A 288,358-nucleotide genomic window follows, 5' to 3' on the forward strand; every position below is an offset into this window, starting at 1 on the left:
TTAGATGATCCTTGGTGACTTCAATGCCTGAGTCGGTGCCAACTCTAGTGTATGGCCTGACATCCTGGGAAGCCATGAATATGGCAACATGAATGACAACAGTCAACACCTACTGGAACTCTGCAGCACACACAAACTCTGTATCCCCTCATCATTTTTCCAGGGCTCAAGCTCCTCCAAAGTCACCTGCCGTCATCCACGTTCTAAGCATTGGCACCAACTTGACCATGTGCTGGTGAAGCGTGAGTACTTGAAGGAAGTAACACACTGCCGATCACTGCACTCAGCAGATTGTAACACCGATCATTCCCTTTTACACTGCAAATTAAGGATGGCCCTATGCTCCTGCGTCGCACCATGCATTTCAGAAACTACTTGCATCCTGCTTTGACTCTTCACCTCCTCACGCGGACATCACGGCTGCCTGGCAGCACTTCCACTCTGTCACCACAAAGGCTGCATTCTCCGTCTTTGGAAAGCTATCCAGATCTGACTGGTTCAAGGCCCATGCTAGCCTGCTCCTACCCGCAACTGACTCCAAGCGCTCAGCCAGACTGTCCTACTTGCAGCATAACACTCGCTCAAATAAGGCAGCATTGAAGCAGGCATGCCGCAATGTCAAACTGGCCACTCACACAGCCATGCAGGCCTACTGGAATACACTGTGTGATCGTATTGAGTCAAGTGCATCCACTGGAAACATCTGAGGTGTCTTTGAAGGCCTGAAAGAAGCCTTGGGCCCAGTCCTCAAAAATCCTCTCCACTCTGTTCCCTATCAGGCGAACTTCTGACCGATCTGGAATCTCAACTGGCGCAATGGGCTGAGCACTACAGCCTTCTCTATGCTCAGCCTGTCACAGCCAACATACAGGCAATAACTACTGCTGTCCCTGAGCTTCCCCTTATGACTGATCTGGATGCAGACATTACCATCGAGGAAGTCAAATCTGCAATTAAAGCACTTAAAAATAACAAGTCTCTCGGAGCCGACGGCCTCCCCCCTGATGCTTACAAGGCAGGTGGTGATGTGAACCTAACCTGGTCAGGAGCAGGTTTTCTTCAAGAAACCTCAAGTTTCTCTCACTCATTTCTTTATTCATTCATTCAGTCTGTATCAGGCGCATTTTAATGCAGTTTATCTGCATGAATAAAAAAACGTATTGGTTTATGTTAGGCAGATTATAAAAGTTTTTTTCTCAAACATGTCATGTCCTTTTGTTGACGATCCCGTTGATGAAAAAGCTGTATTAATTCACAGAGAGTTTACGTTGGGAGATGATATTGAGTCCCGACTATAGATGTATTTTCATTTCCACATAACCGATTTGAGAGGTATCTTTTAATCACAGTCCATTAGATATGTAGATACCTTATCCGTCCTCATATCACTAACATCAACCATCGTGGACAGGCTTTAAGATCCAAGCAGATTCTGTGTGTCGCATTACGTTTTTTGCAAATGGCAGTTTTCTTTATAACAGTAATACTGTAATAGTAAAGCCACTGTATGCACAGCCGTCAGAAAAGTGTGACTCGCTCTGAAACGTTTTTTAAACGTTTTTGTAGTGTTCCCTGGACACAAACCAGTGAGAGACATTAAAAAGAAATAAATGATTATACATTATAGTTCTGTTAATGATCATGGTGCTGCAGCCTCAGAATGGGATTAGTATAGCTTACTTTTTCGCCCGCAGGATTGCACCCAAATGAAATTATAGGTGTAATACAATTCCAGTTTTCACCAGTAATATTATAAGTTAACTGTGATTAAATATGAAATTAATACACTGTTAATGCTTACGCATTGACTCGAGCAGCAATTTTCTCCCACCACCTCTCTCTGTTGCAGCAGCAGCCGCTGTCTTGCTTTTTTTAACGAAATGCATGTTCAAACTCGCTGTTTGTGCGCATGAGTATTTCCGCCGACCCGTTTGTTTGTGGTTGTTACCATGGTGAATTGTAGAATCATGCTCCATTCATGCTGCCTTTTTATAGTGGTGGTGCACGCGCGTAACCCTGAGTGAACATACTCCGAGTTGATTGAACTAACTCAAATCAGCTGTTCTGGAACCGAAAACTCTGAGTTTCCCATCTCAGGGTAAATCAACTCAGACATCAGGGTTAGACTCAGAGTTTGTTAAACCTCCTTCCTTGAATGGACCTATGGTGTTCTGTGTCCGTCAACTACAGGAAAAGTGTATTGAACAACATGAACCTCTGTTCTTGGTGTTTGTAGACCTGACCAAGGCCTTTGACTATGTTAGTCGATCTGGACTCTTCCTCATCCTGCAAAGACTTGGCTGCCCTTCTAAGTTACTAAAGGTGATCACTGAGTTTCATGACGGCATGAAGGCAACTATACAGTATGAAGGCACTCGCTCTGACAGGTTCCAGATAAGGTGTAGGGTAAAGCAGGGATGTGTCCTTGCTCCTACCCTCTTCGGAATATTCTTCTACGCCGTGCCTTCCCTGATGACTGATCAATCTGGGCAGACTGCGGGCAAAGACCAAAGTACGCCATGTTCTGGTACGTGAGCTGCTTTATGCTGATGATGCTGCCTTTGTTGCACACTCAGAGGCAGATCTACAACTGCTCTGCTCTTTCTTTGCCTCTGCATGTCTAGAGTTTGGCTTGCAGATTAGTCTTAAAAAGACAGTTGTCCTTGCCCAACCTGCAACCCTGAACCCTGCTGTATCCATTGACAACACATGTCTATCTGTGGTGGATAAATTCACCTACCTGGGGTCCACAGTCTCAAACACCAATAACCTTGACGCTGAGCTTGACATGCGCATTGGGAAGGCATCATCAATGTTTGGCAAATTGAGCAAGTGTGTTTGGCGCAACAAGAACCTCTCCTGGCTCCTCAAAGTCTGTGTATACCATACATGTGTACTTAGCACCTTACTATTCGCAAGTAAGACAACATACCGCAGGCACGAACATCGCCTCAACGCCTTCCATTTTCGCTGCCTTCGTTCCATACTGGGTGTATGCTGGAAGGACCATGTGCCAAACTCTGTCATACTTGAGAGAACTCCAGTGGCCTGTACACCATCCTTCATGAACGCCACCTCCGATGGGTTGGGCATGTTTATCGAATGAATGACACTCGCCTCCCTAAAATCTTATTATATGGCGAGCTGGCAAATGCCCCCCGCAAACAAGGTCACCCCCACCTACGTTTTAAAGATGTCATCAAGAGGGATCGCTCAAAACGGGAAGCTGTTCATCGCACGCGACATGAACGGCCATGGTAGTACCACGATAAGGAGTAAGAAAATATCTTTTGTTTCGGTATATGCACCGTCTACATATGATGAAAGTTTTTTCCCGTGCCTAACCAATGAATTGCTCTCTCTCAATGAATATTAACCAATTATAGGGGGAGACATGAATGTAGTACTAGATTTAAATCAGGATAGATCAGGGGTCAATCACACAAAAGCCCAGAAACCTGTATCAGACATGTTTAGAGCAGTTGTGGAATCCCACCATCTTACAGATATATGGAGGATACACAACCCTACTAGCAAGGATTACACCTTATTTTCCACACGTCAGCTCACCCACTCCCGCATTAATTATATTTTGTGCTCTAGTGAGCTTAAGACAAAGTTCCACACAACAGCAATAAAACCAGCAATTCTGTCTGATCACAATGTGCTGATAACCACATTCCATTGTGATATGTTGTTAGGAGAAAGATCTAGGAGATGACAATTTAATAATTCCCTTCTCCAGAATACAGCTTTTGATGCAGAATTTAGAACCAAACTGGCTGAATTTATATCAATTAATTCCGACTCAGTTTCTGAACCTGCATATACATAGCAGGCAACTAAAGAATTTATTAGAGATTTCACATCCTCCTTCACAGTCAACTTGAAGAGGAAAAGAGAGGCAAGGATTGTGGAGTTGGAAGAACGCTGTAAATTGTTAGAGCAGTCTCTTAAGACTTGTTTTTCTAAATCTACACATACTCTTCTAGTCACAAGTCGAACAGAGCTGAATGATCTGCTAAGGAGAGCTGAGTTCATAATGCACAGAGTGAGGCAAAATTACTATTTTAATGGCTGTAAACCAAACAAATTGCTTGCTCTGAACTTAAAGCGAATCCAGAGCTACTATCAACAGCATACGCACAGACCGAGGTATCTCAACAAATCCTAAGGATATCAGTGCCACTTTTCAATCCTTCTACTCAAAGTTGTATGAGTCCTCCTGCAACCCAGATCCGACACAGTGCCAGAAGTTCCTTAAAGAACTAAACCTGCCTCTTCTTGACCCAGAGGAGGCAGAAGAACTGGGTCAACCTATAACGTTAGAGGAACTTAAAAAAAGGGAAAACACCGGGGTTGGATGGAATTCCATCAGAACTTCTTCTACAGTATTTTGACATATTAGGACCTACCATTTTACAAGCTTTAACTTAGAGAAGGATACTTTCCACCAACAAACCAACACTGCGCTAATTTTTGTTATGCCAAAGAAGGGCAAAGATCTTACGGATTGCTCAAATTTCAGGCCCATCAGCCTCATCGGGACTGATATTAAGCCTTATTCCAAAGTCTTGGCTCGCCGCCTCACCATACACGCATCCTTATAGCGAGTTGTCCAAGACAACTATGAACTTATATTAAGTAGTGTTCAAAAGGGATCTGCCCAATTAGTCTGCGCTGCCGGCATCGTTACGCTCCAGGATTGCTGTTGTTAAAATGAACATAGTTCCTCGTGTGAATTTCTTAAGTACAATGATCCCCTTACCCCCACCAATAAATTTCTGGAAGAAACTTGATACCCTAATTCGTCAGTATATTTGGAATAATAAACAACCTAGGCTAAAATACTCTACCCTGCAACATACCACAAAGACGGGAGGCTTGGCCCTCCCCAACCTTAAAGTGTATCACAGAGCCTTTCAGCTACGGGCCCTCATAGTGTGGATGGACCCCTCATCTACAGTCCCATGGAGAGAAATAGAGCAAAACCTCACTGGAAGTCTAAGACTGCAAGACAGGTGTGTGTCCATAAAAAGTGTATGCTAGCCCTATTATCACCAACACATTGACCAACTTTAAACAGGTGGAGGAGCAATTACGCTACACCAATAAGTGGCATTTGAACACCCCAATTTGGCACAATATACACTTAATGTCTGGTAACATTCCTTTGCTTGTAAGCAGTGGAGTGACAGAGGTATTTATACTTTAGACCAGCTATTCAATGAGAACGGTATGTTGAGTTTTGAAGACCTGAGAGCTAGTTTTGAGGTCCCCAATACATCCTTCTTCTTGTACCTTCACTTAAGATCAGCTCTAAAATGTTATGGAGTGCCATGGGGAAGCAATCTTGACGCGCACCCAGTCATTAAATGGTTTGTTGATTGTCCTGTCAGAGGATTAGTGTCCAAGATCTATGTGAAACTGATGCAAGTATCCATAGGAGAATTCCCAATAGCAAGGAAATGGGAGCGAGAGCTGAGCCCTGAGGGGAACACAATTAATTGGGAGACAGTTTGGGAAAACATTTTCCACTGTTCCAAGAACCCAAATCACCAGTATATTCACTTCGACATATGTCATAGGACATATTGGACTCCTCAGAAGAGATAAGTGTCTAAAGCCATTCCCACTCCCTATAGCACGTTCTGTCAACCTGAACAAACTGGAACTTTCCTGCACATGGTCTGGGCATGTGAACAGGTGCACAAGTTCTGGAATAAAACAACATCAATAATATCTGATGTGATAGGATGTCGTATTCCTACTGACCTTAATGACGACTCTAAATTACACCTGCTTGGGAGAGAGAAGAAAATTTGGCTAGCCGGCTCAACTGCAACCAAGAAACTGATAGCCCAACACTGCCCCCCCCCCATTTGCTTTGTATAAAACAGTGGTTGGCGTATTTTCAGGACATAGTTATGCTTGAGCTCTCTACAGCAAGGATTAACAAAGCCAACTATCGACTATCGACCTATGGAAAAACACAGCAGCACAAATATCAGACCTAATGACCTCAGCACCACAAAAAATAGAAGAGTGACTAGGTAAGGTGTGATTTCCGTTTATTTGTTTTTTTTCCCTCGAGACCGCAGAGGGTGGCAGGTGGGAGAGGGTTTTTGTTCTTGTTCAATTTGTGTTCATCTGTTCTGTATTTTCAATGATAAAAAAAAAGAAAAGAAAAAGGACTCCGGGGAATAAGCTCCCCAGAGATAGGTTAATAACATATTGACACTCATAAAAGCCTGTGCTCACGCGGAGCTCTGTACCCAACTGACAGACACCCTTTTTCGGCTTAGAATTACAGTAAGAACCGCTAAAAACCCCACAACCTCGCCGTCCTCTCCACACGCCAGACAGACACATGTCCTCGGCTTAGAATTACGGTAGGAACCGCTAAAAATACCACTACCTTGCCGTCCTTTTTCACCTGACTGAACTACACACTTTATTGGCTTAGAATTACGGCAACAATTGCTAAACACACTGCAAACTCAAGGTCCTCTCTTCCTGAGTTACAGCCCCCCTCTCTTGGCTTCAAATAACTCACCTTTGTCGGATACGGCTGCTGAACAGGCTACACGTTGTAAAACAGCCGCGGCCCGCTTGTCTGGTCCTCCAGTAACGTTAGCCAGGACCAGTCAGGATCACTTTATTGGCTGTGTCTCAGTTGTTTTTGGGAGTAACCAACTGGGGTACTCTAGCTATTTAATTCAATGTGAGCATGGGCGTCAGTTTGGTTTGAAACGTGCTGGGGACAGAGACACATTCGGAAGTGCATTTTCAGAAGTGCTGGGTACAATGACACATTCTTTTTTCTTTTCTCTTTAGCGCAGGTCATGTTTTGAAAGATGCTGTCCTGTAGCTTACTAATGTAAATTAATAAAAATGTATACAAAAATGTGTTGATGTCCGACACGTTTTATGAAGAAGAAAGCCTTTAGTTTTCAAAAAGCATTAGACATATGACCCACTATGTTCTGTTTCATGTATCCATGCACCATGTTGACAATGTGACATGACGTGACATCAGACTCAGAGAGAGGAGCTGCGCAGGATAAAAAAAAAAAAAACACTTCTGGAGTACTTTTGGGATACTGAATAACTGGAAAGAGTTGCTTCTGGGGTTTCAATGCAAACACAATCCTCTTGGATGGAGAGAATGATTCCTACAGATCAGGGGAAGTTTCAATTCAAATTCGAAAAAAAAAAAAGCATTTCAAAACAGAATCTAACAATCCCTTGAGAAAGACAAACACACAGCAAAAGTCCCTGGCTCCTTGGAGATGTGTAGGAAAAACTGTTTATCCATAGTTAGAGCACAAGTGAGCGGTGTTGAAGTGCGAGCAGGCGGCTGAGCCTACGCACCGTCCCGTGGAATAACGCTTCAGTCATATTGTGCAGCACAATATTTGTAGTTCTGCACCACAACACGGCTGTGTCTGCCCTGTGGGGATAGAGATTTGTGTGAATTTGTTGGCATCTGTCGCTGAAGAATTATTATTATTATATATATTATTACATATTATATGGGTTTGTTCAACACGGAGAACTTCCCATCCGGGGCTCGACAGGGGAGAGTTTCACTCAAATTTGCGACTAAAAAAATAGAAGTGTGTAAGTGTAAAATGTATTTAGCAGCACGTGTGCGAATAACCTATTTGAACAGTCCAGCACCCAGCAGAAGCATGATTGCAGCCCCATCCCTCTAACTGCCTCAACACCAACTAGCTAAGCTCCCCCCTAGTCTTCATGTGGCTTGCGGCGGGTATTTACGCACTGAAACCCAGCGGACTAGCAAACCCACCTGCACGCAAGCAACCCCACAAAAACCCGCTGACGTGCTCCCGAGACAGCTGCCCGGAAGCAGCTGACACTAACCACGTCGCCACAACACTACAACCCCCCCCAAAACGGACTCCAAAGGGAATCCGCCTGCAGAAACAGAGCAGCAGCCGCAGTACCCAATTCTGTACTTTTGGGTGCCGACCGAATTACGTCAGTATTCCAAGGACAGATTCATGTTAAATCAAACAGTCCCTAATTTTGGTACCTGAGAGCATGTGGTGTCTGAATAATGGGATAAATGAGTTTCTGACCATTAAGCCATCTTTTAGTGGAAACTGCTATCAACCTGTTGTTTAAAGGCTCTGAGCAATAAGATACAACACTACTTCTTTGTAGCGTCAAGTTCTACATTACGGCTTCCAGATCATCAACACAAAGTCCCACGAAAACAGAAAGAAAGAGTTTTTCTCCATAAACTGCTCACGTGTGGTGGCTAGACAACAGTTAAATTAAGGAAAAAGATAGGGATGTGGATTAAAACACTCCCGAGGAACAAATACAATCTGATATTGATATATGATATACTATATTAGGTTTTGCTTAACTTCCGGCTGTAGCTGTCATGCCCGCTCCTGTGTCAAGTTATTGTTTTTAGTTTGGTTCTTATTGTTTTTTTCCATTTCCGTGGTTTTATTTTGAAGGTTTCTGTTCTCCTTAGGGTTTCTTGTTTTACTTCCTGTTTGTCATTTTTCCCGCCATTGTGATTACATGTCCCCGCCCTAATGTGCTGCACCTGAGTCTCAGTAGGCTCGTTTGAGATGAGCCAGATCTGCGTAGAATCGATCACTGGCGATCGCCGCCCAACGCATGCCGGTTAGATTTGTGTCCAACTTGATCCCGACTTGCTCTGACGTCATGCACACGTGGGCAACGATAATCTCACGAGACCAAGGCGGCCGCAGTTCTGAGACGCAGGCAGCGCAGTTGCTTTTCACCAACTGCAAGAGCCAGGCGGACCCAGTGCATGCTGGGAAATGCCGGCCTCTCACTAAATCAAAAGAGCCGATTGGCTCTTATTTGACTAGGGTTTTGAGAACAAAAACCACTCGTAAAATACTGTGTAATTTAAAATAATTAAACATTATTTTGTAGGCTATAAGTCTCATGTTGTGCATTAAGAGGTTTCATCTTGTGTGGTTGATTATTCAGCACTGATCAAAATGAGCCATTACAAAATGCATTGCAATGCAGAAATAAAGAAGGAACTAAATACAATTGCCAGAAACATACACACACATTTAAAAAAAAAAGTGTGTGTGTGTGTGTGTGTGTATATATATATATATATATATATATATATATATATATATATATATATATATATATATATATATATATATATATATATATATATACATACATACATACATACATACACACACACACACACACACACATACACACACACACTTATAATGTAATATTTTTAGTTCAAGAATCCCACAGGTTAGAATATCAGATTATCTTGACCACTGTAAAGTCATTTGATGGCATTAAAACTAACCAGAGTAATCAATTAACTCATACAAAGTTAGTTTTTCTGTTAGGTTTGTGAGAATAACAAAAACCACATCTTATGTGTATTAAGATCATTAATACTGTGAAATTTGTGTAACCATTATTTTGTGGCTGCATATCACATAACTGCAAAAAAAAATTACTCACACAGAGACAAGGTTCAGTTTCAATAAATGTATTGGTTTATTTGACAATTGCAGTAACAACATTATCAGTAAAACTGTCAAAACTATGTAATTACTACTCAGATAGGCACAACCTGTTGGCAATTATAATGGGGTTCCCACACAATAGAGCAAGTGTGTGGAGATTTCTTGTCAGACAATTAGGTAGGTTTAAAAGCCACCTGCAGAACCTGGTTTTGATCTCAACCAATGGAGGAAAAAAATCTGCATCACCGTGAGGGATAGCCAAGGTGCTGTGATGCTCAGAGTGAGCAGAGAAACAGCTGAAAGACTGACAACTGGTGAGTAAAAAAGAAAAGTCAGTTACCTTAATACCATTATACATGTGGGTGGCAATTATTGAAATGATTGAGATCGTTTTTTTTTTTTCCAGACAGCAGATATGCTAATGCCATACTGGAGCAGGTTAGAGCTGTAGAAAACAATCAAGGTACTTTCTCTTTTTACTATGCCAAACATGAATATTAAAATGCATGTAGACCATTCTTTTCAATGTTCTGGCTCTCTTATTCTGCAGTAAACCCGAAAATAGCAAGGGTTGTGACCTAAACTCCTGTCTTCCCCACTCCTCAACCTCTATTCACCCAGGGCCCTACTTCTACTCCTCAGCCTATAGTTCCTCACCACCCACACTCCGGTCCGTACACAGCCAGCAACCGTCACACCGAGCCCTACTCCTGAAACCAACCATCATCCGGACAGCCAGAATCCCAGACAGGCACAGTGAATTAGTTTGTAATCTAAGTATTAGAATATGATGTTAATGGCTTTTAACAACACTGCAATGTTTTTACAGAATTCACACACAGAACAACATTGCTGCTACTGGAGCTGACCAGACAACAGCATTTTACAAAAAACTGGAACATGCCTTCACAGAAAGATACACATTCACATTGGACAAGATGAGAAGGAAACTTGGTAACATGCTTACCACCTACAAAAGGGGTAAGGACAGATCTCAAGCAACAGGAGAGGGCAAAATAAGCTGGGAATATTACCTGGTAAGTGCCTGCTCTGTATGTACATCTTAAATGTTATAGGGGGACTTTCTGAAAGGCTATCAGTCTTCCATAATTTTTCTCAGTATTTTTCCACCCACAGCTATAGGGCTTCATCAGCACACTGTGGAAGGGGGGAAATTATTACAGCAAGGAACGTTAAAATACCTATTTGTGCCTGTCTTGATTTTAACTGAAATTGTCCTTTTTTTTTACAGCAAATGGATGAAATATTTGGTGGCTCTGGGGTGGCGAGTGCACCATTATTTCCACACCACATAAATAAATGTTTTCAGACTCACATGCTGAAGAGGATGTTGTGTTGAGGACAGACTCCCAGACTCAGGTGCGTCCAGGTGTCTCTGCCCAGGACGTAGACTGTACCAGAGGTCGGAGGGAACAGACCGTCAGGATGGAGCTACAGGGACCACATCATTTAGATCAGGGGGCAGCAAACTTTACTATCAAGAGTCATTCAAAGGGGAAATCAGCCTGAAACCACAAACATTAGAGGCTTATAAAGAAGGAAACAGTCAAAGTCTCAATGAGCCTATCAACATTACTAACAGTTGGAAATGAACATCTGTTAATATGGTAGAGATGGTTGCCATTTCTATGGCCCTGTCTAAAGAGCATACTAGACGTGTCTCTGGACCTGTCGCTAGGCTCCATCATTCACATGGTGCTGCTTTTCCCTCCTCCGTTGGGTCCCAGGAAGGACGGGATCTGTCCCTCGGTGAAGCGCCATGTGGCGGTAAACCTTCACCAGTTTCTCAATGTAGACACTAGGCTCCTCCTCGATACACACAGCTGGAAAAAACCCAAACTTTAACCATCTGTCCAGGAAGTGACAAAGTTTTAGTGTATTTACAGGAGAATAAAATTGTTAGGTGCATTTAGATGTTTCATGGTTACAGATGTTATTTGCTAGATGTGCGTGCAGCTCTATCGTCACCGTGTGGTAACTCAGAGTTACAGCAGTCTCACCTCCTAGGTTTCCTTTCTGGAAAGAGGAACGCTGCTGGACTTTCCCTCTCTACAGAACAGTAGGTCTTGCTGAGGCTCGAGGGATCCCGTACTGACCTGAGAGACACAGCACAAACCTTGGGAAAACTCAGACTAATCACCACAATATCTGTGTCAGGGCTGGGCAATAAATCCAGTTTATCTATTAACTCGAATGTGTACGTCGACCTGTTTAAATGAAAATCCGTTTCTCTTAAAGATCTGTTTTCTCGTAATACTGTAACCCTCCCCCTGCACGTTTGCCATAGAAATACACAAACAACATGGCAGCGACAGGGACTACAGTAGTTCCATAGAAATAGTAGAATGACATTTTATTTCTATGGTTAGTTCTTTTCTTAACTAGTCGTTCCGATTACTTAACCATAATCTCCGCCAAAATGATGGCTGCTCACATTGCTCTGTACCCAGCTCACGGTCACATATCCTCGTATAACTGAACCACCAACTACCGCTGACCTGATGGAGCGCCATGCGGAGCGCCGGAGCTGGTGTCGAGTTCTGTTGCGGCCCAACCCATCTACTAAATGCCACTGATACGACCGAGCTGTGACGGAGGTCTGTAGCGGCTTAAACAACTAGCAACCACCGCTCTGTAGCACGAAGCTCCTCTACAACATTTTTTACCGATAGTTACCACGATGAAGCTTGCTACAGTCATGCTCCATTCACAAGACCATGGCATGTTAATGTACTCAGCAAAAGGTGAAAATAAGGGTAATGTTGCGCAATAAAGTTAAAAATGATTTGAACTTTTAGGCAAGGAACGAGAAGTGAATTACCTGTATGTGTGAAAACAGCTTTATCTCACACATCAGTTTTGTTGTTGTCGAATATTGCTATAGCATAATTATACAATTGTCATTTTTCAGGGGGGCGGGGGGCCATCCCCCCAAAACAGTGGTAGGGGAAACACTCAAACCAATATATATTTCCACAAAATCGGCATGAATAATCATAATGGTGTACATGCGTATACATGTGTATGTGCGTGCGTGCGTATATGAGCCAAAACAAAATAAAGTTAAAACGCTGCTGCTCCAGTCCTCACTAAGACCAAGAAGATGGATCACATCACTCCAGTTCTCTACACTGGCTTCCAGTGCCTCAAAGAACTGATTTCAAAATACTTTTGCTGGTAAACTTTGAACCACCCAGACCTCTCAGGTCATCTGGGACAGGTCTACTTGCTGTTCCCAGAATTAGAACCAAAAAGGGGGAAGCAGCATTCAGTTTCTATGCTCCACATATCTGAAACAAACTTCCAGATAACTGTAGGTCCACAACAACTCTCAGCTCTTTTAAATCAAGGCTGAAGACCTTTCTTTTTAACGTTGCCTTTTTTTAAATTCATTGTACTGCACTGTGAATTATATTCCTGTATTTTTTTGTGTTTTTCATTTTGTATTCATTTCTAACTGCTTTTAATGTTTTATGTAAAGCACTTTGAATTTCACTGTTGCTGAGATGTGCTATATCAATAAAATTGCCTTGCCTTATATATGAACAAAAACAGGGAAATCCCCCTGTATTGCAATAGAATAAAGCTTTCACAAATCTGAAACTGTGTTTTTAAGATTCTTTAGCCTCTCTGGGATAATCTAGTCCAGATTTGACAAGTCTAGGCATATTGGTTTTGGATCTGGACCTGGTCTAATGTGATCTACATATGAGAAGAAAAAAAAACTGAAATCTCCCTTTATTGCATTTTCATAAAGACAAAGCTTTCACAAATCTAAAAGCGTGTTTTAGACATAATTAATAATTCACCTTAATGACTAACATGCTTTCAATACAGTCAGAGGTTAAAAAAACAGAGGATCAGTCACTCAGCAATGTAAGTTATGTTTCCTGCTGAATGGGACGCTAACTGAGAGTTAAAATGGTGTTCTTGTTAAATAGAGCACACTGTTTGGAGATTCAAAGAGACTCACCATAGTTTAGTTTAGCAGTGTCCAACAGCTCTGGAGGAAACACTAACCTAAAGGCTCAACAGACACACAGCTGTTTCAGGTGATCTGGCTGATTGTGGGGGCGGGGTTACACTGATTGATTGACATCTTCCTCCTGTTAGGGTGGGACTAATGACAGCTTAATCATTCTTATTGGAAGAAAAGATGAGTGTATATGTAATTCCCATCTAAGCTCCGCCCACCTTCAGCCTGAGCAGAGTTTAATCAGCCAGAAGAAGTGAAATCACCTGTGTGCTGTTCACTGCTCTCAGTGCTGGAGTGTAACTAAGTACATTTACGCCAGGGGCCTGTTGCACGAAACCAGGATAAGGGATTAAGCCGGGATATTCAAGTTATCCTGGATGAATTTAGCTTGGATTTGGTTGCACAAAAGCAGGTTGAATTAAACCCAGCCAAGTAACCATGGAGATGTATTCTTTGCAGCTAGCCTGCTCCAGAGCGGGCTAACAGCCGGGCTAAGATTAATTCTGGAGTCTGATGTGTTAAATCAGCTGCCACTCTGATCCGAAATAAACGTGTTTAACAGTTATTCCGTTGTCTTCTGAATGTGTTCTGCTTTATTTTTATTAACATGCATTACTGGTCACTATTGCAGTCACAAGTTTGATGTAAATCCTACTATTGCAGTTGTTTGGATGGTAAGAAATGGTTGCACATGCACCGGAGATAAAGTGGGACAGTGCGGAGGAAAGGGGCTTTTCCTCCGCTGCTCTCCCCGTGAATATGCCCCGTGCAACATGGAGAGGCGGGGGGAGGCAGGGGGGTCCTCCCACACCGTGCAGCGGACTCTAAAGGAGACTTTTAGTGTCAATAACGACGACATTGGCACCTGACCAAACGTGAGAATGTGTTGGAATGCCACAAAGCTTCTTAATCTTTTTATTTTGGTGCCGTCACGCATCTTGGAGCTTGGGAGTGAGAAAAAACATGAATAATAGGCTATATTGTTTTACAGATATGCTTACAGTGTGTTTTGAAGTCACTTACTTCTTTTTCTAGTTTTTGTCCAGTCATGTTTGTTCTGTATGAACATTAATTGTAGAAAGATATTTAGAATTATAGCTCATAGAGATTTGTGGATATGGTTGTAAAACATATTCTCTCATTATGAATAAGGGTTTGAAATTAAGCCTAGTCCTTAGGGTAAATTTCCCGAGGAACATGAATTCCCTCTGCTCACTTTTAAGGCAAAGTAGGCTAAATAATAAAACATTTTATTTATATAGTGCTTTACAGGCTACTCAAAGACACTTTACAGTAAAACCAGCACATTTAGCACATACAAACAGATACAGCAATAAAACCAACACATAAAACAAGCATATTAAAAGCAATTCAAACTTTGTAAAAATGTGGAGTGACTAGTAGGCCCTAAGTAGATCTTTTTAAATCCTTACGTATTGTTTTGTCTGTTGGACTTTTTTTATCTGTCTGATAACAACAGCCGTATTTCCCTTTTTGCATATTATATGTTTCACCTCCTCGTAATTTTCCATTAACAGCTGCTGCTCAGCGGGTTAAACATATGCCGCACGCGTCTTCTCCATTTCTGCATCAGTAAATCTGTGATCGATAACGCGGTCTCATCCTGGCTCGGCAAACGTGTAACCGATTAAGCCGCGATGAGCGGACCACACTAAGCTGCGCTTTTTCAGTTATCCTGGATTTCTTCATTCTACTTTTGTGCAACAGGCCCCAGGACTGTCCTGAAGTCCAAATGTTGAGCTACTTGTACTTTATAACTTTAAATTTGAAAAATATTGTACTTTTTACTCATCTTGACAGCTTTAGTTACTTTACACATTAAGATTTTTGCACACAAAACACATGTAGTTTATAACATCTGATGTTTTATTATAAATGAAACTAGCCAACAATATAACGGCCTACGAGTCCAGCTGAAATTATTAGACCATTAAACACACAACTGTGTGTGTGTGTGTGTGTGTGTGTGTGTGTGTGTCTATGTGTCTGTGTCTGTGTGTGTGTGTGTGTGTGTGTGTGTGTGTGTGTGTGTGTGTGTGTGTGTGTGTGTGTGTGTGTGTGTGTGTGTGTGTGTGTGTGTGTGTGTGTGTGTGTGTGTGTGTGTGTGTGTGTGTGTGTGTGTGTGTGTGTGTGTGTGTGTGTGTGTCTGTTTGTGTGTGTGTGCGCGTGTGTGTGTGTGTGTGTGCGTGTGTGTGTGTGTGTGTGTGTGTGTGTGTGTGTGTGTGTGTGTGTGTGTGTGTGTGTGTGTGTGTTTGGATCCTTTATACTTTCTAAAATGTTTTAATACTTTAACTACATTCTCCTGATGATACTTACACACTTAGTTAAGTAACATTTTCAGTGCAGGACTTTTACTGTAGCAGAGTATATGTACAGTGGGGTATTAGTACTTGTACTGTAACAGAGTATATTTACAGTATGGTATTAATATTTGTACTGTAGCAGAGTATATGTACAGTGTGGTATTAGTACTTTTACTGTAACAGAGTATATGTATAGTGTGGTATTAGTACTTGTAATGTAACAGAGTGTATTTACAGTGTGGTATTAGTACCTGTACTGCAGTACAAGATCTGAATACTTATACTGAAACAATAAAAGCAGACATAGTGTTGACCATGGTAGATGATAGGGGCTGGCTGCCGTTCACTAAACAGTTTACTTTGAGTTTACGTTGATAGAATATGGGATGCATTGCTAGCTAACATATTATCTTCATTAATAAAATGATAATGCCATATTATGAGTCAGAAAGAAAAGTCTGGAGAATGTCTCAGAGACACAAAGTCATCTTTATGTTGATGGTAGAAAGATCAAACTTTTAGCTAAAAGATACAAAAACATGGATGCAAAAGTAACATTTTCATCCTTACTCTGTCCATTTATGGGATAGTCATACTAGTAATCATTAGACATGTTCATGCAGCTGGGAGAGCCAACTTTGTTCATGTGTTTAGCTTGGTAAATTGCTCTTCATTACAAATGCATATTTAGCTTTGAAAAGGTCAACAATATGAAGTGGATTTCATGGAACTGGCAGTGTTTCCCTCTCCACTCTCCTGCATGATAATATTACAGTTAATCTACAAAACTCTGTTAAGAGTATATGCTTAAAATACACAACACAAGTCAAACTGGCTCATCTTGTTTCATTGAATATTTCTGGCCTCTTTTTCCATTTATTCAATTGGAATTGAATTGAATTTGATTTATAGTATCAAATCATAACAAGAGTTATCTCAGGACACTTTACAGATAGAGTAGGTCTCGACCACACTATAGTTTACAGAGACCCAACAATTCAAGTAATTCCCCCAAGAGCAAGCATTTATATCCTTTTTTTATTTATTTTTTTACATTTTTGTAATTTCTTCAACATTTTTGTCTCCTTTTTGGGTGTTTTTGTGGCTTTGTTTTCGAACATGCTGTGACAGACCCTAACCCACTCTAACCCTAACCCAACATCTGGATGTCCAAGTGAACACCAGTTTGCTCCAAACTCTGTTAAGAGTACTTTAAAATAAACTACACATGTGACTCATTGTCAAGTGTCTCATTTTTGTTTCACAGAAGATTTTGATCCCAGGATTCTTGTCAACTTGGGATTCCATTGAAACTGTTTGGAGTTTGAATGTGAGGAGACCTAAAGAGAGATGAACTGCAGTCAGTTGGCTTGAACAAGACGATGGGTTATCTTTGGTGAACATGTGAGGAGACTGTCAGTACCCGATCCGTACCGCCTGTAAAATCCGTTCTGCGCATGCGCATAATTACGTAGTAGAAAACTAACAATGTCCCTGTGTGATTTGTACCACGCATGCGTTGAAACACTTTACGACCAAACATCACAACTTTTTTATTAAATCTTTATTATACAATAGTCATAGCTACAAACAATCGAGACTTGTCACTGATCCAAAACCGTGTAGCGACGTCATTGTTGTGTTGTTTATGTTAATGTTTTTACTTTTAATACTTCGTCTTGACTAATAACCATAGACTGTCTATTATTAATGCGATGAAGTGTAAACGTACATAAGTGTCCTTTTCGAAGACGGGATGACAGCTCTTCCAGCCACCACTGCTGTATACCACTATAGTAGCTACATGCTAACGGCAGTAAACATGTCATCTTAGCTGGCAATGTTGTTAAATTCTCAGCAATTCCGGGTCACATTCCTGCTGAAACATGTCCGATTGTGTAGTGTTTGGTTCAGAAGCCTTTATCATAGCTAGCTATATATGTACATATGTAGCAGGACTTTGTACCGTAAAAAATCACCAATAAAGGCCTCTAAACCAAATACTAAACAAATACAAATACAGTAAAGTGACCGGAATTTGGGGTGAAATGTCCAGCATTGAGCTACATAATAGCTTGCTTGGAGTTTGCTGGTCTCTCACAGAGATCTCGTTTGTAGCCCTGTTTTTACCTGATACTTTCATGGAAGTACAAACACATGAAGTGAGAGGTATACACATGCTTAAACTTTATTTAAAGCATGATTAACCTGAAGCAGGACGGAGTCATGACTTAAAACACCAAAGCAAGGCTTCTAGCTCAGGCTAGCTAGCGTTAGCAAATTACCTTAAAATTGCAAAGAAATGATGAAACGTAAAATTTGAAGCCTTTATTTAATTTGATACATGGTGTTGTACTGGATGGCCGGACGACCCTCCGTATATCATTAACAGATACTTTAGGCAACTCCAGCAAACACCTTGTAAACATCTCTGCCATCATAACGGTCTACTCTTACTGTCTAATGTTTTCTTCTGGTAACCAGAAATGTCCAAACATCCTTACGCCAATGCGTGCATAGAGCTGTGAAGTTTGCAAGCGTAGAACTGATCAGGCAGTGTCGTAAAACAAGTTGAGTTTCTGCGCATGTGCTGAATTATGCGCATTCGCAGAATGGATTTTACAGGCGGTATGGATCGGGTACTGACAGAGACCTAAAGCGAGAACCTGCAGTCAGTTAGCTTGACCACGACGGGGGGGTTATCCTTGGTGAACAGCGACATCTAGTGGTCGCATCACAGGAAAGCAGTTCACTTTCTACAGCCTATTTTAGACTATTTTACAAGAGAACACAAAGATTTCAATGATTCAACATCCCATTTTGATTCTGATTTGTAAAGCAGGTGTGCTGTTCCATCTCCAGAAGGCCTGTGCTTCTTAAAGGGGGTGATTTTCTTCTTCAACAGCCCCACAGTCCTCGGGTTTGGACTATACAGGCTCCTGGTTTGGTTTCTGGTGTCTCCTTTATGAAGTGGTAGTACTGGAAACATAGCAAACTTAATTATTCTCATCGTGACTGAGTTTATGGTCTCAATCACTAGTACTTCTTCAACACAGCATGATGTTCATTTAGTTAATGATGCTCCCATTTATTTTAAAATACACAATAAAGCAGGGGATGCTTTAGGACCTGCCAATCAGGACAGAGGATTAGCAATGCTAGCCATGCTAACACTGGGGACATTAAAATAAATCTCAACTTGTTTTTGGCTGATATGCATGTTTTTCATCTTAAACTTTGACCCTCTCACTGTGTGTTCTCACTTCAGCAAAGTTCACTTGAACATTTTGGTTGCTTAAAAATGTCTTGTTAAGCATTCATTAGCCAACCAAAGCTAAATGCTAAATGCAGATGAATGGCGCCAGTGCCCAGAGGTCTGTGTTTACCCGCTGGAAAAACGCCACTGGATGACTCACTTCAGAAGTTGAAAAAAGTTTTCCTCTTTATATTTAGCTTAGCGTTTAGCTTAGCGCTTAGCCAGCATCTCCAGCTCCGCCCACTTGTCCAAATATGGTCAGATGTGGTTTCAAAATACAAAGATGTCGACGGCCAAATGGCCAAGATCGAGGCTTCAGAACGGCAGTCCACAACCCAACGGTTGCTGCTACGTTGGCTATTATTACAGCCTCTGCTTCGTGCTCCCCCCCCCCCAGTCCCTAGCAGGTGGGAAACTTTTAACTAGCTGACAGATGGAGTTCATCCATCATCTAGGGAAGTATTGAATATATTGTTTCATTTTTGTGAGAAGAGACAACATTAAGTGGACAGTTTACCACAGTACATCATTTATAAATGGTGAATAGTTTATACTTCAGATTATATGAATTACTGCTTGTAATAAAGTGCTACTTATTGGGCTTTTAGAACAAAATTACATTACAGTAAATCAGTTTTTTACATACAAATATATACATTATGAAGTGTGTCATCAAAGCTGTGATCTTAACAGACTGAGTCCTTACAAAGAGAGGAAGGAACGAGTACATTATAGAAAGGTTCAATGGGAATGTAGAGTATATACACACACACACACACACATTGAATGGTTTGTTAACGACCTGTATGTGTTGAGACATCATACTGTAGCCTTTGGAGCTCTGACATTCTGCCCGTGATGACGCCGCGCTGGGTTTATAATCCACCATGAGCTTCTGGAGCGAGTTGAGATACGCTGGGATGAGTACGGTGGCCCTGAAGTGCAAATCACAACAGCAAATAGAAAAACACAACAGAAAATAATAAAACACAACAGCAAATAGGAAAACATGACAGCAAATATGAAAACACTTCAACAAATCATAAAACACAATGGCAAATAGAAAAACGCAACAGCAAATCATAAAACACAACGACAAATCATAAAACACGACAGCAAATAGGAACACACGACAGCAAATATGAAATATATGAAAAAACAAATCATAAAACACAACAGCATTAACTTCTACTGTTGTGTTTTCCTATTTGCTGTTGTGTTTTCCTATTTGCTGTCATGTTTTCATATTTGTTGTAATGTTTTCCTATTTGCTGTCATGTTTTCATATTTGCTGTCGTGTTTTCCTATTTGCTGTCGTGTTTTCGTATTTGCTGTCGTGCATTTTGTTTTCTTATTTGCCGTTTTGTTTTCCTATTTGCCGTTGTGTTTTATGATTTGTTGAAATGTTTAACTATTTTCTGTTGTGTTTTATGATTTGTTGAAATGTTTTCCTATTTGCTGTTGTGTTTTATGATTTGCTGTTGCGTTTTTCTATTTGCTGTTGTGATTTGACAAGCCACCACATCATCGGGGGATCCTTGTTTCAAACTGAGCTTTCCAAAATCCAGGAAGGGAGAGTGCAGAGCCAGACCAGTGAAGACAGAGGCAACATTCCATAACTTTATATTTTTTTCACTCAAACACATAAACCTTTACATTGTACTTTCAACACAATAAATAAATAAAAGTGTTCATAATGCGTTTTGGCTTTTTCCCTTTCCATTATTGTGTTACATATCTTTTTATACACTTTTTAGGGTTACAAAGTGAAAAAGCCCAAAGTCCACCCCAAAGGGACTTACCATCTCCAACAGAAAACACTGTTCACAAACTGCTCCAAACAGCTCTATTGTAGTCCAGCCTTTACTTCAGAAACAAACATGCATCACTTTGGAACACACATTATAATGCTCGTCTAGCTGCTAGCGTGGCACACCCTCATACTCTGTTTCTGACTGGCTAGTAGTCCTTACCTAGGTACTGTCAGGATACGCCCTCATACTCTGCTTCTGACTGGCTAGTAGTCCTTACCTAGGTACTGTCAGGACACGCCCTCATACTCTGCTTCTGACTGGCTAGTAGTCCTTACCTAGGTACTGTCAGGGCACGCCCTCATACTCTGCTTCTGACTGGCTAGTAGTCCTTACCTAGCTACTGCACATGTGCGACTCCCAACAAAGATGTAACGATGCCTCACACGGGGTGAAAAGAGGAGCTGCAGCAATGTGTAGTACAACAAATGTATGGTGTTTTCTGAAAATGAAACCACAAACCTATTCTGGTACAACCTCTAAATAAAAGTATGAACCTGAAAAAGCGCATAATATGAACACTTTCAATACCTGAGAAAATACTGTGTGTGTGTGTGTGTGTGTGTGTGTGTGTGTGTGTGTGTGTGTGTGTGTGTGGTACATTGTAAAATTCCAGACTAGTGTAGTATCTGATTGACTAAAAGTCTTTGTTATAACAAACATGGTTCCATTTGGCTGAGGTATATGGTTAGAGGGCACATTCCAGAGGAAGTGGCTCTGTGGGGGCAAATGGGGTTACTGATTGATTGACCCCAGGACCTGGATTCATCTACCCCCATCATCACGTCTCATGTTACACACAGCTCAGGGTATATGTTTTCAGGTTTGACCAGAATAACCTCAAAGCGACAATATTTGAAGATTGGGTTGGTCGTCTCTCCGAGCTCCTGCAGAAGCTTGTAAATTGATGCTGGAATCTTTGATGTAATAAACCTTTTTATAATCAAGAACAGTGTCAACGAAGTTCCTTTCCCACACATCGGCAACGCAGTGCTGCAATTTAATTTACAACACTAGTTTAATGATAGCCAGAGGATGGAAGAAGGAAGGGCTTCCGTCAATCTAGGAGTATGCTTGTGAAATGGCTAGGGTGGCGGCATTTGAATGTCCTAAACGGTTTGCCATGTTCTTGTTGTGAGTTGTATGTTCTTAAAAATAAATTGTTAATCAGAAAAAATTCCAGATTGTCATGGTTTTTGTTTAACACTTAGTCAGAGGGTGTTGTGTTAAATTCCCACTGTAACTGGGTTCTGCGCGTCACCCCTCATTGGACTGGCAAGCTTCTAGTAACACATGACATCACACGAGTATCCCATCCAGAGCCTACAGGGATTGTTTATAAGAAATCTTGCTATTTCTTGTCAATGCAACAAAACAAAGTAAATTCCTACTTTGCAATTAAACAGATTCTAATTCTAAATGCTCTACTGCTTAAAGTGGCTATATGTAACTTTCAGTTTGTGTTGATTCAACCTGATCTCACAGAATTCCGTGAAATGAACACGGCCCTGTAACTCAAAATCTGTGGCAGTTTCACGGAATCGCAGAAATTTCCATGACGGGCCCACGGATGCGATGCCTACGTAAGTCAATGACAGGCATCATCCGTGGTCTACGCACAGATTCCCTGATCACAGCACGTTTCTTTCTGCCAGTCGGGCTGCGACAGAGAAGCTGTATAGCTTTGCTATTATTGGTATTTTTAGCCCAATAACCACTGTTTTAATCAACATTTATTCACCAGATCTTATCATGGTTTATATGTATTTCTTTTAATGTTATTATTTCGGTCTATTTCGGCCAGGGAAGTTGGATTGCTTTGTTGCTTATTGATATTTTTAAAACTATAACGCTACATCTATCAACATTTATTTAGATTTTATCATAGTATACATTTCTTTATTTTAATAATATTATTTTGGTCTTATTACCAGTGAAATATTACAGTATGCTGTAAGACAGAACATGATATGATCCGAGCTGGGCGCATGCAAAGCCGATTACCCACAATGCAATGCAGGCATTCATTTCATAGAATCAGACAGCGATCAGCGGGTTTTTAACGCCAGTATCGCTTCAATGTACATATATACAATCAGTGGTTTAGTCACCAGCAACAACACGTTGATCAGCTTTGTTCTAGTAAGTTATGCACCGTAATAACGTTTAAAAAAATCTGCGCAATACTCCGGAAGTGACGTAGTAGTCTGTGAAAGCTTGCTGCACGTTGTAGCCTACGTGAGAATGTGTACAATAAATACACCAATAATGAAAACATTTTGTTTTATGCTTATTTTTGACTTATTTGCATTTGTTTTGACTTGTTCTGTTGTTAAAAACAAAAAATGAACTACTTACAAAGAGAAGCATTTTTTATCTTATTTTCCATGCATCGTTATATAAAAACACAATTTTCTAATTTTCTGGTTAATGAATGTTAATAGCAAAGACTAAAGGAAAAAAACTTGAGCATATGTATGTGTATGTAAATGTAGAGGTTAGTCTGTTAACTTTTTTGTCCATGACATCCAAGGTTCGAATCACAGCTAGATCTCTAGTGTGTTGTTTCGGTTTTTTTTGTTTTTTTTGTTCATAGAGTATTTGTCGTAACAGTGTGGATAATGCTTAAATGGACATGTATTACACATAAACTGGTGATGTTTTCAGCGATATCCATTATTTTGTCTCACTTGCAAACACTTCGTGAAAATGTGAACCTCTGGCACTCGAGGGGCGGAGGCAGAGCAGAACGCTCTTAAAAAGTAGGCAGGGCCTTCTTGAATATTCACTGATTTTATGCAAATATCACCAGTTAACATGATCACCAGCTAAACTGGCACACCGGGCCTGGCTGCTTGCTTGGTTGTTTGCCCGGCGCCGCTGAGTCATGTGACGGTACAACATCAAATCACAAGAGGGGGGAGGAGGAACACAGTGTGTCCGCTGTGACAGGAGCGGCACTTGAAAGCAGCGGCACTTACCCAGACACAGACAGCCAGGTCGCTTCTTTGAGGAAACCACAGCAGTGCATACTGGAGAGAAACTAAAACTAAAGTATCAATCTCATTACACTGGTATTGATCCATATCAACAACTTTCTTCTTCAAAATGATCACCAGGTCACAGTTTTTCAAAAGTAATCCAGTGGGATTTAGGATCACGGATTGGATCAAATCTTCAAATCTGGAAATGGGTTTTTCAAAAGCTATTTGGTCAAAAAAAACAGGATTATCCTGATCCCATCAGAAGGGTGGATTCAGTTGTGATTTTTAGAACCAAATAAAATCAGAGTTTTTTTTAGGAATGATCATAAAATAAAGGTTTACTGGTGATATAGGCATTTCTTCATATTTGAAGCATATATGAAGCATGTCACATCTAATGAGATATGGCTTATTGGATAGTATTGTTTTTGTTTTGCTATTAACATTATAACAAAATAAGGAATATAAAATGTTTCTGTTTTTATATTTCATGTAAAGTGTTACCCAATAGGGTAACACTTTACTTGACAGTACCGACATAATCATGACATGACACATTCATGACACTGTCATGAATGTGTCATAAACCATATAAACAAGTCATAAACGTTTATGACTGCTGTCATCAAGTGTCATTCGGTTTTGGTCATGACAAGTTGACATTGTTTGGGTTGTCTTGATTATGACAACTTGACATTAATCAAAGTGACATCACCAGAAGTTGTCTTGGTCATGACAAGTTGGGAAAATAATACAATTTGAGAGACATTTACATGCAATTTATGGAATTATATTTAGGATAGTGTTAATGTTACTAAGGTTCCATACAATTTGAATTAGAAATGAATTTTTTGTATAAAGGTTGCCTATTAATATAAATGTGATTTTGATACCTGAAAGGGATTTAAATACTTTTGATACCTAAGAGAAGAAATTTAAGAACGGTTGTACAACCTGAGTAGAGGTTTAGATATTTCGATATGGGTTAACTGAAATATGACCTCAGTTTATTTTCATTGTAGCCTAAGCAATTGATTGTATCACTGAATAGTACTTTCTCTCAATTATTTGGCCTTATCTACAGGGGAGTTGGGAGTGAACAGCTTACCTACCTTTTAGATGTAGTCAGAGGCCTGACAGTATAGTTCCAACACATATAGGCTATTGTTCATATGCCAAGTAAAATAAATACTTACCAGAATTCAATTTAAGGTATGCTTCTTGATACCTTTGATAAAAGGTTAGTTACCTGTAGTCCTTACTTACCTTAGTTCTTGTAATCATGACAGGATTAGACTACTTACAAATGGTCACCAGTTCAGCAACTGTGTCCAAAGACAAAATATGTTAATATCATCAAATGCAATCAATAAACAATGTACATTGACAGACAGAAAAGCATAGGATGGGCGTAACAGCTACCATAACATGCACAATAAAGTATTGTGATAACTCCAATTAAAGTGCGAGAAAGTCGGTCTGACCAACATGGCGTAGCATTATGTAATATGTAATACGAAATGCAGGAGAATCGCAGTGATTTTAACCTTCTGCAGCAGCAGCACAGTGCACATCTTTGCATAACGCTAATGCTAGCTACCTTGCAGATTCAGGTGTGCTAACATTAGCCTAGTTACAGTTCTTGCAAGTTTACAGCTTCACGTCTTCTTTACTAAGTCGTCAAAATGCAACTAATAATGTAATTAAACAGATGTCTGAGACATTAAATCATGCTCACTAACAGATGCTTACCTTCCACAAAATTGCTGCGGCGTGGCTACAAGACCTCCCCATGCCGGCTATACAGGTGCACCCGGTTGTCTCCACGGCTCTATCGGTCCTGGTTAACACCCATGCACTGTGGCTTGGTGTGCTTGCCTGACTGGGGTTGACTGCAGCTTTCAAAAAAACATATTCCTCAATCTTGCAATGCAAAATACGACCGACCTTTCCACTATGTAGATGTTGATAAGCCTCCGTGCTCTTATAATTCTTCATGGCCGCCCCATCAACGCCCATCAATAGCACTAAATAATAAAAAATATCCCCATAAGACACCTGAAGCCACGGCCGCATGTCATCTACCCACTCTGTGGAGTTCATTAGCCTCGGGTGGCGAAGTATAATCCCTCCATCCAACCTTTTAATGTTAATTTTCGTCTTTTCCCACATTAGCCTCTCCATCCTAATTCGGCGGGTTTTTCAACGTAGCTAACTAGCCGTAGCTAGCAGCCAAGAAATTTAAAAAATGGGCACAATGTATCAACCCGTTCTCACTCCCGCTTGTCAGTGGCTCTGAGAGTCACATACTGACGTAAAGTCTGACACATGGGACTGCTGGGATTGGTTGAAGTCACGGGAAACTCTGATTATTGGTCAAATTTGCGGAAAAGTTGCGGTGATTGGTCAAACCAAATTCACGGTGATTGGTTGAATTTGTGAATTGTTGCGATCGCGACATCGCGAAATCCTGGAGGGACTTCTTAGCCTGGATGTATCGTGAGCTAAACGTATCGTTATCACTGTCACTGTGTCACAAGCCAAAGCATTAAGAGTTTGTTGTAGCAATCAACGTAATAATAACTTTGATTTAATTAGTGCATTTCATGAAACCCAGGGATGCTTTACATAAGCACAGGGGGACAAGGGAAAAGAAAATAGTAGGCCAACACAAACACGAGCTAGAAGGAAATGGAAGGGGGACGTAATTTAATGTTGGCTACTGACGTACAACCATATCGCGCAATCTAAAGTTATTTTATGAATGAAATAGACATATTACATACCTGAGGGCCAATTCGGGGTCGGTTTTGAATCATTTACACTCCCGTAATTGTCTCCATCTGTTGAAAGCCTGATCGAGTGTGACTCAGGTTCACTTTCCCTTTTAGCTTTGAGTTGTCACAGGCTTTTCCAGTGTTACGCCCAAATCTGTGACCTGTCACAATGTGTGTAGCGCTGTCTACCTGCCGTAAATCATTTTTTGAATTCGCGGGAAAAAACGGACCGGACAAAGGCATTAATAAAGATATATATTAAAATAGCGTTCTTCTCACTGTTAGTCTCGTTTGCTGTTACAGGTCCTTTATGATCATCAGATGAAAAAGTACACAGTTTCAGAAACATTTCAAAGTTAAATATAGTCACGTTAATTGTCTTTTGAACACAAGAAGGTAAAGATAAGAGATAAATAGCCAACTGGTATAAAATAACATGACGCCGGGGGTTGGTTTTCCTCCGGTCACCAGCTGCCACTGATATATGTACAGTATATTTCTGCATTTATCTCTCGTTCGCACTCCAGTCCAGTTAGTGGGGGTAAGGCAACTGCCAACTGCCAATAAACCATAAAGAAAATAAGAAGAAGAAGAACGACGGAAGAGGACATGAGTGAACTGAGCAAGCAGCGAACAAACGTGGTGGAATTGTTTGGTAAAGAGAAGGCGGTGTAGTAATGGGTGACAGTTCAGATGGAGGCGATTGGCTTTCAGACATGGAATTCAATCAAATAAAATTTGTAAGAAAACAGTCATGGTCTGAAGCAAGTAGTGGAGGGGGAAGTGTACCAAGGAAATCGGAAAAATAAAGTACGCCAAATTATTGAATAACAGGAGAATTCTAATTTCAGCGATAAATGAGCAGCAGCAGGATCGGATTTTGAAACTGAATAAGTTAGATGGTGGAAAGATTACGGTGCACATACTGTATCTGGCATGGCAGCGAAGTTAAGAGGGGTGCTTTCAAATGTACCAATAGAAATGTCCATGGAAGAGGTGAAAAAAAGAGATCCAAGGTGGAAAGGTGATAGAGGCCAAATGACTCCAAGCTAATAAAGTGGGTGTGAAATCTGACAGCTTGTCAGTATTATTAACATTTGAGAAAATGTCTTCTAAAATAAAAATGGGCTGGATAAATTACAAGGTGAGAGAATTCATTCCACAACCATAAAGATGCTTCAAATGTCAAAGAATGGGACACACAGCACAACTTTGTAAAGTGAAGCAAAGTTGCGCAAAATGTGGAGGTGAGCATGATTATGGCAAATGTAACATGGATGCTGAGATTAAATGCTGCAGTTGTGGAGGTGAGCATAGCGGTGCCTATGCTTGATGTAAGGTGATGAAACAAGCAAAGGAAGAACAGAGGTATAAGATAGTGAATAAGGTATCATATTCACAATCAATCAAGGAATTAAGGAATCTTGGCACTGCTGAAAGGAAGCAAAATAGTCTTGTAGGAGCCGATTGAGTTATTTTTTTTTGTTCATTTCAGCAGGAGCAACATCATCAGTGACAATATACATTCTGACCACTAGGGTGTAGTATAGGATAGCTTGGTTACATGGTGATAGGTATCGCAGCACAGGTGTTTTAAATGAACAGGTAAATACTTTATTTGTTTCTGAAAAATAGTCAGTCATTGCAATAAACGGGAACTTCACCCAAAAAAGAAAGAACGTTTCAAACTCTTTATTATACAAGTATGCGTAAAGAACATTCCTCAAGACACCTAAGGAGTAACTAATTAATGGCCTTTTGGATAGCCACTACACAAGTAAGAACCATCCTACGGAGGAATGAACGGCACTTTTGAAGGAGGCTGGCGTATGTGAGTCAAAGGGATCGATACGGCGATCAACTCCTCTCCACCAAACAGCGCTGCAAATAGGAAGCAAGGCGGTTTGCATTGCCACCAGTTATCTGAAGCAGAATTAAACCGGAGGAAAAATGCACCTGTATGAATGATTATTGGAAAATGGATTGCATTGGTGCTTTGGATTGTGGCGCTGGATATTGCCGCTGGACTGGATTATGTGCATGTGTGTATAGAATGGAAAGTGGAGAAATTATCTGCTGTTTGTGATGGAGTGAGATTGATCCACTGGTGGAAATGGATGAAAGCTAGCATACCCAAGTCGGTCTGCCTCACTCCTCTGGCGCAGAGACACTTAAGTCGGGATGACAGCTGACAACAGACCCAGAACATATAGTATAGCCCCCAGCCAGCTAGCAGCAAGCCACTATCATTACAGCAATCCAAACCCGGCCAGCACTTAACTCCAGTGCTGGGTGCTAACGACGCTAACGGGTCGGGAAACAGACCATATCAGACCCTGGCACCCGAGTCAGAACAGCATCCATCCATAACGTTAGCTAAGTCTCCGTTAAGGCCCTGACACACCAACCCGATAATCGGCCATCAGACAGTCTGGCGAGGTCAGTGACTCGAGTCTGTTCAGTGTGTTCCGTGCCATCGTCTGTCGGAGGAGCCGTCGGCCTTCATTTTGGCTGACCTGACATGCTGGGTCAGAGGGCGGGCAGTCGGACTCAATGACCAATCTGATTGGTGGAGTGCTAACCCGGAAATGGCCAGCAGGATGAGTGACGGACACCTCTCAAAATCTGACGAAAATCTTTTAAACTGACCTTTGTCGATCTGAAACGAAGACAGATTCAGCAACTGCATGGCCTATTTCTCGCTTAAAATGTTTTCAGAAACACGTTTCGGTGAACTATTTTTGTAAAATACGAGATTGTATTTCAAACAAGCCGCCATTACTATCGGCTGGAGAAGCCAGACCCACGTGACGCGTTCATCATTTCCGGTTTTTATTTTTTTGGGCGACAATACAGATTAGCGCCGTAAGTTGAGCCATTTTATCTGAAACCTCCAATGATAATGCAGGATATATAACTCTTGAGAGGCCTTCCATTTTAGATAGAAGGACCGTTCCAAATATGGTAATGTCCCTTTGTAACCATGAATTAAGAATGGCTTAATATTGCTCTACTCTTTTACAAATATTTTCTTTCTCTCTTAATTGTTTATTTCTGGTAACAGTTATACCCAAGTATTTGACTTCCGATTTAACCTTTATGTTACAGATTATGTGAGCCGGCTGATCATGTAAAGCGAATAATTCACATTTATCAATATTTAATTTCAACCCTGCTGCTTTAGAGAATTGATTAATAGAGTCTAATACTTTGGGGATCTGCCTTTCATTTTTCAAAAATAACGTAGAATCATCCGCAAATTGACTTATGACAATTTGTTTGTCCAAAATGTTTATGCCTTCTGTACCATTATTTTTAATAATTTTTAATAAGTTCAGCAACCAAGATAAATAATAAAGTGGAGCTATTGCAACCTTGTCTAATGCTTCTTTCGACTTTAAATCTCGGACAGGTACCATGTTCCAAAGCTACACAACTGTTAATGTTACTGTATAACATGCCAATTAGATGTATACATTTTCTATCAAATCCAAAGTATTCAAGAGTTTTTAGAATAAATGGGTGCTCTACCGAATCAAAGGCTTTGTAAAAATCAAGAAATAAAATAAATCCACTTTCTATTAAACAGATGACTGTAATCGATCAAATCTAAAACCAGCCTTATGTTATTGTGGATAGATCTTCCACCAAGAAACCCAGACTGAGTTTCATTTATTATCTGGGACAAACTATTATCTAGTTGCAATACATCCAGAAAGCAGCGTATAGTCTGTGCTGAGTAATGTAATTGGTCTAAGATTATCTAGTATTCTTTTGTCCTTGCCAGACTTTGGAATAAGAGTCATAGTTGGCATCAGTTGTCTTTTCTCTATGCATTCTTGTAGTGCCGTGAACAGCATATTTCTAATATCATTCCAAAAAAACTTATAAAAGCTAGCAATGAGTCCATCAGAGCCAGGGGCCATTTGTTTACTGACAATTTCAAATGAACAGCATCTAATTCTTCTATTCTTAAATCTGATTCACAAATTCCTTTAAATACATCATCAGTGGTTGGTATGAAGTTTATGACTTTGTCAAAGAAGCTATTGGAATCAGTACAGGAGTATGCAGATGTAGAGAGCTTACTGTAAAAGGTGAAAACTTCTTTTTCTATTACTTTAGTTTGATTACATTCTATTCCCTCTATCAGTAAGCTTGTTATCGCCTTCTTTTCCTGTCTTCTCTTTTCAAAGTTGCAGAAATATGAAGTGTTTTTTTAACGGCCTTCACTGGTCTCTGTCCAGAGCAACGGGATGTGTTGGTCCATTCTGGTATACTGTCTATGAGTCGGACACACATCTACCCAGCATGCATTGGGCGGCGATCGCCGGTGATCGTTTTTTGTTTTGTTTTGAGGATTACGTTCCTGTGACGTGAAGTAGTCTGGTTATAGTGCTACATACTCCGATACAGTAGGTGGCGGTATGCACCTTAATAAGATATGGTCGCAACCCGCCATTAAATCAGAAGAAGAAGCAGGAGAAGACAACAACAGTTACTAGGGTAACGTCAACATTTCGAGTTGCTGACTTTCTTCTAGCTAGCGTTTTTTAACTTTAAGCGTTAACGTAAGTTGGCATTTTCCTCTAAAGTAAACTAGCTAGCTAGCTAACGTTAACTAGAAAGCGGTTGGACATTTTAAACACATTTAACGTTACTGTCGAAGAAAACGACCAAGACGGAGTTCAGTTTAAGGTACGAAACACTAACGTTAGCATAACCATGATATTTCCTATGCGAGCTGACGCTACGTTATTTTAACTTTGGTTAATGGTGACGTAAATTGTTTGATAAACAAAATGGCTAACGTGTTATCAAATTCAAAACGATCGAAACTAGTTTAGCTATAGTTCACGTTACACTTTTTTTATTTTTTTTTTATTTCAGATAACGTTAACTAACGTTAACCCAGCACTGAGTTTACATTCAGGCAGCTAGCTAGCTAACGTTAATGTTACGACAAACGTTTTCTTGATATTTGAAATCGCATTCTCATCAGACTATCGGGAATTCTTCAAATGGGCATTTTGGCGTTTATTGTTCGCTTTAAACCTTTCGAAGTTGTGTTTTAAGCTACCGAGCAGAAGGTGTGCTTTGTTGAGCCTTAACAGAAAAACAACGTTTTCCAAACAAACATGGCTAGCTACTCCATAGAATCACGTTGACAGAATAGGTCTGTCTATTACAACGTTATCTTATCTGACTGCAATCAGTGGTGCAGGTATGCTGAGACAGCTTTCATGCCAAGGTGCATGAATTTAAATAACTGTCCTTTTTAATAAATGTCTTAAAAGGTTTGCGCTCCTGAATCCAGGCTTTTCAAAAGGTAACGTTAGTGTCAGGTGAGTGTAGCCAAAATCATCAGTCCCATATTATAGAAAGTTTGGCCAAAAAAAAATTGCAGTCTCTTCAGATGCAAAAATAATCAAGTGAAACACTGACGTTAAAAACGTTTAGGTCAGAGGACCATTATCTACTAGCTTCTGAAGAGCCTCTTCTAGTTTTTGTCAGTGTGCAGGCGATTTTTCTATATGGGATTTGTGTAACCAGAACAAAATCAGTTACATCTTGGGTCTTCTTTCTTCCTGTCTCATTATCTTCCACTCCTGCACTTGGACAGCCCCAGCACTATATGTTCCATCTTTCCCTCCTCAGCTCTCACTGTATTAGCTAGAGCAGATGTGGGCAGAGTAGGGAGGGATGGAAGATACAGTGCTGTGCCTTGGACAAATTGTCAGCTTCAGGATTCGAACCAGCAAACGTCCAGTCACAAGGAAGCTTTTCTGTCCTCTTGGCTGCTGTCACCAAGCAAACATACTAACAAGCACTGAGCTATAGCAGCACCACTAGGCTGTATGGATTTGTTTCCCTCCATCAGCAACAAATATAGTATTTGTTTTTTTTTACTGACTGTAGGCATCATGGCGAGTCAGCGGCCTCCCTCCAGCATTGGCCGCCCATTGAGCCGCAGTGGATCTGTGGTCCCTGTCGCTGGAAGACTCCCAACGGCCGTCCGACCTCCTCCTACCGCTATTCGAGTCGCAACTGGGGTATGTCAACTGCAGCTTGGATGTATTTTAGCTTTGAGATACAAGTGCCCTTCCTGTGAGTATATTGGGAACTTTGCTAAAGTCAGTTAGCGACACTCTCTGGCAAATTAAAAAAATAGCCTACAATAGCAACCTGTGCTGATGGTGTCAAGGCACTATATCCAACTTGTATTGCGGGCAGTAGCGTTACTATTTTAACTACTTCTCAATAGTGCCCACACAAGCTAAATTTCCCCCGAGCATTTCTGGAACTTAAGTGAGCGGAGCTTTCTGCTGGTCTGAAATACAACTGCTGAGGATCACTGCCAAACACGGACGTGTATGTCTTGTAACGTACTGTTCATGGATGTATAAAAAATGGCTAATGTAGTAAACTACTTTTGCCATGTTGCTGTAGCTTAGCTTGCCAAAACTGCAGCCGAAACTGACTACTCACTTAGTTTGCACTTGTTCATTTTGCAGACACACAAAATTGAAACGTAATTGTAAGATGACTGTATGAGGGAAAAAAAGGGCTACTCTTAATTATCTTTTGCCAGTAGACAGCACTACGGCTCTGTTGACCAGTGGGGAATCTCGTGAATGTGTAATGAACATTGTGCTGAATATTGTAAAGGCATTTTTTTTTATTTCATATGTTAAGAAACTATATTCCAAAATGTAACTAAACGTTTGGTTTCTCCCAACTTCAGTCAGTATGCACTTCGAATGAGCAGTATCAGTAAAAAAATAAATAAAAAAAAAAGATATTGTGATAAATATCCATAAAAACCCAGTCTTATGGAGTTTTATTCTTTAATTTTCCATCCAGATGGTTCCAGGTACAAGTGGTCATCCTGGCATGAGGGGCGGTATCCCCATTGCCACCCCTGGAGTTCTCTCAGCACAGATCAAAGTGACTGACAGGCCCGTGACCCAACAGGGGCTCAGTGGTATGAAGACTGGCATGAAAGGTAAGTCTGAAGAGCATAGATTTGTATTTGTATGGTTTAATGTTAGGGCAGAAACTTTGAGCCACTGTCAGCCATGTTGAAACAGTCACAACATCATTATGTCACATTAAGTCTCACCTCTCGTTCTCTCCACCACCTCCATCTCCAAAAGGACCTCAGAGACAGATTCTGGATAAGTCCTACTACTTGGGCCTTCTTAGGTAACACATGCTACTATTAGTCCTAATATCGCCAACTAAATGTTTAAGTAAAACATGTTAAGCCCTTGTTATTAGTTTACACTATGCAGCAGGTGTTTCCAGCAGGGCAGCTGTTTCGTAAACATCGTGTTGGTACACACTGGTCAATGTTACCATTAAAAAGTGAATGCTCTTGTTGTGCTGTTAGGAGTAAGATCAACGAGTTAACCACAGAGACCAGCAAACTGCACAAAGAGATTGACAACTACAACCAGGAGAATTCTGTGTATCTCTCCTACGAGAAGAGGTGAGTGGTGTTTTTACTCATTAGTGCTGACGCTGTACATTTTGTAATAAAAAAACAGACCATGTTCTCCTATGTTATTAAGGCCTACTGCAGTTCACACCCTTCAAATATTCATGTTTCTATGTTTATGGGCTGCATTGAACCATGGATTCAGTTGAAAAAATAAGATGATATGCAATAATGCAGAAAAAAAAAAAAATGGAATCAGTCAGGAAATGTTAAGTCTCGCATTACCAGACCTTCCTCCACAGCTCTGCGGAGGAGGGTCTGGCTAGTCCACACAGCATTCCAGGATGGGAGAAAATCGTGCTCTGGTTTATTGGCCTTTCTTTAAAGCAATCGCATGACAGCGCCGAACCGAGCCGCTGAAAAAGCCTCGGGAAGGAACTTGTTTTGGTGGAACATGTGTATGTTCAAAAGTTGTTTTAGTCGTGCAACAGAAAACTCAGATTGGACAGATAGTCTAGCTAGCTGTCTGGATTTACCCTGCAGAGATCTGAGGAGCAGTTAACCATAGTCCTCAGAAATCCACCGGAGGTTAGAACGCCAACACAAAGACAGAGGACGGTAACAGACATCCGGCCGAAAAGAGGGACATCCGGCGGAATTTCCGGAGCAATCCCGGAAGTGGAACGTCGTGGATATAGACTAGGAAATGGTAGACAAAAGAAGTTGAAATTCAGTCTGATTGTGCTGTATTATTAACAAATCACATGCAAATATAAGGGCTCTTGTAGAATAAATGATAGGATGAATTAATATTATAATGAACAATTGCATTACAGTGTGGGAGAAAAGAAATCTTAAATTACCAAACATTTGTGGTTTAATTTCCCCTTCAGAGCCGAAGGCCTTGCTGCAGAGATTAAGGATCTACAAGGCCAGCTTGCTGACTACAACATGGTAAATAGCTGTAAACTACAGGTTTTAGCCATTGTCTGTAATTATTTTGAATGTGTAATCATAGGAAAATAATCATCAATTTTTAAATTCTGACTATCCCAAGCAAACAATTAAACAATTAATAAAACAGTATCAGACAAATATTCTTACACTTTATGTATTGAGCTAAAGTAATCCATAATGACTGAGTTTAAAAAATAAAGAATGCAAACACCAATAGATTAGCCCCAACAAATGACAGGCAGGAAACCTCCCCCCCAGGTGAGCTAGCAATGTCTGTTCGCTACCGTTAAGGGCCGTCCACCTAAGAACAATAACTTTAATGATAACTTTAAATATATAGTTTTAAAAATCTCAAGTGGATGGCGGAGTCCACACCGCAACTATAATGACAACGTCAAACGATATCGTTGGTAGGGTTGGGTACCAAAACGCGGTGCCAGTAGGGCACCGGTGCCGACGTAAACGGTAGTAACGAGACCGAATAAGAACGAAAATTTCAGTGCCTCATTTTGGTGCATGACTTTACACTACACCAGACAGCAGGTAACATTAGCCTACCTTTAGCTAGCAGCTGGATTAAACGTGGTTAAAATGCTAACAGCTAACATTAAACAGTGTAAAGTGTGACTGTATTTCACTGTAGAGGATTCCAACAGCGGGACCAAAGAATTTCTAATAAGGGAAGAAGTTCCACTCTCTCGTTACTTCCGGCTTCTGAACTGGTTGCAGTTCCACCAGAGTTCCATATAGGGTGCGCTCACAGGCCAGTGCAGAATGAATGGGACTCTATGGAGCTATACCCCTCAAAATCCACTTTTCTCAGGATATCATTTTTTGTCTAATAATTTGAATGTTGCATTTGAAAGGGGAGGCTAAGAAAATACACACTGCTGGGTGTTAGATTTTTTTAAAGTGGCTTTTTTGTTCTAAAAAGCCTTTTAAAATGTATGTGACGTCATACACATATACGGCCAGAGATACTGCTTTACGGCAAGCTCTGAGTCACTTCCTTTGTTCTCTCGAAGCATCGACAACACAGCTGACAGGTTAGACTCTCTCTGTTAATACAACACAGCTGACAGGTTAGACTCTCCCTGTTAATACAACACAGCTGACAGGTTGGACTCTCCCTGTTAATACAACACAGCTGACAGGTTAGACTCTCTCTGTTAATACAACACAGCTGACAGGTTAGGCTCTCCCTGTTAAGACAACACAGCTGACAGGTTAGACTCTCCCTGTTAATAAAACACAGCTGACAGGTTAGACTCTCCCTGTTAATACAACACAGCTGACAGGTTAGACTCTCCCTGTTAATAAAAGACAGCTGACAGGTTAGACTCTCCCTGTTAATACAACACGGCTGACAGGTTAGACTCTCTCTGTTAATACAACACAGCTGACAGGTTAGACTCTCCCTGCTAATACAACACAGCTGACAGGTTAGACTCTCTCTGTTAATACAACACAGCTGACAGGTTAGGCTCTCCTTGTTAAGACAACACAGCTGACAGGTTAGACTCTCCCTGTTAATAAAACACAGCTGACAGGTTAGACTCTCCCTGTTAATACAACACAGCTGACAGGTTAGACTCTCCCTGTTAATACAACACAGCTGACAGGTTAGGCTCTCCCTGTTAATACAACACAGTTGACAGGTTAGGCTCTCTCTGTTAATACAACACAGCTGACAGGTTAGACTCTCTCTGTTAATACAACACAGCTGACAGGTTAGACTCTCTCTGTTAATACAACACAGTTGACAGGTTAGACTCTCCCTGTTAATACAACACAGTTGACAGGTTAGACTCTCTCTGTTAATACAACACAGCTGACAGGTTAGACTCTCCCTGCTAATACAACACAGCTGACAGGTTAGACTCTCTCTGTTAATACAACACAGCTGACAGGTTAGGCTCTCCCTGTTAAGACAACACAGCTGACAGGTTAGACTCTCCCTGTTAATAAAACACAGCTGACAGGTTAGACTCTCCCTGTTAATACAACACGGCTGGCAGGTTAGACTCTCTCTGTTAATACAACACAGCTGACAGTTTAGACTCTCTCTGTTAATACAACACAGCTGACAGGTTAGACTCTCCCTGTTAATACAACACAGCTGACAGGTTAGACTCTCTCTGTTAATACAACACAGCTGACAGGTTAGACTCTCCCTGTTAATACAACACAGCTGACAGGTTAGACTCTCCCTGTTAATACAACACAGCTGACAGGTTAGACTCTCCCTATTAATACACATGCTAGAAAGAGGTTTGCTAATGTTTTAAAGACCACGCCGAAATATTCACTCTGACATTCTGGTTCTGCTTTGGATGCCGTCAAGCGGGATCGCCGATCGTAATCAGTCCTTCACTGACCAATCAGCGTCCATTAGCAGAATGCTAGCATGTTATGGGCAACAACGACTCAACCTGTAAGAAATCGAAAGGACACAAGTACTCGTTCATTCAACTTTTGACCTATAATCCATGTTGAACTTGCAAAAACTACAATCAAATCTGAGATTTCTCAACGACAATCAGGCGAAAGAGACAAATTTAGCTGTCTAGCTCCATAGAGTCCCATTCATTTTGCACTGGATCGCGATCACCCCCAGTGGAACTCTGGTGGAACTGCAACCAAATTCGGTACAATGGGGCTGAATAGGGAGTGGAACAGCTTTCCGTAGACAGGATTTGGCGGGACGTAACAGTCTGCTCTGCAGCGCAGCAGCTGCCGTTTTTTTTTAAACAACATTAAACAACAAATTAAACAACACAGACGGTGTGTTCACTTGAAACTGGTAGCCTCATGGTGCATTCAAAGTTATTGTAAAATACCCTTTTCCCATCTGGTGGTTGTTTTTGTCGTTCAACAGCTGGTGAAATAAGTTATTGTTATTACATTATTATTAAAATCTCTTTGACCATATGGCCTTAGCAATAAACAAGCCGTTATTTAATGTCACAGACTGTTGTTTAGTAACCTTCTTTTTTTTCTATTTTTTTTTTTTTAAACTTTATTAAAAAGTACCGTTTAGGCACCGGCACCGCTTTAAAAGTATCGATTTAGCACCGGTATCGGCAAAAACCCAAACGATACCCAACCCTAATCGTTGGGATCACTTTCAAAGAGATTTGATGAACGATAGAAACACTGACGGCCAATCCAAATCCATCTGAATTTACAGCATGACACGGTGGAGAGACACTGCGGAGAGATATGTTTTACACAGGTGGTTAGTGGCGTGGTGTGACTACTTAGATCCTTTTAGCTCTTAGTATTTTTGTATTTGTAAACATTAGTACTTTGAAAGTGAATCTTGTGCTTTGGATGTTATTATCATACTGTCTGCGTATTACAGTTTAAAACGTTTTTGGTTTCCAATGGGCTGTGCTACCCCTTATTTAACACTTGAGTCCTACTGACATGTAGCTTTTTGTTTGTATTTCCAGCTGGTGGACAAGCTCAACACCAACACAGAGATGGAGGAAATGATCAACGACTATAACATTGTAAGTACATTATGTAAGCAATATGGTAACTTTTCTGATTTGAGTCACAGAGGGTATTCAGCAGGCTGACTGCAAATATAATGAGTGCCTGCTCATTCCTTTTATTTTTCTTCCTCTCTACCTTCCCAGTTGAAAGCCCAGAATGACAGCGAGGCTGAAAGCATTGATAGCATCTTCACTGAGAGGAGAGAGTAAGTACTCGGTGGACATTTCATTATGGTTATTGCAGGGTGTTCTCAACAACACAGTTGTATTGCTTCAGTTCATTGGGTCAGGATTTATGGTGGGAAATCCTGTTCTTAAACTTATATTTAATGTTGGCTTTTCTAGAAAAAAATGGTAATAGAATAAAACGGTAATGGTAATAGAAGAAAACATGCTTTTTGTATTTTATAAGCTTTGATTGAATTATCAATTTGTGTCATCAATGATAGATTTAGGAAATTGATTAATTTTGGATGTCATGGTCGTTTCTTTTAGAAAAGTTAGCTTTTATTTTGCAACAATTTGATCTATAGTATGTTGCATGAATCAACATATTTACTGTACAGTATATGGTAATCTTTAATTGATCTTGAGTGCAGCTTTAAAGATGAGTACGTTATTTTTCACAAAACTAACTGAAGCAGAAGAAAATAGCACTGGTTTTGACCCACTTGTAAACATCTTTTAAAAGTGTGGTAGCTAACGTTATGGCTAAAAGCTAAACTGAAAGTTAACCTAAACTACATGCACCAGGTGAATTATACTGTATGTCAATCAAACATACAAACTAGTACAGACATGCAAAGAAAGTACAGTATATGGGTAGTCCCTTAGTCTACAAAGCCGCCTGAAGAGCTCACATAACTTCTCTCTATGAGGAACTGCCATGCAGTTCAGAGACAGCAAGTAGCAAGCTTAACTTCTTAACTTGCATCATGGAGTAAAACTGGCTCTTTAAACTTGTGACATGCAAACAAGCTGGGTGTGGTATGTTGAGTAAAGGCTGACATCTGTGCTCTGTTTATGTCAAAGTATGAGTGGGCGTTACATTACATATTTCTCTGCCAGAAATGGGTCTCTTAGTTGAGCAAGAGCTCAATTGTAATAGTTGTAGTAGAAACGGTACAAATAGCTTACAGTAGGGGCCACAGAGCAAGGATGTTTTAGTGACTCAGAGAATGATAATACTAGTCTGGATCAACGGAAGTACATTTCCAGGATAATTACCTTACATCCGGGGCAATGTCCCTCACCGTCCGCTCTCTGGGTGTTGCCGTACAACAAACTTTGAGCTAGCAAGCTGCACGCTGAAAATGGCAAGTTTTGAAGAAAATTTGGATCGTACCACAAGGCAGGCCTGCTTGATTCTTTTGGTTACATATATATATATATATATATATATATATTATAACAACATAAGTGAAAGAGAAAATTATATTTCTCAATTGCACAAATCTTTCATTAGAACATTTGAAAAACACACTTAAGAGAATCCAGTTATTTAACTATTGCAATTACAACAGGAAACACACTTTTTAAGGTGCACAATCTCCACCTCCAACATTTTCAAAAGACAATGAACACAATTTTGCACAAAATATGACCGTATAAGTTATCAGAACTTAAAAATATACTATACACTATAATATAGTAATTCTGCAATATTCTGCAATTTTGTGTGTTTATTTTTTTTAGGGGCGCTCGAAGGGGGTCTCACCCTGGGTGTATTTCAATGTAGAACCGCCACTGTATCTGGCTAATATAAATAGCTTGTTACTGTGTTGTGTGAACCGTTAACTTCTTTTGATATTGTATGTGGAATTTTCTTTTGCAAGGAGCAAATGTTGCACCAAAACAAGTTCCTTTCAGAGACTATTATACAGAACCACCGTCACAGCGTCCAGCGCTTAGTGATTGTGAGTTTTTTTTCTCCTATCCCAGAATGTATGTGTGCTGTAGTCAGTCTTTTACTCCACAGCACTGTGGAGATAGGTCTAGCAATGCGAGACTATGATAATACTAACCAGAGCTTAGAAAATAGTAACAAATAGTTAAATGGTTTTATTTAGCTGTCAGCTTATCCACCAAAGGCAAAATATACTGTACATATCACTTCTAGAGGAATTATTCTTTTGGTAGCATACAACGGCCCCCCCAGTGAGCACCTAGTTTTTCCAAATACACAAATGAAAGATTTTCTTTTTGTGATGATTGCCTCCTCGTCTTATTACTAGTTCACCAGCTGCTGTTCGATTCTTCATGGATTAGCTGAAGTCTCCTCTCCTGCATGTCACTCTTCCCTCTTGATGTATGGATCCTCAAAATACCCATCCTCCTCCTCTATTTGCCCACTCTCTTGCTCAAAGGTGAATGTCTGATGGTGCAGGTATCTTCCTGTCTCTGAGAAGACTGTTGACACAACATCCTCCTCTTCGCGCAGTCGCAGATGACGATAGTTGTGGAAGAGCTTGTACCAGGAAGGCCCCTTTATGCCACATACAATGAGCATGGAGGTGCTTAGTGCCAAGGCCGCAACACATGCTGTGAACTTCCATGTGTTGCCGAGCACAGGTGTCTGGTCTAGTTAGGGTTGCAGGATGGAGAGGGAGAAGAGAGTAGTCGGTTTAGAATGTTATGTTCTAGTTGTACATCCACATATGCAATAGAAGAAAAGTGAAATACCCACGTTTCTCTTAGTCCTACCTTTGTTGATCTTGTGGTTCTGTGTTGATGCCAGTGTGGTCTTCAGCATAGTGGATAAGCCCCGAAACTGTTGAGAGTTGACTGTTTTTTGTTGGTCTGTAGTAAAGACTGGTGGTGGTGATGGGTAACACATAGCTTTAGCCTGCAAAAGATCCCTTTCAGCCTGCTTTTCTTGAGAAGCACAGGTGACTTTTAGTCCCTCTGTAGAGTCACATATATAAAAGTAATTTAATTAATGAGCATTCACTTAAGCCCCTTAATAACATGCACCCCTTTACATTAATCTGACTGCAATTTAATCCATTCATGTCTGAATAAGCACCCTGGTCACTGACTGCAAACGTATTTTTAATTTTTTTAATTTTATTGGTTTATTTGATAGGGACCATGCATATTTATGAACATTGTTGTATAAAAACACCATGTAAATATGCTTAATAACTTTTCATCTGTAGTCCCTAGGCAGGTGACCTAGGACTGACATAGAGACAGCCAGCAGTCATACAGCACTCATTCACTATACATTAAAAGGCATAATGGTGACATATACATTGACAAAACCAACAAAAAAACTAAAAAAAAATACATGATGACAAAGAAATTATTCATCCACCTCTATACTACACTAAATTTAACAGTGAAAGTGTATGGGTGATGAAATGTGTGACGGTTAAAAGTGAGTGTATCTCTGGTTTTCTAGAAGCCACTGTTTTAAGTGAGTTTTATGGCGCTGACACACCAACCCGATAATCGGCCGTCGGACAGTCTGGCGAGGTCAGTGACTCGAGTCTGTTCGGTGTGTTCCTTGCCGTCGGAGGAGCTGTCGGCCTTTATTTTGGCCGACCTGACATGCTGGGTCGGAGACAGGGCAGTCGGGACTCACCCGGAAACGGGGAGCGGATGAGCCTCTCAAAATCTGACGAAAATCTTTTAAACTGACCTTTGTTGATCTGAAATGAAGACAGATTCAGCAACTGCACGGCCTATTTCTCTCTTAAAATGTTTTTAGAAACATGTTTCGGTGAACTATTTTAGTACAATATGAGATCGTATTCTGAACGAGCCGCCATGACAGTCTGGCTGTGAATTTCCGGAGAAAAAAGACCCACGTGACGCATTCGTCCTATCAGCTGCCGGTTTTCATTTTCTGGGAAACCATACAGAGAAGCGCTGCCTGCTGCTATGGAGACGTATTACGTTTTGCGCACTGCAAGATGCAGTCAATTATCCAGTGCTACCCTGAATGCCTGGCAGCTCACCCTGATTGCATTGCAGCCTTGATTTACCTGTGAGCTCTCACTTGTTTTTACATGCCCTGAAGAAGACTGTGAGTTGAAACGTTTAGGCACTTAGCCCATTTATTAAAGGTTTTTTGAATTTTTGAAAAACAGTGTGCCTTGGTATTTTTTGGTTAGGACTTTTTGAGCACTAAGCTAAGTGTAAGACTACCCTGTCTTTTGGTCTCGTATGTCGTTGGATACGAAGAGCACCTGTATTTTGATACCTGCATTAGTTACATAGTCCTCCTCAGCCTATCCACTGGCATTTGCTCTCTATATTTATTATGGGTACCAGGTACTTGGCATTTTGGATTTGCATCTAATTTTGAACAGACTTTTGGCTCCCAACTCCAGTCACATGTCGGCTGTATTTCTGAAACTTCAAAACTGCAGAAAGGACATTATTACCAATGGTAACTCCAACGGCTTTGACCTCTCCAATGCTGCTCAGCAGCGGACAGGAACAATTCCAGGGGTTTTCCTGTAGGTTCAGCACCTAATGAGACCAGACTGTGTCAGATTTATGGATTAACAATAATGTGAAAAAATGCACATGCTTGACCAGGTTTACTTGCTAGTTGTGTTTTCTTTTACGTAGAAATGACTTTGGTCCACTAATAACTACATATTTCATATAACATTCTTGAAGGAACACATTATTCTATCTCCTATTGAAAATAATAACTTGCAATACAAATGTATTTAGTAAGATTGTTTTTTAAACATTGACGAATTAGACAAGAACTTTAGGTTAACAAGAGAAAAAACGCAGCAGGCTTGCGGTGAAAAAGTTGAGACCTACTAAACTTTATTAGAAACGCAATCCCACATCACACTACCGTGGCCATTCATGTAACCGGCGATCAGACTTGTGGTGCGTTTTTACTGTAACTATGGTTTGAGGCGGTGTGAGAATCCCGTGAAGTAAATAGAAACATCATCATACTACAAGAAAGTTTTCAAACACTATGGAGTGTAAAAATACGAAACAAGCACTGAACTGCCCAGGAGTTTGTGTAATAGCTGAATGTTTCCTGCAACAACAAAGCACTCACTATGTCTCACTCGTCTCTTTTCTTTCTTTCTCTCTGTCCTGTGAAATAAAGCTGCCTTTAAGTGCGGTCGGAATCGTCAAAATCTATAAATGATCTGACAGAAAACAGTAATTGTGAAATATAAAGTCTACTTGTGCTTTGTTGGTGGGTTTAAGTACACAGCAGGATGTCACACAAATGGGCCGTTTCATTAACCACCACCACCACCCTGCGGCAAATTTGCTGGATCACTTTTTTTTGTGTGAATGCCCCGTTACACATTATTTTGGGGGGTTTACCTGTAGATTATTCAGCCGTCTCAATAGTTGTGTATGGAGACTTGTCAGCAGGTTGTGGGATAGGTCCAGCTCGGCCAGGACACCTAGGCCAGAGAAAGACTCTGGGTCCAGGCTGCAGTTACACCCAGTAGTAGGATCAATTGAAAACACAGTAATTATTGTAGCAGCATCGATGGTAGTACGCATACTTGAACAGTCCAACTTATACCAGTGATGCATCTCTCTCGGCTAATCTGTAACGAATATTTAGCCTTATTTTGGTCTGTAACATTTAAAAAAAAGTCTAGAGCAGTACAGAGACGCAACATCCCACCAAATCTGATCAAATGTGACAATAGTATCCATGAACAGCACTTAACTGACATCTTTATATACCTAATTTTAAACTTTTTTAGTGTATTCAAAATGTGTTAAAACGAGTATGTAGAATGGAAGCTAGCGTCTATTAGCTTTCTTAATTACCTGCTGATTTTGTTCCTGGACAGAGACAGCACTCTGAGGTGTGGTACTACAGAGAAGTACTTGGCTGGTATACTGGTCACCAGGTTTCCATCCAGGTGGAGTTCTACCAGTCTGGGATAACTAGCCAGGGCTAGTCTATCAGCCTCATTTAGAGTAATCAGGCTCCCCTCAATCAACAGTTTAGTGACAGAGGAACTGTTGCAACTATGTGGAATGACTTGCAGAAGCTTGTTGGTCAAGTTCTTTACCTGCTGATGTATGGATGGACCGTTATTACAACATAAGAACAGTCTGAATAAACATTCAAATTAATCATCATTGCTCTTAAAATATTTTCACTCACTGCGAGTGTCAGTTTATCAAAAAAAGAATAGAAAGAATAGAACATTTCCTACCAGTGTGTCTTCTTCCACAACCTCAGCATTACTTCCCAGATTATTCATTGCCAACACTGCACTCAACCACAGCAGTAGGAGAGGTTGCTGGCATCCCTCCATTATCCTACCCTGAAATACAGTAAACACTAATAATAGTAACTAGTAATCAATACTTTCCTTTTTAAAATAGACTCCTTTGTTTTACCTGGAATGCTAAGACCAATAGGAAGTTGGTGTTCTGTAACTTGTGCATTTTTCGCATCATTAGGGTTCACAGATTATATGTGCAAATGTTCGTACAGATTGGACTCACAGCCTAGGAGGAGTTCAGAAAAGTGGGTTTAGCATATTTAGCTGTTTTGCAAGGGAAGAAGTATAGGCGGTAATGGGTATGGCCTAAACAGTGTTGGGCAGTAACATATACCTTAGTAATATATTACTGTAATATTGAAAATAGTCCACATTAAAGATTAGTAACTAATCCAAGTAACACTGCATTGCCCGAATGTGATTTGTTTTTTGCCCCAGAGAGGCTTTCTTATATGATGACTGATGTGTATACATGTCGTACTTTAGCACTTGGGCTTTGATCCGAGTGGGAACATCGATAACATCCAACATGTCACTGTGAGTAAAGCAGAGCAGTTTCCCTCTCATCTTGTGCACGCAGATACAGCAAGTTACTATGGCTATGAAAATCTGCGTCGCTAGGTCGTTTTCATAATGTAAGCCTACGTGAACAACTCGACAAAAACACATAATAGACCTATGTAAATGTGCAATATTCTTGGTAACACACAGTAACAGCATGAATGCAAAATGTTTGGGCAGTTTGGCTGATTGTTACTCCTCCTGTAAGGTAAATTATTGTTCCAATAAAGTAGTAAGTAGTAATAGTAGTAGTAATATGAGTGCTAAAGTAGCTGGCAGGTTGTGTGTTTTGGTTTGTGTTTTTTTTTGTGGCAGGTGGGTCGCGAAAGCAATATAGTAATATAACAAGTAACTAATAACTTTTGATACTAATTAATAAGTAAAGTAATATTACTTTTTAAAGGAGTAATAAGTAAAGAGTAACATATTACACTTCCTGAGTAACCTGTTTCAGGTCGGTGATCTGGGCTAAAAATAAATCAATGTCCAGTGTGCTGTATACATTTGGATTTTGCACTTATCCACAGTTCTGTATACAGGTGCACATTGTAATGTTCCACTACCAGTCCAAGACAAGAGAAAACTTCTTGCATTAACCAGTTTATTAAACCACTCAAAACAGTGCCATTAGATACATTATTATTATGAAATGTGTTGCAATGTCTCACAGAAAAAACAATGTACACATGGTGCGTACAGGATTACGGCTGCCAGCGCTACTGCGCACAAAATATTCAGATTATGAATGGCCAAATGGTGATGCGTTGCTTTAAATGTTGCTGGCACAAGGAATTGGGTGACACCATTATCTCCTTTCTTTTCGTAAAGAATGGTCCAGTGTATCCTATGCTTAAAGAGATAAGAAAGGATGCATTGAAGCACCTTTCCTTATCACTTAGAAAAATCAACTGGCTCTTATCATTGCTGCCACTTAACTACTTTTGGGTAATGTCACTCCATTAGGAACCTTCCTAAGCAAAAAGGACAATTTGACCGCAGCCTGGGACTTTCATTAAAGTGCTAATTAAAAACATCTTTGTGAAAATTACATACTTTTTTAAAGTCCTTCAATTTTCTTAATCTATTAACTTGTAAGACCATGAATTCCACTAACCCGAGTATAAAACCACTTGTGTAAACTTGGGTAACTTTAGATAGGACGTTACACCGAACCATGTCAACACCTTAAACTATGACCAGGACACAATGTTTTCGTTATCACTTATGTACATATAACAGACAAAATCGGCTTACACATTCAGTGTAAAACTTAATCAGAGTTTAGTATATATGAAATCTCTTAAGTCACCTACACCGGAGTCTCTTATTTTCCTGATATCATTTGGAGAAAACAAACACATTGAACTTCTTGAAACTGTAATTCAGCGAAGAACAAGCACCTGTGTGTCAGCCGAATAACCTTTGCCCTGCATACACCACAACATATGTCAGTTTCCTGACTGTTGTTCTTATGTACAGTTTGTCATCTCACAATGTTTGTCATCTCAAACTTATTTTAATCATATTCTGTCACTATTCTATATTACTGAATAACAACCAAAGACTTACCTGTGCTTCTAGGGGCACTTAGATGAACTTCAACTCACCTGTCACCGTGATGCAGCTAGCACAGCAAATGACCTTTGTTCAATGTTGTAAAACCTGTAAGCTAACATACACTGTTTCTGCTAGCTAAACATTTATGTTTGTTGAAGTCACTCCTTCTTTTCTCCTTTCTTAACTTGGCGAGAAGTATATTTTAAGCATGTTGGCCATACCTCTCATTTAAACATTGAAATAATACAGCAAATGAATGAAGAGGATTAATGACTATTGATGATTTAAATATTTCAAAAGTTGTTTTTCCAATGATGCATCCTGGTCTTAGGGAGAGAGTTATTGAAGGCTGAAGGACAAACTAAAGAAGGATTTACAGTAATGGATGGGAATTGGGTGAAAAGACAGCTTGATGTATAGGGGGTTTGAATTACTTTAGATAAAAGAAAAAAGGAAGGAAGGGAGAATAGGTAGAAGAAGGTAGGAGTGTAATATGGAAGGAAGGGAAGAAGCAAGCAGGGATGTAAGTAAAGGAAGTGAGACAGCCAAGGAGGTAACGGAGAAGAAAAGGAGGACAACAGCAAGGAAGCAGTGATACACTGTACATTTGCCCAGTCAATCTGACATCTCTCCCACCCTTCCTTCTCTGCATCCTTTCTTAATCTATCTATCATCTATTTTATATGCCCTGGGTTTGAATGTGGCCTAGGACCTTTGTCACATGTCTCCCCCACCCAATAATATTGACTAATGAAGGCAAATTAAACTAACAACAAACTCTTCCACCCTGATGTGTTTGCTATGCAGAAGAGAGGAGGATATCCGGGAGATTGAAGAAGGGATCAGGAGGGAAAGGCGGGTCGCTGATGAGGTTGTCCAGGCAATGCCAGCCACAAAGCAAGAGAAGTATTTCACCATGACAACAGCCAATGAGGAACTGTTACAGGTATAAATGTTGTTTTGCCCTAATATTATTATCATACTGCCAGATTAACTTTTAATCTGCTTCAAAAAAGATAAAATTTTTTGAAGCAGTAGCCTCCGCCGAAGTCCATTAATACCTGACAATGGACGCCTCGAAGGGCATTATCACTTATACCATGGTCAATTGCCAAATAATGTTTTTTTTAAACCATTATTTTATATTTGAATGCGTTTTACAATCGAAATCTAAACAATAACTCAGTTTCCCTGGTTACACACAATCAATTATGAGGATTCTCACAAATCACAGAGGCAGTTTGAGCAATGAACATGATATGCTGATGTAGGCAAGCTGTATGTTAACATCCTTTTTTCCTCACATTTTATAGCACAGTAGTTTTTTTTTAGCAGCAATACCTTGGCACTGGCCCTCAGACAAACTGTTGCCGTCTTTGGCACCATGTAAAATACATGTAATTTGTGTCCTCATTCAGTGTTTCCCACAGGTTGAGGATTTATTTGTGGTGGTGTGTGGCGCAGGATGGACGGCGTGGCGCGTAATGGCTGCGTTCAGTAATAATGGGTTCAGTTATAAACTAGTCAAACGAAGGTGAAAAGAATGACTACATAACATTATCAGATAATTTAGAATGAAATAACTATTTATTTACATATTAAACCAATTAGACTAAAAGATGATTTCAGAGTAGTTATGGCTGCACGATATGAGGAAAATATGCGATATGCCCCAACGTTGTTGAATATCGCGATAATGATATAACTTGTTAATAGATTTTAAAATGTAGCCTACTCAGTTCTGCATTTCTGTTGTTTTCAGTATTTTGCTAAAATACAACAAATTGCACGTTAAATTTTAAACAAATGACAAAAAAAGTGTAGCCATGATGTGCTTTGTCAATTAAATTTTTTTTTTTTTTTTATCCCAAATGTTAATGGTTCAGCAAATAAAATACCCATAATACTGTACTATGATCCATACAGAAAGTTACATGTTATTATAAATCTCAACACTGTCTCCTCCTAACTCCTGTTAAATCATATAAGACTAACGCTATATAAGTTAATTCTTGTTCATTTTGTTGGTTAGATCATTGTTCATTTTTTGAAGTGTATTTATCTGTGTTTTGAGGATCCTAAACATGCTGTTCTGTACTATACCTGTCTGTGTTGCAGTCATTAAGATCTCATCTGAACAGATTTCTGTCATTCAAACAACTGAGTTGTAGTTTGTAGTTGTAGTTTAAAACTTCTACAGCCAATAAAATGAAGGGTTTTATTCGGACTTGAGTGCATAAATGCAGTTAATGGATACAGGCATGGAGAACTGAAGACTCTGTTAGCAACGATTAGCTCTGATTAGCGGTTAGCTCCAGTTAGCTAGCTCCGTTACTAAGATATGGAGCGGAGGAGACTGCAGCAGAGAGGGGTAACAACCAGACTCTGATAAATGACGTTCGGGGAGCTTTCACAGTGGCGTTTCTACGGTTTTATTAGTACAGTTAATCCCACGGCAAGACCACCAGCAGCATGCTACTACTAACGTAATGATAGCCTCTCTGAGCGGGGTCAGCCCTATGTTCCCACAGCCCTATGTTCCCACATTTCTAAGATTTTTCTTAAAATTAGGCCATATGCCAGATTTACATTCCATCTGTAGTCCATTGCTACTGGATAATAGGTTGGGTGTAATTGGCTACCAAATGGGGAGAAAGGGGGATAAAATCTGATACAAATTTATGAAAAGGGAACTGTGGGAACATAGGGCCTACTTTTGAAAAAAATCTTAGAACTGTGGGAACATAGAGCTGTAGGAACATAGGGCTGTGGGAACACAGAGCTGTGGGAACATAGGGCTGTGGGAACACAGGGCTGTAGGAACATAGGCACGCTCCCCTCTGAGCAAGTGCAGCGTTGATGCTGTCATGCACGCGGCACGCAACTTCAAGAGGAGGAGGGGCTGGAAGCAGCTGGTCTGTGTGCGCTGAAAATAATTACATTGTTGTTTGGAAAAAAAATGGAATTAGGATTTTATCTACCTGGGCGGGTCTCAATTTACCTGGGCAGGGTGCCCAAGTACAACCTATGTATAGGAAACACTGCCTCCTTTCTTAATCTTCTACTTGTCTCCTTTTTTTTGTAGGAGCTAACTGTTCTACAGGAGGAGCTGGACATTCTGATAACTAGGAAGGAGGACTACGATGCTGTAAGTTCTGTTAAAAACACAGGAGAATAATCAAGGAAGGGTTAGAATATGGAAGGATTTTTACATTTTTAACATTTACACAGTCATACTAGCCAAGTATAAAATATAATAATGAAAACCAAGTGGAATGTGAAATGTCATTCTTGGCAGTATATAAGAATTACTCCTAATATATTATCATATATCATTAATTAATCATTAAACATGGACCTGGATGGACAGATTAACAAATAAAAAGTAATAACTAATTAATTAAAGGTCCACGTATGAATTTTACATAAGGCCAGAGGTGTGGAACAACAGAGATTTTACAGCCAGGTTTTGCCTGAAATCACATGTTACCATGTAAATCATGTTACTGCCTACAGCAGGATAGAAAAAAACCTTCAAGACCAGGACATTTTAAGGCCTTGGCCCTTTTTTTAAGGAAACCTAATTCAGCGTAAGACACCCTGGGTAGGGAGGCGATGAATTGTGGAAAAGAGGAAGGGAATAAGGAAACAGACAGTGACAAATAATTAGGAAAATGCATGTGAAGTAAATGCATATTGCTTTTCAGTGACATCCACCACTGCTCCGCAGTAACCTATCTGCTGCTGTAGTAGTAACAGTAGTATTAGCTGTATAAATAGTTTGATCTTACATTATCCTGTGTGCAGGAGCTGGCCCACTCGCACATAAAGCAGGAAGTGGTTCGGCTTCATGAGACTCTGTCAGCGCTGGAGGCGAAGCGGGACACCATGGAGGCTGAGCACAAGAGCCTGGGCTCCCCACAGGAGGAACGAGAGCAATTATTCAAACAGGTTAGCTTTACAACCAGCCAAAGAATGGCTGAATGTCAGTTGAGATCATTAAACTGCTGACAATATGCAGCAACAATGGTTTATTAGACTAATGTAAACTGCAGTCATAAAGAAAAATCAACATGTACGACAGAAAAATCTTGATTAAATCTAAATTTCTGAATTTGCAGAAACTAGAGAAATTAGAAAGTACGCAAAGTTTTAACACTATCACCGCCAGACCCGACACCCAAGAGCACCTGTATCCTTTGTTTTACCGATGGGCCATTAACATGTCATGCCTCTCCATCTAAATAGCGCTGTGTTAATTTCCATAGCAGCAAGAACACACACAGCTAGATAGTCTACTTAGCTTGGCAGCTTGAACCAACACAAAACTTGTGAACTCGTAGCAGTGTAAAATGTTAAATGTTAATTTAAGTAATAGTCCGGTGACTGTCATTTGTGTTATGACTTTCAGTTCAGTACACACAGAGTTAAAGTAACAAAGTTATTGTGAGCATGGCCTGAAAATAGAAAAAACTTATCTATTTGGTTCTATTTGATGCTATTTTTAGTTTATCAATTTCAGTATTTTTATTTTGGCAATTAAACTAATGGTAATAATCACGGTGCACATGATTACATTATCACATTTTTGTCAAACGAAAGAACGACATAAGTTCCCTCAGTATTTATAGATTTGTCTTTCCTCTATCCCGTGGGCAGTCTTTTAGTTCAACAGACAGCAGCACACAACCTGCCATCTGATTGTGCACACCAACTTCTAGAAATAATACAATTTGGAAATGTTCGTGTTTTTGTTCAAATGAGGCACATATTTCTGATATCATAGCGTATAGCACACACACAGGACTCCATGGGACACCGTGTTGGGACACAACTTAATTTTATTTTACACATATCAAAGGACGTACTGTGGGCCTACATACCTTAGTGTGCGTGTGAGTGAATATTGGCGTGCAAATGATACGATACGATACGACTTTTAAATGAGTTTCTATGTCCCATTTTGTGTCTCAATGCGCTGTACGGTCATCATGCAAATGTATCAATTCGGCTGCGGAGGAGAGTGCCAGGGTTAATTGTGCTGCTCCTGGTGGCTAAAGGGCGTGTTTTTTTGGAAAAAAAACAACTACCAGAATAGGTTTTTAGGAAAAGTCAGGGCAGGAGGGAAACAGCAATAACAATGACGGAATAATTTACGTTTTTGAATCACAACCCTTTGGCACAAGAGGCACAAGAGCCTGGGCTCCCCACAGGAGGAACGAGAGCAATTATTCAAACAAGTAAGCTTTACAACCAGCCAAAGAATGGCTGAATGTCAGTTGAGATCATTAAACTGCTGACAATATGCAGCAACAATGGTTTATTAGACTAATGTAAACTGCAGTCATAAAGAAAAATCAACATGTACGACAGAAAAATCTTGATTAAATCTAAATTTCTGAATTTGCAGAAACTAGAGAAATTAGAAAGTACGCAAAGTTTTAACACTATCACCGCCAGACCCGACACCCAAGAGCACCTGTATCCTTTGTTTTAACGATGGGCCATTAACATGTCATGCCTCTCCATCAAAGGCGTCATTTGTCGCGGTTCTAGTGTTAATTGAGATAAAATATGTTGAAACTACAGTATCAGAATATTGTTTTTATTCTCAATAGACTGACAAAAGAGGTTGTTAGAGTTGTAGAGAGTTGTCTTATTTATCATGTTGACACATGATAGGACAGGCAGTGCAAGATCACACTGAATATGTTCAATAAGTGCTGTTTAATTTTTACAGATTTTAAGAGTTGCGGTTAGTAAACAAATGATTTAAGCTGTTTGTTTGTTTTCTAGGTGAAGGAGGACAACCAGGAAATCGCCAGCATGGAGAGACAGTATGTACCATTGTCGTTACACCATTGTCGTTTTTAGTTAGACTGTATGTTGAGAGAGAGAGAGAGAGAGAGCGAGCGCTCGGGCCCTAATAATAATCTCTACAAAAACAATAGGTGCCTTGCACTTTTGGGCTCGGGCCCTAACTATTTAAAATATATACAAGTTAGGAATAAAAATGTACAACTACTTAAATAGTATTAATAAAGATGTAAGTAAACCTATTGTGCAAGTTGCACTTAGTGCAGATGTGATGTCTAAGAGTCTTATCTAACACTCAGTGATGAAGTGTTACAAAGTTGTATTGCCTGTGGTAGGAATGATTTCTTGTAGCGGTCCGTGCAACATCGAAGCTGTTGGAGCCTCTTAGAGAAGGTGCTCCTCTGTTGGACCAGTGTGGAGAGGGTGGTCGGGGTTATCCTTAATAGATAACAGTTTGATCAGTGACCACCTCTCCACCACAGCTTCAAATGTGTCCTGTTTGCAGCCAATAACACAAAATAACAAGTGTGATACAGTTCTGAGTGTGAGACAGAGCTGCTTGTTTTGAGGTGAAGGGTTGTGTGCTTGTTTGTGTGTCAGGTGAATTGATAGTGCATAGCTATTCTTCTTGGTAGTTGTAGTTTATCGTGCAACAGCGAGACGGATGCGGATGCGCTTGACATATAAAAATAAAATTATATAAAAATTATATAATATAAATAATAAAAATCAATCACAGTGAAGATATAGATATTTCATACACCAGACATATTTAACACGGACCTGACGATGTGCATATATGCGTATATTTTGCTTCTGTGTAATGAGGTGTCTACGTGTGTGTGTGTGTGTGTGTGTGTGTGTGTGTGTGTGTGTGTGTGTGTGTGTGTGTGTGTGTGGTCAGGCTTACAGAGATCAGGGACAGGACGCAAAAAATCAAAGAGGAGATCCAACAACTGGAGCAGGACTCAGAGGAAGCGCAGGGTAACACTGGTTGGCTGCTTTCAACTTTTCATTTATCTATCACACGTGCAGCCATATCACAAATATATATATTTTTTTAAATAGCCTCTAAAATTATTTTTCCATCTGTCATCTTATAGTGGAAAGAAACCTGGTGTTACACTGTGAACTGCATCATCTCTTTTTTGAATATATCCAGGGCTGAAACTAATGATCATTTTTATTAGCGAGTAATGTGCTGATAATTTTAATAATAAGTAATCGCTTGGTCCATGTCATAGTTTGTGATGGGCGTTTGTCACTAATTCATAATCTATGATATAGTGAAAAATGCACATGACAATTTACCAAAGCCACAGGTGACATGTTTGAATTACTTATTCTGTCCGGCCAATAGTCGGAAACACAAAGATATTCTTTTATATTAAAGTCATACATAACATAATAATTAAAATAATAATATAATAATAATAATAATAAATAATAATAAAATAACGTAAAGTATTTACATTTGAGACTAATAAACTAATTGATTAATCGGCTATGTTTTTACCTTGACATATAACCAAACTCCTACACACAAAGTATGTAACCAGATAAAGTATGAACTTTATAAATCTGTTTAATTATTATATGATTACTTGCTAAACTAAGTTTTTTTCTGTCCATAAGGGGAGTGTCAGCAGAAATACAAAGAGCTGAAGAGGAAAGAGGAGGAAATTGACCGTGAGTTGAACATGTTGATATGACTAAACCTGAGTAGACAATATCAAAAATGAGTCTTATTTACTCAGTAGCTGATAACAATAATGTGTCGCTATTGTTATGCCTATTGATGCTTTCAAATATTTAGCATAACCTAAGGGTAGATAATAATCTGATAACTGTCATAAATATTAAAGATATAAGAGCAAAGCAATAAGGGGTTATTATTTAGGCAATATCTCGTTACTGTATATTGAATTTATATCTAGTCATCACAATTGCAATATTGCCATCAAGGTATCTGCAGGATTTGGAATTGTTTTAAAAATGGTTTAAAGGCTCTGACACACCAACCCGGCGGCCGACCGTCGTCAGAAAAGGCAGTCGGACTGATCAGCCGGCTCCCGTCTCTCAGAAAAGTGCCTTGGAACGCACCGAAGCGACGCCGACTTGAGCGTGCGTTGTGCGCGTGTGCAAGACGTATTACGTCTCCATAACAGCAGGCAGCGCTAATCTGTGTTGTCGCCCAAAAAATGAAAACCGGAAATGAGGGAACATCTCTCTAGACCTCGTAAACACAGAGCACACTGTCGTCAGTCATTGTTTTCATCAGAGAGCGTTGATAGCAGTCAAGAAGGATCGTTGTTGTCATTACTCGCTGAACGAAAGAAAATACGATGGCTAGTAATAAGAAGATACTGGTGTTGTCAGCTCTCGGGCTTCTTCTTGTGGAAGAAGCACTGATTCGCTAGTCAAGGGCTAGCACTCCACCAATCAGATTGGTCATTGAGTCAGACTGCCCACTGGCCGATTCAACAAGTCAAATCGGCCAAAATGGATGCCGACGGCTCCTCCTCCTCCGACTGACGACGGGACGGAAGACACCGAACAGACTTGAGTCACCGACCTCGCCAGACTGTCCGAAGGCCGATAATCGGGTTGGTGTGTCAGAGCCTTAACTGATGGGAATGTAATGGCTGACACAGATATATGGAAGCACACACTTTTGGAAACTACCACCAGGAGTCGTCAAAGTCAGAATATTTCAAAATCCTGTACATAGGAGTTTTAATGTATCTTCATGACCAGATATTGCTTTAAATATAATTACATGCAGCTAGTTGTAATAACGTTCTTCATTTCTTCCAGGGTACCTGGAGTCATTTGAGGAGACCAGGGCTCAGGCGCTGGACAAGATGACACAGAGCCAGGAGAACATTGTCTCCCTCCTGGAACACTGCAGCAGAGTGAGGAGGAAGGGGAGAGGTGGAGAGGGGATGGAAAGTAGAGGGACTGATAGTTAGAAGGAAGGAATGTCTCTTGGCAAAGAAGTCTTAATGTGGTGGGAGGGACAGAGTGGCCGCTGGCTAGTTAGCATTAGCTTAGTTAACATTAGCTTGCTAATTCCACCCAACATGACTTCAGGCTACGCTGGTTTCAGAAAATGAGCCAAACAAAGTTGTCGCTCATCTGGTGATGGCAATGCGCTTTCCTATGATGTGACAAGAATGTCATGTGAATAAAAAATGTAGTTGTTACATTTTACTAATTTAGTTGCCGGCCGGCTGGCTTGTGAGCTAGCTTGCTTGTTAGGTGTCTCAGTTGTCTAGCACCGACAGAAGAAGTGAAGAGCGGTCTAACATAGGGTGACCAGATTTCCCGGAACTAAAACCGGGACACTTTGCGCGTGACCGTAGTGCTCGTGCACGCACACGCTTTTTAATGTGAACATGTGCCAGTCCAGGTCAGACAGACACAGACAGGTTAGACCCAACAGCACACGTAGGCCTACTGCTCACAACATAATAGTGTATCTCAGTTAATATTCATGAACTTTCTTGGTATGTAGCCTACATATCTAAGAAATAATATTAAAAGACATTGAGTGAGTTTCGTGGGGGACCAACTTTTTCAGAATTAAAGCATTCTTTTGGAAAATGCACCCATTGAACTTATGAAAAACTTACTAAACGAATTATTTGGAACTGCTGCCACAGGCTTGAACTAAAGTAATGGTAACACTTTACGGGAAGGGTACATGAATTATGAATTCATGCATGAATTAATTCATGATTTGTGCATTACTTCATTCCTTTATATCACAAAACTCACAGTTGGATCGGATCACGTTTATGAGTCACAAATCGGATCAATTTTCGGATCAGCACAAAAAAAGGGGTGAATTTAAATGATTTATTAAAAATGTAATAATAATAACTTTTAACAAGGCTAACTTCTTTCACCAGTAAATTGCTGTTAAACGACAAAAACAGATGAGAAAAGGGTATTTTACAATAACTATGAATGCACCACGAGTTTTACCAGTTTTAAGTAAACGCAACCTTTTTTCACGTCTGTGTTGTTTTTCCGACAACAGCAGTGACCAGAGTGCTACTTTGTATCTTTTAGCTCATAGCTTTAGCGGCAGACTGTTGTACGTCCCGCTGTTAGAATCTTCTACAATACAGTCACACTTTTACACTGTTTAGCTGTCAGCATTTTAACTGTTTAACCGGGACAATTTCATAGTGGTTGGTGTAAACTGGGACATTTTAGCGTCCCGACAGGCTTTTGTCGGGACATTGGACAAGCAACTCAAAATCGGGACTGTCCCGGTCAAACCGGGATGTCTGGTCACCCTAGTCGAACGTTATGATCTTTATATTAAATTTCACAGTAAAAGACATACGTTTGTTAACACTAGTTTATTTTGTAGATCTTTTAAAAGACATTTTTATGTTGAAATTAATATACCTAAGTAGGTATGTTTCTTGTTGTACGTTTGCCATATTATGGACATAATGTGCAAAAGTAGATATTCCAATCGTTTGAATCGTCCTATGTGTTTTTTAGAAGGAACATTCAAACGTAATTCTTGGCCAGTTTTGACAGTCCTATGTGTATTAGATTGATCAGATGAGATAAAGATTAAAAGTGAAGTGTGTGTGTGTGTGTGTGTGTCTGTCTGTGTGTGTCTGTGTTTGTAGAACATGTTGCGGCTACATCAGGTGGATACAGTAACAGCCAGTGAGCTGAGAAACATGCAGGAGGTGCTGGTCAGCAAGGAGACGGAGGTGGTCCAATCAGAGAGCACTGCCAGAGGACTGACAACTGGTAAGATACATACACACACACACACACGCACACACACACACACACACACACACACACACACATAGTCCCAGTAAAGTATACCCTCTTTGATAAACCTTACATGCCAAATGAGCAAACTATCACTCTGTAGAGTCCCAGCGTCTGCAGCAAGACCTGGAGAAAGTGCAGCAGCTGGAGGGGAAGATCACAGGTGAGCTCACCACCCTGAAGGAGCGCGTCACCACCATGCAGTCTGAGCTGGTCACCTATCAAGACCTGGACACCCTGAGGCACACAGCAGAGGAGAAGAAAAGGGTAACAAGAGTATCACAAATTTAGTATGTTTAGTATGTTTCCCTCCTGCCTTGACTTTACCTAAATACCTATTCTGCACATTCCTATATTGTCATAATGATGGAATATCGTTAAGAAAACCAAATAGCTGGGTTTTTGCTGTTGTTTTTCACAAAATGGCCCCCTTTAGTCGCTAGGAGTAGCGTTGAATAACATTGGTACCCTCCTACGCCTCTCCTCAGCAGCATAACTGACACATTTGCATGATTGCTGTACAGTGTATTGAGACACAGAAACTCATTTGCACACCAATGTTCATTCACATGCACTTATAATCATAATCCTATTAAAACCCACCGGGTCTCCGGCAACCCGGATAAGCAGGTTCAGGTTGGCTTTGCATTGTATATTAAAATAAAAATGTTTAACCCTACCCAGCATTCGATTTCCCTCTAAAACCACCGAGCAGGTCATTTTTACCCCATGCCTGCAACAGTAATAATAAACAAAAGAGAGATGGGGAAAACATAGTGATTCCCTACCTTTTGAGCTTGCCGTGAACCACAGACATGGGTCCATTCCTCAATTATTTATATTCCTCTAACGTAAGTCCGCAAGTGTCCACAGATCAAAAGAACCAAAAAGGGTTTTTCACAAAAAGTAATCCAAGTTCTGAATATGGTCGTGTTAGTGTCCGCTAACTTTATTTGTCAAACAGAAACAAACCACTGGCTATGTGTACTGTTTGTGGGGCTGCGTATGGATTGATGTCCTTGTTGCTATAGAGATGGAAAAGCTGCACTCTAGAGATGGAGACTGTTGACGTTATTGGCCCATCAGCGCATGACGACAAGGGTACAGACGCTCTTGGGCGTCAGGTTTGGCGGCAATAGTACCGCTAAAGAGCCTGTCGGTTCTAGTGGTAAATACTGTTGAATAGACCTGCACGATTAATCGTTATAAAATCACCCTGTTCACACGATTAAATTTTTTAAATGACTGCATCACTAACACTACTACTGTCTTCTGAGTTTTAAACGTAGACGGTATAAAATAGGTTTTAAAGCTCTGCAGTGCTCTCCCTTCTCTTCATTGAAGCCTCTGTGTTTACAGGCTGCTGGTGATGCTCAATGTGCTCTAGGTGCCAAAATACATCTATGTTTGGTACTGCCAATGTGTTTTGTTTTGTCATGGTTCATGTGTGCAATAAACATCACACTTTGTGAGAAAAAAATCGTGGCAGAGAACCGTGATATCAATTCTAAGCTAAAAAGTCATGATAAATATTTTTCCCCCGAATCGTGCAGGCTTGTGTGGAATAATTAAACACAAAACTCGAAAGCATCTGTTTCTATTTTGCTTCAGGCAGCTAAACTGCAGGCTAACCAAGTGTGTGTTTTTTCTGGTGCAGAGACTACAGGAGGACCGCGTATCCCTGACTCAGCGTCGGGATTCATTGAGGCAGCTGTTGGAGGAAATGAACCAGAAATATGACGCTCTGAAGACCAAACTGAAACACAACGAGACTCATGCTCAGGTTAGAGAGTTTTACACATCAATATATATCAGCACAAATATAGCTATATACAATGATATAAACATGTATAGATGTACTAGGTGCATAACATGTTTTTTTTAAATTATTATTACAGTTATAAATAAAGATGTTTAATTGTTTACACCTTATCTACAAGTTGATACTTTTGTCAGCATCAAAATACCAACTACTGGTTCAGATGCTAATCTGCCAAGACTCCAGATACATTTCTGCAGTCATCAAAACTGTATTCACTAAACTTTGAATGATTTGCTTGTTCTTTTCAACGCCACACCAAGTTAGACACTGAGTTTAGATTTCAGTCCTCTGCTCTCATCCTGATGAGGAGAAACCCATTTCTGTTGTCAGCACTGTAGTCGTCCCAAGGCTGGATTTGGCACAGAGAAATGTTATGCAGGATTTTCTTTTAGTACACCAATATGTGATTTTGTGAAGTGTATTCAAATGCACCTGAAAATGGAGGAAAAACGGACACAACTACTGATCTGTATGTACATACTTCTTAGTTTCTGGTCTTAAAGTAATCTGCAGTCACAGTGCACATGCACAGTGTTAATCAGATAATGACTTAATTAGCATTTTGACACTAAATGTGTGTGTTAAATTGAATGTAGGGGATTGGTTGACAGGTGGTGGTACAGCATTCTTACCTTCTTTTGTGTGTGTGTGTGTGTGTGTGTGTGTGTGTGTGTGTGTGTGTGTGTGTGTGTTTTAGCTGGCTAACCTTGAGAGGAAATGGCAACACTTGGAGCAGAACAACTTTGTAATGAAAGAGTGTATCCTTCTGAAATGTGTCTTCATCTCTTTATTAGTTCATGTTTTTTTGTTGTTAAAGACAGCAAGTGGTGTGGTGTGCTGTGACTCATCACAAATCACACGTGTCCCTCTAAAAGCCACCCGTTGGTTACATCAGTAATCTTTCCTCAACTGCAGCATCAGTCATTGCCTCTAAATCTCAGGAGAGTGACTACGCCTCAGTCGCTAAGAACGTCTCCCAACAAGTGGCAGAGTACAACAAGAGTCTTATAGACTCCTTGCAGAACAGGAGTTAAATACACACACACACACACACACACACACACACACACACACACACACACACACACACACACACAGTCTGACAAGTGTCTGTGTTACTATTTGGTAATCACAACACATTTCAGTTAATGTCATGATAAAGTGGTCAGCACATGGAATAGTTGAACACTGATGCTCAGTTGTCTCTTAACAAAGCATTGATAGCCACTTTTCTATTTGCTATCAGTAGCTCTCTGTACAAAAGGACAGATTTTGCAATTAGTTGTCTTAAAAAGTTAGAACCATGTTTTTTTTCTTATGGTGTTTTACCGTCAAGACAAACCTTTTTGTTTATAGCCATTTCAATATTCAGTTTATAAAGTGATTATAGTTTGTGATGAAAGTGGCACTGTTTTGTCAACAGACTGTAGCTGCTTACTGTCCTAAATAACTAAATGTGTCTATGTAGACAAAGTTAGAAAGTATTTATCTACTATATTTTGTATTTAAATGTACGTGAGATTTTGCTGCATTCCATGTCACTACTGTGGGTTTCTGTAAACATATATTTAAAGTGCTCTGATCATTTGAATAAAGGGGTTAAGAGAAAGGAAAACAAGAACAGAACAGAACATTTGGGCTCATAGACACATATTCACACAAACGGAAGACTCAGGGTTTATACAACCACCAGGTGACCACAACAAATATCTATAGGGCTGTATTCACTCAGATCGCACTACATAAACTCTTTTGTAAAAATAGCAGAGATATGTAAACCAATATATGACATAAAAGGCTGCCATATTTTGTAAAATGCATTGCCTCTGTTACGCAACGAGTTACGTCAAATAGTCCAAAGATGAATATTCAAGTATAATCTCATGCCATTATGTTTTGGATGGAACCTTTTCTGTCGTCCAGTTCAGAAGAATGCATTTTCTTGCACAGAATGTAAGCATAGAGCCTCAGTGGGTCACACTCTGTAGTAACAGATAGGACCTTATCCATTTCCCATCTTATAACATTTCAGAATTGCTGTATTTTCATACAAGACCACAGGCAATGGGCAAGATTGTCCGTTTCTGTTTTGCACTTAGGGCATAATGGAGAAATATCAGAACTGAACTTATGGCGTTGAGAAGGGAATATATGGGCCGGTGTCCACTTTTGAGTTGAATTGCTTTCACACTGTTACAGACAGTGACGTTTTTGCACTCTTTCCTGGCTTCATTCCAAATAATCATCTTTAATATCTAGGCCAAGTTCTCTTTCCCATGATTCCTTTAAATGAGAAGTGTTTGAGCAAACTGTAAATTGAGCTCATGGAGTTGCCCAGACGTGGCCTGAAAAGCTGCCTCTCAGAGCCAGAGATATTTTGGTTGTCAAGGATTGTAGTGTTCGTCCTGACATAATCCCTCACCTGTAAATAACGGGAAAAGTCGTCTTTTTAAATAGTGTATTTTCCGATGAGTTGACCAAAAGAGGTCAAAGTGGGTCCTTCCAGTAAGCCACACAGAGTGGAGATCCCAAACACGGAAACCATTATCCGTTATTCCAGGTGAGAAATCCTGCTTGTCACATAGTGGGGTGAATGTGAGACCTACCCTCTAACCTTCTGACAGTCCGCCATACCGTAACACTGGAAACTGTAAGTAGGTTGTTACAGGCCTGTTTCAAGGATGAATGGTTTTTCATAAGTTATAGTTTTTTAAAGAGAAATTTAGAGATGGAGCTCTCTATATCAAACCAAAGAGATTGTGCGCCCACCCTGATATTTTCTAATGTCCAGGAGGTCACGACCACCCTTTGAGGATGAGAGACATAGTGTAGCTTTGGAATTGCAATTCTGAAATGTTATCAGATGGGAAATTGATAACATCCTATCTATTACTACAGAGTGTGACCCTCTGTGCATACTACTTGGGATATCATATCCCTCTGTCACTCACTGGTAAATATAAAACAAGGCTTTATATAATACTTACATTCTGTGCAAGAAAATGCATTCTTCTGAACTGGATAACAACAAAACACCCAAGGTTACCTTACATTAGATAAAAAACGCAAGACGGGCAATGACAAAGACAAAACACGACGGAACAAGAGACATAGGAGACACAAGTTAAAACAATACTGTTGTAGAATGGGAAACAGTGCATGGTATACATGATAAGCTATAGTGAGTAAGCCAGTTAAACAAGTGGGATTTGAATGGTGATATGGTGGGTTAGGATGTGTGGGGTCAGGGAGTTCCAGAGCCTGGGAGCCCTCGCACCCATGGAGCTGAGGCGTGGAGTGGGGATGGTTAAAGGAACACACCGACTTATTGGGACTTTATTTAGTCTTATTCCCCGTATCCCCCAGAGTTAGATAAGTCCATACATACCCTTCTCATCTCCGTGCGTGTCGTAACTGTCTTACGCCCCCAGCGCTAGCCTAGCTTAGCACAGATCCTGGAGGTAACTGGCTCCATCTAGCCTAGCTTAGCACAGATCCTGGAGGTAACCGGCTCCATCTAGCCTAGCTTAGCACAGATCCTGGAGGTAACCGGCTCCATCTAGCCTACTGCTCCCAATAAGCGACAAATTAATGCCAACATTTTCCTATTTACATGTTGTGATTTGCATAGTCACAGCGTGTACAAATAACAAGGTCACATGACACACAGCCATCTTCTAACTGTATACATACTGGGAACTATATTCTCAGAAAGGCAAAGCACTGCTACTTGGGCGGGGTGATTTGCTCGCAGCACCTGAAGCCCCGAGGTGAGGAGCAGAGTTCAGAGTTGGAGTAATAGAGTCAACAATTACTAGATAGTAAAAGCATAGTGACCTTGTTATTTGTACACGCTGTGACTATACAAATCACAACGTGTAAACAGGAACATGTTGGCGTTATTTTGTCTCTTATTGGGAGCAGTAGGCTAGATGGAGCCGGTTACCTCCAGGATCTGTGCTAAGCTAGGCTAGATGGAGCCGGTTACCTCCAGGATCTGTGCTAAGCTAGGCTAGCGCTGGAGGCGTCAGACAGAGTTACAAAACGCACGGAGATGAGAAGGGTATGTCTGGAATTGTCTAACTCTGGGGGTTAGGTGAATAACCTAAAGTCCCAATAAGTCGGTGTGTTCCTTTTAAGAGAGGGGGAGGGAGTGTAATGCTCGTTTCACGACAGAAGTGTGATTTATGTGAGATGACAGAAGGTATTTCACAAAATATGGCAGCCTTTTATGTCATATATTGGTTAAGATATCTGCTATAAGAGAGTTTATGAAATGTGATCTGCATGAAACTCGCCCTATAGATATTTTGTTGCTGTCAACTTCCTCCCTGACCCATATGAAGGAGCTAAACCAACCATTGAGGTGTTTGATATCTTATGGTGATATGGTGTGGGGCGATAACTGGGGCCATCTGAATTGGATATAGCAACCTAGGGAGGATGTTTATTGTCATTGTTTTAATCTGCCTAATGGCATCACTTCTGATTTGCTGAAATTGATTCTGTAGCTTGAAAAAGCACTAAACCTATTACAGTTTATCATAACTGCTTACACACGTTTTCAATACTATGTCTCCTTTTTTCAACTCTACACACAATTCCCAAAACTGCCTACAGCATTGATGTTGTTGAATATGGTTTAATTATTCAAGATACAATCTTTTATTCCTCAAATCCTAATTGCATTGTTGGCCAAAACCATATTTATAATTGCAGTCTCATGTACTGTACATCTGTAAACATTCACCCTCCATATATTTGCCTTTCCACTCTATAGAGAATTCAAAAACAGTGTGTGCAGTATAGTTACTGTAAAAATGTACAAAATATTGTAGTGCAGCATGATTACCAACGTAATAAAGTACAGTAAATATCAGATACTAGACTTTTACTTAAGTCATATTCTAAAAGGTAACTCTAACTTCTACTAAAGTCATATTCTGGTAAGATACTTGTACTTTTACTCAAGTATTGCTTTCAAGTACATATAAAACAGATGTCACAACTTTTACAGTTCAGAAAAAAATGAGAATGTTGACCTGTGAAATACCCAAACAATAAATCAAAAGTGAGTAGGGACAAATTCACTTTCTATTTTTATTGCTTTTAATTAAAGGGGAAAAAGAGATGAACAATTTGCATAAAATCCAAATTTTTGCTCTAGAAATATATTTGACCTTTCCAGTACATAGATATCAAAGAGTACAGTAAACTTTACAACTGAGGGTGCCCTTGCAAATGTACACTACAGCATTTTTCATTCATGCATTTTCAAGGCCAACACAACTACACTTGGGTTGTTTGGTGCATCCTCAGTATATACACTGGACACATCTGCTCACTGCTTGTGATCACTGGATCCAGAACTCTGCAGGATCTTCCGATCCACTTCAAGTCTTCTATGAAAGGAAAAACATTCTGGGAAACAGTTTGGGACATTAATAATGGTTCAATTGAAACTGGAGACAGTCTGATCTAACAGCAGTGTGTTTGAGGGTGTGCGTCAATATCTCAAATTCTCCTGACCGTCACTTTATCCATTCGGGAAAATAAGTGTGTATGCATAGACTTTAATTTAACTAATGCACTGACAGTAGCTTGAGCAGTGACTTAAGAGCAAGGACACGCACACACACCCACGCCCACAATACGCTCTGACCAGGAACAGCACAGCTGGACACAACAATGCTGAGGAAATCATGAAATGCCACATTAACTTGGAGAAACTAGAATAAACAAGTGAATGGGTCACTGAGAAGTGGCATCCTTGCCAGGAAATCAGTGGTGTAAAACAAAAATCCAACATATTTTTGTCGTCTTCAGAGAGACTGGACAGAAAACACCTACAGATGCTCGTACACTTCACTATCAACAGGCCATGAGATGTTCAATGTTATCTTACCTCAATGATTTTGTAATGCGCGAACTGTTAACTCCTTATTCCCACGTTCTCATATGGAACCTTAAAGTGTTGAATATTAAATACATGAAAAACCTAAAATAAATAAATGTGAATAAATTGTGTAAAATATATAATCAAACCATGTCAATATGAAATTGTAGGTAAGAACGAAGTATGAACATGGATTTTCTTTTTTTAAATGACACTCAGTAATAAATCTTTTTTTGCTCCAATGAGCTAAATCTGGTAACAGCTGTTAAGCTTTCTAGCTTAAGAGGCAGGGGGCCATGTGATTGGCTAAGGTGAGAGGGCGGTTGTCATGGGGGTTACAAAATTCTATTATCAAATAAAAAGTTACTATAAAACCGAAAATGACATTTCAGTGAGTTGAGCTTTGATTTAGTTTGTTCAATTATTTGACCAACTATGTTAAATGAATTACTTATTTAATACTGTTCACTTTGGGGCTCATTATTTGTACACACTGCCTCCCATTCATTATTTCAAATGTTTCCCAAAACCCTTTTTGAAAGCCATCAGAGCTCGTTGCTTTGAATCCCATTAGGCAGTACAGTGTAGAGGCTTCTGCCCATCGCTGTTTCTGGAAGTGTTGATCCACAAATAGGGATCTCAGTTAAGATGTAGTCACGTGTCATTATCAGCTTTGTCAGATAGGTTTAGGTCAGTTATCAGCCGTTTTGTGGAAAAAACAAAACCCATTAAATATATCAGATTCATTTAGTCAATTAGCAAGCATAGAACAAGGCCGTTATTGCCCCTTCTGCTCTTACACAGGCCCAGAACGGAAGCAGCTGCGAACACTGAACTCATGAAGAGGCTGACAATACGGACATTAAAGTCCAAACAAATAGATTTGGTAGGTAAGTAGTGTTTTTTAGTTTTTCTATAGAAATGTCTCGATGACTCAATCTATATGTAGTTTGGCTCCACCCTCTGCAGAATCGTACCTTGACAGCTGACATTTCTGTACTTAATTGTCCTACATTTAAAAAAAAAACAAAAAAAAACATCAAAGCTTGACAGTCTGAATTCTCTCTGAGGACAGCACCCAGTACGGTCCAAATATTTTGCTCGTGACCAAATAAAAACGGCTGAGAGAGACGTGGTAGAATGGTTTTCTCTTCTGTTGCTTGTCTACAGTAGGTGTAGTTTGATATAGAACACAGGAATCCCTCGCTCTAAAATGCTAGCCATAAGAAGCCGTTTCACACCAGAAATACTAAACTGCACTAAAACAGCCAAAATGCTGATAAGTAACTGTTTGGTGTTAATTTTGTGAGAGTGAAAATGAATAAAGCCCTAGGCTACATCTGCTTGGATGTGGTGCGGACTGTTTCAGTGCACTTGTGTTCCTGCACTTCACCAAATAAAACCATTTAAAAAATAAATTCCTTCACAAAGCAGAAATGATCTTCCAACCACAACGTACATCAAGTGGCAAAAATGCATGGGAGACATACACTGTGATACAGTCAGGGTCCTTAAAAGGGCCAGTGTGTAGGATTTAGGGGAGAAAGGGAATATAATATTCATAATGATGTTTACGTTGGTATATAATCACCTGAAACTAACTAGCAATGTTGTTGTTAGCTTAGAATGATTCCTTTCTATCTATATAGGGGGCCATGTTTCTACAGTAACCCAGAGCTCCAGAAAGGGCCTTTCACGCTTTCTCCCGTTAAACGAAGGCCACCTTGGGTTCTACTACACACTTGGAAAGGGAGGGGTGAGGAAAGGGCGTTTTCTATTTGTTGCCATCTGCAACCTCACTGCTAGATCCACTAAATCCTACACACTGCTCCTCTGAATGAGAGTACATTCAAAAACCGTACAGCAAAATTGAAAATGAAAACAAACATATAATCCATCTTGCCGACATTCCTTTTTTTTTTTTTTTTTAAACTGCTGTACAATTCTGTCCGACAAATAAAATCCTAGGTGAACCGTAATATTGAGGAATAAGCATAAATACACTGCTTTAGAAATAAGTTTATAAGAACCTTTTTCTCCAACTTAACGTAAAAGCACCAACAACAAAGAAATCCTCAAAATTCCAAATAATTAAGTAATAAGTTAATCGTTTCTAACCCTCAGTGCAAAAATATCAAAGACAAACTAAAAAGGAAGGGACCGGGAGTCACGTGGACTGTTGGTGTGCACGAGACAGTGAATCATCTCCATGGGAACAAGATTTTCTCAGGCACAAGTACTTCGGCTTTGTCCACTGAGCCCTTGGCAGGACACTTTCTTTTTGAGAATGTGTTTTTTTTTTCCTTTCTTTCCTGAAGTACACAGAAGCTCCAGTGCACTGCTCACACACAGTGCCTGGGGAAGAACAGGCGAGACCAGAGGAAGAAACCACAGACTCCTCTTCCTCCTTTCTTCTTCTTCTTCTTCTTCAGTCGGCACTGTCAAGTGCTTCTGAAATGTGGGAGGCTGCGTACTTTAACCGGAAGCCACCTGCAATGTCACCAACACACAAGCAACCACATGCACACATACAGAGATGCATCCAAACACACAAAGGATATACAATCAGTGGACAGTTGGAAAAAAGAATAGTCTGAACATTGCTGAAGGTCAGTGATGGCCTAAACACGGGCTTTCTTCAGGTACATTTGTACGTACTAAATTCACCTCGTTTTAAACCATGAACTGATGTGTGTGTGTGTGTGTGTGTGTGTGTGTTCTGTACCATCCTGGCAGTCACTGGTTTGCCATTATTTCTCAATGATAAAACTGCAGACTTTTCAACGAACATAATTTCTGTTATTAATGTTTTAATGTTGTCAACGTTGCCTTATTGTTGAATGACACATTGTTCACCGTGCAGGAACTGATTAGTCAAACCCTGTGAGGTTTAGATCTGCATGTGTCGCTATCGGCAGGCAAAGTGAAGTACTACCACTGAGACTGGCAGCCACTGGGTGGGAGACATGGGAGACATGGGAGACAGGGGAGCAGCTCAGGTACTCCACCTTTGTGTGATGAGTCCAAGGACGGTTGGTAACACTTTACTTGAAGGTGTGGACATAATGGTGACATGACACCGTCGCAACTATGACATGACACTGTCATGAACGGGTCATAAACGTTATAAACAAGTCATAACCGTTTATGACTTCTGTCATCAAGTGTCATTCGGTTGTTGTCATGACAAGTTGACATTGTTTGGGTTGTCTTGGTTATGACAACTTGACATTAATCAAAGTGACACTACCAGAAGTTGTCTTGGTCATGGCAAGTTGACATAATGTCATCCTGTTTAATGTCAAGTTGTAGGACAACCTACATTACAACACTCCAAAGAAATGTAATGTCAACTTGTCATGACCAAGACAACTTCTGGTAGTGTCACTTTGATTAATGTCAAGTTGTCATAACCAAGACAACCCAAACAATGTCAACTTGTCGTGACAAAAACCGAATGACACTTAATGACAGAAGTCATAAACGTTCATGACTTGTTTATAACGTTTATGACACTTTCATGACAGTGTCATGTCATAGTCATGACAGTGTCATGTCACCATTATGTCGATACTGGGGCAGGGGGGCAGTAATGAACCCAATGAGGCTTAAGGCACCAAAATGAGGCAAAGAAGACATGCACTCAAACACAAAGGTAAGGGTTATGCTTCATCAGAAGTGTTTTCATACAGGATGTCATAAGCCCTATTCACACGGGACTAGTCTTACCTGGGAACTAGGGATGTTTAGGATCAACCGTTAACCGACAATAAGAATTTTGACTGATTAATATTATCAGGTAAACAGTTAAAAACTTTGCACAAGCAAGTTGTGTTTTAAGCTCTTTTTTTCTGCTAAGTTTGTGGCTCACTGCTGGACGGTGCTCACAGCGAGAGCGACATGACATATGCCACTACATCGATGTGGCGTGCGCCATGTGGCTCTCGCTGTGAGCATATGAGGTCCCCTGGTAATACAAGTCCCGCCTTATATTACGTTTTGTTTTTTACAAGTGGAAAAAAAAATAGGATTAAGACTCTGATCAAGTGCAGCCCACAGCCGCGTCCCTAAACCTTTCTACGGGAACCATCTGAAACTGTCGCCCACCCAGTGGTTGGCACAGTGACAAACAGACGCCTGTTGTAGGTTCTGTATTAGTCAGCAAGATTACAGAAAAACCACTGGACCGATTTTCATGAAACTGGGTGAAAGGGTGGCATGGGCCAAGGAAAACCCATTACATTTTGGAGCGAATCCGAATCACGGGACAGATGCACAAATTTTTCACTTTCAATAACATTGCGAAATAGGGCATGGCCTCGACGGAGGTCTGCACTCTCTGAGTGCCCTTCTTTTTTTTTACCGGCACTGGCATACTCTCACCTATCTAACCAATCACAGTGGAATTTAAGAGCAGAGATGTAGCCAAAACTACCTTTATTCTTGTCCCTGATGTAGCTATGTGTGACAAACGTATCTGCTTTTTGCCATGATTCTCCTTCTCAGGTAAGAACACTCCCATTCTGACTCCTATCACACTGCAGTACAGGTGTCAAACCGGAAGACAACCCACACTAGCATTTTCAAAGCATGGTGACATTTTGAATGTTCCAGTGGCACAACTTCTCTTCTGGCCAAATAAAACAAACTGAAGGAGGTAACCCACCAGAGATGAAGCTAAACAACTCAAACTATACTTGGTGAGGATGAGCCCTAACTTTTCATAGTCCGGGCTGAATGTCGGACTATCTGACGCCAATGACCGATGGGGTTCTGGGAAAGCAAAACTAAGGGGTCCTCTGTTTCTCCCTGTTCCGTGTAGCTGCACTACCTTGCTGTGTGGAGTCTATGGAGGGTTGGTTGCAGTCCTGAGCGTAGTGGCCATTCACACCACAGTTATAACAGGACACATTGCCGCTCTTCTTATTGACTCCACCTCCCCCAAGTGCAGCAGCAGGCAGCATCCCCATGGGATTTGCGTACATATGCTGGTAGACACGCTGGCAAAACGAGGCTGCTGGCCCCATCTGCTGCTGGAGGTTGTAGTTTGCAGCTGCGGCGGCTGCCACTGCAGCAGCCTGCGTGCCCAGCATATGTGATGGCACGTCTGCGTGGCTGTGAGAGTGAGTGTGGATGGGGCCGTAGGGGGACGGGTGTGCAGGAGGTGGAGCAGTGGGGAAGAAGGGGGGGAGGGTGGCAGCGCCGTTGGCCTGGTGAGGAGGCTGAGCCTGGGTGAGGTAACTGTTACTGCACAGGCTTGTGAGCTGGAAGAGAGGCGGTGGGACGCTGAACACCTGGCGTGCTGCTGCCGCCATCTGGTGGGAGAAGAATAAGGGGGCTTGGCAGCCAGGGACACCACTGACACTGTTGTTACTGTTGCTGCCTCGGCCACCGCAGTTGTTGTGACAACCACAGGTCCCACAGCCCATTGGTTGCTGCTGCTGTTGTGGTGGTGTTGGCTGCTGGGGGGGCAATTGTTGCTGCTGGGTTTGCTGGAGAGTAATAGAGTTGCCAGGGGCAACAGGGGCACTTCCACAGGAAGCACTGCTGTTGCTGTAGGATGTACAGTCGCTGTGGGCCGTGCTGTGCGTGAGCGCTGGGCTGGGGCTGGGGGCAGGTCCAGGGGTGTGGGTGGGCACGGCTAGAGGAACAGCTGGTTGTACATGTCCAGGAGATGGAGCTACTCCAGAGGCTGCAGGTGCTCCTACAGTAGGCATGACAGAGGTAGGGACAGGGGGCAGGGTGTAGGGAGAAGGCAGTCCAGACGGTACGGTTAAGCCAGGGTGCTTGGCATGTGAAGTCTCCACATGTGGCAGAGAGGAGGCCAGGCCTGAACTGACACTGGCCGAGTCTTGGCAGGGCAGGGACTGATGCAGAGGAGGGGGGTATGATGTGGGGCCAGGAGACATGACACCGATGGCTCTAACAGGAGCCTGGTGTGAAGCCTGCAGGGCAGCAGGATTAGAACCACTCCCTGAAGCTCCATCAGTGCCACCTTGACTGTGAGGCAAAGCCGTTTTGAACCTCTGAACCAGAGGCTGCACAGCAGGACTTCCTGAAGCGTGGAGGCCAATAGGTGGGATCCCAAAGGTTGGGAGCATGTCCATCTTTTCTGGGTCTCCCACAATTCCAGGGCCTGGGACAGCTGGAGGCACTAGGGGCCTCTGCATCATCAGGGTCCCAGATGAGGGCTTCCTATCGGGGACGATGCTTTGGCTGGGAGGAGGGACCAGTGGAAGTGGCGAGTCAGCAGCACCGTTAGGGAGCACATAACACACATCTCGCATGAAGGAGAGAGGGGGGGGGTTTGTGCTGGTCTCTAAGAAGAGTGGCTCCGTCTGGCTCGGGTGGTTGTTGGCAGACAGAGGGTGGACAGTTCGATTAGTCTGGTGGGCGAAGAACATGTCAGGGCCCGGGCCTTTGCTGGAGTCATCAGAGTGGCTGTCTGTATCTAACAGGGAAACAAGATTAGATAAGCATTATACCACATTACACCGTCTTTACGACAATAACAGAAGAATGTAGCACACTACAGGTACATGCTTCATTACAAAAACATCAAGTTCCTCAAGTGTACTTTGTGTGTGTGTGTGTGTGTGTGTGTGTGTGTTTATTTTACCCTTGTTGTTGTCGTCCTCACTATCCAGGCTCTCTTGTCCTCTGTGTTGAGGGCTGGATGGAGAGCTGTAGCTTTCTGATGATGTGTCACCAAAGGTATCTGGACCAAAACCTCCATCTGCAACAACATCTATTTGTTAAACTGCATACATGCCACCAGACATCAGGCTACAGAGCATTCACTTAATGTGAAAGTATGCACCTGTTTAATGGACATCAGAGATAATGATATCCTCACAAAGTGTATAACAATCTGTGTATCATGTCTGTGTGTTTAGATTTTACTATGAGTACGATTTTTGACGCAAATTATGACAATCAGGCACTAAGGGTTTTTAAAGTACCTAAACAGCCTCCTATATTGATAAGTGGCCAAACTACAGTAACTTCCTGTCGTCTTTAGAAGGCCATCTCTTTGCCTCACGTCACTCCATTACATGCACCCCGTGCTGCTCTCCTGCCTTACTGTTAGCAAGAAAAAAGAAAAAAAGGAGCGATTTGGCTAAAAGGGTTTTTTCCAGTCTATAACAGGCTTTTTGAGGATCATTTAAATGGGCATATCAGAGTTTTGTAACATGAAGTAACAGTCTTGATACGTTACGTTGAAAGCGGACCCGAGTGGAAGCAGCAGTGGGGACAGTGGACAAGCATGTGTTTCTGTACACACTACATTGAATGACGGCGTACGGGAACACATTCCACATGTGCATAGCATTGTCTTTGTAATCTGGCTCTCTTATTGTGCAAATAATTGCGTTGTGAGTTTTACATTAAAAGGACAATTCCGGCGCAAAATGAACCTAGTGGTTAATAACACGTGTACCGAGTCGACCTTTCTCTGGGACATGTTTTCATGCTAATAGAATGTGTTTGTAGCTTGAAACAAGCTAGCGCGAACCGCTGATTAGTTTACAACGCTAGGCATTCAGGGCACAGGGAGAGTAAAAAGAAATCGTTATTTCTACACCACTAACAAGGCTCAAAATATCACTACACTACGATCCCTACATGTAAACCGAAGCACTGAGAACCTTTTAAGTGTACAGACGGTTTATTACAAAGATAGTTTAGAAAGACATTACCTTTGGGTATACAGGCAATCGCCACCTGGGGAAAACAGTCACGATCAGTCGAAGGACGAACGCCGTGCAACCAGTAACATAGCTCAAACACAGCGTTCGTGATTCGACTGCTCATGACTGTATTCCAAGATGGCGCCCGCATGTAAACATTAACTCTACTGTCTTTATAATCTTTTTAATAAACTGTCTGTACACTTACAAAGTTCTCAATGCTTCTGTTTACATGTAGGGACCCTCATTATGCTACCGTCGAAGTGTGGTTATATTTTGAGCCTTTTTAGTGGTATAAAATAGAGATTTATTTTTACTCTTCCAGTGCCCCGAATGCCTAGCGTTAAGCTAATCAGCGGTTCACGCTAGCTTGTTTCAAGCTACAAACACATTCGATTAGCATGAAAACATGTCCCAGAGAACGACAGAGTGGGTACACATCTGTTATTAACCCCTAGGTTCGTTTTGCGCCGGAATTGTCCTTTAAAGGTTATTCTAAGAGGCAGGATGCCACCAATACGAAAGGTCAGTCCTTAGGTTTATTGTGTTGATTTCTACCATCATGCAGACAATTCAATTCCAATTTTATTTATATTGTCAAATCATAACAGAAATTATCTCAGGAAACTTTACAGATCGAGGAGGTCTAGACCACACTCTATAATTTACAGAGACCCAACAATTCCCCCTAAGAGCAAGCAACTGACTATTCCTGCTTCCTGGAGGCAGAATCACCCAAATATTGTTTTAAACTTTTGAACATAATGCAGGTTATTCATTTTGACAGATGTTTAGCGACTCAACCAGGAGGATTAACATTTATTGTTATGTTAACACTGCCATGTTGCTTCTATTACAGGCATTACAACAGCCATTTAGACACTCACTCTTCCTCTGAGGCGACAGAGCTGGTACCAACCTACCATTGGCTATAAAGGCAGCACCCTTCCCCTTGTCCCTAAAAAGAGACAGAGATGGGACACAAGGGGACAGAGTAATGTCAACAGAGAAAACACAGCAACAAAGAATACAACTGCGGCTTGTGATGAGTAGAGTCAGTGTCAGATTATAGACTGATAGGCGTCCACGGTACAGTAACACGAGTAGCTTTAATATCACTAACACTACACTCTAACGTCTAAACATATCACAGACTTGATTAAATTATTTTCATCTGCAAAGACATACGACTGTAACTTTAAATAAAATCCACTGATAGCTTTTATGTGGCACTGTAAGCATGACATCTGTCATTTATCTATATTTTACTAAGAGCATCTAGCATTGATACCTGCAAGGTCACAATGACACTGTCATAAACTGACCTACCTGTCTGTGGGCAGGCCCCTGTTCTTTGTTTTAGTGACTGGATGGCTTCTCTTCTCAGTGTCCTGGTGCTGCGAGGAGAACAGTCAGTCAGTTTCACAAGTTTCAACCAAATCCTTTAACACAACATTACATTTTTAATAGAGAATTCGTCTAGGAGCTGGGTGACCATATATTTAGGATGACCACTTTTTGGCACAACACCGGTAGCCTGTGAACCAATCAGTGTGTTTACATGCAGTTTACATTTTTTTATTATATTCGGGTTTAAGGACAATTCCGGCGCAAAATGAACCTAGGGGTTAATATATAGGGGACATATAGTCAATTTAATGTCAACTGTTCCACCCCAAACTGTAGAAAATGGGCTATAATTTAAAAAAATAAAATTAGAAATACAATTTTTGCAAAGAACTTTAGAAAATGGGCTTTTATTTTGAAGGCGAAGAAAACAAGCGGCGTGGTGTGAGCGGCTACAGGCTGCGGCTACAGGCTGCGGCTACAGGCTGCGGCTACAGGCTGCGGCCTGGACCTTATTGGAGCAGAGCCTTCTCTGCGCTGGAGTGGTTTTTGAACCAGAAATAATCAGTCAGGACTGTGAATTGTTGTCGTTGCTAATATACAGTGGGGAGATTTTGCAGGTTTTCCCACTTACAAAGCATGTAGAAGTCTGTAATTTTTATCATAAGTACTCTTCAACTGTGAGTGATGGAATCTAAAACAAAAATCCAGAAAAATCACATTGTATGATTTTTAAGTAATTAATTAGCATTTTATTGCATGACATAAGTATTTGATACATCAGAAAAGCAGAACTTAATATTTGGTACAGAAACTTTCGTTTGCAATTACAGAGATCATATGTTTCCTGTAGTTCTTGAACAGGTTTGCACACACTGCAGCAGGGATTTTGACATACTCCTCCATTCAGACCTTCTCCAGATCCTTCAGGTTTCGGGGCTGTCGCTGGGCAACACGGACTTTCAGCTCCCTCCAAAGATTTTCTATTGGGTTCAGGTCTGGAGACTGGCTAGGCCACTCTCGGACCTTAAGATGCTTCTTACGGAGCCACTCCTTAGTTGCCCTGGCTGTGTGTTTCGGGTCGTTGTCATGCTGGAAGACCCAGCCACGACCCATCTTCAATGCTCTTACTGAGAAAAGGAGGTTGTTGGCCAATATCTCGCGATACATGGCCCCATCCATCCTCCCCTCAATACGGTGCAGTCGTCCTGTCCCCTTTGCAGAAAAGCATCTCCAATGATGTTTCCACCGCCATGCTGCACGGTTGGGATGGTGTTCTTGGGGTTGTACTCATCCTTCTTCTTCCTCCAAACACGGCGAGTGGAGTTTAGACCAAAAAGCTCTATTTTTGTCTCATCAGACCACATGACCTTCTCCCATTCCTCCTCTGGATGGATTTTAATCCATGACGGCGTAGTGTGTTACTAATGGTTTTCTTTGAGACTGTGGTCCCAGCTCTCTTCAGGTCATTAACCAGGTCCTGCCGTGTAGTTCTGGGCTGATCCCTCACCTTCCTCATGATCATTGATGCCCCACGAGGTGAGATCTTGCATGGAGCCCCAGACCGAGGGAGATTGACCGTCATCTTGAACTTCTTCCATTTTCTAATAATTGCGCTAACAGTTGTTGCCTTCTCACCAAGCTGCTTGCCTATTGTCCTGTAGCCCATCCCAGCCTTGTGCAGGTCTACAATTTTATCCCTGATGTCCTTACACAGCTCTCTGGTCTTGGCCATTGTGGAGAGGTTGGAGTCTGTTTGATTGAGTGTGTGGACAGGTGTCTTTTATACAGGTAATGAGTTAAAACAGGTGCAGTTAATACAGGAAATGAGTGGAGAACAGGAGGGCTTCTTAAAGAAAAACTATCAGGTCTGTGAGAGCCGGAATTCTTACTGGTTGGTAGGTGATCAAATACTTATGTCATGCAATAAAATGCAAAATAATTATTTAAAAATCATACAATGTGATTTTCTGGATTTTTGTTTTAGATTCCGTCTCTCACAGTTGAAGAGTACCTATGATAACTATTACAGATCTCTACATGCTTTGTAAGTGGGAAAACCTGCTAAATTGGCAGTGTATCAAATACTTGTTCTCCCTACTGTACCATACAACAAAAAAGCGTTGCCTGAATCAGCAGGCCATCGGCAGCTGACATTTGACGTAGCTAGCTAGCTAGCACAACTTGCATTGGGAAAATGCCAGTTGTGCATTAGCATAGCGCCACTTTCTGTACCGGAGGTAGAGTTACTCCCGTCATTCAAATTGAACAGAATTCTTCCCATTCTTCTCCGCTCATATATATCCGTATACGGTGAGAACCGACATAACCCGGTTATTTACTTAACCCCAGTTACTGCTGTGTATGAAAACGCACTGATGAGCCTTCTATAGGGATGTAGTAACTACCCGCCCCCGCTGTTGTACTGCACATGCAGGAGACACAGTATACACTCACAAACACACGCAGATTCCTTGATTTATAGTTAGCTCAAATCTTTTTACAATTTAATTGGATAATTGAAACCTACAGTATATTGCTCCATGTAAGGTACATAATTATGATCCAAATATCCCAGACGTGTAATTCAATGTTAGGAGGATAGAGGGACACTTATCATTTTTCATGGGAATTTCCTATTTTTTTTATATCCGATATTTGGAGGAAAGTGGTATTTTGTGTTGCACATTTTGTTTATATTTATTCTGTATGTTGTACATTGTATGCTACTTGTAAAAAGAGATGGTCTACTTTTGTCTTCATTTCAAATATAACATTGCTGCATTTTGGAAGCAACCAAAAAAAAATCAACTGTCTCTTTTCACATTCTATGGAAATAATTGAATTTTCAATCAAGACAAAAGTGAGGTTCATGGACTTTCTTACAAACAATCCCATTAGGGACCTCTAACATTTGGAACAACAAACAAATGTGAGGTAGCAATGCCCCGCAGCACAGAAAGTTATTTGTAATGTATTAAGCCTCTATTGTGACGAAGAGCGAAGAGCGCGAGAGAGAGAGAGATAGATAGAGAGAGGCGAGGGGGGGTGTGCTTGTCAGCTGCCTCTTTCACACTCACATATACACGTAGTCTTGACCTATATCAGTGAGATTAGCAGTGAGTACTCCAGTTCACGTGGCAGTGTGTGACACCCAACCAAAAGAACACACTCTCACCCCCAAACAGACTGCTGAATGGCTATGTTCCTGCAGGCCTTTGTGTAACTCCAACATGGAATGATTAACTAGTGTTCAAGGAATTGTCCTTAACTGTAGACTGCTTTACAGTCGGGTTAATCATTAGACCAACACTGCTGAATCCCTTTACTGCTGTTTCACGAGACAAAAACAAAACATGTTGACCCAGCACAGCCTTCAACCAAACAGACCCACAAACAAACATCACCTCTTCAAGAAGACATATAATGCTCATTTTCAGGTCCATCCTTGTATTTTGGGCTTCTACTAACACATGTTTACATGCTCTAAACATTATTTTTCTCATACTGTCTGAATATGCCTGGATTCACCCTGTGCCCATAATTTTATGACCAAAAGTCAATATTGGCCTGAAGATGTCAATCATGACCAGTTTCGGGCAGATTGGAAAATGTACACTGGAGTTACAACAACTTCCTCGTTCGTCGATAAATGGTCAATCAAAATGACTGCCAGATCCACACCGTTCGATGAAAAGTTTTGCTTTTAATAACTTTTCATCGTTACGGTCTTAAGATGGCACAGACCAAATTTGAAGTCGATTGGATGAAGTCTCTAGGAGAAGTTCGTTACAACGTGTGGCTTTTTTTGTACGTCTTGACATGATACATGTGTGTGCTGATTTTCGTTAGTGAAATGTACTGCAGGGGCTCAATTTTAGAAGTTTTGTAGGGGGTGCTAGCAAGCCATTTTTGCACGCCTATTTCTGAGCATGTGAAGGCCCTCAAAAACTTGTTGGAATAATAATTGCTTCAGTGTCAAGATAAATATAATGGAATATAATGCAGTAAGGGAGCTTTCGCATCTGACTACACTTGACCACAAAGTCCAGTTTATTTGATTAGTTTGAACAGGGCATAACGGTGTTGTTGAAAAATGTAGGAGTGACTTACATAGGGTAACTGCTATTACTGTTGTAGCTAATTTGTACAATAATACAATAGTGTTATGAATACAAAACATTATGAAGTGTAATGTTTTCTATTTTGAAATATTGATCAATAAATTGTCAGTGATGTTGAATATACAGTAGTAGTGTACGGTTCGGCATGCACGTGAACCGCGGATTCATTGCAAATTGAACCAGCTTGTTCAGGGAGTCTGGGCAATGCCGATAAAGCGGTCCCGTGTGTTGTTCGTGCGTACTACCATACGGCTCGCATCAGGTGTTAAAACCAACTGTAGGCCTACCAAAACTTGGAATTTAACTACTATTTAACGAAACTACGAGACGTTTTCACAGGTTATGAAATTGTCTCAATTTAATACTGATAGACGGCAGCTGAGCCTGCCGTGGACAGACGGCAGTCGGAGCTCCGGCGGAAGGAGAGCCCCGTGCCCGTCAGCAGCAGCTTCTAGCTGCGCCGCCCGGTCCCCCGGGGCGGCCAGGTCACCGGGAGAATCCGGTACAGCCTGACTCTTCAAACGGAGATCCCACTAACGCTAGCTTCACAGTGGAGCGTTCTGATCCAGTCAAATCAGCGCCAGCCGCGTGTGTATATCGCAGCTGTGGATGGGAGGGAGGCTGGCTGCTGAAAATCAGACACTTTGGCACTCGTGATTTTTCTTTGGCGCTAAAACCTCTTTGGGAGATGCCAAAACGTTCTCACGCCAGGCAACCTGTTTAATCCCACTTAGTAGCAGGGGATGTTTTTTTACATACCTTCGGGGTTATTTAGGGGAATATTCTAGACAGTATTTGTCACACAGATACGCCTACAGAAAATAAATTTGGTGTTATAATGTATAATCTAGTTACACTAAAGGTTATCGATGTAAGATTACTCAAAAATGTATTTCATTAAAGGACAATTCCGGCGCAAAATGAACCTAGGGGTTATTAACAGATGTGTATCCACTCTGTCGTTCTCTGGGACATGTTTTCATGCTAATCGAACGAGTTTGTAGCTTGAAAGACCATAGCGCGGACCGCTGATTAGCTTACAACGCTAGTATTCGGGGCACAGGGAAAGTAAAAATAAAATCGCTATTTATACCACTAAAAAGGCTCAAAATATCACCACACTTCAACGGTAGCATAATGAGGGTCCCTACATGTTAACCGAAGCATTGAGAACATTATAAGTGTCCAGACCAGAAGAGCTGCAGGAGCTCCGTGAAAGGGCTACGAGAGAGAGAGAGCTACCGGTAGTCAATGCCGCAACACAGCCTCGTACTTCGGGAAACTGGTGGTGTACCTGCGGACATTGTGAAGCTATGGCCACCCAACAGGAGTGTCTGTGTTGCACTGTCGCGTCGCGACACACAAGAGACGCAGTGTTTTGTACAGTCTGAAGATTTCCCCTCTCTGATAAACAGGGCTGTACTTGAAACTTTTTTCCATGTCCCAAAAATAAATTGGGGACGGCGACCCAGACAGGAGGGACCAGATGGACAGTTAGTACAGTAAGTACACTAGACAAGTTATGTTTTACATCGGTGCGATTATTTCAGATATATTGAGCAAATTGCTTTTGATTTTAGCCGCATGTAAACATGAACGTGAGTGTCTTTATAATCTATCTTTTCAATAAACTGTCTGTACACTTACAAAGTTCTTAATGCTTCAGTTAACATGTAGGGACCCTCATTATGCTACCGTTGAAGTGTGGTGATATTTTGAGCCTTTTTAGTGGTATAAATAGTGATTTATTTTTACTTTCCCTGTGCCCCGAATACTAGCGTTGTAAGCTAATCAGCGGTCCGCGCTATCGTCTTTCAAGCTACAAACTCGTTCGATTAGCATGAAAACATGTCCCTGAAATCATGTCCTTTTTTTTCACCAAACATTTTTGGCCAGCCCTGTTCAGCCCTCAACCCTTACCTGTTCAACCTCCTGGCTGCCCCTGAGTGTACAGCTCTTCCTCCTCTCTGCTGGACCATTGAGCTCTGCAGCGTGGCCCCCTCTCCGACTATCTCCGTGGGAGCCCTTCGCACTAGAGAGACTGGTCGAGAAAAGAGGAATATAGTGTAAGTGTGTATCCGATCATGATAGGGGGTGCATTTTAGGCCTTTATTTTTATAGCAGAGGTGAAGACATGAAAGGGGAGAGAGAGGGGGAATGACATGCAGCAAAGGGCCGTAGGTCGGAGTCGAACCTGCGGCCGCTGCGTCGAGGAGTAAACCTCTACATATAGGCACGCACTCTAAAACTACTGCCCCGATTTTCATGAAACTTAGTGAAAGAGTCTAGCATGGGCCAAGGAAGAACCCATTACATTTTGGAGAAGTTCCAAATCACATGGCAGATACACAAATCAGTTTTTATTGCCGTTAAGATTGCAAAATAGGGTGTTCATGTGGTGTCGTATAAGCGGAAAAATTTGTTCCGGACTTAGACTTCTAGTTAGCTATTATTTTCAATATTAAGTGATATCCTAGTTGTTATTATGAAGATGAAAACATTACAGATGCACAGATCTGACCACAGACAGTCTACTTACCCTTGACATGGACTCTTGGTCCCATGCTTCTTCTTGTGTCCTTGAGCATACGACTCTAAATCTAAGGGAAAAAATGACCAAAACACAGACTGTAAATCAATATTCAATAACAGTGTTTTGTATGCCGTTTAAAAAAAAAAAAAAAAAGGTAAATCATAAAAAAAAAATATTCAAAAGATGCGATGGAAATGCTTTCTTAGATTCTTATTTTTGTTGCAGTTGTTCTTAATTCTGTTAAATCTCTAAGCAGAATTTTTATTTTTTTGCAAGACCGTAGACATTAAAGTACCTATGTGGAACTTTTCAATGTTTCTAAACTGTTAGGTATAAAAATGACCTGTAACAACAAACGAGACTAACAGTGAAGAGAACGCTAGTTTTATATAGTTTTTATTAAGGCCTTTTCCCGGGTCGGATTTTTCCCTCGAAGTCACAAAATGATTTACTGCAGGCAAACAGCCTCTACAGTCACACATTCTGATGGGTCACAGATTTCGGTGTGACACCGGAAAAGCCTGTGTTTGACTATCCAGCCAGGTAAAAGGTAGCAGGAGATTTCTTTATATAGGCCTAATTATATTTTAGAAGTTATCTGTTGTGGTTATGGCTGATACTGGGGCAGGGCCATCACAGAAAAAAAGGAAATTAAACAAAGAATGACTGAAAGCTAAAAGGAAGAGTGACAGATGGTGGAAACCCAAGTCGGTCGCAGGGGCGATTTTTTAAGTGGGGTGGCAAAGGGGGGACAATTTTTTCTGAATGTGGCATGTGAAGCATTCTGAAACAAGCTAGAAACAGAAAGTAGTTACATACTGTATACAGTGAGAATGTTATGTTATTGGGAGGTCTACCTAATCACTTAATGGTGCCATGCTAGCACTGACCCCCTGCTTTCAGTCTTTGTGCTAAACTAAGCTCAACATTGCCCTGACCACTCTCTGTACTGGACACACAGATATGAAATGATTTAGTCCTAAATTCCCAGGCTAAGGTCGGAGTATGACTACTAATCATACTTTCAGTTAAACACACACTTATTCACTTATTGTTTTGGGCCTCTGTTGTTTCTGACTTTGCAATATGACCATTGGGACTATTGAGAAACTTTTCATGACAATCCATGTCCATACATTCAAAACTACTTTTTTAATTTATAATTTTAGCCTTCCTTCGTTGTATCTCACTGTACCATGTCTCTTGCGTTGTCTCTGCTTGATCCCTGTACACATGTAACAAATAAATCAGTATGGTTTTTCTATTGCACAATTTCTTTAAGGTTAAAGGAAAGTGCTTGTTCAAAGCAGTGTAACATAAATCTAACATACACAAGATCTTCTAGCATTAACAATTCTGATGCAAGTATGAGCCAGGTATGGTCTGTAGTTACTGCTGCTCGAGCTGAACGCAGTCCGGCATGTGATCAGGCAAATATAGCTGTGAAATATGAGTATTTGAAACGGACTCAGCCTTTCCAAACGACCTCCAAAAATAAACGCTAGTTAGCTTTTCATGTTTACTATGTAGCTGCAGCTACGACGGCAGCCCTGGCCGTTCCTTTGCTTTGTTATACCACACAATTGGGCCTCATTCACGGAATATACACTACCGGTCAAAGGTTTGGGGTCACTTAGAAATGTCCATTCCACTCCATTCCAGACAGAATACCAGCTGAGATCAGTTGCATTGTTTTTTTAACCAGGGCAGCAGTTTTCAGATTACATTATGTGCTTACATAACTGCAAAAGGGTTCTCACTTGAAATTCATTTAACGTCATACCCAAATTAAAAGTGGTACAGCTCCCATATACTTTGACACTCTGGGGTGAGCCTGACATCATTGGAAAGGTAACACTCAAGTTGTCAGGGTGATTCTAGGCCTTACTGACACAGAGTTACAGAGGTTAGAATGGAGGGTTTTTATTTCCGTCCAAGTCATACATCTGTAAAATGATTAGATGCTGTAAACACATCTGACAGGTGACAGACAACACAGGGCATTAGTCACATGTCTCAGCTTACTGCAGAAAAAAATGAAGCCAAAAGACTCAAAAATGGATTTTATATGATTTTTTTTCTACAGATATGTCTGTGTTTTTTTTATTTCCATTTGAAAAGTGCAAAGAAAAAAGCCAGAAAACTACAAAATACAACACTTCTCAAATATACAAACACACCCACATCAATCACCTTTCCAATGATATCAGGCTCACCCCAGAGTGTCAGAGTATATGGGAGCTGTACCACTTTTAATTTGGGTATGACATTTAGACCAAAATGCATGGATTTCAAGCGTTTCTTCAGCCACTTCTGTCTACAACAGTCGACAACCCTTTTGCAATTATGTAAACACATGATGTAATCTGAAAACTGCTGCCCTGATTAAAAAAAACAATGCAACTGATCTCAGCTGGCATTCTGTCTGGAATGGAAATTTATAAGTGACCCCAAACTTTTGACCGGTAGTGTACATGCTCTTGTGCATTTCTTTTGTCCTCTTTGCTGCTCTCTCCCTGCCACTTCTTCTCTCCACGGAGGATAACACTGGGAAATGAGTGGAATAATCAAATAACTACATTTCTTCTTACCTTCCTCCTGACTGGAGGCATCAGAACAGTCTCCCTGGTAGGCCTTACCCAGCTGGCAGTTGCCTAAAAAGAAAAAGATAACTTTGTTTCTTACAACAGTAATCACACAATGCCCCTTGAGGCACATCTCAGTGACATTTGTTGCTGTAGCTCTATGACAGTACAGGTTTCCCCAGCAGTCACCATTTGTGGTTTATTGTTTTATTCTTTGACAACTTACTTAATTGTAAGTCACTTTGGATAAAAGCGTCAGCTAAATGACATGTAATGTAATGTAACATCTGTTTGGACATCTACAGATATGCGTCGTAACATCCAGTTTGTGTGTATGCGGATAAATAATGATGAACCATGTTTTTCATCATTCTTGATTCTGATAAATAATAAAAAAAATAAGTATTGTGTGCTGATAGATATACAGGGGTTTTCCTGGCTCAGAATGGGTCCTCGGGAGGACACATATTAAGCGAGGGGAAATTTTGAGCATCAGTGACTTAATTTCCTGCATTCTGATATATTTTTAGGCACGAATTTATGGTGAAAATGTCTTTATTTATGTCAAGGAAAACACAATATTCTGTTGGCAGGTAACAATTCAAAATATAAAAATATAATGCAGTAAGGGGGCTTTCACATCCGGGACCATGGGCCTGGATCTGACTACAACTGACCCCAAAGTCGATATACAGGGCTTCATGGTAACTTTTTTCGGAACACGTTTTGCTCCTAAGTTGAAAAATGTAGGAGTGACTTACATAAGGTAACTGCTATTACTGTTGTAGCTAATTTGTACAATAATACAATAGTGTTATGAATACAAAATGTTATGAAGTGTAAGGTTTTCTTTTTTGAGATCTACATTCTATTGATTAATAAATTGTCATTGATATTGAATAGTCAGAAGTGTAACGGACCGCCCCTACTGTCGGACATGCAAGTGAACCGTGGATTAATTGCAAAGTTTAACCATCATAGTGTGAAATACAGTTTAACTAAACTGCCGCTGTTATGTGAACAGGGCTCAGCACGACGCTGCCTCTCAATGCTGATAAAGCGGTTGAACTGTGGTTTTTCCGTAGCCTACTTCAGTACCGCTTGCATCAGGTGTTAAAATGAACTGTACCAAAACACGAATCGCCTACGACCCCTTTTTCAACCAGTTATGAAATGTTAATATAAATGTCTTAATTCAATACTGATGCCATCAGACGGCAGCGCAGTCCGCCACGTGGACAGACAGCAGTCAGAGCTCCGGCAGAAGGCTGACAGCCCTGCACCGGTCAGCTGCAGCTTCTCGCTGCGCCGCTGGTCCACAGGGCAGCATGCTCACCTAGAGAGTCTCGCTCTGCAAACGGAGATCCCACTAGCGCTAGCTTCACAGCGGAGCGTTCCGATCCAGTCAAATCAGCGTCAGCCGCGTGCGTAAAATACAGCGGCTGTGGATGAAAATCAAACGCTCTGGCGCTCGTGATTTTCCGTTGGCGCTGGCTAAAACCTCTTTGGGGGGGGGGGCGCCAAAACTTTCTATATGCAGGAAAAACCCTGGATATATAACATAACATATCATATATATAATACTTAATAATTAAACCTACATTGTATAATTTTTTGAGTTTATTCTTAGCTAAAAACACCTTTGTTCTTTCACAAATATGTGCTCATTCATCTGTAATTACTTCCACCAACTAATCAAAGTATTCTCGTAAGCGTAGAATCTGCCATTCACAATCATTCAGAATACATACGAGAGAGTCGCTCGAATGCGGCCGCCATGTTGCACCTCCAGCTTTAAAATACATTAGGCAAAGAGGGACATACCTCCGCCTTTCGCCCTCTTACACTCAGAGGCACCGTGATGAATGCCAGGGGGAGATTACTCGCCAGGGAAGTGAAAAAGAGAATTAAAACGACAACACTACAGGCAAAGCAACAAGACCAAAGTTAATATTGGGAGTGGCTAGAACAGCTGAGTGTAAACGATGGAGATACTAAGAGATCATTTCGGGTTCGGCCACTGTAGGAGTTAAAACGCGCTCGGAATGGGAGGGGCTAGAAAGTAATATTCAGTTGGTTGTCATACAATTTCACCGCTAGATGGGAGAAATTCTTACACAATGTAGCTTTAAGTAAACTAATTACAGATCATCACACATAAATGGATTATGGACTGCAGCATCATGATTTTCACAAAAGCAACATGGTAAGAACAACGGCGTTCCCGATAGCGCTATTGAGCTAAAGGGACACTATATCCTCTGATCTGATTCAGAACGAGTCGTCTTCTTCAGTGGAGTTTTATGGCAGCAGGCATCCACAATGTTGCATTGCTGCTACCTTCTGGAACTAGTCCATTACTGTACCATGACAATTCAGTCTGATATTAGTCAATATCTCGGTTATTTTGTAGGGAAAAAAAACGTGAAAAATTATGTTTGGAAATTGTGAATCGAGATACAATCCTGATTCTTACATATATCCATTTTTTTTGCCAACACCCCTAATTGATGGGGTACTACTATCTGCAGTGGAACACGAAATCTAGAAATGTACCTAGTACCAAGTGAGTTGAGTAGAGTCGAGCTGTACCATACAGTGGAAATGAGGCATTAGTCTGATACTCACATCTGCAGCAAGTAGGTTTTGTAGAGTAACTGGAGTCACAATTGAAGAAGCTGCAGACCTTTCTGGTCTGTCTGAAGACTGGAGGAGCAGACAGGAACCTTTCCCTAAAGGCAGAAAGAGGGGAAGAGGCAGAAACAGAGAAGAAGGGAAACCTGGCCGTTATGTTTTTTTTTTTTTGTTCCTCCAAGGATAACTAATACATGATGCAGCCATTTAGCTACATTGCATTTGTGATATGCAGCTGAGCAAAGCTTAGACATACTCAAATCCTACACACACGTATGTAACATCACCATCCAAACATTTTTCCTTGCGTTTTCTCAAAATGTTTATGTGCAATTCCTTGTCACATCCCAAGTTCTCAAAGCTTAACATTTTGAAATTCTTTTTGCATCTAGAAGAAGGGAGGAATCCTATGATAATTTAAAAAAAAACCCACAATTTTATACTTTAAAAAAAAACTTTCACGGTGAACAATAGACCTATACATGTTTTTCACAATATTGGGTTTTGTCTGGCTGCGATCAACCCATAACATACTTGTCCTTAACATGCAAATTAGTGCTTAATAAAAACAAAATTGCAACCATCTTGCAATGCCAACATACTGTAGTTGAAATAATAAAGCAAAAGCTTTCCCGTGGCACAAGTTAAGCCTAGACCCATAAAAGGTGAGAGGATTGCTAGAGCAAGATGATTGCAATGCAGCTGGGTTGTGGGCTGGGCTACTGATGAAAAGGCAGATAAGTTTCACTTCACACACGAGAGATGTGCATCACAATAAGGGCATAGTTGGCTTTGAAGACCAGCCTCACCCTTATACAATATAAGGTCCCTTTTCTAGCATGCAACACAATGTGTTATGGGCACAACTGTGAAACAGGTTAAAGATAATGTTGAGACCTATTTAAAAGCGATAATCATGTAATCTGAGTGAGCCTGTACTCTAGAGCAGAGGTCTCCCCAGGGGGTTAGGGTGCATGCTGTTGTTCTGACCACAACAGGAAGTTAGTTATTATGGTTTGACCCGCTGATTTGGCCTGCACACCAATTAGCAAATGGAGCAGCAGCAGTGGCTTTGACACACAGCTCATGGAGGCATTTAAGGTACTTTAAATCCCTCAGGGCCTGATAGCCCTGATTTTCGTCAAAAATCCCACTCGGAGGATGGAATTCCATCAGAACTTCTTCTACAGTATTTTGACATATTAGGACCTACCATTTTACAAGCTTTAACTAGAGCCATAGAGATGGGTACTTTCCACCAACAAACCAACACTGTGCTAATTTCAGTTATACCCAAAAAGGGCCAAGATTTTACGGATTGCTCAAATTACAGACCCATCAGCCTTATTGGGACTGATATTAAGTTCTTTTCCAAAGTCTTGGCTCTCCACCTAGAGCGCTTTATCGAGAAGCTAGTCCACCCCGACCAATCAGGTTTTATACCAAAGCGTCATGCTGCAGACAATGAACGCAGACTATTTCATGTAATAAAACAAGCCAAAAACCTCCCAACAAAGGCAGCAGTTTTATCAGTGGACGCGGAAAAGGCTTTCGACCGCCTAGAGTGGAACTACTTGTGGCAAGTAATGGAGAGGCTTGGTTTGGGGGCCAAATTCATTGACATGGTGCGTACTTTATATGAGAATCCCACAGCCATAGTCTCAACCAATGGCAGATGATATTTTGTTGTACATCTCTGATCTTGAGGACTCTATTCCAAAAATTCTTAAGATGTTCAACGAATATGGTTCAATCTCCGGCTATAAAATTAACTGGAATAAATCTAATCTTCTTTTATTGAACAACAGGCATGTGGCATCAGCTATTAGTGTTACAATACCAACTCAAAACAAAATTACATATTTGGGCATCACCATACACGCTACAGCGAGTTGTCCAGGACAACTATGAAACTATACTAAGTAGTGTTCAAAGGGATCTGGCCAGTTGGTCTGCGCTTCCGGGATCGCTACGTTCCAGGATTGCGGTTGTTAAAATGAACATAGTTCCTTGTGTGAATTTCTTAAGTAAAATGATCCCCTTACCCCCACCAATACATTTCTGGAAGAAACTTGATACCCTAATTCGGCAGTATATTTGGAATAATAAACAACCTAGGCTAAAATACTCTACCCTGCAATGTACCACAAACACGGGAGGCCTGACCCTACCTAACCTTAAAGTGTGTCACAGAGCCTTTCAGCTACAGGAGTGTGGATGGACCCCTCATCTACAGTCTCATGGAGAGAAATAGAGCAAAACCTCACTGGAAGTCTAAGACTGCAAGACCTTGCCTTTGTAGGTGTGTGTCCAAAAAAATTTATGCTGGCCCATGGCCCTATTATCACCAACACATTGACCAACATTAAACAGGTGGAGGAGCAACTACGCTACACCAATAAGTGCCATTTGAATACCCCAATATGGCACAATGCACACTTACTGTCCGGTAACAAACCCTTTGCTTGTAAGCAGTGGAGTGGCAGAGGTATTTATACTTTAGAGTAGCTATTCAATGAGAAAGGTATGTTGAGCTTTGAAGACCTGAGAGCTAGTTTTGAGGTCCCCAGGACATCCTTCTACTTTTATCTGCGCTTAAGATCAGCCCTAAAATGTTATGGAGTGCCATGGGGAAACAGTCTTGAGGCGCACCCAGTCATTAAATGGTTTGGTAATTTTCCTGTGAGAGGATTAGTGTCCAAAATCTATGCTAAACTGATGCAAATATCCAAAGGAGAACTCCCAATAGCAAAGAAATGGGAACAAGAGCTGTGCCCTGAAGGGAACACAATTAATTGGGAGACAGTTTGGGACAACATTTTCCACTGCTCCAAGAACCCAAATCACCAGTATATTCACTTCGACTTATGCCATAGGACATATTGGACTCCTCAGAAGAGATACGTCTCGAAAGCCATTCCCACTCCCTATTGTACATTCTGTCAACCTGAACAAACTGGAACTTTCCTACATATGGTATGAGAGTGTGAACAGGTGCATGAGTTCTGGCATAAAACAACATCAATACTATCTGATGTGATAGGATATTTAATTCCTACTGACCCAATTGTTTTGTTACTTAATGATAGGGTTGGGTACCTTTCGCATCTGAACCAATATCGTTACCGGTGTTCAGTCTCGGTATTCAACGGTACTTTTTTCGGTACTTTACTCTTACTGAAACTGTAACGCCTGGTTGTAACAACTACAAAATGTAATGACAGTTAAAAAAAAACTCACTTCTCAGTTTAAACATTTTATTTAAACACAAAACAAACACCCTCCCCACCCTATATGAACATTTTATCCCCCTCCTAAAAATATAAAAATATGAGCATATGAACTCAGTCAAGCTCAAACATAGATCAAACTACTGCTACTACGACTAAGTAGTTCTCGTGCAATTCTTTTTAAGAAAGACTAGCATGTCAACTCTTTCAGGTAAGAGCCGCGCCCGCTCATCACTGTGTCCCCAGCTGTTGAGAACATCCGCTCTGAGGGGGTGGAAGAAGCCTGAACACAAAGATATTTGTTTGCAAGCTCGCGCTGCTGTGCAGTCCAGCTGAACAGTTAGCTTTCTGTAAATAATATGTCATCTCATTATTACTTTCAAGGTCGGCACAATAAATTCAGCCATTTTGCTCGCTAAAACAAATCGGCTGACTGAGGAGTGTGCCCCCGCCACAGCCTCACTGACTCCCGGGGCTCAGACTGGTCTGCTCCGTGGGTCTGCGGGGCTAACAGGGAGCTACACTGGTCACCTGGCTGCATCCAGGGGCAGCAGCTAGCTAACGGGAGCTAAGTGACCTGCCCAGCGTTAGCAGCGTTAGATGTTTTCGTGTCACATCCTACCTCCAGCCTTTAGTTGAGAGAGGTTATTTCGGAATAAACCTGAATGCCTCACAGGCTAATTCACATCCAGAATCAGCGGCAGCTAACAATAATAATAACAGGGATGATATTAACGTCTGGCCGGCCTGTGAGCTCTCCAAGCAGCATGTGAGGAGAAAAACACGGCGGGATTCTGCGGGATGTCAAAGTTGGCAAACAAACAAACAAGCAAAGTACTGCAATTTGGCACCGTTTGATTTTACGTGAACCAATACTCGGTAATACCGTCATGATTTGGTCGGTAACGGTAAAGGTACAGGGTTTGGTACCCAACCCTACTTAATGATGACTCTAAATTACACCTGCTTGAGAGACAGAGGAAGATTTGGCTAGCTGGCTCAACTGCAACCAAGAAAATGATAGTTCAACGCTGCCCCCCCCCCCCCTCCACTCGCATTGTATAAAACAGTGGTTGGCGTATTTTCTGGACATAGTTATGCTTGAGCTCTCCACAGCAAGGATTAACAAAGCCAAACCATCAACTATCAGCCTATGGGAAAGCGCAGCAGCACAAATAACAGACCTAATGACCTCAGCGCCACAAGAACTAGAGGAGAGCGACTAGGCAAGGTGTGATTTCTGTTTGTTTGTTTCTTTTGTTTTCCCCGAGATCGCAGAGCGTGGGGGGTGGGAGAGGGTTTTTGTTCTTGTTCAATTTGTGTTCATCTGTTCTATGCACCACTTGACATTACCTGACACGCATTGTGGAATTTGTTCTGTATGATAACTGGTGCTAAAAAAATAACAAAACCTACCATACACTAGAAGACGCTGAAAAGACTTTAAAAAGACTAAAGCCTGACACCATCTCACATCTAAAGACTATCTGTCATAATACAGTATGTAAAGACTAGAGATCTTGCAGGGTCACTCTTTGCAAGACTACAACTAGATTTGTTAGAACTTTAACCAAGCTGGTAACTTGAGGGAAAGTTTGCCAATTTTCTGTTTTGCCGTACATGCGGATGAACGGCACCAGTACCCGGAGGTCCACGTTTACCCGCCGGTAAAACTCTGCTGGATGACTCGCTTTAGAAGGGCAACTCTTCCCCTATAGCGTTTAGCTTAGCGCGGCGCCATAGCAACCATAAACAACACTGGCTCTACCCAGCTGCTTCCTGTTTGGTGCTAGAGGGAGAGCATCCATTGGTTGCGGACAATGTTCACGTGATTTAACTTCACCACCAAGACTTAAAATATACGATAATATCAAACACGTTTAATTTTTTCGGAACGTCAAGACGGGAAAAAGACTGACTCAGACTGAGTTTTATGAACACCTTACACCAAACCATTGAGACGACGGGAGTGCGCCCCAACTCTAACAAGACTCATGATTTCATTCCGATATTGGACATTTGTCTGCGACAGTGGAATCGCTTGAAAAGTCGTTCAGCATAACACTCATTTGATGTTTTCTTAGCATTGCTACTATTCATAAAGTCACAACCAATATAAAATATTAGCATGAATAACACTAACTGGCTGCAGATCTTCTTCAATCATAAGATGTCATGTTGTATGACACTGACAGCTCATTCACATCAAACATAACTGTTATTGCAGTAATTATTGTAAATCTATTCTTGGTAAGAATATTTCCATTTAAATTCTACTTACTTCTCTTCTAAATTAACTGTGGCACAGTACAGTGTGAAATTTATTCCAGATTTATGACATACAAGAAATGACCACAAAAACAAGGTTTTCAGGTAAAAGAAGACAGATGTTAACCTATTATCTTTGGAGAACTCGGAAAACAAAATTAAACGACCACAGTTGGGACTGCGTTAAATGTAGTGTACCTGAGGTTCTTCTCCACCTCCCTGCTCTCATTGCGGTCCCCCTGGTTCAGAAGCCTCAGGATGCTCTTCTCAAAAGACTCAGTACACTGATCCTTAGGAAGCTGCAAGAAAAAACAAACAATGGTGACAATCATTCCACACTATAACAGACAGATGCAAAGAAACAGGGAATATTCTTCACACAAAATCTGTCTCAAAGTCTCTCCGTCTGTATTATTTGGTCTTAAGGCAGTAATAAAGCCAAATGGGGGGTGCCTGGGTAGCTCACCTGGTAGAGCGTATGCCCCATATACAGAGGCTCAGTCCTCGCCGCAGTCAATTCCTGCATTAATTAATTTTCCCCTCTCTCTCCCCTTTCATGTCATATCAAATAAAGACCTAAAATGCAAAAAATAATCTTAAAAATAAATATATATATTCTGAGATATCTCTCTCTCTCTCTCTCTCTCTCTCTCTCTCTCTCTCTCTCTCAAAAGTTTGGGGTCACTTAGAAATTTCCATTCCACTCCATTACAGACAGAATACCAGCTGTTTTTTTAATCAGGGCAGCAGTTTTCAGATTACATTATGTGCTTACATAATTGCAAAAGGGTTCTCGACTGTTGTAGAAAGAAGTGGCTGATCTTTAATGCAATATCTGCATTGCCCATTATCAGCAACCATTCATCCAGTGTTCCAAAGGCACATGCTGTTTACTAATCTGATATCATTTTTAAAAGGCTAACTAAGAAAACATTGGAGAGTAATCTGCAAACTGCTGCCCTGGTTAAAAAAAAACCTGACCCCAAACTTTTGACCGGTATATCGCCAAATGGGCTTTTTTCCAGCATACAGCAGACATTTTGCCTTGGAAAAGCACAGGTGTTGTGTTCTATAAAAAGGCATAAAACAGGTTCACATTCTGACATTGCTATGATACTGCCCATGGCACTAATACACTCGTCCTAGGGCTGGGCAATATATCAATATTATTTCGATATCGCGATTTGAGACTAGATATCGCCTTAGATTTTGGATATCATAATATGGCTTACGTGTCTTTTCCTGGTGTTAAGACTAAATTACAGTAAAGTGATGTCATTTTAGAGCTGGGTAATATATATCGACATCGTGATATGAGACTAGATATCGTCTTAGATTTTGGATATCATAATATCGTAATATGGCATAAATGTTGTCTTTTCCAGGTTTTAAAGGCTGCATTACAGTAAAGTGATGTCATGTTCTGAACTTACCAGACTGTTGTAACTGTTCTATTATTTCCCTTTACCCACCTAGTCATTATATCCACATTACTGATGATTATTTATCTAAAATCTCATTGTGTAAATATTTTGTGAAAGCACCAATAGTCAACACTACAATTAACACATCACCATTTGTTTACAAATCTTATGTAAGATTAAATTCAAAAGGAAATACAAACTGAATAATCGTGACATCTCGCCAACACAAAGTGTTGTAAACACTCCCATGTTGACAAATGGCAGTTGATTTGAATTGTGGAGTTTTTTTTTTGTCTGTAGCCCAACAGGTAAATTAGATCTCCACCCTAACATTAGTGGAAGTGTTGAAATATGAAAGCATCAAAATGTCATTCTAGATGTGTGAGATGAGAGTGTTCCTTGTCCCCCGTTTGTTCAGAGCCATTAAATTGTAAGCAAGGGTTTTCTAACAGGAAGTTATTGTAAACAAATATTGTGATTGGGTCTACAGTAAAATTATTTTCTAGACTTGTTGGCATGCAGTCACATTATTTGCTTTGGTCATTTTCATAAATGAAGATGCGGCTTTGTAACTATGGAGCCCCCAGAGTGTTCATGTACCAAATAAATAATAAACTGTGAAATAATCACATAAATAAATTGTGTAAAATATACAGTATAAATGAAACAATATTTTTTGAAATAATTTAAGAAATTATTAATACTCAACTCATTACTGTGAAATACTATTTCATTATTCATTTTAATAATAATATAAGCCCACATTCTGACCTAGCTAGTTAGCTGGATAGGTAGGAGCATGTTAAACTTATGGTGTTTTTCCACTACATGGTGCCTGCCCGACTCACCTCGACTCTACTCAGTTTTCCAATATGAAAAGAAGTCCCTGGTACCTGCTAACAGGTACTTTTTGAAGTATCACCTCCGTCCAGGTTCCAAGCGAGCTGAGGCGATACCAAAAGGTGACGTGAAAACCTGCAGACCACCGATTGGTCGGAGAGAATCGTCACTAACCACTGCGTCATCATTGCTAGCGACAGACGGGGGTGTCCTGAACAAACCCGCCATTTTTAAATCGTTTAGCCAGCCAGGTGGGGTTTTTTTGCTGCCTTTTGAAACAAAAGTGTCTTCAGGCAAACAGCCACATGTGGAGAATCAAAAACAACACACCTTCCACGTTCTGTGTGTGTGTGTCGCGTTAGGTTGCGATACTAAATCTGCAATGGAAAATGGAGGACGGGGCACCGCGGTCGAGCCGAGTCGAGCTGGTACTAGCAGCGGGTGAGCGCCATAAGCCAGGTTAAAAGAGTTTCAGTTTCTGTGTTTCGGTACTGTGTGTATTTACAGCAGCAGCCGTGAGTTGGTTTGTTTGACGTTTCAGCAGGTTTTTCAGTTGTCTCGCTCATGTGCATGTCGGAACAGGTATAATTCTATTACAATCAATCCAGCTGTCTACACAGGCCACGTGATTGGCTCGCGTTTTACTTGTGTAAACGTCATGTGAAGCATATTTTTACGCTTCATGCCTATTCAGTTTTTCCAGTGTACGCTTGTGACTACAGTGATTGTGTGTTGGGCTCTGAGTGAAAGGTAAAATGAAGGTAAAAGTTAAAGACATTATGAAATAATATGTGGCGTTATGAAAAGTGACATCAAATAAAACTTGACGTGAAATAAAAGAAAAGAAAAATGTAACTGACTGATTGTAAAATTACTTTTGAAAAAGGACATGCTGACATTATGTTTATATAAAATAAAATGTATATCCAATGAAACTCTTATGGAAATGAACATACCGTATTATTTAAAACAATGCTTTAAAAAAATTACTTTATCATAATGCGTGGAGTTTCAATAATTTCTTTAATTTTTCCCCAATAAAAGTTTATTTATATATTTGACACAATGTATTTTTTTTTTATTAATTTAATGTTTAACACTTTGGAACTGCAAATGTAACACAACAGCACCATCAATCTTGAATTATTATTTTTTTTTTTTAAAAGATAACTGTTTTGGCATTTTAGGCCTTCATTTATATACAGGTGCTGGTCATATAATTAGAATATCATGAAAAAGTTGATTTATTTCAGTAATTCCATTCAAAAAGTGAAACTTGTATAATGTATACATTCATTCCACACAGACTGATATATTTCAAGTATTTATTTCTTTTACTTTTGATGATTATAACTGACAGCTGATGAAAACCCCAAATTCAGTATCTCTGAAATTTTGAATATTACTTATGACCAATACAAAAAAAGGATTTTTAGAAATGTTGGCCAACTGAAAAGTATGAACATGAAAAGTATGAGCATGTACAGCACTCAGTACTTAGTTGGGGCTCCTTTTGCCTGAATTACTGCAGCAATGCGGCGTGGCATGGAGTCCATCAGTCTGTGGCGCTGCTCAGGTGTTATGAGAGCCCAGGTTGCTCTGATAGTGGCCTTCAGCTCTTCTGCATTGTTGGGTCTGGAGCATCGCATCATCCTCTTCACAATACCCCATAGATTTTATATGGGGTTAAGGTCAGGCGAGTTTGCTGGCCAATTAAGAACAGGGATACCATGGTCCTTAAACCAGGTACTGGTAGCTTTGGCACTGTGTGCAGGTGCCAAGTCCTGTTGGAAAATGAAATCTGCATCTCCATAAAGTTGGTCAGCAACAGGAAGCATGAAGTGCTCTAAACTTCCTGGTAGACGGCTGCGTTGACCCTGGACCTCAGAAAACACAGTGGACCAACACCAGCAGATGACATGGCACCCCAAACCATCACTGACTGTGGAAACGTGGATTCTGTGCCTCTCCTCTCTTCCTCCAGACTCTGGGACCTTGATTTCCAAAGGAAATGCAAAATGTACTTTCATCAGAGAACATAACTTTGGACCCCTCAGCAGCAGTCCAGTCCTTTTTGTCTTTAGCCCAGGCGAGACGCTTCTGACGCTGTGTCTTGTTCAGGAGTGGCTTGACACAAGGAATGCGACAGCTGAAACCCATGTCTTGCATACGTCTGTGCGTGGTGGTTCTTGAAGCACTGACTCCAGCTGCAGTCCACTCTTTGTGAATCTCCCCCACATTTTTTAATGGGTTTTGTTTCACAATCCTCTCCAGGGTGCGGTTATCCCTACTGCTTGTACACTTTTTTCTACCACATCTTTTCCTTCCCTTCACCTCTCTATTAATGTGCTTGGACACAGAGCTCTGTGAACAGCCAGCCTCTTTAGCAATGACCTTTTGTGTCTTGCCCTGCTTGTGCAAGGTGTCAATGGCCGTCTTTTGGACAGCTGTCAAGTCAGCAGTCTTCCCCATGATTGTGTAGCCTCCAGAACTAGACTGAGAGACCATTTAAAGGCCTTTGCAGGTGTTTTGAGTTAATCAGCTGATTAGAGTGTGGCACCAGGTGTCTTCAATATTCAACCTTTTCACAATATTCTAATTTTCTGAGATACTGAATTTGGGGTTTTCATTAGTTGTCAGTTATAATCATCAAAATTAAAAGAAATAAAAACTTGAAATATATCAGTCTGTGTGGAATGAATGTATACATTATACAAGTATCACTTTTTGAATGGAATTACTGAAATAAATCAACTTTTTCATGATATTCTAATTATATGACCAGCACCTGTACTGTAGGACAGCCGAATACATGAAAGGGGAGAGAGGGGGAATGACATGCAGCAAAGGGCCGCAGGGTGGAGTCGAACCTGCATCGAGGAGTAAACCTCTATATATGGGCGCCTGCTCTACCAGGTGAGCTACCCAGGAGCCCATGAAGCCAGAGTGTAAGTCCTAGTTAGAGTGGTAAAGTTGATATGAAAGGAACTGTGTTTTTTCTTCTGTGTGACTGGTTACATTTATGTCATTGCACTGGATAAGTGAAACGTGACAATAAAAAAGTGGGTACCTTAAGAAGGAAATTCTCCAGTTCCAGATGGGTTTTGGTCACAGTACTAGAAGAAGAGTCTGACCATTTCACCTGAAACACAGCAGAGGACATTCTCTATCACTGCACAGACTGAAATGAGAAATCTGACAGCAGCAACGCCAAAAAGGAAATGGGGTTATGCTAGAACTGCATGGTACAATGTCGTAAAAGTAAACACGCATACACCCAAGTACACACCCAAATAGAGGTGTGACATGGACGATGCTGCATCGATAATCGACCGGCCATAATCGATTATTTCTGTTTACAATTTAATGTAGACCCAACGGCCTTTCTGTTTACAGATTCTGTTATGTTTTGCACATTCAGGAAGTGCCATGTGCTCAGTGCTGTAGTTTTATGTATCCAATTTATTTAGCATTAGAGCACTGCAGAATGTTTGGTTTTTGAAGCTTGAAAACCTATGAATTAAATATCCTATATGGCTTTAATAGAAAAATGTATTTGACGCATTGTGATGCATCGAGATATCAAATCGCTGACATGATAATCGTAATCAAATTGAATCGGGAGATCAGTGAAGATTCACACCTCTACACCCAACACAACACACAAGATTACACCATATTGATTTAGGGGATCTATTTTTGGGGTTCAAGGACAGGCATGGAAGACAACTGACATTCAACTTACACAACACCAAAATGACTCAACTAAAACAAAGCCTATGAGAAACGAAAAAAGTAAGAGCAGGTCAAAGTCTACACAAACATGCATCCCTTCTAATCTCTCTCTATAATCATGTAGATAGGGCATTAGTTATTCCCATTCAGAAGCCACATATGCTTAAGTTATGTAATGGTTGAGACGTTAAAACTTTTCATATTTATTAATAGGCATGTGTAATTTCATCCTAAAGCATAATTTATATACGATATCCATCTATAGATATGAATACTTTCTATTCTGGTCTTCATACGAAATACATGCTATTACACAGAATCTTATTTATTTTGTATCACAAACATACTATCCCTATGACTCAGTCAATATGCAACTGTGGGGATGCATAACTGTCTTTACACCAGATGAATTTATAAAGACTATCATAAGTGAGATGATGCAGGCTGTATTTATAGCAAAGCTATGCTCATTTAGGCTTTAGTAAGCACACCGTATCTTATCAAACTGAATTGGTTTTGGCCCTTTTAATGTGGGACTTTAATATATGGTATATGGAATTTGTTACAGTATTAGACTTAGACTAAAGACCATGTAGCGCAATTACATAGGAATCCATGAATATTGGGTCAAGAGTGTCTGGGCGATATGGACAAATCACATCTCTGTATTTATTTCATCTGACAATTCTTATTGTTGGACCCTGTTGTGAGTGAGGCGGGCAGACTAAGCGAGAGAGTGGTGTTACGCGGAGTGTGTGAGAGAGATGCACTGGCACGGTTTTACGGAAGAAACGGGTCATGTAACGCAACATCAAACTATATCAATATGAAAGGAAAATATGTCTTTATACCAGCCAGCCCTAGTTGGCAGACACTGATCAGTGTTCCCAGTAAAACAGCACATTACTGAGTAACTAGATGAAGAATAAAGAGATAAAAATATCAATATGTTTGAGTTGCAATCCCAACTGGGAACATATGGGTAACATATAGACATGAGGCAAAAGTGTAGCTTTTACAGTGCCTACCGGGAACCGGGAATGTTTGGTGTTCCACTTGAATTCAAGATTCATTTATTTGTCATGGTTCCTCGTGTAATTACATACAGTACATAAAGAAAATGAAAAGACTGTTCTCCATCAGCCACTTGCAGTGCAACAGGAAGAGACACCAATCACACAGACGTGCGTAAGAATACATACATAGACTCAAATAATAACATAAGACATTTAGTTGGTGATCAGTATTGGTCCCAAAATGTCTGACCTGAACATCTCTATAGTAATGTGAACAGCAGAAAACAACATTTTAAAGCCATCCATGTACTTAATGGGCACACAAAGACCACATAGGCATTAACTCCCTCCCAGTAGTACCAGCAGCCTAATTTGGCTGCTATAATCTTTCATAAACAGTAGTCATATCTATAGATACTAGATATCATATATCAATCAGTGTTTCCCACAGGTTGAGAATTTACTTGTGGTGGTGGATGGCGCAGGATGTGACGGCACAGCGTGTGATGGCTGGGTTCAGTAATAAACTAGTCAAAGGTTTTATGAACTGTTTATTGAAAAGAATGACTGCATAACATTGATAGATCATTTAGAAAGAAATAACTATTTACATATTAAACAAGAACAGACTAAAAGATGTTACAGATACAGATTAAGTGTAGCCTTTGTGTTGTGCTTAGTCAATTAAATCAGCTTGGTTTGTCAAATGTTAATGGTTCAGCAGATTGACAACCTTAAAACTATACTATGATCCATACAGAAAGTTACTAATCTCAACACTGTCTCCTCCTAACTCCTGTTAAATCATATAAGACTATCTAAAGTTAATTCTTGTTCATTTTGTTGGTTAGATCATTGTTCATTTTTTGAAGTGTTTTTATCCGTGTTTTGAGGATCCTAAACATGCTGTTCTGTACTATACCTGTCTGTGTTGCAGTCATTAAGATCTCATCTGAACAGATTTCTGTCATTCAAACAACTCTGAGCTGTAGTTTAAAACTTCGACAGCCAACAGTTAATGAACATGGGCACGGAGAACAGGAACTGAAGGCTCGGTTAGCAACGATAAGCTCCGGTTAGCTCCCGTCAGCTCCCGTTACCTCCATTATAACGATATGGAGCGGAGCAGACTGCAGCAGAGAGGGGTAACAACCAGACTCAGATAAATGACGTTCGGGGAGCTTTCACAGCCGAGTGGCCGCGGCGTTTCTACGGTTGTCCTACCTGGGCAGGGTGCCCAAGTAGAACCTATGTATGGGAAACACTGTTAATTATGCTTTATGATGAAATGTAACATGCCTATTAAGCTCATGGGTGCAGTATGAATACATGTGTTACTATATGTGCGTGTCTTTGTGTGTTAATTGGTGGTTTGGTCCAGTATAAACAGATGGAGAGTCAGAGGCTCACTGTTGTGAGTGCTGTTGGCTTGACTGACGAAGCTCAGTCAAGCCAACAGGACAGTCTCCTCGCCATCTGTTTTGCTGATTTTCCATTCTGTAATTCAGCACTAAATACTCCTATTTGTTAATGTGAATCTCTGTTTGGAAAACATTAATTTATTGAAGGTATAAGCATTAGCAATGATAAGCAGCCTCACTGTGACTGACTATGGAATTTGAGTTTGGGATTAGCATAGTGCAATGGTCAACTGGGGCATTTGCCCCAGATTTGCCCACTACAGCTAACCCACAGACTCACACTTGTGCCTGTAACAATATGGACACATGTAGAACCTGCAGTTTGGAAAGTCCATGATGCAATTTGATCCGATAGTGAGAGGATGTTGTTTAGTATATAAGCAATCATCACTTGCTCTGTTTAGATGGTAAAAATGGACCAATACCACCAATTTTATAATAAGGGCAGGAGCAGGTATGAAAATGTCCATCTGTTTGTTGTAAAGAAGGGTCTTTACGTATATAGTTGACCAGTGTGTCTGAACACTAAAAGAGACCATGTGGAAATCCCAATGTCTCCCTCTAGCCACTAATGTGGGTTGTTTGAAAGCAGGTTCTTTCCTGCATAGAGAAAGTTTTGGCGCTCCTCAAAGAGGTTTTTAGCTGGCGCCAAAGGAAAATGACGAGTGCCAAAACGTCTGAGTTTCACCAGCCAGCCTCCCTCCCGTCCACAGCCGGCTGCCGCTGATTTGACTGGATTTGAACGCTCCGCTGTGAAGCTAGCGCTAATGGGATCTCCTCTGTCCCCGGGGGACCGGCGGTGCAGCAAGAAGCCGCTGCTGACAGGTCTGTCCGCTCGGCGGGCTGCGCTGCTGCCTCTCAGTATTGAATTGAGACAGTTGCATAACCTGTGAAAACGTCTCGTATTCGCGTTAAGTAGTTGTCCAATCCCGTGTTTTGGTACAGTTGGTTTTAACACCTGGTGCGAACCATACAGGAGTACGCATTGCCTCCATGAACAAGCTGCAGAGGCGGCGGCCGTCTCTCAGTTAAACTGTATTTCACACTATGATGGTTCAATTAGCACTTAATCCGCGGTTCACATGCATGCCGAACAGTAGGGGCGGTCCGTTACACTACTGTATATTCAACATCACTAACAATTTATTGATCAAAATAGAAAACATTACACTTCATAACGTTTTGTATTCATAACACTATTGTATTATTGTACAAATTAGCTACAACAGTAATAGCAGTTACCCTATGTAATTTACTCCTACATTTTTCAACTTAGGAGCAAAATGTGTAGCCTGGCTCCGCCCTCCTACGCACTTCCGCTCAATTCTTAGTTCCCTTCAGTACTCCGTCTGGGTTTGCGGTATATTCTTGGGTTTTCTCCTGTCAAATATTTGGCGGTCCAATCAGCGGGACAGAGGGAGTGGCTGAGAACGATGACGTTGAGGACGTGCACTAGAAAGATGCGAGCGAAGCCATTCGGTCCGTTGTGGCAGCAATGCTGCCGAATATCCAGAAGTTAAAGCCTGACCAAGAACAATCTTTGCCGAGTTGTGTTGGTGGCCATGATGTTGTGGCCCTCCTCCCCACGGGGTTCGGGAAAAGTCAGATTTTCCAGCTCGCTCCGTTAGTGGTGAAGGAGTTGGCTAACGCTAGCGATGCTAATGCTAAACATTAGCAAACAACAGTTGTTGTCGGTCTCCCCTCTTGTTGCACATGCGCATGACATACGTCACGACCAAACGTTAGCGATTGGTTATGGCAGATCCAGAGTGGCTCTGGGCAGATCCAATAGTTTTAAACTTCAACAGAGTACCCGCCTTCAAGGAAGTTAACACTTGTCAATGGAGAGAGGCCAGACTCTCTGGACAAATGAAATGGACCAGAGTCTGGTAGGACCAGGCTACAAAATGTGCTCCTTGGGAAAAAAGTTACCGTTATGCCCTGTCCATACTAATCAAATGAACTGGACTTTGTGGTCAAGTGTAGTCGAATGCAAAAGCCCCCTTACTGCATTATATTCAGACACACAGAAGCAGAGCTGTGTGTGTGTGTGTGTGTGTGTGTGTGTGTGTGTAGTGTTGTTACCTACCTCAAAGTTGTATTCCTTGTCTATCCTGGTCCGAGAGATGCCCCTGAGCACAATTCCCTCTATATGCACTGCTGCAACAACAGAGAGCAGTAATAAACTATTATGACTCAGTCTCTCCGACAAGATTAACAAAACAAGAGTAATGTAGCTATTAGGACTTAGGAAATATCAACTTCACAAACACAACAAGCCTATACCAATTAGAGTTGTCATAGCACTTACTAGGAATCAATTAATTGTGTGTCCAGACAATTTATCAATTAAAAGATTATTAAGGAAACACTTAAATTGGAGGGGGCTCTGTTGTATATGTCGCTGTGGCAACTGTCAACATAAAAAAGCATAAAAATCATTGAAGGGCCAAGTAAATGAGTAAGAACAAAACAAAACATAAAAATGTAATGTAAAAACAAATAGCTATAGTAACACAACAGGCTTTATGGATGAAACATGTTAGTTTGGCAGGCATCTTTCCCCTGCACAGTGTTTATTCTAAGACTGCTTTGGTGGAGTCAATCGAATAAAGACTGAAGAAATCCCCAAATCAAAATGCTCTACGGTTCCCTGTTGTACCTGCAGCAAATTAATGGTTATTATAATCACCTTCTCTTTGTGTTGCCCAGCGGCTGGAGCGGCGGCTCTGGCAAGGAGAATGGGAGGCTGTACATTCCCCCAAATCCAGTGCTGGGGAAGGCAGGTAATCTGTCTCCTGACCCGTCAGCTCCTGAAGACCAACAATACACTAAGTAAGGTACTGGCTCACACTGGTTCGTTACAATTTTGACCTTCAATTACAGGGTGAATATAATGCATTTCATTTCATTTTCATACTTATCTGACCATGAAACACACTGATAGAATGCACCATCCCTTTATGTTTTGCAGAATCATACCCGCAGTAACCAAGATATCATGTTTAAATTGAATTATTTGACGTTTTAATAGTCTATATCCTTGACGTTCCACTTCCGGGATTGCTCCGTTGCCGCCGGATGTCCCCTTCCTCTGTCTCTGTGTTGGGGTTCTAACCTCTGGTGGATTCCTGAGGACTATGGTGAACTGCTCCTCAGATCTCTGCAGGGTAAATCCAGACAGCTAGCTAGACTATCTGTCCAATGAGTTTTCTGTTGCACGACTAAAACTACTTTTGAACGTACACATGTTCCACCAAAACAAGTTCCTTCCCGAGACTATTTTACAGAGGGACCGTGGCTCCGTCCGGAGCTTAGCACCGCCCATGACGATTGTGATTGGTTTAAAGAAATACCAATAAACCAGAGCACGCTTTTCTCCCATCCAGGAATGCTGTGTGGACTAGGCAGACCCTCCTCCGCAGAGCTGTGGAGGAGGGTCTGGCAACAAACCCCTGTTTGGTAAGTCAAAAGCGAAGTGCTAATGCTTGAGCACAGTGCATCCACATTAGGAGTGGTTTGTTTTGTTGTCTGACAACAACTGAGCTACAGCAGTTGTGGTGTACGATTAGAAGGGATGAAACTAACATTATGAAACACAAAGAAACACCAGGAACCACGGTTAGTTATCAACCATGCTCCATGTCACTGTCCCTCTCTCATTCCATTTCATTTATCTGTTTATTTGACAGGGACAGTGCTCATTTATCAACAGCAAAGTAACTGTAAATGAGCCAGAGTCGGCGCAGCAGGCTAATTTTCATCGGTCGTCCCTGGCCAGCTTGAAATAGTAACCTAAAAAAAATGAAATTTAATGAAATGACTTAATACAGTCAGCATGTAAAAGCAACATACACAGACCCTCCCTCTGTCTTTTACCACATTTGACAGCGCCACAGTACAGAGACAGTACAGCACTCTAAAAATGGCATGTGTGATTTTATTAAGAGCAGTGCATCTTCACCAGGCCAGGCCCTGACTCCCAGTGATGTCAACCTCCTGGATTTATTTAGAACAGAGACCGCCTTGCAGAGTGTTGGACCAACTGGATTAGGCCTGCACAATATTGAAAAAAATTGCGATATATTTTTTTCCCTGGGTATATATTGTGATATGAAAAAAAGGACATAAATAGCCCTATTTAGAAATACTAAATCATTCTCAACTACTGTGGTGATGTTGTAGGGGAGTGCATCTACAAAGAAAATAAAAATGAAAAAGGAAATGTTTTTATGTGAACCAGTCTTTGTTGAACTTTAATGCTTTACAAAAACCAAAGCAAGTAAGGCTGTGATTACTCTTCTGAAGAGATTTAGGAGAGGGAAATTAGGAAGAAATACACTGGTTGACTGACATGACACCATTGTATTCATATAATATCAATCCAGGCTAAAGTGAATATTAATAATGTATGTTGCTTCCTCTAAATGTCAGGTTGTGGTCGACTAGCGGGGCCTGCTTTGGTTGTTTGATAAACTGATTAAAATAGATCATGATTGGTTTGCTGTGCATGCAGAGCCTGCATGTCACACTCTTCAACAAACTGTATCCAAGAGCACTTAGACCAGTGTAAATGACGTTATATCAGAAACAGACTGCTGTTGTAGATTAGTGTTACGTTTCCAGCGTTGCAGCTCCGAACCATGACGTTAGTTGGGACAGACGCCTTGTTTCTTCAGGCTAACTATGTTAGCTTTAGCCTGGCTGGTAGCAGCTTTCTGCGGTGAAAAATGGTCGGGAGATGTCGTGATTACGTTGCATTAATCAGGTGGTTTAGTTTGTCTTTGCGGCGAACATAAAACACTGACTACTGTAGCTTCACTACCCATGGACAAGCATGTGCATTCTACACACGGGAGAGCCTCACTTCCCATAACACCCCCCCCCCCCTCCCATCCGACTAACGTTACGTCACATGACCACCTGTCTTAAAGGGGAAGGGTCGGCCGGTAACAATCATGAAAAAGGAGAACGGTGAAAGTTTACTTTTTTTTTATCAAGCAGCAAAGAAGTTGTAGCGTCAACATCGCAACGTCCTGCGATGTGACTATCGCGCATGCACACATCGCGATGTAGACAATGAAACAAAATACCGTGCAGCCCTAAACTGGATGTCTGTATAAAAAGGTACAAGTACAGTGCCCGTTCAAAACGTGCCTGTTTGGATCGGGCCGATTGCTTGGCCCTTGATGTATGGCTTCTTGTAGCATTCTCCAGAACCAAATTGTTCCCCAAAATTACTTACAGAAGGACCGCAAAGCTCTTAATATGCAACTCCACTGTAGCCTACTAATTGATTGACTGACTTACAGTGTACTTCATCTTCAGAGGATAACATTGTAGGTCCTACTGCAGCATTTACCTGACAATGAACATTGCAGATTCAGAATTTAATTAATAATACATTTTATTTATAATGCCCTTTTCATCAAAAGATCTCAAAGTGCTACATTATTTATATTACAAAATATCACAATGAAAATGTGGAGTAATCAGACATTTGCCTCATGGACTAATGGCAGTGTGCCGTCCATACGGCCCGGTTATGAGAGCCAATCAGCAAAAAGCTGCGTTAATCAACCACCAGAACAGGACCGAGTACAGAGACGGACTCACAGAGACGGAATGTGAGCGTGTGTCTGTCCGCAGAGAGAGAGAGAGAGAGAGAGAGAGAGAGAGAGAGAGAGAGAGAGAGAGAGAGAGAGAGAGAGAGAGAGAGAGAGAGAGAGGGGCGCAAGAAAAGGTGGAAGGCAATGGAAATAATAATGTTCAACTACGTTTTAGTGTTGTCTTTTTCATCAACGATATTGCATGTTGATATCGCCACAGCGTTTAATGACAGCGGTCTGGTCTCATGTTCATTTCCATGCAGGCTTAGTGGCTCGTCGGTTAAAGTTGAAGCCTGGATTTGAGTTGCGGGTTTTTTTGCCGACGGGAATGTTATTAGTGTTATAAGTTAGCAGCACACTTAACACAACCGGACCCAGGGTGAGTCTGATGAAGACTGTTGTGAACCGGAGTCAACGCCGGTAAACCTCCCCCTGTACAACGCGAGTCATCAGCCTGCTGCGTGTGCCGTCTTTTGGTTACGGATAAACTTTGGTACGCTTCACAATATGCGATACGGCAGAGCCTATTTTATTCATTCTATGGACAGATCATGCAAACTGTAGCAGCTTGCACCGTTTCCCCTCACAGAAATACACTGTGGTCAAGCTTGCTGTCACTCGCATCTCCATGGTCTATCCAGCTGCTGCTAAAGTTGGAGACAGACACCGGCGGAGCACAGCGAAGTCTCGGTGAACAGACGTAGTAACGCCGCCGGCGAAACAATGTCTGTTATTTAAATTAAATGAGTTGCCTTGACCATGGAGATGTGAGAAATATGCAGTACTCCAGAACACAGGACAGTCTTCCTGTATTTACTTTGCTGCTACCGCCCCAGACACCTCTGACCAATAATCAGAGTGAAGCTTCTTGCGTGGGGAAACCATGGGGAAAACGCTCTAAGTTTACAAACGCATCAACTGATTCGGATCAGAGCAAACAAACTGTAGGTGTAAAAAAGGCCTTTAGGAGTATTTTCACACCAGAGCAGTTTGGTCCGTCCGTTTTGAGTAAACATCACTGTCTCTGTTGCTGCTACAGGAAAGTTTGAAAAACGAAAATGACACTGAGCTTTAACTGCCCAGGAGTTTGTGTAACAGCTAGTCTATATCCACGACGTTCCACTTTCGGGATTGTTCAGGTGCCCCCGGAAATTCCGAGGATGTCTTTCATTTCGGCCGGATGTCCGTTACCTTCCTCTTTCTTTGTGTTGGCATTTTAAACTCTGGTGGATTCCTGAGGACTATGGTTAACTGCTCCTCAGATCTCTGCAGACAGCTAGCTAGACTATCTGTCCAATCTGAGTTTTCTGTTGCACGTCTAAAACTACTTTTGAACGTATACATGTTCCACCAAAACAAGTTGCTTTCAGAGGCTATTTTGCAGAGGCGTCGTGGCACCTAGCACCGCCCAAGACCATTGTGATTGGTTTAAAGAAATGCCAATAATCCAGAGCACGTTTTTCTCCCATCCAGGAATGCTGTGTGGACTAGCCAGACCCTCCTCCGCAGAGCTGTGGAGGAGGGTCTGGCAATGCAAGGCTATGTAACAGCTGACTGTTTTCTGTAACAAGCTCCAGCACAAAGCACAATCGCCTGTCTCTTTACTTTCTCTCTTTCGCCGTGAAATGAAATCGGAAATGTCGACGGAAAACAATAATTGTGAAATATAGAGTAAATATAAAAGTCCATTTGTGCTAAATTTGGGGGATTAAAGAACACAAAAGGACGTCACACCAATGGGCCGTTTAAGTGACACTCCCACTGACGCACAACCCTGAAGCGAATCGCCTGATCGCTTGATCTGGTTTGAACAGGAGCTAAGGCAGGAAGACACCCACACAAGTTGAAATTCGTTTTCAGCGGTTGACCCTAAAGGGTGAGGGGGTTTTCATTCGCTGGTAGGAAGCTCTGACACTTGAGAGTCTGCTGCAGAACAGCTTTGCATTCCTAACATGACTTCAGATTAGGTAAGTGATTTTTCCATTTATGTGTGTACATACTAGGGCTGTCAAAATGAACGCGGTAACGACTTCACGCAAATTCCTTTTCACGCCTCTATTTGTTTTTGACACGCGATTTGTAATATAGGAGGTATGATTGGAATTATGTTTGCTTGATTGGCAGGTGTCTCCCACTCAACTCGGTTGCCACTTGGTCTGCCCACCCAGGCTTCATCCTCCTTGGCAAAAATTTGGATTTTCTGGCTTCAGTAACTGACGAGCATGCTGCAGGCACTAAACCCAGACTCCCGGGGCCTGTTACACAAACAATGTTTACAGAGTTATCTGGAGCTGGAAAGCTGAAACATGGACTGGCTTGGAAAGTGTTGGGAGTTTAGTTATGAAATTCAGTTCATATTTTACAGTAAGCTATCATGTTAAAAAGTTTGCTTCCTAAAATTAGGAAGCAAACTAACAAAGAGGCTAACCCCATGCTTGTCTAAAATCTATGTTGTTGTTTTTTTTTGGTTTTTTTTTTACCCTACAGGTTTATACATTCAACCATATGCTCCAATTGTCAAACAGGTGCAAAATGTTCTTCCAATATACCAACATGGTCCACATCTGTCTGGATTTGCAGGCTGTTGAGTAATTAGACAATACTGCCAGAACAATTCATGGATGTAACGTTAGATTTAATAGGGGCACCGCTTAAAATCCAGTAAGCTTGTTAATGAGTTTCCCTGTACTGAGCATTTAGAAATATGACGGTAGTCAGTATAGATCCACAGCACCAACAAATGAGACAGTTTGTCATGGAACCAAAGCAACAAGTCATATAAATATCCCAAACATTTGAACATTTCTCGTGCAACTGGTTGAAACCACCTAGCTACCGAACTTTAGCTGCTGGCAGATTAGCAACTAGCTAGCTTAACGTGTTAGCTAACGTTAACTCGGTTAACGTTAGCTAGCTGTCCTGCCATGGATGACAGCTCATGATAGGGAAATTAAGTTTCCTGCTAGTAACGTTACACACTTGGCCAATGTAACGTTACGTATTATTGTCTTATTACCTATAACGTAACATGTATATTTTAATTGACTTGTAACTTTAGCCAGCTAACGTTATGTTACAGGCATGAACTCCCTCCTAAAGAACACACGTTGAAGTTGAGCAAGTTTTGAGCTAGCTTAATATTTAATGGAACTAAGGTTGGTTTATTGCTCATTACCGTTATCTGGGCGTTTATTCTAAGCTGACTTTGACGTCTCTCCTCCTTTATGGCAAGTTCTATTTTGTCAAGCTGCCCCCGGACCATCTCCCGTTGGTGGAAATGGAAAGCTGGGTGGAGAGAGGCCATGGCAAAAAGCAGCGACAACTGCTCCAGAGGTCCTGCCGCTGTTTCGTCAGTGGAGAAGCCGCAGGTCTGCTCAGACCGGCCGTACACATTGTCAGGGCATGGTGGATGAAACGAGTGGTGGTGAGGGTCCATGAATGGAGGAAGGGTGTAATCATATTTTTTGTAGAACAAGGCCGGATCTACATGGCTCAGTATCCGAAAGAGTATTCCAGCACATTCCCTGCTTTCAGACCCGAGGAGGGACAGGCAGACCAGGAGTTTGGACCTAACCACTGGATCAATGACGTCCGTTAAAACTCCCAAATCACTCGGACTATTTGCCCGAAACTCAAAGTCTCTTAAAACATGGTAATCTTTCCTAGCAAGATCCTCCAAGTAAGATCCTAAAAAGCGGAGCTCCAGTGGCTGGCACATATGTAACAGCCCGCACATGAACTCAATTCGCTTAGCGGGGTTTAGATGTAGGCCAAACCACTCGAAAACAGTCTCCTTGTCCAGCTGGGATGGATACACACTAGGTGTGGGCGAGTCAGCCAGTCCGCCGAACACTGAAGAAGGAGGTACCACCCGGGGAATATGTTGGTGCTCCGACTGATCCAATGCACCGTCCTCGGCCGTTTCATCGCCTCCTTCCTCGCCCGTTTTCATCGGTAGCTTCATTTTCAGCATTATCAGCGCTGCGAGAGAGGCTTCAAAGTGTAAATAACGGACAAATATACATTGCTGACAACGTCCACCGTTTCGTAATGCTGAAAAGAGAGATGGACTGTCAGTCGTTTTACAGTGTTTTACTATATTAGCTAGCTAGCTAATCATCTGACGAGACGATACTACTGTAGCTTTTTTTCCCTACGTTACATTCTTCTTCTACGCCGCTGCTTCTTTTTCCTTCTTCTTCTTCTCCTGGTTTTATTGCGCATTGCTTATAGGTGCATACCGCCACCTACTGTTCTGGATTACTTTCTATTATTAGGTAAATCAAGGAATAATTAAAGGATTAAATAATAATAATTACAAAAATCCAAAACAAACAAACAAATCAAAACAAAAACAAAACGAAAAAAAACTCCCTATATTCTTTAATATATATATATATATATATATATATATATATATATATATATATATATTAGGGCTGTCAATCGATAAAAAAAAATAATCTAATTAATTACATACTCTGTGATTAATTAATCGAAATTAATTGTATACATAATTAACGGTGCCTGAATGGATACTTTTTAAGAAAGTAAAAAAAGAAAAGAAAAAAAAGGGTACTAAACAACAGTTGGTGACATTAAAGAACGGCTTGTTTATTGCTAAGGCCATATGGTCAAAATTAAATGTATAATAATAATGTATAACAATAACTTATTTCACTAGTAAATTGCTGTTGAACGACAAAAACAAACACCAGATGGTAAAGGACATTTACAATAACTTCAAATGCACCACGAGGCTGTAGTTTACCAGTGTCATTGAACGCACCGTCTGTGTTGTTTCTCCGGCGGCAGCTGCAGATTGTTACATCCCGGTGCTGAATCCTCTACAGTAAAACACAGTCACACTTTACACCGTTTAGTGTTAGCTGTCAGCATTGTAACCGTGTTTAATCCAGCTACTAGCTAACGGTAGGCTAACGTTAGCTGCTGTTGAGTATAGTGTTAACTAGCTAGCGGTAGGCTAACGTTAGCTGCTGTTGAGTATAATGTTAACTAGCGTCATGTGCAGCGGGGTTTGTGTTTCAGAGCATCAGAGAGAAGAGCAGACATATCAGTGGCACCAGATTTCGGTAGCCAGGGTTGGCAGGAAGAATATTTTTATAAGTAAATGTTCCAATTAATGATCCAGGCAGAACATTCTCGTCTCCCTCCTTCATTTTACAGTCGAATGGGGCTAGAACGGCTCAGGGTCAAACCTCAATATGGAATGGATTAATCTGCGTTATTTTTCCTCAGATTAATTAATCGAAATTAACGCGTTATTTTGACAGCCCTAATATATATATATATATTCTATTCTATAACTCCCTATATTCTATGATATATTAACACGGACTAACACGGATATGACGCAACTGTGGCCGTACACCGCTGCAATAGATAATTTCCATCTGGAATTACAAATAAAAATTGTATTCTCACTAGTTAAAATGCTAATTAAAGTTAATTAATTAATTAAAGAACTCCACAATAACATTTTTACAAGTAGAAATTATGTTTCAAGATATGTACAACTTTGATTGAACTGGTCAAAACTAAATGAAATATCTAAAAATTGTTTTAAAATTTTAATTGGCAGTTTAAATATTTAATAGCTAGACTAGATATGTATTGCAGATATCCATAATTCAACTTTTAATAATTCAGATATCCACAATGACATTCTTCCTATCTACAATTGTCATTTCAGATATCCACAACATCGTTCCTACTAGTACAAATGCATCCATGAGTATGGGGCTTTTTATTTCAATTCTTACTAGGAAGAACTCCCATTTTAGATATCTATAATACAGTTGTTATAAGTCAAAACTCTAATGACAGATATCCAAAATGAAACAAACATTCCAGATATCTACTTGTAATTTTGACTATCCAAAATACATTCTGACTAGTAAAAATGTCATTATGGATACATACAACTGCAATGTTCCTAATACAATTGTGGATATCTATAATAGTAATGCGAACCCATCCAGAATGTAATTTTATATATCTGAAACAGTAACTGACGCAGTGTTTGACGTTAAGCAAAAAGATAATAATGAGAATGCCAAAATGGTTCACTTTAGTTTTAACAGTTGTATTGTAGATATCTAAAATGGGAGTTCTGCCAAATAATAATTCTATTGCAGATATCTGGAATGTTCATTCTGGATAGGAAGCATGGCGTTGTGGATATCTGAAATGTTCTTTTTGAATAGGAAGAGTTGAATTATGGATAGCTGCAATAAATATCCAATCTAGCTATTAAATGTTAAAATGGCTTGCCATAGAGTATGGTCTGTGGAGGGTCTGAGCGCTGAGCTGTGCACCTCCGAGATCTTGTAACAACGTGTTGGAGTGATTGGCTACAGAAGAGAAGAAGTCCGATCTTGGAGCCCTTCTGATCGCTGCTCTGACCGCTTTGACCGCATTCAGTATGAATTACATGCATGAATGAATGAATGAATGAATTCCAGCGACAATGCCAGCCGTCCGCCCCAACCACGCTGAATGCAAGAAGCATGAAACCCATTTTAGGCAATGGGTCTGTAATTACCAAAGGGGTAAGCCTCTCTCCACAACGCGTAGCTCCTATCGCGCCATTTTGATGCTACCTAGCTCTCACCCGCTGTTAGCATCCCATTGACTGCCATTCATTTTGACGTCACTTTGACAGCCAATAACTTTACATCTGAAGCGTTTAAAGACTCTATTTGTCCGTTGTTTATTTCTAAAGGAACACGACAATGTATAAAAGGCTCCATTACCTTGTACCTCACGTTATGGCTCCGTAGCAGACGTTTTTATAAAAATAGGCTAACGATTGTGACATACTGTCTCATAGTAGAGGAATTACCGTATAGTACAGGAGAAGCTCTCAGGCAGTTTTCCATTAGCTGTTTAAGTGTAATGACTAATGTTAACTATCATTTTAGTGATCAATAATTAGCCTGTGTCTATGTTATCTCCTTACATATACCTACGCTCTCCGTCTCTGCTAGATTGGGAATGATTGAGATTTCTCTTGGCACAGCTACCAGAAGACTTCCAACTTTCAGACAGGTTGCTCACAGCACATTTACATCGTCTCTTTCAGTTGGAGGCTGCTCAGTAACGCTCAGCTCTCACCGGGAAAGTGCTTCTAATATCCTTCACTGGTCTCCGTCCAGAGCAAAGGGATCTGTTGGTCCATTTCTTTAGCTGTCTATGGTAATTGCCAGCATTATTTGGGTCCAGTATTAGCAGTATTAGCCTTCACCTTTTTTCTTTCGTTTGTGGATATCATCTATTCGCAAAGTTTTTTCAAGGCTGTCCTCCTCCGAAAAGCGACCCCATAAGTTGTTTGTTCAAGCAGCAATTATGACCCATTTTTTTATGTTTATAGTGGTGGCGCCCTCTAGTGGCCGTAGTAATTATGAAGGGAGCAAAGCATTAAGGACATTGTTGGAAAAAGTTGTTGATGTTTCTAAAGTAAAATCATACACATGTGGGGGAGTTTGGGGGATCATGGATAATGTTGTCACGGCCAGTTTTGTCACAGGCCACACCAATGTGCTATTTCATTGTAATTAGAGCATGGGTCATGAATGTTCTGTGTTATCAAGCTATAATATTACAAGAGTTGCACTCAAAACGAAAATCAAACAAAACAGCATTTTAAAACTTTTAATTCTATACTTTATTATGTGACAATGATGATAATAATAATAATAATAATAATAACTGTAGTTTTACAGCACCCTTTATACACAAAATTAAGTTGAAATTGCTTTACAGTTAAAATGAGAACAAGTAAAACAGTAATAATGAATATATATATATATGTATATATATATATATATATATATATATATATATATATATATATATATATATATATATATATATATATATAACAGCAACACCATTATAGGCATTTGCCTTAGTTTTTGGTACAGTTAGAGAAGAGTGTGTAGATCTGAGGGCTCTACCAGGGACATATCTGTGCATTATGTCAACTAAGAAGTCAGGGCTGTTTCACTGACTTTTATTTAGCCAACACTGCCCTCTAGAGGAAAAAGGTGACACTTACAAAGACAAGGACAGCAGAATTGGTCAAATGTGGCTGCTTGGTGCAGCTTTACTTTCTCTGTGTAGACGTGTTGGTCAGTGAAACTGGCCACTGGCGTGTTTGCATAGTCTGGATCTGAATATTTAAACAACTGCTTCCTTTTTCCTGATTACATTTCCTGCAGCTCACCAAAAACACCAGGTCAGATATAAGGAGATAAGAAAAGACAATCAGGGTGCTGAGAGAAATAAATAAACTGTAAACCAAAAGTCATTTATAGGCTGGATGGTCATAGTGGTGATTTATATATATTTATATGATTTTCATTCATTTGAATGATTCCAGCTAACGCTGTATAGCTAAAAACTTAATAGTTTACATTTTCTAACTTAATAGTAGCTTTCTTGAATTCCTTCCAATTTATTTCCTGCATGAAAAGGAGAACACAACACTGTCCTCGCATCCTAAACTGAACTGTATTGACACTCATCCTCACCTTCCTCTTGGAGCTTATCATAGTCCTGTGTGTTGTCCAGCCTGGTGGTTTTTAAATGCAGTGTTATGGTTTTGCTCTCTTTTATTTATTTATTCACAGAGCTCAGACAGGCCTTGTCAACAGCAAAGCCTTAAAGCACAGAGGGAACAGCAACCTTAATCATAAGAGCCTCTGAGAACAACTACACTCTGCTGCTCCAACAGGGGGCAACGGCAGTTCAGAGTTCCTTGTCCTTGTATGACAGACAGTGCCAGTCTCACTAATGGGCAACTTGGTGGAATGTAATGATATAATGAGTACATTTGAGCACATATTTGAGGTACTTGTACTTTACATGAGTAGTTCCATTTTATACTATTTATACTTCTACTTCTCTTCACTTCAAGTTAAGAGGATGCATTGTTATAGATTAAACCACAGTATGGAAAATAGTTCAAAATAGCTCCACCTCGACCAACTAAAACAGTGAAATGCTACCCATTAATGCATCAGTAATAATACTCTAATAATATAATAGCATAACAGTCATAGGTGTATTTTTCTGTTCTGAGTTATATTTAGCTGATAATACTTTTGTACTTTTGCTTCAGTAACATTTTCAATACAGGACTGTTACTTGTAAAGGAGTATTTTTTACAGTGTGGTAGTGCTACTTTTAATCTGAATACTTCCTCCACGACTGGTTTTTCAGGGATTGGATTTTATCTTCTTTGTACATACATAACTGAGTTAGCTTGGTTTGACTGTTGATGATTTGAAACAAGTGAAAGAAATGCATGAAAGTTCTGCTAATTCAGCCCTGTTTAGTTCTGGTGTTGAGACGGCAGTTGAGTGCTTAGGGACCGTCTACAAACTACAACACAGAAAAGAGATACAACAAAAATATGTAGGCTATTAATTTAATGATTAAATAAGGTAGTGTCTCCAAACTTACCTCAATTATAACTTGTCTCCTGTTAGTTGTACGACAGCACTTTTAAAAAATAAGCATATGCCTATTTTTGAAAATATGTTTGCATCTCTTTTCGGTGTTGTAGTTTGTAGACGGCCCTGAAGCACTCCTTCCAGTATCAACACCGGAACTAAACAGAGCTGAATTAGCAGAACTTTTATGCATTTCTTTCACATCTACTGCAGTCAGATTCACTGTGTTCACTCGGAAGGAATCACTTCACATGGGTAGGCACTTTTAATGACATTTTGCCGGCTAAAAACAAGTTTAAAACTTGCCCTGTTTAAGCCTGTTGGGTGCTATTGCTAGCAGGAGGATAACACGGTGTAGGCAGCACCGATTGTTTTCATTTTTCTCGCTACTGACAGCACTCCACATTTACAACCAACAGAGCTACGGGTTGGAATCGACCGGAATTCTCCTTTAACAACAAAAGAGGAGGGAAGAGTAAATGATATGATAATGACTATTTTTAGCGGTGGATTAATACACATTTGCTGCTGTAGTGAGTATTTAGTGAGTAGGACAGAGTGTGTGAGTCAACGAGCACGAGCGGATATCCTACAGCAACACCATTGCAACTCAAATTGTGTACGTTTGTCATACTAACTTATAACACTAGTAACGTTATTTCCGTGGAAAGTAAGTGGTGAGCATTCGGTTACAGGGTAACCTTGGTTCTCTGAGTGAAGAGCCTATCTCTCCAGAGCAAGGCCGCTCGGATACCGCTCCAATCAATGTTAATCAGGGAACCCATGCCAACCTGGGCCTTTTATGCACTGGCATGGGCCCAGTGCAAAAGGGTCAGTCCAGAGGGTCAGTCCCCCGTACATTAGGAATATGTAACTGTGTGGAGAGATATGCTGCATTCCAGACACAATTTTTAGCCCCTAAGTTACGACTTCAAGTCACGACTCACGAATTGGTAGGGTTCCAGGCAAAGTCACGACAAACCCTTCTGCGGCTCTGGTCTGATGATCTTTGCGTCAGCAAGCCAAGCTCTGCTCGCACAAGTGGCTGCTCACTTCACTTGCGCGAGCATGTATGTACAGCAGATTTGTGCGTCTGATGATAAAAATAATGATATTTGGCACACCGTCAAAGCTGGCTAGGTAAACATTGTGCCATTGGCAGGGTTCAGGTTAGGCTACCTAACGTTAACGTTAGCTAGCGGCTACCTAACGTTAACGTTAGCTGATACTAGCGATTTCTAGTTGGCGACATTTTGGGCTTCATTTAATAATCATAACCTGTAGTAGTACACAATCGCATGTGTATTGTTTTGATTACAATGTGCGGAATTCATTTACGTTGCCTATTTATGTTTATTTATTTCTATTTCTCACCATTAACCACCGGCGTCTGTACAGCATCAACCATTGTTGTTTATGTGTTTGTGACGTCAAAAACTGTAACTGGGAGTACAACGATCTGGTACGAGTTCACAGGTAGTAAGTTACGGGTTTGACTGCCGTTCCAGGGCACTTTCACAGGTAGAAGGTTGTGAAAACACGGGTTAAGGGTTACCTGGATTAGCAGCATTAGTCTCGATACGATAGAGATCTCGCATCTCCCAGCTGACGGAGGAGAGGGGGTAGTCACGGCAGCCACCACTGCACACACACCTGGGCGTATATATTGGCAGTTTGGAACATTTTAACATAAACCCTACCTGCGGTCTCCCTGCCGCTGGCAGACTACTTTGCTGGGAGAAGAGCGGAAGGCAGCTTTTCCGGAGATGGATAAGCTAGGGCTGGCTGGTTAGCTAGCTAGCAAGCTTTTCCGTCTATAAAGGCGGCTTGCCACTGGCCACAGGTTGGCGACTCATTTTCTGTTCCCAGTGTAGAATTAAAGCATGGTGGAATTAGCAAGCTAGCTAACTAGCCAGCCATCCATCCGTGATAAACAGTAAATTCACTATTGTTTCTGCTGTTTTTCTGCCACCATAATGCGTGCGCAATTGCAGTGACGTCCACCCTAAATTGGTCCATAAGCTGGTTTGGAAAATAATACTGTAGCAAGACTTGCCATCTCTCTGCTGAGTTCTCTCTGCACAAACGCAGACAGGACAGTCCGCTCACAGACAAAGGCACTTTTTATTCTCACGTCTGCTCACACACACACTTCCAACATGAATACACAGTTTCACCGTACGCCTCTGGTTGCCTGGCTTTTCTGGCGCACGTAGTCCGGCTGCTCCAAAACTCCCGACAGTTCGGTAAACATTTCAACAGTAAACGAAATACAACAGCCAGCGCGGCTATTTGTCTCTGGTGTGTGCCAGACATCCCAGGTTCCAGTATAATTATTCAATGAGCACCAGCTGTGTCAATCATCTCACCTGGCACTGCTCTCATGAGCCATCCCCAGACCTCTCTCTCCTGGCGCTCAACACAAACCATGTCCACATCCTCAAACAGCCTAGGCTACCTCCGCTGAGGAGTAACTGGAAAGCTCCATTCATAATAATTCAGCCAGCGGTAAAGTGGGCCGGAACTATCCGGAACTGTTCCGGCACCTTTGATTAATAAGTAAATAATCTAATCATACGTCAGTGTTTCAATCATGCACCGCCGTTAGTCCATGAAGGAGGCAAATATCTGTCATTAGTTCACATGTCTGTATTACAGCAGGACAGTTGGGTGTCTGTTAGTCTCTCATTGCCAGACCTTCCTTCACAGCTCTGCGGAGGAGGGTCTGGCTAGTCCACACAGCATTCCGGGATGGGAGAAAAACGTGCTCTGGTTTATTGGCTTTAAACCAATCACAATCGCCATGGGCAGCGTTGGGCACCGCACGGAGCCACGGTGCCGCTGCAAAATAGTCTCGGGAAGGAACTTGTTTTGGTTCAAAAGTAGTTTTATTCGTGCAACAGAAAACTCATTGGACAGATAGTCTAGCTAGCTGTCTGGATTTACCCTGCAGAGATCTGAGGAGCAGTTAACCATAGTCCTCACAAATCCACCGGAGTTTAAAATTCCAACACAAAGAAAGCAGAATGTAACAGACATCTGGCTGAAAAGAAGGACGTAACGTGGAATTTCCGGTGACAACGGAGCAATCCTGGAAGTGGAAGGGCGTGGATATAGACTAGGGGTCTGTTATCTAAACTGTAAAAGTCAGTTGAACATCTAAAGTGTCAGTAGGCACCTGTGTTTTTCATCAGATAATAAGATATTTCAGATAAAATCTTATCTGAAAACACTTTGACTAAAATGATAAAAAAAAATAGCTGACAAAATTCAGGGAGATCAATCAAATGTTTACATAAAGTGAAGATTAAAAAGAGAGACATTATCAGCACAATGTACATACATTTACTTATCATCTGTTCAAGGAGGAGCTTTCAACTCTTATATAATGCTGGATGGTTTAATGAATAATAATACATATTTTAATTGTATTTTGTGAGTATAATCTGAATCTGCGACGTAGCCAGTAACATTTCATTTCAGGTAAATGTAGTAATACAATGTTTTCCTCTGAAGTAGGAATACCCAGTAAGTATAGTATACAGTTGGGTTGCATATAACGTGCTTTGGGGTCCTTCTGTAAGTTATTTCGGGGTAAAATGGTTCTGGAGAAAGCTGTACCACAGGCCAAGCAACCAGCCTATTCCAAACAGTTACATGTTGAACAGGCACTGCACTACTATTGAATAAATGGAAGGTCTTAGCTATGATTTAATATGATGATTATTAGACACTTTCACACACAAACACTAATGCATTTTCACACTGTGGTCAGCCTACACATCGGATGTGTGTGTGTGTGTGTGTGTGTGTGTGTGTGTGTGTAAATCCACATTAGGTCCACATTGGTCTCCATAGTGTCACATTCTGTGGTGAAGTCAGTGAAGCTAGCCAGGATTTATAAAGGCTGCCCTGACACTCCCACCACTCCCTCCGCCAACCAGTGGGAGGACTGTCACTACCAAGTCAGGACTTCACTCTCTTCACTTTCTCCTAGCAAAGTGGCATTCATCATTGCCTACTAGCAGCTGAAAGAGAAAGGTAAGAGCCTGTCATCACGTCTTCACTGCATGTGCTGTTAATGTAGATGGCTAATCAAAGTGCCAACTATGTGATATATCTGTTCAGGCTCAGATCATATTTTGTGATGTACATGTATCACAATCAATATCAAAGTAGTGTTAAGTCATAGGGAGAAATGATCTGTGTTCTTGTTGGTGGTTGTGGATTAATTTACCTCTTAATCTACACAGCTGTATATATGATATCTATGCATGCTTGTATCATCACTGGGGTTTTTTTAGCAGCTTTTTCCAAATTTGATGTTACCATGGCATTGGTTTGGTTTGGCCACAAGTGGCTGGCCATCAGGACGAGAAGACAAGCTAAATATACAGCATAACTGCATACATCAACCTCTGTGATTATGGGTCAGCGATGTTGTTTGCCTTAGCGCACGGCACCAGTCTTGTTTCTGTGTGTCTCTTGGCATTTCAAAGTTATGCTGTTAGTTCAGTCTGTAGTCTAACTTGGTCTTCCATCCTAATTACTATATGTTCAACTACTGAATGATTTGGAAAAGATGGAGAAGCTGTAGGATGGTGTTTAAGATAGTCAGGGGATAAGACAGCTATTTTTGGTTTGGGAAACATAGTTTCATCATGTAATGATAATTTCATTGCTAAAAGGCAGAAAAGTATAGACTTCAGAAGTAGTCCCGTGGGGCGGCCTCTAGCTCACCCAGTAAGAGCGTGCGCCCCATGTAGGCTGAGTCCTTTATTATAATAAATAAAGGGAAAGAAAGCCCCAAAAACTAATCTTTATATGACAGCTAAAATACTTTGGTCACCGTAGCTGCAGTATTTTTGCTTTGACTGGGAGTTATTCATGCCATTAAAGCAAGACTATGTATGTAGAAAGAGGAATTAATACAACAATTCATAAGCAATAAAACATACACTTGTTCAATTCAGACACAGCCTGTCTTGGTCTGGTATGACCAGTAACTTATGGTGTTTAATGTTAGCATAGATATTGCTGTGTGTCTTACATTACTGAGTTCTCTGACTTTGACTTTTAACTGTTATTCAGCAGACGACTGCTGTTTTAGGGATCCCACAGATATCTACTGTCTCTCTTTAAAATGTTTCACCTCCCCTTTGCTCTTCTTCTCTGCTGCACTAGCTATGGCAGGCCAGGCAAGTCTGTAGAAATATTAAAGTGCTCATATTATGCTCATGTTCAGGTTCATAATTGTATTTAGAGGTTATATCAGTGAGTGAGGCATCTCACGTCTGTTCCATCTTTGATGGGAGTCGCACATGCGCAGTACCTAGGTCAGCACAAATAATATTCTCAGCCATCAGTCAGAAATGTAGTGGATCATGTCCGGAATATATGGCAGTGCTATGTTCCCTGCAGTCATCTTTATTTTGTAAACCAACCTAAGGCGCTGAGCAATCCCAGCAACATCTGTGCACAAGGAATGCTCTGTATTACTGAAGCCAGCGGGGGCGCTTGATGTGGTTGGTATACTGCACTTCTGGTTTGCCAAATGTAGAGTGAGGTTTGGAGAAATTCCGGTTCACTACCCACCTATCCTCACTGTATGTTTGTAATGACTAAGGAGCTTTGAAATGAAAGAGTGAGGCACAGAGGAGAGGATGTATAGATGGATCCAAGGAAGGGAAGAAATGAAGTGTCTTTTTGAGGATCTTGGCAGAGACACTTTTTGAAATAGTGAAACATTCTCCACTGGCATGCTGTCTGTGTGTTATTCACTGTGGCCTTACAGCCATACGGTTTGACTCCTGGACCTTCTCCCCATGTTCTGCTGGGGTTTTTCTTTTACTGTGACCTCTGTCCTCAAACAAACACCTGTACACTCGGAGGCACAAGACATTAATGAGTGGACACATATATTTTCAGAAGTAGGGATATATATTTTCCTGGTCTTCATCCGATACCTGAAGATACCTGTATTGGCATAGAGACCTGGCTGGATTGATTTATGACATCCACCGAATTAAATGTAGAGTATGTTTGGAGCTGGCGTAGGGCTGACCATTGGAGACAGTTGGCTAGAAAAATGTTTGTCTTATCATTAGTCAAGTTTCAATCCAAATTTAGAGCACATTTTAACTGAATTTTCAGAAGAAAAAAAAGGAATTAGTGCGCCTTTTCATTCACTGCTGTTATGTGAATATTAGGAGTTGGACACATGGGTGGAGGTAATTCTCCAGTCAGGTGCCATTAGACCATTGCAGAAGAAGACGGTGCAAGGAGATGATCATTAAAAGTTTTATGTCAACAATTTCTTGAACTAAACAAACAAAATATTGTATTATATTTTCCTATTAGTTGTATTAATACAGTGCGTGTTCAAAATGTGCCTGTTTGGAACGGACCGATTGCTTGGCCTGTGGTATTGCTGCTTGTAGCATTCTCCAGAACCTAATAGTACCCCAAAATGAATTACAGAAGGACCCCGAACCACTTAATATGTAACTCCACTGTATCGCCTCCTACTGACTTACTGTGTACTTCTACATCAGAGGAAGACATTGTACTGCTACATTTACCTGACAGAGAACGTTGCAGATTCAGAATTTAATCACAAAATATCAGTTAAAATGTGGAGTAATCAGACATTTGCCTCATGGACTAATGGCAGTGTGCCATCCATACGGCCCGTTATGAGTAGAGTTGGGTACCGTTTGGATTTTTACGATTCCGATGCCAAACCGGTACTTTTAAAACGATTCTGATTCCTAAAGCGATTCTTGAAAAACTGAAAAATGACATCAGAGAAAGGCTCTTTTATGGAGTTTTTTTAAAATTGAAAATTATTTAAATTTAATATATTAACGTTTTAAAGTACTTAAATATATAATAAGTACACCTAAGTCACCTAATAATTTATACTTTATTAATCCCACAAGGGGAAATTACAATACCTAACACATAACTACAATAATTTAACAAATAACAGTTACACTATTAACAAGTAACAACAAAATAAATGTTGAGTTGGTATGTTAACTAACCCAGCTTCAAACTTTAGCAGTTCTTTTGCAGAAAAATGACCATATTTGCCTTCTCTGGTGAGATACTACACCTCTCCTGACTTATGGCCCGTCCTGCACAGGAGAAACCTCTCTCAGATGGTGTCCAAAAGGCCCGGACACACAGGTAGGAGTTTGAAAGGGCAGACAATACCACCAGGCTACAGTGCCCTGTCCTGAACGATAGACTAGCAGAGCAAGTGTAATATGTTTACTAGTGATCACGTGAAGTGAATGGTTAATATGCTTTTACGTCTGTTTTGGTGAGTCCAGAGGGAAAATATGGCATTTTAAAAGTAGCCTACATTTACGATAGCTAGCTAACGGTAGACTACAGAGAAAGTGTGATATTTTTACGTCCGTTTCGGAGCGTGTACAAAAAGCCGTCTATCAGCAGTGATTCCATGTCGGGGGAATCACTGCTTCACACCACGAGCGGGCACGTGCGCCACTCGGCGTAAAAGGGAGAAAGAAAAAAAGAGTCTGCCGCTGTCTGGAGCGACAGAGGGAAGATATTTCAGTCGGAACCGAAATGAGGAACTGAAATTTGCGTTCTAATCCGGTCCGAATACTACAGTTTGCGTAGGAACCGGTTCCGTAGTGGGACCGGGTTTCGGTACCCAACCCTAGTTATGTGAGCCAATAAGCAAAGAGCTGCGTTAATCAACCACAGCACCGGACCGAGTCCAGAGACGGACTCACAGAGACGGAATGTGAGTGTGTGAGAGAGAGAGACACTTCAGCAGAGGTGTTCATTTCCAAATATTGCCTGACCAATCGGCACACTGCTGTGAATGAAGCTCCGAGATTACGTTATATATCCTGCCGTTTGTTTAGAAGTGGTGAATTTACAGCTCACAGCAACTTAATACGATATAGTGTCTGGATTTTGTTTGATATTTGATATTATATAAGAATGGCTTTTTATTGAGTTTCCTCTTAGCGAAATGCTCTGAGTGAATTTAAGCTGGGCTTTTATTGGGAAGGGTAGACATGGAAGAGCCAGTTATGGTAGCGCCTTTTCTCAACCTTTTTCAGCACAACAGGTGTGATGTTCCTGTCAGCTATCTGCTCGTGCTCCAGGAAAGTGAAGAAACGTTAGGTTGGCAGCCTATTTCCAGCAATCATGTAACGTTGGAAGCAGCAAAAAGTTAACCACAGTCAACGCCGGTAAATATCCCCCACCCCTGCTGCTTTACAGAGCGTGTCAACAGCCTGCTGTGTCAGTATATATATATATATATATATACATACAATATATATATATATATATACAAAATATATATATATATATATATATATATATACACAATATATATATATATATATATATATATAATATATATATATATATATATATATTGGGGCTGTCCTTTTAACGCCACTAATTTGTTTTAGGCGCGTTCTGTGATTTGGGCCTTGGATCGGTCGCATGTTTTGACTTTTATGAAGATAGGAGAGAGGCATTTTGCTGACGTGGGCGCCAAGCACTTTCTGCAAGTAGCCAAACAGTGGGAGGTTGAACATAAAGCCAGCACACAGACCACTTTTTTAGCATGCAACATGATTGCAACGGCCAGGCAACTCCCGTTGGACCATATGCCTTACGTTGCACATAGCCACCGAGCCATCACAGCTTTTCTCACGCTTTAGTTATTGTCTGTTTGAATTTATTTTTGTATCAGCCTGTTTTGATCCCACTTAAAAGATGTTTTTGTGAGCCTTTATTTTCCCACATGTGGGGTTAAACACAATTATACTATTACATTACATTGTTACATTTAGCTGGCCAATGTACTTGTACAATGTGTCTGTTGCTGTAAAGCACAAAGTCTATTGTTATGTGTTTAACTGCTTAAAAAAAAGGGATGTTTAGTTCACCTTTACATGTGTAAAGTGGGCAGAGATGGGGACTCGAGTCGCACTTAAGTCGCACAAACAGCTGACTTCAGACTTGACTTGCGACTCGACCCAAAAGACTTCAGATTTGACTCGGACTCGAGCTTTGAGACTCGTCAACAACCTGTTTTAATGTAATTATTGCTTTTTAAATCTAAATGTATTCATGTATTTCTATTTTCTTTTATTGGCGCATATACGTTGGGGAAACGTATGACGAGCTGTATGTCCCCTGGCCTGTGCCATAATGTGCAACGTAACGCATGCGTTATGCCTTATGTGCGTGCACTCACATATCAACAAATGCATTGACGATGGCGACACCAGTTCCTCGCAGAGTTGTGCCCTTTGTCATTAGTTTTGTTTTCAATAACTTCGTAAACAGTTGCAGTAAGAGAACAGCTAAATGCAAGGTGTGTGGCACCAAGATAAATGATGCCGGATCAACAACGTCGAACTTCATCAGGCATCTCAAATCGCATCCAGATAGGTCAGTCACTCGCTAATGTGAAAGAGACGTTACATTTAGCATATATCGTCACAGGTAACAAGCTAACCATCGCGTTAGTGTGTGCTAATGCTGGAACAGGCAAATTGTATTTTATAGTTGTATCCATATGATGTGACAGACTAAGGTTAATATTTCACCAGGTCCGAGGGCTAGAGAGATGTGTTAAGTAGCAGAAGATTAGACTATACCATGTCCTAAGTTGGAGACCCAATGTAAGTTCTGGATTTAATCAAATTAAGCTAGCTCAGATCAGATCAGATGGCCAGAGACTTGAGACTTGACTTGGACTCGAGCTCAAAGACTTGAGACTCGACTTGGACTTCCAAAAAATGACTTGTGAACATCTCTGAAAGTGGAACACAGTTGTGTTAGTATTACCAAGTAATGATACATTCAGGTCAATACGCCCATCTGTTGTTGCTTGATGGGCTTGAGTTTGCAATATTATGCTTTCAGTTCTTACGAGAAACAACCTGTGTGTAAAGCTGCTGGCAGCCCTCTACCACTCTGCAATAGACGGCATCATACATACTGCCTCACAGTGTGGTATGCTGGCTTCTCAGCAGCTGACAAAAAAGCACTGCAGAGGGTCATCAACACCGTACAGAAAATCATCGGCTGCCCTCTCCCCTCACCTCAGGACATTGCATACACCCACTACCTTTCCAGAGCAAAGAACATTGTTAAAGCAATGCCAAAGATTCAAGTACCTTAAAATAATGTTTCCAAAACCGTTTCAGTGGTTCATCAACTCGTAACAGGGTGAACGGCACGTCTGCATTGGCTTTGCGGCCCTCTATCGGCTATAACCGCGCTATGCAAGTTTGCCAGATCGGGTAGCGGATCTGTAGTTTGAATGAGACATAATGGACGCAATTCCACTTCCAACCTGGAGGGGGACCGAAGAGGAAAAGTGCTTTAGTGTTGCTTTAAAGACAGTTCTCACCCTGGCCACCAGTTCTTTGATCTCCTGCCATCGGGGAGACGCTGCTGGTCAATCAGAACATCAACCACCACAATAGTAAAAGGTTTCTTTCCAAAAGCCATCCAGACTATAACGTCTGCACCCATATTCACATTTCTTTTTAGTGTTTTTACAATCCATTTCATTGATCTGCGCAATATTGAATTATTATTTCTATTAATAACTGTGCAATATATTTATTATCGCAACTAACTGCCCTTGTTTTATGATGAATGTTGAATGAATGTTGTTGTTTGTCTTATGTTATACGTGGATGCGTGCAATATAGTTTTATTTTAAGCACCGCTGGGAGGGGCACTTGTAATTTTGTTGTATTCATTGTAATATAATAACAATAAAGGCTTCTTATCTTATCTTTCAGTATATTTTTTGAGCATACAGTACCTTTGAGGTTATTCTGGGGAATATTTTAGACAATATTTGTCATTGTTTTGGATTGTTGCAATAGTAATAAACCTTTTCATAAAGCAAGCATAACATATTTGTTATGTTCATATACATATTTTATATGTTGATGAGAGCATTAAAACATTTGAAAAATATCCCTTTTAAAGTACATTTAGAACAGATAAAAAATGTGTGATTAATCGCGAGTTAACTATCGACAATCATGCTATTAATCGCGATTTTATATTTAAATCAATTGACAACCCTAATATATGTATATATATATATATATATACATACATATATATGTATGTATATATATATGTATGTATATATATATGTATGTATGTATATATATATGTATGTATATATATATATACCCTTATGTATATATATACATAAGGGTCTTGTATAGTGCATACAGTCCATATTTAGCCCTTGAGGGGCCCTTACAGTTCGCTCATTTCAAGCCCATGTTGCCCACATTCAATTCATATGGGGGGGCACGTGTGCATGTTGACTGGGCATTTATACACTAATGATGACTATATTAGTAAATGTAGATTCATTATTCACATGTAGGCAGCAATGCAAAAACATTAGCTATTTTTTAATCATAGTTTTTTTATAATGCAATGTTTATTTTATACTGTTAACCAATTGTTTCGGGGTTAAAAACTGCAAGCTAATTTGAGTGGAAGCACCTTGCCGTAATATCAACATACCTACACGACAGACTTGTTTGCTAATGACTCCCAAAGCAACATATTCTTCGTTCTGTTAGGATATCAGTTTAGTGTATTTTGATTAATTAGCTGGGTAAATGCTGACATGTGACATGAGGGGGGCATGTGGCATTGGCAGGTGTGTGGATGAGAGATTGGGAAGATTGTTTCTGGCTGGAAGCAGTGGCAAACACGCTCCAGGGGACTGCCGCACACCAGACGCTTCTACACAGAGAACACTACTGAAGACAAAGACGCTGAAAAGACTATTCTTGTTATCACAAACTTTTGTAAATACAACTTTTATAACCTGAACTACAAGGAAGAGCGGGGCTGGCTTGGCAAAGACGCCGACAGAGCGGACCCGAAGCTACGTCATAGTCACTGGAGCAAGCAGCCATCTTTAGACGCGAAAACATGCAGATTCTGGGTGAGTCGGGCGTCCGAGCCCGGCCCGACACATTAACTGTAATTATGAGCCCGAGCCCGATTTAAACCCGACAATTTTTTAATAGGCTACGTGGGCCGTTATAACTGACGTTCTCAACTACAATTCCGAGTTGTTTGAACTACAGAAATCTGTTTAGAATTATCTTAATAAATATAGGTAATGCAACAAGGACGAAGCATGTAAACTGTTTGTTTATTCAGAACGGAACGGATCGTAAATGGATCCGAATGAAGAATATGTAAAAAAAACCTCGACCCTATAAGCTCCGCTCAGCCGAATAGCGAGGGTAACAGATCAAGGCAGCAACATAATCAAAGCCCTGGAACCATATAGGAGACTTTCTTGTCTCGATCTCCTAATTAATACTGTCCTTCGCCACGGTCTGCATGCTGACGCACTGGCCGACAACAGTGCTGCAGACGGGGGAGACACGATGTAGCACAGTTTACCTCACACTCAAGTCAGGTCAGGACATCCACCCAGAGCTACGGGAGGAGCTGGAGAGGAAGAGCTTTCTCCCCACCGAATAAGGCTGATAATGTAATGATTAAAAAAACACAAATGCTTGATCAAGGGCCCGGCCCGAGGATAGCGGCGGAAAATATCGGCCGGGTCGGGTCCGGTTCGGGTTCGGGCAGAGAATCTAAACTCTTGTGTGCTCCAGCCGCCACCTGCTTAAGGAGCTCCTCCTTGGTGATTGATTGATTGATTGATAGATAGATAGATAGATAGATAGATAGATAGATAGATAGATAGATAGGCTACTATTTGATTAAGTTTTATTTTAAATTAGGGATGAGTTATCAAGACGTAGCCTATATGTAAGCACACATAAGCTACACCTCCACAATGCATTGGCTCTGTAATCAATACGGGTTTGGAAAGATGTTGTATAACAATTGTTTGCTGACTGGGCCAACGTCCCCCTAAACATGCAGCCGCTCTCCAGGACTCACGTCATGCTGATTTTCTGCAGATGCCAGGCAGATATTTCCATGGATGTATTAAGAGAACGGAATAATCCCGATAAATGTTTGCTACACCTCCTGCAGAGCTGCTAATAGACAAGTGCTACGACCCATATCCGGTGCCATGTCATTTCTCTGACGCTCCATTGTTCCGACCTCTCAATAACCCAAAAAATTCCCTTTGGTCCTACAGCCCACTAGTCCGACGTCCCTTTGTTTCGAAAAAAAAATAAACCCTCTGCTCCGACATCCCATTGTTCCGACCATATAGGGTTAGGGCTTTTGTGGATCACCTCCCATAATCATGAGATCAATGAATCAAAAATAACAAGCAAAATTACATTTCTCTAGCTTATTAACACATTTAAATGTTTAGCCTATCTTTGAAACACTGAAATAAAAATGTAGGCTAAGTCCAAAGTCCAACAGGGTAAAGTTAGTTTTGGGTTGGATATGTATTTATATTTCCATAAGCCTGCAATGATAATGAATAGGAATGGGGCATATCCCTGCAATAACCTATTTGAAACTAACTTGCTCAGTGAGAAGACGCCTCATCTTGGCTGTTTCAAACAGGAAACTTCGGGATTCACGACATGTTAAACAAGGCAAAAATCCTAAAGAAATATTATAAATAATTGTCCCTAACCCTAACCTTAACCATAACCATAACCCTAACCCTATATGTTCGAAACAATGGGATGTCGGAGCAGAGGGTTTATTTTTTCGAAACAAAGGGACGTCGGACTAGTGGGCTGTAGGACCAAAGGGAATTTTTTGGGTTATTGAGAGGTCGGAACAATGGAGCGTCTGAGAAATGGGCAGTCCCCCCATATCCAGAGCCCTGCATTTTGCATGTTGTACCCTTGCAACACAACTTTTCTGGTAACAGTTTTGGTCACAAGGGCTGTCACGATAACTCCTTTTTGTTGTGCGATATATTGTCCCAAAATGAATTGCGATAAACACCGGCGGTTACATAATGACAATATGACAATATTATAGCATAATAATGAAAATAATCTTTCAAAGATCAAAGAGCGTTTAATTCTTAAGACTATTTAGACATTGCAATCGGAATGTCAAAAAATATATCCTAAATAAATGAAACATGAATAAATAATAAATACACCTTTGTTAACAGAAAATGCTGTAGTGGCAGAGTATGAGGAGATGTCTTTTATGTCCTTCAGAATGTCATCTTTTACTTTGTTGTACAAAGATGGAATGGCAATTTGGGAGATGTATGTTTTCTTTGGCAATTCCTACTGTTTTGTTAAAAGTTTGCAGTATATTTTTAAATGCTGGTTTTTCGACCATGTTTAATGGCTGCATGTCTTTAGCTATATATCGAGTTACGCAATCTGTGAGCGTGTGCCATTTCATGCTGTCACGTTTATATTTGCAGTCTCGAAGACCCCTTAAAGCTGTTCCCACACCAGAGCTGCAGATTGTGGCTTTGAAACCAAGTCCATTGGGACTTATTCCTCCTAACTGGCTGTAGATGTCACGAAACACTATAGGGCCTATAAGGCAGTGAGTTCACGTCTTCGCTATCTGCTCTCTGTGTGTGTGTGTGTGTGTGTGTGTGTGTGTGTGTGTGTGTGTGTGTGTGTGGAGACACTGCCTGAGCCTCGCCTCTGCCTCCGACACAGAAAGCAGATGAGATGACAGAGGTGGCGAGATCAACTAAAATGTTGGTAACATTCATTCGTATGTCAAAATTAATATACTCTTTATTTTCAATTATAAAAATGATCAATTGCAATATATTGCGCCACCAACAGCTACCCAGCTCATTTCCATGTATCGTACGCTAAATCCATATATTGATTATCGCGACAGGCCTATTGGTCACTCCAAATTATAGCTTTATATTACTTAAAATGCTTACTTTAGATATACAATTCATTACACAACTACGTATACACTTAGTTTATAGAGTGCTTTTCATGATACTACTGAAAGACAATTTACACAGGTTCTAATTATTGTAGAAAACAGCACACTATAAGACACATTAAAAGCTATTCTGAAATTAAACTCAATTTTTAGATAATTAGCCTACCGTGGCACTATAGGCTACTGTACAACCATACTATAGATAAACCAGAGATTTTCAAAGTCTGAGACTGTAGGCTTCCCCTCAGACAAAGCTGGTAAACATGCACCTCCTCACAACTTTACCTCCTTTTGAGTTTTTCTCAATTCTTGGATGCCTATGGGAAAATCATTATTTGAAGCCAGAGACACTCAACAATTGGGCCAAGACAGCCTACTATTGCTGTTTGACACTTCAGACTAGAGCTGAAGATCTTCAGTCGGGTTTGGTCTTAATTTCTATAATTTTACACAGGCTCAGGCCGGGCTTGGGCATGCGCCCCCATTGCGCGGTAAATGAGCGGTCAGGTGATGCGTTTCGATTAGCGCATAAATGGATGCTGAGGAGGTGAAACGGAGGCTGGCCTCTGGAGGACTTATTATATTTCTTTGTTCCAACTTTGAAGTGGCCTATAGCCTACGTTAGTCATGAATAAATTATGTTAAAAAAATTATAAATGACTCATTCTTGACAAAAGGTAAAAGAGCTGTGTGCGTGCGCACATTTCAATAATGTCGGGCTGTAAACGGGTTGGGTTTTTAAAAAGCTGTCAATCAAAATGTACTTGTCGGGCTCAGGCCGAATTCTGTCGGGCTCGGGCCTTGTCGGGCCAAACTTTTAAGGCCCGATTACAGCTCTACTTCTGACTACACCAAATATCGGTACATATAAACATGTCTCTCCTCAGGCATTCCTGACTCTGGAAAAAACAGTGATATTGCTCCAAACTACTGTATCTCTGAACTATCTCTTTAACCAAATCAAACACACTTAGGCTATTCTATGACATATATTTTTGATAACAAAGGTAATAAGTGTTACTTTCATTTACTGAGCCTCCCCTTACAACAGTTTGGACCCCCCTGGGGAAGCCCATCTCATACTTTGAAAACATCTGGCCCAAACTGGTTAATTAATGCATTATAAAGAAAGACAACAACATTTAAACAAATAATTTATGAGGAAAAATAATTATAATTAAAGCTGCAAGCAGCGTTGGACAGGCCCTCGCGCCTCTGCGCGCATCGGGGTTACTGGCGGACGCTGCTTCTTGCGACCGTGCATTTGCGCGGCACTCAGACACCGCAAATCGTCACCAATGAAAAGGGAACTCCCTGCTGAGTTCAGTGATACCTCACACAAGACTCTACGTCATACAGTTCATTAGCTGTGAAAGGGGGCGTGGCTAAATCATAGGGGGCGGGCCAAACCATGACCAATGAAAACGGAACTCTCAGTTGAGTTCAATGATACCTCACACAATGGTGTACAAGAAACGGGTCATTACTTATTAAAGGGGGCGTGGCTTAAACATATGGGGCGGGGCAAATCGTCACCAATGACAAACAAACTCTCTGCTGAGTTCAATGATACCTCACACAAGGGTCTAAAACGATTGAAATGTTATGAAAGGGGCGTGGCTTAAGCATAGGGGGCGGGCCAAACCATCACCAATAAAGAAGGACCTCTGCTGAGTTCAATGACACAGCACACAAGACTCTACCTTAAACGGTTCAAATGTTATGAAAGGGGGCGTGGCCTGGGTAAGTAGGCGTGGTTAAAGTATAGTAGGCGGCTCAGTATCACATGAAGATCACACATTCTAAGTTTCATGTAAATCGGATGATGTTTGTCATATAAGGCTGATTTCCTGTTGCCAGCGGGGGGCGCTATGACCAAAAGTCAATATTGGCCTGTAGATGTCCTCAGGCCTGGACTCTTGTTGATTGTGGGAAATTTCAAGCAGATATGACATTGTACACTGTAGTTACAGCCACTTTCTCGTTCATCGCTAAACAGTCAAAATGGCCGCCATGCCACGCCCACACTGTTTGACGAAAAGTTTTTATTTTAATAACTTTTCATCTTTAAGGTGTTGAGATGGTACAGACCAAATTTGAAGTCCATCGGATGAAATCTCTAGGAGGAGTTCGTTAAAGTATAGCACCTTGACTTTTAGGCCTAGTTCCTGTTGCCACTAGGGGGCGCTATGACTTTGAGCCAATATTGGCATGTAGATGACGTCAGGGTTGGACTCTTATGAATCCTGAAAAGTTTCGAGCCAATTGGACAATGTACACTCAAGTTACACCCACTTCCTGTTTCGATTGTGAAACGCACAAAATGGCCGCCCCGCCACGGCCACGCCCTATGACGAAAAGTTTTTCTTTTAATAACTTTTCATCTCTAACGTCTTAAGATGGCACAGCCCAAATTTGAAGTTGATCGGATGAAATCTCTAGGAGGAGTTGGTTAAAGTACGACATGTGGAAATGGCCAAAATTTCTAATTTCGAACTTTTAAATAAAAATGGCGGACTTCCTGTTGGGTTTAGGATATGGCTCCAATGACGTTTTTTGTACGTCTTGACATGCTACATATGTGTACTAAGTGTCGTGAGTCTACGTTAAACACACTGCGGGGGCTACATTTTTTTAACGTTGTAGGGGGCGCTAGTGAGCCATTTTTGTGCGCCTATTCCCGAAACCCTTAAAATACGTAAAGTTTCACCAGACTTGATGCGACCGCCAATTTTGTTGAGTTTTTGAATAGGTTAAGCCCCTCAAAAAGGCAATTCATTTGCCGGGAAAATAATTCCTTCAGTTCCAATAGGGCCTTCGCCGCTTTCGGCGCTCGGGCCATAATTATATAATTTTTCAAACAAGCTGTAGGACTTGGGATATACAGTCCTTGTGAGCTGTGTATCCCTACTTCACAACATCAGTGGGGATGGCAAAAACATTTACTAACTCATTCTTCTTAGTGTGTACATATTTAGAGAGAAAATAATATTTATGGCTACCAAATATGCAGCACAACTGGGACAATGGCTTCCCTTAACACTGTGTAAAGTAAAGATGTAGACCTATTTAAAATCAACAGAAAGAATTAAAGAGCATTACTTGATGTTTTCACTACTGCTAACCAGACATTTCTAAGCCTCCAGTATGTCCTATGTCAAAGTACGCCTACAGAACAAAAACAGTTCTGTAAGGAAAGGTTGTCACACAAATTCTACTACTGAACAAATTCAAGTACTACTCATCATATTGTCCACTGTCCATCATAATGTCAATTATTTCAGTAAAAAGAAGAAAAAAAGCCTGTCTCTGCCGGCCTCAACTCCAGTCAGTTACCAGTCGGGGAAGTCCTCGGTGGCCCTCTCTGCCTCGGACTGAGTAGGAACCAGAATTTCTTTGTGCTGCTGCTGCAATAACAAAATATTATGTAACTATGAGTAGAAGTATCTTTTTTATGCATGAATGTTTTTTTTGCAAATGTGAAGTCTGAGTCCTTGGCAGCGTCACAGGTTCTAAACCGAACCCTTTGATGCATGTCACCCCCCCCCCCTCTCTCTCGCTCTCTCTCGCGCGCTTTTCCTGTCTTAAAGCTATCCTATCAATTAAAGGTGCTGTAGGTAAGCCTTCTAAAACTAACTTTTTGTCATATTTGCTGAAACTGACTCTATGTTCCAGTAGAACTACATGAAGTAGGTCATTTATATATATATATATATATATATATATATATATATATATATATATATATATATATATATATATATATATCTGACTCCTCTGGCACCACCTACAACCTGTAGTGAGATTTGCAAAAATCCACCGCTCCCTGTTCAGATGCACCAATCAGGGCCAGGGGGGGTGTCTAACTGCATGTCAGTCACTGCTCATGCACACGCATGCATTCTCCCTTTGTGGGGGGGAGGCTTTAGGAGAAAGGGGGGAGGGACTGAGAAGTTGTTGATGTTCAAATTTTTTGGCTAACTCCGGATTTCCACTGGATGCGGAACGTCTGCGGACCGGCTCTGCTGTGGAACAGCTGCGTGCCGTCCTTCAACACCCACCAGGTCCGGATTTGTTGCGGCACGGCTGCGGCCATGACTGACAGTTGCACATATGTGGGTTGTCAGTTATGATTGGTGTGGTCTACTCAGAGCAGTGTTGATTATAACTTCTGACAGCAACAGGAAGGTCTTATGGTACCTCTCCTTCACATACTGCACTTAAGGTTAAATAGAGTCAATACTAGTACAACTTACAAAGGGTTCAACATATTTAATTGGGTGATAGATGGATGAGATTTCATGGGAATATATTTCTGATTAAAAATACAACAAGGCATGACAAACAAGTTACTCACTCAGGCCGGTTTTTAAACCATGTCCACACACCTCTCCCAGTCTTTTCAAATGGGCTCGCTGAATAGGGGTAAAACACAAAAACATTTAAACAGTCTCTAAGATAAACTCTGCAAGTTTGACACAATAGCAGAACACGTTATTAACACGTTACTTTTCTTTCATGGGATCGTACTTGACCACTTGGGGATCTAGCATTATCTGAAATGTTAATTGTAAACTCAAGATTTTAATGTTTATTCTGTCTGACAACGAATGCAGAGTCCTTCTCCTCACTTACAAATCCCTCCATAACCAGGCCCTCTCCTCATAGGCGCGGGAAGTGGAGGTGGCGAAGCTTTAAAACTGTGATGAGGCCCAGATAGTAGCCTATCTTTAGCCTAGTATGATTGTGATTTATGTATGCCTATTATAAAGAACCGAATAGTCTTTAACTTTTTAGAATTTGTTACATACTGTCGGGAAAGAAAGATTTTGCCTGTACTGTTACTTTGTGGCACTTAGGCCTTTTTTTGGGCCGTTATGTGGTTCATGAACACTTAATCTACTTGTGGTTGCTTTAAAATAAACATACATTGTCATCTAGAAAACCGATCCTGGTGCGTCAAGCTCCTTGTTTTAACAGACATTTTGATTATGCATGTATTGCTAATAATATATAATTTACATTGGTTGCACTATATAAATGACATTTTAGTTTATATGCATGTATTCACACAGATATTTAGATAGGCCTACTCTTTTCCTCGCTGGTTTTTGGAGTTTGCATAGATTACATAGGCCCTATGTTGGGATATAGTTTGTAAGCACTGTCAGCTCAGCTGTACTTCATGGAGGGGAGGGGCGAGTGAGTTTTTAAAAGGAGACACAGGTAAACAGGTCTGCAGAATACAGAGCCTGTGTAACACAGTATCTTTAGACTCTACGTGGACTGTGGACCCCCCCAGCACCCCAGCATCCCCTGCCAAAAATATCTTCCCACGCCTCTGCCTCTCCTACCCCACCAACACATGCCCTCCAGCAGCCTCCGCTCTCTGCTGCCAGCCACTCAGCACTCCACTGGCACCAAAAACTACTGTTGACACCATCAGTTACCCTAGCTGCTATTGCTGTAACCCACAATAGAACAACACCACGTGAAACGCTGGGGTTTGCCTAGTTACTAGCTACTCATTTTTACAGAGCTAAATAACCGCTAATGACAGCCGTTACCGTTTAACTAGACTGCTTTTGCTAACACCAATCGCTAATTCCAGCATATAAAGTAACCCTCTTGCAGTAGCGTTGAGGTTAACTCACTTATTTGCCTCCCAAGCAAATGTTCACCCTCCTGATGCAAGTATTGTTTTTACACAATAACTTTTACAGCACTCCTACCTCGTCACAATGTATTATTTAATACAATGTATAGTTCGTATCATCGTCTGCTATTAGAACTGCTAACGTTACGGGTCCTTGGCGTGGACTGGGAAATAACTTAACTTAGCTAGCTAACGTTAAGCCTAGAATTCCCTCTGCTGACTTTTCGTAGGCTAGCTAGCACGGCCACAGATAGCCTACATGCTTCTGTTACATTCACACCTACCAAATATATTTCAGTTTCTCTTAATTTAGAAACACAACAAGACTTAATAAACCATGTCTTTAAAGATTATTGACAAATTCATGTATTATGTACTTAATTAATGCGATTACCTAGGCTAGTGACCAAAGTTACATTGCTAGCTAATAATAATAATATGAATACACTTGTCCTATACACTGGTCCTTTGTGCTGGCTCTTTTTATATACACTTATCTCGTGGCCACGAGTTAATTATAACGTGCGAACGAATAAGTATCTTGTGGCCACGAGTTATTTATAACATGGGAATGAATTGTATCTTGTTACCACGCAATAGCATTTCATGGCCTTAATATTATTATTTTTTTTATTTTATTTTTCTCTATCTGTGATCCTTCCGGGGCTCCGTACTTTTCACTGTTAGTCTCGTTTGCTCTTACAGGACATTTATGATCGTGAGAGTTTTAAATGTGGTTAATGTTGTGATACGGAAAACTATATGGTAAAGTTTAGGCAACAAAACTACTTGGTTAGGGTTAGGAAAAGATCATGTTTTGGGTTAAAATGAGTAACGCAAGTCTGTGACTTATAGTTACGTCCATGATGTGGTTACATTCTAACGTAGTTACGTTTGTTAACTTAAAAATAAAAATCAACGTTGACTTTTAGTTTCGCATGGGACACAAGCGGCAGATTTTGTTGCTCTTTATACTACGTTACCTGACTTCCTTCTTTCTACCGCTCAACAACAAACGGAAATACGTATGTGTCCTAATAAGCTGCTTGCTTAATCGACCTATACGGACATTTTTTGGTGAGGACAGTCTGTGCAATATGGTTCTATAATAGCAAACAAGTGAGACAGAGAAAAAGACAGAGTTACGGGAGCTGGGAGGAGACTTGTTGAAGAACTGTTGTGGTAGCTGTACTCTCTTCAGCTGACTGATCCTCCCATGTCTTTAAACCCTCTGCCAGCACACTGCAGCCCTCTCTGCCATGTTTATATTTCTGTTTTACCATCCCAGCATAGGGCTCACGTTGTTATTTTCTCCGGCCCAGCCTTGTGGTCGGTGGTACCATGTTTGCGCTGCAAAATGAACACAGGGAGAGCTCCACAGAAAACACACTACTAGACCATATGTTGCATGCCACAACATGAAAACTCACAAAAGCATTTTACAGGAAAGAGGAGGAAAGAAGAACAGTGGGGACAGTAGAGATGTGATGATTTCACAAGTCATTTATCAAATATGTGCCAACTCCACATTACAACACAGTCTATTCATTGGACTTTTTATGGACTGTTGGAAAGAGTCTTTCTAATTCTTTGAAACACATACACATATACCAGTCCTTCCAGGAAAATGCTGAGTTGCAAATGCAAAAATCCTTGATTATGGGGCATGTTTTCTTAAAAAATTTGATGGAATATGCGGGACATTTATGCAGTTTTATGTGATGTGTTCCCATGGCAACAGGGGAAAATGGCTGCTCTTGTGTGAAGTAAATGCAACATTTTTCAACTTTCTGCTAAGATATATGTGACTTTTTTGCAACGAAAATGCGGGGATTATGAAATCATGCAAGCCCCGCATATTTTGCGCGGAAATTTATGCAGCGAAAGTGCGGCGTATTTGAAAAAATGCGCCCCCCCGCATAAATATGCGGACTTTGGCTGATTATGCATTGAATTATGCAATCGCATAATCACGTTTTTCTGGAGGGGCTGATATACTACTGTATGTATTATGATGTGTGTGTATATATATTTTTATATGGAATACAAAGCCTCACGACTTCAGAAACAAGCTAAAATATTAGCATTTATTTGTTTGGACATGATATGGTTCACCCCTTGTGTTGTCTTCCCCTTGACCATGCAGCTTGGTCACTTTTCCTGATGTTTTTTTTGTTTGTTTTTTTTCTACACTTTTTTTGGACATTTTTGTTGCTTTTTTTGGTCAATTTTTATCAACGTTCTTTTACCATTTTTTTTTCAAATGCTATAAAATTGACTAAAATACCCAAATTCAATGAAAATAGGGAATTGATCATTTGTTTTACTTGTGAATAGCGTATGGAACCATCTACGTTATTTATTTTTTGACAAGTTGGTTGAAAGAAACCCAAATTTGCGATATAGAAACTTTTTGAAAATGGGTCAAATTTGACCGAAGACAACAGGAGGGTTAACACACACACAAGAAAGACAATTAACAGTAAACAGTGAGCTACAATGTGACTGCTGTAATTTGTATTTAAGTAAGTCACATTGTTATTATAACTAAATGTAAAGAGTAAGATAAAGGTTTTCTTTTCAACCTGAACACTATGTTCCTATGTTTATGTGTCTAAGTGACTGATGGGAACAACAATCTTTGACATTGGTCCAGTATAAGGATGCCTCGATTGATCGACCGCCGAGCACTATCGGTCAAAATTGACCAAAAACAAGTGATCGGGCGCTCGGCATTAATCTCTTCTAACCTCAGATGAACTACTTACTACACACATATAGTTAAACACTCCACCGAGAGCAGCAACCCCATGTCTGTGACTGCCTGTTCATGTGAAGTCAAGTCCTGCTGCTGCTACCTCCCACCCACCTTATCGGCCAGGAGCTGCACGTGGTTGCTCAGGCGTGCGCACGCTACTACAAACAAAACAGTTCTAACAGCTGTTGCTAAAACACGTCGGCAGTGTGGAACTTCTACAAAGTGTGTAAGAATGATAATACACATGCCATATCGTGACTTTTAAAGACTACAATTTTGCTTAATAGTTTAGCTTCCACTGGGATGAGCGACACAGGCCATATTGTCTTAATATAATGTGCAAGTTATGGAACCCACTTCTCTGGCATAATTAAGCATACAAAGGATTAAAGGTGCCAGTAATGAGCTGTATGCCTTATAAAACAATGTATTTCCCCTTTCCTGGGTCTGTAAGTATCTCTCCAGTTTTCTTCTTTATTTGGGGTATGGCCTTTGATGCCTGAGACTGTATCAGATGCCTCGTTAATAACTTATGTGGCCTGTCCCCTATTTCAAATAGTCTTTTTTTTCGAACTAGCCAATTGGACACACACACACACACACACACACACACACACACACACACACACACACACACACAGCATAGCATTATAGTCATACTTCGCATAATGTTATAGTCATACTTCAATTTAGTGATCTTTCCTAATACATCTGTTGTCGGGGAAGACTGGTATGACTGTTCTGCAATTTAGCCTCTATATCCTTAAGGGCTGCCTCTTCTTGTTTACTCTTACCTGATGTGTAAAAAAATATGTTTTCTCCTTCAAGCTTTCCCATAAAACCGAATCATCTACATCACCCTTGTCATTAGATTGAAGAGAAAATGAAATGCGTTCTTCCGTCTGTCTCAGGACAGGATCAAAACACCAAGTTCTATGGCCTCTCGTGTCCAAGTTGGCAAATTGCAAGGTTAGTGAGACAGGACTATGGTCTGAAATTAGAATAGGATGATAGACAGCATCCGTCGCTGCAGAGGTTAGTTTAGAATCGAGGAATTAAAGTCAATGCAAGAGTAGGATTTATGTACTAGGAAAAAATAGCAATACTCTCTGCCTGTGGGAAACAACAATCTCCAGATGTCCACAATGGTTTAGTTTTTAAAAAATTGCAGTTAGACACTGTCCTGACTTTGATTGCTGCAGTTCGCTTTAAGAACAAAGTTCATATCTCCAGCAATTATGACATTTGTTTGATCTATAATTAAGATTAGACTAGGTTTATTTGGTTTAATTTTCAAAAAACATATTTTTGTTGTACTGCACATTGCTGCAGCTCCTCTTTTCACCCTGTGTGTTGAGCTCTCTGTTTTAGCTACAGAGTGAGACATCTCACTTCTGTTCCATCTTTGTTGGGAGTCGCACATGCTCAGTACCTAGGTAAGGACTACTAGCCAGTCAGAAGCAGAGTATGAGGGCGTGCCCTGACAGTACCTAGGTAAGGACTACTAGCCAGTCAGAAGCAGAGTATGAGGGCGTGCCACGCTAGCAGCTAGGCGCGAGCATTATAACGTGTGTTCCAAAGTGACCACGTTTGTCTCTGAAGTAAAGGCTGGACTACAATAGAGCTGTTTGGAGCAGTTTGTGAACAGTGTTTTCTGTTGGAGATGGTAAGTCCCTTTGGGGGGGACTTTGGGCTTTTTCACTTTGTAAACCTATAACGTGCACAAAAAAGATATATAATAAAGGCAAGAGAAGGGGTGACCTCTAGCTCACCTACTAAGAGCGTTTGCCCCACGTTGGCTAAGTCCTGCAGCAGTGCAGGTTCAAATCCAACCTGCTGCTCTTTGCTGCGAGTCATCCCCCATCTTTCTCCCCATTTCATGTCTCTACACAATAAAGAGAAAAGCCCCCAAAAAAATAATCTTTAAAAAAAATGAAGGAAAGGGAAAAAGCCAAACAGCATAATATGAGCACTTTAAGCTAAATAGAGCTGTCTGCTTGTCATTTTTGTGTTTTGACCATTTGTGAACTGCGGTAAACTGTAAAACAGTAAAAGTCTTATTTACCAGGCTTTGTAGGTGTGACTTTTTGCAGTGGCATCACCATTCATATCTATACAACCAATGTGTATATGATTAAATTGTTTAATAGGGCACAACATTGTTTACAAAATCACACAATTCTTCATATATCTAGCCTCCTAATTTTGCTCTCAAAGTGCACAAGATTGATGGATTTAGCTTAAAATGTACAAAATATTCTAATTTGTAATTTAGCCAGGTTGGACTGGACCAAGGTAGACCGCTCTCCTACGGAGCCATGTTGCTGTGGTCATTATGGAGTGCAATATTGCTACTGACCCCCCTGAAGGCTGCAGAAGAGGAAGATGTCCGTGCAGGTAGGTGACTCTTATGTAGACCCCTTTTCTGTTAGTAAACACTTTTAATGTTTTTTGTGGGCAGAGTGTAGGTGGAGGCAAAATTATAACACATACTGCATTGGCTGCTGCTGTTACCTCAATTAAAGGAACACGCCAACTTATTGGCACTTTGTCTTATTCCCCGTATCCCCCAGAGTTAGATAAGTCCATACATACCCTTCTCATCTCCATACGTGTTGTAACTCTGTCAAAGGCACCCACCGCTAGCCTAGCTTAGCACAGATCCTGGAGGTAACTGGCTCCATCTAGCCTACTGCTCCCAATAAGCGTCAAAATAACGGCAACATTTTCCTATTTACATGTTACACGCTATTTACAGCGTGTACAAATAACAAGGGTCACATGAGACACAGCCGTCTTCTAACCGTATACATACTGGGAACTATATTCTCAGAAGGCGAAGCACTGCTACTTCTGCTACTTGGGCGGAGTGATTTGCTCGCAGCACCTGAGAAGCCCCATGGTGAGGAGCAGAAAGTAACAACGGTGCTTTTCAGGTGTTGCGCTAATCACTCTACCCAAGTAGCAGTGCTTCGCCTTTCTGAGAATATAGTTCCCAGTATGTATACAGTTAGAAGATGGCTGTGTGTCATGTGACCTTGTTATTTGTACACGCTGTGACTATACAAATCACAACATGTAAATAGGAAAATGTTGGCATTAATTTGGCACTTATTGGGAGCAGTAGGCTAGATGGAGCTGGTTACTTCCAGGATCTGTGCTAAGCTAGGCTAGATGGAGCCGGTTGCCTCTAAACCTGTTTGAGTCGTGACTCACTCGGATCTTTCACCTGTGTCTTTAAATTAACCCATGAGTCGCGAGTCTCCAGTATCATTAACTCTGATCAGTTGAGTCCTACTACAATTCAATCTAAAATGATAACAGCGCCACACACAAACCTCTTGCAACATTAGCTACTACTAGTCCTAGCCATCTTAGCTGCCAAAAGCTTTATAAATTTCCTAGGCAACCACAACTCCACAAGTCAACTCAAGCGACTGAGTGAGCAGAGAGACAGTCTGAGACAGGTTATTGGAACTTCCCGACCCGCAGACTCTGAGCCGGAAACATCGAGTGGGACTCACTCGAGAACTCATGAGTCCGTAGCGCGAATCAGCCAGCAATGAGTGGATCTGTAGCAGACGAGCGAGTTCTCTCCTCGAGCTCAGGCTAAAGCAAATCAACAACAAAAGACATTCTTTCACGGAGCCATTCTGCACGTAGCCTAGGCCTACTGTAGTATGTTAAAATGCAATTAGGTCGAGCAGACAGTCCGAAACATTGCAAGCTAGCAATACTGACTCAAGTGGCTTGCACAACCCGGATCAGTTTATTGAGTGACTCAGAATAACCTGAATCCTTAAAAGGAATCAAGTTTGCCAGGCCTAGTTACCTCCAGGATCTGTGCTAAGCTAGGCTAGCGGTGGGTGCGTCAGACAGAGTTACGACACGCACGGAGATTAAAAGGGTATGTATGGACTTATCTAACTCTGGGGGATACGGGGAATAAGACAAAGTCCCAATAAGTCGGCGTGTTTCCTTTAATAGGCAAGGTGGCAAGGCCACTTTATTTGTATAGCACATTTCAGCAACAAGGTAATTTTAAAACATTAAAGAGCAGTTAAAAACAATTAAAAACATTCTTTTAAGAGAATATAAAAACAGCTACAGGTATGGTAGCTTACTTTATTGTTTTCCATAATCTGAGCCAGTGGAAGTATGCTAAACAGAAGAGGCCCCAGAATGTAGCCTTGGGGAACTCTGCATATCATTTTTATCCACTCAGACGTGTAATTACCTATAGACACAAAGTAGTCCCTGTTCTTTAAGTAGGATTCAAACCGGTTTAGTGCTGTGCCAGAAAGTCCAACCTAGTTTTCCAATCAGTCTAGTAATATCAGAACAGTGTGTAATATCAACACACTGTTCTGATTCTATTGGCTCACCCCTGCACCAAAGAGCACCTTGTTTTTGTTCACCCACCACCAAAAGGAAGCGCTTCTAATTTATTTCCAGTCTAGTAATATGTTGTGGTCGACCGTGTCAAATGCAGTACTTAGATCAAGTAATACTAAGGTTGACATTTTGCCACTGTCTGTATTTAAGTGGATGTCATTAAAGACTTTAACAAGAGCCGTCTCAGTGCTGTGGTGTGGTCGAAAAAACCTGACTGGAAGACATCAAAACAGTATAGCGTTTGAAAAAAAAAACTTTTTCAATGATTTTACTTAAAAATGGAAGGTTTGATATGGACCTATAATTGCTCATTAGTGACATGTCTAGATTGTTCTTTTTTTTTTTTTTACATTGGTTTGATGACCGCAGTTTTCAGGGCCCATGGAAAGATACCTGAAAGAAGAGACATGTTTTACAATCTGTAGAAGATCTGAAACCAAACATTTTTGAAAAAGGAGAATATCAAGGCAACAGGAGGAGGATTTCAGTTTCAGTTTTCAGTTTTTAATGGTTGATCGCATTTAATTGCGTCATGGTATTTTAATTGATTTTACGTGGGCGCAGGGACAACACAAATCTTGTACCGGATACGGAGCCAACGACTGCTTGTCTAATTTTCTGAATTTTGTCAGTAAAGAAGGAGGCAAATGCATCGCAGGCCCTAGTGGATAAAAGCTCAGATGCTACTGACACTGGAGGGTTTGTGAACTTATCGACAGAAGCAAACAAGACACGTGCATTATTGTTGTTTTTGGCGATAAGGTCAGAGAACAAGGACCGCCTTGCATTTCTCAGTTACAAATTATAAATACAAACTCTCTTTATAGGTGTCATAATGAACATGGAGAACATGTTCTTACCAGTGTGGCATTTCTCAATAGAGATCTTTTCTTGAACTGATCCACAAGCTCATTGACTGAGAACCAAGAGGGGGCGGGTGTAGAGGAGAAGAGTTGAATGAATGTTTCACTGGTGTTTTCACTTATATACCGTTTTCTGATAACCTCTGTTTGAACATTTGGAGATGCACGAAGATCGTGTTGTCAAAGAAAACACAGGAATGATCAGAGAGAGTCACCATAACCTTGAACATGTTCAGAGCCTTGGCGTCTTGTTGTGTGTGGGCTCCGTCACATGCTGAGTCAGTCCATAGTTCTCAAAAACACAACATAATTTAAATTATAGTGACCTCTTGAGTCTAAAATGTAGATTTTCAGTTTATATGTGATTTGATTACTGTGCATGTGTGTGTATCTATGTGTGTAGGCTGCAGCACAGCTGTAAATGACCTGGTCTATATTGTTGATGGCTCATGGAGTGTTGGCTTCTCTGACTTTGACACGGCCAAGCAGTGGCTTATCAACATCACCAGCCAATTTGACATCAGTTCCCACTACACACAGGTAATATCAACCACATTATATTGTTTGTGCTGAGCATGAATTGAGTTTCTGAGATGTTGTCTCATAACTATCATCTGATTATTTTCCGTCTTCTGTCTTTTTGTGTCAGTTGCCTGCTTTGATAAAACACACATAATTGCACTACACTTACATTGGTTTTGTTTGTACCTGCTGTAGGTGGCTGTGATTCAGTACAGCGACACTCCTCGTCTGGAGATTCCTCTGGGGAAACACCAGGGTGGAGGGGAGCTCATCCAGGCCATACAGAGCATCACCTACCTGGGAGGAAACACACAGGCACGACAGCATTTTTTCTGTTTACAACTCCAACTATCTGTCCTAATTTGCATGCTGGTATTATGAGAATATGTAATAATTCCAAACTGTTGGTGTGCTGCTTGCCCTGGTAATTGCGCCGCCATGAAAATAGAGTCCCTGCTCTGGGAAGAAGGATGTGAGTGACCCCCAATTCATCAATTAAATGAATCAATAAATCACATTGGAAACACACTAGAAATTAAAAAATAAGGAGAAAACAGCGTGGCAGTGTCCTCGGGTTGGAACCCAAAGCATTCAATATTAAATAAAAAAGTATGAAATAGATAATCATTTGAATAAATTGAGTAAAATATATAAATGAAACAATAATCTGCTAAACAACTTAAAAAATAATTAAAACCCAACTCATAATTCAAATCAATTTCAATTCAGTTTTATTTATAGTGTCAAATCATAACAGAAGTGATCTCAGGACACTTTACAGATAGAATAATGTACAGAGACCTAACAATTCCCCCAAGAGCAAGCATTTGGTGCGACAGCGGTGAGGAAAGACTTCCTTATAACGGGCAGAAATCTTGATCAGACCCTGGCTCTAAGTGGGAGGCCATCTGCCTCGACCAGTTGGGGGGAAACAGAGAGAGAAATACGTATTATAGTAACATTAAAGATAATATAACTATGACTAATAATAATAGTAGTAGCAGTGGGCGTCGAGCAGGACGATGGCAGCAGTCACAGTCGAAAAGTCAAAAAATGACCTCCTAAGTCCTTTTCCTAACCACTTTTCCTTAACCTCAATGGTTAACGTCATGAGGTCAAGGAAAGGTGTGAAGGACAATTGAAAAGGAATTGGGATAAGACAACCATGGTGCGAGGAGAATCCGACTGTCCTTACACTCGGCTGTAATCATGTGAGGGCGATATTATTGACGTGGGTCTGCTGGTGAAACAAGAATACTTTGCCCCGAGCGTTCTAAATGTGATGTTTCATGCAGGCTCCATCGATTATTTCATAAGCTAAAAGTCTTTTCTCTGTCAAGTCTATAACTACCGATTTTAGTTTAGCTGTTTAAATATCCCATGATATCAGCTACAGTGACATTACTGCGCGCATGGAAACATTGACAGTTACTGAAAAACAGCCTTACTCATCACTACAGTAAATCTTTGAAGAAAACACTGATACATTACTACAATGCATCATTTAAAAGCAGTAGCCTACAGGGACTGTAGAGAGGGTGCAAATAACTTCTTTGGGTTGGTGTGGGTGGGAGATTTCAGGTAATTGATTTGAATGCCATCAATGTCGATCTGCGCATTCTCACATAATATTCCTACTTTTACACATGGTCATAATAATGTCATATCTGTAGTGAGTTTTTAACAAAACAGATATATTGAAATACGCCAGGGGGGGGGGGCGAACAGGTGAACTTGCACTGGGCTCTAGATAAACCGCTGTCGGTGCGCTGTGTAACTTTGGATTCAGCGATCCATTCAGTCACAGTTGTGTTAACACCTGCTCACTGTCATGTTACGCATCAGAAAGGAGAGTAACGTTCTCACATTAACCGGTTTATTAAACCAGTCAAACAGTGCCATAAAGTACATTATCATTATTAGGCCTATTAGATGTGTTGCAATGTCTCCAGAAATAAAATGTACGCACGGTGCATACAGGATTACGGCGCTACTGCACACCTTATAGATTATGAACGGCGAAATGGTGATGTGTCACTTTAAATTTTGCTGCCGCAAGGACTTGTGGGACGTCATTATCTCTTCGCCTTTCGTAAAGGATGGTCCAATGTATCCTATGCTAAAGGAGGTAACAAAGGAAGCAATGAAGCACCTTTCCTAATCACTTACACAATTCCAACGGCTCTTATCATGGCAGCCACTTAACTACTTCAGAGTCATTTCACTCCGTTAGGAACCTTCCTAAGAAAATTTGGCCGGCTAGGTAGATAACATGAGCAGACTTGTGACAGCTGCTGATTGGTAATAGGGTGTTGACAACTCCACTGTCATGAATAACGACAGCATGAAATAAAATGTGGCATTATGAAACATTAGGAATAAAACTTGACATAAAATGTTGTGTAATTGAGAGTAATGCAAATATAAGAAACAAAAACAGTCTTAAAAAAGGAGCATTTTAATATAAAAATGTCTATCATTAAATGAATGTAATAATAATTACTTGAGTTGTATTCATATTTTGCCCTATCTATTCATATGATTATTTATATCATAATTAGGGCTGTCAGCATTAACGCGTTAATCGCGATGCGATTAAGGGTCGAGCATGATGCGTTAATTTTTTTTAATCGTATTAATCGCATGCCGCCATTTATTAAGGCTACTATTTTGCCGTACTTCCTCCTAACACATCCTGCTGCTGCAGGAATAGCAACGCGGATTTTGGTGTCTCATTCTGGTGCCACTGATATGTCTGCACTTCTCTCTGATGCTCTGAAACAGACGTTACAGGAAACAGAAACACCGCTGCACATGACGCTAGTTAACACTATGCTCGACAGCAGCTAACGTTAGCCTACCGCTAGCTAGTTAACACTATACTCAACAGCAGCTAACGTTAGCCTACCGCTAGCTAGTAGCTGGATTAAACACGGTTAAAATGCTGACAGCTAACGCTAAACGGTGTAAAGTGTGACTGTGTTTTACTGTAGAGGATTCAACACCGGGATGTAACAATCTGCAGCTGCCGTCGGAGAAACAACACAGACGGTGTGTTCAATGAAACTGGTAAACTACAGCCTCGTGGTGCAGTCAAAGTTGTTGTTAAATGCCCTTTTCCCATCTGGTGGTTGTTTTTGTCATTCAACAGCTATTTACTAGTGAAATAAATTATTGTTATATTGATTACATTATTATTAAATCATTTCATTTTGACCATATGGTCTTAGCTATTAACAAGCCGTTCTTTAATGTCGCCAACTGTTTAGTACCCTTCTTTTTTTTTAACTTTCTTAAAAAGTATCGGTTCAGGCACCGTTAAGGCACCGGTACCGCTTTAGCAATGGTATCCAAACCAAACAATACCCAACCCTAATATTGACTCTAGATTCAAATGTGTGACTAGATTAAATATATAATAAACAAATACAAATCTTAAAATCAAGTTCATAAAGTCACTTTCTTTGCATTCATTTGATTCCCAATCAAGATCCACTGGTAAGAATGGCTTTCAATTGTTAATATGTACTTAAAAACTGTTCTGAAATGCTAAATAATAGAATTTTAATCATGTGATAAAACATGCGATTAATGGCGATTAACTATAGAAATTCAACGATTTATCGCGATTAAGAAAATCTAATCTTTGACAGCCCTGATCATAATATTTTTATTTATTTAGTATTTAACACTTTGGGGTTCCATATATGACCACGCACACAGGTAGATGGACCCACAGAAGCACAACTCTCAGGTGATAAAATCCAAACAGGTTTATTTGGAGTAAAGCAACTCACAAGCAACAGTGTCCAGAGTAAAAAAAAGGTAAACAGGGTAATCCACAAACAGGCAGAGGTCAAAACACATGAAGTCACGAAACTGGAAATGCTTGGAATCAGGGATAACACTCAAAAGCTAACACAGAGGAAGGACAATCTCACAATGAGGTAAGTGACAGGTGGGGTTATATACACAAGGATGGAGGAGATAACGAGACATGGGGGGAAGGTACTCACACACGGCGGGAAGGCAGACTAAGACCAGGAAGTAAACAGACCTGACGCGAGATGAGAAGGTGAGAATCAAAACAGGAAGTGGTAAGAACAAGATGAACTAATAAAACAAATAAAAAACATGAACTTGACACAGGAACTAGGCATGACACTGGTTACTGCACTACGGACTCCAACTGGTAGATCAGGGCACCTGCATGCTGAGGAATGAAACGGACCTCAAATTTACTATAAAATGGCCTATAAAAATCTTTACTACTTCCAGTACTCCATCCAAAAACGAGAAACTAATAAAGTGGAGCAGTTATGGAGAGGCAGACTGCACTTAAGCAGGTCCAAGGGTGCCAACATTCAGTTACCACAGATGCATCTCCAGCAACATGACCACACAGCACCACAAGCACAGAAATGGTCAATAAACATACAGGCATGCTAGGTTTGGTTACTTTGATTTGGAAAAAAAAGAAATACATGTTTTAATCAGCTGTTATTTACTTTTGCTGCTTTTTATGTTATATAATTTAATTTGTACTCTTGTACTTGATGTGATTCAGCTGCCGATATCTGGAAGCTGAACATACAAGTTCACATACATGATCCCTCACGGCATCATGGCATTTTGCAATGTACTCCACCAGGTCATCACTGTTTTCTGACTGTCTTGCAGACTGGCAGGGCCATCAAGTTTGCCGTGGACCACGTCTTCTCTTCCTCCCAAAGATCCAGCCAGGTCAAGAACCGCATCGCTGTGGTGGTTACTGATGGCAAATCTCAGGATGACGTGGTAAATGTCACTCTGCCGGGTTCAAGTGCTTGGGTTGAAACCAAGTTAATACGTTTATTTGGGTGGCAGACTCAAGGGGCTTCAGATGTATTACAGTGGGGAAAAAAGAAAGACAGGATCTCCCCATCCATAGAACCTCAACAAGGCAACACTATCTTACAAGGGATTATCCACACTAGAGCTGTCAGTCTTCCTCTGTAATACCATTTGAATTTCATTTGTTATTTTTTTTAAATATTCAAATAATATTCAAATATTTAATGCTCAAATGCAGCCTGTTATTAATATGTACTACACTACTCAGGCTTATGCATTGTCAATACCACTATAAGCATGTGGTTGGTGTTACACGTTCTGTCCACTAGAGGGACTTCTAACATCAGCCTGGCCTTGAAGGGGACCTACATCATGGCGCATTGCATTTCTGGCACGCCGCTCTGTGTTTAGATTATTTTCCACCACGCACACAGCAACAAACACAAATGAACAGAGAACTCTGTAATGAAACATTATCTAACAAGTGTAGTGAAGCAGCTCTGTTGTAAAGGCTAACGTTCGAAAGCATGTTAGAAAGCAGAGCCGAAACGATTTGTCAAAATAAAGTAACAAAAGTGTTAGCCACGATGCTAACGGCATTGATAATTAAGCCAAACGGTGCTGTTAGAAGGTATTGTATATGTATATGTAATATATGAAGTCAAAGCTAACTCTGACAGCTGTAGGGCAGCTAACATTAACTTTAGCTTTCTCCATGAAGCTCCCAGCTAAGCTCCTATAACTCGCAACACAGTTAGGAAACCAGAACAAGCTAACTATTGGTAACATAGGCATTTTGGCTCGGTGGATGTCGATTTTAAAGTCATGTTAAAACTATTTTCCACCCTTCTTCCGATTTCCAGCCGCAGCTTGTCACTCCCCCCTGTACTAACGTTACTCGGTACGTAACGTTAGCTCCATGATGTTGTACTAACATTACCCGGTACGTAACGTTAGCTGACAATGCCTTGTGTTTCTCACTGCCGTAACTTATAGTTCATCAGACATGAGAAGAGGGAGATTAGCTAACGTTAGCCAACCTATTTATATTTAAAAAAAATCACATTTGAATAGTAATTTCAGCATTCGAATAGTATTGATTTGTTTACTATTCAAATTATATTCGACTTTCAAAATTCGTTCCAACAGCCCTAATCCACACTATAGTCTCGCTTTGCCAGACCCTCCTCCAAAGCGTGCTGGAGGAGAGTCTGGCTGCTCCACATAGCATTCGGGGATAGGAGGAAAATGTGGTCTGGTTTATTGGCATTTCTTTAAACCAATCACAATCGTCTTGGACGGCGCTAAACACCGGAGAAAAGCAGCGGTGCCGCTGCAAAATAGGCTCGGAAGGAACTTGTTTTGGTGGAACGTGTACGTTTAAAAGTAGTTTTAGTCGTGCAACAGAAAACTCAGATTGAACAGATAGTCTAGCTAGCTGTCTGGATTTACCCTGCAGAGATCTGAGAAAAGGTTAACCGTAGTCCTCATATACTGACCAGAGTTTAAAATGCCAACACAAAGGATGCCCAAGGCAACGGATATCCGTCCTAAATGAGTGAAATCCGATGGATTTTCTGGCGGCAACAGAGCAATCCGGGAAGTGGAACATCAAGGATATAGACTATCCACACTATGACATTTATGTGAACGCTGTTGGCTGTAATATTGTTAATTGTATTCTTGTCATACTGTTTTTCCATAAACTCCTCTGTCAAGGGTCTAAATGGAAAGCATCTTTGGGGCTAATTTTCACCGGAGAAAGCCTGTGTTTCTTTAGGTGGATGCCAGTATGGAGGCACGAGCTCAGGGCATTACAGTATTCGCTGTTGGAGTTGGCAGTGAGATCACCACATCGGAGCTTGTATCCATCGCCAATAGACCATCATCCACCTATGTCCTGTATGCCGAAGATTACACCACCATTGACCGTATTCGAGACTCCATGGAGCAAAAGCTCTGTGAAGGTCAGGATATCTAGTTCATCTATCTCTTTTGGCATGTTTATAGAACATAGAAACATGACTCTCAACTAGACAGACTTGAAGGAAAAGCAGTGTAACTGCAGACATTACGGCATGTGGTAGTGAAAAAAAGATAGGCGTAATTAATAACATTATTAATGGCTGCATCTGTAGTTTCTCTGTAGTTTTTCTTGTTCCAGTGCTTGTTCCATTTTTGCATTATGGCTCACTGAGCCTGCACTTGTGTTGAGATCCAATGAATTATGCTTGCTCATTTTAAAGTCAACAACAAAAGATATTCAATCAATTGTGTCGTCCACAAAAATACAACAAAATACACCACCACATACACAGTTGACCCAACAATGAATGATTGCATAAATATTTAGAGGTTAGCTGTTATTTAGCTGCCTGAATAAATGACCCTTTTCTTTCTAGAGTCTGTGTGTCCAACACGAATCCCGGTGGCATCTCGTGATGAGAAAGGCTTTGAGCTGATGCTGGGCATGAACATTCAGAAGAAGGCCAAGGAGATCCCTGGCTCTCTGATTTCTGAGGCAGCCTACGCACTGACTGTCTCCACAGACATTACTGAGAATACCAGGTAGAATGTTGTCTAAAGAGTGTAATGGTCTTTAAAAATCTATCATTCATTCCACCGTTTATATTTAGGTATTTGGCTTAATCCTTGTACTAGGGATATTTTCCCAGAAGGCCTCCCTCCATCCTATGTGTTCGTAGCAACCCTGCGTCTAAAGGGATCTTCGAGCATGCTGACTTTTGACCTTTGGAGGGTGCTGTCTAAAGATAAGGAGATCCAGGCTGCAGTGACACTAAATGGGAAGGACAAAACTGTCATCTTCACCACCACCACCAGTATTACAGAAAAGGAGCAGAGAGTCATCTTTAAAGCCGGCTTTGAGGTTGGTATTAGTATTGAGTTTCACGTCCTTACCAGATCAATATGGCTTTTGACTGGGCTTTGATTACCAATGATTGACACATGCTCCTTTCCCAATATGACCAAGTGTGAAAATGCCTGATAGCTCTCTGTCAACTGGTTGATCCAATTTAGCTCAGACAAAGACGAGACGAATGACTCTACCTTTGCCTCTGTACACAGCTGCAAAGACTTCATCAGTCTGGCTATTGTATCACTTTTGGTTTGGCTCTGTTGGTCAGCCTTGGTTTGCTGCAGATTCTTGGGTGACTCACAGATTATTACAAATAATAGAAATGGGTTTACTTTAAAAATGTGGGACAGGTTAAGAAAAGGGTCATATATATAAATATATATGGGAACCCAAAGTGTTCAAATTTCAAAATCTAATTCAGCTCATTATTGTGAAATGTTATTTCATCTTGCGTTTTCATCTTTCATCTTATCACAATAACAATCATTTGAATCACGTTACACCTCCCTCTTTGGCTCATAAGCCAACGATCTTCAATTCCAGAGGTGAGAACTGGAATTCTTCCCCTGGCTAACACTATTCAGGAGCAGGACTTCTGGTAGCCATGCGGTTAAGATGCATACCACATACAGTGATCGCAGCCTGTGTTGCATGTTATCCCCTTTTTCCATGACCCTGTATTTCCTGTCTAATGATTTTTTTCCAACATTTTGCATCAATATCAAATAATGGCAAAATGTTGAAAAGAAATCATCTTTAAAAAAGATATGTAAATATATTATTCAGGATGAAAACAGAATTTGTGAGCTGTATATAGTAACTGGGAGAAGTGAGAAGTGAGTGCCATTTCTTCTGTATTGTAAATACTGTGGCGATTTGACGCTATCAAATTTCCATTAAATGGCTTGACAAAACCCTGAAATATTCTGGTATATACAGTAGATGATCAAACATACTAATATGTTTAAGTTCCCACAAAAGTATTTATTATGATTTCTCAGATATTATACAGTATGTGGTTTGTTTAGGAATTGATGAGTTTTGTAGTAGAAAACCAAAGACTGAAAATCACATTTTCAAAATTAGGTTTAGATTATTGGTTTAATTTACTTTGGACATGTTCTAGTCTTGTTTGAAAATGTATACACAGCATTCTGAATCTGTATACATGTGTAGGGTCTTGTAAAGCGGTATCTTATTAGTGAGCATATGATGTCTCAGCTTGTCAATAACAAGTTGGGACACTTTAACCAGGCTTATTGCAGTGAGAATATAACTCAAGTGAATGCAGCTGCTTAAAGTTGCACCATTAATAATATCTTCGCAATGGTAGAAAGAAAGTTGATTCATAAAGTAAATGAATATGAGGAAAACATAAATGTCACAGTTTATATTGATTAATACAAAGAGTCTACTGTGCGGTTCAACCGTTATTTTCCTGCCCCTGAAAGAACATATTGTGTTATTAGAGTGTATTCAGTCTCTTCCAATGTCGGATTTCCCTTCATGTTGCTTTCTGTGAATGAACCTGACTGGGATGACTTGCAGAGAGCCAAACTAGCAGTTATTTAAACAGCATTCCCTGTTCAGTTCAATACACAGCTGAACTGTTGAAGATGTAATGTGATGGAGACCATGGATGAGGCTCAAAGAAAACGTTTCCTACTCTGAACCCCCGGATTTCGCCAGTGGAAACTAGTTGGTTGGATGTGTAGTTCTTGGAGCACATGTCTCTGTTTTCATGGCAGCACAAGGTAATAATACATCCCGTTGAACACGCCAGGCTGTTTTTTCCAAAGGGCACCCACTACCCTCCATCCTAACACATAGCATACAGGGTTGTAATTATGTTCAATTTGTGTTTGCACATGTTTGATTTGATGTGGTTTGACGTGGCCCAAGGTAGACGCCTGTGATTTGTCATTTGGAAATGATGGCTGTGGCTCAGTCCCAGTGAAACAATAGCTGCTCTGTTTCTCTCTCTATTTCTGGATGGTCTGAGCTTTTAAGAAAAAAAGATTGTGATGGAAAAAGGAGTTCTTGGTCTTAACTATTTGTGCAGCATTTAGGGAACACACTTTTTTTTTAAGATGATTTATTTTGGGCATTTCTGCCTTTTAATGGACAGGACAGCTAAGTGAGAAAGGGGGAAGACATGCAGGAAATTGTCACAGGTCAGACCCGAACCCCGGACCTTCTGCGTCGAGAAACAACCTCTATATATGTGCACCTGCTCTACTAAGTGAGCCAACCCAGCCACAAGGGAACACACATTTTTGGCCTTAATGACAATATTAGATTAGATGAAACGCATGCACAAATAGGACTACCAACAGAAATGGAAGGCTGAGTGAAATTGTTTTCACATCCAACTTTGCCTGAACAAAGATATGTTTCAGTCTCATAAATGAACCAACTCTCAGGAAATGTATCTATAACCCCGAAAAACAATTATAAACGGTATTTATGAAATTCATGTGTTCCTTCTCACAGACTCTGTATGATGGAAAGTGGCATCAGCTCAAACTCCTGGTAAGACCACGTCAGGTCTCCAGTTTCCTTGACGATCAGCCTCTCCAGGATATAATGCTGAAACCGGTGGAGCCTATTTACATCAACGGGGAGACACAGGTTGCTAAAAGGCGAGGAACAGACATCACTGTGCCTGTGAGTAATGACACTGAAACTGAGAGGAGGAAAGAAAAGAGATGATTTGAATAGGTTTTGACACCAAGTGCAGGTGATCCCTTTGTCTGGCTTATGAAGCAAAACATTTTAATTGATTTGAGAAACAGTTTTTAAAGGTCCAGTGTGTAACGTGTTTAGTTCTTCATTATCAAAGTCTGTGTTGCCCGTTCACAAACTTGTCCTTTTTCATGAATAGTTACCACCACCATCAATTCATCAAGTATTCCTATTGGCTTGAAAATGTACATTTGCGTTTGCATGAACTGGGGTAGACGCTCCATATTCATGCTCCATCTAGAAATACGTTAGCCAGTAAGGGACATACAGGACATACTGCTCCGTCTTTCACGTTTTCGCTGTCACATGATAAACTCACAGGTGCTGCTAATGCTGCTAACAGGTATCGTAGCTTCCCGGCCCCGACAAGTTTAAAGAAGGAAACGTGGAGGACCACACGTATTCAAAATCCAAATTTCAGGAACAGGAGTCTTCTTCTTCAACCAGAAAAAGAAAAAGGATATTAAGGAGAGCAAGAGACCGGCTTTTTGAAGCGTGAAGGCTACCGTAGCTGTAATACGTACTTTGAACTGCGTGGTGCGAGAGAGTTGATTGCGATATATGATCTCAACGCTAGATGGGAGAAATTCCCACACATTGGACCTTTAAATGTAGGCTATAGTAAAAGCAGCCACAAATAATGAATGTTTTATTTCCAAATTGGCTTTTGTAGACACTTGAAACGTATTGGAAAACTAGTATATGTAGCATAAATATGCACAAATGGTAATAAAAAAGGAAGTCAAATAATAAACAGTTAAACAAATAATTCCAGTATCTTTCCAAAACCCCATAAACCAGATCCTCATCCTGAAATACGTTATGCAGGACTTACAGTGATATATTTGCATTTATTTTAGATATTCTTATTTATTTTGCTTAATTACTCTCTTTGTTTCTCTTTATTCTTCTATAGTCAACATAACATACATTTCCATACCAAGGCAATGGCATGTATGGAGACAAATAAAAAAATATAACTTTATAACTGACCTCTGAGTCATTTGATAAAATAAATGAAAATGCTGTTTTTTTTCAATAGCTCATCATTAAATTTTTCTACTTCTTGTTTTTCCTTTTTTTGGCAGGGGCCTTGACACACATTTAAAGGTCCCATGGCATGACAATTTCACTTGATGAGGTTTTTTAACATTAATATGAGTAGTATAATATCCCCCAGCCTGCCTATGGCCCCCCAGTGGCTAGAAATGGTGATAGGTGTAAACCGAGCCCTGGGTATCCTGCTCTGCCTTTGAGAAAATGAAAGCTCAGATGGGCCAATCAGGAATCTTCTCCTTATGAGGTCATAAGGGGAAAGGTTACCTCCCCTTTCTCTGCTTTGCCCGCCCAGAGAATTTGGCCCCCCCATGAGAATGAGAGAGACATCATGGCTTGAAAATAAGCAAGCATAGCAGTTGGTCAAGGCCACACCCCCACCCTCCACCTTGCCCCCCCTCTCTCCTCCTCAATAGCATTGAAAGCTACAGACACAGAAATGGCACATCCTAAGGAAAGCTCATTGTGGGACTGGCTCTAGTGGCTGTAATTCTGCACCAAGGCTGAATTTCAGGAAAGAGACTTCAGATACAGTATTAGGGGACCACTAAGGCCTATATAAAAGAGACTTCAGATACAGTATTAGGGGACCACTAAGGCCTATATAAAAGAGACTTCAGATACAGTATTAGGGGACCACTAAGGTCTATATAAAAGATACTTCAGATACAGTATTAGGGGACCACTAAGGTCTATATACAAGAGACTTCAGATACAGTATTAGGGGACCACTAAGGTCTATATAAAAGAGACTTCAGATACAGTATTAGGGGACCACTAAGGCCTATATAAAAGAGACTTCAGATACAGTATTAGGGGACCACTAAGGCCTATATAAAAGAGACTTCAGATACAGTATTAGGGGACCACTAAGGCCTATATAAAAGAGACTTCAGATACAGTATTATTGGACCACTGAGGCCTATATAAAAGCATCCAAACAGCAGCATGTCATAGGACCTTTAATAATAATAATCTATTTTCTGCACCACTTTTTCATTTTGAATTGTCTTTGTATTCAGGTGGAGATTCAGAAGCTGCGTCTGTACTGTGATCCTCATCAGAGTGAGAGAGAAACAGCTTGTGAGATTTACTCTGTGGTAAGATCTCCTCTGTTGCCTGTATCTACTGGAAGCTCCACTGCAAAGGTCACATTCTGTACTTGTACGATGATAACCATTGTTTTTTCTCTTGTCCTCTCTCGCTTACGCTACAGGATGATGAAAGGGTAAGTGTGATCTCTACCCAGTTTTTTTACACACTTCAAAAGTTTGGCTTTAAAGTATTTACTGATGTAGTGCAAAGGTAATGATATCACACCGAATTAGATATTGCAGAGTCAAAATCACTGGCAATGTTCATAGCTCATGCTAAGAAGTCTTCTATAGGGACTAAAGTTTGTCCTTCCAGAGGAAAGTCTTTTTGTTTTAAACAGTAACAAAAAAAAATCCTAGGATTGTAGGAAACATATAATATGTGTAGGACACATTAATATAGCTTATATTAATGACAAAAAAAATCCTACATCTGTATCAGTTTTTTTTTTAATCCTTACTGTAATATAGGCTATATCAATGTGTGTGAGTGTGTTATGTATTGCAGACATTTTGTGTGTTTGTGCTTCCTCAGTGTCCTCTGAATCGAACAGCCACAGTGGAGGAAGAAGACTGCAACTGTGCCGTCAGTCCACAGGGGCCCCGTGGCCTGCCAGGACCGATGGTAACACACACACAAACACACACGCGCACACACACACGCAAGCACGCACACACGCACGCACGCATACATGCATTGCTTCCTCCTATAAGACTCAAAGGACATTTGATATATGACTCTTGTCCCTCTAGTGGCTTTTACACCATGGCCTTGAAGCACCAATCTATTGGTGTACAGCACCCCGTTGCCCAACTTTGACGTAATTGTGTGTGTGTGTGTGTGTGTGTGTGTGTGTGTGTGTGTGTTTGCATGTGTGGTGTGGGTGATCAAATTAGCTACTTTATTATTTGAGGTGTTCAGAAACAAATTGGGATCTACAAATAGAGGAATATAGAATGCACTGCTTGCTTACATACACATTTTTTCTAGTATTTTTTCTTGTTGTTCCAATAATAAATCTGCTCCCACTGGAGTCAACACTATACAGTATATTGGATGTTATTACACACACTGGTAGTTATATACACACACTGATCCACAGTGATATATGCGTCTGTATATGGAAAGCGAGGGGCGACTACAACAGGCAAATTGGAAACTAGAAAACTAATTTGTGTGTATTTAATGTGGAATTGGTGCATTTTACCAAAACTATATATTCCAGACCTCAACTTATGTCCTCTACTAATGACCTTGAATGAAATGTAGTTGTAGTGACTCACTTCTAATGATTCACATTTCTTTTACTCAGGGAGGTTTTTAGAATCTCCAAGTTTTGTTTTTGGAGCGCTGCTTAAATATGCAGAACTTTTTTTTTTTTTAATCTGGGGTTAGACTTCTATTGCTCAGTGGTATGTTCTTTAAATTTGTTTGGCTTTGAATAAATGAGCAGACTTACAGATAATCTTTCACTCATCTGTCCCTGGTAGATGGTTTGGTCTGGTGCTCCATCTCACCTTTTTTGAGTCATAGTTTATAGGCAACAGTCAAGGCACAGCAGTGCTTTGAGCTTAATAACATTAACATGGTGACATGCTCATGATGACAATGCTGATTTTTTAATATATTTACATGTTTACCATGTTCACCATCTTAGTTTAGCGTGTTAGCATGCTAACATTTAATAATTAGCAGTTAACAGAACGTGTAGCTGAAGCTGCTGGAAATTGCATTGCTTTTCAGATATGTGGTCATAAACCAGCATTGGACAAATGCTTGAGTTTTTTGATTTGATTGAATTGATGGCGCTAGAAGAAAAATCGGACAATCACCAACATGATAACAGTTTATTGTGAAAGTTCCACGACAGTCAAAGTCAATATAATATACCGTCTGGAAAGCGAACCCGTTCTCACTCCCAACTCGTAAAATACTGACGCTTGGTCAGTGGCTCTCAATGTCAGATACCAACGCAAAAATCACCCTTTATGGTGTGTGTCCATTGTCAGCATCATTTCAACGCTTCCCATTCATTTCTATGGGAGCAGCCGTGCAATGCATTCTGGTAGCGTCGCGGGGACTTTGGAGAAGCAGGGCGTTAGAGTCGTCCACTCCTCATTTGCATAAAGTTGAATCCAGCCAACTTTATGCAAATGAGGAGCAGCGAGCTCAGCTCAAGCCCACTTATGCAATGCTGGGAAGCGGTGTGATCCCATCCGTGAAAATAATGCGTATATGGACTCGTATTATTGGCGTCTGTACGCAGAGCAGCGCTGTAAGATGACGTAGTATTAAGAGCGACAACGGTAGCGAGTAGTATGAAAGACCTAAAATTGCTGGGTTCGTGTCCCGTTCTTGTCCCACGTCATTAAAATGTACATTTTGTAACCCCACCCACGATTTTTTCATAAACCTAACTGTCCCGTTCTCGTGCTGCACGTTAGTTAAACGTATGTCCCGACCCAGAGCATCACAAAGTGCACCAAAATGTCGACCAAGCGCGTCTAAATATGATGCCGAAGGGCTTGACGCGAGTCCTGAGAGCCTCAAATAGTGACGCCAATAGTCCCAACGCAGAGCATCAAAAAGTGACGCCAAGAGTCCTGACCAAGCGCATCTCAATACGATGCTAAAGGTGACGTTTTGCTTCAATAACAAACGCCAAAGGCACCTGACCAAGCGTCGCGTTTTGACGCGATGGGAGTGAGAATGTGTTGCAATCGGAAACCATGACCTTAATGGTAATAGTTGTTTTTTGTCTGGACCAAAGTGTTGGACTGACCAACAGACCAACATACAGTATGTATAACCAGCAGCACATCACCCCAACCCTCATCCACCTTCACTGGCTTCCAATTAAGTCCCGCATCACATCCTCCTTCTCACCTACAAATCCCTCCATGCCCTGGTCCCACAGTACCTCTCCGACCTCCTCCATCCATACACTCCACCCTGAAACTTGCGGTCCTCTGACGCTGGACTTCTCTCCATTCCCCACACCAGACTCTGTACCCTCGGAGACAGAGCCTTTAGTGTTGCAGCCCCATCCCTCTGGAACACCCTCACTGCAGATATCCGAAATGCTACATCCCTGGAAAATTTAAAAAAGAAACTCCTGAAACACCACCTGTTTACCACAGCCTACAACCTCCCTTAGCTTAGCCACGGTAATTCTGTAAAGTGTCCTTGGGTTTCATGAAAGGCGCTATATAAATACAAGTTATTATTATTATCATTAATTATCAACATTGCCAGCCATAGCAGGGCTAAAATATTGTGCATTTATTAAAGTCTTTGTATGTATTAATACTACAGGGTTTCCGAGGCGAGAAAGGGAGGGAAGGACCACCGGGACCTGATGGTAAGCCTGTAAGTGCTAATCAGTTTCTCTATCAGTTTCTTTCTTTTCACCACTTCATACTGTTGTAACCAGTCTTTAGGATACATGTTGTCTGCAAATGCTAGATTCAGCCTATGTTGTCTCTGTCCCCAGGGTAAAGATGGGAAACCTGGGGAATCCGGCCCTCCTGGATTACCAGGGATGAAGGTAACGTATCTGTTGCATTATAACATCTTCGAAGAGGATTAGGGCCACAAAAAATGTATTGAGTTCTGAGTTTTAAGTCAGAAATCAGAGAATAAAGTCAGAATCTCAGAATTATGAATTTATTCTCAGAATTCTGACTTCTTTTTTTAAAACTTAAAAACAATTTTTTTTTTAGACTTCAACAAAAGTCAGAATTCTGAGATTAAAGTGAGAATGCTGGGATTAAGCTCAGAAACTCAGAACCCAAATACATTTCTCACATGTCGCCCCAATCCTCTTCCGTACGAATCGCCACAATGCAAGTCACAATTTTTACTTTGATTTTCCTGCACTGCTGCTACACCAAAGAGATGTCAACTCCAGTCAAGACTGATATAATTATCGCTCAATCCCAGAACGACAGGTCCATCTCTACGTTTCTTTTCATTTCTAAAGTCTAGAAAAAGTTGAACGCAACCAACATTTGGAATTTTTAGCCAGAAAAGTATTTGATAAATGCTGTCTGTTTCCCTTAAAGTGACAGCACACAGACAGTTCTCCATAGTGTCACAAATTATATCAAGTTGCAGTCTGATCATGGCAAAAATACAATTTTAGTTCTTGATTTATGCACAGCTTTTTTTAAGATTATTTTTTGGGGCTTTTCTGCCTTTAATTTTGACAGGACAGCTAGGTAACAAAGGGGGGGGGGAGAAGGCATGCAGGAAATTGTCACAGATCGGACTCAAACCCTAGACCTCTGCGTCGAGGCATAAACCTCTATGTATATGTGCACCTGCTCTACCCACTGAGCCAACCCGGCAACGTTATGCACAGCTTTTAATACCATCAACCACAATATTTTATTAAATGAGCTGACGACCCACATATTCTTACTCCCAAGTCATCACATATGGCAGGTTCAGGTCACCTTGGTGTCACGTTTTTAACGCTCCCCTATTTTAGGTCTCCCTCTCGGAGTTTGGTCAACAAATGAAAATACTCTATAGATCATAATGGACTTTTAAAATGTATGATAACATTTATTCATTACATTACTTTCATACTTTGATTACATGCTCTTACCTTCTGTTTTCCCTTGGCTGGGCAGGGTGAAGGTGGCCCCGCAGGACTAAGAGGGGAGCCCGGTCTAAAAGGTAACAAGGTAAGTCTTTAAAGAAGCAGTTGTATCAGTGTTGTGGCTTTTTTTTATCTGCTGCCAGTACTAATAGTTCCTGATTCTGCTGACATGTCCAGGGAGACAGAGGGGAACCAGGCTTATCAGGTGAACCAGGATCCCCAGGACCCAAGGTGAGACTATCTTAATAAAGCCATGTTTAAAGTTTTAGCGCGTAACTGTTTTATATTAATGAACGTCCGTTACATTCAAGCCATTGCCAAATGAGTTGCTACAAAGCTAATTAAGACTATCAGCTCCACACAACTCTCTCTGGATTTCTCAGTAAGAGATTGTGGCGTCTGGTGACTTTCCCACGCAGAAACTCAAGTGAAGATAATGACCTCTTCTGAAGAGTCCATCATGTTTTTTTAATCCTCCGTGTCCTCCTTGGCTACTAGTAACTGCGTGGAGGAGGGGTGGGGGAGTGGGCGATCACGGAAGGCTTGTATCAAAAAGTGTTTCTGAACATCAATGACATTCAAAACATTGATAACTGAAACAGATGTACAACACACCATGCAGTGTGTATTCAAATATTTATTGCAAACAGACCTAAGTATGTATGATGATGTAACCAAGTGGCGTCCCATTTCATAAGGGTATGTTTTCACCCCTACCCCTTACCACTCGGTTTCGAGGGACAAGGGCTAGGGGTAAGACAAAGGGGTAGGGGTAAAATGAGAAATGAGATTCAGCCTTAGTGTCCTGATGAATTAAAAGGATACAAACCTAAATAAACAATGAATTAGATATAAAAAAAAAGAGAGATTTTGAACGTATTAAATGTCACTACAAAATACAGTATAAGCTGATTTCTTTGTATACAGGGTCTTCCTGGTGAGAGAGGCGAGCTAGGGCCTCTAGGACAAGCTGGACCAATGGTAAGATCCTGTTCTGTTCAACAGTCGTGTCCACAACATGAATTAAGCCAGCGTACCAGGATGTGAAAGCATGAAATCTGAGGTGTCAGTTCATGACAATAAAATATTATGCCAAATGTAACAACCTAATCACTTCAAGCCAGATGCACAGTAAGTAACCCTACTATAAATATAAGGAAAGAGAACTGTTCTCCAATTCTGGAGGTTTGGCTTCCTCTGTGCATGGGTGTGTGTGTTTAGGATTTCCTCCTGTAACAGCAGTCTCTGCAGTCGTACCAGCGCAGTGTTTGAAGTGGGACAGATAATTACTGTAATAGTGTAGAATAGTAATAGAATTTGGCTGCTGCTGCTCCACTTTGCCTCTCAGAGTGTGTTCATTGTCCAACCAGGGGGAGCCAGGACTACCAGGCACCGGCGGACAAATTGGGCCACCAGGACCAAAGGTCAGTGCAGACTGTAGCTACTGGCAGATCAGGTGGGAGACACATAGACACACTACATAGCCTCAAATATGTGGACATTCAGACGTAACACTCCTTGGCTGTTGAACATCTCATTCCAAAACCGTAGGGATTGTTACTGTATGCTGCTGTAACAGCCTCCACTCTTCTGTGAAAACCTCCAACCAGGTGGAAGAACAGAAGTTTTTTATCGAACAAATTTCTCAGGCCGATGCGATAAATATCTTGGTGCGTTGCCAATGATCCGACACATTAACAATATATACAGCAACTACTGATCACTATCTGATTCACCCCTTACTGCAATGCGGTGCGATTTGACATGATTTGATTCAGCACAATGTGATTCAATGCGACGACGCAATGCAAAATTATACGATGCTATGCAATTTAATATGGTACAGAGAGTTTATTTCTTTGGTTCCTTTTAAACAAACAACAAATTGTGTTGGAAAGCAGCCTGCGTAGTGTTTTTACAATTTACTTTAACTTCCATTATCAGAATCCTTTCAACTTTTACTTGAGTTTGTTTCTTAAATGGTACTCTCCTAACCACTGCATATAGGCTGTCTCACTTTGACTCAGGCTCATGCATTGCCAAAAGTGGACCTTCTCTTAGTTGTCCTTCTAATAAAGGCTTTCATCAGGATGACATCCAAATTGTCACTGTAAGCTGAGCAGCACATCGTCTCGGTCTGTCCCTCTCCATCTCCCTCTCCCCTCTTGCCGTCCGCGCGCAGGCAGAATGAATTGGCGTTGGCAGGTCAGACTCATTTTGTCGTAAATGTGAACGTGCGATGGCAACCCAGTCTCACGGCAGCTCGCGAAATGGTCACGTTATGTAATATATTGATTTGTGTACAGGACACGATTATGTCGTTTTTTTCGTGGTGGTGAGCATGAATTTTAATGTAATGTATTTAAATGGGATGCATATTTCTTTTTCACAGCACGACTTTCGTTAAACAACACAGGACTTTCACCCCGGAGACCGGGGATCGTGTCCCACGTGTAGCTTTTTATTTCCCCGTTGTTGACGGTTGATGGTTCCTTTCCCCGTTCTTCTTTTCCTAAACACAACCGTCCCGTTGTTGTTGCGTGTCCCCCAGAGACGCGGGTCGTGTCCCGGCATGTGACGTGTCCTTTCCCCATTCTTCTAAACTCAACCTCCGTATAGATGCTTCCCATTATGCTTCCCATTCCCATTTCGTGCTGAGCACCACGAAAAAAACAACATAATCTTGTCCGGTACACGAATCAATAGATTAAAAAAAACTTGACCATTTCACGAACTGCCGTGAGACCAGGTTGGCGATGGTCAGTAAATGGTCTACAACATGTGAATATCATTTTATAGAACTTTTTGACAACATTTTGACTTGTCATAGCAGGAAAAGCACAAGTGAAACAAATTTCATAAATGATGGCTCAGTTCCATCCAGTGTCCCAGTCTTATACTGTACTTACACCAATGCTTTTCCTGCTATGACAAGCCCAAATGTCTGCTCTGAAAAAGGTCTATTGGCCTTTATAACTTAAGCTTTTTGTCTTGTGACATGTCTGCAAGAATTTAAATGTGTGCACTCAAGACAATAAAACAATGAAATGCCACAAATTATTTGAAATGAAGGAACAGGTTCTGGCCTCAATGCAGCAACATCTCATTGCCTGGCTTTACTGTATAATGTAGCCTTTAAACCTTTTCTGTAGCCACACTGAGTCATAGTGCTAAGCACACACTGTAACACACGGGTACACTGGTACCTCAAAGGAAAAGCGAGTAGCTTCCTTTGTGAAAGTAAAACAAATCTGAAAACACTCTCCACGTCCCTCAGTCAATGAAATTAACACCACTGCAGGAGTGCAGGCCACATTCATATTGTAAATGGGATGTTCCCTTGTGGTTACTTAAACAGAACAAGTGGCTAAATGAAAGAGCACATGCACACATCTGCAAGCATGTGAGCACGCCCACCAGCTACAAGTGTACAATGCTATTTTGAGTCTTCTCTGAACTCCTCTGGTTGTTCTACCAGTTTGACTTGCAGCCACCCTGCTCAGTAATTTGGGACTCTTCCTGTTATCATAATAAACTACTTTCCCCCCCAATAATCTGGAAGTGCTTTACACCAACTGAAGGGTGGTGTTACACAGGGAGCTGAAAACAGCAGTTTTCCACACAGTGCCCATGTGTGGATGGCTGTGTGTGTGTGTGTGTGTGTGTGTGTGTGTGTGTGTGTGTGTGTGTGTGTGTGTGTGTGTGTGTGTGCGCGCGTCTGTTAACTGTTGAGTTACATTTGTTTCCTATTCAACCAATCCTCCTAAGAATTACTTTGCATTGGCTATATACATTTTAGGGAAAACTAAATGGCATACATATTTAACATATCTACAAATCTTTATTTTGAACATATCTGCAGTAGGTTCACCGTGTATGTTTGTTTGTTTTTGTGATCAATTGTTTATTTAGATAATGCAATAAATGCAAAAATTGTAGATGACCAAGCACGTATGGAACTCCACATAAAAGTTAGTGGTTAGCAGAGATGAAAAAGTTAAATTAAAATATAGTAATGATAACTGTAATAAATACAGAATGCAAGAAAAAAGGAAAAGAACGAAATAAAGATAAAGAATTATAATACACAAATAAATAAAACCAATAATAGGTCAATAAACAAAACACACATATAGCCCAAATAGTACTTGTATAGGATATGTGTACATACATGTCATCTGTATTAGAGAAAAGAATCACGTCATCATAGCCTTGTTGGATTGCATTTCATTATGCAGTTCTGTCTGCCATCGGACTTGATTCTGGGAAAAAGATGGCTCGCTATCGCGCAAACGTCAGAAACAAACATCTATCTACAATGTCTTTTTGATAATCTACACGTTTTTCTTGCGGTGGCCTTTCTAAAATAAGCTGTGGTAAAAGTTACTATAATCAGTTCAAGGAGTTGATAAGCAGACAGCATAACCTAGTTGATAAGTTGCCAACTTCCACTTTATAAACAGAGTTACGTTACGGAGCTGTCGGCTACTTTAGCGATGTTTAGCTACATAAAGTTAGCAATATATATTGTGTAGAATCCAGGACCGGCAGAGCAGAGGCAATTGTCAGGGAGCAAAGTAAAAGTATTTAAATGAAATGAGAGGGAGATATGGTTAGCTTGACCACAGTCGTTAGTTGCATTGGTGGTCAGTTCAGTGTCAATTGTCAGTGTAACGTTAATGTTAGTCCACTAGTGCAGCACGTATACATTGTACAAATCCACAACATCCACCTCTCTGTGTTTTCGTTCTGAGATGTGATTTTGTAGAAACACAACCCAGGCTTGTCTGTCTTCGGTTTGTGCGTCCAATTGAACAACTATCTGATATTTTGGCTACAGTGTGGTAAAAGTTGAGCTGACTCGTCACGGTCAGTGGAGGGCAGCTTCTTTTTGCCCTCCATGTGGGCGTTCTCATAGTGCTGTGACGTCACATGAAAACTATGAATTGCCCCATACACTATAGTATTGACCCTCATACTGAAATAAGTCAATTAGTTGAAGTTTGTACATGTACAACTATATGTGGTCAACATTTGACCACCAAAGGTTTGGTTCAGTGTTGATATCATGTTTACAGTAGGCTGTTTCTAGATCATTGCTTCTATTGCATCTTCTTTCATGAATGCATTATGTTAAGATAAAATACGTAAGACTTCCATTAGACTACATACGACTGGCTAGACTGCCAGATGGTTAACTTATCACACATTCCTGGAACAATCTAGTCTTGACCTGACCTGGGTTCCGTCAAACAGGCCACAAGACTAACAAACAGACAGTCAGGGAACATTGAGCGTCCTAATGATCAACAAGAAACAGCCTGCCTTTAACAGAACACAGCGACGTGTGCTGTAAAGAGGACTAATTGCTTGTTGAGTGTAATTTTGCGGTTAAAAGGTCAGAGTTTAAATGCAGACCTCAGATTATCTGTGAGATGAAGTGGCTCTAACTTCCAGCTAATAGAGAATACTGGGTGTGTTGTTATTGACACTTCATAACATGTTGGATGAGACATTAAAATCAGTGATATATTTATTCTCACACTGATCACTCTCATGCTTTTCCCGTTATGACACAACGCAAATCACATGGCACGAGATCCAATATGTTTGTAATGAATCAACTTCCCCCCTGTTTTGACCAAACTGGCCAGTTATGAATCACTGAAGCAAACATATAAGGTATTTTTGGCTGCGCTTATTTGAAGTACGTTGGGTGCACATGTTAGCTTTTCTCTAATATTTGTTGAAGACTGACAAGGACATTTATTTTGGAGCAGTCTGAATATAAATACTCCACAGGTGAGCTGAGAGCGTCACAGGTCTAACAAGGTTTCGATTCAGCTCGAGCACAAGCAATCATGTTGAGTAATTACGTCTTTCTGAAGTCACAGTGAGGTAAAAGAGTCTTTTAGGCTGATTTCACAGAGGCAGAAACTCATCATCACACGGCTCGATCAAAGAGCAACATGCCGAACAATTAGCTGTGGTAAAAGTCTTCCACAGCTGTGTTAGTAAGTAAATGTGAGTACGTGTCTGTTGATGATGCTGATCTGGCTCCGGGCTGGACATGGATTTCTTTGACTGTTCTCAGTATTGAGTTTTGAGTATTGAGCGTCCCACAAAAGTGAATTCAGGTGTGTGTTGCCCTCTGTTAATTGGCCATTAGAATTATTTCAGCTTATAACAGTCCCATATGAAATTAATTTGTTTTGTGTTGCAACTGATTTCTGTTTTTTTTTACTGTTTTTTTTGTAAGTTTAAAGGCACTTGAACAAGGTTTTTTTATGAATATAAATCCAAAACCACTTGATACTTTCAGGGCCAATACTAAGATTTTGTAGATACTAGGTCTATGCCCCCAATAAAAAAATATTGTGTTTTCACATTTTTTATTATCAAACTGTTAAATGACTATAAACTTTAAACACTATTTCCTAAGTGTGACATGGTCTTTTATAGTCTTTATCATGGAATGAATGGAGCTGCATACAACCACTTGTTGTCAAGTGATGTCCTTCTTTTCAGCCGGATGTCCGTCCCTTTCCTCTGTCTCTGTGTTGGCGTTCTAACCTCTGGTGGATTTGTGAGGACTATGGTTAACTGCTCCTCAGATCTCTGCAGGGTAAATCCAGACAGCTAGCTAGACTATCTGTCCAATCGGAGTTTTCTGTTGCACGACTAAAACTACTTTTGAACGTACACACGTTCCACCAAAACAAGTTCCTTCGGCACCGGGGCTCCGTCCAGCACTTATCACCACCCATGACGATTGTGATTGGTTTAAAGATGCCAATAACTCTCCCATCCCGGGAATGCTGTGTGGACTAGCCAGACCAGCGCTGTGGTGGAAGGTCTGGCAATGCGAGACTAATGTTTTGATAAAATCACGGGCTTTATTGGCATGAAGTCCAACGTGACATCAAAAGTCTCACGTTTTCCATATTATTTTACGACAATAAGGTTTAAATGCTGTTGCAAAGCCTTCCCTCTCCGGCCAAGGAAACAATTACGGTCTTTATTCATATATTAATTGTTGGCTTAAAAGAAATTAGAACTAAGGTCATGTCCTCAGTATTGTTTTTGGGAATTTGGGGATTTTAATGACCTGAGGAGGAGTTTACATTATCCAGTCACCACATAGTGGATTTTTTAAAGGCTGATTATTTAAAACAGCATTTAGACCACCATGCAGGGATAGCGAATATAATCAGAAAATTCTATGAATTAATTTCTCAGAGAAAAGTTTTTTGGCGTCTAGTCAAACATTTTTTTAGGGAGGATTTGGACTCAACTTCAGTATCTGCAAAATCCTGGCTACAGCAGTGCCATTAATGCGTTATTTTTAATATCACAGATGTCTTGTGACAGTATTGTAAAAGTGTCACATTGGAATATGGCTTGTAAATACTGCTGTGTAAGCCCAGCATTAAGCCAGTTCCCATACAACTGCCAGGTGGAGAACACCCTTTCATAGTAAAGTACGGAGGGGGAAAATCCAGATGTTATCCGCGGAGAACCAAATTAGCTCGCAGTGTGTTCACCGCCTGAAGAAACATCTTTCATCGACTGTAAATAATTTATGTCCACCCATCCACGACAGTTCCATTGAAGGTTAATGAGGCCTAAACTTAGATATACTGTATAAGGCTTAAGGCTGTCAGCATGGCCTTTAATCACACACTCCCACACACATAAAGCTCTCTTTCAGCAACATACTATACATCAACTTTCAATTTCAATTTTGGATTTGATGTTTCACACTCAAGTGAAACAAGTTGAAGATGATCAGCCTTGTGGTAGGTGTAGGTCTCTTATTATCATGCACTGAGTTTTCTACACCCAAAATTATGGATTTTCAGATGCAGCTGTGTGAGGTTTCAATGTCACAGAGGGATACAGATACTGTATATTACATATTCCTTCCCTTTAATTACTAGTAGTATAACTGTTACCTGTAACAAGACCTTTGGGAATATGTTTTAGTGTTTAAAATGGGAATATTATACAAATCAGAGGGCATCCACTGTGTTTATTTTTAACCCTGTGCTTGTAATTTAGTTACGTTTCGAGACCTCCTAACTACATATGTAAGGTACAGCTCTCCAGCCTGCAGGCTGTTAGAACCTCAAATCATCAGTTGTACAGAACAAATACAGATGTACCCCTGGGGGTCACAGGGTTACAGAAAAAATACTGATTTGGTAAACAGGTCAATAAACAGACGCTCACTTTAGCAACAGATGAGAACATTGTGAGGTAAAAACATTAATTTGTGAGGATGGAGCACTTATTCCATATGCGTTTTTTGAAATGTATAAGACCTACAATCAATCAATAAAATAATTAAATTTTGTATTTAATGATTACAAATGAAAGCAAAAGATTGACTGGAAAAATAAGACGATTTTCCATCAATCCATCCATCCATCTTCATTCGCTTATCCGGGGATCGGGTCGCGGGGGCAGCAGCTCCAGCAGGGGAGGCGCCCAGGGGGCATCCTTACCAGATGTCCGAACCACCTCAACTGGCTCCTTTCAACGCAAAGGAGCAGTGGCTCCTCACGGATGACTGTGCGTCTCACCCTATCTCTAAGGGAGACGCCAGCTACCCTCCTGAGGAAACCCATTTCGGCCGCTTGTACCCTGGATCTCGTTCTTTCAGGCATGACCCAGCCTTCATGACCATAGGTGATCGTTTGATCGAGAGCTTTGCCTTCTGGCTCAGCTCTCTTTTCCTCACAACAGTGCGATAAAGTGAATGAAATACCGCCCCCGCTGTGTTGATTCTCTGGCCAATCTGCCACCCAATTGTCCCATCACTCCCTAACGAAGACCCCAAGGTACTTGGATCCTTCACTTGGGGTAAGGACTCATTCCCTACCTGGAGTAGGCACTCTATTGGTTTCCTGCTGAGAACCATGGCCTCAGATTTAGAGGTGCTGATCCTCATCCCAGCTGCTTCACACTCGACTGCGAATCGATGTAGTGAGTGCTGAAGATCACAGGCCGATGATGCCATCAGAACCACATCATCTGCAAAAAGCAGCGATGAGATCCCCAGCCCACCGAACTGCAACCCCTCCCCACCACGACTACGCCTCGATATTCTGTCCATGAATATCACAAACAGGATTGGTGACAAAGTGCAGCCCTGGAAGAGGCCAAGCCTCACCTGAAGCAGAGTCCGACTTACTGCCGAGAACCCGGACACAGCTTTCACTTTAGGCCCTGAGAAGGGACCCCCTCACCCCATACTCCCGCAGCACCTCCCACAGTATGACCAAAATAAAATCTATTTCCAGAACAATACATTATACTGAAGACATGTAATAGCTGTACCATCACCCATTAGGCTATTTAATGAGGTGATTAATCATGGTGATAAGGAGGTGCTGTGCTACTTATGTACTGTAAATGCGTAGAGTGAGGGAAATGAGGCATATCCCACGACACATACCGACCCCCTACCCCTAAACACACACACACACAGGATACATTATTTATAATGGCAGAGTGCACAGACGTGCATTCTGAGGTAGTGACATAGGGTTCCAACTTTCCTCTCAAATAAAGGCCTAAAATGCCCAAAAAATAATCTTTAAAAAAAACTAACTCTAAAGGGAGGCGTCCTGGAGGAATTCTTGTCAGATGCTACCTTAACTGTATTCTTTTTGTCTCTTTCTTTCATTGTTTCCTCTCTGTCTTTATATCTCTATTCCTGCTAATGCTGCGCCAATTGAACCTATCGATTTTGTGTTCCATCGTACGCTCACTCGTGAACAATCCCCCTGACGTACTTGAACTCCTTTACTTGGGGCAGTAACTGAGCAATAGACACTGTTTAGTTTGATCCTCTGTTATAAAGAATATACTCTATTTTGATTTTGTATTGTTCTGTTAGCTGTCTTTCTAGTTTATTGACTTTTCCTTTAGATCCCCTACCAGAATTCATTCAAGTATAGTCAGGCTCAGAGATGTCAAGCAGTCTCTTTAGTCTTTAACAATATGTGGCAGAGGGAAGTAGCAGGTTAGTCTGCTCACAGATTCAACTGATCTCTGTGCACTTGTCTATTTTCTCTTGTTCTAGGCATCCAGAAATGTATGTCATCTTGTCATTTATTGGGACGCGGTGGGCGTCTTGGCTGTGTAATTATGAGGTCTATGGGTTTATGTGCGTAGTGCGGCGAGACACTTCAAAAGAAAACAGACGCAGTGGAGAGCTAATTCAGTTGTTTCCTTACTGCCAACATGCAGACCTCTGCACTTAAAATATATGTTGGTGGGATCGGGTAACCTCTGTGTCTGCAGAGAACACAAAGAAAGTGCTTTAAACCTCATGGTGTCATATAAGAAGGCCGGCAGAGCACTGACGTTTGTTTGAGATTAACCAATTAAAAAACATTTCTAGACTATACACGCAGACAAAGGCAGATCTCAGTTATTTTGCCTACTTGTCTAAAAATGTTGGGACATGGTCATGTTTTTATCCATACTGGGAATTTTCAGGATTGTTTTTTTTTTGTTGATCAAGTTAATTAAATAATCAAGTTTAATTTAATTCAATTGTAAGTGGCCCCCCGTGGTTAGAAAGCATGTCTATCATAATGTTGAAGCAAATTAACATCTGGCGCTCTATTTTCCGACTCAAGGACAGATCACAGTCATGTGCAATCTGCCCAGTGTGTCGGGGCCAGTGCCAAATGCACTTTTGATAGTTTCATGGCCAGGCACCTGTGGTGCACTTGGATCGGGTGGTATCAGAAAGAATACTACTACTACTACTACTATACTACTACGTACTATACAATAATAGCTCGCCGTGTTAGAGGCTTTGACTATCATGTCCAGTCACATTCACTACATCAGTTCTCTCTCCGTCATAATGCACAGACAGTTTGGGAATCCTGTGGAGAGTTTTCCTCAGAGGAGAGTTATGGTTGTGTGGGACCTGCAGAGTTTCACATAAGAACATAGAGAGTAGAGTAGTATCATTAGGAGCCAGTGGGCTTGGGGGTTATTGGGCCAGTAAAACATATTACGCATATTATAAGAGCCATTTGCAATCATTAATCCCATTTTTCAATAACCAAATTGTATTTTAAATGCATCAATAAAGTCCCCACCTGGTTAGGAATGTGCCTCACGAACCAGGTGTGTGGTGTAACATGTAACAAAATGTCAGCAGGGACTGAGGTCTAGGATGAGTCATGGTTTGGCATCGCTTATACCATTAGGATCTTAGCATGCAAGTTTGAGTCATAGCCAGCTGGCTTTAGCCCACTTTCTTAATTCATAGGAGGCTAGGTCGCTAGCTTTAGTCTGTGGCATACCTGCTAGCTCGCTAGTAAGCTAGTTTCAGAGTGCTGCTATCCAATCCAGGGAAACATGAGAGAACTGAACACCCCAAGATATTTATTAATTTATTTAATTCATTTTTTTTATTTATTGATGGATCTACGAAACACATTGAATTCAAGCGATAACACGTTGGAATGAGAACACTTATTTAACATGAACCCAAAAAAAAAAACTTCAACAACATTAAATGGATGGCTTAAATATACTGTTAACCAGAGATGTTCACAAGTCATTTTTTGGAAGTCCAAATCGAGTCTCTGAGGGGCAAGTCCAAGTCAAGTCTCCAGTCTCTGGCCATCTGATCTGTCCCTAACACTGTATTGTTATATCTTATGAATTCAAAGCATGTCCTGTAGCTACCATCCATACAGTACAGTAGGGTAGGGTAACGTTATGGGGTCTACTTAACACATCCCTCTAGACCTCAGACCTGGTGAAATATTAACCTAAGTCTGTCACATCATATGGATACAACTATAAAGATACAATCTGCCTGTTCCCAGCATTAGCACAACACTTTGCGATGGTTAGCTTGTTACCTTTGACGATATATGCTAAATGTAACATATCTTTTAACTCAAAAAAATGTCTAATGTCGAAGTGGAAATCAAGAGAATAGTGTCAGCGCCACACCAGTTACAGAACAACATGCATCTCAGTGTCAGTCCAAATTACGCACAATAAGCAGTTTGAACTCACTGATGTAATGCCATTTATTTTCTAAGCTTTAGTATGCTCAGTGAAACTGAGTCCAGCGCGAGGGAGATCCGACTCAGAGGAGGAGAGGTTAGTGAGGCCATCGTCTCCACGGCAGGTGACAGTGCGCACGCATCCGCTGCGCCACGCATGGATGAAATAATGAAATAGTAAATAGGACTACAGTAACAGAAATATGTGCAGAATTAAGACAGTCAAGACGGCCCAGTGTTTGGTGGACCAGGTACACCTTGTTCACTTAATAGCCTACAAATCATCCACTTGATCAATTACGCATCACATGAGTTAGCCCCCCCGACACAGCGTTTGTTCCTGGGGAGATGGATCCATGCATCCAACCTCCTGTGTGCCATGGATGTCTTGAGCCTCAGCAACTACTAACTATAAAGATACAATGTGCCTGTTCCCAGCATTAGCACACTTTGCGATGGTTAGCTTGTTACCTGTGACGATATATGCTAAATGTAACGTCTCTTTCCTATTAGCAAGTGACTGACCTATCTGGGTGCGTTTTGAGATGCCTGATGAAGTTCGATCATGCTGCCACACACCTTGCATTTAGCTGTTAGCTTACTGCCACTGTTTACCACGTTATTGAAAGCAAAACTAATGACAAAAGGCACGACTCCGGGAAGACTTGGTGTCGCCATCATCAATGCATTTTTTGATATGTGAGTGCACGCACATAAGGCATAGCGCATGCGTTACGTTGCACATTATGGCACAGGCCAGGGGACATGCAGCTCGTCATACGTTTCCCCAACGTATATGCGCCAATAAAAGAAAATAGAAATACAATAATTAAAAAGCAATAATTGCATGAAAATAGGTTGTTTGACGAGTCTCGAAGCTCGAGTCCGAGTCAAATCTGAAGTCTTTTGGGTCGAGTCGCAAGTCAAGTCTGAAGTCAGTTGTTTGTGCGACTTAAGTGTGACTCGAGTCCGAGTCTCAGACTCGAGTCCCCATCTCTGCCGTTAACCAAAGTTGGTGTTTATTATGATTTGTGATTCCACGAAAGCCAGACAAAATATGAAGTGGGGTGTATGTTGGGACACTACAACATCAAGTTTTGGGTCACTTAGACATCTCCATTCCAGACAGAATACCAGCTGAGATCAGTTGCATTGTTTTTTTAATCAGGGCAGCAGTTTTCAGATTACATTATGTGCTTACATAATTGCAAAAGGGTTCTCCAATGTTTTCTCAGTTAGCCTTTTAAATGATATCAGATTAGTAAACAGCATGTGCCTTTGGAACACTGGATGAATGGTTGCTGATAATGGGCAATGCAGATATTGCATTAAAGATCAGCCACTTCTTTCTACAACAGTCGAGAACCCTTTTGCAATTATGTAAGCACATAATGTAATCTGAAAACTGCTGCCCTGATTAAAAAAACAGCTGGTATTCTGTCTGTAATGGAGTGGAATGGAAATTGGAAAAGTGACCCCAAACTTTTGACCGGTAGTGTGTGTGTGTATATATATATATATATATATATATATATATACTGGGAATATCATGTAAGTTAACAAATGAATGGCTTGCAGTACCAGAATATATTTTACAGCTTGTTATACATGTTCATCGCCAGTGGCAGTGTATTACTGCGGTACACACTGGAACATGTTCACATACCACTTGCGTCGTAATTCTTTCATCAAACATAGTTAACCAGTAAAGAGAGGTCTTAGAGGAAAACCAAGCAGTGGATTTTGGTGTCTTGTGTGTTGTGTTGTGGCTTAAAATGTGTTTGTTTGCTGCTGTTCATTTTTGATTTAACAAGCTCCCGCCTCACTGCAAGATCTCTGACCACAGGCCTCGCCTGGTGTTCATGCGTCAGTATCGCTGCCACAGATAAACTCGAGACACGCCATATCCAAACAACTCCCTTAGATGCTAGTAGCACGGATAAATGAAGTTTTCCTGTGCGACTTACATACAGTATGATACAATAAGAAGGATTTCCAGGTAAACGAGCAAAAGTACCAAACTTTGTAATGCAGTGGATGAATCCAAACCACTGCAGTCCACTGTACAAGTATGTTTTTGCATAGTGTACACTTGTTAAAACCACCGCCTTTAACAATTAGTAAAGACAAATATTATATTATTATGTTTTATATTTAAAATGAGTCTGTCTCCGTTGAGCAATGTTCACAATTAGAGACTGCAGAAGCCTCAAAAAGCTGGTAATTGGAGCCATCCCAGGTGTCCCTCACATGATCTTTACTGACCCAATGTCTATAAAAAATGGTTGCACATATTTCAAATTTGCAAATGCAAAATAATCAAATTAACAATTCTGTTCTCTCATTGCAACTGACTGACTTTTGTTGCTATTACATCAGATTAGCTACCCCTAACCCTATTGATTAATGATACAAGCTTTTTCACTGGTGCATCCCTAGTTTTAATCTTATGCTCTATTCAGTTGTGTCTTTTTTCACAGGAATATGTGAATATATAATAATAACTGTAAGACCAACGCTATCCTGCAGAACTCATCACAACACCACTTGTAAGGTAAAGGGTACCCACGTGTGTTTTGTGTCCTCAGGGAGAGAAGGGATCCAGTGGTACTGCTGGAGCTGCTGGAACTCAAGGCGCCCCGGTGAGTTGAATGCTGAACAGAATGCTGCATGAAAATGATTTTACAATGTAAACGTGTGATATCTGTCAATTGTTGAAGGCTTCAGTTATTTACAAGTATTACAAGTCAGAAACAAATTATGATGACAGATCAATGTATTAATATAGGCTGTTGGGCATAATTCACAAAGTGCTCAGTGTTATAGCTCATGATGAATGCAGAGGCAGACTGCTTACAAGACACAATTCCTGTTAACTCAGCATTCTGTAGATATAACAAGCAACTCGTTTTTAAATGGTCCCATAAAGATTTCAAGGACAGAGTAATCAGGACATAAACATGAGAGCTCGGATTCATTGTCACTTTTACACAGTGTTGTGTGCTAGTAAACTCACTGCCCACACACACACACACACACACACACACACACACACACACACACACACACACACATGCAAGGGCAATGAGCAGTCAGGCTCGATTAACTGCCGAAAGAAATTCATTAATTTATGGCAAAATGTTCTATTTTTTGCAGTCCATGCTTTCTTATTAGGTCGTTATGACTAACTAACTAACTATCCATACTGGAAAATCAGTTAAACCTAATAGAAAAAAATCTTTGACCTTATTTTTTCATAGAACAAGGACGTATCTGGATATCCTGTGATGTTTGTTTTAAAATCCACATTTATCATAACTGTGGCCATGAGAGGCCATTGGAAATGCTGTCATATTAAAGGGGCTGTACAACTATTTTAACTCATAACTGAATGAATGTTATGCCATGTTTATGTACTCTAAATGTTCACACTTTTACATCCTGTGTCTGTAAGTGTCAGACTGGTTAACTCATTGCTGCTGCACACCCCAACCACACACTTTATAGGAGGTAGTGTCTCAAGCAAAGCACACGTACAGATGTGCATAAACACACAAACTAGGGGACTTGTTTTTTCTGTCTTTTCTAATTACACAGCTTTCAGTACTGATATCCAGACACCCAGTTTGTCTGGATGTAGGTTGCACACGCTGTACAAAATACAGTGGACACCCATGTTTACATGTGAACACACACAGACCTTCATAGGTCCACAGTAGCAGACAGCATCCCAAAACCCAACCCTCCCTTCCCTATCAAGCTGATGTTTGCATGGAATGCTGGGAAACAAAAACTGTGAATGCAGGTTTTATGATTGTAAATAGTTTTACTATATGACATTGTCCCACTTGTTATTGCCTTGCAACAGAGGCTGCATTAAACTGTCTCTATGTTCATTTCAGTGTGTTTGATCATCAAACGTAGACACAACCAGGCAAACAGTACCTATATGTATGTAGTCACAAATGCATCCCTGAATGAAGGATGACGAGCAAAGCTGAAATTATCTAAACAAATATTGTAATACTATATTATAATATGGATTTGTTGCCTCTTTACAAGCTGGGTTAGAGCTGACGTCCCTAAGTATCTGAGGATGGCCAGACACATTTAATGTCTGGTATACTATATGGAATGATATGATGGCAAGGGATGCTCAGATGTTTTGTACCTATACCAATCACACATTTTAAAAACAAAACTTTTTTAGAAACAAAACTAGGGGCTTTTTGTGTGCTACATTTTGTGCTAAACTAGGCTTAACATGTTCTGGTCCTATCTTTGTCCTTAATGCACAGAGATATTGATAGATGACAGCTATAAGCCCAGTCATGCCTCATTGTGCCAGGCTGAGGGAGGAACAAAGCAGCATTATAGGCACAAGAGCTCCAGTGCACACCTGTAATGTCCAGATTGATTCAATGTTGTTTTTGTTCAAACTTCTTTGGGCAAACAAGGTGTGCACCACCGCTACGGGTCTTCTAATGTGATTTTGGATTAGATGAAAAAAAAGGTGCAGGCAATTTATTGAAATGTCAGACTAGAGGCCCAGTCACATTAGCATTTAAAACAGTCGCTGTGTTTGAAATCTCTCCCTTGTTCACTCATTCACTCCCTATAAATTAGACAATCAAAAGTTTACTTTAAATCCAGCAGTGCATTAAGGGCACTACTTTTTTCATTCCATTTGGGTGTTTTTTGAAGACACTATATACAGTAACCTTCAACAAATCACACTCAGAATTCATACGTTAAAATAAAATGCTGTCCAGTAAAAACAATGCACTATATAATAAATAGGGAGTGGCTTCATCACTGTGACACTGTAAGTGAAAGTTTGAGACAATATTCATTCATTTTGATAGCATCGTGAAAGTAAACGTGCCATAATGTGCAGAATTTATTTACCATTGTCCAATTTCAAACTGTCTTGACAGTGCTGCCCTTTGAAGGAATAAGACCGACCGTGGTGGAAGAAGTATTCAGATCTTTTACTTAAGTAAAAGTAACAATACTTACAATACTGTGAAAAAAATACTCTGTTACAAGTAAGTCCTGCATTCAAAGTTATACTGAAGTGTTGGCATCAAAATATACTCAAAGTACCGAAAATAAAAGTACTCTTAATGCAGAATGGCCCATTTCACAATCATGTAGGTCTATATTATATTACTAAATTATAATTATTGATGCATTCATGTTTTCATCACTTTAATGGTGTAGCTGATATAGGTGGGACTTATTTTTTTATGTACTTTTTTGTTTTATGTAGCTTAATCTATAATATTATATCATAATTTATTAGTTGGCTTATATTTTGTATTAATATTCTACTTTGTAAATCTGCAAAGTAACTAGAGCTGTCAACGTGGAGTGGAGTAAAAAGTACAATATTTGTCTCTGAGATGGTGTCAAGTAGAATTATATAGTAGCATAAAATAGAAATACTCAAGTAAATGTACTTAGTTACATTCCACCACTAGAGACCCAGACAGTCCCAATAGAAGGAAGATATATTGATTTTATATAACCCAGCAGTTGATACAACTGGTAAACTTACGCTCTGGTTAGCGACAGCTACCTCATCTGTCGTCCTACAGTCTCCTGTTCTGCCCTCTGCTCACCTCAGGGTGAAGGTATGACGCCGTCTCGATAACCGGGAGCTGCTAAAGACAGATCACCCCCATATGATATCCCCATCCATCCACAGACTTGCGGGTATGCTGATGAGAGATGGATGAGTAAGACGAATGTTACGATGCAGGGCCCGCGTCACTCTAATGTGAATTATTTGCTATCACCCTAATCGGTGCTCATGTTTTCTCCAGAGAAACGGATGCATCTCATATTTCAATCTCTATCACCATCACCGCCAAATACTTTCTCTTTGGAACCTAAAAAGCCACAGAACTTGAATCAGTGTTAATAGTTTAGTTTGAATCCCAGTCAATCCACACTGAAATCTAATATTCATTCCACATCACCATTTGGATTGAATTAAAATTGTCTATTTGGCTTTTCTGAGATTAAAATGTGACATTGACTGATATCTTTGACAAACAGACTCAGAGAGGAAGACAGAGTACACAGGAAGTTGTCGTGATGTTGTTACTGAGGTAAAGCCACCGTGTCAGACACCCACTGATATCCAGATCTATCAGACTACTTTAAACCCAGAGCATATCACTTATTTTACTTTATTGCACATACCCACACAGCAAGCTTATCTGTAGTGGAATCATCAGTGCAGGTTCACATAGTCTGAACCCAAAGCACTTTGATCCTCCAGTATGATCCATTTGGATTTGTATGACAGGGAGGGAGACTTTAACAGAGCCACTTTTCCAAAGCCTTTAACTGTTCCTAGATCAAAGTCTAACATCTGTTAGCTGATGCATTACATGACAGGACATAGCATAATGCAACCCCTATTCATATTTACTTAATTAACCTATATCAGTATTATCTCCTTTGTTTAAAGACAGTTTCCAAATTGTGGGGATCTACTTGCCAAGACACAGCAATAGTAACAGACACTTCTCTTACATTAGTGCACATAATTGGATATTTCCATCAATCTGTTTGAGGAGGATTTCAAATTTGAAAAGAAATATATTAAAAGAAACACCAGCAATTTAAAAAAAAAAGCATTTAGATATTTTATTAATTAAAAAGCACATGCAATAAACAGTGACAGAAACTTTTTTTTCTTTTTAAATTTCAAATAAATGAATTGTGGAACCTGCTTTGCATCCATTATATCCTGCAGCAGAAAGCACAAAAACCTATACTGCCACACAACGCCACACTGTATGCTTCCATGTCTGTCTATCAGCCTTGTTTTACAGCCCACTCAGTTGCCTTTAGTTTTCAGAAGTGTGTAACCTCTAATAGCATGTCTTGAAATAGGGCATGTGCATGTCAATTGTCTGTTGGCTCGACAATGGTAACTGTAGGACGATGGACCTTTAACTGACAGTTAATTCTTTGGCTAGTTGATATGCCAAACGTGTTAGCAAACAGCTAACACATACAAAAGACACAGAGCAACATTAGGATTCATTTGGAGTCGTGTTTCTGGCCACCTGGCAAATACAACGGCCAACAATATTCAACCTCCTTTTTTTGCTCGGTTTTGGGTTCCACCAACTCCTGAGTATCTAATATCTGTCTCTTTAGCTGCTAAACGCTCCACTATGTTCACCAGCTAGTCTAGAGCTCTTTAATTGAAAACAGCTGCAGTTGGAAATTAATTTAATGAGAGAATAGATAACAGTAGAGTCTTAGTAAGTCGATCATGAGGTGAGATTGATTTGTCTGCTGTTTCCGAGGTTAAAGTGGCTATTTGTAACTTTCAATTTGTGTTGATTCCAGCGGCTCCTTTGGACAACCACATCACGTAATCTGAAGTTAGTTTATGAATGAAATAGACATATTACATACCTGAGGGCCAATTACGAGTCGGTGTTAAATCATTTACAATCCCGTAATTGTCTCCATGTGTTGAAAGCCCGACCGAGTGTGACTCGGGTTTCGCCAGTCGTCTTTCACTTTCCTTTTTAGCTTTTAGTTGTTCTTCGTTTATTTCCTTTTTTTGTGATGGTCCTGCCCCAGTATCAGCCATAACTACAACAGATAACTTCTAAAATTAAATTAAAATACAATTCTGTCTATATAAAGAAATCTCCTGCTACCTTTTACCTGCATACTCACTAACACGGGCGTTTCCGGTGTTACGCTGAAATCTGTGACCCGTCAGAATGTGTGCTCTGTAGCACCGTCTACCTGCCAAAAATCATTTTGTGACTTTGCAGGAAAAATCGGATCAGGGCAGAGGCATTAATAAAAACTATATAAAACTAGCGTTCCTTTCACTGTTTCGTTTGCTGTTACAGGTAATTTATGATGATCGGATGGAACATTACACAGTTTCAGAAACATTTAAAAGTTACATATAGTCACTTTAAGAATAAGATGGCATTATTCTGACCAAAAAGAGGTCAGAATAATGAAAAGTTTGTAAATCTACGGTACAGTTTCAAGGCAACTGAGCAAATATGATTATGAAGACTGTGTTAAATGTTTGAACGCTCCAGAACAAGCAAGTAGGTGGACCTTGGGTAAGATGGCAATCATAGCTATATCAGACCTGCCAACTTGTACGCATTTTTCGTACTCGTCACGCATTTTGACCCTTAAGTACGCTTGTACGATTCGCTGCTCTCTAGGTACGCATTTTGTTGCATCTTTCATTTCGCCGGTTTCAGTTTCTATGCAATCTATATGACGTTGATTCTGCCGCTAAGCCACAGCGTGTAAGTGGAGTGAAAAGCTTTCGGCCAATCAGAGCGCTGCATTTTAACCCTCCGCCCACCTGCCCCTCCTAGCCAAATGCTTCACACGTTTAATTCAATTCAGTGCCTCAAGCAAGCCAGGCTGGCCGGATAACTGTAGGCTTGTATGCCATGGCTGAACCGCCTCAAAAAAGGTTCAGAAACCACAGCGATTTCTTGACAGCTGTCGGGAGAGATGGCCTTGCCTCCACGTGTCCAGGCTACCTCATCACGCGTTCTGCACCGTGTGCAAGACAGACGTCAATATCAGTCACGAAGGGGCAACAGGTATCGAACACAGTCCCACACGCAAATACTGAGTCGGGTATGGCTGCAGCCTGGAGACCTCCCGTCTCATGCCTCCCATGCCCGCTAACTTAACCGTGACTTCATTTAGAAAATAATTCACGATTTCGTAGGCTATTCTAAACATCTGAATTTACCGTCGTATTCTGAACATCTGCGTTTACTGTTGGACATGCCCAGGCATGAGACGGGAGGAACATGAGACAGGAGGTCCCCAGTCTGCAGCCATACACTCTTGCAAATACTCCCCACCCACCCCCCGAAACATAATGATATTAAAAATAAAAGGATGATAAGAAAAAAACTTTAATAGTGTCAATAGGCTAGCCTGTCACACCTGCCATCCTTCCCATTAGTTGGGGGCAGTTAGAAAAGTGGTGGAATGGCTAGAAAACTAGAAGGTTTTAGACAGGCCAGGTGCTGATTAATGTAAGATAAAGGGAACAGTTAGGCTTTTTTTTAGCCTACTTGAATTTATGAACATAAATAATGACCTTGACATCATAACTGGGAGTCCAGCTGGGACGAGCTCAGTTAATGATACATAGCATACACTAGGGCTATTTGCTAGGCCAATGTGATGGCAACTGACATAATGCAATGTCACCCATGTCAACCTTTGAAAAGCCTATCTGAAAATATCTGACCCATGTTATATATTAGCCTATAATCGTGTCTCTGCCAGGCTTCAATCTTGTGTTTTTTAGTAGTTGCTTTAGGCCTATTTAAAGTTGCTTTAATTTAAAGTACTTAGGCCTATTTATTAGCTCTCTCTGCCTCCTGTTAGCTAGACTAACAAATATATAGGCACAAAATTGGACAGGATATAAGAAAACATTTGTGTAGTTTCAGTACACCTACAGCCATTCATCCACTCCATTCCTCTACACAGTAATAATAATTTATTGTAATCTAGGAGGTAGTGATGAGCCAAATAATGTATTTGAATGGTTGGGGTGGGGGGGGGTGGGGGGGGTGTGTTGTACTCATAACATTTCTTCAAGGTTGGCAGGTCTGCTATATGCTTCCAGTGTAGACACAGTGTGCATCCAGCAGAGGTTCAATGACTGGACTTAGGTGTGAACACACATGGTCACAGAGACCACTGAATATTTAATGGTCTATCAATGTTGTATTCAAATGAGGAATGTTGCATACCACAGCATCTTACAGTGCATTCAAATATTCAGAATAAAGATAAAACACATCAATTAGGCTGAAAACTTGACACAATGTCACATGTGTCGTCCACAGGGTGTCCAGGGACCTCCTGGCGAAGCTGGCCCAAAGGGACATCAGGTAAAATGTGATCTGACTGAGAAGAACTTGTCAGAATGGTTGGTGAATTAAATTCATTCCCTTCAGTTGTTTATTTTCTGTTCTTGAATGTATTTTTAGGGAGAGAGAGGCTTGCCTGGGCCACAAGGACCACCTGGACTAAATGGAACTCTGGTTGGTACAACATCATCACTCTTCAGTTTTTTTCAACATGCTGCAATGATTCAGTGATGATTGCCAGTATTGGTACCTCGTTTGTTTCAGCAAACACAATTGCTGCATGGGTTCACGTCACCTGTTACTGCACTAGTGAGTGTCGAGGCACTTTAGGGACAGCATGTACATTCCAAGGTCTCAGTACGGAATTAAGGTCTCAGTATGCTTCAAACAAAGTGCTTTTCAGATCATCAAGCAGCATCTGAATGAGGAATACATCGTTTTTGTAACTCTATGAAAGCCCACTTAGTGCAGCAAGTGGCCATGTGGGCAAAGGTCTTCAAATGAAGCACGGCTTGAACTTTTCTTTCAATGTCTCTCTTTAAAAAAAAAATGCTAACTAAAATCCGTCACATTTTGTGTATACAACCGAATGAACACCTTGAAACAGGGAAAAGTTGTCAGAAAGTCTTTGCCATTACCTCCTTCTGCACAATTCTTTGTTTAAGACTAAAAAGATGTAGATGTGTGCAAGACACAGAACGCTTGAAAAGAGAGATTGGAGAGGCAGTGGAATGCAGTCAGAAGAAGGCTATGATGGCAGGCTTTTTGCCTCTCCTTCACGTGTGAGCATTTGGAACAGCTATAAACACTTTGGCTCTTAGACACGGCCTATTAACTCTATTAAGGACATCCTACGACCTAGTTTGTTGGAAGCATATTGAGGTCTTTACTCCTGCACAGTAAAGCTCTTTGCTGGAAGGTGAAAAGAAGCAGCTGGCCACATGGAGGTAGCACATGTCTCTCAGTAGTGCAGTACATAGGTACATGGGAGAAAACCATAAAGGAATCCCCTGCCCAAAACAAATCTTGAGTAATTAAAGGCTATTGACTATTGTCCCAATTGGCAGTGGAAGAGGGACATTTGGTCAAATGTTACCGTGTCCAAGAAACCTAGAAGGGGCTCATACAGTCAGCTCACAAAGGCTTGCCACGACTGATCATGGTACTGATCCTGCATGCCTTCTTGCCTCACATTTAATCCTTATGGGAGCGAAAAAACATATAAAGCATATTCCAAATTGTCACCTTCAAGTAAGTAACAGCGTCCACCTGTTTTCATATTTGTCTTTGAGCAATGTAGTCTTATCTCCAAGACTACAATTCACATTACTGTCTCTGCAGTGGGCTCATAATGAGATCATTAATTTAGCCCAGACGCGATATGAGTCCATTTAATTTACTTTGCAATGCCATTAAGGCGTTGAGTGGCTGTTAATTTAGAACTAGAAGTCGGATGAGTGTGTGTGGTTTTACGGCTGTACACACAGTCAGGGCACCCCCCTCTGGTAAACAAGATTACACACAGCCAGATGCAATTACAGCCGAGCACTGTGAATACACAGACCTCCATGGTGATCATTGGACAATATGTCTGTATCTCTGCCGCCCTCTCGTGGTCAAAGTGTGACATTACAGATAGATGAGAGGACACTGAATGGAAAGGCATTTACTTTAACATACGTAAAGGAAACATTTGGATGACCATGGATTACCATATAAAACAGAAACTGATTTTCTATATTTTCTGTATCCTGAGTCAACACGAATATGATCCTTATTTGGATTGATAAGGGACCGTTCGGTATTTATGGAATGGACCACCGGAGGAAAATAAGGGAGGGTCATGTCTTTTTATTCTTTGTTGAGGGGAGGGTCACCCAAACATTTTTTGTTTTGGGGATGGGGGGGGTCACTCAACTTTTGTATTCATGAAAACAGCAACATTTCAAAGTGGCTTGTTTGGTGCATATTTTTCCATGTAGCTCTCAGTCTCGGCCCTCCTTCGCTACCAGATGGGTCTGACCCATGAGTTTGCTGGGGGCTGAAACGGGTAATTGCATTGTTTAAAAAATGAGTGGAATAATTACATCTGGCATGACCAGATATTTTATAAATATCTTAAATGACACAACTAAATGGTGGTAGGTAATACATCTGATTTCATATACTGACTTTAGAAAAAAAGAATATTACCTGCCTCTTACCCCCTCTCATTTGAACAGAACACAGCTATGACATTATGCCTGCAGTGGGTGGGTCTCTGACTTATCTGACACCCATAAGACACAGACATATATAGAGTCAGGAGGAGGAAGTAGGATGAGTCACCCCTTGTATCTAGGCAACCACAATTAATAACCATGCATAGATGTCAAAGTAATTGTTAGCTGACCCAGTCAACACCAAACAAATTTGGCCTTTCATATGTACATACTCATGGTTAACAGACATTACCTTGTATGGTATGTATTGTAAATTGTTTCTTATTGCTTTAACTTGTGTATTTTATTACCCTGTATTGTTACAATCACTGTGTTTCCGCAGCAAACTATTACGTTTAAAAATGGATTGTGTTAACGTACAAACTGAAAGGGCGTAAAATGTTCAGATGCAAGTGTCCACACATAGATTTCAACCCTTAATCTTTGAAACCTTTCATGTCTAACTTATATATGTACTATTATGTATGTAACATGTGACCAAGAAGGTCTATATACACCTGGTTCGACCCAACTGTGAACCCCAGGTTGAGCCATCATTTACGTCGTACAAATTAATATTTCCAACACAAACCTCCATATCAGTTACAAGTACATCAATAGAGTGCAATCAAATACCTCAAAGAAACAAGTGGTTATCCAATCTTAGCATAGCAACCGTACCTTGACACAGCACTCCTGTCAGGCTTCCGACTTCTCCACATGTTGAATCATTGTACATGTGGATTAGGGTAAGAGAGATACTCTGTATCCAAAGAGAACAAAGGGCGATGCCTTTTTTTGCATTTGAAAATTACCAAGAATTTGGGGTGTTACATTTGCCACCTTTATAATGTGTTCATGTGGTGTGGCATGTGAGAATGGAAAGCCTGACAGGTTCAGCTAATGGAAGGTTGATAAAAGGCCTTCAGCTGGGATTCACACCTGGGTTCAATTAGGTGAACTCTATATACGGAAGACCTCTATTCAGTGTGTGGGTGCATTTTTTTTTTTTTTTGCCGAGTTTTTGCAGACGATCCTGATATAATATTGGGATGTGCATACACATACACCACTCAAACAAATATTTTTATATGTGAAATTTAGAATTGGGATTGATTAGTATTCATATTAGGGGCATTCTAGGAGCTGAATCAACAAAACAAACAACAAATATACCGATTTGGGCAACAATAATGCATTGATAATGATACTCAGATTTTTATGGTTTGGCTTTTTTTTATTGAAAATAGGGTCATGTTACCTTTTTTCTTTCACAGTCAAACAGATTACTGAAAAGTATATTTATTTGTGTGTGTGTGTTTCTCTGGTGAAGGCATGTGGGAAGATAGAGCTGGGCTCTTGATACAGCAGAATGCTCTGTTGAATTTGCAAACTGGTGTGTGTTTGCGCGCACAAAGTGTGGATGTGCATGAATTTGTATATATATATATGTGTGTGTGTGTGTGTGTGTGTGTGTGTGTGTGTGTGTGTGTGTGTGTGTGTGTGTGTGCCTGAGCCATCTCATTTCTCCCTCAGTGCCTCCTGACTAAGCCGTCACGCACTCTGTCACATTCAGCCCAAAGCACCGTTCCTGTCTCTTTCATCTCATTCTCTCTCTCCCTCTCATTCCTCTCCTCCCTTGTCCCTTTCCTGCCCTCCCTCCCCTTTCCCTTCTCTCCCCCAATATCTCTCTCTGTCCAGGGAATGCAGGGCCCCCGGGGGCCACCCGGAGAGATTGGCCAAGATGGTCCCAAGGTCTGTGCGTTGAACGTTATAATTAGTTATTATGCTAATGGCCTGCTGCTCCCCAGCCGTTCGGCTGTTCTCAGCCTGTTCTAATGCTTACCCTCCCTCCCTGTTATGTTGATGTTCCCGTGGAGAAAACTGCATTTTGCTGAGAGGGAGGCAAATTGTAGGTGTTTCTAAATACGTGATATATGCTATTCTGCCAAGGACGGTTCATATTTGGACTGTTGATGTGTGTACACTTGTATTTCTCTTGTTCAAAGAACAAGTTTAAGTTTTACTCTTTTAGACATTTATGCAAAGTGAGGTTAACAGTATTTTACATAATTAGGGGGTTAGTTAAAGATTTAAAGGGTACTCCAGTGATTCGTTATTGCCATCTCTTGTAAAGTTGGGGGATTTGCAAGAGACAAGTGAACAAGAATGGTCAAAATCAAAGAAGCAGATACTGTAATATCCTGACTTTTAGCCCCCAAAACAGCAAAAATACCAAGTAAACTAATCCCTATCTAAAGTCAGTGGAGTGCCCCTTTTTGTAAAGACTAGCACAAGGGGCATTTTCATATTTCCCTGACCTTGAAATGCAGATTTCCTGTCCCTTTGGAATTTGTATAATCAGGGCACAGCATGCACGACATGCAGATGGCAGGAGAGTGAGTGAACGATCGGAGTTTCATGCATATAAAGGTGAACATGTGGTCTTTGACAGTGTGCTGAGAAAGAGCAGGAAATGGCACCTGACAATTCGGTAAATCGATCAAAGCAAACATAAATAGATAAATAAACATACAACCTAAATAAACACTTCTGATTTTACACACTCTAACACATGTTTGGGAACCTCCCTATCAGGCAATGCCTAAAGCTCATATTATGCTTTTTGGCTTTTCCCCTTTCCTTTATTGTGTTATGTATCTTTTTTGTGCATGTTATAGGTTTACAAAGTGAAAAAGCCCAAAGTCCCCCCCCAAAGGGACTTACCATCTCCAACAGAAAACACTGTTCACAAACTGCTCCAAACAGCTCTATTGTAGTCCAGCCTTTACTTCAGAGACACACGTGGTCACTTTGGAACACACGTTATAATGCTCGTCTAGCTGCTAGCATGGCACACCCTCATACTCTGCTTCTGACTGGCTAGTAGTCCTTACCTAGATACTGTCAGGGCACGCCCTCATACTCTGCTTCTGACTGGCTAGTAGTCCTTACCTAGGTACTGTCAGGACACGCCCTCATACTCTGCTTCTGACTGGCTAGTAGTCCTTACCTAGGTACTGTCAGGACACGCCCTCATACTCTGCTTCTGACTGGCTAGTAGTCCTTACCTAGGTACTGTCAGGACACGCCCTCATACTCTGCTTCTGACTGGCTAGTAGTCCTAACCTAGCTACTGAGCATGTGCGACTCCCAACAAAGATGGAACAGAAGTGAGATGTCTCACTCTGTAGCTAAAACAGAGAGCTCAACACACAGGGTGAAAAGAGGAGCTGCAGCAATGTGCAGTACAACAAAAATATGTTTTTTGTATTTTGTATGTTTATATTTTTCGCACGTTTGTGCTTTTTCTTGGCCAGGTCATCGTTGCAAATGACAATTTGTTCTCAATCGGACTTACCTGGTTAATAAAGGTTTAATACTAAATAAATAAATAAGTAACAATGTTGCTTTATCAATGGTGCGAACCAAGATAGCTGCAGCTGATGTGAAACTTTCTGTTGTTTATCATTTTAAAATTCTGATTGCGAAAAACGGCAGCACTCATTCAAAGACATATTGATGCTACACTATCACAGCTCATGTCTGCACGCCGTAGTTTACGTCATACATTTTTTGTTGCTCGGAGGAAGACTACACTGCAAACCTTTAAAAAAGAAAATCTGAAACGGGGTCAGCTGCGTTTATAAACATCTTCATTTTAGGGGCTCTGAAACGCAGAGTAGTGTGGATGCGAGACATAAACCTTAGAAAAAGACTACATAGTAGTGCGGATGCAGCCTGACTGCACATCACAACTATTTTGCATGATTTACATAAGAACAAATGCGAATAACAAAATTCTGCTTTCATAATGCCCTTCTGAACCTCTCTGTCTGAATCGGCACAGCAGATCATTTCCATTTTCATGATGCACCACTGTCATACTGACACAACTGTTTAAGAAGGAAGAGACCAGTAATGTGACTGGCTAAGAGCATAGTGATTAATCACCACATGCTGTGATTTATATTCCACTTCAAACATTTTGTGCATGCTGCCCTCTGCACAGCATGCAACCACACTCTGATATGCTCTCACTGATCTGTGTGCTGGTCTTTGTAATGGTTAAAATAGAGCCATATGATTTGTGTTTAGGAATGAGGGTATTTAACAGAAGTATCAGAAGTATTGTCAGACAAATGTGGTGTGTGTGTGTGTGTGTGTGTGTGTGTGTGTGTGTGTGTGTGTGTGTGTGTGTGTGTGTGTGTGTGTGTGTGTGACTGTGTGTGTGTTTTATTTAGGGGAAGTGTGGAGACCCAGGGGTCACTGGTCCTATTGGTCCACCAGGCCAGAAGGTGAGTAGGGCCTGAGATTATCGACCAGATTACATTGTTTCCTTTAACCTCCGTCTTCAATTCAATTTCAATTCAATTTTATTTATAGTATCAAATCATAACAAGAGTTATCTCAAGCCACTGTACTTTTTAGTAGGTCTAGACCACACTATAACTTACAAAGACCCAACAATTACAGTAATTCCCTGTCTTCACTGCGTTCTAACACAGCATCCTCCTTTGTCTTGCTTTTTTGGGGTCTTTCTATCTGTCTGTAGGCTGTATTGTGTGTAATGCATATTTTATTTATTCTACATTAGATAATTATAGGCATTTACATCATACCTAGTGTCGCTTGATGATTGTTTTTTGACCAGAATGTCTGGTTTTAAGAGTTAGAGTGGGGACAAACGGTAGTTAGCCTAGCTACCTAGCAGGGGGAAACGGCTAACACGTATCTGAGAAACAGGGAGGGAGGGAGAGCCAGGGTGTCTGTTATTATTGTCCTCAGTTAATATAGTTAATTACATGCTTTGTAAATAATTAATTTAAATGAATCGCACACATCAATAATTGCATTGCATTTTGCTGTCATTGTCGGGTTTCTCTGCTTTCCTTTGATTTCTGATCTCTCTCTCTCTCTCACTCACACACACACACACACACACACACACACACACACACGACTCGGCAGTCCGCAAACTTGTTGCTCTCACTACCAATATTAGGTGCTCTGTTTCAACAAGTTTAAGCTGAAAAAAATGTGCATGCAGACTGAAATTCAGCGTGGTGTTCTGTCTGGATTAGGCTATGAGCAGAAGTCTTATACGGTGAAAACGCTGAAATTCTCAATCCTATCCATCTCAGCCGAGAACGAAGAAATGTTGAGTTTTAACCAAGCAGTCTGATGTGTCTAGAGGTCTGTTTGGCTATTGTACGAGCTAATTAGTGCCCTTGGTATAAAGAGGAAGCAATCTTTGGTTCCTCGGGTGCAACCCGGAAGCACATACAGACTTTAAATGTAGAGCCTAAGCCCAAGCTTTAAGCCTCTGAGGTGCTGTTCCACGGGGAGAGTAATGTTTGCGACAGATTTTGCGTGTTTGGCGTAATGTCGTCCCATTTAGCAAGTTGTTAGCAGCCGCCATTTTTAAATCTAATCTAATTTAATAAGTATTTTATGTTGGGAACAAAATGTGGAAATCGCTTAAGCTTGAGTTAACCACAGACTTTATTTCAGGCATCTGACAACAAACAACAAAAAACATTCAAAAACCCGTTGACTTTGAGACGAGGGAACCAGAAGGGCAAAAATGCTAATTCACGTCCCGGTTTTAGGACTGATTCCTGCAGCACTCTATAAGACTTTAGAAATAGTTTCAGCATGTAACACCATCAATTGTAGACCAGTGTTGTAATGTAATAAAGTACAAATACTTTGTTACTGTACTTAAGTAGGATTTTCAAGTATCTGTACTTTACTTCGTTATTTATATTTCCGGAAACTTTTACTTTTACTAAATAAATGTATACTTTTACTCCACTACATTTCCCATAAGCATCTTAGTTACTTGTTTCTACAAAATAACATCCCAAGACATTTGTTACAATGGAAAAAAGCAGGTTTGGCGAATCATTGCAACTAGATTGCAAGTTAATGCACGCTCCATTCCAGTTGGTGACGTAATGTAATAAAAAGGTAAAAAAAAAAAACATAGGCCAAAACTAAAGAAGAAGAGGAGGAAGCATAATGACTGATAGTGTCATGGAAGCACCTGGTGTAACAGACGACAGTGGTGGTGAAGATAACGTTCTACCCCTTTGGCCATAAAGTTCATAACCAAAGTTTTTTTTTACTTTTACTTCTAATAATTAAGTACTATCTAATCTAATGTCAGAAAATTACTTTTGATACTTAATAAAGTAAATATCAGTAGATGCTTGTACTTTTACTCAAGTATTGCTTTCAAGTACTTTATACAAGACTGCTTTAGACAGCTAGTGGTGGCCTCGTCTTTCTGGTCTTTATGCTAAGCTAGTCTAATCGCAGTTGTGCTCTAGCTCCGTAGCTGATGCGCATTGGTATAAATCTTATTTATCTCTCGGCAAGAAAGCACATAAGTTTCAGTCCCAGTCAGAAACACTCCAGAAACTCCTGAGTCACTTCAGAACAAAGGATAAGGTGTAGGGACCAGTACAGGTTCTCTTTTGTCCTCTCTCTAGCTGTGTCCCCACGTTGCTGTATTTGACACTCCACATCCACTCTCGGCTACCATTGTCTGTTTGTTCTCATTCTACCAACCAGTTCTACTACTACTACCACTACTAGCTACACTTTTATGTTTGCTAAGTGACAGTGTTAAGTTTTATATATCCTTTTTCTCTGCTCCCTTGTTGGATTACAAACCAAGACAGGATGGTTTTAAGGGAATATCACAACACACTGTATGAACCTTGTCATTTTCTTAAATGCCAGCCATTGATTTCCAGACAACAATAATATTTCACCTCTGCAGGGCTCAGGAGGGGAGTCAGGTTTTCCAGGGCTGCCGGGTGCCATGGGGATGCCGGGGTTCAAAGGTCACAAGGTGAGAGTCAATTCATATAATAGCATAAATGAACCAATTAAAAAAAATGATCTGGATGGTTTTGTTTGGACTTAATGAAGTCTACAATTGGCAACAGAGGCGACGCTTTATGAATGATTTATAGCTTTGGCTGTCAGGATCACATGTACATGTACTGTAGAAATGTTGACAGCTTAACATAATGCATTCGTGTTAATGTATTATTCATTTTATGCTTAGATGACATGATTAACTTGCTAAAGTGCCAAAGGTTGTCCTTCACACTTCAAAAGCAGCATGCCCATGCTCAGCGGTGGAATGTAACTAGTACATTTACTCCAGTACTGTACTTAAGTACAAATGTTGAGGTACTTGTACTTTACTTGAGTCTTTTCTTTTCATGCCACTTTCTACTTCTACTCTGCTACATTTCAGAGAGAAATATTGTACTTTTTACTCCACTACATTCATCTGACAGCTCTAGTTACTAGTTACTGTAAAAATCAAACATGCATTCGATTTACAAGTACAATGTTTTATTCTGAATGAAACTACCCAACAATATAAAGGACTACAAGTCCAGCTGAAATGATTAGACCATTAAACACTTAGTTGATTGACAGAACTGTTTGGATCGTTTCCTGTCTCTAAAATGTGAGTTTTTTTCTGCATTGAGTACTTAACATGCTGCATTTGATTTTCTTTTGTACAGTAGGGGTACTGTATGTTATCAACAGGACAGCGATGCTCATGATGGCTTTTTTGTCATGATGAGGGCAGCATTACTTTTGTCAGAACATAAACCTGACATTACAGTATGTTGTAATGCTCTAATGTTCTGTGTATTTTTAGGGGGAGAGAGGTGAGACGGGCTCTAAAGGACACCAGGTATTGTACTTTTTCTTCACACTATTACTGGAAAGTCATATGCACAGGCAATAGTTAAGTCACACGATACCTGTTTTAAAGATCATTTTTTGGGGCTTTTCCGCCTTTAACGGACAGGACAGCTAGATGATAAAGGGGAGAGAGGGGGGGAAGACATGCAGTAAAATTTGGTAAAACGTAATAATAATGGTACATGAATTATCATGATTCCATGCATGACTTTAATCATATCAATGTTGAAGATGGAGCAAGTCAGCACTTTATTTGAAGGGCCACAAACATGATGAAGTAATAAAGAAGTTATGTGTAGTTAACAATGATTATAACACTACAATTCTTTTGAATGAAGGTACGCCGCTGTGACTGGTCAGCTTTGTGAAGAAGACATGAACATCATTAATAAATCAGAAGTCATGATGATTGAAATACCTTAATTGATGCATTAATTAACGCATTGTTCCTGCATTAAGTCATGCCTGAGATACTATTAATCCTTGTACATTACTGATAGTTCATGAAGTACTACATGCATGAATTCATGATAATCCATGTACCATTTTAAAAAAAAAGCTTTGTCTTTTCTCTCTTGGCTGCCTCTTTAAATTTACGCTTCTTAAACCCACTTTTGTGCCTGTATTCCATTCCAATTCCATTGTTCCATTCTCTGTCTTGAAGCCCAGTGTCAATTACAATAAACCAATGGGCCGATCTACCTGTTTTATGGGCCGGTCACACTGGGTTTGGCCCGCTGCGACCCTCCGTTCCTGAGACACATCCATTTTTCAAGTTTTCGTCTTCTATGTCGACACAAAAGACCGTAGCGACTCGAAACCAACGTCCATCTGGGGGGTTCTGGGGACGGTGAACACGCCAGCCTTGGCCCCGTGTCGCTATGACCTTCCGTTATATCTTGTAAAACATATAAAATCCTGCATCAACTTTTGGAATAGTCATTTTCAGGTGAAGGTCAAGTATGAATTTGTCAACCTGCAAGTTGCTCTTTAAGTTGCACTGATTTACATCATCCTCTGAGTGGTAATTAGGGTACTTGGCATGTTTGAGTAGGCTCCAATATCTTCTACTAGTGTGAGTGTAAGAAGCCAAACCAATGCAATAATTAATATCAGTGTTAATACAGTCACATATACACATTTTTTTATATTTTCTTTTTATTATATGTCTTCTTATTAGCTATGCCTGGTGTTTCACTGTCACAAAGGGCTGGGGCCTATTCCAGCATTAACACCTCAACATTGTAGCAGCAAGAAGACGTCCTGTTGTACTTCTACCATTGTAAACACAGCATCAGTCACAAATTGATAAATGAAAGCGTGTGATTGAGTTGCTTCCCTTTATGTGCACTAATGGAAAAGAGTGTAAGAGCCCAGAGGAGCAGAGTACGGAGAGCACAGCCACACATGAGATAAAAAGTCAGGTTTGTAAAAGGTCACCACTAGCCAATTCCTATCCCCGCTCTCCGTGGGTTTCTCTTATTGGCTGCTAGTGGTAATCATGACCTTTTCTCCACACTCTCTCTCTCTCTCTCTCTCTCTCTCTCACGCACTCACACACACACACACACACACACACACACACACACACACACACACAGAAACAGAATGAAGACATGGACCAGCACACAGTAACACGTACACACACACACACACACACACACACACACACACACACACACACACATAAATCGCCACACCCGTTGTTGCACACACATTTAATCTCACCCTTGGGAGCACGCGTGCACACCCACACACACACACACACACCCACACACACACACACACACACACACACACACACACACCGCATGAAGTCATACAAGCGGGTATGTAAACGGACTCACACAAACATTCAGTTAATCATGATGTATCTCTTTGCAGGGGGAGCCAGGCAGAGATGGAGATCCAGGGACTCCTGGTGTACCTGTGAGTGAAGGGTCATACTGCTTCCACTGGGTGGCAGTGACGCTTATGTTTCTATAGGTTTAATGGGGATTCTGGGTTTTAATAATGTGTGTTTGTGTGTATGTGTGCAGTTACAAGAAACAAATGTCCCCGCAAGGACACAAGGATAAGGAAGAATATGGTGGCCAGGCCTCACTTACAATGAGCTAATTTGTGGTTAGAACTTGAGTTTTCATTCATTAATATCATAAATCCACTGATACAAGTCACCACAAAGATTTTATCACAAAATAAATATGATAATAATGAACTCTACCAATAAAACACCTCTCTAAAAGTGACTTTACAAGGTACTTCACACGATTAAAATCCGGCAGCATATAAAACACATAAAATGCAATAAAAGACTGAACAGAAAACAGTGCAAGTAAACAGCAGAGCAGAATTCAATACAATACTAAAACTGACTAAATGAGAAGAGACAAACTAAAAAATAAGGGAATAAAGTACAGCAAGGAAGCTCCAGACAGTAATGTAAAATCATAAAATCAAGTACAGTTATTCTGATCAAGTATACTTGTATACTATAATAAAAGTGTGAAATACCTTTTTACTGACGCTGTTACTTAACGTAGGCTGAGAAATCTCTCTCTCTCTCTCACCGGTGCCTACACGACCGGTACTTAAATGCCTGCGCTGCTTTCAGATGCTCCGAAACAGACGTCAGAGGCAACAGAAGCATCGCTGCACTGCATGCTGCTAGTTAACACTAACGGTACACTTGGCATCAGGTAACGTTGATGTAACGTTACTGTTAGCTAGTAGCTGGATTAAACACGGTTAAAACGCTGACAGCTAAATGGTCTAAAAAGTGTGACAGTATTTCACTGTAGAGGATTCCAACAGCGGTCAACAGTCTGTCGCTAAAGCAATGAGCTAAAAGACACAAACTAGCACTCTGGTCACTGCTGTTGTTGGAAAAACAACACAGACGTGAATGTTGCGTTTACTTGAAACTAGTAAACCTCGTTCAAAGTTATTGTAAAATACCCTTTTCTCATCTGTTTTTGTCATTTAACAGCAATTTACTGGTGAAAGAAGTTATTATTGTTAAAGGTTATTGTTGTTACATTTTTAATAAACCATTTAAATTCCCCCCTTTTTTGTACTGATCCGAAAATTGATCCGATCCGTGACTCAAACCCTGTGAACCGATCCGAACCATGAGTTGCACCCCTATCAAAGACCCAATGTAAACACTCAGGCATGGCAGGTGGAATTACAGGCATTGAACTAAAAATCAATGGTCAGTTTACAGACTTACAGTTGGAAATTATAACATTCTAAATGGGCAAACAAATCTGACAAAGTGAAGGCATAAGGGCAGGTCAGAGACAGGCAGCAGGTCTAAGACTTGAAGAATGAAAGGGAATTTCAAAGGAATCGCCACTTACCTTTGCCGGAGTATAAACTGCTCTACAAAAGAGCCTTGGTTGTTAGACAGTTATTACACAGGTACAAATATATCTCTTTAATAAATGTGTGAACTTACTGTCCAGTTAGTGACTGTGCTAACGTGCTTAATAACTGATAGTTAATGGTGGCTAATAGTTAGCGATATGGCAAGTTCAGAGAGCTATTGTTACCATTTTGTCACAGCTGAGACACAGTAGGAAAAGCACATATGTTATTTATAACATTAACAATGACTTTGTTCTATTCAAGTGTCCCAGTAAGCCATGACAGTGTGACGGTTAGCCAGCTTGAACAATACCAGGACCCTGAAACTGAAGCAGCTAAATGGAATTCATCATTGATTTTATTATTTACATGTGTGCTTTTCCTATTGTGACATGTCAAAATGTTTTCTGACTGACTAGCGCTAGCATGTTCCCAGCTAGTGTTAGAGGGGTAAACTTGGGTAAAAAGATGAGAAAGAAAAATTCTTCATGAATAATTTCACAAGGTTAATAAGGCTTCATAAGGAGAGAGAAGCAGAATTGCATAATTGATTCAACCTGTTCATCCACGTTGAGATTATCATCCTCATCAATAATTGGTAATGAGCAAACAAAATGGCATGAATCGATCTGTGAGCTGCAATTTCCAGCTTTCAAGCCAAGCTTTGTAATGTACACGTTTCAATAGGAATGATGCCAAATGAGTAGCATTTAAGAATTGATCAGTAAGTATCGATTACTGAGGCATCGATCTTCACGTCCCTAGATGGGGTTTAGACAATAAATCCAGTAAGGTGAGGGTGTGTGTGTGTGTGTGTGTGTGTGTGTGTGTGTGTTTGTTTGTGTTTTCACACAGCAGTAGCGATATTGCATCATGTGGAGACAGAGTTGTGTAGTCCTGTCTGTGACACTTGAGACAGATAAAACGATTGTATGTCTCAGTATGCAGCTTAATGTTCACACTGTTATTCCACAGGGTTGAGAGCAGCCCATCCTCCTTGTGACACACTCTTAAGGCTAAATACATCAGTGAATCACAAGTTTGTCACTGCTGAAATGTATAAGACCTTTGCCTTTAGACAGACTTCCCTATACTTACTGGGAAAAATATATATGACTACACTGCAGTTCAGGAGAGGGTATGTTCTGTTTTCCTGGTTTCCCTTCTCGTTACCACTTGTCTTCTACTGGAAAGTAAAGTGGCGTTCGGATTACACTGCAGAACTCTTTTTTTTGCAAAGGCACTTAAAGATTGAAACAACATTTCGAAAAATCCGTGTGGCCACCACGGAAAACAATGCTAATGTAAAGTCAATGAGAAGATGACGTAGCATTAAGAGCGACTACGGTACCGAGTACTATATAAGGCCGAAATAGGAAAAGTGTTACTTCTTGAAAATAGTATGACAGAGCAACTAAGGGACTGTTCGTTATTTATTTAAGGGGCCACCGGAGGAGTTTTGGGATCTTTAGTCAAAATAGACATGACCCAATTATATTATATTATATGATTATATACATGGCATTTAGGAAACCTTTATTGCAACGTTGGCACGGCAAGCATATGAAATCAGATGTATTACCTACCACCATTTTGTTGTTTTGTGTTATTTAAAATATAAAATATCTTGACATGCCAGACGTAATTATTCCCCCTCATTTATGACATATGGACAAACAATGCAATTATCCGTTTCAGCCACCAGGGGGGCAGTGCCCCCCCCCCCCCAGACTAAAAAAATGTTGGGTCACCCCCCTCAACAAAGAATAAAAAGACATGACCCTCCCCTATTTTCCTCCGGTGGTCCATTCCATAAATACCGAACGGTCCCTAAAGGCACAAAAGTGGGAATTGGGCCAACCAAGAGATATAAGGCCTCGGTGAACACTTATGCACCGAAATTGGCTACAATTGCTGTTGTTGGTGATCAGTGTGGATATTCAACTTCACAGTGTGGGTACATGTGACCCAAAGAGGCAGGCCATCTCATCTCTCAAGAGCCTAAAGGCCCTGACACACCAACCCGATTATCGGCCGTTGGACAGTCTGGTGAGGTCGGTGGCTTGAGTCTGTTCAGTGTGTTCCGTGCCGTCGTCAGCTGGAGGAGCCGGCGGCTTTCATTTGGGCCGATTTGACATGTTGAATCGGAAGGCGGGCAGTCGGACTCAATGATCAATATGATCGGTGGAGTGCTAACCCGGAAATGACGACCGGGATGAGCGTGACGAACGGCTCTCAAAATCTGACGAAAATCTTTTAAACTGACCTTTGTCGATCAGAAATGAAGACAGATTCAGCAACTGCATGACCTGTTTCTCGCTTAAAATGTTTTCAGAAACACGTTTCAGTGAACTAGCTTCGTAAAATATGAGATCGTATTCCGAAAGAGCTGCCATTATGGTCGCCAGACCCAAGTGATGCGTTCGTCCAATCAGCTGCCGATTTTCATTTTTTGGGCGACAATACAGATTAGCGCCGCCTGCTGTTATGGAGACGTATTACGTCTGGGCACGTGCAGAACGTACTCTCAAATCGGTGTCACTTCGGTGTGTTCCGAGGCACTTTTTGGACCAACTTGGTCGGCCATCAAGTTGGTGTGTCAGAGCCTTAAAGTTTGGGAACCTGTTTATGTGGAACATTGTAGCATGAATAGCTTTAAATGACGTTTGGTGAGTTTCTTAAAGGGGTGGTTCAGAATTTTGGACATAGGACCTCATTTCCAAGTTACCCAGTATGTTATTTATCAGTGGAGACTGTTATCAACACTTTTCATCCAGTCCTTCTAGTGGTAGAGTTCGCTGGTGCTAGGCTAGCGCAAGTCAACAGTGTCTGCTAACCTGCCACTAAAAACAATCTGACCCACTCCACAGTACACCCGAGGCAAATAAATTATAACGCCAGACTATCGATGTAAATGTCTGTGTTGATAGAATAATGTTAGAAATAAAACTACCCTTGCATCGCCTTGCAATAGTTATACTTATTTTTACCTAGGCTACCGAGGAAGCCGGTTTCCATGACAATCACCATCACGCAAGTTTATTTACCTGCCACTGCAATTTGCATGTAAACTGTCCGAGCTTACATGACTTTTCTGTCAGCAATTATCTAAAGTTAGCGGTTAGCCCAGCCAGGTATCTACCAAGAGTGTAGCTATACCTTTAGCTAACGTTGTCACTCTCCACAATGCATTGAACTGTAACGTTATCTCCAGTAACGTTGTCAGTCTCAATCTATCAGTAGCAGCTAGGCTAACGTTATGAAAGGGGCTAGCTTTATTAGCTAGAGTAGCCTACCAAAAGTTATTACCTGTTCATCAGTAGCTGTTGGAGCATCTGGAAAGACGGATGGAACCGCATTCATTGTCAGTGACTTGTGGTCCTTTAGATTACTGGGTTTTTCAAAGTCGTCTGGTCTAAAATGATCACTACACATTCGCCACTTGAGTAGAGTCTCCACTAGTGTCTTGATGTCCAATCCAGCAGCAAGAAGCCACAGTTGGTTCCTTTCTGGATCTCCCAATGGAAATTTGTGGAAACTTTGTTTTTTTACAATTTCTAAATGCACACTGAATCACCATGTTGCCTAGTCCTTAGTTTCCAATCCAATGCTTCAATACCAATGTAGGCTAATAGGTGTCCCGACTGTACTGCGCTTCTCTGTTTACTTTTCGGCGCAGTCTAACAAGGTAAACGCAGGCTAACAAGGTAAAATTCCGCTGCTGCTGAGAAACTAGTCCCTCAAAATGTAATGCGATGATTGAGATACAAGGGTAGTTTTATTTCTAACATTATTCTATCAACACAGACTTCGATAGTCTGGCGTTATAATTTATTTGCCTCGGGTGTACTGTGGAGTGGGTAAGACAGTTTTTAGTGGCAGGCTAGCAGACACTGTTGACTTGTGCTAGCCTAGCACCAGCGAACTCTGTAACTGGAAGGACTGGATGAAAATGGTCTCCAATGATAAATAACACACTGGCTAACTTGGAAATGATGTCCTATGTCCAAAATTCTGAACTACCCCTTTAACTCATCCAGAACTGGTCTCTGGTAAGACTCCTAATTGACATTAGTTGAAACCCTAGGACAGGAATTCCACTTCATGGAACTGTGCCAGCTAATACTGGCACAGTCCTGGAGAGTCAGGAACTGCACCAGTGGACACAACTAGAGATTCTAATCTACAACTAAAGACACTGATCAAAGGATACTGTAACAACAGGAAAGAAGAGTCTCACCAATATCCTGCTGTGAGAAGAGGGTGCTCCAACACATATAAGAATGCTTTGATGCTTTGTTATGTGACCGCATCCTTGATAATGTGATTGCTTTTCAATGGTTTGATGTTTACACTATTGTATTATGTTTTAATGCTAAATAATAATGTTAGCTATATTTGTATTCTACATGCAGCTAAATATCTCTAGGTTTCAATTATGGGAGAGTTAGGTATTGAAACTAGGGATATTTAATGTCAAAAAGGTAACGATTAGTTTAAAATTAATGCCAGGAAAATTTAAGACGAGGGAGTGGCCAGGGTCATCTTTGACACTGCCTTCGGACCAAGACCTTTAAGTAAAAGAGGCTTGCATGCTCTTTCTTCTTCTTCTCTTTTACTTCATCCTGCGTGTCGTACTCGGTCCTGCTGACCTGCATGGATACCAACTGCCACACCCATCGGACATTCCCTTGTCCTCTTCGTTCTTCTCTAACGCAAGCTGCCCGTGGGCCCATGTTAGAACGAACTTAGACTGATCCCTAAGTTTGAAAGAAGCCCTGAAGAAGCTTGCAAAGAACTTGAGAAACTGCTCCAGTTCAACAAAGAACTGTCTCGCCAAAAAAACTGTTTGTGACCCAAAGTTTCACCTGCTGCTGCAGGAAACGGTCCAGCGGAGCCGTTCTGAGGGAACTAGCCAGACGAGGAAAGCGAGATTCCAGGCCCTCAAGAACCGCCGTCGCAGCCTCCCACCGTCATCCTCCCGCATGCAGTCTCCATCCATCGCCGAACTTATTCTCTTTTGAATATTGAACAGATTGTTGCTGATAGCCAAAATAGAGTTCAAGCATTCTACGATAACTAAATATACATTAATTAACCACCCACCATGTAATTTACCTCTTGAGCCCCAAAGGGCCAGTTAGTGTGTGATGTTGCCACTATAGTAGTTTTTCAGTGCGTCGTTTTTGTCATTCAAGCCCTAGTAGCTCCTTAAAATCCTTAGAGAACTTGGAAGCTTTTTCTTTTTGTTTGAACTTCCTTTGCGTAGTTGGATGAAGTAGAAAACTATGTGCTTCACAGGAAAGTTGCATTACACTGAATGTTTGTTAACTTCCCCATGTTGCATCGCAAAGCATCTTTTGCAGTTTTGACTAGTGATGGGTCGTGCCATCATGTTTCAATTCGCAATAAATGGCATCCTTTTGTATCTCCAGTGTTTGAGTCTGTATGTGAAATTGGGGCTTTTAAGCATGCTATGGGCAGAGCAGCGTGCTGTGGGCATTAACATGCTTTGAAAAGTACTCACAATGATCATGTGTTTCCTTGACATACCAGTAAAGAGGAACGTGTGGATGAAAAAGAGGAAGTATTTAAAGGGAAGCAGAAAACAGCCAAAGCTATTTTTTAGCACTTTAGGGAATACATTACAATAACCAATCTAAAATGTTTTGTAAGCCAGCGGTTTTGACAGAAAAGAGAATAGTTCTGCATCAGCAATGTAGAGCAGCAAGCATAGCTCCTCTGACATACTAACTCAGCCTTTGATATGTAAGCTGAAGTTTGTAACTGTATCTCTCTATTTCCCCCTCTTCTCTTTTCCTCCCCACCCTTCCTGTTCTCTTTTTTTTTCTTCCATCAGGGTGAAGTGGGACCCATGGGAAGGAAAGGAGAGGTTTGTCAAATTAGACTTTGTGGTATTAGATATAATCCATTCTGTCTTATTCTGCACCACAGTGAGAAGCCCTGTCAAGCCTGCATGGCTGCTATAGAAGACTTACAGAGCCAATACCTCCAGGCCTGGCCCCCTGGGCAAAAATATACATAACAAAAGCCCTCTTTTCTAAAGGCGCACACATCTGAAATATCAAACACTTACAGTACTGTCTGCAGAATCACAATTCATGGAGATATAGCCTCCCTCAGTTGTGCAAATGCTTTACCATTTGTAGGATAGCATTTGACACAAGTTCACACAGTATTAGCATGAGTTTTGATCAGTAACAAAGAAAACTATGACAGACTACACAACTTTGGAATGCTGTGTATAGATTTAATTGGTATAATTATATAAATTGATAGTACACCTGACAACCTACCCATTCTCGCATGGCACGTGCAGTTTGCAAAGATCAGGTGGAAGATTTACCACTTAAAATACTCAATTTTTAAACAATGGGTGCTTGTTTTTTTAGACAGAGGTAGAGAAAGGCAGCTTTTCATTTCTAGCTGGAGACCGTTGATTTTTGTCAGCTAAAATGACAACTGCCGCAGGCAGATTTTGTCAGCTATAGCTATCTAGCTAATTAAGCTAACGTAGCTTCACACTGTGTTTCTAGCTGACTTGTTTTGAAACAAGACCCCCTGTAATATGAGTCTTAAACATGCATTTGGCTACTACGGGTACTGTGCTAACAGACTGAGGCTAAAGCTACATGTCTCATACATAAACTCATGAGGATCCATGTAGAAGACATGGAAATAAAGAAACATTATGAAAATGTTTACTGAGGTAATAAATCAAGTGAGAAGTGGGTCACTTTCTCATAGTCTTCTAAAGAAACAGACCTCCTTTTGCAACCGCACGTGTCGCCCCCTGCTTGAATTCAGATAGAAAGCAGGTTTAGGGCACTTGCGCATTTGCAGCCGAACCCGATGCTTTGTCCATTAATATTATACGGTCTATGACAGAGCCACTAACATTAGCTGACTCTGTTAGCTTGTTGTGAACAATTATTTTTTTCAACACAACCTATAACCCCACTACCTAATGTAAATTACTTATTCATTTGCTCTATGGTAGTAACACAGACCGTAACATTAGCCTACTTCACTGTAGGTACTAAGCTAGTAACTAGTCATGCTAATGATTGCAATTGACATTGTAGCGGACAAACACACTGCTTCATTCATTCCTTACACCTTACTCTTGGTTTTGGGAAGTTAAAAAAAGAAGACACAACCCTCTGAACTGTTTAAATACTGAATATTTCTTACTACAGCAAAACTTAACACACCAGCCTAGTTATGGTTGGTAAGCAATGTTTGGGCAATGCTGAGGGGCATTGTTCAGAGAACAGTCAGTTAATTCTTATGTATGAGATAACATAATGTAGTCAATTATTATAAAATAAGCCTTAATTTCACCCTTTTTTCTTTTGTAACCTAATATTTTCTGTCCTCCCTCCTGCTTCTTCAGACAGGAGTGACAGGTGATGTAGGCCACAGGGGGCCTGAAGGAAAGAAAGGAGACATGGGCCACATGGGTGCTGTTGGCCCCAGGGGATTTCCTGGTCATGACGGGATTCCGGGCCAACCAGGCCAACCAGGATATCCTGGGAAACCTGTGAGTGAACCTCCTCCTGACCCTCTCCTCTGGGATATAAAAAGAAGAAGAAAAAAAAAAAGAAATATGGACTGAAAGAAACAGTCAGTGATTTCCTGCCTGGATTGGGGGAGTTATGTTTGGGAGTAATGAGAGTGTTGCTGTCAGTGTGTGTGGTCTATGTGAAGACAGAGAGTGGAGCATTGAGAAGGTCCTGGAAATCTCCAGGCACACTCAATCACACTCCCACAGTGGATTCGGCTGAATCAAAGTGTAATTGTGTGTTGCAGGGCAAGCCTCCCTCAGATGAACATCTTCTAAAGCTCTGCACTGATGTTCTGCGTAGTAAGTATCTGTTTGTTTTTATGTCACTTTGTGAAAACCAGAGTCTGGGGTATGAAAGCCCAAAATTCACTCCCAGCACACACCAAATGCTGCACACACCAACAGTTATCTCAGATGTAGAGTTGCACATTTTACATTGATTTGCACTGATTATAACACACTGGGTCAAACTGCGGTATTGGTGAACAATTTAATTTACTATTCTCTCAGTAAAAAGTAGCACAATGTTAAATACCCAACATATAATGGGTATTATTATTTTTTACCTTTATTGACAAGAAAGTGAAAGTCATTAAGTGGGTACATTCCACAGTCTTTGGCCTCAGCCCAAAGCGAATCAAGCAAAACTATGGGTGCTTTCCATTTCAACATGCCTCCTTGCTTCCCTCCCCTTTATCCATTAATCATAGCTCCTCCCAACAGTAGCTGCGTTTACATAGACCCTAATATTCCACTAATAATCAGAATAATAGCCCACTCAGAATAAAAATGCCTCATGTAACCACTGGCCTGATCAGGCCCAATCGAAAAGACTTTTCAAACGTGTTGACAGGGGTGGTGTAAATAGGATAATATTAATGCCTAATCATTCTGCGCATATTTGTCCCACATAGGGGTAACATTAGCTGACGTTGCTTCCGGGAAGGACTAAAACTTGGCGGTAGCAAAAAAAATGGGTCTGTGGCTGATATAACTTTTTGTTTGAGACCCTATTTTTCTTATGTTATATTTCCAGCAAATTAGATGCATCACAGCGGGCGGAATCACTTTGCGCAAGTCATATTCTGATTTAATGTCATATAAATCATATTCTGATTTAATGCTTTGGGGCACATCTTATATCACTTTATTTAAGGTCCATATAATCAGTTAAGTTGGAATTTCTAGTTAGGATGATCTCAATTGGGTTTAAATAATATCATAGACATTATGATGCAAGAGGCTGGATGGAGCCCACTGGCTGCCCGCTGCTACTATTAATAGGATGGGTTCGGATTAGGATAGGATTCTTGTTGTTTGTAAGGTACAAACTTGGTTTAAAGACATGCCAATATACCAGAGCACGTTTTTCTCCCATCCCGGAAGGCTATGTGGAGTAGCCAGAATCTGCAGCGCGTGGATGGTCTGGCAAAGCGAGACTAGGTTTACAGTAGTCTCACATTGCCAGACCTCCACAGCGCTGTGTCAGCATTGGAGTAACGTCAGGCTGCACCGCCTATTTATTCGTGGATAGGGGAAAAAAACAAACATTCTGGCTTGTTTGTATTTCTGTAAACCAATCCCAACCGTCCTGGGGTGGCGCTAAGCCCAGATAGCGGAGATAACAAGAGGGGAGGGAACAGATATCAGGCTTATTCCAGCAATGCGCATCCATTGAGCCAGACTAGGTCTACAGTATTATGTGGTCAGACTCTTTTATGAATCAGTTTTGACATAATATTTAATATCCAAATGGATTACTCAGCACGTTCTGGCTGTGCCCTGCAGATCAACTCCCAGCACTGCTCCAGACCCTGGCCCCCCCAGCTAGGTGTGAACCATGCCATAGCATGAAGGGACCCGCGGGCGAGCCAGGAGCCCCAGGACCCAAAGGCTCCATGGGCACTCCAGGCTACCCTGGCAGGAGTGGCTCTCCCGGTTACCCAGGACCTTCTGGAATGCAGGGCCCTGCAGGCCTCAAAGGTGATATGATCCATCCTTTTTTTAAGGGAATAATCAACACGTTATATTATCGGTATTCAGGGTTGGGTCAGATTACTTTGAAATGTAATCCATTACTGACTACAAATTACATAGCAATTTTTGTAACCAGTAACGTAATCAGTTGGATTACCCAAAACATGTAATGTAATCTGATTACTTTAGGATTACTCTTAGATCACTTCAATAAATATGCACCTTGCAGCTGTTCCAGTGTGGCTGCTTTCTCCGTGTCATACAGGCTGTGTGTGGTGAAACTACTGTCCCCCTCGACGGCAACGAGACAGGTCACCGTAGTACGTCTTTAAGACCCGAGTCCTCTACGATGCTGACAGGTCTGCAGTTAGTTGCCACCCGTTTCGCAAGAGCTGTAGTCATTTTTTGGGATTTGGTTTCATCCACAGGTCGGCAAGTAGCACTCTCCAAAATACTGCTTTGCCCGAGTGGGTAGCATGCTAGCGGGTAGCATCACGTTAACTGTACTACTATGCTTAGCTCGGTAAGTTGGTAGCTCAAGCTTGACGTGCTTCGGTGATATTTTAATCCGGCTTTACACAACGTGCATATGGCTTTCGACTTGTCTACGAGCCGTCCGGGAGTTTTGGAAAATAAAAAGCTCCATTCAGAGTTATTGCTGCTGTCTTTCTCCATCATGCCTGCAGCCTGCAGCAGCAGGATGTGTTAGGAGGAAGTGGCAGCTTGATGAGAAGTAACAGTGCTGCAAAGGGTCAAAATAGTAGCCTGTTAGGCACGACGCAAAGCCGAGTGAAGTGTAAAATAAATTAATAAATGCCGGCATGCGATTAATGTGATTTAAAAAAAAATGAATCACATCGCGTCAGCCCTTAATCGCATCGCGATTAACGCGTTAACGCTGACAGCCCTACTAAAAACGCTATATTTATTACTTATATATTATTACTTTCTTTACTCTGAATATGTATATCAGTACATAGCCTCATATCAATCTGTTTAACTCTTTTCTCACATCATATTGATTAGTTTAAAACTAAAAACATTTTCTATCTTTTCTCATATTTCTCTCTCTGAACATTTGTCATAACATATCCACAACATAGCTTTCAAAATCTCAAAATAAATGTAAACATATCTTAGAACAGTCTAAAAAGTGAACATGTTCTTTTTTCAACACATTAGCATTTTGTTATTATTTCCTCAACACGTCTAATTTTCTAACTGGATTAATTAGATTAATCAAGGGCCACAGAAACAAGTTTTCTGTTGTATCGCAAAAAGTTGCATTGTGTGCATGATAAAATGTAATCAGAATAACCTCAACAATGTAACTGTAACCTGATTACACATTTTTTTTATTGTAATCTGGGTTGATATAGTTACTTGATTTTTGTAATCTGATTACGTAATCCAGATTACATGTAATGCGTTACTACCCAACCCTGTCGGTATTCAATGCTCCTTCTTAAGCCAGTGTGTCTGACCCACTGTCTATAATGGTGACAAATACATTTCAATCAGTCTCTTTACCCTGACGAAAACAAGGCAATAAATAACAACACAACTTCATGAAGAAGAGCTAGGACAAAATTGACTGTTGCTTTCATCAACGATTAAAATCAAAACAGTGTCAACAACTAACAAATTGGATATGTTGATGTTCACAGTACCCCATAAAACAAGATCATTAAAACAAGCAAACATCAGTGAAAGTCAGCAGAGCAAAAGACAACAAATACTGACTGCAAACCCATCTCAATGAGCTGTCTTTGATGTATTACCCCTTCAAGATGAAGTGTCTAATCAGCTGTGAAAGACGCCAAACTGAACCACTCCACTGCTGTGTACTATTTCCACAGCAACTTCAGGTTCCAGGCTTGGCTGAAAACACTGAGGGATGAGACTGAAAGCTGGACTTGGAGATGAGAGTTTTATTAGAATTCATTTAATCTGATTTTGCAAGTCACCAACTGTAATGAAGTACAACACTAGACCCCGTTAAGCTTTTCAGTGCGGTTTGGTTCTTTATGAGCCACTCAGTAAACACATTTAGTTTCTAGTTTTTGGTTTCTAGCCATGCCAACCCCCCAGAAGATAAACCCTACTGACTTTGGTAATCCCCTGATGTTTCCTGTAGTGCCACCAGCAGGTCAAGGTTTTCACTTATTCAGTAACATATATCAGCATCTAGTAGATGGATTGGCACACCTTTGTACAAACATGCATGGTTCCCAGATGATGAATCCTTATGACTTTAGGGACTTTTCATCCAGTGACCATTAGTGAAAGGTCTCTTGCTATGACATTTAGTACAGGTATTCATTTCCCCTCAGGATTAATTGTAATCACTTTGGGGAAGCCATACCTGTTCATCCAGCGCCATCATCAGGTCAATATTTAAATTTGTTCATTACTTAATAATAACACCTAAAAAAATGAATGACATTCCCATCAGCCTCAGTTGTACTCTTTGTTTACTGTTAATTAGCATGCTAACACGCTAAATTAAGATGGTGGACAAGGTAAACATTATACCTGCTAAACATTAACATATTAGCTTTGTCACTGTGGGCATGTTAGCATGCTAACATTAGTATTTTGCTGAAAGCACCGCTGTGCCCACGTTCAGCCTCACTCGACGCACAGCGGACTTTTCTCTCCACAGACTCACGTCGGTAAATTAGGGAATGAACTTGCGCTCCCGGGGAGGTTCAGCAAAAAGAGGAGGCGTGTTCTGGCGCAAACGTTCCCTAGTGCTATTTTGCAGTTTCAGAAAACGGTTCCACCACAGACCAGGAAAAACCTGGTCTAAAGTCAGTGGCGCGTTATTCAGATGATATTTTAAGGGCGCATGCTTGGCCATAATGTAGAGTGTGCACACCGCGCATACACTTTGCTTCTCTCATCTCACCCACCCAGCAGTTCCCATTTTTGCAAACCATACATAAATACAAGGAAAAATATGACCTTGTTTTACACAACATTTCCATGAATCATGGATGTGTTGAAGACATAAATGAGGAAATATTAGAGGACTAAAGGAGATGTGATGTTGAACTGCATGCGTCGATGCCACTTAACCCAAATTTCCCAGCAGCAGCACGGGAGAGAAGAGACAGCAGAGCTGTATCGTCTATAGTGAGGTCGTCTCGGTCTAATGTTAGGCTACATTGCAAAAATATCACCATGCATTCATAACCTCGTGATTCAGTGAGAGTGAGCCCAAAACATCGGAAAGTATGTTTTTGTGACATTTCTTTATTTACATTTTGACAAAAAGAAATATCCATAGCAAACGTCAGTCTCCTCGGCTGTGAACCGCTCCTGGGGTGCGCCCATGGATGTATTAAGAGCAAATCCGCCATTATAATAGCAATCCACCATGGAACAAGCGCGCCTGCTCTTAAAGGGAATGTGAGATAACGTTCTGATTGGTTTATTGCACGTTACGCCCAAACCACACCTATGAGAAATGTAGCTACTTTCAGACCAACCCATTTTAGATTTGCGTCGAGATCCGCCCACAAAGCGAATGTTGTGCCATTTATGGTTTCACACTTCTTAAATCAGCAAAGACTCCCAAAGCTGCAGTTTCATTTAAATGATTTAGATAGCGATGTTAAACTAAACCTGTTGAAGTCCTGTCTAATGGTTCATGGTGTGCCATATGCACTGAAGCTACTGTGTCCATAATGGATGTAAATGTTACCCAAAATGCCATGCCACTGCTTTAATTAATATAATTAAATAAATCCAGATTGTCAAAAAAGAAAGATCAGAATTAGCGAGATAAATAGCTGTAGAGTTGCCTTGCGGCCTGCAGCCTGTTCAGCTGCACAAGACTGGACACAGGTGCTTTAGAGAGAACATAGCCTTTCGGTCCCTGCAGCTCTAAATCCGACAGCTCATTTATAGAAGCTCTAATGCTATTTTTTAAAGCAGACGTATTATGTCCCCAGGTGACACAGGACCGAGAGGGCTCAAAGGCAGCAAAGGAGAAGGTTACCGTGGACCTCCTGGACCCCCTGGACAGCCAGGTATGTAAAAAGCCTATCTATCAGCCTGTTTTTTTTTTTTAAATGTCTTCACCCATTAAGCTATTTCAGCAACCTAAGCACGGTATTCTGACATCTGGCCTTTCAGATCTGTGCATTTTTAACGAAAATGCATCAAGGCTCCTTGTAGTGTTACATTTTTAACAAAAAATATGTGGGTGGACCCTGTTTGTACTTAATTTTCAACGAGTACTTTTAGTGACAGCTCGGTCCGTGGGGTGAGGGAGATGTAAGGGCAAGTAACAGACAGTGAGTGCTGTATTTCTCTGGAAGCTATAATAGCTCATTAATTCATGAGAAGATGTAATTTATGATCCTGCATGTGCTATTTATAGTCCATAAGAACAAGAACTATGATCACATTTAATGGAACATTCTTGCCATAAATGAGGCAGAAATACCAGTAACAGCTGTGTTCTAACTTATTTTATTATCTGAAACATTATTATCTGTCTTTCCTTATCACTGCAGGTATTCAGGGTCCTCGTGGCTTCGATGGAATGGGCCATCCAGGAAACCAGGGAATTCCTGGAAAACCAGGACCACCAGGAGATCCTGGTAAACGGGGAAACCCAGGGCTTCCAGGGGTTTGTGATATTTCCATGTGTTATCAGACATACAACGTCAGGGAACATTACAGCAAAGGACCCAACGTCTGATGACATAGCAGCATGGGAGAGGCTGCTATTGAAAACCCCAAAGTGTTTCAAGGAAATTGACTGTATCACTGATATACAGAGATGTGTGACTGTTGACTCCTTTATGACAAAGTGTGTGTGGGAACAGCTGCAATGGAGGCAGAAATAACCCTGTTAGTTGAGTTAAAATGAAAGTGAAAGGCAGGGCATTGATTTATGATTATGGATGGATTCATAAACAAAGGCGGTCAGCAGGCTAGTGACCTAGTTTACTAAGATATCAGGCTAACATGGCTACTTTACACTTTAAACTGAGTTGTGTTGGTTTTTGTGGAAATAGCAAGACAACTAGGATTTGAAATAACATAAAAAGAAATAGCTACCTCCTCCTTCACCTGAGCTACTCTGTGTTTGAGTCAATGTTACTTAAGGCTTTGCTAACAAGACAGGATGCTTACCGGCTAACATCACTAGCAGTCCTATCACATTTTTAACACAACACGCATGGACAGAAAACAGACATATCTCCTCAAGAAAATGTATAAAATATAAATGAATAAAAAAAAAGAAGAAGAGGTGCTTAATGCATTTCAAAAAGCCTAAAAAGACCTCCTATGTGGGCTAATGTGGCAAAAAAGAAATGAGATCTCCTACTGACAACTTCTTTAATTAATTAATACCTATTCATTTATTCTAGACTATGAGTCATATATAAAAAAAAACGGCATTTAACTGCATAATATTATCAGAAGGGTATAATTAGCACCAGTGGTGGAAGAAATATTCAGATCCTTTACTTAAAGCTTTAGTGCGTAACTTTTTGATATTGCTGCGTGATCACGGAAGGCTGTATCATGTGGATGAGCCATTACTTAGAATTCCTCATGGGGGCGACAGAAACTACTCACTATAGCTTTAAGTAAAAGTACTAATACCACACTGTAGAAATACTCTGTTACAAGTAAAAATCCTGCATTGAAAATGTTACTTTAGTAAAAGTACTGTATCATCAGGAAAATGTACTTAAAGTATTAAAAGTAAAAGTACTCAATGCAGAAAAAATCTCACATTTTAGAGACTGGAAACGATCCAAACAGTTCTGTCAATCAACTAAGTGTTTAATGGTCTAATCATTTCAGCTGGACTTGTAGGCCATTATATCGTTGGCTAGTTTAATTTATAATAAATATTATTTTATAAATAACGTGTTTTGTGTAAAAAAATATTAATGTGTAAAGTACCTAGTAACTAAAGCTGTCAGTATATTGCAGTGGAGTAAAAAGTGCAATACTCTCTGAAATGTAGCGGAGTAGAAGTACAGTACAAGTAGGGTTGGGTATCGTTTGGGTTTTTTCCGATACCAGTGCTAAAGCGATACTTAAAAAACGGTGCCGGTGCCTAAATGGTACTTAAAAAAAATAGATTAAAAAAAGGAAGAGCAGGTAACGACAGTTGTGAACATTAAATAATGGCTTGTTTATTGCTAAGGCCATATGGTCAAAATTAAATGATTTATTAAAAATGTAATAACAATAACTTAAACTAACCTAAACTCAACTGTCCCGTTCTTCTTTACCTAAACTCAACTGTCCCGCTCTTGTCCCACGTGTCACAGAAACGTACATTTTATAAGCCCACCCACCATCTTTTCCTAAACCTAACTGCGTCAAAAGTGACAGCAATAGTCCCTACAATGTGTGCTTACATAAAGCACGTTTAGATCTGACGCTAAAGGAGACTTTTAGTGTCAATAACAACGGCAAAGGCACCTGACCAAGCGTCCGTATTTGACGCCGTGGGAGTGAGAATGTGTTGGTAGTGAAGATCTGCCTTACAAATTATTGTGTATACAAATGAAAAACAAACAAAAGTACAGTACACTCCTTGACAATGAATGGGAATGTGTCACAATAAAAGAAGCAGACACACCATTTTCACATGATTATCTTGTGAAAGGTTAGCTAACAGCTAGGTCAGGCTGTTTGGTCAAAGATAAGAACCTAAAAAGTTGAATAAATGAGAAAACCCACGGTTAAAATCACTCCAACCACATTGTTAGTTTGCAGTACATTATTTCACTGTCAGTCTGCTTCTAGTGCATCCTACACGTAATCCCTTCTGGTGGGAAAATATATTCTTTCACCTATTGTGTTTGGAGCGCCAGGGATATGCTAATCCATCACTGTGGCACCAGGGTTGTAGGAATCCTGTCACTGTCTATTTTCAACCTCATACCATCATATTTGTATTCTTGTTTGCCAATATTATATAGATGTATTCTGCATTGCTTTTCTGTGTGTGGATTACAGGTAATGCTCAAATAGTGGTCTTTATTTACCTCAACTGCAGATTTGAGCAGGCTTATATTATCGACAGGCCTTTATTTCTAGTTTTGTAAGTTTGTCTTAAATTATTTAAGTAAGGAGCTTCCCTGTTTATTAATATGCTTACATTTTATTTGCTCAAACTCAGTATTTTATCCATGTCTACTCTGTCTTCATAAATTCAGTGTAATTTAATTGTACAGCATTAAGTACAACAACACTCATCACACTGCTGCTCAAAGTCTCTCCTTTCTAACAAAAATACTTTCAGGCATCAATTATTGCCAATCGCTTTACTTTAGTTTTTTTTTTTAATCACTGTTAAGTTACCGTCAACGAAACTCAACACTTCCTGCACCTATGTTTTACATAAAAAGCCTCCCAGTGGCTTAAAGGGCACAGCCCATCCCATTCCTGGTAGGCTGTTACTTTGAAACATCTGCTGGGACTGTTGAGTTTCATTGTCAGTAACCTAATCACTCTCAGAAGAAACAGCAGAGTAGAAATGATTAGAAATAATTTGTATTAGAAAATGATATTTCTGGACAAACTATTTTGGCCACGGTTATTATTTGAGATTCTTCCATTATTTAAACATATGCTTTTTTTTTGGAGAATTTATGGTACACCAATATGTAACAATAAGGCCGAAATAGGCTCTTTAAAGAAATCCACGCTCAACAGAAATTTCAGACACAGACCTTGTCTCATCAAGTGGCCTGTGTTGGCCTGTTGCTGCAGCTCTGTGCACTGTGCTGGTATATGATTGGCTGCTTGGATAGCTGTACAGTTCCACGCTCCAAAAATGATAGATTTCTTGATGTATTTGGCTTATTCAGTTAATTAACTGCTTTCCCTACTTGTTTTTTTTTTTGTTGGACCCACTGTTTGACTGTTTGTCTGACCATGTTTATTTTTGTGAAGTTTTACACTAGGCCCATAATGTGACTAGATGGATTAATTTTTGCAAATATCTGTCAATGCTTTTAAATGACTCCTGCAGAGCTCATGTTAGAATTTTGATGTTATCATGTTTTAATCTGGTTGATAATTAAAAGTATGGTCTCCATTATATAGTCCATCTGAAGTTAATTTACTCAGCAAAAGGAATCCAGATGAGCCGTGTGTGCAGTCACATCACTGTAAACAGGTCTATGGAGCCAAATAGAGCTGCTTATTTTTTATTTATACATGGGAAAATTCTCTTGTCCCAGTTTCCCAGGACAAGAGACTTAACATACCATGTATGGTTAGGAATGCTAAGGCACACAGTTTCCAGACTGTTGTTTGTAGCTCTCAAACTGTAAATTTGGACTTGTCAAATTAAGCTTGGTCACTGCTGTAAAAGTAGAAAATGATGGTGTATGAAGTCATTCAGGTAGGAGTAGGAGGAATTCAGGTGTGCATCAAGAGAACAGTCCTGCTGGAAGAGTAGGACTTAGAGTGACTATCCTACTATTTATTATAATTGTAATGTTTGCGGTGCATTTTATTTTAAATCAAATTTATGATGAAAATATGATTTTACTGTATAAAGATATCACACAGGAGTTTTTGACTGCTGCTCTCCCCTACTGACTGCCACTCTCCCCTACTGACTGCCGCTCTCCCCTACTGACTGCTGCTCTCTTCTACTGACTGCCGCTCTCCCCTACTGACTGCTGCTCTCCCCTACTGACTGCCGCTCTCCCCTACTGACTGCTGCTCTCCCCTACTGACTGCTGCTCTCTCCTACTGACTGCTGCTCTCCCCTACTGACTGCCGCTCTCTCCTACTGACTGCTGCTCTCCCCTACTGACTGCTGCTCTCTCCTACTGACTGCTGCTCTCCCCTACTGACTGCTGCTCTCTCCTACTGACTGCTGCTCTCCCCTACTGACTGCTGCTCTCCCCTACTGACTGCCGCTCTCCCCTACTGACTGCCGCTCTCCCCTACTGACTGCTGCTCTTTTTGTTGTGATGTTGAGAAGCAAGACACGGGAACTTTCTTTCTGGAGCATTTATTCAGAGACAGACGGAAACCTACACTGTACATTTACTCCCACTTAACAAGTAAGCTGCTGATGTATTCTCAGCTCTGATAGCCGACAGCTGTCTGCTCTGAGCACATTCACCGTCACTCTCTCACGTAGCCTACACACTAAGCACCGAGCTATTCCTTAAAGGAGCTTCCCTGGTCTTGTAACACAAGGAGAGCCTGCCAGATCTTCTTGTATTTGGTCCGAAAATCCGAACCATCCAAAAAATGCTTTCACACTATAAACGAACCGGACCATGGTTCAGTTTGGTCCAGACCGAGACCACCTCTTTTTATCGGACCAAAATGTGGTCTTCTGATCCGGACCGTGGTCCGGGGGAGGTTTCACACCTGTAATTTTGGTTCCGATCAAACTGAAAAGTCTGAAAGTCCGGACCAAACGAGGTAGGTGAGAAAACGCCCTAAAGCTATAGCCAGCAGCACAGAGAGGCTGCATTATTTATCACATCCCACAGTACTATAGTATATAGTAATAGTTTGATGAAACATTTCATGATTGTGCTATTCGTAGATACTTTCCAGTAGTCTAAATGTGCCCTAGATGCTAGCGTAAAGGCATGGAGTCATCAATACAATAAAGGTTCATCCTCTGGGGACCATGAATGTGCTTAAGAAATGTCATTGCAATATGTATATTAAATTGTAACTTATCTTGTTTACAAAGTTGATATTTTGGCCTGAGGGTGGTGGTGGAGAATTTCATGGAGAATGAAATGGGTTGATCCTCAGAGGAGCATGAATTTCATGACAATCTGCCAGTTTTTAGATAACGTTTATGTTGAAATTGAAACATTGGCCTAGTGGAAATGTTAGCAGGCAACACTGTCCTAAATAAGCCAATGTTCATATACAACTAATTTGCATTGGTATATATACCTGTATACTAGATTTGCAGGACACTCTGGTCACTGGTATTTAATTTGTTTTTCCTGTAATAGCTGAAGTATGATTAATGTTTTTTATGGTTATGTTCAGGCAAACTCAAAGAACTTGGCTATGGTTATGGACATTTTAGATATTTTTTTAAGTTACGTTTTGTGACATTCAATCCATACTTTTAAGGATAAATACACGTATTTTACACATACAGTTTTATTTATTCATCACAAGGAGTAATAGTCTGTGAAAACTATTGTATAATGTATTTTGTGATGATGTCATTAGGGTTATCTTGACCTTGGTTTTAGACTTGACAGAAAGCTTGTGTTAAAAACTGGAGGTGGGCACTTTAAAAGGAGTGAGCATTCAGGAGGCAAAAATGGTCTAATGAGATGTATTATGGAAAATGTAGGATCCAGCTAGAGCTTGACCTATACCATATCTCAACTTGAAGTAGGAGAATTCATAGCAGAAAACCTGTCTTACAAACAAGGGGCATGGTGTTTGATAGACGTGGGAGTTTACCAGGTAAGGGTCTAATGAAAGATGTTTTTATGTTTATGGGAAATCCAGCATTTTTGAAACTTGACCCATACCAGAAGACTAAAAGTCAGGATATGTTGACCATTCTATTTTTAACCGATCTCTTGTGAGTTCCCCAAGTTTATGGAATTATGATACTAAATTGCTAAAATAGCCCTTCAACCCAAATGTTTTACTAGCCTTAATAACACATGGGAAACATTGGTGTGAAAATACTAGGATTAAAGCGTGATTTATGCTTCTGCGTTAAATCTACGCCGTGGTTTCGTACATAGGTACGTGGAGGCACGGACTACTACTACTTAGCCTGACCTGCACCTCTCGAAAAATGTAACTACGTGGCTCGGCCGTGGCTTGGTAGCATTTCCCCCGACTCGTTTCCTGGTCCTCATTCTCCATAAACAACATGAAATCAAGGAGAGGGTTAACGTTTCCTGCTACGGATTTCCCACCGTGGTCAGAAAGAACAGGGGAGACACTTTGTTTCTCTCACTATGACTCTAGAGTCGCTACTCACTCTGAAGATAATCACCATCACTCTCTCACTCACTATACCACACACTCCCCACGTGCACACACATGCCCTGCTATTCTCTTAAAGAGGTCGACGCACACACCAACGCACAAGTATAAACTTCAGTCCACTTACGTAGGCTGCAGCGAAAGCTCTGCGTGGAGCCTCCGCAGGACCATAAATCATGCTTTAGGTTGAGTAAACCCTGACTGTTGGTAGGAGACAGCACAAGGTCCACAACATCAAAGTCACGTTTTTTACACCCAACCACACACTCCACCCTCTGTCCTAAGGCTATTTGTAGCACTATGTCAATGTCATGCTACTTCTGCTTCTGCTTCTGAGTAAGCTCCAGTTTTTCTGCCGAGTACAGCTTCACATTTAATGCTGTGACTGAGTCTGAAAAGTGTAGCTGTGGTTGGTTTTAACACAGTATCACGGTATCTTGAAAAAGCATTCTGTGTATGATCTGTCTTTCTAAATGCTGACCCCTACCACAAAAGGTGTTAGCATACTGTATCGGCAACAATCTTCGCTGCAGAAGTAGTACAGGCTGTGTGAAAGCTGATTTTTTTTAGTGCAGATGGTGACATGATTTGTCACCTTTAGCCTTTTGACTTAAGTGTTATTATAATTCATTTTATTTAAGATTAGAGTGGTCAAAGGTCTAATGTGTAGGATTTAGGGCGACCTATTGGCAAAAATGTAATACAATTACAGAGACGTTTCAGTTGATTGCAACCTGCAACCTCACCGCAAGATGCCACTAAATCCTACACACGGGTACTTTAAACAAAGACCACTTCATGATTTTCTCTATCCTCTGTATTTGTAATATATTTATTCGTCATCCATCCATCATTAGTTTGGTGTAAAATTATGTTACAATAAAATCAAACTTAATTATGTAACACAGACTTTTTTTACTGACTTCTTGTTTGCAGTTTTCATTAATAATATCTGTCCATTGTCAGCATCATTTCAACGCTTCCCATTCATTTCCATGGAAGGCGTGCAATGCATTCTGGTAGTGTCGCGGGGACTTTGGAGCAGCGGGGTGTTAGAGTTGCCAGCTCCTCATTGAATTGCATGAAGTTGAATCTAGCCAACTTTATGCAAATGAGGAACGGCCGGCTCGCCGCCTCTCAAAATCTGACAAAATCTTTTAAACTGACCTTTATCGATCTGAAACGAAGACAGATTCAGCAACTGCGCGGCCTATTTCTCGCTTAAAATGTTTTCAGAAACATGTTTCGCTGAACTATTTTTGTAAAATACGAGATCGTATTCCGAACGAGCCGCCATCATGGTTGGTTTTGAAATTCGGGAGCAGCCAGCCCCATGTGACGCGTTCATCCAATCAGCTGCAGTTATCGCGGATGTAGGAGGGCGGAGCCTGTTTTTTTTTGCTTGTCAGTGGTCAGTGAAGAGAAACTGGTGGCAAGCTCACTAGCGTGCAATGCTGGGAAGCGGGGCGATCCCATCCGTGAAAACAACACATATATGGACCATCGTACCATCACGTCAGGCCGGAACGCAGCACACACGCGCCCAGTGGATAACACACTGACTTTGTGTTCTTTGATCGCGTCAGCATATTACACACCATAAAGGTTCTGTGCTCTCAAACATAAAAGGTCCATTTGCGTACGCTTTGTTTGGGCTGGTGCGATAAACAACCGGACGGAGACCTTCCAAGCAGACACTGGTGCGGTTTATTTGTGGTCAAAAAGCAAACGGATGGATTTCATGATAGTAGACAATGTGATTTTAGAATGAATTCAAAAGATAAACTCATATTTACACACTTGTAAATATAATAAATGGTAGAGACTTCAGCAGGTACCTTCAGGTAACTTTATTCAATTAAGGCGACCGGATCAACAACTGCCTGTCAGAACCTCTATGCGTTACTGTATATATGCAATAGGTGTCTATACAGATGCCTGATGTAATTATTAATATCAAACACAATCTGATTGTGAACTGTTCAGGAAACGATCTTATAATAACTATATTTAAGTGATGTATATATTTATGCATATCAGTAGGGTCACACCTATACCTGTCAGCATGTGAGTGCAGAGATTTGATAAATCAAACACAGATCTGTTGTGCTCTTACCCTACTCTGTGCTCTTCATCAATGTGTGGTCCAATAATACTAATAATGCTTAGGAGCAGTTATTTCTTTATGAGCTCTTTCACTCAGTCACTTGTCAGTCCATATGACTTCATGTTTACTCCTGCTTCACATGTAAAAAGTCTGTATCACGAAAAACTCACAAACTGGGCAATGTGCAACGGTGCCCTTGTGAGCAATTCGTTCAATTCCATAATCGTTTTTTGCAATCATTTCATTTTTCTCATTTAGTTATACAGTACACAATTGTTTTTGCACATAATCACAAGCCTGCTGTATCATTTCTATAACAAATATTTTTTTTAGGCAAAAAAAGATCAGTACATTATTGAATAAAAATGTGGTTTGCATCTTTGCAAACATGGTCATCCAATGAGTGTTTATACTAGTTTCTAAAAATAGGCCATTCAACTATGATCTTTACTGTTGTATAAACAGGATATGCTGTAAACTGCACATCAATCCACTATGGAACAGGCAATTTTAAAATAATGCATTGTGGGACAGTAATGTTGATGAACATTTCATTCAAGAAATTGAACTGTGGGCGCCCAGATAGCTCAGTTGGTAGAGCGGGCGCCCATATATAGAGGTTTACTCCTCCATGCAGCCCTGCGGCTTTTTGCTGCATGTCATTCACCCTCTCTCTCCCTTTCATGTGTTCAGCTGTCCTGTCAAAATAAAGGCTGAAAATGCCCAAAAAAATAATCTTTAAAAAAAGAAAGAAATTGAACTGTGCTTGCTGGCATTTTAAAATATACTATATTTTGCCACTTTCCACACACACACACACACACACATGTGCACACACGCACAAATGCACGCACGCAAACAAACACACACACACACACACACAAAAGGGGATGGTATTAAGGCATGGATAGCCGACTCAGGCCGAGTTCGGACAGATATTTAGAAATTATGGTCGGGTTCGGGTCGGTCACATCAGCGCGATAAGGCATTGGTTGTAAAATGGTGCTGCGTGCTCAGTGCGTGTGGGTGTGTGTGTGTGTGTGTGTGTGTGTGTGTGTGTGTGTGTGTGTGTGTGTGTGTGTGTGTGTGTGTGTAAAGTGGGCAGAAGAGAGATGGAGAAAGAGGAAGCAGACCGGAGCAGAGTTGGTGGAATAAGTTTAAGTTTCGTACACTGTGTGTGCGGTGTCCGAAATAAAGCCCAGACTGAAAGCCAAGCTCATTCATTTGCTCACCAGAAATGAGATTTTAACCCTGACGTTATATAACGTCGGCCCTGGAGGTAACAAGTCTCCCCTGGTTTTCTGACCTCGGTCGGAAAAGAAGCAAGCAGACATTGAACATTTTAACAGCTTATTAACGTGCGCTTGTTGCCCCGTATGCGCTGATGTATGTCATCAGTATGATTAAAAAATGAGATTTGAACTGTGTCGGGCTCGGGCCGGGCTCGCACACAAATATCTTAATGCCTGTCGGGGTCGGGCTCGAACAGAAACATTCGGCACGATCCGGACTCTAGATGGTATACGTATTGCAGGGCAGACGAGGGAAAGTGGAAACTGTTGGCTGGTAAGGTTTAGGGTGATGGAAAAGGTGGGAAAAGGGTTACTGCAGGGCTGACTGGTGAACATGGAAACCTGAGCAGGTGACTGCGAGTCAGGTGACTGGGACTTTTGGGAAGGTCTGAGGGCATCTGGTGGAGAATGGTAGGAGTCCTCGGGCTTTTGAACCAGAAATTGATCTCAGCGTTCCATCTTGAAGGACGTCCCAAGGAGGAGGACGAGCGAGGAGAGAAGAGCTATAATCGAGGATACCCCGATGTATCCTTTGCGGAAGTCTTCAACCGTGACCCTTAAAAGAGGCATTACACAGAAATAGAAAGCGAGAGAAAAAGGGGGAAAAAAAACTACATACAGTAGATATACTTTGTATAGATAATAGTAATGCATTAAATCAACGGATCAGGTAGGTTGGGTCATACAAATTAAGATTCTGATTCTGATTAATGGCGGATGGGTTTCAGTGGGTTGAAATAATACATCATTAACGAAAATATTAATAACATTCTCTAAAATGGGTACATAGCAGAGCTGAGCTGCAGAAGCAGCAACTTGAATTGTTCTTAAAATACCTGTAGTGGAAAAAGGCAAGTTGTATCACTGGTCGTTGATGCCTCAGTGTTCTAGTATTGACTGAATTCATTTTTGTCAACAAATCCCAAAAGACCCAAACTAGCAATAAATATATCCTACTAACAAGTATGGTGTGTGTATCACATCTTGATATATCTTATTCCTCGGTGCCATAGAGCTCCATTGTTGTCACAAAACTATTCATAACACATCAATGAGCCACACTGTAGCACTGGGTGACATGTTCCTTCATTATTTATAGCGTCAAATCATAACAGGAGTTATCTCATCTCATCTCATGTCCTGCTGCTCCAAATACTTACTAGAGAACCGTATGTTAATTAGTCCGCAGCCTAAACTAACAGCAACAAATGCAACATCATTTCCTTCTGTTAGTGTCCAGGAGCCTCATGTATAAAAGATTGCGCAGTAGTGGTGTGCGATACTGCAACATTTGGTATCGATCCGATACCAAGTAAATGTCTTTTTATAGACGACGTCACAGACGTATGCCAGTAACTGAACTGGAAACTTTATTTTGTAATGTTTGGTGAGTTTCGGCACTTTTCGCACATTCTCACGGATTCTGCTCCAGAGTTCTCGGAATTCTCACGTCAAGTTCATTTTTATACATCAGACCGTGTGTGTGAAAACCAGCGTACGCGAGCTTTTCGTGCGTACGCAACGTTTTACAATGTGTTTGTGTAGGAACCGGTGAGCTTGGATTGGAGAACGACAGACAGGGTTGGGAGGTCAGAAAGTACCGAGAAAAGAAGAAACCTATTGGTTTTGGTCTTTTCATGGAATTTGTTGACAATATTAGAAATACAGAATTACACCTTTTCCTGTGAGTTTCTCTTGCATAACATGCACTTCTTCTTCCATGTGTAAGCTAATGTTCATCCTGAGTTGGTTTGAAGAATGGAGAAGGGTTGTTGTTGTCAAAATCCCCTGACAGAGATCTGAGTGGGGTTTAGCGAGTGAGCATTGTATCCTTTCTCCCTCGTTTGAGACTGTTAACGTGCCTTGAGAACGACATTTAATGTGCAAATCCCCCAGCTCACTTCATGCATCTGAACTTACTGAACCTGCTGCACACGCTCAAACACATGCAATCACTGGCTACTGATATCAGTGGGTTTTTAAAGGTGCAGTAAGCGATGCTGCGCACAGATTGTTCACATTTGAACTCAACTGCCAAACAAATACAACCCCCACCCCCTTCAGAAGCTCCGCTCCCCAGATTCACAGAAACTACTCGCCACCGGCACATTCACATGCCCCCAACTCCCCCCCTTACCATCAACTGTCGCCGCCTGTTACTGATTGCCTGGAATAGTGCTTTGTGGCTCGTGCGCTCCTTTCTGTTTGTTTTCCATTTACACAGGATTTATTTTACACACCCACAGAAAATAAGTGACCGTGAGGATATATTCACTGAATTTGACAAAAAGTGCATTGGCTTAACATCACTTACTATACCTTTATATTTTATACGGAATGTGTATAATACTCCCTGCGGAGGCATTAAGGTTTTTCTTCTTTGCTTTTAAACATGATTGGACCCTCTGTGGGAACAAATCATTATCATGTTTTTCTTGACAGTAAAATGATAGGCTCTGTACACACAATAAATAGTACATTTTCCAAGATGCTCCTCCATCATGTAAAGTGAAACTTAAATCAGTTGGATTTATTCACCCACTTTAAAAAAAAGATTTATTTAAAGCTTCTTTCTTTTCACATTTTTATTAACATTAATATGTATTATACATACATTATAGGCTTTATGTTAACTTATTGGGAGGAAACAAGTAGTTCTATGTAAAATCAGATCTTGAGCACCCCCATATAGCCAAAATGGCACGATCCTTGTTTCACCTCTGCGAAGATTCGACGGTAAGATTAGCAGTCGAATCAGACTCCTTCGATCGAAGCATTGAATAGTCAACTACTCAGGCTCACCCCTAGTATGTTTGTTTTTAAATTCATCAAAAAGGACACAAATCTGGCAGATTTAGCTAACCCTAATTAGCTGAAATAAGGTCGGACTCTGAGGGAGTATATGTTGTATTATCAACTCAACTAATCAATGACAAAAATTCAAGATGAATATAAGGTTGAATAAAAGAAAGTCTTCCGAGTTTTATTGACTACAAACATAACAAGACACTTATATCTCATAAGGTTACTGTAAGTCAAAATGTTTCAAACGTTGTAGCTGCAGTGTCTTCGCATCCTGTTGAGTCAACGAGCGGAAATACGGACAGCGCCACTATGTCACTGCAACCCACTTAGTAGTTGGAGGGGGTATTATTCCTAAATCCTAAAATCCTGTCAATCATGCCGTCCATAGGAATCAAGCATTTTGCTGCCACCTACCGTCTACAGTTATCAAGTGCAGCCCACACTTAAGCCCCAGCCTACCGCCACGGCTTTTAAAGCAACACTAAAGACCTCTTCCTGCTTCGGTCCCCCTACAGGTTGGAAGAGGAATTGTCCATTACATTACATTCACATACACATACATCCAATTCATTCGAACTTCAGATCCACTACCCAATCTGGCAAACTTGCATAATGTAATGTAATGGACAATTCCTCTTCCAACCTGTAGGGGGACCGAAGCGGGAAAAGTTCTCTAGTGTTGCTTTGATGTGGCCGAAGGCACATCAAATGGAACCCGTAACTTCTGTAGTTAGCATCTCTTATTTGTTTATGTTGTTTGGCAGTGGCAGACACAGTTACGGTGCCAGTGTGTTTTTGCTCTCTGTACTGACAAGTCTGCTCCGAGCCAAAAATTTCAGGTTTCTTCTCCGGCTTTTGCATATTAGACGGTGATTGGCTTTGGAAACTGTGACCTACTAAATCTAGCAAATCTTTAAGTGAACCATGGGTGTATAAAAAAAACATGATACAACGTTCCAGCTAGGGATGGGCCATATGGCCTAAAATCCATATTGCGATATACATTGCAGCCTCTTGCGATAACGATATATATCACAATATATAAATTATAATAGAACCATTTCAGAACAGGTTACATAGACCCTAAGGAAAGCCAAACTGCTAAATGTATTTTTTTTTTAAAAGAGAAAGAAACGTAGTATGTAGTTTTGAACATTTATTGTGCAAAACTGTAATTATACAAGATAATGTTGCAGATAAATAAAATCCAAGTACACTAGTTGCATAGACTTTAACAAAGAAAAAGCTTTAAGTATTAGGTTTCTTTCCTGTAGTGCAAACCATTCTTAATTTAAGTCCTTGGTTCTTAAATGCCACCTAAGATGTCGAAAATACGTTCAGTATTAGGCAAAGACAATTATTTTGTGTAATGCACAGATACTTTAAATAAAAAAATATTTCAAACAATAAAGTTTCTTACCTGCAGCCTAATGTAACGCATTTGGTTTTAAACATTTTCGGGGAAGTACAACGTCTGCAAACACTGGCTGCCAAGACTCCAATCGTCCGTTATATAGTGAATGGTCAGGCTGATGAAAGGCTCCATGGTACGGCTCGACCACAGGTCCGTTGTAGTGGCAAAGCATTTCAAGTCACACAGCTCTTTTTCAACCTTTTCGTGGAGCTCGGCATACAATTTTGGCATCTCTGTTTCTGTAAAGTATTTGCGGCTTAGCACCTCGTACCGTGGATCAATAGCTCTGATCATGGCTTTCACTACTGTGAAAAGGTTCCGTGTCCTTACACAAGTAAACAATTATGGCCCTGGTAATTTCAATCCATCGCGGGCTCTTCCTACTGCAAGGAGTAGCTTTTGAAAATGACTGTTGGATGGAGGTCTGGATCAGTTCCTGTTTTTTCTGTCCTGCATTCTTCGGACTGGATCTTGGGGTTGGCTGCATTGCCTGGCAATGCTGGTATTCAGTGACATGTTTCGTTTTGAGGTGGTAGAACAGATTAGTCGTGTTACCCCTCTTAGCCGGAACTATTGCCCCACACACTCTACAGAGTATAGTTTGCTGCTGCTCGTCGGACGGCTTACATCCGAACCAAGTCCAAATAATGGATGTTGCACCGGTCTTTTTCATCAGCTCCTCCGTTTCACTTTCAGCCACATTTACTCAAGATGACGATGATGCGTTGCAGCCGGTTGCAGTTCGTGGCTCTAAATTTCGCGGGTAGATTGCGTTATCAACATGCATTATCGCAATAGTGCAATATAATTAAAATCTCTACCGTAGGCCAATTTTGTATCGTTTATATTGCATATCCTTTCTATCGGCCATTACTAGTTCCAGCCGGAGCCCCGTTCATTCCTATGAGAGTTGGTCAGTGGCGCATGAAGCCATCATGGGGCCAAAAAATTACCCAGATGATCGACACTACTTCTGCACTGTGCGGCCCTTTGAGCAGACAAACTAGAGACCGAACTGACTACTACTGCTTTAGCGCTCCACTACTTTGAATGGGGATTAAATGATTTAATCGTGCGGCTCTTCTAGACTTTCCAAATGTTATCGGAACGAATGGAACACATTCTGATAGTGAAACGAGTCGTTTCGCTGGGGTTGTGACAAAACATTATCCACTGATTTACAGACGTGTCTTTCGCCCTTTTTGGGCCAGAGGGCATCACGTGACAGCCCGGGAGTTGCAATTCCAGTGTTTGGCCACTATATTCAATTTGCTTCAAAGCCTGGTGCACTTCCTGGGGGCCTGAAGTGCACAGACACAACCCCCTCCCCCTTTTATGTAGAGGAATGTGAAAACACCTCCCTAGTGACACACTTTGCACAGATACAAGTCAATATAGTCAAGATCAGACACTTTAGGGGACATAAACCTAGGAATAACACATTGGAGTGGATCTTTAATTATTGTTACCCCAAGGTCATCCCCGTAACTGCAGGTTGATGATGTCTTAGATTCTATATGTGTTCTCGTCTTATCTCGTGAGAGATGGAGGGTCAAAATCTATTTATGAAGGGTGCAGGGTAGTTCACTTGGTAGAGCGCGCGCCCCACATACTAAAGGTTGAGTCCTTACTCCGCTAGCCCAGGTTTGATTCCAACCTAACCAAATATATATATATATATATATATATATATATATATATATATATATATATATGTATATATATATATATATGTATGTATATATATATATATATGTATATATATATATATATATATATATATATATATATAGTATGTATATATATATATATATATGTATATATATATATATATATATATATATATATATATATATATATATATATATATATATATATACTATTGAGCTGAACACTAAGGGGCAGAAAAAGCCCAAAAAAATAATCTTTAAAAAATAAAATAAAAAAAGAACACAACTATTACTGAGACAGCTAACACTAGCTAGCTAACAGCCGCTCCTTTCTATAATGCAGGATGAACACAACACAAAGGGCTTTATCTGACACCCGGTGAAAAGTGGCACACAACTGTCATTGCTAGTTTCAGACAGACACAGTTGTTATTTTTAAGCCTATCTGTATGTCCATGGGCGTGTTCATCTTAAAATGAGATGTGGTCAGGCACATTGCTATCTTGAGGCATCTTGAGGCAGTTAAAAGCGAATGTGCAATTGACCAACAAAAACCCAGTCTAAAGTCAATGGTACTACATTTTCCTGCTATTTAAAGGAGGCATTATTCAAATAGTAGAATTTGCCTACATAGTTCACAATGTGCGTACACTTTGCTTGTTACATACTGTACACAGGGCAGTATGTAACTGTATGTTCCTCTTCCTCCTAAGTTAAATAGGTTATCGGTGCATTTGCTAATATGCAACCCTTAAAGGGTGGCTGTTGGGGGACAATGGCTTTCCATTACAGAAATGGATAATTAGGTGTTTGGTGTTTTAAGCCCCCAAACGTCGGGGGAAGTCAACATTGGGGGCTTAAAATACCATTGAGCGGATAATTACACCAATCCACATAGGCTATATCATGCCAACATCTGTGCGTGATATTTAGTTTAATCAAAAACACAAAAGCACGTGCTGTAATAGACAGAATGTTTGGGGTGCTGAAAATGCGATGATCATAGGTCAGGGGGAATATTACAATACAGCCCTCGAAGGTCAGAGCATTCTTTGTGGCATGTTGTGTGTTACATAACATACCATTGCCATGCGTCATGGATATCTCTTGGACATAAATGAGGACACATTACAGGACTTAGGAAGGCGTGATGCTGAACTGCATGTGCCGATGCCAATGAACACAAACATGCACGCTTTCACTTGGCGCACTAGCACATCCGTTTCCTCAGCAGAAAACCACTCGCTTTTTTTGATTGGTTTAATTCATGTTACCCCCTAATTAAGACACTAAATACATCCCCTTTGCCCCTTGCAGCATACTTTGCAGCCAGATTATGCGCCATTTATCTAGTAACTAAAAGTGTAGTTGTACATTAGACCATGCTCTATAGATCATTTAAATAGGGCTAGATGCAGGTGACTCCGCAGGCGTTGAAATAAACGAGAAGTTGAAATCGGTGCTAAATAGGGTAACGGTACACAGAAGTCCCGGTTTGGTTCATAACCTTGTTTAGGAGTCTCAGGTCAGTGGAGTTCAGTACAGCTGAAAAAACCCAAATGCTTAAGGAAATGTTTCTTTTCATTATTTTAAACAGATAGTAGTGCAAGCGTAGCCTGCAAACCAGACAAATCTGTCAGCTGGTGTTTCATTTGCTCGGGCAGATCGGGCAGCAAATGTCAGAGACAGACAAAATCCTCTTGCTGGGGACTTAGATAGCATTTTGCCATCTTGCAACTTTGGTAAACTATTGTCATTATAAAAATAAGTATCATTTTAAAGATTTCTGTATTAAACTGATAGCTTTTTCCTCATCCCAGTGATTGGCTCATCTGGGTGATGCCATAGATGTGCGTAGCATCTTTGATCCATTCACATACCCTACAACAGTGGAGCAACGCCGACACATTGTTTTCGTCTTATACACAACTCTCTCTCTCTCTCTCTCTCTCTCTCTCTCTCTCTCTCTCTCTCTCTCTCTCTCTCTCTCTCTCTGTTGCTGTTGTATCTGACAACAACTGTGTCATTCCCCCCTCTCTCTCCCCTTTCATGTCTTCAGCTGTCCTGTCAATAAAGGCCTAAAAATGCCCAAAAAATAATCTTTAAAAAAAAAGTATCATTCTTTCTAAACTTCCCTCAGTTTTTTGATGTCAGGAATATTATTTGCTTTATTGACATTTAAAATGTTTCCAGTAAGATATTATTAAGTTATATGATGACTTTGCTGTTGTAAACTTTACCGTTAGAATATTAATAAATTCAAAAATAACTCACCTGTTTCAATTAAATAACGTCTTTAAATAATTGGTTGAAGTTATGCATATTTAAAGGGATACTTTGCTGATTTTAATCCAGCGTAGTGATGGTGGATGGCGGATGGTCCGGTGGATCTTGGCAGACCTTGGCTGCTCTGAGCTCCCTGCACCGCAGCCACGGAGAGAAGCCACACACGTTCATCTAAACACACTGCCATGACACGGAGCAGGATTTAATTCAGCAAAATATCTCTTCGAGGGTGTGCCACTTTGAGTGAAAGGTGGATGGCGCCACAGGGGCTGTAGGTTTCATTCGGCCGGCCTCAGCTCCATCCATGCTCCACCTCTTTGCCCATTTTTGGAATAGCAGGTAGTTAGGCAATGTCAGGCACTGCCAAGATGGCAACAGCTGGAGCCACCGGGAGCCGCCCACTTTAGACTTAATTTTGGGTGTTATTTACGTCATGAGACTGCATCTAACTAAATAACTAAGTAACTAAACACCCAGTAAACACTGCAACATGCATGCTGTGTAATGTCACTGTGGTTGTTTTGAACGAATGATGAATATTCAGAATTAGCTTTAATTACCACGTAGGTGTGTACACAATGAATTTGACTCCCACTTGTTGTTGCTCTCAATGTTCATGCACAGAAGGACATACAACTAAAAACAAGGACAACAGTGCTGAACAAGGTGAACATTTAACTGCTAGAAACATTATGCTTACAGTTTTCAAGTTTGAGTGGTCATGGTGTCACCATCATCCGAGGGAAACAAATGTCTTCCTCTTTATTTGTAAAACCTTAAGACAGAAGTACTGACTTATTCTAAGAAAACCTTGACCAACTTCCAGCAAATTTGAGATTAGCTCTGCAAGTGGTTGGCCAAGAGCCCATTCAAGCCCATTTCCAATTTCTCCAAATCGAGGCACCAATCACAACCGTTGAGGCGGGCTTTACACAATGACGATAGCGCAGCGACGGCAAGCAGCTTTTTGTTTACATTCAACATGAACGGCCACCGAAGAGCAGCGTTCTCTTAATACATCCATGGCAGCAACCCGTTGATGCCGCTGTCGCTGCTTCGTCACCCGGATCGTTGGTCTGATTGGTTGAAGGACTATCCAATTGCGCCCAGAGGCATTTGAGTTGCGTCCGTTGGTGACGCCCCTTTGGAAATGAGCTGTGAATGAACCTTGCCCTACTGGTGCTGTTCGTTTGGGCAAGTGAGAACGCTGCAATCAAACTCTGGTGCGCACTAAAGGCGGACCAAACAAGCGTACCAAGACCTGCTTGAAGAGGTGGTCTCAGTTCGTTTGTGGTGAGAACGTGATCCGTACTCGAACCGCACCAACTATATGTGCTCCGCAAGTCTGAGCTAATGTCTCCTGTAGTCAGGTGTGTTTAGCAATCTGCGATGCTACGATCAGCACAGTGTCGGAGGCAGAAATAGTATTTTGGGTGGGCCAGTACAAAAGTGAGAGGGCCATTTTCAAAAAGACGTAGAAGTAGCAAAAAGGACAAACTGAAAAAAACAGCAACAATTTTACATTCCAACATACTGCATTACAACGGCAATAGCAGTACTGTCTACAACATGCTCAACCAACAAAGCTCAGTCTAAAAAGGTTGTACACAACAGTATAGAGAGAAACCTGTCGGTTTTAACCTATTCAGGCTAAAATATATTATATTTATACATTGATTATTATATTATTATTATTATTATACACTATCATGAGAAAATCAAAGAATGAAAACTTCCAGCCAAGCATTGTTTGAATTATGAAAGACAGCCATTGTTGTCGTAGTAACTTTTAACAGTACATTGCTTAACACATCCATGGTACATTGTCTAAAAAGCCAGCTAGCTAACGTTAGCTGCTGAAAGCCGCCCAGAGAGTCTACTTGTTGTTACCACCCAACTACGTTCCGAAGCCTTCCTAATTGTTTGATCCTTATTCTATTGTTTAAACAGTTTTGTTTTAATCAGAAGAGAAGACACATTAAACATACACACAACTAGTTTTGTTACTATCAATCCGATCAAACTTGGCTGGACAGGCCAGTGAGTAAAGTGGTCGGGCCAGTGCCGCCCTGGCCCATTACTGACTACGCGCCTGATTCAGCAACAAGCTGACAAATGATTCCCAGAGTTGTAAAACCACGTCTCAGAGTATTATAAACTGCTGTACAGTGTCTTGGCCTAAAATGTAACACATCTATTACTTAAACTGGACTTCCTGGATCTTATTCCACCATCTCACTGGTACCTGAAGTATCACCCCCTTACCAACCTAGCCCATTGCGGGGGGTTTTAAGTGCTGTTTTTGATCTAAACACCTGATTAGGCAAAGTGGAAACTATATGATGGAACTAATTCCAGGTGCATTGCAGAGAGCTTTGAGAATGTTAGCAGGAGTCTCTTCAGCACTCTGCTGGGTTCCCAAAGTCACAACCTTGTCTGGGACTCACTAAGTCTCGTCTTTATCAAACAAGCTGAGAAGTTTGTCTGTGGTCTTCTGCAGTATTTTGCTACTTCTTGTCACTGACTCCTCTAACTCCGGCACTATTCCAACATCAAGATGGTCATTACAGTAATGTGACATATTAACACGTGATGTGAACACAGCTTTAGAGTCTCAACTGAACAATCCAGGGAGGAGACTATAATTCAGAGGGTGTGTTGAGACAGTATGCTGTGTTTTTAGGCCATTCGTCCCCCTTATACACACACACACACACACACACACACACACACACGCACACGCACACGCACACGCACACACACACACACACACACACACGCACGCACACACACGCACACACCCACCCACACAATTCTGAAGAACTTCCTTCCCCTAGCTGGCTGACTTACCATGGAGTGACTTCAACTCAGTCAGACAGTTGTGGTCTAGACAACAAGCCGAAGCTTTTCTGCTGGCCGGGCGGTAAGTCATCTCAGCTTAGCATGATCCGTATTCTTAAGCACAACATCTTTTTTTTTTTCCTTTTTTTTCCTTTTTATTTATATGCTCCTCGCAAGTTGTCAGTTAAAGGCATTGCTTTCTAGCTCTGCCTATTTGCATGCCTCAAAGGAGCTTACACCTTAAAGCATTTATAATGGATTGATTATTTCACATTTATACTGACTGCATCATGTTGTAAATATTGAGGCTGCATTTTTGTTTATGACAGATTTCCCCGCTAACATTTGAGATCAAGATGGACTCCACAACAATATTTGGTTATGACTACGACAATGAATCGGTCACAACGGCATCACCATGTAGTTTGGACAGTGTCAACTATGTGGGAGCTTGGCTATCCATCCTCTTTTACTTTATGTTTGTCTTCAGTCTCTTTGGCAATGGGCTGGTCCTGGTCATCATCCATCGGTGAGTGGACAAACAAGCAAAAACTCTAAGCATAAATGAAAAAAGAAATTTAAAGAGACACATGGTGGTTTGGTTTTGCAGTTTAAAGCATTTATTTATTATATATATACATATATATATATATACATATATATATATATATATATATATATATATACATATATATATATATGTATATATATACATATATATATATATATATATATATATATATATATATATATAGAACAAAGCCGTGAATCAGAGAAATAAAACGTGTTTTTGGATTCATCTCTAGAAGTGTAACTGTAGCAAGCATCTCACTATCACTAATGTTCTCCACATTCATATTTAGACGCAACAAATGATATATCCAGCTACAAAAAAGCCTAAAAGTCAGAAGTCAGAACAGAAGTACAACGAGGCGTTGTCATGGAGATGATACGCTCTCTAAACATGCAAACAGCCAGAGATAATCTTACCGTGGTCCTCAAAGCGGCTGCTTCTAACTGATTGTGTGTGATTACGTGACAGAAAAACGGAATGATGACATATTAACCGCTAATAAGACACTTTCATCTAAAAAGATATTGAAAATATGATTTTTTTTAAAAGATGTTAAAAACAACAGCCTACCTTGTTTTATTCAATGTGTTTTTGTTAGAATTATTTTTCGTCTTCAGGGTCGTCTTATATTCGGACCAATACGGTATATATATATATATATGTATGTATATATATATATATATATATATATATATATATATATATATATATATATATATATATAGAACAAAGCCGTGAATCAGAGAAATAAAACGTGTTTTTGGATTCATCTCTAGAAGTGTAACTGTAGCAAGCATCTCACTATCACTAATGTTCTCCACATTCATATTTAGACGCAACAAATGATATATCCAGCTACAAAAAAGCCTAAAAGTCAGAAGTCAGAACGAGGCGTTGTCATGGAGATGATACGCTCTCTAAACATGCAAACAGCCAGAGATAATCTTACCGTGGTCCTCAAAGCGGCTGCTTCTAACTGATTGTGTGTGATTACGTGACAGAAAAACGGAATGATGACATATTTACCGCTAATAAGACACTTTCATCTAAAAAGATATTGAAAATATGATTTTTTTTAAAAGATGTTAAAAACAACAGCCTACCTTGTTTTATTCAATGTGTTTTTGTTAGAATTATTTTTCGTCTTCAGGGTCGTCTTATATTCGGACCAATACGGTATATATATATGTATATGTATATATATATATATATATATATATATTAGGGCGTTAACGCGTTAATCGCGATGCGATTAAGGGCTGGATGAAACCAAATCCAAAAACATTACTACAGCTCTTGCGAAACGGGTGGCAACTAACTGCAGACCTGTCAGCATCGTAGAGGACTCGGGTCTTAAAGACGTACTACGGTGACCTGTCTCGTTGCCGTCGAGGGGGACAGTAGTTTCACCACACACAGCCTGTATGACACGGAGAAAGCAGCCACACTGGAACAGCTGCAAGGTGCTGCAGACGCTGTCTCATTAACCGGTGATCACTGGACGTCAGTGAGTAATCAACATTATTTAGGAGTTACTAAACACTAGATTGACTCTGGTAAGGATAGGGATTTTTAGTTTTTTAGTTAGGTACTTGGAGGAATTGTGCAGTAATGACAGATTCACACATTTTTATTTTGTTTACAGTAAATAAATAATTACAAATCTTAAAATCAAGTTCATAAAGTCACTTTCTTTGCATCCATTTGATTCCATTGCTTTCAATTGTTAATATGTACTTAAAAACTGTTTGAAATGCAAAATAATAGAATTTTAATCATGTGATAAAATATGCGATTAATCGCTATTAACTATAGAAACTCAGCGATTAATCGCAATTAAAAAAATTAATTGTTTGACAGCCCTAATATATATATATATATATGTTATACATTATTATTAAATCATTTCATTTTGACCATATGGCCTAGCAATAAACAAGCTGTTTTTTAATGTCACCGATTGTTGTTTAGTACCCTTCTTGTTTTTTCTTGTTTTTTTTCGGTCTAGGCACCGTTAATTATGTATGCGATTAATTTTGATTAATTAATCACAGAGTATGTAATTAATTAGATAAAAGTTTGTAATCGATTGACAGCCCTAATATATATATATTTATTAATAACCCACTGATGAAAAATGCCAAATGTTTTGTAGACATATTTTTGATTGTGGTCAGCGGAAAACCTCAAGGAAAAAATACATTGTGTTTCCTGTGGCTGCTTCACAATAAACAACCTGGACCCTATTTTCTATGTTTTTGTGTCTAAACGACTGATGGGAACAACAATCTTTGACATTGGTCCAGTATTAAGCGAGATCGCTGCAGTCTGCAGCGGAGAAACAATCTACAATATAAGTTAATAGGGCAACTGTCCAGCTTGTATTTACCTTCACAAAAGTTCTGTTTTTGACAGACTCAGATTATTATTCTAAGTGTCTGACAACATTATGGAAAGGATCCCTACAGAGATAGACCTTCTTAAAACCTCTTTGAGACCTTTCTGTTTAACCAGAAACAGCTCTGAAGTCGCTAGTGCTAAACCCACCAGACTCCATTTAAAAAAACAATACTTTTATATAGAGCCAACATATTTTCACATGTAAATCTATAAACTATGTGTTTATTTCAACCAAAACTAGAGTTGTGTTCGTTGGAAAAGTGGAAAGACTACCCAGAACAGCTTTTCATAGTTTTATTTAGTTTCTGTCGACTTTGAATGAAGTGTATTTTACGATGTTACTGTTCATTTACATGGAGTCTGGTGGGTTTAGCGAACGCAATTTTGCAGATGTTTAAAAAAAGGACTTACTCTTTAATATAAAGACTTGTAGACTTTTTTGAAGCTGGATATATCATTTGTTTTGTCTAAATATGAATGTGGAGAACATTAGTGATAGTGACATGTTTGCTGCAGTTGCATTTCTAGTGATGAATCGGCGAAAACACGTTTTATTTCTCCGATTCACGGCTTTGTTCTAACGCCGCTGGGCGCTCTCTCTCTTCAGTGTCTCTCTATCTCTCTCCACCATATAACGTTACTGTGCTTTTCGGGCGGTTGTTGAGGCTCCGCTCCGTCTAAAACTGCCATTTCGTAAAGCTGTTTGTAACGTAGAAATAAAAGGGATTATTGATAATATTATTTCTATAATTTTTAGCTGACTTCTCTATTGGCTGTTGAAAGAGGTGAAGTCTCTTACGTTCTAAAACCAGCCTCTGTGACTTGAACAGCTGAGTCACAGCGACACCATCAGCTGTGTGTGTGTGTGTGTGTGTGTGTGTGTGTGTGTGTGTGTGTGTGTGTGTATGTGAGAGAGATGTTACTGTATCTGTCCATCATCATTGCTAGTGGACCCGCCACTAGCAATGAAAACTATAGAGTTAAAGAATGTAAATACACTGAATGGCTATTAGTGAAAAAATGCTGACCATTAAAAGCATTAGAAATGGGATTTAATTAAATGAAAATCTTAAGGATTATACTTTAAATGTAAATGATTCTTCAAATGTAAACTGATGATCATGATACTTTTCCCACATCATTCATTTCTTAAAGTCTGCGGCATAGGGCGGGTGTTTTTATGATTCTGTATTTTTAACTAGAAAAAAATGAAAATGAAAAATGAAATTCATGTATAGGATATTTCATCTGTATTGTTCACTCTTACAGCTAGAATCCAAAAGTTTTAAAGATTTTAGTCTTGCCTTATGCGATTCTGACATAATTTGGGAGCCAGAATGGACAGAGCCGTTGAATGACAGGCTTCAGTTCTAGACCATTTATGGAACAAAGACACCCACTGGGAGAGTATAAGTCATACTAGGAGTTTCCTATTCTTGTATGCACAGAGAGAGTAATACAGTAGCTATCCAGTAGGTAAAGTTCTTCTCTCTAAGCCCCCTGAGTTACCTCCACTCTGTCACTGTCTGCCAAGTCTCCTTTCTCCACCCTGGTCTCCATCACTGCGCTCTCCCTTTGTGAGCAAACACATATTTCTGGTGGTCATGGAAACAGAAAACTACATTGTCAGAGATGAGCTCAGCAAACTCTCCCTGGGCCTCGAACTGAAAGAGTGCTTTTATTGCAGTATATTTTAGAGGGTTAAAGAGATGCATTGTCGGCTGCATGCTGAAAGGGTGACAGCTCAGGGAAAGTAAAGACCAATTCCTATGGTACCAAAAGAAATTGAGGCCAGTTTTCAGTGCACTGAAAACAACTTTCTTTTTTTTCACATTTAAAAGGCAAATGAACAAAAATCTATACTTTTTTCAGTACTGTTTTTGCAACTGTAGGCAAGACGGAAATTATATTCAATCATATCATTATTATTCCCTGAAGCATTGGCCTCTGAGAATTGGACTTATGATTCACTAAAGCCATAACAGTTTACTGACTGAAATGTTGGCTTTCATATCAGATCTTAAATTTGCAGCATGATCTTTAGCCAATTTGCCATTTTCTCCTGGACAATTGTACATCTTCAGCAGGTTTTTAAAGTATGAAGAAACCACCTAAAGTCAGTGTGATACATCAGTGTCAAAAATGCTTATATGACCTATAGGCATTTAGTATTTCCCTCCATCTAACTGTTGAAATGACCACCTCCTAGGTTTGAGAAGCTGACCACTGTGACCAACATCTTGCTGCTGAACCTGGTGGTGTCCTCCCTGATCTTCATGAGCAGCCTTCCCTTCCAGGGAGTCTACTTGCAGCTCTCCAACTGGATCTTCGGCAAAGTCATGTGCAAGATTGTTGGTATCGTCTACTATCTGGGCTTCTACAGTTCTGTCCTCTTTCTAACTCTTTTGACCTTCGACAGACACCTTGCAGTTGTGTACTCCTTGGGCGCGCCACGAATGAGGAATCAAAGATATGCAGTATTCTCCTGCGCTGTAGTGTGGCTGGTCAGCGGCCTGGCGTGCATCAGGCCAATGATTCTCCATACCACTTTCAAATATATGGGAAACATAACATACTGTCAAGACTTTCCTGGTGACTTAGGTTCTTTGAATGTAGAGCTGCTAAGAACATCTGCTTTTTACCTTCAGCTTATCCTTTTCTTGATCTTTCCTCTGGCTGTTATTATCTACTGCTACGTTAGGATTGCTATCACTGTCATGTCATCCCAGATAGTTACCAAGTTCAAGACAGTCAGGTTAATATTTTTCATTGTCCTGATGTTTTTTATGTGCTGCACCCCATTCAACATTGTATATCTAATGTACGAAAAAGCCAGTACCTCAGGAAACTGTCAGGAAACACGGAAATTGGCTCATGCTCTTCAAGTCACTCGTATCTTTGCCTATGTTTACTTTTGCATCAGTCCAATCTTCTACACATTTGTTGGAAAAAAGTTCCAGAACTATTTCAGACAGATGCTGGTGAAACGTTTTCCGGGGTTAAATAAGCATGTTTCGGTCAGTCAACAAAACAGAACCAATATGTCCACAAAAAGTACACCCAATGAGTTGTAAGAATGGGAAGCCCTTTGTTTCCCAGGCCTGCCATGTGTGCAACAAACAAAGGAAGTGCTGTTAGAGTTTGTGTTGTTTTTGGATTGTCAAGGTGGAAGGTAATGAAATACGTAAGTAGGGATTTAGTCTTGCCTATTAAATCTAAAATAACTGATTTTTGTGTTCCATCCTATTGCGAAACAAATATGTAAGGGATAATGTAGAACGAGGCAGTTATTATAGCGAATACAACCCCGACAGGGTGATCAGGTCTTGAACCAGCCTGAAGGGGTTGTTTTCGCTATAACAATCGCCTCGCTCTACATTATCCCGCTTATTACATGGCTACTTACCAAATAAATCAATAATTTTACACAAAATATTGATTTAAAAAGGAATTTATTGATTTAAATATGATTGTATTGCTTCAGCTAAAGAAAATAGTCCGTTCTGTCTCTACGGTTGGAATCCTGCGTCCATAGCAACGTGAACTCTGTAGCTGTTTAATGCAAAACCTTCGTCTATTACTCAACACCACAGTATCTCCCCCTCCTGCAGCGAATACATTTATGGCAAAAGCCACCAATCCGGGCACGCATTTTATCCCCCTTACGGGCTGTCGTAGTAGCCATATATTTTATGAGTCGGGCTGTTATGGGGTGCTGCCATGCTATCGCTAGCTATAGGTGGACAAATTCACATTAAACTGAACATTTCCGTTGACGGTGAAGTGAGACACGGTGAATGGCTTCTTTGGGAATATTTATGTTGACTTTTATGTCCTCATTCATCTTGTTTCCTTTTTGCACAGCCGCTGCAGTTGACCTTAAACATGTTGCAATGTAAGCTAACTAATTAGCGTTGTTGTCCCTACAGCTAAAGTTACTGCGTAGCGATCATAGACCATATATAAATATGTAGCGATCATAGACCATACATAAAGATGTAGCGGTCATAGACCGTATATAAAGATGTAGCGATCTGCGATCTGATCTTCCCCACTTTTCACCACAGCTGATAAATTACCCGGACTTCTTTCAGCGGATTGATATAGCTGCTGAGTGAACAGAACTGCCTCCATGGCAACGCTCTGCTATGCATGGCAACGGTGTGTTATCCTTAGCTACGGTCTGTTATCAAGAAATAACAGACCGCAGAATGCCTTAGAATTCAACCAAGCCATGTAATAAGTGCTGTATAACAATTTCTCAGGGACATACTGATTCATATTTTCTTAGCGGTGTTGCTTATTTCACCGTTCTCAAGCCATTGACATGTTTTGAAAGTTAGTCGTCAAAGTCCTGTCCAAATCGAAGCTCCTGTCACCTCTTTAAAGGGCAACTGTTATATAGCATTTTTAGGTTAATACTAGCATTTTGTGTTGTTTGTACTAGAACATGTTTACATGATTTAATGTTCAAAAAACACTTCATTTTTCTCATACTGCCCACGGCTGCTGCACCTGTATTCACCCTCTGTGTGAGACGCTCTGTTGGAGCGCCTGTCTCTTTAAGCCCCCCCGTTTCCTGGAATCTGCGCTTCGCTCCGCAGCCTGCACTATTGTTTCACTAGTATCAGAATAAAGGCTTCTAAACCAAATACTACACAAACGGACATGTCCCAGCAGTAATGTTACCCGAAATTGGGGAGAAATTACCAATATCGGCTGCCAAGATTAGCTACAGCTATGTGGCGTTAGCATGCAGCTACTTATACTTACTTATTTAGCAGTAGGCTAACGTTAGATTACGAAATCCGACATTATAACATTGTAGAAAAGCATAATTTGTCCCCTTTAATGTAGACTAGTTAGGCAAGTTTAGCTGAGCTGTCAGAAAAGATGGTTCCCTACAGAAAAAACGCACCACTCCTGCTCTGTGTATACAAATCTTTTTGCCTTTCTTTTTGACTTCTTGTTTGTCTCACGAGTCTGGGTTGTGGTTGGTGTAAGAACTTGAGTTACAATATAGCAGCATTAACTGTGGCCAACTGACTCTGTTGGACATCTGACAGAAGAGTATCTCATAGACAATCCATATATAATGAGCTTCTCTAGAACAATGAATCACGTGTGTACACTCATTGTCCAGTCATTTTCCATATTGCTGGCTTGTTTGTTTGATTTTGTCCATGTAGTGTCTTATGTGCAAAATGTTCTTCATAAAATTGCTTTTAAATATTGTAAAAAGACAGTTGATTTTGAAGTACTGTGGTGATTGATTCATTGTCCAAGTTTTATAAGAAGCACATTTAGATAAGACCAAAAAAGGGAGTTAAACGCTTCATGATTGGTTGGTTTTTGATTGAGTTGGCTCTTGCATTTCCCGGTGTAAAGCTAAGCTAAGCTGCCTGATTAAATCAAACCTTTGAATCAGTACGCTACATGTTTTTGTTTTTTACATCCCTTTAACTTGTTTTCCTAACCCTAACCCTTGTCATACAACATATGAACATCAAAACTTAGGTATGCTTCTCTACTTTCAGTCAATGTGCTCATTTAAGCATTTCTTCCATTCGCTGCCCATGTTAAACATCCTTGACATTTCCACGCAAACGCACAGCGAACCATTGTTTTTGAATCGCTGATATGCCCACATTTTATAATTTTTCCACATACATTTTGTATCAATACGTTCCCAAAGGACTTGCGGCGCTGAAGATGAGGTCATTTCACTTATGCCACCTATAGTTTAGGCTGTCTGAGCCTTTCTTTCACAGGTCGCTCTCAGTGTCCCTTCATAGACTTTTTCACGGCAGACATGTTGACATGTCATAGTAGGAAAAGCACAGGTGTATTCAAAACCATTAATGATGGCTGCATTCCACTTAGGAGAGGCCCTGGTATTGTGTATGCTGACTCACTGACATAGCTCACTGGGACACTAGATGGAACTGAGCCATCGTTAAGGTTATCAAGAGATTGCAGAAATGCCTGCTCGCTGTCCGATTGTCTGATATGAATGGAATTGGATTAATAAAAATAAGGTTCTAAAAATATGAAAAACAACAAAGCTATACTTTACCAATTCTCTGCAGTGAACTGACGGAAAAATAAAAGAAGCTATAGGCTACTTTTAAAATATTATGGGAAATATTATGTGAAAGTACCCTCAACTAGAGAATGACTCCCACATATTATGGATTGATAAGCCTAGACCGCATATCTGGTCATAAAAATCAACATAAATACAACAACGTTACATGACTTTTTTTTTTTTTTATCCATGTTGTTTGTTTTGTCGATGTCCTCTAGCTACTCTCTTTCTTTCACACTATCCTCTAAAGTCTGTCTTGCCGCTATCAACAGTTTCCGCAGTAACCTGACTCACTGTCATCATCAGAAACAGCCGACACAGCCCAAAAACTGATCATGATACTTTTTTGTGTACAAATAAATTATTGTTAACACACATACACACAAACACACTCATTAATTAATTTTATTCTAATTTAATTTTAAATAATAATAATAAAAAAAAAAAAAAAAGAAAAGAAAAAAGGATGAGGCCACACAGTTAGTGGGATCTTGGAGGCCCCCTAGAGGTCGGAGGCCCCCGGGCACCGGCCCAATCGGCCTGGTGGAAAATCCGGCCCTGGGCCTAATAGGCTACGTGTTTCAATAATTCATATCATGGCATAGTAAACCGTAATTATTTCATAGGCTACATTCATATCTGAAAAATATGGTATGGAAATTCATTCAACATAAGTCATAACAGGCAAATAACACCAACCTAAAGTATCTTATTTGAACATTTATAACCTAAACTAACCTGGCACTGCCTCCGTTTTGGCATCTGCTGTGATGCGCAGTGCTGGAATGGAATGGAATGGAATGGAAATTGATTTATTTGAAACAGGGACAATGCACAAATAAACAGTAAACTTGTTAAACAAGAGAATATGTCTTGGGCCAGGTTATAGCAACAATTGCTAATTTCCACCTGTAGTCCCTGGGCAGGTATGTTGCTCGGACCATGCGCCGCTGCCCTTTTTCCTCCATAAACTCCGCTCTCAGCTCCTCTGCCAGTTGTTGCATGAATTTCCTCCTGGCAATTTTACTGCTGTTGCACTCCTCGGAGAGGATGTGTACAATGATTCCAGCCAGTTCGAGGATGTATAAAGTAATATGAACACGTAGACAGCCACCGGCCATCTACGTGTACCGTGCCTTTCACAGAGCGAGTGCCCGGCGCTTGCCTTCTGATTCAGAACAGAGTCCATTCACACTGTATTTATTGTAGTAGCGTACATTACCGAGTGATGCCCACACTTCTTACTCGAGACCGCTAGTTACGTTTCTCTGACAGAGGCGATGATAGTTACTAAGCAACCAATATACATCTTCAACCACGCGAAAGATTAAAAACAATACCGCGGAAATCCGAGCGGTCAATATGACCATGTTTGGACAAAATAGGTAATAGTGACTGTATTTTCTTTGCCTTTTGTGCAATGTGTATAAAAACAATGTTAAATGAAAATATAGACTCTTGTAGGAAAAGTCAAGCCAGCATGATTGTATTTCTTTATTCAGCAAAGTTATTACACATATACATTTAAAAATGGTCAAAATGACCGTCATGGCTGTTTTAGTGTTAAGCTATTAATCCTGTTTAGCTTTAGCAATTTAACTATTTAGCATTCACACGCATTTTCTGCAGGAAATACATTTTCTAGTAGTTCTAGTCTCCACCCTCTTTACAGTTTAGAATTTGTTAAGGTTTATGACCTAAAACCTGCAAAACTACTGACATTTCCATCAGCCTTAGCTGTACTTTGTGGTGCCAATCAGCAAATGTTGTTCTTATTTCCGAATGTACGTATCAGTGTGGACCCGTATCATGCAAAAATAATCTGCAGTAATAATCAGTTTATTTCTGGCCACCATTAGTTAAGAAAACTGATAATACAATCTGCATCTTAAATTAATTTACTTTTAGCATTTAGCTCAAAGCATAGCTGTGCCTAAGTACAGCTTCATAGAGCCACTAGCATGGCTGTGGACCATCTTAATTGTCATTTCTGTTGGGGCGGCCAATGAAACTATAGTCACTTTCAACGTATTGTGTGTGTGGATACAGACATTATACACTGATATCAAACGAAATTCGCTGCTAATGGAGTTTAGTTAACACTGTAGACATGCGTGGAGTCCATTCAAGGCAGAGAAATGCGGGACTGTTGTGCAAATAAGCAGTGTAGCTAACGTTAACTTTAGCGTTAGCGTTAGCATAGCAAGCTAGCGATTTTTAAAAATGTTTCAGTTACAAATATGGTTGCAAATTTATATGTACAGGACTGTGTAGAGCACAAAACAAGACCGTCGTAATTTTTAAATCAATTATTTAAGCCGAAAATACTTACATTTATGGATCTCTCTGGTCGACGGGGCAGCCATGTTCCTTGTTGCGCAATTAATCTGGATAGCCCTTGCTATTCAAGTAAGCTTGCGTCCTTACTTGGCGTTAAGGGGTATATAGCCCTTTCCCTTAGCCCTACCCCTCGACCAAAATGAGTATTGGGACAGCACTTACTCTCACGGGAACGCGCAAAACTAAGGGGTAGGGGTAAAGGGAAGGGTTAAGATAGAGAAATGAGATGCAGCCTAAAACCTGGACACACATTGGCACAAATTAGATACCATTAGAAGAAAGTGAGAAAGTATTTGTTTTACTTTATATAAATTGCCCAAAACGTGTATTAGATTCTCTACGTTTGGTTCTAGCATGGGTTCTGTTTTAAAGCTCTGGCACATCACCTTTCAAACTACCCTCCTGCCTGAGTGCCTCATTTTTCTTTCTCTGGCACTGCTGGATTTCAACCTCTACACTGCTCTGTGATAAATTGTGACCCAGGCTTAATTTTCTGCCATTCTTTCCACTGGAGGAGAGAGGGAGAAAAAAAAATTATTAAGCTGTCAAGAATGAATAGGGGCGTCAGTAGAAAGTAACGTTTTCAGATAAGAGGTATTTCTCTCAAATTTTCTCTGGTATTTCATGAAGGCCGGGGGAAAGTTAGAAGACTGACATTATCGACTGAAGATTATCAGATTAAACATGTTTTGCAAACAGGAGGAAAAAGGAAGCAAAGTTGTGCAACAGAAATTCAGTAGAAGCTGGGGGAGGGGAGTAATATTTGTGAGGAGAGTTTGAATTTCCCCTTGGGGATCAATAAAGTATCTATCTATGTGTTGTAGAATTCACCTATGTTATTGAAAATAACGGGTCAGCTACTGAGTGTGTCCTGCATGTTAAAAACAAGCTCACTAGTTGCTAGGGAGGTGACTGATATGATTCATGATATAAAACACTGATCCAGAAGCATTGCTATAGTAACACACACACACACACACACACACACACACACACACACACACACACACACACACACACAAACACACACACACACAGACACACACACACACACACACACTATAAAAAAGAGACAATATCTTGTAAGTAAAAGTGCAAAAGGTATTATGAAGAAAATGTACGCAAGGATCACAAGTAAAAGTACTCAATGCAGAGAAATGGTTCCTGGGCAGGTTGTACTGTTATATATTATACCATTTGATATGTTTACCTATACTTAAGTTACTTCTTCAAAACTATTAACACAGCAACACATCTACGTCACACTATTAGCCGAATAGTACATTTCCTGCCAAATAGTACATTTCCTGCTCAAAACCATATTTTTCAATTGCTAAGTAACAGTGGGCACAGCTGGAGACACATGCAAAACTCTAACCACAGTCTACACAGCAGCAGTTCACGTGGACCAGACTCTAGTTCGTTTTTCATTGTTTTAACACAGTTTTCAAAACTCTACACACTTATAGCGTTACATTACAACAAATGGATTTCAGCATTTCAAACACTGCTGATTGCAATTTTAGCTGAAAGATAAGCAGGTGTCTTGTTTGACTTGTTAGTGAACACATATTGTATATATAGGTAAAGCTTTTTTTTTTTTTAAATAAAGAAACACCAAGTAAGAATGAAACAGTTATACATTGTACCGTCCAAGAGAAACAGTGAACAGGTAAAAGAGCAAAGATACAAATATGTCCAGGTAAGATATCTGAGGTTACATACTCAGCTATAAAAAAATCTGAAAAACACTAGTTTACTACAGTAAAACGTAAAAGGTGAAAGCAATGGAAACACCACATTCATTTGTATTCATAGATGATGCCAGGACATCCAATGTGATGATAAAAAACATGTGGCCTGATGCTGGAGAGAGGCCAACACATTCTCACTCCCATCTCGTAAAATACGGACGCTTGGTCGGGTGCCTTTGTTGTTGTTATTGACGCTAAAAGTCTCCCTTCGCGTCACTTTAACTAAACGCGCTTGGTCGGGACTATTGGCTCGTGGGTGGGCTTACGTTTCCGTGACTCGCGGGAACAGGATGGTTGGGTTTAGGAAAAAGTTGTGGGGGGGGGGGGCTTACGTTTCTGTGACTCATGGGAATAACGGGACGGTTAAAGAAGAAACCAGCTTCCGTGACACGCGGCAATAACGGCTAATGACGGTTAAAGACACACGCGGGACACGATTCCCGGTCTCCTGGGTGAAAGTCCTGTGTTTGACCCATCCACCACCCCAACCAACCTCCCTACATGGAATTTCCCCCTTACATACTACTCGCTAAACCCCGTGTAGCTGCTGCTCTCCCCGGTACGGTCGCTTCAGATGCTGACAGCCACTGTCCAAACGTCCATATGTCTACTGAAGCAAACCGGTGATTTTCATTCTGTGTACCTAAAAAACTAGTATGTTGTAAAAATAATATAAATTCATGTAAAAGAATTGTAATCTTTTCTTTAAAGAACATATTGATTTGTGTGAAATCACTCAACTGATTGAAGTGTATTTTTTGTATTGGTGTTTTTACTCTGAGTGTTCTGAGTGACAGTGTGTGTCGTGTCGATAAGGATTGTTCTGAGTGTTTGGCTGCACGTTAGAAGAGTTGTGTTGTTAGGAATGTTAGTTTTGCAGGTGATGTGAACTGTTTAGCGCTGGGTCCGTTTCAGGAAGGAGGTTTAACAACTCTGAGTCTAACCCTGAACTCTGAGTTGATTTACCCTGAGATGGAAAACTCTGAGTTGTCGGTTCCAGAACAGCTGATTTGAGTAGGTTATTTAATCATAAGTATAATATTACTGGTGAAATGGTATTGATCCTATAATCTATTTCATTTAGGTGCAGTCCTGTGGGAGAAAAAGTACTAGGTACTGAGGCTGCAGCACCATCATTAACAGAATTATAATTCATAATCTTTTATTTCAAAGGGTTTACATCATTCACCTGCAATACTGTCCGAAACACGTGTAATGTTTTGAATCTGCAGAAAGTTTTGAACAATACAGCAGATTAATTAAATAATAATAATAATACCATTTACATAAATAAAGACATTTGCATGCAGAAAAATTCACCAGATTGCAGGAAATGAATCGTTTGACGCTCAACATTTCCTGGGAGACAACCTGGTTATAATTCCTCCCCCCTTATGTTGAAACAAATGTTTTCGCTAGATAGGTTGAACCCAAAGTTACACCCTTGGCTGCAACTACTGATTATTTTTTGATCAATACATTAGCTGTTGTGCTGGTGTGCCCCCTTTTTTACAGCACTCAAGGACACCTTACATGTAGAGATAATAAAAGATAAAAACAGATTTACAACAATAAACAGATAACGCAGAAATACAAAGCAATAAAAAGAAGAAAGGGGAACACCACCTAAATGAAACAGAAACCAGAGAAGTAAACTCGTGATGTCATCAAGTACAAAGGCTGGAGCTTCTCTATAGACAATGAATGGGAGACCCACAGAATGTTTGTTTTCTTTTTTATATCCAAATGCGCTTCATTTTATTGTAGTCTTCTCAGTTCTGAAACAGAAAATGTGCTTATATGCATTCCCCTGGGTGCTCTCAGTGTCATCTATAACATCGTTCCCAATTCATTGTCCATGGAGCAGTTCCAGACTATATATGTGATGACGTTCACAAATTTGAGTTTAAGCACTCTCAACTTTTGGATGTGGAAGAGTTGATCAGAGTTTTTGGACTGTCCATTGGAATAAAATTTATGAGTTTTGAAAATGGGCATCCCCTTTAATTCAAGTGAAATCTCTTTTAAAGTGCTCATATTGTGCTCATTTTCAGGTTCATACTTGTATTTAGAGGTTGTACCAGGATAGGTTTACGTGGTTTAATTTTCAGAAAACACCATATTTTTGTTGTACTGCACATTGCTGCAGCTCCTCTTTTCACCCTGTGTGTTGAGCTCTCTGTTTTAGCTACAGAGTGAGACATCTCACTTCTGTTCCATCTTTGTTGGGAGTCGCAGCTGTGCAGTAAGTACTACTAACCAGTCAGAAGCAGAGTATGAGGGCGTGCCCTGACAGTACCTAGGTAAGGACTACTAGCCAGTCAGAAGCAGAGTATGAGGGCGGGCCCTGACAGTACCTAGGTAAGGACTACTAGCCAGTCAGAAGCAGAGTATGAGGGCGTGCCCTGACAGTACCTAGGTAAGGACTACTAGCCAGTCAGAAGCAGAGTATGAGGGCGGGCCCTGACAGTAGCTAGGTAAGGACTACTAGCCAGTCAGAAGCAGAGTATGAGGGTGTGCCCTGACAGTAGCTAGGTAAGGACTACTAGCCAGTCAGAAGCAGAGTATGAGGGCGTGCCCTGACAGTAGCTAGGTAAGGACTACTAGCCAGTCAGAAGCAGAGTATGAGGGCGGGCCCTGACAGTACCTAGGTAAGGACTACTAGCCAGTCAGAAGCAGAGTATGAGGGCGGGCCCTGACAGTACCTAGGTAAGGACTACTAGCCAGTCAGAAGCAGAGTATGAGGGCGGGCCCTGACAGTACCTAGGTAAGGACTACTAGCCAGTCAGAAGCAGAGTATGAGGGCGGGCCCTGACAGTACCTAGGTAAGGACTACTAGCCAGTCAGAAGCAGAGTATGAGGGCGGGCCCTGACAGTAGCTAGGTAAGGACTACTAGCCAGTCAGAAGCAGAGTATGAGGCCGGGCCCTGACAGTAGCTAGGTAAGTACTACTAGCCAGTCAGAAGCAGAGTATGAGGGTGGGCCCTGACAGTAGCTAGGTAAGGACTACTAGCCAGTCAGAAGCAGAGTATGAGGGCGGGCCCTGACAGTACCTAGGTAAGGACTACTAGCCAGTCAGAAGCAGAGTATGAGGGCGTGCCCTGACAGTACCTAGGTAAGGACTACTAGCCAGTCAGAAGCAGAGTATGAGGGCGTGCCCTGACAGTACCTAGGTAAGGACTACTAGCCAGTCAGAAGCAGAGTATGAGGGCGTGCCCTGACAGTACCTAGGTAAGGACTACTAGCCAGTCAGAAGCAGAGTATGAGGGCGTGCCCTGACAGTACCTAGGTAAGGACTACTAGCCAGTCAGAAGCAGAGTATGAGGGCGTGCCCTGACAGTACCTAGGTAAGGACTACTAGCCAGTCAGAAGCAGAGTATGAGGGCGTGCCCTGACAGTACCTAGGTAAGGACTACTAGCCAGTCAGAAGCAGAGTATGAGGGCGTGCCCTGACAGTACCTAGGTAAGGATGGTAAGTCCCTTTGGGGGGAACTTTGGGCTTTTTCACTTTGTAAACCTATAACATGCACAACAAAGATACATAACACAATAAAGGAAAGGGGAAAAGCCAAAAAGCATAATATGAGCTCTTTAAGATAACTTTTGTTACACTACCATTTATCTAAGTACTGACCTGTACTGGTTTATCTGACTTCCGCCTTTTTTCTGATAACTGCTTGCTTTCAACCAATTATTTTGACATTTGCTCTGTGCGTGTTTCCTGAACATCAGTGTGTGTGTGTGTGTGTGTGTGTGTGTGTGTGTGTGTGTGTGTGTGTGTGTGTGTGTGTTCAGGTATTGTAGCATTATTGACAAGGACACATATTAAACAGAATTGCACCTTCTTGGTTATTTTCCTGGTACTGTACAACATGTATTGTGTTATGACTAGCTCACCCTCTTTTCCTACATGAGAAAAAAGTTATTTGCCAAAACTGTTGTAAAACTTCGCTCTCCGAGGAGATAGGCAGAAGAAAGAGATCTCTCTTGCTTCACCTTCATGCTGTGTTTCATTTTTACTTTTTAATAGAAGTGTCAAGAAGCTCTCAGGGGTCCACCACTTGTGGGGAATGAGAATTAATTGGAGGATTAGAGCTACATGCACCCTCTACCCTGTCTTGACTTATAACATGGCTTCAGGGTTTGCAGTCCTGCTTCTCCTGACTGTGTGTGTGTGTGTGTGTGTGTGTGTGTGTGTGTGTGTGTGTGTGTGTGTGTGTGTGTGTGTGTGTGTGTGTGCGTGCATGTTCGTGTGTGTGAGTAAGAGAGAAGGAAAAAAGGTGGAATTCATTAGTCCCTACGTATTTGTGAGATTGATTAGGTATTACTTTTACTGTATTCACATTACTATACATTGCTATATTTCTGTTGCAGTCGTGCATTGTATGTCTACGTGTATTTATTTTTTTGGGGGCTTTTTTTCCCCCGCCTTTAATGGACAGGACAGTAAGAAAAGGGAGAGAGAAGACATGCAAGAAATCGTCACAGGTCAGACTCAAACCATGGACCTCTGCTTCGAGGCATAAACCTCTAAATACACGTCCGACTGCTCTACCCACTGAGCCAACCTGGCCACTGTCTCTGTGTATTTATTCCAGTGATAACATTGTCACCTACTGGTTCCAGCTACTTTTAAAGTGCTCATATTATGCTTTTTGGCTTTTCCCCTTTCCTTTATTGTGTTTTGTATCTTTTTTGTGCATGTTATAAGTTTACAAAGTGAAAAAGCCCAAGTCCACCCCAAAGGGACTTACCATCTTCAACAGAAAACACTGTTCCAAACTGCTCCAAACAGCTCTATTGTAGTCCAGCCTTTACTTCAGAGACAAACGTGGTCACTTTGGAACACACGTTATAATGCTCGCCTAGCTGCTAGCATGGCACGCCCTCATACTCTGCTTCTGACTGGCTAGTAGTCCTTACCTAGATACTGTCAGGGCACGCCCTCATACTCTGCTTCTGACTGGCTAGTAGTCCTTACCTAGGTACTGTCAGGGCACGCCCTCATACTCTGCTTCTGACTGGCTAGTAGTCCTTACCTAGATACTGTCAGGGCACGCCCTCATACTCTGCTTCTGACTGGCTAGTAGTCCTTACCTAGGTACAGAGCATGTGTGACTCCCAACAAAGATGGCACAGAAGTGAGATGTCTCACTCTGTAGCTAAAACAGAGAGCTCAACACACAGGGTGAAAAGAGGAGCTGCAGCAATGTGCAGTACAACAAAAATATGGTGTTTTTTGACCATGTAAACCTATTCTGGTACAACCTCTAAATACAATTATGAACCTGAGAATGAGCATAGAGGGTGTTGGCCTCAATGACTGTAAGCCAGATATTGGCCAGGGGTTGAAGTGACACATCCCATTTACTCTCATTACTGTCAGAAAGTACTTGTTTGTGTCAAAAATAATAAAGACATCTTTTTACTTATTAGTATTTTGTATCTCAGGTATTGTACTTGACTACATTTCAAGTTGCATCACCTTACAGAGTAAAAACAGGTGACATGAAAAAGTCCTCATAAGCTGTGTGAGGGTGAAACAAAAGAAAGGAGCCAAAATCAGCAGCTGCAGCACAGAAGAAGCTGGTGTGTCTGCTGAGCTCCAAGTCCAGAGATGTGACGCATTCTGTAAAATGTATCATCAACATGGAAGAATAAACGTCTAAATCCCTTCATAACAAGCTTGTTGTATATGCAGCTAAAACTGGTGACGACAGCTCACAATTGCTGGTTGTCATAGTAATGCACCTTTTCAGGCAATTTTTTCCTTGTGACTACATTTAGTTTTAAGTCTGTCTTCATTAGCCTATTAAATATATCACAGTTACCGTGAATCACAGATGCACCTTGCCAACCCAGGGAGCTAGCGCTAGCTTTACATGGTAACTAGAGATCTGATGTTGTTTAGATATTTCTAGCCAATACCTTCCCTCTGTTGTACGTAGGGCTGCAACCAAGATGGCGAAGGCCAAAATACCAAACTCAAGCTTCAAAACAGTAGTCCACAAACCAATGGGTGATGTCATGGTGGCTACATCCACTTTATTTGTACAAGTCTGTTTGTAAAACACATGCACGCCTATCGCAGGTTATGCGATACACTTCCTGCAACTGGTTTTCACACTATACCACGGATCTACAAGTAAACATGGATGTAAGCAATGCTGGAAGATAAATTGGTTCAATCAAAATGGAATGCAATCATCAAATATGTTATACCTCAAGGAAAAAACACAATGCATTTTGGGGAGAAACACTCAATGTAACCCCCCCCCCCCACCCTCCCCATGCTTCAGGGAGGGAGATCAGAGATGCTATGTCACACAGCAAAGGCTACATATTTAATGAGGTAATTGCTAATGATGTCATCCAGTGACTACATTAATCAAGAGATGAGATATGCATGCCTAGCAGGTGACAATGACTGATTGGCGGATCCCACAGAAGACAATCACTGAGTGGTGATTACTCAGAGCAGCACTTTGTAATGTAGTGAAAAAAGAGTTTTAACAAGTTGGGAAAAGTTGGATAAGTCAGGCACAATCGTGGGCATGTGAAAGGAACAATTGAAGCACAAGAAGAGAAGCGCAGTGGATATGACCCATGCCTTTGTGGGAGACACGGGTTCTAATCCTACTGCAATACATCAACCAATGTGTCCCTGAGCAAGACACTTAACCCCCTAGTTGATCCAGGGGCTGGCAACCTCTGATATATATAGCAATTGTAAGTCGCTTTGGATAAAAGTGTCAGCTTAATGACATGTAATGTACAACTTACTATTCATTTTACATTTATCTCAGTGGACATTGGCTGTGAAGACGTAGTTTCAGTGCTTTTCAGTAACATTCGCTACCATTGTTCATTAGCCTCAGATAGCAATCTGTGCAGATCGGTGAGATACTCCTGCCATGTGGCTTGATCATCTCTGTATAAACGATCATTCCCACTGCTGTGCTGCGTCCCATTTTCGTGGGCCACCTCCCTTGAAGTCTTCGTTTGAAGACCAAATAAATCACAATGAGTCGACGAGGCTGTTTCATTCCAAAGGCTGCATCACATGCACCAAGAAATGCAGAATTGTTTTGCCCAGACACAAATGGCTTATGCTTGGCAGCCTTCAGTCATCATGAAGTCAATTGTGGATTGGCCACACATAAGGCTAGGGGGAAGAAAGTACATTTTGGTCTTAACGGTCTGGGATTGGTTTAAAATAAATAAATGGTGATTTCAAATGTATCCACACTTTTTAGAGAATTTTCAGAAAATTCTCAAATGAAAATGTGAATACATTTAATTTTTATTAACCTTTATTTTACCAGGAAATAATCCCATTGAGATTCAGAATCTCTTTTTCAAGGGAGTCCTGGCCAAGACAGCAGTATAATAGTTCCACATTTAAAATATACAGTAAAAAAACAGAAAACTTTAAAGGCACTTTCACCAAAGACAGTTCGCGTTTGGGGAATGTCATCCATGATTTGCCCCTATGATCGAAGATTACATTTCCTGGTGGTGACTTTAGGAGTCAGGAGAGAACATAAGTAAGGAGGCAGTTTACACAGTATGGCCTTAAAAAGAAAAATGTACCAATGCTCCAACCTGCGATTGTGCAAAGAAGGCCAACCAACGCTCTCATACAAGCTACAGTGATGAGTACGAAAACTAGAATTAGCTACAAATCTTAGTGCTGCATGGTGTGCTGAGTCCAGCATTTTCAGAGAAGATTGATTTGCATGCATGTATAAAATATCACCATAATCCAGCATTGACAGAAATGTTGCTTGTATCAGTGTTTTTCTCGCACTAAAAGAGAAACAGCCTTTGTTTCTATAATAGAAACCCAACTTTACTCTAAGTTTTGTTGTTAGACACTCTATATGCTGCAATAAGGACAAACTTTCTTCTAAGAAGAAACCAAGACATTTGTAGACTGATACTTGTTCTAGTGTAACAACCTGACGAGCATCGTCAGATCGTCAGATCATTTTAGTTTTGTCAGAGTTTAGTACAAGTCTCAATTTATGGAGATTCTTCTGAATAATGTTAAAACCGATTGCAGATATTACACCCCTCCATATGAATATAACTATCAGGAGTGGCTCTACCCAGCCATGTCTCAGATAACACCATAATAGGAGAGGCTGCCATCTTGGCAATGCATATACTGTAGATCAACAATTGGTAGTGCTTATTCAGCACAAACAGGATACAACAATATGATGTAATTAAAAGAGCGCCAGTCTAACCTAAAACAAATGAAAACAGTGTGTAAAACATGATAGAAATATGACATTTCTGTTTGTTTCATGTATTAATGTCTCCTCTACACAGATCTCATGTTTTTGCACAAAAGCAGGTAGATGAAAATGTACTTGTCACAATGAATATTTGAATGGGTATAAAACGATTTGTAATTTCCAAATTGATTTGTAATGTTCCACCTCTAAAGACAACAGCACTAAATTCTGTTTCATGGTTGCAAATTTCTAAAAGAGGGGGCAGGGAAGCAAAAAGTATTGCTTGAAGTCACGGGAAACTCCAGTTATTGGTCAAAACAGCAGCAGCTTTCAGCGACTTTAGAGTGAGAAATCGTTACAGCGTACATTGATGTTAAAATGTATACAGGTTGGCAGGACGGTCTGAAATGTTTTGCACGGCCCCAAAGTTCTATAGTTTTTTTTATGTTTAAAGGTCCCATGGCATGAAAATTTCACTTGATGAGGTTTTTTAACATTAATATGAGTTCCCCCAGCCTGCCTATGGCCCCCCAGTGGCTAGAAATGGTGATAGGTGTAAACCGAGCCCTGGGTATCCTGCTCTGCCTTTGAGAAAATGAAAGCTCAAATGGGCCGATCTGGAATCTTCTCCTTATGAGGTCATAAGGGGAAAGGTTACCTCCCCTTTCTCTGCTTTGCCCGCCCAGAGCATTTGGCCCCCCCATGAGAAAGAGAGAGACATCATGGCTTGAAAACAAGCAAAGCATGGCAGTTGGTGAAGGCTACACCCCCACCCTCCACCTTGCCCCCCCTCTCTCCTCCTCAATAGCATTTAAAGCTACAGACACAGAAATGGCACATCCTAAGGAAAGCTCATTGTGGGACTGGCTCTAGTGGCTGTAATTCTGCACCAAGGCTGAATTTCAGGAAAGAGACTTCAGATACAGTATTAGGGGACCACTAAGGTCTATATAAAAGAGACTTCAGATACAGTATTAGGGGACCACTAAGGCCTATATAAAAGAGACTTCAGACACAGTATTAGGGGACCACTAAGGCCTATATAAAAGAGACTTCAGATACAGTATTAGGGGACCACAAGGTCTATATAAAAGAGACTTCAGATACAGTATTAGGGGACCACTAAGGCCTATATAAAAGAGACTTCAGATACAGTATTAGGGGACCATTAAGGCCTATATAAAAGAGACTTCAGATCCAGTATTAGGGGACCACTAAGGTCTATATAAAAGATACTTGAGATACAGTATTAGGGGACCACTGAGGTCTATATAAAAGAGACTTCAGATACAGTATTAGGGGACCACTAAGGCCTATATAAAAGAGACTTCAGACACAGTATTAGGTGACCACTAAGGCCTATATAAAGAGACTTCAGATACAGTATTAGGGGACCACTAAGGCCTATATAAAAGAGAATTCAGATACAGTATTAGGGGACCACTAAGGTCTATATAAAAGAGACTTAAGATACAGTATTAGGGGACCACTAAGGCCTATATAAAAGAGACTTCAGATACAGTATTAGGGGACCACTAAGGCCTATATAAAAGCATCCAAAAAGCAGCATGTCATAGGACCATTTAATCATAAAATAAAAATATTATGTAGAATATACATCATGAATCACTAAAACACTGTTTTAACTTAACTTTATTTTATTTTCATAAGAGAAAACAGCTTCTGTTCCAGAGGTTTGGTATTTCCATACCAAAGAAGGGCACTATTAAGGTCCTAAATGACTGCCTGCAGCCACACATTGTTGGTGTGCAGTACCACAGCTTAGCTCCTCATGAGTTTGTGGAGTGGTGACGTTTTCCAACAAGCAGAGGGAACTGGCTGCGCCAGTTATCACAACTGTCCAAAGAAAGCCCGTAGAGATTGTTGAGGAATATAAACTACTTGAGCACAATCCTCGACAGCCTCCAACGCAGAGGAGATCCTCAGGAAATGCCAGCAGCCGCAGTACCTCCTAAAGAAGCTAAACTCCTCCCCAAGGACATTCGCACATTTTACTACTCCCATGACATTCTCATTCACCTTCTGGTTCTGCTCCGTCAGCCCTCAGAACAGAAACTGCTCTCAAATTCTGCTTCAAAATAATTGGATTCCATGTCACGCACCCATGATTGAACACACGCACCCACATACAGTATAGGCGGTTTAGAGTCTGCTGTATTCTTATCTACTTCCTATCTACTAAGTCAATACTGAAGATCCAAGAAAGATAGTTCCATGATTAATAAAGTGAGTAAATAATGACCCTGTCACCTTCTGTCCAGAAAAGGTTGTGTAATGACAACAGCTGAAATTGTCTGACTGGGTTTGACTGTTTCTTTGTCTCTGGTGTAACACCCTTGCAGAAGGAAAGATTTGTCATCTTTTGAAATGAGTTTCTGTTGACTTACTCCACCACTTCTCCTCTATTACTCTCGGTGCATACACTGCAGGCATTCTGTCATTTGTGTACCTTGAAAATGAAATAGAAAACACTTTATGTTCATTCTGAATTTAGTTCAGGCCTTGTCCGTTCCTCTGTTGACTCTGTGAAGTAAATAGTCCCATTTTCTCACTTCTCTATTTTATGGAAGTTACCTTGAAATCCTGTTCTTTCTAATGAGTGACTTCATAGAATATGGAGGGTACATGTTAAACACTTGACTGGATCTTGCATAGAACTGTAAAGCACTTTCATTTATATAGCATCATAAAAACCAAGACACCAAAATCAATTTTTTTTTTTGTGTGTGCCACAGCTACTGTTTGTTCCAGAAGAAATACTGACACTTTTCATGTTTAGAATTCAATAGGAAGAATTAAAAACTCTTGCATAAGCTTTCCAGTGTTGAATTATCAGTCACACTTTTCAACAAGCCTGTGTTACTTCTGCTGTTGCAATCACTGGATAATGGTAAATGCTATAACATACTGTAACTGTTAGCATACTTTCAGAGGAGTCACCCAGTCAGTAAACTCCCCAGTATGTTATACAGCAATATATGGGCTATCTACAGTTTGCTAAGACTAGCTTATGTTAGCAACCATATGCTACTGACATAGCAGAACAAGTGATTTTATTTACCTAAGCTTGTTATTTTAATTGTGTCACATTGCTAACATTTCATCTGTTGTTAAGGTCCAGTGTGTGACGTGTTTAGTTCATTATCAAAATCTGTGTTGCCTGTTCACAAACTTACATAAACTCACAGCTGCTGCTAATGCTGCTAACGGGTATCGTAGCTTCCCGGCACCGGCAAGTTTGAAGAAGGAAACGTGGAGGACCACACGTATTCAAAATCCAAATTTCAGGAACAGGAGTCTTCTTCTTCAACCAGAAAAAGAAAAAGGATATTAAGGAGAGCAAGAGACCGGCTTTTTGAAGCGTGAAGGCTACCGTAGCTGTAATACGTACTTTGAACTGCGTGGCGCGAGAGAGTTGATTGCGATATATGATCTCAACGCTAGATGGGAGAAATTCCCACACATTGGACCTTTAAGCTAGTTAAGATCAGAGTAATGACGGTAATGGAAAATCACAGATATGTCAAAGTTTAGTCAGGATAATGCTATAAAATTGAATAAAACACCGAAAAGTCAATGAAAGTAGAGCTCTATGGAGCCATCCGTGTTATTTTGGGGCAATTAGGTTGAAAGAAACCCAAATGTCTGATATAAAAACTTTGAAAACGGATCAAATTTGACCAGAGGACAACAGGAGGATTAAAGTACAGAGCACAGATGTGGCAAATGCAGTGAATAGAGCAAGGCTGCATTGTATTTCTGATTAATTCAACTTTCATTTTCATTTTCAGTTTCAAAACCCAGCTAACCTCTTTTTTTTTTTTTTTTTAAACGTCAAATAAAATATACCTTACAGCTCATTAAAATGCACATCTGATTATATGTTTCCTACGCTTTAATTGAGCCAATGCATTGTCCATTTAGATTACTGGTTCATTAGAAATCAGCCAACAATAAATAATAATAACATATTATAAATATTATTATACATTTGTACCAGATGATTGGATTGTCATCTGAGCTTGTTTGTAGCATTACTATTTACATCATAACAGGCAAAAATAGCCTGGCTATGTATAATCACATTATAGCTCAACGTGCTACATTACAAAACAGAGGCCTCCGACTGAAAGGGATTATATAATAATTAGAACTAATACATCTTTATCGTTTTCCCATGGAAAAAGCTGTCCACTAATTTAAATGTTAATAATTTTCTCAAATGGCCAATTAGTGATGGAGTTGTAGGATGTTAATTTCAGCATGATGTGCCATGAACACTAGAACCCATCCACTAGTTGAATACACCTACTTGACTTCCATTTTACCACAAAACCTGATATGTAAACATGACAACAATACAACTTTTGCTAACACTTTCTATGAAGCCCATGTCTATAACGCATTGAAAACACACATACTGCATTATAATCTGCTTATAGGGCTATATAAGTATAGTTATGAGCACTCGTGAATATTCATAATGCTTCACAAAAATGACCATAACACATTATAAAGCATGTTATAATTACTTATAAGGTCACGTATCATTATACTTCATAATTGCTGGTCACTCACTGACATGTTTTTGCAAGGATCATAATGTATCAACGTTCTCATAGTTGTAAAACATTGTAGCCATCCATCCATCCATCTTCATCCGCTTATCCGGGGTCGGGTCGCGGGGGTAGCAGCTCCAGCAGGGGACCCCAAACTTCCCTTTCCCGGGCCACATTAACCAGCTCCGACTGGGGGATCCCGAGGCGTTCCCAGGCCAGGTTAGAGATATAATCCCTCCACCTAGTCCTGGGTCTCCCCCGAGGCCTCCTCCCAGCTGGACGTGCCTGGAACACCTCCCCAGGGAGGCGCCCAGGGGGCATCCTTACCAGATGCCCGAACCACCTCAACTGGCTCCTTTCGACGCAAAGGAGCAGCGGCTCTACTCCGAGCTCCTCACGGATAACTGAGCTTCTCACCCTATCTCTAAGGGAGACGCCAGCTACCCTCCTGAGGAAACCCATTTCGGCCGCTTGTACCCTGGATCTTGTTCTTTCAGTCATGACCCAGCCTTCATGACCATAGGTGAGGGTAGGAACAAAAACTGACCGGTAGATTGAGAGCTTTCCTCCTCCAGCTCTGCCTCTACCATAGAGGGCGTATTAGTCGGATTTAGGAGTTCCTCAAAGTGCTCCCTCCACCGCCCTATTACCTCCTCAGTTGAGGTCAACAGCGTCCCATCCCTACTGTACACAGCTTGGATGGTTCCCCGCTTCCCCCTCCTGAGGTGGCGAACGGTTTTCCAGAAGTACCTTGGTGCCGACCGAAAGTCCTTCTCCATGTCTTCTCCAAACTTCTCCCACACACGCTGCTTTGCCTCTTTCACGGCAGAGGCTGCAGCTCTTCGGGCCCTTCGGTACCTTGCAACTGCCTCCGGAGTCGTCTGGGATAACATATCCCGGAAAGACTCCTTCTTCAGTCGGACGGCTTCCCTGACCACCGGTGTCCACCACGGTGTTTGTGGGTTACCGCCCCTTGAGGCACCTAAGACCCTGACAGCTCCTCACCGCAGCTTCAGCAATGGAAACTTTGAACATTGTCCACTCGGGTTCAATGCCCCCCAGCCTCCACAGGGATGCACGAAAAGCTCCGCCAGAGGTGTGAGTTGAAAGTCTGTCGGACAGGGGCCTCCTCCAGACGTTCCCAATTAACCCGCACTACCCGTTTGGGCTTACCAGGTCTGTCCAGAGTCTTCCCCCACCCCCTGACCCAACTCACCACCAGATGGTGATCGGTTGACAGCTCCGCCCCTCTTCACCCGAGTGTCCAAAACATACGGCCTCAGATCAGATGAAACGATTATAAAATCGATCATTGACCTTTTTGGCCTAGGGTGCTCTGGGTACCAAGTACACTTATGAGCATCCCTATGTTCGAACATGGTGTTCGTTATAGACAATCCATGACTAGCATAGAAGTCCAACAACAAACAACCACTCTGGTTTAGATCAGGGAGGCCGTTCCTCCCAATCACGCCTCTCCATGTGTCTCCATCATTACCCACGTGCGCGTTGAAGTCCCCCCAGCAGAACTATGGAGTCCCCGACTGGAGCCCCATGCAGGACTCCACTCAAGGTCTCCAAGAAGGCCGAATACTCTGAACTCTTGTTTCGGTGCATATGCACAAACAACAGTCAGAGTTTTCCCCCCACAACCCGCAGGCGTAGGGAGGCGACCCTCTCGTCCCACCGGGTTAAACTCCAACGTAGCGGCGCCAGCCGGGGGCTTGTGAGTATCCCCACACCCGCCCGGCGCCTCACACCCTGGGCAACTCCGGAGAAGAAAAGAGTCCAACCCCTATCCAGGAGTATGGTTCCAGAACCAAGACTGTGCGTAGAGGTAAGCCCCACCAGATCTAACCGGTAGCGCTCCACCTCCCGCACAACTTCCGGCTCCTTCCCCCACAGAGAGGTGACATTCCACGTCCCCCAGAGCCAGCCTCTGCTGCCCGGGTCTGGTCCGTCGAGGCCCCTGACCTTCACTGCCACCCATGTGGCAGCGCACCCGACCCCAGCGGTTCCTCCCACAGGTGGTGGGCCCATGGGATGGAGAGATGTCCGCCACGTAGCTTTTTCGGGCTGTGCCGGGCCGGGCTCCGTGGCAAACCCGGCCACCAGACGCTCGCTGACGAGCCCTCCATCTGGGCCTGGCTCCAGACGGGGGCCCCGGGCTTCCTCCGGGCAGGGTCACTTCATCCCTTCCTCGATGTTTCATAGGATTTTTGAACCATTCTTTGTCTGGCCCCTCACCTGAGACCACTTTGCCTTGGGAGACCCTACCAGGAGCACAAAGCTCCAGACAACACAGCCCTCAGGTTCATAGGGACACACAAACCTCTCCACCACGATAAGGTGATGGTTCCCGGCTACATTGTAGCCTATTATCTAAAATCAATTGTGACAAAAAAGGGTTAATATGTATTCATGTGTTGCTTTGTTTATCTGGAAGGGTGGAGAGGCATCAGCCACTCAGAGAGATACTTTGGTCAAGTCCTGCCTGTCACGCCCCGGTGACTGTCTGGTGTGGGTGTGACTGTGTTTTTGTTTTATATCGTCATTTTGTTGTAGCAGGGGTCCGTTTCAGGAAGAAGGTTTAACAAACTCTGGGTCTAACCCTGATGTATTTACCCTGAGATGGAAACTCTCAGTTTTCGGTTCCAGAACAGCCGATATGAGTCGGTTCAATCAACTCCGAGTAGGTTCACGCGCGTGCACCACCACAATAAAAAGGCAGCATGAATGGAGCCATGATACTACGATTCACCATGGCAACAACCACAAACAAACGGGTCGGCGGAAATACTTGTGCGCACATACAGCGAGTTTGAACATGTATTTCGTTAAAAAAGCAAGACAGCGGCTGCTGTAAAAGAGAGAGAATTGGTGTGGGAGAAAATTGCTGCTAGAGTAAATGCGCATATTCCAATATAGTGTATAAATATCATATTTAATCATAAGTATAATATTACTGTTGAAATGGTATTGAACCTATAATCTATTTCATTTAGGTGCAATACTGCGGGCGAAAAAAGTCCTAGGCCTACTAACCCCATTCACCAAACTTTTATTTCAAAGGGTTTACATCATTCACCTGCAATACTGTGGAACTCCTTTTTAATGGCTCTCACTGGTTTGTGTCCAGGGAACACTACAAAAACGTTTAAAACACGTTTCAGAGCGAGTCACACTCTTTTGACGGCGCTTTGCTACAGTGGCTTTACTAATATGCTCCGCGTTACCAATGTTGTAAGGAAAACTGCTGTTTGCAAAAAAAACATAATGCGACACAAGGAATGTGCCGGGATGTAGAGCATGTCCACGATGGGTGACGTTAGTGATATGAGGACGGATAAGGTTATGTAGGCTACATAACTGATAGACTGGGAAGAAAAACCATACCACTCAGATAGGTATTTATCTGGAAATTAAAATGCGTCGGGGCCTCAATATCATCTCAACACCCTGCAAAGTAATACAGCTTCTTCATCAACGGGATCATCGACAAAAGGAAATGCCATGTTTTGAGGAAAAAAAACAACGTTTTATAGTCTTATTAGTCGTTTTATAGTAACATGGTTAATAAACTGTCCCTGTTTTTTTTATTCATGCAGATACAGTAACAAACTGCGCTAAAATGCGCCTGATACAGACTGAATGAATGAATGAGGAAATGAAAGAGGGCTGTGTGAGAAGGAGGAGACTGAGAGAAGAAAACCTACTCCCGACCAGGTTAGGTTCACAGGCTCAGTTACCATAGTAATTGACTCTGAGGTTAAGTTCCCTCTCTTTCTGAAACAGAAAACCCAGAGTTTCCCTCATCTCAGGGTTAACAAACTCACCGTTAGCCAGAAACGGACCCCTGCTTTCTGAAACGGACCCCTGCAGTGTGGCTGGTCTGTTCTGGTTTTTCCTTTAACGTCATTCTCCAGTGTGTGGACACGCCCCTTCCTGCTGCTCTCTTCCCGTACCTGGCACCTATTCCAAATCAGCGCACCTGAAATTCATCAGCTCATCATCATCATCACTCACCTTTAAAGAAGAGTGTGACCTTCCTCTCCCTGCCGGATTGTTACTTACCTCTAGTGTGAGACTACTGCAGCTCACGTTAGTTAGTTCCAATCCTATTGCTTGTCGTGAACTAATTTGTTTGTTTCCGTGTTCCAGAAATACTCACCCTAAGAGACTCCTGCCAGCTCAACCTTACCTCGGACCCAGCCATCTCAACTGCCAGTCTCCAGCCAGCTTCGGACCCAGTTTCCCCTCTGTCAACTCTCTCACTCAGTACCTAATAAACATATTCTTTTGCACTAACTTCAGTTCTGCGTCTGAGTTCTGTCCCCACCCTGACACTGCCTCTAGCTGCATTTGATTGACAGATCAGGACGCACCTGCACGATCGCGTAAGAGGACATGTGCATTGGTATTTGCATTGGTAAAATGTAATGAAACTATTAAAAGCAGAAGGGAACTAAAGAAGAAGCAACCATGATCTTTCCTAAGAACATCTATCTTGGTAAGCTTGCAGTATGATGCTAATGTTGCTAGTTGGTGTGTGCAGAATTACGTTGCCTGCATGTTTATTGAGTTGGAAATGTTGTGGCCTAAAGCAATAGGCTCTTGGTTAGTAGAGCAAATGCTACTGAGATACCATGTTGTTCAGTATTATTGTATTGTATAATTTTCAAAGAGATTAATGTTAAACTACTAAAAATATTCTGCTATGGGGAATGTGATAGTTTATTTACCTAATGTCATCTGTACTTTAAATAGAGAGTGGGCATTGCAAAAACTAGCAGGGCAATATGCATACATACAAAGCTTTCTCATTTTGGATTAAGGTAAAGCGAGATTGTCATAATGGATGTTATCAGTTGTTTAATTAGTGTTGTCAGTAGGTACAATGATGTATGGTGGTAATGATACGGATAGCGTAGACTGACAGGATTCTGGAAACTTCCAGCACAAAGCACAGTAAAAAGTCCAATAAGAGATCAATGCATGGAAAGATAATCCTGATGGGTTTATCTGTTCACATAAAAGGGGCGGTGTTTGCACCGTATGTCCAATCGCAAACATGGACAAGACTACCAGAGCCGCATATTTTACATAAGAAGAGCAGACTATAATCCTACAAAAATGTGAGGAACACTGACACATAATTCATATTAATATTCAGTATCACTCAATTTACACCGTTTCATGTAATGTTACACAACAGCCAGAGAAACAATATGTGGGTCATTTACAGTCACTGCTACAAAATCAAGGAGGGAAAGCTGGCAGAAAAAGCAGACGCTGTAAATGCGTAAGTTACAAGACTGCCCCAGGCACAAGATCTGACCATAATTACACTTGTGCATTCCATAACGTTAAACTTTTGTTGCTGTATTATTTCAGTTTCAAACCTGGCAGTGGTAAAAGATCGTGGGAGCAAATAACAAATACAGTCATGTGAAAAAATTAGGACACCCATGCTAAAACTGACTAAAAAGAGGAATAAAAAAAATCATCTTTTGGAAATTGTTCTTAATGCCTTAATTAAAAAAATGAGGAAAAATCCAACCTTTAAGGATACCAATTTTCTTTCTGAATGAATAATGTATCATAAATAAATAAATGTTCTTCCTTAAAATACAGGGTGCATAAGTAAGTACACCCCTATGTTTAATTCCCATAGAGGCAGGCAGACTTTTATTTTGAAAGGCCAGTTATTTCATGGATCCAGGATACTATGCATCCTGATAAAGTTCCCTTGGCCTTTGGAATTAAAATAGCCCCCCCCCACATCATCACATACCCTTCACCATACCTAGAGATTGGCATGGGGTACTTTCCATAAAATCATCTCTCAATGCAAATCAAACCAGCTATTAGGCTAACTGAAATAAAACCATGCCAATCTCTAGGTATGGTGAAGGGTATGTGATGATGTGGGGGGGGGGCTATTTTAATTCCAAAAAAAGATGATTTTTGTATTCCTCTTTTTAGTCAACTTTAGCATGGGTGTCCTAATTTTTTCACGACTGTACATATGAAAACATAATTCAAACCGGTAAGTAGTAGTAGGCAATACTTGCACATATGTTGAGGCCAACAAGTACAAGGCTGAATGCCTGAGTTTGTCCCTTTTGTAGGATATTGGTATACAAAGGGCCTATAGAACAATGAAACTGCTTGCAGCCAACAGGAAGAAAAATGAGGCGAGGAAGATTGCAGGGGGCCTTCCTTCACAGGATTACACTCCTGCTGAGGAGCTGGCCTTCTCCAGTAATCAGTGTCGCCCCTTGATGGAAGGAGTGGAAGGGGCATTTCTTCTGACCCAGGTGGCAGCAGCTCGGAAACCCAGGCATATGTACAGGGTATGTTTCAAGTAATCTATGTGACCATACTAGGTTCATTCAACAATTATATATGAATATTGTAGGAGAGAAATGTATTACTGTTCTCTACAGTGACAGGAGATACAGTGGCGTTGCTACCACCAGCCACTGTCGTCCCACTATGCCATACAGAGGTAACAGTGAAACTTATAGTCATACACCAGTATGTTTGCCATATGTGGTTGCTGAATATGGATTAAATAGGCCATTTACTTTCTCAGGTGGAGGTCCTAGATGATCAGGACACTGGGCCTCATTCACCAAACGTTCTTAGGAACAAATGTTCTTAAACCCCACTTATGCAGTTTTCACGAAGATTCTGGCATTCACCAATGTTTTCTTATTTGGGATTTGTTCTTAAGTAAGAACAGAATCTACGCACAGAATCTATACCGTTTTCGTCCGTTCTAATTTAAAATTTCTCTCCATTTTGCTACTAATTATTTTCATTACTTTACACATAATTATATGTTGGAATCCAACAAACTGATCCTGAGCAGAGAGCCTGTGACCCCAAGACAAACAGGGCACAGGAGCCCACCACATGGCTTCTCAGACAAAGGGATGGCCCTCAGTCAAACCAGAAGCCTAAAAAGTCGCACCTCGACGTGAAAAAGGTTTCTAAAATGGGGAAAGTCCATTCAACACGACGGGAAACATGGTCAGGCTGGTGCAAGGTCTAAGAAATGCAAGCCGTGGCTTCACATCGTCAGGAGTTTCCTGGCATTCCATTGGCTGAGGCGACCTGAACGCACCATGGTCACTGCTAGGTGAACGAGGAGGCTATAAGCGAACGCAACCCGACAAACACGGTCTTCCCCTCGGTGATTCGTTACTGAACAGGAGACACATCGGTAGCGCTGCCGAAAAGTCAACAGCATCATTTCGCAGGCTGAAGTGAGCTGCGTAGTATCTGGGTGATACTACAAAAAGGGGGTCCCGGTGAAGAAGATCATCTCTCTCACCAAATCTGCAGAGGGTAAATTACCCTGTTTTTCCAAGTCGACGCTGACAGAGCTCAGAATCCAACTGCCGGAGGGAGCTTTTCTGTTTCGTTAAATCACGGTCCCGTGTTTTAACTCGCTTTCTGTTCATCGCGGAAGGATCCGCCGAACAAACTAAGTGAACTACACATCCAAAGTAAGAGGCTTTTGTTCTGGGCAGATTAGAACAGGGTGTATTATTAATGAGTAATTTGCTATTGTTGCTATTTGTGTTGCCATTAATGTGATCTGATTAGGGTGACCAGACGTCCCGGTTTGACCGGGACAGTCCCAATTTTCAGTTACGTGTCCCGAGTCGCGACAAAAGCCTGTCGGGGCGCTAAAATGTCCCGGTTTACACCAACCACTATGACATATTCCCGGTTGTCAGCGATTACATAGCCGACGTGGTCTTATTATAGCCCGATCATTAATTAAACCCATGTAGAAAGAGTAATAAAGCGTCCAGCGTATGATTTTAACGCGTCTGTGTCGTGTGTGTGTGTGTGTGTGTGTGTGTGTGTGTGTGTGCGTGTGTGTGTAGTGTGTGCGTGTGCGAGCCAGCGTTACAATGTATATTTGTAAACATTGTTGTAATGCCTCTTTCTTTTTTCTCGTTTTAACGGTTAGGCTACATCGATGGCAAGCTAGGCTACACTACGAAATGCCGAAGAGAAAGTCAGCATTTACAAAGGGCTTACCCCTTCCTCCGCAAAGTCCAGGGCGATGATTATGCAGCGTTCTGCACACACTGCAAAACCTAATTTTCTGTAAGCCACGGTGGTAGCGCAGATGTGAAAGACCATGCTGTTAGTGCTGGAAGTCAGTGCTGAGCTCAAGCGGGCTGCTGAGGAGGGGCGTTTGCGTATCATCTGGTGAACCACAACCAAAGCTTCAGGTCCATGGACTGCACCGCGGGTCTGATAAGAAAATTTTATGATGAGCGCTTCACTTGTGCACGGACCAAGGCTGAAGCAATCGTGACCAATGTCATCGCATCCCGTGCCATGGATCTGGTAAAGGCTGACCTAGGAGCAGTTCAGCATGTATCTGTGGCTGTTGATGCTTCCAACCACAAGGCTGTGAAGCTGATTCCCATTGTGATCCACTACTTGAAGGATACAGAGGGGGTACAGGTGAAAATCCTGGATTTCACATCCTTTCCAGGTGAGACATCTTGATATTTTAGTTGGAGAACTCAGTCGCAGCCTCCGATCGTTTAATTTGATGGACAAAGTAGTTGGGTTTTGTGCTGACAACACCAACACCAACTTTGGCGGAAGAGCAAGGGTAGGGGTGAATGACGTCTTCTACAAGTTGAATTAGGCCACTGCCAATGACCTGTTGGGAGTAGGCAGCGCTGCACACATCGCTCACAACGCTCTCCAAACTGCCGCAGATACCCTTCCCTGCGACATTGAAAGCTTCATTGTGAAAGTGTTCGGACATTTCCACATCTTCACTGTTCGCACTGAGCAGCTGAAAGAGTTCCGCGACTTTGTCGAACTCCAGTATGCCACTCTCCTGGGGACGAGTAAGACACGATGGCTGTCACTAAGCCCGGCTGTCGAGAGGGTGCTGAAGCTGTACTCAGCCTTACAGTCCTACTTCAGCTCTGAGGACAAGCCTCCTACCGCGATCATCAAATTCCTCGACGATCCAGTGTGTGAAGCACAACCAGCTGTCACTACTCAATGACACAATCAAAATGATGGAGAAGCAGATGAACACAGCTGCTCATTCAACCTGCCACCTTCGCACTCTCGAAGCATTGTTTAAGGAGTTGGAGGTTCTCTCCTGGACCCTGCTCAACAGAGTCCCTGAATGGGATGAGGTTGAATCGTCCCTGCAGTATGTGTCATCGAAATTAAACCAATGCAACATCGATGAGAGCCAGCTGTTCGACGAGACCTCATCAGTGAGGGCATACGCAACTGGGATGGTCGCTCAGAGGAACGCCGACAGCAAGTCAGCGGCCGAGCGCTGGGTGGAAATGTTCGCACATTTTAAAAGCAGGGAGATTCCGTTAAAAAATGTAGGTCTCCTTTGTCAGTTCGCCATGTGTCTACCGGGCACAAATGCTCCCGTTGAGCGGATCTTTTCCGCTCATGAACAACACATGGACTGACAAGAGGAACCGTATGACCATTCCCACCTTAAAGACGCTACTCGTCACACGGGCCAATTTTGCTGACACCTGTTCAATTCACAGTAGGCTTTCAGCCAACACATTGATTCTGGAGCATATTCACTCCTCTAACAAATACTGTATACGGAATGAATGTTTCCAATAGGGAATCTATCTGCTCTATCAAATGAGATTACGTGTGTGTGTGTGTGTGTTGTTGGTTAGAATAACATTGGTAACACTTTATGGTAAGGGTAAATGAATTATCATGAATTCATGCATTCATTAATTGATGTATTATTTATTATGCATTATGTAATTAATGATGTATGTATTACTGCATTCCTCAATATGCCATGAACAAATGATGAATTAATCCATGCATGAATTCATAATTTCATTATGAAATACCCTTACCATAAAGTGTTACCATAACTTTAGGTCAAGCTTGTGGCAGCAGTTCCAAATAATCAGTTTAGTGCCATGCAATGAAAAATATCTTTTCACAAAGTTTTTCATAAGTTCAGTGGGTGCTTTTTCCAAAAGAATTATTTAATTCTGAAAAATAAAGTTGGTCCCACACGAAACTCACTCAATGTCTTTTAATATTATTTCTTGGATATGTAGGCTACATACCAAGAAAGTTCATGAATATTAACTGAGATAGCCCATTATGTTGTGAGCTATGTATGCTGTTGGGTCTAACCTGTCTGTGTCTGTCTGACCTGGGCTGGCACATGTTCACGTTAAAAAGTGTGTGTGTGCACGAGCACTACGGTCTGGGAAATCTGAAATTCCTCTAAAAAATACCAGATAAACTAACCAAATTAATTAAGATCTGTATTTTAAAGGGAACACCACCTAAATGAGACTGTTTCACAGTTTGATTATTGGTCCCCGTTTCCAGGGTGGTGCCCCGTTTTGATCGTTTGTCAATTTGATGAAGTTATTAATACACATATTTACAACTTTACCCATATTGATAAAACATCTTTGATAATTTGCCAATAATTGAATCTCTACCCTACCGATTCCCAACATATACGTTTGTTTTAATAAATACTACTGCTCATTTGTAAAGCACTTTGAATTACCATTGTGTATGAATTGTGCTAGGCCTATATAAAATAAACTTGCCTTGCTTTGCCTTCAATTTACATCATTTATATTAACGGGGAACCCTGCCATCCAATAATAAGTGATTGATCACGCTATTTATATGCCAAGAGTATCTTCTATGTTTTGAAGTCTTTTTTTTTGCCTCAGATTTCAGATCAAACCATTTCTTTTCTACTTCATCAGTTCTGCGCCCTTCTCCAGATACAGCGTTCACTGCATGAGTAATTGCATTCCATGCATCAGTTTTATTTGCTGCTTAGTATGCACTGCTGACGCTACTAAATATGATGTCTCTTGCAGCAGTACCTCCACTTCAGAATTACTAACGTTTTTCTTTCTTTTGGAGTCGAGGCCTCCACCGTCTTTGCCACGTCTTTTGGATATTTCTCTAAGTGTGCACACGACCCTGCCATCTCATGCCCTTTTATGGGCATTAAAAGGGGCGTTTACCTATGCTAAATAGGAGCAACGGGCACAAGCTTTCAATTTCCGAAGACGTTGGGATTCATCATTCTAAGAACACACCTGCGAACAATTCTGCTGTTTAAGAACACGTCATGAATCAGACGTAGACTTTTCTTAGGGACTTTCTTCAGAACATATTTAAGAGAAAACTTAGGAAGACATTGGGTGTTTCTCAATCTCAAGAATGCAAAGAGCGGACTTGTGTTCCTGGGGAGAATGTTCTTGCTTGTTGTTCTCGGAAGAATGAACCCGCAAGTTCACAAGCACAGAAAACGCTGTTAACAGTTTGAGACGATGCCTTCTTCCTGTTATTGCTCAACCCCCCCCCCCCAGCACAGAGGCTACCTGCAGGGCTCCGAAATAACAGCTAGAAATAAAAACCACAACAATATAACCACTTTGTATTAAAACAATCTCCGGACAAGAAAACCTCATAATGCTACATTCAACTATTGCAATAACATTGAAAAATAAAACTTATTGAGCTTTAATATTATTGTTTATGGTTTAGATCTAACACCCTTTACTTATTCAAAAGAGTGGAATGTGATCCCTACTATTACTAGTGTATTAGTTTAAGTCAGTTTAAATTAAAAAAAATAAGTAGGCCTATGCACTGTTGTGTCCTAGGTGTTCCTATTAGTGTTATGAGGAATTATCATTTCTATATTATTGTAGTGAACTGTATATGTCCAGGGACGACAGATGGAAATTAGCTATTACAATTATAAAGGTTGGTGTCTCCCCTTTAGTCTACATTACATGTCATAGCATGTTACCACTTTATGTACAACTGTTAATTTATCATACAGACTGACACTCAACTTCTAATAAATCAGAAAACAAATACACCAAAAAAATATGAACTAAATACTAAATCTAATGTATAGCCTATGGCATAATTTAAACAAGTCTCCCGAAGAGAAACGGGTATATCTCTCTCCCCCGCCTCTGCCTGCTGCGCTGTGGCCGTGTGTGTGTGTGTGTGTGTGTGTGTGTGTGCGCGCTTGTGGAGTTTAATTCCGAAAAGACAGTTAACCACAGGTTCCTGTTAATCCTATGATGGACATGTGTTGTGATATTTAAACAAACGAAGCGTCAGCGGTGAAATAAAAGCCTCTTATTTACGAGAGCAGTCTGAGAGACCTCCGGCTTACAGCGGGGTCTCGGAGCGTGACCGTCCGAGCGACGAGCTAGTGGCACCGGCAGGCGCAAGCTGGCTGCCGCGTCACTTTATGGAGCTTCTCAACTCCGAAAACTTTGGAGCAAATTGTCAATTCAGCAAAGATTTTCGCAAGACGGCCCATGTTCGAAATCTAAACCATTCATTTCTCCCGTTTTTGATCTGTCTATGTACCGGAACCCCGACCCTCACTGCATGCCGAAATAAATGTTGGGATACAGGTGCTGCCAAGTTCATACAAGTTACCAACCGATGCATCCTCGGTAAAATGGGCGTATCAAGAACATTTCCGGGAATCTTAACCGTTCTTGGTGAAATGCGAACTTGTATATTGGGACAGTACTTTGGCAACACGAGATGACGTTTCACAGGGACACAAGAACACAAGTCAATAGAAGAACACAGATTGAGAAACGCCCATTGTGTCTGCCTGCTCAGAGAGCGCTTTGGGAGTCCACTTTTGAGTTTTCTTACCACTTGTAACACAGATGGTGAGAGTGTGAACGTGTGGCTGTAATTGAAGTGTCTGTAATGACTTGCTAATGGTGGGGGTCTGAACATGAGACACCAGTCCTGAAGGTGCTCATTTCAAATATGACTCAATTGATTAAATTGCCATGGTGTTAAACTCAGCAGAAAGAGGAACTTCTTCCTCCCCCTGAGCCTAGGGCCTCCACTTCAAGGCCAACACAAAGACACGTGGTAAGCAATGAACCTTCATTCAAACGCGGTAGTCAAATGGACACCTGCAACTTTCTCCAAGAGTGCCTTGCAAAGGGATAATGGGCCTCATTCACCAATATCTTCCCTTTGTTCTTAATAAACTTCCTAAGAAAAGTCTACGTTGGATTCATGACATGTTCTTAAACAACAGAATTGGTCGCACCTGTGTTCTTAGGATTGATGAATCCCACGTCTTCGTAACTGAAAGTGCATGCTAGTTGTTCCTAATTTGCATAAGAAAACGCCCCGCAAATTCCCATATAAGGACGCAATAGCAATGTCCAAAAGGCGCACAGATGGTGGAGGTCCACCGATCACCAAACGAAAAAAGAACTTCAGTAATTCTGAACTAGAAATTCTACTGCAACAGGTAAATGCCAAACGAGCATAATATTTAGTAGTGTTTCCAGTGGTTTTAAAGCCACCAACATGGAGGCATGGAATGAGATCACGGATTCCGTGAACTCTGTTTCTGGACAACGTCGCTCAATTGAAGATGTAAAAAAGAAATAGTTTGACTTAAAATCAGAGACCAAAAAAATCCATATCCAAACATAAGAGACATATGCTGACCATTGGAGGGGTGCATGAAGGCCATGAGTTATCTGAGATTGACCAGTGCATCGGTGCCGTAATTGGTGAGACGGCACTCGCAGGTGTGCCATCAGCGTAGCAGCTGGACACTGACCAGGGCCCTATATCAACAGCTTCATATCCTCCAAGGCCATCTCCCACCAGTGAATCAGACAGTAAGCAAGTCTTTCTGAATTTTTACAATGTTATGCCGTAATTTAACTGAAAGCAATGGTGAAACCATTGGAAAGGAATTTTACACCAGTTTGTCAAACCAAATGTGGGCCTATGTGACTGCGAATGAGTCCTCACCTGAATTCCTAATTTATTCAGTTTGAAATCCTATTGCTTTCGCAGTAGGCCTATATTGAAGAAACTGAAACATCTAAAATGATATCAGTGCACTGTGACTGTTTTACTTTTAGTATAGTTTTTTACAGATCTCCAATCCTCTGTGAAGAGGAACCTGACACCATCCGGCCTTCCTGCAGTAGGCCTGCCTCTGTACGTGCCCCCAGGTCCTGTCCAACTGCACATGTCATCTCCGATGTGGTCTTAGATAACCAGGAGCGGATTGCGCAAAGTCTCTGTGAAATTGCTTCTACTCTGGCCACAATATCAGAAACAGTCAAAGACATAAACACACATTTAAAAAAAAAGAAAAGAATGCGCACTAAAACCTGTGTCATTTCATGGTATTTAAAGGACGAAACAAATCAAAAACAAGAAATTATTTGTTGTCTGACCAAGTCAGTTGTCTGGTCCCAGCAATGTGTCAGGACACACATCCTGGTGTGGTGGCTGAAGTGGAAGTGGAACACCACGCTTCATAGCGATGTTGTGTAACACACAACAGGTCATGATTATTCTGCAAACCTAAAAATGGTGAAAAGATGATCAAAAGCTAGAAAAACTAAATAAAATAAATTGTTGGAATTAGATTATTCTACAACATGGTCTCCATTTTTCTAACCTAAACATAACACGAGTAGTCCCCTTATCTTATCTTTACTATCTTGTAAAGCAGCTTACCACCTGCTGTGTCCAAACACATCCAGAATTCAGAATACCGATGGTTCGCTCAGTGGGTGCGCTCATGGTGGAGCGGGTGCGTGCGTGCCTCTAGTTATAAGAGGCCTCTGGTTATAAGAGGGTTTGTTAGTGGCGTCTTTAGCCAGGGCGCAAGATCATACCCCCGATCTCCTAATGAAACAAGTCATTAATGAAGAAACCCACTTTTTGAAACCAAAAACTGGAATTTGAAATGACTCAACGTGTACCAATGAGCCATGCGTCTCCAGCAGCTCCTTGTTCCAGGCGTATTCCCACAGAACTGTTCTGCAAAATTTAAGAGTCATGTGCATCTCCTGGGAGGCGGGAGACCACGTTCAAGAGATGATTACGCTGTGCAGACCCGCAATAGAGTAGGACCCTCTCTTGACTAGCTGCTGTTGCACTGTGTAGGGGAAGAAAATATATTGTGTGGCCAGTTGATGTATTCCATCCACAACACGTGGGGGAGCGCAGCTGATGGATGGTTGTGATATGACCACCTGGTCTGCTAACTCCCGCTGAGATGTCCCAGTGGCTAAAAATCCCAAGGTGGAGAGTACCTGCACATGGGGTGGTTCGGGATTGGACCGTTGGGTATGGCTTCACAGTGCTGGCTCCAAAGTATAACACAGCTCCATTAAAACGTGTCTTGGAAGCCTAAACCATCCAATCAAGTACTGGTCAGTCTCCGCAAACAAATCAATGTGATCCTCAAAGATGTGTTCCCTTCTCAGAGCATGCTCGGCAATGTCGTCAAGCAGCAATAGATATGCCATTTTGATAGCATGCCTGATGTGCAGAAACAGGCCCATTTTGGCCCTATAAATAGCGCGATCAATCACCAAATAACAAAGGTTTTAATCAGCTTAATTGCTGATGTAAATTGCAGTTAGTGTTGCTTTGCATACTATGATTTTTTTTTTTCAACAAATGATCAGAAATACATTACAGTAAAATACTATCATTGTAAATGACTGAAATAAAATGCAGTAACCAATTATTTGGAGCAAACTGTCATCACTCAAATGTGCGTAAGAGTGCTGTTGAGTGTGCGTAGATTTTGTTCTTAGCTAAGAACAAATCCAAGATAAGAAAACATTAGTGAATGTAAGAATCTTCGTAAAAAGTGCGCAAGTGGGGTTAAAAGAACACATTTCTTCGTAAGAACGGTTGGTGAATGAGGCCCAATGTTCTTTACTTGTTTCAGGATGGAGCAGACAATGTGAGGACCCTGTATAAAAGAACCCTGGAGCTGGATATTGAATATAAGAAGCTTTTAATAAAGAAAACAAGGCTGGAGATAGAAAAGCTTGAATTTGAAAAGAAGGGAGTACATGACTTAATGTATATGAATGTATGAATGAATGACACTAAACTGTTACACTGACATTCTTTTTCTGTGTTTTGTGTTTCAAAAAATTTCAACATTTTGGTCTTTTTCTAAGTTTTTGTGGCTTTTCCCAATGACTTTTTTATTGTGCCTTTGAACGTTTTGTGGGGATTTTCAACAATTTGTTTTCAATTTCCTTTATTTGTTTTTATAAATGCTATAGAACTGAATACAACATCCAAATTTAATGAAAGTAGTGAAATGATCATTTATTTAAGAGCATTGTAGGGTACCATCCACGTTGCTTTTTTTGGTTTGAAATTGTTTGGTTGAAAGAAATTTCTGATATAGAAACCATTTGAAAATGGGTCCAATCGACCCGAAGACAACAGAAGGGGTTAAGGGGAGACACCCCAGTGTATAGGGATAACATATCAATATGAAACCTCCCCAGTTGATAACTAATATGAAGTCACTGAGCTTTAAGTATGCCAAAAGTCATCTCTATCCTGACTTGTTTTGATAAGGGCCACATTGAAGGCATTCTGTGGCCCTGTGTTTGGGGTCAGGATAGGGGGTGTGGTGGAAGTTTCTGTTCAGCGAGGGAGGAATTTGGGTGAAGAAGAGACCTTGTTGAAACAAAATAAAGACAGGCTGCAAACTGGATTAAAAGTTTAGGTATTCAGTGGAAGGGTTTAATTATTTTCTCGAGAGAACAATCAAAAATGACAAGAACAGCAATTCACAATGAGTTACAAAGTGACAACAGTTCTGTGCCTCGCGTAACATATGCCATCTCCTTATATCCCATTTTCCCAGCAGAAACACGACCATGTTTGGAAAACATTCTAATCTTGAACACTGCTGTCTAAAGCTGTCCCTGTACATCTGTCTAGTGCGTAAAAAGTCCTTCAATCTTAGGAGTCAGGAATTTATCTCGTCTACAGATTGGTTCAGGCTCCAACCTTAAGTTCATTACATATAAAAAATTACTAAAGGAGACATGCAGGAAAAAAAACATTTCTGTGAGGGATCTAAAACCCTTCAAAGAAAACATGACAATTCAAATGGATTTTAGCTGTCTTAAACCTACGGGATTTCGGAGGCAGAGTCTGAATCGAATTCGTCCTCTTTGTAGGAGGGCAAATTAAACAGATCAGAATTATCATCATTTACTTGCAATGCCTGGTATTGGACCCTCTCAAGAGCAAACAGAGATGAAATCATTTTCTTAGTTAAAGGAATAATGCAGCAAATAGCAATCAGACAGAAAATCATTACAGACATCACTGGGATCACAATTTTCCCCATCCAGGCTTTCCAACCCTCCCCAAGCAACCAGGCTCCCCAGTCCCACCCAGAATCTGTGTGAGGGACATCTTGAGCCTTGAGACTAGTGGCGAGTTGTTTTAGCTGATGGACAGTGTCTGTGAGGTTACCTTCAATGTCTGGGATGAATGTGCAGCATTGATCACCTAAAACATGACAGAGGCCCCCCTGAGCTGCTAACAGTAAATCTAAACCCATCTGGTGTTGAAGTATCGTGTTACGCATAGCTCGCATGGCGGGAGGGAGGTCGCTGAACCCCGCAACCATGACGGCGGTCAGATTTTCCAAACTTTCATGTATGCTATCAATATTATGTGCGTTATTTACTACACCCCACCACGGAAGGAAACCGGAGAGAATTTTGGAACCGGTCCCTGTCATTTTGCGCTTAGCTCTGATGGTGCTGTCAGAAGGAGCTGTAGGACGAGAATAACGATGCGAAACGGCCTCAAAAGGTTGCATTATCGTGATTGATGCCCTTCAGGGATGTGGTGTGTGTGGGTGGCTGGCTGAGCGATGCAGTACCGGGCTGTAGATCAGGACTGTCTTGCTTCTGGCGTCGTTGATTTCTTCTGGTGTCAGAGGTTCGTCCCCTAGCACGTAACACACCGTCGGAGTCAGTCTTTACCACTGCCTCGTTTCTGGTGTGTGTGTGTGTTGCACCGTTGGTGACACAGAACGCCGTCTGTCAGGTCACGGATTTCCGGGCGTCTGGCGGGACTGCCTCGTCTTCTGGCACTGGGACCCTCTTGCAGTGTGATGCGTGGATCCACGGAGCCCGCTCAGCAACCTTCACTGCTGTGTGGGTGACCAGAAGAACCTGGAAAGGACCTTGCCAGCGTTGGGATTGCTGAAGTTTCTTACGACCACAAAAATTCCTGGCTGCAGAGTGTGGAGCGGTCCTTCGGCTGGGTGGGGCAGGGCAGCAGAAACCTGGATTCTTATGACAGAGAGAGAAGAAGACAGTTGTACACAATATTGCAACATATCATGCTCACACAGAGCTGTGGAGGGAAGGGGTGCTTTAGGAGCCTCTACCCCCACACTGGGTGGTCTGCCGAAAAGAATCTCAAAAAGACTGAGGTTACTGTGCGTTCTTACCCTCATTCGCATGTACATTAGTACTATTGGTAACGCCTTTGTCCAAGGAAGACCCGTGTCCTCGCAGCATTTAGCCAGTTTGGTTTTTCAGAGTGCCGTTTTCTCTTTCGACGGACCCGGTGCTCTGGGGATGGTAACTGCAATGCCTTCTGAGGTCTATGCCGATGTACAGACTTAACTGGGTTATTGCTTCATTGACAAAATGTGTGCCGTTATCACTTGACAATCGACTTGGTATTCCCCATCTGGGAATAATTTCTGCCATTAGAGCCTTTGCTACCACTGAAGCAGTTTGTTTTGAAGCGGGAAACACCTCCACCCATTTTGAAAACATATCAACCATCACCAAACAACACTTTTTTCCCCTCCGACGGTGTGAGCTCAACAAAATCCATCATCACATGTTCAAATGCTTGTGTCGGTGGTGGATGTCCTGCCTGCTGTGTTACAGTCACTGGTCTGCCTACATTGTGTTGTGCACATGTCATGCAAGCTTTACAAAATTTTTCTGCAAATGTTGTGAAGCCCTTTGTGAACCATGTCTGTGTTAACAGAGACAGCATGCCACCCTTTGACACATGATCCCTTCCATGTGTCAACTTTGCAAAATGTGTAAAGAAATGGCGCGGAAGGCAGTGTTTTGAATCTGGCCCCAGCCAGACACCTTCTTTAAAGGTGCACCCTGCACTTTTCCACTGTGTTTTTTCTTGTGATGTAGCATGTGTCTACATAGCTGCCACTGAATCTGGAAGTGAAAAATCTGTGGTGGAGCAAGCTAACGCGTCATCCAGTGGCACGGGAAGGCGTGCAGCAGCTTTTGCAGCCATGTCAGCACGAGCATTTCCCCCTGGAGACCTCGTCAGTCGCCCCCAGTGTGTGCGGAACATTTGCATATGCCTATCTGTGATGGGAGCAAGATGGCCGTCAGAAGGTCATTTATCAGTTGGTGATGCAAGATAGGCTTACCATCGGATTTGAGGAAGTTCCGGTGTTTCCACAATGCCCCCAAAATCATGTACAACCCCAAAGGCGTACCTGGAGTCCGTATAGATCGTAACAGACGACCCTTCAGCCAGTTTGCATGCTTCAGTGAGAGCAATGAGTTCAGCAGCCTGCGCAGAGAAGTGTTTGGGAAGAGATTTAGCAATTAAGGTTACTGCATCTGATACTACAGCAAACCCTACCTGTCCCTGGCCAGTGTCAGGGCAGCGTGAGGCTGACCCATCCACATACAAAACCAGATCTGAATTTGGCACCGGTGTGTCAGTCAAATCTGGGCGCGGAGCACAGGTGTGTTGCAACTCAGCCAAACAGTCGTGCGGCTCACCCTCACCTGGCGTAGGCATAAGAGAAGCAGGGTTAAGTACTGTACATCGTTTAACAGTGACATTAGGCATATCAAGCAGACGTGTGATACCTCAAATACCGCGCTGCAGACAAATGAGAAGATTTTTGCTCCAATAGGATCAGTGAAACTGCGTGCGGTACTAGCAATGTTAATGGAGCATAGCCCACTATGTCTCTTGATGCTGACAGAGCTTTTTCAGCCGCAGCAACGGCTCGGAGACATATGGGCAAACCTGCTGCCACAGGATCAAGTTTTGCAGAGAAATAGGCCACCATCCGGAGCCTGTCACCGTGTGGCTGCAAGAGAACAGACGTCATACAGCCCAAACGTTCATCCACTGTTTGAGTGAATGGAAGTTTAGGGTTTGGCAGACCTAAAGTGGGAGGGTTTTGAAAAGCTTTTTTAAGATTTACAAACGCCTGACCCGCCTCGGTCGTCCACGTGACGCGATCGTGTGCAGACAAGTTGTTACCATGTATTATGTCAGCTAAAGGTTGAACTAACTGAGCATAATTTGGGATGAAAACACGACAATAGGAACACATTCCTAGAAATGACATCATTTGTTTTTTTGTTGCAGGTTTCGGGAGGGAAACTATTGCCTCAATCCGAGTTGGAGACAATGTTTTCCCTGACGCTGAAATGTCATGACCCAAAAGCACTTCCTTTTTCACAAATTGCAATTTAGCTAAACTAGCTTTGTGCCCCTCTGCTGCCAGGTGACACAATAATGCAATAGTGTCCTGTTCACACTGTTCTTTTGTTGGACTTGCAATCAGGCAGTCATCAACATATTGAAGGAGAGCAGAGCCTGGGGAAAGGGTTAAGCTTTCCAGGCTCTCTCTCAGTGCTTCGTTGTAGATGGTTGGGCTCTCGACAAATCCTTGTCCTAAACGCGTGAATGTGTAGGCCTTACCATCAAACAGGAACGCAAACCAGAACTGGCTGTTTTTGTCCACTGGAACACTGAAAAAAAAGCGTTAGACAAATCAACAACAGAGAAATACTGTGCCCCCCCAGGAATTCCTGAAGAATAGTGTACGGGCTTGGTACGTTGGGTGCACGTGCGTGAACCGCTGCATTTACTGCTTTGAGGTCCTGAACAAAACGCCATTCGACCGGTTTTCCCTTATCACGAATTTTCTTGACAGGGAAAATAGGCGTGCGAACAGGTGAATCAGGACATGGAACAATAACTCCTGCTTTCAATAGAGAGTTAAAGACCGGTCTGATTCCATTGATCGTTTCCTGTTTTAGTGGGTACTGATGCTTTTTGGGCCTAAAGTCTGAGTGCGGTGTGATGACAACAGGCTGACAATTTTTGATGAGACCCACGTCATATTTATGCGCTGCCCACAGGTGAGTTGGCACTTGGGACAGCAACGGTGAGATTTCTGTGGGAGAGACATTCACAGCATTATTCAGAAATGTGTGTGTGTGTGTGTTTCAGCTTCTTTCCGCTGGAACACACTGCGCGCGGCGGTCACACGGTGTGACAGGAGTTTCGATAAACTCCCGTGGAGGGGGAGGTGTGCACGTTCCCGTCCACGGTTTCAGTCCAGTCAGTCAGTTGGTCACAGTCCAGGACAAATTGTCCCAAGTTTCTCCACTGATCTGTGGGGGATTTGGATAAGGAGATATGAGCATGGGAGTGTAGAATTCTGAAAAACATTCTCTGTTTATCAGTCAAGGCTAATGCTGCTGCACATTTGTTTTCATGCCAGTATATGTAAGTACACTCAAGCTCATCTGTTTCTTCTTTAAAAAATTCTTCAACAAACATGTCATCACGTTCTGAAGAGACAAAACAAGTGCAATGTAAGTTATGTTCTTCCCTAAACTCAGAAAAAGGGGAGACCAATTTTCTGGCCTCATGCAGCAAGCCTGCAGCATGACCCTGGAGAATGGCCCACTGAAATATGAGCTGGGACCCGTGTGTGCTCTGTGAAAAGAACGAGTCATTCTGGGTAGTGACGTCTAATCTCACAACTTTCAGGCCTGTTGCCGTTGGGATTACTCCTACGCCAAAACGTAACATTTTGCCCTCCTCTCTGACTCGGAATCACTTAGGTCACTGTGTACAAAAATCATAGGATATGAAAACCTTTCTGGGACAATTGCTCCACTTGCACTTCTGCACAGAACAATTCTACCAGAAAGCTTTTGATTCGGGAACAAGGACTTCTGAAGTACAGAATTAGTTGCACCCTGAATCTACCAAAAACTCCACATCTTTCCCCTGTACATTCAAAATAGTTGTTGGTAATTTCTTATAAACCTCAGATGACAACATTGCATAAGTAGGAATACTTTCTATGTGTTGCTTTTGTTCTAGGTAAGAAATTGCGTCTAGAATGTTTTTCTCATCAAGTGGGGAAACAGTGTGATGTTTATGGTCTGTAATGGGTGCAGAAATTTGTGTTTGTGAGTTTGCATTTTTACTTTCCTTTGGCTGGGCAGATCTCGCTGGCTCAGACTCTCCATCACCGTCCCCTTCCACCACCTGTCAATCTGCTTGCTCCTGGCTGTAGCCAGAGAAGGACATTTGTTGGCCCAGTGTCCCTTGCCGCCACAGTTGAAACATACTGAATCAGGCGTCTGCTGTCCGCCGCGCCCTCTACCTCTCCCTTTTCCTTTTTTCTTTCCCTCTTTTCCAACGAGTTGGTTTACTGTATGAAACAGTGTCAGCTGGGCATCTTCGACCTTCTTCTTCGTTTTCTTTTCAGCCTGACGAGTTGACTCTTGCTCCAGCTGCTCTGCATGTTTTGTGTGTCTGACGATTTCTGTCAGTCTGGCTTCGTCCCAGCCAATACACGATTTCAGTACTCCAGCTCGGATGTCAGGCAGCAGCCCATTCAGGAAAGCGTTCTTTAGATGGGATTCCCATAACCCCATGGTGTGGAGGTGTAGGTGAACGTGAACGTGGGGGTAACGTGGGCACTGTGGGAGAAGGGCTGGATGTGACGGTGGAAGGCGTGTCGTCTTCCTTCAGCGTCACGACGTGATGAGGAGCAGCGACGTGTGGAGGAGGGTAGGGCGGGAGGTCGAGCAGCGGATCCACCTGTTTCATGCTCGGATACAGAGAAAATGCAAACATGTCAGTGGCAATCTCTGGTTTTTCTAGTTTCTGTGTTTCAACAAAATTACCAGTTTCTCCCTTAGATACCAGTTTTTTCATCTGCTTTCTTTCCCTGCATGTGGCTTCCTTCATCCACTGATTAAAACATTCTTTGTTTTTTTCTATTTGAATCAGATCTTGGTTGCTAATCATTTTTCTCCCTTTCAATATTTTTTCTTCTTCTTCTAAATCCTGTTTTAGCATTCTGAGTTTACCTGTGCTTAAAGAACCATTTTCAGGAAACCCGTGTTTTGTTGTCCAATAAGTCAGACATTCTAAAGATTTCGGCCCAAATTTTTTCATCATCTCATCCACCACTGGCCCTGAAGGAACGTGTGACGCTGTGCTCCTGTTACCCATTTTCCAAAAATAGATAACAACCAGCCGAAGTACTTCTTCACGTATAATCGTCACTATACGGCCCAGTTTAGTTCACGGTAAACTTTGCGGGAAAACCTGTAAACAGCTGCAACTTAATTTAAGCTACAATGACTGCTTATCTGTGATAGATTTCCTAAACGCTAAAAATCCTGACGAACAGATACGATGACTGTTTATCCGTATGATTTTAAAATCTATCCGTCACCCCGTTCTAGTCCAGATTGGATGAAATGATGACAGCTGGCGCTCTTATCTGTTATACTAAACAACCTGGGTGCCAAAGAAAACTCTCTTTTCCTGTTTTGTACACAACCCAAAATGTTCCCAAAGCAAAGATAGACTTTCACCGAATACCCTCAGTGAAACCACGGTCAATATCTCTGTCTCACAAACTGTCTCAATATCCAATTCAAATTGTTAATAGTTGAAACTTCAACTTACCCCCGCTGTTTGAAATTGCTTCCTTTTCGTTTGGATTTCAGAGTGGAATCAGCGAGCCCTCCGTGGTTTCTGACCCTCTGTCTCTCAAAGATGTTTTGGCGAGGTTTAGAGGCAGGTGATCATCAGATCCCTGGAGTCATCAGTCGCCCGGGGAGTCCCGATCTGATCCCTCCTTGAAATCCTGCCGACAACGCCAAGTTTGTGGTGGAAGTTTCTGTTCAGCGAGGGAGGAATTTGGGTGAAGAAGAGACCTTGTTGAAACAAAATAAAGACAGGCTGCAAACTGGATTAAAAGTTTAGGTATTCGGTGGAAGGGTTTAATTATTTTCTCGAGAGAACAATCAAAAATGACAAGAACAGCAATTCACAATGAACAGAGTTACAAAGTGACAACAGTTCTGTGCCTCGCGTAACATATGCCATCTCCTTATATCCCATTTTCCCAGCAGAAACACGACCATGTTTGGAAAACATTCTAATCTTGAACACTGCTGTCTAAAGCTGTCCCTGTACATCTGTCTAGTGCGTAAAAAGTCCTTCAATCTTAGGAGTCAGGAATTTATCTCGTCTACAGATTGGTTCAGGCTCCAACCTTAAGTTCGGGCAAACTGACCTTTGCATATCTCTGAGGGCGTAACTTTTGTTACCATTTGCTTACAGTGGAGAATTACAGGGTCGTAACATTTTCAGCTATCTTCAACACTGGAGGACTTTCAGGAAATATCTTTAGGAGACACATGTTTCAGAGGCATATTTTAAGGATCTACTTATAATTAAAAATTACTCAATAGATGAACAATCATTGTTAAGAAAATCATGGTCTATGTAATTTTTCCATTACAGGGGTCATCAAAAAGGGCTGACAGGCGTACCCTCGGTACCCTGCCAGCAATCCACTGAAGAGCCATGAAGATGAAAAGTAATGTTAGCATAATCAGTATTGCAAAATGCAATATCAAATGTGACTTAAAGTTGCCATACCTTGCTCGAATCTGTGACACAGTGCAGACTCCCTAAAGATCCGGGAGTCATGGACTGAGCCAGGCCACTTTGCATCAATGCTGGTGACCATGCATTGATGGTCACAAGTCATCTGCAAAAGCATCTTGTGTTAAAAATTAGCATTTATGTGAGGGAAACATAAATGTGCATTTGAAGGACTCCTTTACCAGTATGACCAAACGTGTATCCTTCATGCTTTACCTGAACGTTGATGAGTGGAATGACTTGGGATTAATGATTAGGAGTATAATGATTAGGAGTATGATGGATTTCATACTTAACAGTGAGCATCATGGGGCCTAGATTATTTATAGATGAAGTATATATTTACCTGCTATTTCATAAAAGCCCTCTTTGACGGACTGCGTGGGGAAGTGCCCTGGGAAGAAAATAAATATATTCAGTAGTGCTGTTAAAGCAAGGACCACCTTGCGAATTGCGCGGCAGACCGTGTTCTTACTCAGGTTCTCCGCATCACCCACAGCACCATAACAGTACCCGTAGCAAAATACTGCAACACTACGCATACAGTCTGTGGGACAGTGAGCGCACGGCTTTGATGCGTCGCATTGGCAACATACGGCTCAAGAAGCTGACCTGGGTTGAACCTTAAGTTACCTCGTTAACGCCAAATCTTGCTTCGTAGTACAGGACTTGGTTTGGTGGTGCCAGTCGCGAGGACAATTAAACTAAACTGATTTTAAAAGGCCATTTTTATTTTCATTCATTGGTTATTCAAATTTTGTAGTTATAACCTGCAATTTTACCTTGCTGTTTGTGTACTTTTATTTATGGTTATTACAGTCTATGTTCCTTAGCTCCTTACAAACCTAGAGTAAAGGTGAATTTACCAAAATAGTTTTACCATTAGTGTTTAGAGTGAGTAAAGTTTGGGGAAACATCATATTAGTCAAATGTATTCAGTAAATTGGGCCACTTTTTGGTAAATCGTTTGGAACAATAATACAATACCATATATGCCTTTTCCATGTGTTTTTATGATTAATAATGACTGTTTTTGATAATTTTGTGTTGAAATTATGTAATAAAATATAATTATTTAGGCCCTACAGTTCTTGAAACATCAGCTGTGCCAACTTTTTTTGCACGAGCTGTTTCAGGTACAATGGGCCAGTCAAACTGCAAAGGGAAATAGCAATTTATCATCAATTTTAATTTTAATACACAGTTGCTTATACAGCCACATAACATTTAAACTGCATTAAACAATTCATGTGCCATTAAAAAAAAAACATTTTGGGTGCAAACCCACATATTCAAATATGCAATTAAAAAAAGTCCATTTTGGAACAGCATAGATCAGTGAACTGATGTCAGTGGTGTGTGTGTGTGTGTGTGTGTGTGTGTGTGTGTGTGTGTGTGTGTGTGTGTGTACAACACAGAACGAAATGTGCAAATTACAAAAATTCACATTCAAAATTGATAACTGATATGTTTGTGTGTGATGAAAACATTTTTCAAACACAGTCTTTGCAAATGAAACCATCGTCATCACAGATACCATTCTCTTCACTACAGGGAGAGTGGGAGAGACTGCGGCCTTGTGGGCGGGGATGGTAGAGTGGATGGTAGCACTATTTCGGTGGTCTTCCTGGGGGCAAAAGCAGTCTCAGGGAGAATATCTTTATTGAGAGGGAACATCCCTGTCCCCTGGAACCCTGCCTGGGCATTTTCAATAGTGGCAGCCTTTGCCCAAGGCCTGCTGAACACCGCAAAGAACTCCATCCTTGACAGCTTCTGCCCAGCCATCATCCTTGTCCACTTCCTCCCTTCCTGGTCCCAGTGGTGTTTTAGACTCTTGAAGAGGGCCTTGTCCGTTGGTTGCAGCGCATGGGTTGTGTGGGCAGGGTAGCACATGATGTGCACATTCTTGCTCTTCAGTAGCTTAATAAACTCCAGGTTATAGACGTGGCTAATGTGGCCGTCAAGGAGGAGAAGGTGGGGCCTGGGGTCATCCTTGGGGAGGGACTGAATGAACATTTGACCCCACTCCAAAAAGAGGTCAGAGGTAATCCAGCCATTGTCTGAACACTTTTGCGCTAGCGTTCTCCGGGCATCCCTGTAGCCACTCAGAACGAACACACTTCCCCTTAAAAATAATTATCGTTCGACTGTATGTGCCTTCTGCATTGAACGCTGCCAGACAAGTTGTTGTCTCCCCCTTCTCTCCGGCACACACCTCCACACATGGCTGGCCAACCTGTCCAACGACCTTTGTCGAACTGAACTGGTCCTGAAACCCAGACTCGTCACAGTTCCATATATGTGACGGTGTGCCCTCAATACCCAGCTTGACCAAAAGGCTCTCATACTGGTTAAACCACTGGCTAACCACCTCTTTGTTGAGTCCAGCAGTCCGTGCTGCACACAGGACCTCTGGCTTGCGCATCCCAAGCTCTGGGTTGTGCTTTAGAAAGTTCTGAAACACATCACTTTTTCAAAAGATATGTTCATATATCAAACTAACAACATTGTTTCTGATTGATGCCATCAAGACAGATATTATGCATATTTTTTTATGTACATGTTTTTTTGTTTTTTTTATAGATTCATCATCCTTATAATAGTTTAGTTAGATTTGGTATCCCAGGCTACTTACCATGCAGCTTTCTGGTGCAGTCTTGATTTGAATTATTGCCCCGCCCACCATAGCAACCATAAACCAATCAAATCACCTGCTACTTGTCAAGCACAGTTATGACAACAGTTTGAAATCCTTTGCAGTCATTGGCTCTAAATTCCAGAGGGGCTGGGACCCCCAAACCTTAAATGGCCCATTTTACTTGATGGCCCATTTTACCTTATATCACTACCTTACCAGTACTACCAATAGAGTACTTATCATATGTTATATGTTATTTACAGCTACAGGTAAAGGAGAAATGATTTCAGGTATGATCTATAATTTGAGTAAATTGAGGCGTTACTCATTACATTACATTAGTGAAATGTCCATTATTTAGTTCATCAACAAAAGTTTTTTTGAGTTCTCAATTTCTGGTATGACCTTTGAACAAATCAATATTTTTACAGTTTTCTTTGTTGTTCTTGCATAGTTTTAAATGTTTTTCAGTTTACTTAAAGCAAACAATGACCACTTATAGTGATTTTTAACCAGATTGTAATGTATTATATTTACCTATACCTCAGGAATTTCATTACTTTACTGAAAGCACCCAACGACCACTTCGAGTAACGCAATTAAAACAAACAGTGATTATAATGCATTATAAAATTATCATAATCTATTCAAATAGATAAATAGATACATACAATTATAATACACTAAGATCCTGGAAAGGAAATGGTAATCAGTGAGTTATAAATCTGTATAAATCATTATAAAATGCTTTATAATGTTTTATGATTATTGGTATAAAGCATTATGAATATTCATGAGTGCTTATAACTATACTTATACCATGGTCTGGGTAAATACTTAATTCTGATTGGCTGCAGTGTGTCCAGAAAAAAGTGTTATAGGATAACAACTAAAGGAGTTCCAGTGAAACTGACTGTTTACCATTCTAAATTAATGCGCTACATTAAAACAAAAATTAATTAAAAATTAATGCGACCCGACCCCGGATAAGCGGATGAAGATGGATGGATGGATGGATTAAAACAAAAAGGAAATGTGAATCTGTTATTCCCAACACTGTGTGGTGCTTCAGTGACTCGTCCTCTTAACACCACAGCATGGCGCTAACACACAAGCTGCAGGAAGTAAGTTACACTTTGTTTCACAGCGAATAACGTTATCTCACATCCCGTTCACTGTTCAGGCCGACAGTACACATGGAGGATCATTTGTTCTTGAAAATCTTTATTGTTTTGGGGACAATAACATGGCTGGGTAGCTAGCTTGTCTTGTTGTTAAACATACTGTCAAATTATAGTTACTGATTGCCAACCGTACACAATGTTATCGACTTTGAATCTTGCTAGCATAGCGTTAGCTTCCTGGCTCGTAGCTGTCTGAGCTGAAGGGTTCTATGGGCTGAGCGGACTATATAAATATCTCCTGTTGCTAAGCGTGGCTGTATCTAAGGTCCGTCCTATTTACTGGAGCAGTAAACAACGTTTGCATTGCATAAGAACTTTATGGAATGGGAATGATTGTTCCAGGTAGGAACGTTCCTCTGAATCACTCTCGATACCGAGTTGTTCCAAGCTTCACTCCCAACTAAAAAGCTCAACAGAATCTGCCTTCTGATCTCAAATTTCCTCCTTGCCACACGATGCACCAAACGCCAACTTCTGTCCCTCCTGAGCCACCTTAACTTTGCCCTACGAATCATTCCTCAAGGGTAAGCCTTTATCTCTCACCTGTTATCAATCACTTCTTCCGTTTTGTCAATTTTGGACTCTGTCACACTGGACAGTTCAAGCCATTCCGAACTCCGTCTCTGGCTCAACCTCCTCCCTAACTGGAACAGGATCATCTTCTTTTACGACGATCTTTTACGACGATCAAATAACACACCCACAGATGCTGCTCCATCTGTCGGTTTTGGGGGTTTTTTTACGACGGAAAGTTGTTTGCAGCATAATGCCCCTCAGAGTTCATAAGCAAATGCCAAGTTGCTTCCTCTGCACTATTCGAAATCTACCCCATAGAAGCCACCGCCATACTATGGGGCCATGAATGGTCCTGAAAGTCCATTCTCGTTTACTCCGACAACCTTGTAGTCGTTGAAATAATCAACAAAGGGCGCTCCAACGCCCCATCCATCATGCCGTTTATGCTCTGCCTGACTTGGCATTCTGATACACACCAGTACATTCTCCGCGCAGCTCACAGTTCAAGCCATTCCAACACCATCGCTGACACTGAATTCAGAAGCTTGGCCCCTCTTGCAGACACCTCTCCAACACCAGTTTCTCCATATTTATCGCTCACATTCAATTTGTAAATCCTGCGCTAATGCCACTAATCGCCGACTCCCAGAACTCTTATCATCAATTGCCTTTTATCACCCGCAACCCTCTCGTCCTACTGGTCTGCTTGACCACATAATTGCTAGTCTAGGATGACTTACTGAAAACAAACTGAAAAATAAACTGCATTAAAAAAAATAATAAAAAATAAAAATAAAACGAGCATTAAAATTTTAAATAAATACTAAAATGTACTGGAAGCCAGTGTAACAACCTCAGCACTGGTGTCATATGACATTTTTACTTTTTCTAGTTAAAACTCTAGCAGCTGCGTTCTAGAGTAGTTGTTGAAGATGGACCCCAAAGAAGAATGTGGCTGGCCGCGTAGGGAGGGGCCGGGGTGGATGGGCGGGCGTTAAAAGAAACACAGGACTTTCATGCCAGGGAGCGGAGTTTGCTTCCCGGGGAAATGCGTGTTCCTTGGGAGTTTTAATCCATACCACAATCTTTTTCCTAAATGTAACTAGTCGTTTTGGTGCCTAAACTTAACTTTCATTGCGCACAACGCTCACCTTTTGTGGCCTAAACGTAACCGTAATGTCGGCCGAAACGACCGGGCAGCTCGCGGTGCTCTGTTCTGGGCTCAAAGTCACCATATTTTCAAGTAACTGAACCACCAGCTACCGCTGATACAATGGAGCACCATGCTGAGCACCATGCGGAATGTAGCAGGCGTCGCAAAGCTCTGTAGTGGTTAAATACATCTACTTACTGCTGCTGATACGGCCGAGCTGTGACGGAGGTCTGTAGCCGGCGTCACGAAGCTCTGTAGCAGCTTAAACAACTAGCAACTGCCGCTTGGTGTCATGGAGCTCGTGGCCAGCCACTGTAGCCGGCGTCACATGACCAGCCGGTCGTCTCCTAGTTTTGTACGATATTTCACGTTTTGGTGTGCGTACATTTACATACGACATCATACGAACCCGTTCGTGAGAATGCGTTGGACGGGTAGATCTCTGCACACAAGAAAACCACAGAGGTTAAAGTACAAAAAA

The 288,358-nt window shown here is 41.0% G+C and overlaps 5 protein-coding genes and 1 long non-coding RNA gene across 11 annotated transcripts; 3 read left to right on the plus strand and 3 right to left on the minus strand.

Moving 5' to 3' along the window:
* The first annotated feature begins 31,098 nt into the window (after nt 1–31,098).
* On the plus strand, nt 31,099–62,407 carry ift74 (intraflagellar transport 74). 4 transcript variants are annotated; one of them, XM_078280999.1, is made up of 20 exons: nt 31,099–31,179; nt 32,593–32,726; nt 33,538–33,679; nt 33,831–33,879; nt 34,067–34,165; nt 35,008–35,068; nt 38,527–38,586; nt 38,716–38,777; nt 47,742–47,880; nt 50,020–50,082; nt 50,742–50,885; nt 52,731–52,771; nt 53,656–53,744; nt 54,387–54,440; nt 55,569–55,666; nt 57,407–57,533; nt 57,664–57,827; nt 59,218–59,343; nt 60,080–60,140; nt 60,304–62,407. In XM_078280999.1, the coding sequence occupies exons 2-20, from the start codon at nt 32,598–32,600 to the stop codon at nt 60,414–60,416; spliced, it is 1,821 nt and encodes a 606-aa protein (XP_078137125.1). In that variant the 5' UTR covers nt 31,099–31,179; nt 32,593–32,597; the 3' UTR covers nt 60,417–62,407. The 4 variants fall into 4 exon arrangements, with proteins under 4 accessions (XP_078137125.1, XP_078137123.1, XP_078137126.1 ...); XM_078280997.1 differs by having other exon boundaries at nt 31,158–31,371; XM_078281000.1 differs by having other exon boundaries at nt 31,158–31,371; nt 53,656–53,735.
* On the minus strand, nt 40,679–44,846 carry LOC144537119 (leucine-rich repeat-containing protein 19-like). Its single transcript, XM_078280561.1, has 6 exons — nt 44,745–44,846; nt 44,350–44,597; nt 43,888–43,999; nt 42,963–43,050; nt 41,275–41,382; nt 40,679–41,151 (listed from the first exon to the last, which is right to left on the minus strand). The coding sequence occupies exons 1-6, from the start codon at nt 44,844–44,846 to the stop codon at nt 40,862–40,864; spliced, it is 948 nt and encodes a 315-aa protein (XP_078136687.1). The 3' UTR covers nt 40,679–40,861.
* Nucleotides 62,408–64,473: 2,066 nt separating the features above from the next.
* On the minus strand, nt 64,474–109,924 carry zcchc2 (zinc finger, CCHC domain containing 2). Of its 3 annotated transcripts, none has more exons than XM_078280995.1 (14): nt 108,911–109,924; nt 102,819–102,939; nt 102,216–102,283; nt 97,025–97,096; nt 91,889–91,989; nt 86,187–86,290; nt 83,565–83,627; nt 80,980–81,040; nt 80,361–80,481; nt 74,299–74,366; nt 73,857–73,927; nt 71,898–72,014; nt 70,110–71,729; nt 64,474–67,768 (listed from the first exon to the last, which is right to left on the minus strand). In XM_078280995.1, exons 1-14 carry the CDS (start codon nt 109,706–109,708, stop codon nt 67,707–67,709), a joined length of 3,447 nt encoding a protein of 1,148 aa, XP_078137121.1. In that variant the 5' UTR covers nt 109,709–109,924; the 3' UTR covers nt 64,474–67,706. The 3 variants fall into 3 exon arrangements, with proteins under 3 accessions (XP_078137121.1, XP_078137122.1, XP_078137120.1); XM_078280996.1 differs by having other exon boundaries at nt 73,893–73,927; nt 102,216–102,286; XM_078280994.1 differs by having other exon boundaries at nt 102,216–102,286.
* A 9,214-nt stretch (nt 109,925–119,138) lies between these two features.
* On the plus strand, nt 119,139–214,444 carry LOC144537049 (uncharacterized). Its single transcript, XM_078280464.1, has 32 exons — nt 119,139–119,255; nt 140,796–140,917; nt 144,182–144,318; nt 144,496–144,615; nt 148,981–149,097; nt 150,914–151,100; nt 151,536–151,701; nt 151,795–152,020; nt 154,505–154,678; nt 156,835–156,912; nt 157,029–157,040; nt 157,442–157,531; nt 160,223–160,276; nt 160,401–160,454; nt 161,545–161,598; nt 161,691–161,744; nt 162,441–162,494; nt 162,884–162,937; nt 176,152–176,205; nt 183,457–183,501; nt 183,601–183,654; nt 187,383–187,436; nt 189,926–189,979; nt 192,472–192,543; nt 193,375–193,410; nt 195,306–195,350; nt 202,651–202,683; nt 204,208–204,354; nt 204,624–204,678; nt 206,167–206,361; nt 210,315–210,392; nt 210,882–214,444. Exons 2-32 carry the CDS (start codon nt 140,839–140,841, stop codon nt 211,067–211,069), a joined length of 2,820 nt encoding a protein of 939 aa, XP_078136590.1. The 5' UTR covers nt 119,139–119,255; nt 140,796–140,838; the 3' UTR covers nt 211,070–214,444.
* A 17,185-nt stretch (nt 214,445–231,629) lies between these two features.
* On the plus strand, nt 231,630–240,172 carry LOC144537262 (C-C chemokine receptor type 3-like). Its single transcript, XM_078280861.1, has 3 exons — nt 231,630–231,850; nt 232,098–232,297; nt 236,952–240,172. Exons 2-3 carry the CDS (start codon nt 232,125–232,127, stop codon nt 237,814–237,816), a joined length of 1,038 nt encoding a protein of 345 aa, XP_078136987.1. The 5' UTR covers nt 231,630–231,850; nt 232,098–232,124; the 3' UTR covers nt 237,817–240,172.
* Nucleotides 240,173–275,854: 35,682 nt separating this feature from the next.
* On the minus strand, nt 275,855–281,530 carry LOC144537273 (uncharacterized). The gene is made up of 3 exons (XR_013503839.1): nt 281,400–281,530; nt 278,376–278,425; nt 275,855–275,950 (listed from the first exon to the last, which is right to left on the minus strand). It is a non-coding gene; the product is annotated as an uncharacterized LOC144537273 (long non-coding RNA).
* Between the last annotated feature and the right edge of the window lie 6,828 nt (nt 281,531–288,358).

This window comes from Sander vitreus, chromosome 22 (assembly GCF_031162955.1).
Source record: "Sander vitreus isolate 19-12246 chromosome 22, sanVit1, whole genome shotgun sequence".
Taxonomy (NCBI): Eukaryota; Metazoa; Chordata; class Actinopteri; order Perciformes; family Percidae; genus Sander; species Sander vitreus.

Coding starts and splice junctions, on each gene's coding strand:
- ift74 (XM_078280999.1), top strand. CDS start 32,598: ATGGCGAGTCAGCGGCCTCCCTCCAGCATTGGCCGCCCATTGAGCCGC. Junction 34,166..35,007: donor TATCTCTCCTACGAGAAGAG/GTGAGTGGTGTT, acceptor TTTCCCCTTCAG/AGCCGAAGGCCTTGCTGCAG. Junction 50,083..50,741: donor GGAAGGAGGACTACGATGCT/GTAAGTTCTGTT, acceptor TCCTGTGTGCAG/GAGCTGGCCCACTCGCACAT.
- LOC144537119 (XM_078280561.1), bottom strand. CDS start 44,846: ATGGAGGGATGCCAGCAACCTCTCCTACTGCTGTGGTTGAGTGCAGTG. Junction 44,000..44,349: donor TCCAGGAACAAAATCAGCAG/GTAATTAAGAAA, acceptor GTGTAACTGCAG/CCTGGACCCAGAGTCTTTCT. Junction 41,383..42,962: donor AGCCGTTGGAGTTACCATTG/GTAATAATGTCC, acceptor CACCACCACCAG/TCTTTACTACAGACCAACAA.
- zcchc2 (XM_078280994.1), bottom strand. CDS start 109,708: ATGCTGAAAATGAAGCTACCGATGAAAACGGGCGAGGAAGGAGGCGAT. Junction 91,990..97,024: donor TGGAGAATTTCCTTCTTAAG/GTACCCACTTTT, acceptor TTTTTCTTGCAG/CTTCCTAAGGATCAGTGTAC. Junction 67,769..70,109: donor CATAGACTCCACACAGCAAG/GTAGTGCAGCTA, acceptor GTGACATTGCAG/GTGGCTTCCGGTTAAAGTAC.
- LOC144537049 (XM_078280464.1), top strand. CDS start 140,839: ATGTTGCTGTGGTCATTATGGAGTGCAATATTGCTACTGACCCCCCTG. Junction 161,599..161,690: donor CCGGTCTAAAAGGTAACAAG/GTAAGTCTTTAA, acceptor TGACATGTCCAG/GGAGACAGAGGGGAACCAGG. Junction 162,938..176,151: donor TTGGGCCACCAGGACCAAAG/GTCAGTGCAGAC, acceptor TTGTGTCCTCAG/GGAGAGAAGGGATCCAGTGG.
- LOC144537262 (XM_078280861.1), top strand. CDS start 232,125: ATGGACTCCACAACAATATTTGGTTATGACTACGACAATGAATCGGTC. Junction 232,298..236,951: donor GTCCTGGTCATCATCCATCG/GTGAGTGGACAA, acceptor ACCACCTCCTAG/GTTTGAGAAGCTGACCACTG.